At 36.1% G+C, this 288,358-nt stretch overlaps 1 protein-coding gene and 1 pseudogene across 1 annotated transcript; both read right to left on the minus strand.

Moving 5' to 3' along the window:
• Nucleotides 1-36,670: 36,670 nt before the first annotated feature.
• Nucleotides 36,671-38,296, minus strand: LOC133051620 (tropomyosin alpha-4 chain-like). Its single transcript, XM_061136179.1, has one exon. The coding sequence runs from the start codon at nt 38,153-38,155 to the stop codon at nt 37,679-37,681; it is 477 nt and encodes a 158-aa protein (XP_060992162.1). The 5' UTR covers nt 38,156-38,296; the 3' UTR covers nt 36,671-37,678.
• LOC133052713 (leucine-rich repeat and IQ domain-containing protein 3-like) lies at nt 38,264-147,824 on the minus strand (annotated as a pseudogene).
• Nucleotides 147,825-288,358: the final 140,534 nt, after the last annotated feature.

A 288,358-nucleotide genomic window follows, 5' to 3' on the forward strand; every position in this document is an offset into this window, starting at 1 on the left:
CTTTTATGTTTTGAAATAACTCAACTGGGATTCTATCACTTCCACTAACTTTGTTTATAGTGAAGCTTCCTAAGACTCACTTGACTTAGTGTTCTAGGATGTCTGGCTCTAAGTGAGTGATCACACCATTGTGGTTATCTGTGTCATGGATATCTTTTTTGTATGGTTCTTCTGTGTATTCTTGCCACCTCTTCTTAATGTCTTCTGCTTCTGTCAGGTCCATATAATTTCTGTCCTTTATTGTGCCCATATTTGCTTGAAATATTCCCTTGGTATCTCTAATTTTCTTGAAGAGATCTCTAGTCTTTTCCATTCTATATTTTTGCTCTATTTCTTTGCATTGATCACTGAGGAAGGTTTTCTTATCTCTCCTTGCTATTCTTTAGAACTCTGCATTCAAATGGGTATATCTTTCCTTTTCTCCTTTGCCTTTATCTTCTCTTTTTTTCTCAGCTATTTGTAAGGCCTCCTCAAACAACCATTTTGCCTTTTTGCATTTCTTTTTTTGGGTGGATGTTCTTGATCACCGCATCCTATACAATGTCACAAACCTCTGTCCATAGTTCTTCAGGCATTCTGTCTATCAGACCTAATCCCTTGAATCCATTTGTCACTTCCACTGTATAATTGTAAGGGAATTGACTAAGATCATACCTGAATGGTCTAGTGATTTTCCCTACTTTCTTCAATTTAAGTCTGAATTTGGCATTAACGAGTTCATGATCTGAGCCACAATCAGCTCCATGTCTTATTTTTGCTGACCGTATAAATCTTCTCCATGTTTGGCTGCACAGAATATAATCAGTTTGATTTCGGTATTGACTATTTCTCCATGTGTAATAGTCTACAAATCTAAGAGTTAGAAAGATTTCTAGAGGTTTCTATAAAAGAGTAATTTAAGAGGTAATAGAACATGGCTCCATGGAAATTCCTAAATGAGTATTAAAGTCTCTAGCCAAATATATAGCTAATTACTCTGTCTTATTTAGGGACAGCACCACATTAGTTCAGGCAAGCAGTCTAGCTTAGTGGTCAAAGACATTGGATTTGTAGTCAGATGGGCAAGGGTTTATTATCATCACAGGCCCTTAAACACATTTTTGACTGCATTTCGGGGAATAAATTCTCTTACCTGAGCAATTATTTCACAGGGTTGTTTTGAATATTATATGACATAATATATATAAAACACTTAGTATAAGGACTGGCACATATTAAAACTTAAAAAAAATATTAAAATAGAAAGGGAGTTAATATCACTCTAAGGCAATAAGGGTAATTTAAAGGAAAGTCTATGTTGGTTTTTTCCTACATAAATCCTATGAGATCTTCAATGCAATATTGACCTATGGTCAAAGACATCAAGAAAACTTTATATTGTATATGCTGTTTAAGATTCATAGAGCACATTGGTATATTAAAACTTCTATAAGGTCCTATGGTAAAGAATCCAGTTTAACATTTTTAATAAAGCTTTTCCAAAATTTATATGAACAAAAATTTGGAAAAGACACTGTATAAACTGGTCACAGTGTATGATTATAAATGAATTTGCTATAAAATAAATTATATAGGACAGCTTACAATACAGCTTAATAATTTTTATTTTCATTTCCAGGATCTAATCTGAAGTACCACATTCCATTTAGTTATCATTTATCCTGTTCTCCTTTAATTTCTGGAAGTTCCTCAATCTTACCTTGTATTTCATGATCTTGACACATTTGGATATCACTGGTTAGCTATTTGTAAAGCATTCTTCAGTTTGAATTTGTCTTTTTTTTTAATTTCATGATACCAAGGTTACAGAACTTCAGGAAGAATACCACAGTGATAAAGTACCTTTCTCATCACTTTATAAGAAGTGTTACATGGTATAAAGAGATTACTGTTGATGTTGAATTTGATCACTTGGTTAAGGGGGTAACTTCCAAGTTACTATTTTATTAGTAATTTTATTATAATCCATACATGAGAAGAAGGGTATCAAACTCAATTCTTGAAAAAAGTATACCAAAGAATTTGTGGACTTATGCTAAAATCTACCACAATAATTATTAAAAATTCAGGGAAAAATATTTTCAAAGCTATGCAAATATCTTCTTTCTCCTTACATTTTTATCCACTACTTTTAGTATCCTTCTGTGGATCTAACTTGTAGCAGTTATTACTATACTGTTTTAATTGTTACTTTTTATTTTTTTTCATTCCTTCCACATTTATTAATTAATAGTTTTGGTGAGGAAGTTTTGTCCTTTCTCCCATAATTATTTATTAATTCAGTTACTTGTATTAATATGGATTCATGTATATTTATGTCATACTTTGATTTGCAATCCAACACTAACTTTATTTTGCTGTTCAAAACTCTTCAGATTTAGCCCCTGGGACCTCTTTCAAGTTGTCTCATTTTGTCCTTTTAACAGACCTCACCCTTTTCCAAGTGATTCTTTAATTTCTGATACTGTGAGATTATCATCTTATATTTTATCTACCTCAGCCATTTGTCCAAGGCTGATCATTTTAGAAATGATTTTTTGATCATCACACCAAGGATCAGCAACATTTTTCTGTAAATGGCCAGATAGTAAATAATTTAGGCCTTGTGAACCATGTAATCTCTGTCACAACTACTTAACTCTGTTATGGTAGCAGAAAAGTGTGCTGTGCTGCAATAACATTTTATTTACAAAAACAAGTGGCAGACTAGTATCAGCCCCTGGACCATAGTTTGCTATTCTTAAAATACAGGCATAAGTCCTTACCTATCAATAATTACTTTAAGCATAAATGGATTAAATCTCCCAGTAAAAACACATAGAGTAGCTAAATGGATTACAAAAACAAAAGATTCAAAAATATTCTGCATACAAAAGATACTCTATATTTAAAGACAAATATCGGGTGAAAGTTAAAGGAAGGAAAAAGATATCCCATGCAAATGGTGATCAAAAGAGAACAAAGGTCACTATACTTTCAAGAGACAAAGAAGGTCATAAATAGTGACAAAAGGGTCAATTTAACAGGAAGGTATAACAATTAAAAATATACAAACACATGAAAAGATGCTCAACATCACTCATTATTAGAGAAATGCAAATCAAAACCACAATGAGGTACCATTACACGCCAGTCAGGATGGCTGCTATCCAAAAGTCTACAAGCAATAAATGCTGGAGAGGGTGTGGAGAAAAGGGAACCCTCTTACACTGTTGGTGGGAATGCAAACTAGTACAGCCGCTATGGAAAACAGTGTGGAGATTTCTTAAAAAACTGGAAATAGAACTGCCATATGACCCAGCAATCCCACTTCTGGGCATACACACTGAGGAAACCAGATCTGAAAGAGACACGTGCACCCCAATGTTCATCGCAGCACTGTTTATAATAGCCAGGACATGGAAGCAACCTAGATGCCCATCAGCAGATGAATGGATAAGGAAGCTGTGGTACATATACACCATGGAATATTACTCAGCCATTAAAAAGAATTCATTTGAACCAGTCCTAATGAGATGGATGAAGCTGGAGCCCATTATACAGAGTGAAGTAAGCCAGAAAGATAAAGAACATTACAGCATACTGACACATGTATATGGAATTTAGAAAGGTGATAACGATAACCCTATATGCAGAACAGAAAAAGAGACACAGAAATACAGAACAGACTTTTGAACTTTGTGGGAGAATGTGAGGGTGGGATATTTCAAAAGAACAGCATGTATGCTATCTCTGGTGAAACAGATCACCAGCCCAGGTGGGATGCACGAGACAAGTGCTCCGGCCTGGTGCACTGGGAAGACCCAGAGGAATCGGGTGGAGAGGGAGGTGGGAGGGGGGATCTGGATTGGGAGTACATGTAAATCCATGGCTGATTCATATCAATGTATGACAAAACCCACTGGAAAAAAAAAATAATAAAAAAAAAAGAAAAAGAAAAAAAATATATATATATAAACTCAGCATCAAAGTACCTAAATATATAATGTAAACATTGACAGATTTGAAGAAGAAATAGCAATTTAATAATAACAGGAGACTTCAATATCCCACTCTCTCTATAATGGATAGAATCTCCAGACAGAAAATCAATACAGAAATAACAGAACTGAACAATCCTATAGACTAAATGAACCTAACAGACACATGCAGTAGTTTCCACCCAATAGCTGAACTATATAAATTCTTCTCAAGTCCGCAAGAAACATTCCCCACGGTAGATCATATGTTAGGTTGAAAAACAAGTCTTAACAATTTAAGAAAAAAAAAAAAACAATTTAAGGTTATTGAAATCATTACAAATGTCTTTGGGGGCCATAATGTAATGAAACTAGAAATCAATAACTGTAATAAAATGGGGAGATTTACAAATACATCTAAACTAAGCACACACTCTTAAACAACCAAAACCATTGGATGAAAGAGAAAATCAAATGGGAAATTTGAAAATATCCCAAGACAATCTGAAAATGAAAATACAATATGTCAAAGAAGACAAAATAGATAAAATCTAGGAAACTACTTTATGAAAAGAGAATTATGATGTTGGAGACGCTCAAAAGGCATAAGGGTCATGAGGTGCAATTCTTCATTGAGTGAATGCCTCAACATCTCTGAAATGGAAGAAAAAAGTAAATATTTATTGAACCTTATGTGGGTGAAATATCCCTTTTAAAATATATCACCCAATATCATTAGTTATTTCCCCAGGTTTTGTGTCATACCTAGATTTAATAATACTGTGTTGCATGTCTTTATTCAAATTAATGATACACATATTCTATAAGACTGATAACCTATTTCTAGAAATATCCCTCTAGTCTGGAATGGAGTTATTCATCTTTGGGTATAATTATTTCAGCAGCAGTGGCTAATGTCAAGCAGTTATCAGGTCATGGTAAAGTACTTAGGTGCTAAAGGCAGACTTTGAGGGTTCAAGTCTTAGACTTTCAGTATGTCATTCTTTGACGAAACTTTATCATTTTGTAACTGCTACAAATGGTGAATTATACTAAATTAAACTATTCCAAAGGTTTTGGTTAGAACCAAATACCTTTAATTTTAACTGCATTATATTTATACCTGAAATTTAATGAAAAGAGTATAATCTTTATTACCTGTCAGTCCTAGAATTTGATTTTCCAGTTAGATTGTGATTTATTTAACCTCTAACTTAGATGCATGCAACATGGAAATAACAACTCCTCTCTTATAATATTATTGTGAGGATTGAAGCAGATATTGTATTTTAAGTTCCAAACACAGGGTTTGACACGTTAAAGGAAATCACTAAATTTATTTCCCTCTGGAAAGCAGATTCTGGGCATTGAATAATTAATAAATGAATCTTCATACGACAGTTGATATATTTTCTCAGTCTTAACTGTCCAGTCATTGTAGTATTAAGTTTGCATTATTCTAATAAATGTAGGAAAGTCATTTGAAAATAGCCAAGAAAACTGCTTTTAACAGAACTCTGAATTTAAAGTACTTTCTTGAAAGTGAAAGATTTTCTATTTAGCTCCTGTAGGCCAGAAGGATGCTTATAAAAACAAATTCAATTGATTGCAACTACTGGCAACAATTTTGCCTGTAATGGCAATTTTATTTTTCCAATTTTTAAAAAGTAAAGCATGTTTGTTCTCTTTTGCTTACCTTTATCATACACATTCACAGACTCTGTCCTTTATACACTGATTCCTGTATTTTTGTTTCTGTATTTGAACATATTTAATATTTTGTCTTCAATTTTTCCCTATTAAACTTATCAAAATTATGTATAAATGCTCCATAATATAATAGTAAGCTAATCTTTTAAAACGGCTCTAGCCTGAATGTTTTGAACCTGAATGAGAATGACAACACTGTGTTTCCAGATGCAGGGGGCGTACAGGTGTTTTTTTTTTAATAGCAGGAAGAAAATGTTGATTAGGTTTAGAGTGTATGCCAGCTACAGAAATTAACCAGACTTAATTTGTTTCCTTCACAGATCTCTTAGTGTTCAGAAACCAGTTAATGTTTTAATTTTCACCATGTTACCACATAATAAAAATTTCCATTATGTTCCAAATCACCTGAAAAAAAAAATGAAAGCATTTGAAAGTCATGGAGATTCTTATTACAAACCTATTGGATTAATGTAACAATAAATTCATGGCCAGAGCTAACAATAATTTCAAGCATGAGCTTACCACAACCATGCATACTTTATTTTTAATGTTTTTATTACTCTGTGTGTATGTGTGTGTGTGTGTGTGTGTGTGTGCATGTGCACATGCATGCACATGCACATGTGTGCTTTGGGGAGTTTTTCCCTGTAATCCCGAAGTAGAGAGAAATAATTGAAAATGTTACTATACTGTAACATCATTAAATGCCAACACACTTGAGCATTTCCAACTTTTTAATGAATTCCATATATAAAAGATCTCTTTGGTGACTTTTTCAAAACAAAAAAGAATAAATTTGAAAAAGTAGACCCATCAGTGTTTCTTCAACTGCATGTGTAGTATATAAAACTAAGGAAAAGAGGCAAATAATAAAAAAGAAAAAAAATGAATGCTGACATTCAATATTTCAGTGATAAAACTTGACTTTGGATAATTTCTTTAATTTTTTTTTTAATGTAACTTGAAACAATCACAAATTTATAGGAAAAGTTATAAGTACACTTCAGGGAATCATTTTTTTCTGAACTATTTGAGAGTAGATTATCAATCCCTAATACTAATTTAATGTATATTTCCTACAAACAAAGACTTTATTCCACACAACCACAATACAACTATCACAGTCTTATATTCTCTTTGACCAGCCCCAGAATCAGTAATTTCTTCAAGCCGCTCTGGTCCCTTTTAGTATAAAATGATATTTATAATCAGAATCTGAGCACTCCATATGTTTATTGATTTAGGGATGTTACTGTGATAAGGCTTTCTCTTTTACTGTGTAGGTGAGGGTATGTATATGTGTACATTGGTGTGTATGCAAAAATAAACAAAATAATTACTTATATATTTATTTCCACATCTAACTCTACATTTTTAAAACCATGATCTTGTATTGTTATCTTCAATTTTAATCTATGCCATTGGGTTTATTCTAGTTTTATTCATTTCCTTTATTTACTTTTTTTTCTGGCAGTGAAAAACCTGGCTCCTGTTATGTTTAATATATTTATTTACTTGATCAGTCCCTTCTATGTATAACTAATCTCTTGACTTTGCTCCTATTCCCCTCCCCTGTGCAACCCTCTTATGTAGATGTCCTTCTCAACTTACTTGGACCTTAAACTCAAATCAGGCTGCTCCCTGCATGGAAGTCTCCCTCACCCTGCCTGGACTATGATACCCAGTACCAGACTACCTCCTTGCATATGCCCTTCTCAACTATGAAGATAGAGCCCTCATGAATGGGATTAGTGCATTTATAAAAATCATGAATGAGGTTGCTTCCCCTTTCTGCTCTCTCACATGAGGCTACAAAAAGAAGTCAGTGATCTGCACCCAGGAAGAGGATCCTAGGTAGAATTTGACCATGTTGGCAACCTTATCTTGGACTTCAAACCTCCAAAACTGTGGAAGAGAAATTTCTGCTCTTTAAAATGTGTATATTATCTAGGGTGAAACAGATCACCAGCCCAGGCTGGATGCATGAGACAAGTGTTTTGGCCTGGTGCATTGAGAAGACCCAGAGGATTCGGGTGGAGAGGGAAGTGGGAGGGGGGATCGGGATGGGGAATACATGTAAATCCATGGCTGATTCATGTCAGTGTATGAAGAGAACCACTACAATATTGTGGAGTAATTAGCCTCCATCTAATAAAAATAGATGAAAAAAGAAAAATAAAAGCCATCCAGTGTATGGTACTTTGTTATGTTAGCTCAAACTGATTAATATGCTTTTCTTATTTCAGTTGGATATGATTTAAATATACTTAGTATGCAGGGCTCCTATGGAGGTGTTCTTATTCAACTCTGACACCCTAATTTGGGCCACTGAAGCTTCCATATCCTCTGGCATGTTTGCCTACTTTGCTTTGGCTCACCAACTAGCTTGAGGACTGGGTTTTCTATAAGGAAAAGAGATGGAAGGGAAAATAAGGAAGAATAAGAGCTATAATTTAGCTTATAAATTGACTTGGGAAAAATGAATATTTTAAGTTTGTGTCTTTATCTACAAAGTGGTAGTACATAAAAACATACTAAAGAATATACAGTGAAAAATAAGTCCTCTTTCTGCCTTAGTTCCACCCTCCGGATGCAATCATTGTAACCACTTCTTTTTTGTGCATGTGTATACTTCCAGACATAATCTATGTATTTACAAACAAACCCATGTGTAGGTATGAACATGCATATCGGGATGCATTTAACTGGTATTCAGTTTATAGAAAGTTGTTCCCATTTTTTTCCTATTACAAAAGACTTTACAATGAATATCTTTCCTGTACATGAATCATTTTGAACATGAGTATAACTTTGAAATAGAGTATCTGAGTCATCATTGCTAGCTCAATATGTTACCAAGCATTTTAATATTTAACACTTTTATAGTTGAAATCTGATATCTCATTGTTCTTTGTATTTTATGTCACAGATGAGGGACATTGAGAATATTATCTATTTTGTTTTTAAGTGTCATTGGCAGTTCTTTTTCTGTGTACTATTTGTTAATCAGATTTGTTCATTTTTACCATGTCTTTTTCCTTTGTTAACATTTTAACTTATTTTTTTTCAATTGAAGGATAATTGATTTACAATATTTGTGTTGGTTTCTGCCATACATCAACATGAATTAGCCATAAGTGCAAATATATCCCCTCCCTCTTGAACCTCCTTCCCACCTCCCACCCAATCCCACCCCTTTAGGTTGTCGCAGAGCACTGGGTTTAGCTCCCAGTGTCACACAGCAAATTCCCACTTGCTATCTATCTTACATATGGTAATGTCTATGTTTCCATGTTATTCTCTCAATTCGTCCCACCCTCTCCTTCCTCACTGTGTCCACAATCTGTTCTCTCTGTCTGTGTCTCCATTGCTGCCCTGAAAATAGGTACCATTTTTCTAGATTCCATATGTATGCATTAGTATATGATATTTGTCTTTCACTTTCTGACTTATTTCACTCTGTATAATAGGCTGTAGGTTCATCCACCTCATTAGTGCATGCATGCTAAGTCACTTCAGTCGTACTCTTTGTGACCCTATTGACTGTAACCCACCAGGCTCCACAGTCCATGGGATCACCCAGGAAAGAATACTGGAGTGGGTTGCCCTTTCCTCCTTCAGGGGATCTTGCCAACCCAAGGATCCAACCAATGTCTCTTATGTATCCTGCATTGGCAGGTGAGTTCTTTACCACTAGCACCACCTGGGATGCCCTGACAGCTCATTATAACAGACTCAAATGCATTCATTTGTATGGCTGAATATTTCATTGCATATATTCACCCAAGTTTCTTTTTCCATTCATCTGTTAATGGACATCTAGGTTGCTTCCATGTCCTAGCTATTGTAAATACTGCTGCAATGAACATTGGGGTACCTGTGTATTTTTCAATTATGATTTTCTCAGGGTATATGCCCAGTAGTGGGGTTGTTGGGTCATGTGGTAGTTTTAGTCCTAGTTTTTGTAAGGAATCTCCATACTGTCCTCCATAGTGGTTGTATCAATTTGCATTCCCACTAACATTGCGAAAGGGTTCTCTTTTCCTACACCTTCTCCAGGATTTATTCTTTGTAAATTGTTTGATGAAGCCATTCTGACTGGTGTGAGGTCATATCTCATAGTTTTGATTTGCATGTTGTTAAAAATGAGCAATGTTGAGCATCGTTTCATGTGTTTATTAGCCATCTGCATGTCTCCTTTGGAGAACTGTCTGTTTATGTCTTCTCCCCACTTTTTGATTAGGTTGTTTTTCTGGTATTGAGGTGCATGAACTGCCTCTATAATTTGAAAAGAAATCCACTGTCAGTCTTTTTTCATTTGTTACCATTTTCTCCCACTCTGAGGGTTGTCTTTTCACCTTGTTTATAGTTTCCTCTGCTGTGAAAAAGCTTTTTAAGTTTAATTAGGTTCCACTTGTTTATTTTTGTTTTTATTTCTGTTACTCTAGTAGGTGGGTCATAGAGGATCTTGTTGTGATTTATGTTATACAGTGTTCTGCCTATGTTTTCCTCCAACAGTTTTAGTTTCTGGTCTTACATTTGGTCTTTTGTCCATTTTGAGTTTACCTTTGTGTAAGGTGTTAGGAAGTATTCTAATTTCATTCTTTTACATGTAGATGTCCAGTTTTCCCAGCACAGCTTATTAAAGAGACTGTCTTTTCTCCATTGTATATTCTTGCCTCCTTTGTCAAAGATAATGCATCCATAGGTGCATGGGTTTATCTCTGGGCTTTCTATCTTGTTTCATTGGTCTATATTTCTGTTTTTTTTTTTTTTTTTTGTCAACCATACTCTCTTCTTGATGAATGTAGCTCTGTAGCATAGTCTGAAGACAGGAAGGTTGATTCCCCCAGCTCCATTCTTCTTTTTCATGATTGCTTTGGCTATTTGGGGTTGTTTGTGTTTCCATACAAACTTTGAGATATTTGGCCTACTTCTGTGAAAAATGTCATTGGTAATTTGATGGTGATTGTACTGACTCTGTAGATTACTTTTAGTAGTACAGTCATTTTCATACTATTGATTCTTCCAAGCCAGGGATATGAAATATCTCTCCATCTGTTTATGTAATCTTTGCTTTCTTTCTTTGGTGTCTTTTAGCTTTCTGTATACAGCTCTTTTGTCTCCTTAGGTAGGTTTATTCATAGATATTTTATTCTTTTTGTTGCCATAGTGAAAGAGGTTGATTCCTTAATTTCTCTTTCTGATTTTTCATTGTTAGTGTATAGGAATGCGAGTGATTTCTGTAGACTGATTTTTTATTTTATAAATATACTAAATTCACTGATGAGCTCTAGTAATTTTCTGATGGTATCTTTAGGGTTTCTGTGTATAGCATCATGTTGTCTGCAAAAAATGAGAGTTTTACTTCTTTTCCAATCTGGATTTCTTTTATTCTTTTTCTTCTCTGATTGTTGAACCTAGGATTTCCAAAACTGTATTGAATAATAGTGGAGAGAGAGGGCACCCTTATCTTGTTTTTGATCTTAGAGGAAATGCTTTCAGTTTTTCACCAATGAGAATGTTTGCTGTGGGTTTTTCATATATGGCTTTCATCATGTTGAGGTTGGTTCCTTTTATGCCCATTTATTGAAGGGTTTTTATCATAAGTGGGTGCTGAATTTTGCAAAAGCTTTTGAGATAATTGAGATTATCATATGGCTTTTATTTTTAAATTTGTTAATATTGTATCACATTGATTGTTTAGAGTGTTTTGAAGAATACTTGCATCTCTGGGATAAACCTGACTTGATCATGGTGTATTATCTTTTTAATATATTGTTGAATTCAGTTTGCTAGAATTTTGTGGATGATTTTTGCATCTATGTTCATCAGAGATATTGGCCTGCTATTTTCTTTTTTGTGTGATATCTTTATCTGGTTCTGGTACCAGGGTGATTGTAGCCTTGTAGAATGTGCTTGGAATATTTCCTTCCTTTGAAAATTTTGGAAGAGTTTGAGAAAGATAGGCGTTAACTCTTTTCTAAATATTTGATAGAATTCACATGTGAAGCCATCTGGCTTTGGATTTTGCTTTTTGGGAAATTTTTGATCACAGTTGTTTTGATTTCAGTGCTGGTGATTGACTTGTTCATAATTTCTATTTCTTCCTGGTTCAATCTTGGAAGGTTGAAATTTTCTAAGAATCTGTCTATTTCAACTAGGTTGTCGATCTTATTAGCATGTAGTTGCTCTTAATAGTCTCTTATGATTCTTTGTATTTCTGCATTGCCTGTAATAACCTTTCCTTTTTCATTTTTAATTTTGTTGATTTGATTCTTCTCCCTTTTTTCTTGATGAGTCTAGCTAATGGTTTGTCAATATTGTTTATCTTCTCAAAGAATAAGCTTTTAGTTTTATTGATTTTTGTTATTGTCTCCTTCATTTGATTTATTTCTGCTCTGATGTTTATGATTTTTTTCTTTCTACTAACTTTGGGATTTTTTTGTTGTTATTTTTCTAGTTGTTTTATATGTAAAGTTAGGTTGTCTATTTGATGTTTCTCTTGCTTTTTGAGGTAGGATTTCATTGCTGTAAACTTCCCTCTGAAAACAGCTTATGCTGCATCCCATGGTTGAGTCATTGTGTTTTCCTTAACATTTATTTCTAAGAATTTTTTGATTTCTCTTTTTATTTCTTCAGTAACCTGTTCGTTATTTAGAAACACATTGTTTAATCTCAATGTGTTTGCATTTTTTGCATTTTTTCCCTGTGTCTAATATATAGTTTCATAGTGTTGAGGTCAGAAAAGATGCTTGGTACAATTTCAATTCTCTTAAATTTACTGAGGCTTGATTTGTGACCCAAGATATGGTCTATCCTGGAGAATGTTTCATGTGTACTTAAGAAGAAAAAAATTCTTATGCATTTAGGTGAAATGTCCCAAAGATATCAATTAGGTTCATCTGGTCTAATGTGTCATTTAAGGCTTGTGTTTCCTTAATAATTTTGTTTTGATGCTCTGTCTTTTGCTGTAAGTGGGATGTTAAAGTCCTCTACTATTTGTTTTGTTACGGTCAGTTTCCCCTTTTATGTTTGTTAGTGTTTGCCTTATGTATTCAGGTGCTTCTATCTTGGGTGCATAAGTATTTACAATTGTTATGTCTTCTTGGGTTGATCCCTTGATCATTATGTAGGGATCTTTACTACATAGCTTCTTTGTGTTTGATCTTTGTTAGTTTGATTTGTATGTGTTTCACCGTGTTTCTCCTTGGGTTGATCCTGTGTGGGACTCTCTGTTCTTCTTGTACTTGATCGACCATTTCCTCTCCCACGTTAAAGAAGTTTTCAACTATAATCTCTTCAAAAATTTTCCCAGATCTTTTTCTTCTTCTCTTCTTCTTCTGGGACCCTTATAGTTTGAATGTTGGTGCATTTAATATTGTACCAGAGGTTTCTGCGACTATCCTCAATTCTTTTCATTCTTTTTTCCTTTATTCTGCTCTTCAGCTGCTATTCCCACCATTCTATCTTCTAGCTCTCTTATCTGTTCTTTTGCCTCAGTTGTTCTGCTATTGATTCCTTCTAGAGTACTTAATTTCAGTAATTTTGCTGTTTATCTCTGTTTGTTTATTCTTTATTTCTCTAAGTCCTTGCTAAATGTGATAAGTGATTGCTGCATTTTCTCCATTCTGTTGAGATTTTAGATCATCTTTACTATCATTACTCTAAATTCTTTTTCAGGTAGTTTGCCTATTTCCTCTTCATTTATTTGGTCTTGTGTTTTTACCTTGTTCCTTCATTTTGTAGTATTTCATTGTATTTTTTCCTCCTAACTTAGTGTGTTTGAAGTCTCCTTTTCCCAGGCTTTTGAGTCATATTCCTTCTTCTTTTTGGTTTCTGCCCTTGGTGGCTGAGGTTAGTCCAGTGATTTGAGTAGGCTTCATGTTGGGAAGGACTTGTGCCTGTGTTCTGGTTAGAGTAGGTGCATTTTATTTTTCCCTCTGATGGGCAGGGCTCTGTGAGGTGATAAGTTTTGGGGTATCTGTGGGAAGTGTCTCTGCTGATGATTGGGTTTGTATTTTTTTCTTGCTTATTGTTTGAGTTAGACTTCCTGTGCTATGTGCTGCTGGCAGTTAGGTGATGCTGGGTCTTGGAAACAGGTGAAGGCCTTTGTGGGACCTCTCACTAATTAATACTCTCTGGGGTCAGGAATTCTCTGACAGTCTAGTGTTCTTGACTACATTTTCCCATTCTAAAGGCTCAGGCCCAATCACTATCTGGGGAACTGTAATTCCACTAGCCATTTGTTATATGTTAACAGAGATGAAAACACAGAGAAACAAAAACAAAAGCAAACAAAAAAACAAGAGACAAAAGAATAACCTGACAAATGGTAAATCCAAAATCAGACAAATAACAACAACAACAAAAAGGAAACTACACATACACATATACACACACAAGAAAAATCAAAAGAATCCAAAAAAGAAAGTGCAAGAGAGTCACCCAGCAAGCAAAGGAACCCAAAAATGATATCAACCAATTAAAAGCAAAACTAACTAAAACACAAACGGGAAAACAAAATGAAGTAGATTTCAAACTGGGGAATAAAGCAAAGAAAACAAAACTAACAAACATGGTGAAATAAAGAAAGAGGAAGAAGGAAAGAAAAAAATACAAAAACAAAGTTAAATAAAAGTGTATAAAAAATATATGTAAAAGAATAACTACAGCAGAGAAATAAGAGTAAGAAATGCAAACAAAAAATTTTTTAAAACACCCACAGAACCAAAAAAAGTCAACATGGAGGTAGAAGTATATAAAGGAAATAAAAGGTATGATTAAAAAATAGTTCTCAAAAGCTTAAATAGAATTGGGCTTCCCTGATAGCTCAGTCAGTAAAGAATCTGCCTGCAATGTAGGAGACCTGAGTTCAATTCCTGAGTTGGGAAGATCCCCTGCAGAAGTAAATGGTAACCCACTCCAGTATTCTTGCCTGAAGAATCCCATGGACAGAGGAGCCTGACAGGCTACAGTTTATGGGGTCACAAGAGTCGGACATGACTTAGCAACTAAACTATTACTACTACTACTAAATAGAGCTAATAGTGAAAATAAAATCAACAACCACTGCAAAACAGAAAAAAGAAAAAAAAAAAAAAAACAATCCAAAACCAACCAGAGGACAAATCAAAATGCAAAAATAATAATAAATAATTTTCTCTGATCTCATCCGTCAGCCTCCTTTCGCTTGCTGTGAGTCACATTACAACTTGCCTCCCTAGGATGCCTTCCAACACTGGACTGGTCTCTGGATCTGCTGTGGAGATGGCTCAGACTCTAATCTTGCTCTACTGCTGCCTGTTCTTGCCTCCAATGTCCACAGGTGCCAGAACTAGTGTGTTTTCTTTTGTGGGAAATCTCATTGTTCTTTTGTATATTCCACAAGCATAGAGTCTACCTAGTTGCTCATGTAGATTTAATCTGCAGTTTGTACAGCTGATGAAAAGGTTTTTGATCTCCTTCCTAGGCCACTCTGTCCCTGGAGTTCAATTGTAGTTTTATACCCACCTCTGCATGTGGATCATCCACAGGACTTTGCTCCTAAAGCTGCCCTGAAGGACTTGAGTCTGCTCCAGTGAGGATCAGGTGTGGAGTTGGCACTGTTGCTTGGATTGCAGAGACCCTGGGAGCCACTAGAGCAGGAGATATGGCAGTATTAGGTTTTTTTTTTTTTTTTTCTTCCCTAGCCTCTGGCAGCTTTGCCAAATGAAGATTGAGTTTGGAGGTGGTACAGATACTCTGATGTGGAGATCTCACCCCTGCTTTAGTTCCCCTATCCCCCCAGGTTCAGGTCCAGTCCTACTCACCCTCCTCTTTTCCCTCTCCTTCCTTTGTCCTACCGAGTTTTTTGTGGATCTATATATTTTCTTCTGGTGGTCAGGGACCCTTGCATACTCTCAGCTGGATTCTGCAAGATCTCCTGTATCTGAAGGTTTATTCCTAATGGGGAGAGATGTGAGCCACATACACCTACTCCTCTACCATCTTGTCTCTCTAATCTTCCATTTTGAATGGAAAGAGGACTTTATAAATCAAAGAAGTTAACCTTTGCTACCGGTGATTTGAGTTGCAGTATTTTTTCCCAGTCTGTTTTCCTCAAACTTTAATTTTTTTCTGCCAAAGAAAATTCCTCAATTAAAAAAAAAAAAGAGTTGGCATATACAATTTTGTTACATTACCAGAAATTGTGCTGTGGTATCCAGAAATCCATGAAAACCTACTAAACACATTTGCAATTACCAGTTATAATGAAATGCTACTGCTACTGCTAAGTCACTTCAGTCGTGTCAGACTCTGTGCGACCCCATCCCTGGGATTCTCCAGGCAAGAACACTGGAGTGGGTTGACATTTCCTTCTCCAATGCATAAAAGTGAAAAGTGAAAGTGAAGTCACTCAGTCATGTCCAACTCTTTGCGACCCCATGGACTGCAGCCTACCAGGCTCCTCTGTCCATGGGATTTTCCAGGCAAGAGTACTGGAGTGGGGTGCCATTGCCTTCTCCGTATAATGAAATAAAACATAGCAAAATAAATTTGGCATTTACTTGGTGATGCATGTATTGTTATCATGCTTCATGGTAATTATGCCTTAATAATAAAGTTAACATAAATGAATTCTTGTATTACTTTTTACAAAACCAAAAAATTGTTTAAGATATTTTCTTGTGACTGAACTAATTTTTCCCTTCTTTAATAAGCACTACTGATGACTTTTTATTCTTTTCATTGTACATATTTTCTAACTGATTTGAATCCTATTGTTTCTTCTCAATCTTCAGCATGTCCTGCAGAATTCTAAAAAATCTATTTGCTTTTCTTTTTAACTCAATCAAGTATTAAAAAAAAGAAAAAACTGTTTCAGGAGCTATAGAGTTAGAGAAAACATGATCTCCACACATTGTATCATTAGATCTTTATCAAAGTAGAAAGAATTATCACTGAGGTTTAAGAATAAGGGTGAACAAAACAATTTTGAAAAATAATTATAGGACTGAGATGACCTGACTTCAAGATTTAGCATAAGTCACTATAGAAATCAATGTGGTTTTGGAGACAGGTAGATCAATGGAATGCATAAGGGATGTAAGAAATAGACTTACAGTACAGTACAGGAGTGAAGGAAATGAAAGTCACTCAGTCGTGTCCAACTCTTTGCAGCCCCATGGACTATAGCCTGCCAGGCACCTCTGTCCATGGAATTCTCCAGACAAGAATACTGGAGTGGGTAGCCGTTCCCTTCTCCAGGGGATCTTCTCAACCCAGGGATCGAACCCAGGTATCCCAAATTGCAGGCGGATTCTTTACTGTCTGAGCCACCAGGGAAGCCCAGACTTACACATGTATAGTCAAATGATTTTTAACAAAACTAAGTAAAATTCAAAGTAGTAAATAAAAAAAGAATGTTATTCTCAATAAATCATGCTGCAACAACTGGATAGATGTATGTCAAGCAGAAGAAGAGGAAGAGGAAAAAGAAGAGAATGAGGAGGGGAAGAAGAAAAAGAAATGAAACTCATAAATTCCACAAACCACACACAAATTGGATCATAGGCCAAAATGGAAAATTTAACCTATAAAATATAAAATATGCTGTTGTTCAGTCATTCAGTTGTATCCAACTCTTTGCGACCCCATGGACTGCAGCATGCCAGGCTTCCTTGTCCTTCACCGTCTCCTGGAGTTTGTTCAAACTCACATCCATTGAGTCGGTGATGCCATCCAACCATCTCATATTCTCCTTCCCATTCTCCTGCTGCCTTCAATCTTTCCCAGCAGCAGGGTCTTTTCCAATGAGTCAGTTCTTTACATCAAGTGGCCAAAGTATTGGAGTTTCAGCTTCAACGTCAGTCCTTCCAATGAATATTCAGGACTGATTTCTTTTAGGATTGACTGGTTTGATCTCCTTGCAGTCCAAGGGGCTCTCAAATCTTTTCCAACACCACAGTTCAAAAGCACCAGTTCTTCACCCACTCACCCTTCTTTATGGTCCAACTCTTACATCCATACATGACTACTGGAGAAACCATGGCTTTGACTAGATGGATTCTTGTCAGCAAAGTAATGTCTCTGCTTTTTAATACACTCTCTAGGTTTGTCATAGATTTTCTTCCAAGGAGCAAGCATCTTTTCATTTCATGGCTGCAGTCACAATCTGAAGTGATTTTGGAGCAGAAGAAAGTAAAGTCTGTCACTGTTTCCATTGTTTCCACACATATTTGCCATGAAGCAATGGAGCTGGATGCCATGATCATAGTTTTTTGCAAGTTGAGTTTTAAGCCAACTTTTTCACTCTCCTCTTTCACTTTCATCAAGAGGCTCTTTAGTTCCTCTTCACTTTTTGCCATAAGGGTGTGTCATCTGCATATATGAGGCTCTTGATATTTCTCCCGCCTGTCGTGATTCCAGTTTGTGCTTCACTGAGCCTGGCATTTCTCATGATGTACTCTGCAGGTAAGTTAAATGAGCAGGGTGACAGTATATGGCCTTGACATAATCCTTCCCCAATTTTGAACCAGTTAGTTTTTCCATGTCTGGTTCTAATTGTTACTTCTTGACCTGCGTACAAGTTTCTCAAAGGCATGTAAGATGCTTTGATATTCCATCTCTTGAAGAATTTTCCACAGTTTGTTGTGATCCGCACAGTCAAAGGCTTTATCATAGTCAACAAAGTAGAAGTATATGTTTTTCTGGAATTTTATTTATATGAAGTATAAAAGAATACATCTGTTACCTTGGCCTTGGGCTAGGTAAATTTATATTTAGATATGACTCAGACAGCATGATGCATAAAACAAATAAGTGATTAATGAGACAACATCAAAATGTAAAATTACCATTCCTGTTTTTACAGCAGCTACTTTAGCATCTAGTTCATGGTTCAAACAAACTGGACTCTATATTTCCCACTTCTATGCCTTTGTTCACGTTGTTCTCTCTGTTTTAAATACCTATTACTCAGAATTTGACCCATTCTTCACAGCATAACTGTGCCTTTCTGGAACTCCCCAGGCCCAAGTAATAATCTTACTGCATTTTTGCTTCTATGCCGTATGAATGTATATATAAAACATATATAATATATAGCATATCAATTTTATTGATTTTATTGTATTATAAATACTTTGAGGGAAAACATTACATCTTCATCTTTTCTTACCCTTAGGCCCAACCGAAAGCCTTGTACATAATAGATACTTTAAAAATGTTGAATTCCATTACATGGGTAATGTGTAAGCAAAGATTTACTTTAGTTCATAAACTATATTTGTTCAAATAGCAGCTATGGGAAACTTTCTATCCTCTATAGTTGGACATGTCTGATCCACAGTAGAAATTATGCATAGAACAGTAGTTTCCATCAGGTAAAAAATTCAAATGCAGCCTGCTTCTCCACATACCATTTTATCTGGACTTTTGGGATTTCTTTCCTATTGCTCTCCTTGGTGGATTAGCTAATTCAAACATAGCCCACATCATTCCTATGCCAAATCAGTAAAGGACAAGGTAAGAGCAAGTAGGATTAAAGAAAACAAGAATATACCTCCTTAATTGTGTTCTAGAGAGGGAACCTTGAAAAGCTGAAGATGTAATATGAAAACTTCGGCAATTCTTGGTTCCAAATTTTAGGACATCAATTTACTGCATATTAATTATAGCTTTTCTCTTTTGCAAAATAAAGAGTGTATTAGATAACCCTGCTCCAGTAGTTAGTTAGACTTTATTTATAATTTCATTCAATTAGTTGTTTTTAAGTAAATGAGTAAAAAGAATTGCTTTATTCAGTACAACAATTTTAGCTCTTATTATATCAGGTGGAATTTTATAATGAAGGATGCCTTAGTGTATTGAGGGCCCTTGGAAGAGTATAACAAGAAAGCAGTGGTCTGGGAGTAGTGTTAGTAAAGTGACAAAAAACAAAAGCATTCAGAATTCAAGTATTTTACCCAATTCATATATATTATGTATATGTTTCATTTCATATATCTATATATGCAGAACACATAATTGTGCTCTCACTGTAGATATATACAATAGAGATAGATACCCACATAGATTTTATGGATAATGGTCTAGATTCACAAGGTTTAATTATTCTCTCCATTTTTACTTATCTTTTATTAATTGAATGGAATAAGACAAAGTATTTTCTTGAGTTATGGTAGTACTGATATATTACTTATGATTTTGAATATAGTAAGAAATGTTATATTTAATTATTTATAATCTGGGTGTATGATTAGAATTAATGTAATGCCCTACAATCTATTAATAATGTCTATTATTTTATAGAAATAAATTTGGAATGTATATAATATAAAGTGAGTAGAAATATAAAAAAGAACATGATAGTCAGCATATACAAGCACATTTTTAATCCTAAGTATATTTTGTATTCAACTAAATTTTTTTTTCTAGATTATCTGACCAAGTAGAGTTTATAAACTTCAAATACAAGATGAACCAACTTAAATCATTACTTTGCAATAAAATCAGTACTTTGAAATAAAATCAGTACTTATCAATCAAACTGAATCTCTTTTTAATTTGCAGTTTTGCCGGTATTAAAAATAGCATGACTATAAAATGGAAAGGGATGCCATTTGGCTTGTCAATATGAAATAGAATAATATATCTCTTCCTTTTGAAATCAAGTATAGTAAGGCCCCAGACCTTACTATAAATTTTTTCTTATGCAAGCTATTTTTCTAAAATGCTTACAATTTTTCAAAGTAAATGAGCCTATTTTTAGATTTCACCATCTTTTATTGTACTGTATCTGTACAATCTTTCAGCTAAAAGAGACACAGATAATGCTTGGATTTCCTTGCAAGAAAGTATTCTTATAAGCATAACCTAAGCATAGTTACTGACTGTAAGCAAGAGAAACAGGGATAATGAAATTATTATCTAATACAAAGAGCTCATTCCACCAACATTTACCCTTATTCAACTACATCTTCTTACCCAAGCTTCCAAGAAGCAAGAAATTTGATATTTGAAGTTTCACTTTCTCTTCCCAATATGCCTGCTCTGTTTGAAGTGAGGAGTCAACTTAAATGAGAGGAAAGTGAAAAAATGTATGGATACTTAATTAACTTAATAATCAGATTTTCAGTAGTGGAAATGTGTACTTTCAAGAGGAAACAATTGTTTAAAAAATAGAAAACATGTTTTTCTTGATTAATGCATTTCCCCAAATTAAATACAGTAACATGCTACTTAAATATACCATGACTGTCTTTGAATTTCATATCATTTATCTTGAATTTAGCTTAGAGGTTTATGTTCAGCCCATTTTTGGTGAGATACTTGAATGCTTATAAACATTAACAAGAAGATTTTCTAGGGAATTCCCTGGAAGTCCATGGTTAAGACCCCTGCTCCCAACCCCTGCTTTCACTGCCAAGGGCCTGAGTTCAACCCCTGGTTGCCCTAATTGGGGGACTAAGATCACATGATGTGGTTAAAAGAAAGATTATGTGTTTGCTTGCCTTTCTAAATATGTTAAGTCATAATTATAAGAAACAATATTTTATATTGTTTCCACCACATAAATTAGTCCTACAAAATAACTTATGTGAAAAAAAAAATGTTTCTATGGCCATTAGATTTTTCCACCTCATTGCTGAACTTATTCAAGAAAAGGCTGGAAAACTACCTGTCAGGGGTATTTGCAGTGATTACTACTTCTCAGGACAAGTTGGTTACCTGATCTCTGAGGTCCCTTGTAATTTTCAGTTCTATAATTCTGTTAGAGAGGAGAAAAAGAGGCTGCAGGGCAAAGCAGAAATGTGAAAGATTACTAATAAGCAGCTTAATATATTGTGTGTTAATTTTTACACAACCTGATTACAAATGCAATTTAATTCATGCAAAATTTGATTTACCACAAGAATATTAATAAAGAAATCATACAATACTTGGATTTCATACTTTTGGAGATTCTAATGTCTATCTTAATATTAAATTTGACCACAGAGACCCCCTTGAGTTGATAAAAAGAAGCCGTTTCTGCTTTTTAGGGGCTACATGTGATCCATCACTAGGATTTCTTTCAACTATGATTTATGCTATGATTATGTTATTATTAATATTTTATTTTAATTATATTCCTACACAATTTAAAAACAATTAAGATACAGAATTTTGAAAAAAGCAATGACTGATTACTGAACTATTTAACAATACTTTTATTTTTCACCAATACATATGGAAAATAAAGTAAAAAATCAGTTCAATTCAGTTCAGTTTAGTTCATTCACTCAGTCATGTCCAACTCTTTACAACTGCAGCACGCCAGGCTTCCCTGTACATCTCCAACTCCTGGAGCTTGCTCAAACTCATCTCCATCCAGTCGGTGATGCCATCCAACCATCTCACCTCTGTCGTCTTCTTCTCCTCCTGCCTTCAATCTTTCCCAGCATCAGGGTCTTTTCAAATGAGTCAGTTCTTTGCATAAGGTGGCCAAAATATTGGAGTTTCAGCTTCAGCATCAGTCCTTCTAATGAATATTCAGGACTGAATTATTTTAGGATAGACTGGTAGGATCTCCTTGCAGTCCAAGGGACTCTCAAGAGTCTTATCCAACACCACAGTTCAAAAGCATCAGTTCTTCAGGGCTCAGCTTTCTTTATACTCCAAATCTCACATCCATACATGACTAATGGAAAAACCATGGCTTTGACAAGACAGACCTTTGCCAGCAAAGTAATGTCTCTGCTTTTTAATATGCTGTCTAGGTTAGTCATAGATTTTCTTCCAAAGAGCAAGTGTCTTTCAATTTCATGACTGTAGTCACCATCTGCAGTGATTTTGGAGCCCCCAAAAATAAACTCTCTGTTTCCATTGTTTCCCCATCCATTTGCCATGAAATAATGGGACTGGATGTCATGATCTTAGTTTTTTGACTGCTGAGTTTTAAGCCAACTTTTTCACTCTCTTCTTTCACTTTCATCAAGAGGCTCTTTAGTTCTTCACTTTCTGCCATAAGGGTGGTGTCATCTGTGTATCTGAGGTTACTGATATTTCTCCTGGCAATCTTGATTCCAGCTTGTGCTTCATTCAGCCCAGCATTTCACATAATGTACTCTGCATATAAGTTAAATGAGAGGGTGACAATGCACAGCCTTGACATACTCCTTTCCCAATTTGGGACCAGTCCACTGTTTCATTTCTGATTCTAACTGTTGCTTCTTGACCTGTATACAGATTTCTCATGAGGCAGGTAAGGTGGTCTGATATTCCCATGTCTTGAAGAATTTTCCACAGTCTATTGTGATCCACCCAGTCAAATGCTTTGGTATAGTCAATAAAGCAGAAGTAGATATTTTTTCTGGAACTCTCTTGCTTTTTCTTTGATCCAACGGATGTTTGCAGTTTGATCTAAATATCTTCATTCTAATTTTTCTCTACTTGAGTAATCTGGGGAAACAGTGAATTAATTAATTTCTGAATTATGAACTCCAGTTTTTTTCTCATTTTAAAGTAAAAAATCACATATTTGTAAGATTTCTGAAATGTTAGGAAAGTATTAATATTGCCAAGTTATATTATTTGTTATAATAAAATACAACATTGTATAATTTAGATGACATCGCTCTCCATAATGAAGTATTTTTGAAATCTTGTTTGGTATAGCAGTAACTCAAGTATCACCAGTGTAAGATATAGTTACTCACACAATTTCTATAGGAACAAAATGCATGGTTACTATTTTTTAATCGCTATGGTAATTTCCTCCAAATTATTTGCCCACCCAATGCACCATTCTTAGAAAGAAGCTAGAAATCAGGTTGCATGAATCTGTAGGCTTCAGCAAAGTAAGCATGACAGGAAGAGAAAAAGTGCTTTCCACTATTAAAAACAAGAGTATAGAAAATAGCTGAAGTTTGATCTAGCATAATATCATTTTTTAAAAAAACTAGAGATATAAATCAACATTTTCATATGCAAAAGAGATAACAGTACTTTTTTTTTTTAATGTATGTCAGGCACACAACTGTAACTTCTCTTACCATGAACTAAGTATTTTTGTTCACATTTTCAGAGAACAGCACTGTTCATTATGGAATAAGTCATTATTTCCTAAAGCATCAAAGTGTCAGACAACTTTCTTTGTACTCATTAGTGTAGGAACATAAACGTCTCTGGCTTGGGTTTTCTCTTAGCTAATCTTAAAATAGACTGAAAATGCACAGAGCAAATGAAAAGAAATTACAGAACAATTTAATCATTAAATTAATGGAAAAATGTTTGAATAACATTAGTTATCTAAACATTCTGAAATTGGTGATAATGAATTTTCACTAGGAAAAGCTGCATTAATACATTCATTTTTATTTCATTTAAAACACCATTCTAAAATACTGTTGCCTGGAGGTTGTTTCTTCTTTTTTTCTTTCTTTACATGAAAGAATGAACCTATGAATCTGTCCAGAACTTTGAAGGATCTGATATTTTATTCTACTTACAAGCTAATGAGTTATCCTATCACAATTTTTTTTTCTATCACAATTTTATAGAGGCTGGCAGAAGACATGAGAATTATGGATTACGAAAAAAAAAAAAAAAGCAAACCCTTTACTACTCATAGCAACAACATTAATCAGAGTGCCAGTACTTGTGACAGTTCTCCAAGCCTCAATTTCTATAGGGTGACATTAAGAGGGCCAGGTGACAACTGTGCATGAAATGGTTTACATTATAGGAAAGGAACTCTGAGCTTAGGAAACTTGAACCTTTATAATAATGGACAGTAACCCTGTCTTATATTTACCCTGGTTGGAGGCAGTATCTTTATCATATTGGACAGTAAATAAAATTTCTCTGTGCTCTGGGGGGAGATATTGTCTCTATCTTTTAAAGCAATTAACTGTACAAATATCTTTAAGCAAGTAGTCTGGAAAAAAGGCAAACAATGCCTCTCCTTGCAAGTCATGCAGAAAAGTGACAGACCCATAGATAATTGTCTCTTACCAGGTGTGTGTCTTTTAGCTAACACAAAGGAGAATAGGAAAATGTTGTATGAAAGGAATCATTAGAAACTTATTTCAATGGTATTTTGACATTTGCAATTTGCAATTATTTTCTTTTCATGTATTTGAAGAAGGATTATCAAGACTTCACTTTTGTAGCTAGAAAGTTTTTTTCTACCCCATGATTCAAAGACAAAATCACAAGAAAATCTGTGAGAAGAGATGTCAAAGAAGACCTACTCTGTCAGAAAGGGGGCATGTCTACTCAAAGAGAATTGCTGTTCAGCTCTATACCCATTATTCTGGATACACTGTCACTAAGGTCTACGAAATAATTAACAAGGGCTATTGGTGGCTTTGGTGGTTGACCTATAATGTTGAAATCCCAGATGTACAAACAATTCCTAAGAATGATTTTCAAATTATGACATTTCAGAGTAGGTTGAAGTACATGCTTTGTACTTCCCTAGTGGCTCAGATAGTAAAGAGTCTACAAGCAAAGCAGGGCACCTGGGTTTGATCCCTGGGTCAGGAAGATCCCCTGGAGAAAGGAATAGCAACCCACTCCAATATTCTTCCCTGGAGAATCCCATGGACAGAGGAGCTTGGTGGGATACAGTCCATGGGGTCACAATGAGTCAGACATGACTGAGTACTAACACTTTCACTTTCACTAAAATACATTATAAATGTCAAGCCCATAACCCAAAGTCATGTCCTTAAGATACTTTTATCCATGGATCACTGTGATTGAAAATAAAAGTAAGTGATGATTATCTTCTTTCTTCTAGGAATAAATCAAATTTAGTATATGTTATTTGGTTTGTGGTAAAGGCCAATAACTTTCTATGAATGATATACTTCTTTGTTGCTGTTGATACTCAGTGCTTTGTCAAAGACATAATTTTATCACATTAAGATGATTTTGGTTTAACAAGGCCTTACTGTATAGCACATGGAACCCTGCTCAATATTATGTGGCAGCCTGGATTGGAGGGGAGTTTGAGGAAGAATGGATACATGTATATGTATGGCTGAGTCCCTACACTGTTAACCTGAAACTATTACAAAAATGTTTGTGAATTGGCTACACCTCAATACAAAACAAAATTTTTTTCCACTAAAGATGATTCTGATTGTAGTTTGTTCATATATTTATTGTAGTTTGCTCACATTTTTATTTTTCTTACTATCTTACTACCTCCATCTTTGTTATCTCTTTGTACTACATACTCTGTTACTAAAAGAAGGAAGATTTGAAAAATTATGATGAAACTGATTTAGAAATCATATTTAACACATAGCATGTTAATGCCTAAAAAAATAAACATTTGAACAATAATGATTATTTTGTCACCATGAAATCAGTTAGAAAATAATTTATCTGTGTCTCTTTTTCTATTTTGCCTATAGGGTTATCGTTACCATCTTTCTAAAATCCATGGCTGATTCATGTCAATGTATGACAAAAACCACTATGATATTGTAAAGTAATTAGCCTTCAACTAATAAAAATAAATGGGAAAAAAATAAAAAAAATAAAAAGCATCTAAGTTTCCCCCCCACCCCAAAAAAAGAAAATAATTTAGCAGGTATGATTTCTAAAATACATGCCATCTCTCTCAGTTTCATGATCAACTTCTTTGTCTGTTATTGTAACATTAAATATTTTCCTACCCAAATAGTATTATATTGTTAAAGGACTTAAACTCTAAGTAATAATCAAACATTGTTCAGTGTATACACACCCTTTGTAATACAGGAATTTATTTATTTTGAGATCTAGGTACATTAGCAACTACAAAAGTAAAAAGAAGAATATAAATATTATAGTGAGGTAAAAATAAGATTTTATAGGAATATAGAACAGAAGATATTGATTTTGACTGGCAAAAAGCTTCATGAAAGAGGTGATATTTTAGCTGAATTGTGAAGATTGAGAAGTTTTTATATCGTTAAATACAGGACATGCAAAGTCACACAAAACCCACTGACATCTCAAAACTCACTAATGAACACTTCATTGCACACCAGAGAGAAGAAATTCAGCTCCACCTGCCAGAACACTGACACAAGCTTCCCTAAGCAGGAAACCTTGGCAAGCCACCTGTCCAAACCCACCCACAGTGAGGAACTTCCACAATAAAGAGGAACCACAAACTGCCAGAACATGGAAAGGCCACCCCAAAAACAGCAATATAAACAAGATGAAAAGGCAGAAAATGCTCAGCAGGTAAAGGAAGAGGATAACTACCCACCAAACCAAAGAGGAAGAGATAGGGGATCTACCTGATGAAGAATTCAGAATAATGATAGTGAAAATGATCCAAAATTTTGAAAACAAAATGGAGTTACAGATAAATAGCCTGGAGACAAGGATTGAGAAGATGAAAGAAATGTTTGACAAGGACCTAGAAGAAATAAAAAAGAGTCAATATATAACAAATAATGCAATAAATGAGATTAAAAAAAAACACTCAACAGTAGAATAATGGAGGCAGGAGATAGGATAAGTGAGGTAGAAGATAGAATGGTAGAAATAAATGAAACAGAGAGGAAAAGAGAAAAAAAAAGAGTTAAAATAAATGAGGACAACCTCAGAGACCTCTTGGACAATGTGAAACGCCCCAATATTCAAATCATAGGAGTCCCAGAAGAAGAAGACAAAAAAAAAAAGAACATGAGAAAATACTTGAGGAGATAACAGTTGAAAATTTCCCTAAAATGGGGAAGGAAAGAGTCAACAAGTACAAGAAACCCAGAGAGTCCCAAACAGGATAAACCCAATACAAAACACCCCAAGACACATATTAATCAAATTTAAAAAGATCAAACACAAAGAACAAATATTAAAAGCAACAAGGAAAAAACAACAAATAACATACCAGGGGATTCCCATAAGCATAATGGCTGATCTTTCGATGGAAACTCTTCAGGCCAGAAGGGGATGGCAGGACATACTTAAAGAGATGAAAGAGAAAAAACTACAACCCAGATTACTGTACCCAGCAAGGATCTCATTCAAATATGAAGGAGAAATCAAAAGCTTTACAAACAAGCAAAAGCTGAGAGGATTCAGCACCACCAAACCAGCTCCCCAACAAATGCTAAAGGATCTTCTCTAGGCAGGAAACACAGAAAGGGTGTATAAACTCGAACCCAAAACAACAAAGTAAATGGCAACAGGATCATACTTATCAATAATTACCTTAAATGTAAATGGGTTGAATGCCACAACCAAAAGACAAAGACTGGCTGAATGTATACAAAAACAAGACCCCTATATATGTTGTCTACAAGAGATCCACCTCAAAACAATGGACACATACAGACTGAAAGTGAAGGGATGGAAAAAGATATTCCACACAAATAGAGACCAAAAGAAAGCAGGAGTACCAATACTCGTATCAGATAAAATAGATTTTAAAATAAAGGCTGTAAAAAGAGGCAAAGAAGGACACTACATCATTATCAAATGATCAATCCAAGAAGATATAAAATTATAAATATATATGCACCCAGCATAGGAGCACTGCAATATGTAAGAAAATGCTGACAAGTATGAAAGGGGAAATTCACAATAACAGTAATAGCAGGAAACTCTAATACCCCCACTCACACCTATGGATAGATCAATTAAACGAAAAATTAACAAGGAAACACAAACTTTAAATGATACAATAGACCAGTTACACCTAATTGATATCTATAGGACCTTTCATCCCAAAACAATGAATTTCACCTTTTTCTCAAGTGCACATGGAACCGTCTCCAGGATAGATCACATCCTGGGTCATATATCTACCCTTGGTAAATTCAAAAAAAGTTGAAATCATTCCAAGCATCTTTCTGACCACAATTAAGTAAGATTAGATGTCAATTTCAGGAGAAAAATCTATTAAAATTCTAACATATGGAGGCTGAACAACACACCTCTGAATAACCAACAAATCACAGAAGAAATCATGAAAGAAATCAAAATATGCATAGAAGTGAATGAAAATGAAAACACAACAACCCAAAACCTATGAGACACTATAAAAGCAGGGCTAAGGGGAAGATTCATAGCAATACATGCTTAACCCAAGAAACAAGAAAAAAGTCAAATAAATAACCTAACTCTACACCTCAAGCAACTAGAAAAGGAAGAAATGAAGAACCCCAGGGTTAGTAGAAGGAAAGAAATCTTAAAAATAAGGCGGAAACAAAAGCAAAAGAAACAAAAAAGACCATAGCAAAAATCAACAAAGCTAAAAGCTGGTTCTTTGAGAAGATTAATAAAATTGATGATTACTAAAATTAATGATTAATAAAATTGATGATTAGCCAGACTCATCAAGAAAAAAAGGAAGAAGAACCAAATCAACAAAATTAGAAATGAAAATGGAGAAATGACAACAGACAACACAGAAATACAAAGGATCATAAGAGACTACTATCAGCAACTATATGCCAATAAAATGGCCAACTTGGAAGAAATGGACAAATTCTTAGAAAACCACAACTTTCCAAAACTTAACCACGAAGAAATAGAAAATTTTAACAGATCCATCACAAGCACAGAAACTGAAACTGTAGTCAGAAATATTGCAGCAAACAAAAGCCTAGGACCAGATCACTTCACAGCTGAATTCTACCAAAAATTTAGAGAAAAACTAACACCTATATTACTCAAACTCTTCCAGAACATTGCAGAAGAAGGCAAACTTGAAAACTCATTCTATGAGGCCACCATCACCCTAATTCCAAAACCAGACAAAGATGCCACAAAAAAGAAAACTACAGGCCAATATCACTGATGAACATAGATCCAAAAATCCTTAACAAAATTCTAGAAAACAGAATCCAACAACATATTAAAGAGATCATACATCATGACCAAGTGGGCTTTATCCCAGGGATGCAAGGATTCTTCAATATCTGCAAATCAATCAACATAATACACAACATTAACAAATTGAAAGATAAAAACCATATGATCATCTCTATAGATGCAGAGAAAGCCTTTGACAAAATTCAACATCCATTTATGATTAAAACCCTCCAGAATGCAGGCATAGAGGGAACATACCTCAACATTATAAAAGCTCTATATGACAAACCCACAGCAAGCATTATCTCCAATGGTGAGAAATTGAAATCATTTCCCCTAAAGTCACAAACAAGGCAAGGGTGCCCACTCTCACCACTACTATTCAATATAGTTTTGGCTACAGCAATCAGAGAAAACAAATAAATAAAAAGAATCCAGGTTGGAAAAGAAGAAGTAAAACTTGTTTGCAGATGACATTATCCTCTACATAGAAAGCCTTAAAGACTCCACCAGAAAATTACTAGAGTTAATCAATGAGTATAGTAAAGTTGCAGGATATAAAATCAACACCCAGAAATCCCTTGCATTACTATATACTTACAATGAAAAAACAGAATTAGAAATTAAGGAAACAATTCCATTCACCATCACAATGAAAAGAATAAAATACTTAGAAATATATATATATCTAGAGAAACAAAAGATATATATATATATATAACTATAAAACACTGGTGAAAGAAATAAAAGAGAACACAAATAGATGGAGAAATATACCATGTTCATGGATCAGAAACATCAATATAGTGAAAATGAGTATACTACCCAAAGCAATCTATAGATTCAATGAAATCCCTATCAAGCTACCAATGGTATTTTTTATAGAACTAGAACAAATAATTTCACAATTTGTATGGAAATACAAAAAACCTCAAATTGCCAAAGCAATCTTGAGAAAGAAGAATGGAACTGGAAGAATCAACCTGCCTGACTTCAGGCTCTACTACAAAGCTATAGTCATTAAAACAGTATGGTCCTGGCACATAGACAGAAATATAGATCAATGGAACAAAATAGAAAGCCCAGAGATAAATCCACGTACCTATGGACACCTTAGCTTTGACAAAGAAGGCAAGAATATACAATGGAAAAAATACAACCTCTTTAAATATTGGTGCTCAGAAAATTGGTCAGGCATTTGTAAAAAATGAATCTAGAATACCTTCTAACACCATACACAAAAATAAACTCCAAATGGATTAACGATCTAAACCAAAAAAGACCAAAAAATATAAAATTTCTAGAGGAAAACACAGGCAAAACACTCTTTGACATAAATCACAGCAGGGTCCTCTATGACCCACCTCCCAGATTATTGGAAATAAAAGCAAAAATAAACAAATATGACCTAATTAAACTTAAAACTTTTACACAACAAAGGTAAATATAAGCAAGGTGAAAAGACAGCCTTCAGAATGGGAGAAAATAATAGCAAACAAAGCAACAGACAAAGGATTAATCTCAAAAATATACAAGCAACTCCTGCAGCTCAATTCCAGAAAAATAAATGACCCAATCAAAAAGTCTGCCAAAGAACTAAACAGACATTTCTCCAAAGAAGACTTACAGTTGGCTAACAAACACATGAAAAGATGCTCAACATCACTCATTATCAGAGAAATGCAAATCAAAACCACAATGAGGTACCATTTCATGCCAGTCAAATGGCTGCCAACCAAAAGTCTACAAGCAATAAATGCTGGAGAGGGTGTGGAGAAAAGGAAACCCTCTTACACTGTTGGTGGGAATGCAAACTAGTACAGCCACTATGGGGAACAGTGTGGAGATTCCTTAAAAAACTGGAAATAGAACTGCCATATGACCCAGCAATCCCACTGCTGGGCATACACACCAAGGAAACCAGAATTGAAAGAAACACGTGTACCCCAATGTTCCCTGAAGCACAGTTTTTAATAGCCAGGACTTGGAAGCAACTTAAATGTCCATCAGCAGATGAATGGATTAGAAAGCTATGGTACATATATACAATGGAATATTATTCAGCCATTACAAATAATGCATTTGAATCAGTTCTAATGAGGTGGATGAAACTGGAGCCTTTTTATATAGAGTGAAGTAAGCTAGAAAGAAAAACACCAATGCAGTATGCTAATGCATATATATGGCATTTAGAAAGATGGTAATTATAACCCTATATGCGAAACAGCAAAAGAGACACAGGTGTATAGAACTGTCTTTTGGGCTTTGTGGGAGAGGGCGAGGATGGGATGATTTGGGAGAATGTCATTGAAACATGTATATTATCATATGTGAAACAGATCACCAGTCCAGATTTGATGCATGTGCCAGGGTGCTCAGGGATGGTGCACTTGGATGACCCTGAGGGATGGAATAGGGAGGGAGGCGGGAGGGTGGTTCAGGATGGGGAACACGTGTATATCCATGGCAGATCCATGTCAATGTATGGCAAATCCACTACAATATTTTAAAGTAATTAGCCTCTAATTAAAATAAGTAAATTTATATTAAAAAGATAAATACTGGACATGTTAATGGATAAGAAATATCATAATGATCATAACATAGGATACATATAGTGATTAGTGGAAATTGAGTGGGGAGTTTGTTGGACCAAGACATGTTGAATGCTTTGCTAATGAATATGGATCTATTTTCCTATATAGCGGAGAAGCTAAAAATATTTCTGAGCTGAGTAGTCATATAAAATAACCTGTGGAAATAACTCTAGCAAAAAATAATTGAGAAAAAAATGCAAGAGTTAATAAAGACATGAAGTAGGGCCATAAATTGAATTGAAGAGATAGATATAAAACACTGTGAAAGCATGATTATAAGGTCTCAAAATTGAATGTGGAGTGAAAGAAAGGAATGAGTTAAAAATGTCTCTGATGTTTCTAATATAAGTGATTTTAAAGGAAGAACCCAATTAATAAAGATTTGGAACACAGGAGAAGGAACAGGTTTGGTGACTCATATAAGTTTGGCATTAGAAATGCCAAGTTTAAGATCCCAGTTGGATATTTACATGGAGACACATGCCAAGCCATATGTTTCAAAGTGAACGTGGAGCTTGAAGAAGGCAGCAGGACCAGAATTATAGATGTGGTAGTCATCAGCCTGTATGTGATATTTCAAATCATCTGGGAAAAGTGTAGCAAGGAAAGAGACAGTTTAAAGGACTAGCTATAGCTAAAAAGATGGAGAGGGGCAAGTTTTGCAAGCAATTGGAGAGATGTTAGGTACATGACAAATCAGGGGAGTGCAATGTTATGATAGGCAAGGAAATTGAGTTTTTAAAATGAGATAGTGTTTATAATGGTGTCAGTGAACAATGTCAATGCCCAGTGAGGGTAAGAAGAAGCATTTGGATTTGAAAATAAACTGCCTTTCCACTTAGAATACAAACTAGATTTTGAGTGACAAATAACATGCCTGCTAAAAAATGAAGAAAGTAACTATAAATTACACTTTTTACAAGTTTTGCCTGGGAAGGGAAGGGAAGATGCAACATCATAGTGTAAATAGCAAATAAGATGTAGTAGACTTTTTTGTTTTTATTTTTCAGGAGATGTGTATGTTTGTAACACTTTTAAATAAATAGGCTGACCACAAAATAGGTTAGACTACCACAAGTAATCACTTATTGAAATACCATCCAAAATTAAAGTGCAATGATTACATCAGATGCTTAAAATTTTTTTTTTTAATTTTTTTTTATTATCATTATTATTTTTTTTTTCCAGTGGGTTTTGTCATACATTGATATGAATCAGCCATGGATTTACATGTATTCCCAATTTTAACAGAAGACTAGCGTTATTTTCCGAAGAATCACATCAGAGAAAAGGAATTAATTGCCAGGACTGATTCATGAATCAGTCTTATTAGAGCAAATGAATCAGCAATGTTTAGCGTTAAGATTCTGTTCCCTATCTTTTTAAAATATCTTTCTTCTTCATTAGCAAATGCTTCATTGATATCTAATTCTATTCATATTTAACCCACAGTCAGACAGAAAGTCTTATTAACATCTGGGTGCCAAAGAAAGAAAATTTGCAATCTATATATTCCTAACAGAGAATAAACTTCAAATAACTGTAAAACATATTGTTCAGAAGTATTTACAAAGGAATAGATAGTAAATCTAGGCTGTACATAAAGTCTATGTTTTTATTGGAATAACTGCATTATTACTGACATTTGGGCTATTCTAAAACCACATATTTTATTGTTTTCATTGGGCCTTTTTTTCTTTGTTAAAATCTACCTTCAGCTTGGTTTCTTAGTAAAATTTACCAATATCAGTAGGGTAGATAAAAATATCTATCAAGTACTATAAATGCACAAGAGAATCAGTGTGCTAATGAAAATATATTGCAAAAGATTCATAATAAACTGAGTTATTCAGATTTCAGAAATAGAAATTATAGCATTCTACTCTAAATTAGAAAAAAAAATAGTCTTGATTTCAGAGTTTTTACTTGAGTAAAAATTATTCATTTTACATGAACTGCAAAAATCTGATGATTCTCCCATATTTCTGGTATTATCACTTTCTATTCATGATCTTCATTATGTATTCTCTGTCTCAATGAATTACACACCTCTGATTCAGTTGCTTTATTTACATACCTAGGAATCATCCTTGACTGTCACTCTCCTCTGCATCTATTCAATCGCTTAATCTGTCAATTATAGCTATTAAATATTAAATAGTTCAGACCACCACAGACCTGGGGCTTCTCAGGGTGGCACTAGCAGTAAAGAATATGCTTGTCGATGCAGGAGATGCAAGAGATGCGTGTTCAATCCCTGGGTGGGGAAGATCCCCAGGAGTAGGAACTGGCAACTCACCCCAGTATTATCGCCTGGGAAATCCCATGGACAGAGGAGCCTGGTGAGATACAGTCCATGGGGTTGCAAACAGTTGGACACAACTGAGCGACTGAGCACACACACCATAGACTATCACCTCAGTTCAATTCAGTTCGGTTCATTCGCTCAGTCGTGTCCGACTCTTTGTGACTCCATGAATTGCAGCACGCCAGGCCTCCCTGTCCATCATAAACTCCCGGAGTTTACTCAAACTCATGTCCATTGAGTCGGTGATGCCATCCAGCCATTTCATCCTCTGTCGTCCCCTTCTCCTCCTGCCCCCAATCCCTCCCAGCATCAGGGTCTTTTCAAACGAGTCAACTCTTCCCATGAGGTGGCCAAAGAATTGGAGTTTCAGCTTCAGCATCAGTCCTTCCAATGAACACCCAGGACTGATCTCCTTCAGGATGGACTGGTTGGATCTCCTTGCAGTCCAAGGGACTCTCAAGGGTCTTCTCCAACACCACAGTTTAAAAGCATCAATTTTTCAGTGCTCAGCTTTCTTCACAGTCCAACTCTCACATCCATACCTGACCACTGGAAAAAACCATAGCCTTGACTAGACGGACCTTTGTTGGCAAAGTAATGTCTCTGCTTTTTAATGTGCTATCTAGGTTGGTCATAACTTTCCTTCCAAAGAGTAAGCGTCTTTTAATTTCATGGCTGCAGTCACCATCTGCAGTGATTTTGGAGTCCAAAAAAATAAAGTCTGACACTGCTTCCACTGTTTCCTCACCTATTTCCCATGAAGTGATGGGATCAGATGCCATAATCTTAGTTTTCTGAATGTTGAGCTTTAAGCCAACTTTTTCAGTCTCCTCTTTCACTTTCATCAAGAGGCTTTTTAGTTCCTCTTCACTTTCTGCCATAAGAGGGGTGGCATCATCTGCGTATCTGATATTATTGATATTTCTCCCGGCAATCTTGATTCCAGCTTGTGCTTCTTCCAGCCCAGTGTTTCTCACCTGGCTTACTTCAATTTCTTAACTCACTTTCCCATCTCTGACCACATCATTCTGTTATTTAATATCAATATTTCCTCTTGGTCCTTAAAATCTAAATTCTTTAATGACTTACCAAGCTCTTAAACATAGGGTCCCTGTTTATCTTCCCAAACTTGTATTCTTTTGATCACTCTCTTTTTCTCACCCTTGTACTCTTTAGCTTATATCTTCAGACATACAGAATAAGCAGCAACCCCCCCCCCCTTTATCCAGTTTCCTTTCTTAAGCATTTATCCAAGTTAGAAAATGTAACTTGAATACACTTCCCCCTTTCACCTAACTCCATCTTCCCTTGATGTAGCTAACGTGTTCACAAACTAAGCACCATGTTTTCTATGAAGATTTCCCTTACTATCTCTCTTGCAAGTTTTGGTTAGGTATCCCTTGAGTGTTTTCTCTTAGTACCCTGAATTTAATATTATATGATTTAACACTGAACTGTTACTATTTTTGTCCATATCTTCCACTTCATGTGAGCTTCATGAAGACTGTAACTAGTGTCTACTTTGACAAATGCTCATTAATGCATTTTTTGCTGTAGTAAAAACAAATAACATGATGTCTACCATCTTAAAAAATTTAAATGTACAGTACAGAATTGATAACTGAAAGTTCAAAGTTCTACAACAGATCTTTAAGAAGTTTTTGATCTTGCATCACTGAAACTTTACACTAATTTCTCAGTTTCCCTAGGATTTGGCAACCACCCTTATCTCTGCTTCTATGAGTTTGACTATTTAGATGTCTCATGTAAGGGGAATAATACAGTTTTTGCCCTTCTGTAACTAGCTTATTTCACTTAGCAAAATTCCCTCAGGTTTCATCCATGTTTTCACATAGGACAGTATTTCCTCATTTTTTAAGACTGAATAATATTCTGCTGTAGTTATATGCCACATTTTCTTTATCATTTCACTTGTTCATGGATTTTTTAAAATTAATTTAATTTTTTTTTTGGAGTTTATGTAAAAATTTATTTGACCAAAATGTAGAAAAAGTGATACTATTACATATGATACAGTTGCAAGAATCTAAATGGAAAGTGTGGGTTTTATTCAATTGCACAATTTGTTAGTGTATCTCCTGGGTAGTGTGGCGCTTAATAAATAGGAGTGAGGGGCAGAGGATTCAGATAAGCTAGAAGCAGGGTGATTCTTTTAGCCAGAATTGTAAACTTGAGTTGGCCCCCACACTGCTGGGGAATGTGGAATGTTTCAGCTCTGAGATGTTAACTGAGAAAGCAGAAACAGAACAAAATGCCCTGTGTACAAAATACTCCATATCCAGTTTAATCAGGAGTTTTTCGGTCTTTTATTAACTTGGTCCTGAAGAAGGAATTAAAAATCTAGATAAGTAAATTTCCAATTTGCCATTCTCTTGAGTATAGAGATGAAGTTATGCCAATTTTTTAGTTTTTACTTTGCTGTCTGAGAGGGCCATTCTGCCTAATATTTGTTCACAGAAAAACAGTCTTGCTCAATTACTGATAGTTTTGAAAAAGACTGCTTCTCTGAATAGGACTGAATTCTCCAACATTCATTCCTCCTGAGTGGATGGCCTCATATCAGAGCAGATAAGCATGGATCATTATTGGAATAAGACATCAGCTCCTCAGAGAACTTAGAGGAAAAAGAAACATATAGAAGAGCATATCAAGGATCTATCCAAAAAACATTTGGGTAATTATTATGACTCTTTTCTGAGCACTCTCACGCTGACTGCTCAGAGGATGTTTGTTCTGTTCTGCACGGTGGAGTGCGGAAAAGAGCCGGGATGATCAGGTTAACCTCTCTGTGGTTTATGACTTCCCACAGTAACCTCACCCCCACTTTGGTCTGGATGGAAAATCCCCACCCATTTTAATGTGACGATCCCTGGCCTCCTACCACGTGACCAATGGTGGACATTCTCCAACGTTTTAAACTGACCCATGACTAGACATCAGAATCTGTGTTTTGAAAGTGTGGGGTTGTCTATTCTCCCAGGAACCAAATGCCCTCAGTCTTAAAAGAGAGTATGTATGCTCAATATGAAATACCCTGCCTACCTTAGGAATATATGCAATTTAAGGATTAAAAATAGAGCTGAAAAAACTGGTGTCATTTTGGAAAAAAGGAAGGAACAGATTAACTGGTGCTCAAAACTTCTCTGATACAAAATATTTGGTCATGTATTCATAATTTGCTTGACATTTCCAGCAAAGCGAAGAGGCAATAACAAAAGAAACTTCTTACAAGAGAAGAGAAAGACACGGCGCTCTGGAGTTTCTGTTGGAACAAGAATCTTCTGTTTTGGTTATATACAGTTTAGTTCGTTTAGTGTCTGATCCAGTGTCTGATGTAAGCCCACGTTCTCTTCTTTGGCCTGGGCAAGTTTTTCTTCCAGGTCATCAATTGTCTTTTCCAGTTTCGCAACTGTTCTCTCTGCAAATTCAGCACGGGTCTCGGCCTCTTTGAGTTTGTCAGACAGAAGCTTAATTTCTTCTTCATATTTGTCCTCCTTTTCAGAATACTTTTCAGATGCAGCCTCTAGTGACTTCAGATTGTTAGTGACATTCTTGAGTTCTGCTTCCAGGTCACCACATTTTAATTCGGACACCTCGGCACGCTCCTCTGCCAGCTCTAGCTCACCCTCCAGGATGACCAACTTACGAGCTACCTCCTTGTATTTGCGGTCGGCCTCCTCGGCGATGTGCGTGGCCTCTTTAAGCTGCATCTCGTGAATCTCCATCTTCTCCTCATCTTTCATGGCGCGGTTCTCTATCACCTTCATCCCTCTCTCACTCTCATCTGCAGCCTTTTCCACCTCCTCCAGTTTCTGCAGGGCTGTGGCCAGTCGTTCCTGAGCCCTGTCCAACTCCTCCTCAACGAGCTGGATGCGTCAATTGAGAGCTGCCACATCACCTTCGGCTTTCTCGCGCCGCTCGCGCTCGCCGTCCAGCTCGCGCTGCAGGCCCTGCGCGCGGTCCTCCGCCTCATCCGCTTGCTGCTGCAGGGCCTGGATCTTGCGTTTCACCGCCTCCAGGGAGTTGAGGCCAGCCGTGACGCGGAGGCGCACGCAGTGGGCGGCTGGCAGCGGCGGGCGCTCGGTTCGGCTAGGCTCCGGCAAGAGCTGCCTAAAATTAATTTATTTTAATTGGAGGATAATTTCTTTTACAATATTATGGTGGTTTTGTCATATATTGACATGGATTACCCACAGGTGTACATGTGTCTGTCCATCCTGAACCCCAGCTCCAACCACCCTCCCAACTCCATTCCTCTGGGTTGTCCCAGAGCACCAGCTCTGAGTGCCCTGCTTCATGAATTGAACTTGCATTGGTCATCTATTTTACATATGGTAATATACATGTTTAAATGTTATTTTTTCAAGTCATCCACCTTCCCCTTCTCCCACATAGTCCAAAAGTCTGTTCTTTGCATTTGTGTCTCTTTTGCTGCCTTGCATATAATATCATCATTATGATCTTTCTAAATTCCATGTATATGCATTAATATACTGTATTGGTGTTTCTCTTTCTGACTTACTTTACTGTGTATAATAGGCTCCAGTTTCATCCACCTCATGAGAACTGACTCAAATGCATTCTTTTTGTTTAATAACTGAGTAATATTCCATTGTGTATATGTACCACAACTTTCACATCCATTTTATTTTTTTATTGAAATATAGCTGACTTACAATGTTGTGTTAGTTTAAGGTGATTCTGAATACAGCAAAGTGACTTGGTTTCAGGTTTTTTTCCAGCTTTTATTTTTCCATTATAGGCTATTGCAAGACACTGAATATAGTTCTTTGTGGAATACAGTAGGTCTTTGCTGATTATCTATTTAATGCATAGCCATGAGAATGTGTTTATCTCAAACTCCCAATTTATCCCTCCTCTACTCTTTCCCCCTTTGGTAAACTTAAGTTTGTTTTCTATATCTTTGGGTCTATTTCTGCTAGCAATATCATATGATATTTGTCTTTCTTTGGCTTACTTCACTTAATATGACAATCCTCAGGCCCACCTATGCTTCAAATAGCATTATTTTATTCTTTTTAATGGCTGAGTAATATTCTATTGTATATATGTACATCTTTAACCATTCCTCTGCTGATGGACTTTTAAGTAGCTTCTTTGTCTTGGCTTGTTTGTGGTTGTTTAAGTTGCTTCCACAACTTGGCTGTTGTGAATGATGCCACAGTGAACATGGGGGTCAAAATATCTCTTCAAGATATTGATTTCAATAATTTTGGATAAATACCCAGAAACCAAATTGCTGTATCATATAGTAATTCTATTTTTTTTTTTGAGAAATTTATATTTATTTTACATAGCACCTGAACGATTTTACATTGCTACCAGAAGTGCACAAAGATTTCTATATCTCCACATTCTTACCAATGATTTCTGTTTATTTATTTTGAAAATGGCTAACCTAACAGGTGTGAAGTGATATTTCACTGTGCTTATGATTTGCATTTCTCTGTTGCTTAGTGATATTGAGTGTCTTTTTATATACTTGTTGGTCATTTGTATGCTTTCTTTTGAAAAATGTGCATTCAAAATTTTTTTTTCTCCAATTGAATTTTCAGAGTTGCTTATACATTTTGGAGAGTAATTTCTTATCAGGTATATGGTTACCAAATTTGTTTTTCCCATCCAGTACATTGGCTTTTCTTTTCTTTTATTATTTTTCTGCCCTACCGAAACTTTTTGATTGAAGTCCCACTTATCTATTTTTATTCTTGTTTCCTGTGCTTTTGGTGTTATATTCAACAAATTGTCATCAAGACCAGTGTTGTGAAGCTTTCTCTTATGTTTTCATCTCAGAGATTTATAGTAACAGGTCTTACGTTTAAGTCTGTAATCCATTTGGTGTTAATTTTTTGTCTATGGTGTAAGATAAGTGTCCAAATTCTGGACTTCCCTGGTGGTCCTGTGGTTAAGAATCCACCTGGAATGCAGAGGACATGGGTTCAATCCCTGGTCTGGGAATATTCCACATGCTCTGGGGCAACTAAACCCATGCAACACAACTACTGAAGCCCACATGCTCTAGAGCCCATGTTCCACAACTACTGAGCACACATGCCATAATTACTGAAGCCCATGTCCCATAGAGGCCATGCTTCACAACGAGAGAAGCTACCACAATAAGAAAGGTGTACAACACAACTAGAGAGTAGCCCCACTCACCACAGTTGGAGAAACCCAGGCCCCAGCAACAAAGACTCAGTGCAGTGAAATAAATAACTATATACATATATATATATATAATTTATGTATATATATGTGTATTTATATATATACTTGTATATGTATATATATACATATACAAGTATATATATAAATATATATATGTATATATATATATATGTATATTTATAAAAACAAAAGAATGAAAAGACCCATCATGAAAGCAAAGTTTTAAAGTGTTTATGAATGAATTAACATAATGGTTATGAAAGTGTTAGTCATTCAGCTGTGTCCAACTCTTTGTATCCCCAGGCTCCTCTGTTCATGGAATTCTCCAGGCAAGAGTACTGGAGTGGGTAGCCATTCTCTTCTCCGGGGAATCTTCCTAACCCAGAGGTTGAACCCAGATCTCCTGCATTGCAGGCCAATTCTTTAACATCTGAGTAACCAAGGAAATCCCCTTTAACATATCAAAGGCCATATATGACAAGCCCACAGCAAATTTTATTTTCAGTGGTAAAAAACTGAAAACATTTAATCTAAGATCAGGAACAAGATGAAGGTGCCCACTCTAGCCACTATTATTCAACATCGTTTTGGGAATCCTATATATGGTAACCAGAAAGAAAAAGAAATAAAAAGAATCTAGGTTGGAAAAGAAGTAAGAGTGCCACTGTTTGCAGATTACATGATACTATACATAGAAAATCCTAATGACACCACCAGAAAATTACTAAAATTTACTAGAGCTAATCATTGAATTTAGTAAAATCACAGGATACGAAAAAAAAAAGGATACAGAATTAATACACAGAAATCCCTTGCATTCCTATACACTAATAGCCAAAAATCAGATCAATTAAGCAAACAATCCCATCCACCATTGCAACAAAAAAGAATAAAATACCTAGGAATAAACCTACCTAAAGAGAAAAAAGACCAGTATGCAGAAAACTGTAAGACACTGATGAAAGAAATCAAAGATGATACAAAGAGATGAAGAGATATACCATGTTCTTGGATTGGAAGAATCAATGTTGTGAAAATGACTACACTGCCCAAAAGAAACTACAGATTAAATGCAATTCCTATCTAATTGCCAGTGGCCTTTTTCAAATAACTAGAAAATATTTTTTATAGTTTGTTAGGAAACACAAATGGCTCCTAATAACCAAAACCATCTTGAGAAAGAAGAATAGAGCTGGAGGAATCAACTGTCCTGATTTCATACTATACTTCAAAACTATAATAATCAAGACAGTATGGTACCAGCACGAAAATAGAAATGCACATCAATGGGACAATATAGAAAGTCAAGAGATAAACCCATACACCTATGGGCAAATTATCATTGACAAAGGAGGTAAGAATATATAATGAAAAGAAGACAGTCTCTTCAATAAGCACTGGGAAAATTGGACAGATGCATTTAAAGAATAAAATTAGAACACTTCTTAAGACCAAACACAAAAGTAAACTCAAAATGCATTAAAGACCTGTATGTAAGAACAGACACTTAAAACTCTTAGAGGAAATCATAGGCAGAACACTATGACATAAATCACAGCAAGATCCTCTCTGTCACATCTCCTAGAGGAAGGGAAATAACAAAAATAAACAAATGGGACTTGATAAAACTTAAAAAAAAGCTTTATTTTTATCTATAAGTAAGATTAACTATGTATTCTCTCAAAATGGGAGAATATAATTGCAAATGAAGCAACTCACAAAATGCAGAAGTTGACAAAGTCTCCAAATTATACAAGCAGATCACGCAGCTCAACATCAGAAAAACAAACAACCCAATCAAATGGACAAACGATCTAAACAGACATTTCTCCAAAGAAGACAGAGATAGCCAATAAACACACAGAAAATGTTCAACCTCACTCATTATTAGAGAAATGCAAATCAAAACAAGAATGAGATATCATCTCACACTGGTCAGAATGGCCATCACCGAAAAGTCTACTAATAAATGATGGAGGAAATGTGTAGAAAAAGGAACCCTCTTGTACAGTTGGTGGGAATACAAACTGATACAGCCACTACAGAGAACAGTACAACTATTACTTTAAAAATATTAGGAATATAAATACCATATGACCCACCAATCTCACTCTGGGCATATAACCTGAGAAGACCATAATTTAAAAAGACACATGTACCACAATGTTCATTGTAGCACTATTTACAATAACCAGGACATAGAGGCAAGCTAGATGTCCATTAACAGATGAATGGATAAAGATGTGGTCCATATATATAATGGAAAATTACTCAGCCATAAAAAATAACAAAATTGAGTCAATTTTAGTGATGTGGATGAACCTAGAATCTGTTATACAAAGTAAACCAGAAAAAACAAATATTGTGGATAATATATATCCATATATTAATGGATATATATGGAATCTAGCAAAATAGTACTGAGAAACCTATTTGATGAGCAGGAATAGAGATGCAGATGTAGAGAATGGACTTGTGCACATAACAGGGGAAGGAGAGAGTGGGAAAAATTGAGAAGGTTGTATTGACATACATATTACCATGTGTAAAATAGACAGCTAGTGCGAAGGTGCTATGTAACACAGGGAATTCAGCCTGGTGTGCTGTGATGACCTAAAGGAATGGGATGTCGGAGGGGGAGGAAGATTAAAGATGGAGGGGGATATATGTATACTACAAGCACAGTATTGTGAAAATTATTCTCCAATTTTATAAATGTCCAACCAGATAGCTTCACAGCTGAATTCTACCAAAAATTTAGAGAAGAGCTAACACCTATCTTACTCAAACTCTTCCAGAAAATTGTAGAAGGTAAACTTCCTAACTCACTCTATGAGGCCACCATCACTCTAATTCCAAAACCAGACAAAGATGCCACAAAAAAAAGAAAACTACAGGCCAATATCACTGATGAACATAGATCCAAAAATCCTTAACAAAATTCTAGCAAACAGAATCCAACAACATATTAAAAAAATCATACATCATGACCAAGTGTGCTTTATCCCAGGAATGCAAGGATTCTTTAATATCCACAAATCAATCAATGTAATACACCACATTAACAAATTGAAAGATAAAAACCATATGATTATCTCAATAGATGCAGAAAAAGCCTTTGACAAAATTCAACATCCATGTATGATTAAAACTCTCCAGAAAGCAGGAATAGAAGGAACACACCTCAACATAATAAAAGCTATATATGACAAACTCACAGCAAACATTATCCTCAATGGTGAAAAATTGAACGCATTCCCCCTGAAATCAGGAATGAGACAAGGGTGCCCACTCTCATGACTACTATTCAACATAGTTTTGGAAGTTTTGGCCACAGCAATCAGAGCAGAAAAAGAAGTAAAAGGAATCCAGATAGGAAAAGAAGAAGTGAAACTCTCGCTGTTTGCAGATGACATGATCCTCTACATAGAAAACCCTAAAGACTCTACCAGAAAATTGCTAGAGCTAATCAACGAATAGAGTAAAGTTGCAGGATATAATATTAACACACAGAAATCCCTTGCATTCCTATACACTAACAATGAGAAAACAGAAAGAGATATTAAAGAAACAATACCATTCTCCATTGCAACACAAAATAAATAAATAAATAAAATACTTAGGAGTATATCTACCTAAAGAAACAAAAGGCCTATATATAGAAAACTATAAAACACTGGTGAAAGAAATCAAAGAGGACACAAACAGATGGAGGAACATACCATGTTCATGGATTGGAAGACTCAGTATTGTCAAAATGACTATACCACCCAAAGCAATCTATAGATTCAATGCAATCCCTATCAAGCTACCAACTGTATATTTCACAGAACTAGAACAAAGAATTTCACAATCTGTATGGAAATACAAAAAACCTCAAATAGCCAAAGCAATCGCGAGAAAGAAGAATGGAAGTGGAGGAATCAACCTGCCTGACTTCAGGCTCTACTACAAAGCCACAGTCATCAAGACAGAATGGTACTGGCACAAAGACAGAAATATAGATCAATGGAACAGAATAAAAGCCCAGAGACAAATCCACGAACCTATGGACACCTTATCTTCAACAAAGGAAGCAAGAATATATAATGGAAAAAAGACAACCTCTTTAACAAGTGGTGCTGGGAAAAGTGGTCAACCACTTGTAAAAGAATGAAACTAGAACACTTTCTAACACCATACACACAAATAAACTCAAGATGGATTAAAGATCTAAATGTAAGACCAGAGACTATAAAACTCCTAGAGGAGAACATAGGCAAAGCACTCTCTGACATAAATCACAGCAGGATCCTGTATGACCCACCTCCCAGATTATTGGAAATAAAAGCAAAAATAAACAAATGGAACCTAATGAAACTTAAAAGCTTTTGCACAACAAAGGAAACTATAAGTAAGGTGAAAAGACAGCCCTCAAATTGGGAGACAATAATAGCAAAGGAAGCAACAGACAAAGGATTAATCTCAAAAATATACAAGCAACTCCTGCAGCTCAATTCCAGAAAAATAAATGACCCAATCAAAAAATGGGCCAAAGAACTAAACAGGCATTTCTCCAAGGAAGACATACAGATGGCTAACAAACACATGAAAAGATGCTCAACATCACTCATTATCAGAGAAATGCAAATCAAAACCACAATGTCACGTCAGTCAGGATAGCTCCTATCCAAAAGTCTACAAGCAATAAATGCTGGAGAGGGTGCAGGGAAAAGGGAACCCTCTTACACTGTTGGTGGGAATGCAAACTAGTACAGCCGCTATGGAGAACAGTGTGGAGATTTCTTAGAAAACTGGAAATAGAACTGCCATATGACCCAGCAATCCCACTCCTGGGCATACACAGCAAGGAAACCAGATCTGAAAGAGACACGTGTACCCCAATGTTCATCGCAGCACTGTTTATAATAGCCAGGACATGGAAGCAACCTAGATGCCCATCAGCAGATGAATGGATAAGGAAGCTGTGGTACATATACACCATGGAATATTACTCAGCTATTAAAAAGAATTCATTTGAATCAGTTCTAATCAGATGGATTAAACTGGAGCCCATTATACAGAGTGAAGTAAGCCAGACAGGTAATGACCAATACAGTTTACTAACACATATATATGGAATTTAGAAAGATGGTAATGATAACCCTATATGCAAAACAGAAAAAGAGACATAGATGTATAGAATAGACTTTTGGACTTTTTGGGAGAAGGCAAGGGTCAGATGTTTCGAGAGAACAGCATCGAAACATGTATATTATCTATGGTGAAACAGATCACCAGCCCAGGTTGGATGCATGAGACAAGTGCTCAGAGCTGGTGCACTGGGAAGACCCAGAGGGATTGGGTGGAGAGGGAGGTGGGAGGGGGGATTGGGATGGGGAATACATGTAAATCCATGGCTGATTCATGTCAATGTATTGCAAAATCCACTACAATATTGTAAAGTAATTAGCCTCCAACTAATAAAAATAAATGGGAAAACATTTTAAAAAAATAATAAAAATAAAAAAGTGTCCAAGTTCATTCTTTTACATGTGGTTATCAAGTTATTAAGCACTCTTTCTTAAAGAAACTGTACCCTTTCTTTCCCCATTTTGTATTCTTGATACCCTGTTGAAGATCATTTTACTGCATATATGTGGATTTATTTCAGTTCTTTTAATTCTATTACACTGATTTGTATATCTGGTTTTATGCCAGTACCTTAATGTTTTGATTACTATAGCTTTGTAATGTATTTTGAAATCTAGAAAAATGAGGCTACTGGCTTTGTTCTTCATTATCCAGATTTTTTAGCTATTTTGGGATTTACTGTGGCTCCATATGTACTTAAAAATGCTTTTTCTATTTCTGTAAATAATAGTCTTTGAAATTCTCATTGGGATTTTAATGAATATTGACATTATTTTAGGCAGTATTGTTATTTTAATAATATTGTATCTTCAGTCCATAGACATGGGATGTCTTTTTCCTTTAGTTGTGTCTTTTTCTATCAGCTTTTGTAGTTTTTAACTTGTAAGTCTTTCATCTCCTTGGTTACATTTATTCTTAAGTATTTTATTGTATATGATTTTACTCTATGTGAAATTTTCCCCCTTAATTTCATATTCAGTTTGTTCATCATTACTATATAGAAAAACAATTAATATTTGCATGTTTATTTTATAATCTTCCACTTTACCAAACTTTATGAAATTCTCTTAATTCTAATAGATTTTCTCTTATATTGCCTTATGTTGAGGTAATTTCTTTCTATTCCTAACTGTTGAGTTTTTATTTTATGAAAGAGTATTGAATTTTGTCAAATTCTTTTCCTACATCTATTGAGATAATCATGTGATTTTTACACTTTATTGCATTAATATGTATATCATGTTGATGGATTTTCAAAAGTTGAAACACCCTTCCACACCAGGTAATCCTAGTTGGTCATGGTGTAAATTCTTTTTAACATAAAGTTTATTTTGGTTTGCTAGCATGTTGTTGAGGATTTTTGCATGTATGTTTATCAGGGATAGTGTCCTATAGTTTTCTTTTCTCATAGGGTCTTTCTCTGATTTTTTATCAAGAAAATATTTATCAAAAAATGAGTTTGGAAGTGTTCTCTTCAACTTTTTGGAAGGGTTTGAGAAAGATAGATGTTTATTCCTTTTTAAATGTTTGGTAGAATTTGTCAGTGAAACTCTCTTGTCCTGGAATTTTCCTTTTTGTGAGGTTTTTGATTACTGATTCAATCTCCCTACTAGTTACAACTGTGTTCAGATTTTCTATATTTCATGATTCAGTGTCAACAGGTTGTATGTTTTAGGAATTTATGCATTTCTTCTATATTATCCAATTTGTTGGCATATAATCATCCCTAACAGTATCTTTTCATCCATTTCATTTCTGTGGCATTGGTTGTATTAACGCCACTTTTAAAGTTTTGTTTATTTAAGTGTTCCATTTTTTATTAGTCCAACTAAAAGTTTGTGTATGTTTTTTTTTAACGTCTTAGTTTCATTGATATTTCTATTATTTTTCTACCTTCCATTTCTTTGCTGTAACTTCGCCAACCACCCCCTCACTACCATTTTATAATGTAGGGCTTACTTTGTTCTTCTTTCTCTAGTTTCACAAGGCACAAAGTTAGGTTGATTATCTAAAATCTTTTTACTTTAAATGTTGGTGTTTATCAGTATAAACTTCCCTGTTACTACCACTTTTGCTGCAGCCCATAAGTTTTGGTATGTTGTGTTTACATTTTTGTTTGTCTCAAGATATTTTCTTTCTTTTTGATTTCTTCTTTGAAGAGTTGTTTGAGAGTGTGCTGTTCAATTTCCACATACTTGTGAATTTTCAAGTTTTTCTTCTGCTATTAACGTCTAGATTATTTTTCTGTAGTCTGTAAATGTACTTTGTATGAAATCAATTTTCTTAACTTTATTAAGACTTACCTACTAACTTAATGTGATCCCTCCTATAGGATGTTCCATGTGCATTTGGGAAGAATGTATATTTTGGTTCTGTTGAGTACCATGTTGGTAGAGACCACTTAAGTCAATTTGGACTGTAGTGTTTTTCAAGTCCTCTGTTTCCTTGTTTATCTCATTCTGAATATTCTCTTCATTATTCAAATTTGGGTACTGAAATTTCCTGCTATTATTGAATTGCCATTTTTTTCCTTTACTTACATCTTTTTCATTATATATTTGGATGCTCTGATGTTGGGTATATAAATGCATATAATACCACCTTGGTGTGTTAAAATTTGGGCATTATATAATGTCATTCTTGGCCTTTTTTGATAGTTTTGGTATAACATCCATTTTGTCTAAAGTAAATATGGCTGCTTCTGTTCTCTGGTTAACATCTATATGGAATGTTGTTTTCCATCCTTCCCTTTTTAGCCTATGTGTGCTTATAAATTTAAAGCTCTTGTGTGTGTATGTATATATATGTGTGTGTGTGTGTGTGTATATATATAATGTATAATATAATATATATAATATGTACAATATATACAAGTAAAGACATGTATAAGAAATATATATATGTAATATATATATATAATATACATATATTATATATATATATATATATATATGTAAAGATAATATATGTAAGAGCAATATTGCATAGGAACCTGGAATGTTAGGACTGTGAATCAAGGTAAATTAGAAGTGGTCAAACAGGAGAGAGCCAGAGCGAACATTGACATTTTAGGAATCAGTGAACTAAAATGGACTGGAATGGGTAAATTTAATTCAGATGATCATTATATCTACTACTGTGGGCAAGAATCCCTTAGAAGAAAAGGATTAGCCTTCATAGTCAATGAAAGAGTCCAAAATACAGTACTTGGGTGCAGTCTCAAAAATGACAAAATGATCTTCGTACATTTCTAAGGCAAACCAGTCAATATCAGAGTATCCAAGTCTATGCCCTACCAGTAATGCTGAAGAAGCTGAAGTTGAATAGTTCTATGAAGACCTACAAGATCTTCTAGAACTAACACCCCAAACAGATGTCCTTTTCATCATAGGGGACTGGAATGTAAAAGTAAGAAGTCAAGACATGTTGGAGTAACAGGGAAGTTTGGCCTTGGAGTACAAAATGAGGCAGGGAAAAGGCTAACAGAGTTTTGCCAAGAGAATACACTGGTCATAGCAAACACCCTTTTTCAACAACACAAGAGAAGACTCTACACATGGACATCACCAGATGGTCAATACTGAAATCAGACTGATTTCAGCAACTAAAGATGGGGAAGCTCTATACAGTCAGTAAAAACAAGACTGGGAAATGACTGTGGCTCAGATCATGAACTCCTTATTGCCAAATTCAGACTTATATTGAAGAAAGTAGAGAAAAACATTAGACCATTCAGGTATGATCTAAATAAAATTTCTTATGATTATACAGTGGAAGTGACAAATAGATTCAAGGGATTAGATCTGATAGATTGCCTGAAGAACTATGAACAGAGGTTTGTGACATTGTTGAGAAGGCAGTGATCAAAACCATCCCCAAGAAAAAGAAATGTAAAAAGACAAAGTGGTTGTGTGAGGAGACCTTACATATAGCTGAGAAAAGAAGAGAAGCTAAAGGCAAATGAGAAAAGGACAGCTATACACATTTGAATGCAGAGTTCCAAAGAAGAGCAAGGAGAGATAAGAAAGCCTTCCTCAGTGATCAGTGCAAGAAATAGAGGAAAACAATAGAATGGGAAAGACTAGAGATCTCTTCAAGAAAATTTGAGACACCAAGGGAACATTTCATGCAAAGATGGGCACAATAAAGGACAGAAAATTTATGGACCTAACAGAAGCAGAAGATATTAAGAAGAGCTGGCAAGAATACACAGAAGAACTGTACAAAAGAGATCCTCATCACCCAGATAACCGCAATGGTGTGATCACTCACCTAGAGCCAGACATCCTGGAACACGAAGTCAAGTGGGCATTAGGAAGCATCACTATGAACAAAACTAGTGGAGATGATGGAATTGCAGTTGAGCTATTTCAGATCCTAAAAGATGATGCTGTTGAAGTGATGCACTCAATATGCTGGCAAATTTGGAAAACTCAGCAGTGTCCACGGGACTGGAAAAGGTAAGTTTTCATTCCAATCTCAAAGAAAGGCAATGCCAAAGAATGCTCAAACTACCGCACAATTGGATTCATCTCACGTGCTAGCAAAGTAATGCTAAAAATTCCCCAAGCAAGGCTTGAAAAATACATGAACTATGAACTTCCCAATGTTCAAGATGGATTTAGAAAAGGCAGAGGAACCAGAGATTAAATTGCCAACATCCATTGGATCATAGAAAGAGCAAGAGAGTTCCAGAAAAGTATTTACTTTATTGATGATGCCAAAGTCTTTGACTTTGTAGATCACAACAAACTGTGGAAAATGCTTCAAGAGATGGGAATACAGTGCCACCTGACCTGCCTCCTGAGAAATCTGTATGCAGTTCAAGAAGCAATCATTAGAACTGGACATGGAAAAACAGACTGGTTCCAAATCAGCAAAGGATCTTGTCAAGGCTGTATATTGTCACCCTGCTTATACAACATATATACAGAGTGCATCATGCAAAATGCCAGACTACATGAAGCACAAGCTGAATCAAGATTGCTGGGGGAAATATCAATAATCTCAGATACACAGATGACATGACCCTTATGGCAGAAAGTGAAGAGGAACTAAAGAGCCTCTTGATGAAAGTGAAAGAGGAGAGTGAAAAAGCCAGCTTAAAACTCAACATTCAAAAAACTAATATCATGGTATCCAGTCCCATCACTCTATGGCAAATAGATGGGGAAACAATGGAAACAACGGCAAACTTTATTTTGAGGGGCTCCAAAATCACTGCAGATGGTGATTGCAGCCACGAAATTAAAAGACACTTGTTCCTTGGAGGAATAGCTATGACCAACCTAGACAGCATATTAAAAAGCAGAGACATGGGAAGGAGGTTCAAAAGGGAGGCCATTTATATATACCTATGGCTGATTCATGTTGAGGTTTGACAAAAAAAAAAAAAAAAATTCTATAAAGCAATTATTTTTAAATTAAAAAAAAAAAGCAGAGACATTATTTTGTCAAAAAATGTCTGTCTAGTCAAAGCTGTGTTTTTTCCAGTAGTCATGTATGGATGTGAGGGTTGGTGTATAAGAAAGCTGAGCGCCAAAGAATTGATGCTTTTGAACTGATGTTGGAGAAGACTCTTGATAGTCCATTGGACTGCAAGGAGATCAAACTAGTCAAATGAGATCAGTCCTGAATATTCATTGGAAGAACTGATGCTCAAGCTGAAACTCCAATACTTTGGCCACCTGATGCGAAGAATTGACTCTTTGGAAAATACCCTGATGCTGGGAAAGATTGAAAGCATAAGGAAAACGGGACGACAGAGGATGTGATTGTTGAATGGCATCCCCTACTCAATGGACATGAGTTTGAGCAAACTCCAGGAGCTGGTGAAGTACAGGGAAGCCTGGCATGCTGCAGTCCATGGGATCACAAAGAGTCTTATGTGATTGAGTGACTGAATTGATTATATATATATATATATATATATATATATATATATATATATATATATGTGTGTGTGTATATATATATACACATACAGTTCATGAGGTTCTCACAGCAAGTATACTATTGTAGCTTGCCATTCCCTCCTCCAGTGGATCACAGACTTCTGAAAGTCCGTTGGACAGCATGGAGAGCAAACCAGTCAATCATAAGGGAAATCAACCCTGAATATTCATTGGAAGGACTGATGCTGAAGCTAAAGCACCATTATTTTGGTCACCTTATATGAACAGCCAACTCATTGGAAAAGTCCCTGATGCTGGGAAAGATTGAGGGCAGAAGGAGAAGAGGACGTCAGAGGATAACATGGCTGGATGGCATCACTGATGCAACGTGCAGTCCATGGGGTTGCAAAGAGTCAGGCACAACTGGGAAAATGAACAACTAGGTTTGTTATAGCTTTTCTTCCAACAAGCAAGCATCTTTTAACTTCATGGCTACAGTCACTGTCAACAGTGATTTTGGAGGCCAAGAAAATTAAGTCTGCCACTATTTCTATTTTTTCCCCATCCTTTGGTCATGAAGTGACGGGACCAGATGCCATAATCTTCATTTTTTTTAGTGTTGAGTTTTAAGCCAGCTTTATACTCTCTTCTTTCACTTTCATCAAGAGTTCAGTTGGTGAACTGAACTCTTCAGTTTCTTCACTTTCTTCCATTAGGGTGGTTTCATCTACATATCTAAGGTTGTTGATATTTCTCCCAGTAATCTTGATTCCAGCTTGTGCTTCATTCAGCCCAGGATTTCGCATGATATACTCTGCATAGAAGTTAAATAAGTAGGGTGATAGTATACAGCCTTGATGTATTTCTTTCCCAATTTGGAACCAGTTCATTGTTCCATGTCCAATCTTAACTGTTGCTTCTTGACCTGCATACAGGTTCCTCAGGAGACAGGTAAGGTAGTCTGGTACTCCCATCTCTTTAAGAATTTTCCACAGGATTTGTGATCAGCACAAAGGCTTTCGTGTAGTCAATGAAGCAGAAGTAGATATTTTTCTGTGCTGTACTGTGCTAAGTTGCTTCAGTAGTGTCCAACTCTTTGCAACCCCATGCACTGTAGCCCACCAGGCTCTTCTCTCCATGGGATTCTCCAGGCAAGAATAATGGAGTGGGTTGTCACGCCCTCGTCCAAGGGATCTTCCTGATCCAGGGATCGAACCTGCACCTCTTACATTTCCTGCATTGGCAGGTGGATTCTTTATGACTAGTGCCACCTGTGATCATTTATTATATCATGTGATGGGATAGCCACAAGTTCCGAGGCCTTCAATTTAGTTAAATTAGTAGGTTAATATTGCTATTAAGAACTCAGGTCCTTTCTGTCTGTCCACTCTGTTTTTCACAGAATTGGCTTCATTTTGATGATAGAATTAGCATTTCATGCAAACCAGGTACTTTTCCAATCTATTACATATAGTACTACATTTCATTCATATTTACTGTGATGTGACTACCATTATTACATAAATGTCATACAAAAGGAAATATATATACAGTCTGAAGAGAAATCAGAATATAACACAAGGAAATTAAAGTTCAGAAAAGTTATATAACTTGTTCAGTGTTACACAGCTGGTAAGCAACCTGATATTCATATCCAATCCAACTTGATATTCATATTCCAGCCTTTTATAACTCAATGAAACTATGAAACATGCCGTATAGGGCCACCCAAGACAGACAGGTCATAGTGGAGAGTTCTGGCAAAATGTGGTCCACTGGAGAAGGGAATGGAAAACCACTGCAGTATTCCTGCCTTGAGAACCCCATGAACAGTATGAAAAGAATATAAGATGGGACACTAAAAGATGAACTCTCCAAGTTGGTAGGTACCAAATATGCTCCTGGAGTTCAGTAGAGAAATATCTCCAGAAAGAATGAAAAGACAGAGACAAAGCCAAAAAAAAAAAAAAAAAAAAAAACCCACCCAGTTGTGGATGTGACTAATGATGGAAGCAAGGTCCGATGCTGTAAAGAGCAATAGTGCACAGGAACCTGGTCCATGAATCAAGGCAAATTGGAAGTGATCAAACAGGAGATGGTAAGAATGAACATCAACATTTTAGAAATCAGTGAACTAAAATGGACTGGAATGGGTGAATTTAACTCAGATGACCATTATATCTACTACTGTGGGCAAGAAGAAATGGAGTAGCCATCATGGTCAACAAAAGAGTCTGAAATGCAGTACTTGGATGCAATCTCAGAAACGACAGAATGATCTCAATCAGTTTTCAGGGCAAACCATTCAATATCACGGTAATTGAAGTCTATGCCCTGATCAATAATGCTGAAGAAGCTTAAATTGAACGGATCTATGAAAACCTACAAGATCTTCGAGAATTAGCACTGAAAAAAAAATGTCTTTTCCATTATAGGGGTCTGGATTGCAAAAGTAGGAAGTCAAGAAACACCTGGACTAACAGACAAACTTGTCCTTAGAGTACAGAATGAAGCAGAGCAAAGGGCAATAGCGTTCTGCCAAGAGAACTCACTGGTCATAGAAAACACCCTTTCAACAGCACAAGAGAAGACTCTACACATGGACATCACCAGATGGTCAACACCAAAATCAGATTGGCTATATTCTTTGCAGTCAACGATGGAGAAGCTCTATACAGTCAGCAAAAACAAGACCAGGAGCGGACTATGGCTCAGGTTATGAACTCCTTATCACCAAATTCAGACTGAAATTGAAGAAAGTAGGGAAAACCACTAGACCATTCATGTATGACCTAAATCAAATCCCTTATGAATATACAGTGGAAGTAAGAAATAGATTTAAGGGACTAGATCTGACAGACAGAGTACCTGATGAACTATGGATGGAGGTTCATGACATTATACAGGAGTCAGGGATCAAGACCATTCTCACGGAAAATAAATGCAAAAAGGCAAAATGGTTGTCTGCGGAGGCCTTACAAATAGTTGTGAAAAGAAGAGAAGCAAAAAGCAAAGGAGAAAAGGACAGATATTCCCATTTGAATGCAGAGCTTCAAAGAATAGCAAGGAGAGATAAGAAAGCCTTTCTCACTGATCTGTGCAAAGAAATAAATGAAAACACTAGAATGGGAATGACTAGAGATCTCTTCAAGAAAATTAGAGATGCCAAGGGAGCACTTCATGCACAGGTGGTCTCAATAAAGGACAGAAGTGGTATGGACCTAACAGAAGCAAAAGATATTAAGAAGCGGTGGCAAGAATACGCAGAACTGTACAAGAAATATATTCATGACCCAGATAACCAGGATGGTGTGATCACTCACTTAGAGACAGACATCCTGGAATGTGAAGTCAAGTGGGTCTTAGGAAACATCACTATGAACAAAGCTTGTGGAGGTGATGAAGTTCCAGTTGAGCTATTTCAAATCCTGAAAGATGATACTGTGAAAGTGCTGCACTCAATATGTCAGCAAATTTGGAAAACTCAGCAGCGGCCACAGGACTGGAAAAGGTCAGTTTTCATTCCAATCCCTAAGAAAGGCAATGCCAAAGAATGCTCAAACTACCGCACGATTGCACTCATCTCACACACTAATAAAGTAATGCTCAAAATTCTCCAAGCCAGGCTTCAGCAATACGTGAACCGTGAACTTCCAGATGTTCAAGCTGGTTTTAGAAAAGGCAGAAGAACCAGAAATCAAACTGCCAACATCCACTGGATCATCAAAAAAGCTAGAGAGTTCCAGAAAAACATCTACTTCTGCTTCATTGACAATGCCAAAGCCTTTGACTGTGTGGGTCACAATTGACTGTGGAAAATTCTGAAAGAGACGGGAATACTAGACCACCTGACCTGCCTCTTGAGACATATTTTGCAGGTAAGGAAGCAACAGTTAGATCTGGACATGGAACAACAGACTGGTTCCAAATAGGAAAATGAATAAGTCAAGTATTGTCACCTTGCTTATTTAACTTATATGCAGAGTACATCATGAGAAATGCTGGGCTGGATGAAGCACAAGCTGAAATCAAGATTTCTAGGAGAAATATTAATAACCTCAGATATGCAGATGACACCACCTTTAAGGCAGAACGTGAAGAAGAACTAAAGAGCCTCTTGATGAAAGTGAAAGAGGGGAATAAAAGAGTTGGCTCAAATCTCAACATTCAGAAAACTAAGATCATGGCATCTGGTCCCATCACTTCATGGCAAATAGATGGAGAAACAGTGGAAACAGTGACAGACTTTATTTTCTTGGGCTCCAAAATCACTGCAGATGGTGACTGCAGCCATGAAATAAAAAGACACTTATTCCTTGGAAGAAAATTTATGACCAACCGAGACAACATATTAAAAGCAGAGACCTTACTTTGCCAACAAAGGTCTGTCTAGCCAAGGCTATTTTCTTTCCAGTAGTAATGCATGGATGTGAGATTTGAACTATAAAGAAAGCTGAGCATCGAAGAACTGATGCCTTAAAACTGTGGTGTTGGAGAAGACTCTTGAGAGCCCCTTGCACTGCAAGGAGATCCAACTAGTCCATCCTAAAGATCAGTCTTGGGTGTTCATTGGAAGGACTGATGCTGAAGCTGAAACTCCAATACTTTGGCCACCTGATGCAAAGTACTGACTCATTTGAAAAGACCTTAATTCTGGGAAAGATTAAGGGTGAGAGGAGAAGGGGACGACACAGGATCAGATGGTTGGATGGCATCACTGATTCGTTGCACGTGAGTTTGGGTAAACTCCGGGAGCTGGTGATGGACAGGGAGGCCTGGCCTGTTGCAGTCACTGTGGTTGCAAAGAGTCGGACACAACTCAGAGACTGAACTGAACTGATTCACATCCAAGAAGTCTAGCTCCAAAGGTCCATTTCTTTCACCAGTTTCTTAAGAATGCCTCCTAAATATTCACAAAATGCCTGTCAGCACTGACTATGCCATCATGCTTCCTTCTTCAATTCTAGCAAGAGCATAAGTTTTTCCTACTAACAGAGTTTCAAAGTTCACTCCTTTAGTCTGATTAGGCCACCTGAGATCAAATACCCATTCCTGAATCTGTAATGGTGATCAAGGGAATGCCGCATACCATGTCCTGATTATTATAATGCACACTTGGAGACAGAAGTGAAGTTGGTTTCCTCTGCTTTCATAAGAAGAAGCTGGAAGTAATGAATGTTTGTGTGCAACCAACAGTATAAAGCAGGTGATTATGTGTCTATAAATGACCAATTTTTAGAGGAGTACACAGGAAACCATAGGGGGTTATTCCTTCAAAGAAATGGAAGTGTATGGACTTGTGGAGAAATTAAATTTCTATCATATAATGCAATTTTTGTTCTTGGATTTTTTATGAACTATGGATTATTTTCATAATTTAAAAATGTTAGAAAATAACACAGAGTATAACCCCATTTCTTTTAAAATGTTTAAGCTTATATTATCATATAAATTTGTATATGCAAAACAAATGCTATGCAAGGACACGTGTCACCTTTTTTCAAATAGGTACCCAAAAGCTCTGACATAATATTGTGAAGGATTACATTATATGTTAAACCACAGTTTCTTTAACTCAGTACTATGGCATTTTAACCCAGATAATCATCTGTTGGGTTTGTGTGTTGAGGGAGGGGAAGTTTGTCATGGTGTATTGTAGAAAAGCAATTCTGTTCTCCCCCACTAGATACCAGTAGTACTCTCACCATTTTCTGAGAACAAAAAGGTCTCTAGATATTGTCAAAAGCCCCTTGGGACAAAGCCCCAGTTAAAAACACACCTATATGAATTATAATAAATAATATGTGTGCTTGTGCTAAATCACTTCAGTCATGTCCGACGCTTTGTGACCATAAGTACTATACCACCAGGTTCCTCTGTCCATGGGATTCTCCAGGCAAGAACACTAGAGTGGGTTGCCATGCTCTCCGCCAGGGAATCTATAATATATAGATTATAATAAATGTGGTATTTAGTTTAAATGACTGAGATAATTTCAACAGGAGTGAATGAATTCAGCACATCATAATATTATGCTTTTTAACCACATACATATTTAGATATCTATTATAATCTTATAATCCAGCCTCATGTTTTATTTTTTACTTCACTGTGACTATTTATATCCTGCACATGCCATTAAAGAAATCCACTTTCAAAAAACATGGTTCACTAAATATTTTATTTTCCAAATGATAATTAAATAATTTTAACTACATAATTTTAAAGAATTTTATGATCCTCAAAATAACAATTATACTGTAATTGCAAATTCTTCTTCTGTAAAACAGAATGACATTAAGAGAAAAAGTAATCACAATACTTTATTGCAGTTGGTTTCATAGACAGTAGTTTTAAGTACGTCTTATTAACTGCCTGACTAAAGAAAAATAACAAAATAAATTGTTAAAAATAAAATATGCCATACACATAATGGTAAAGGTGAAAATATTTTCTCACACTTTACTTAATTTTATAAATAGTAGTCTACCATGGAAAGTGAGATGTAATATAATTATATAATAGCTAATTAAATTATATCTATTTTTTTTTAAAATTTTAATTGAAAGATAATTGCTTTGCAGTTGTGTTGGTTTCTGCTGAACATCAACATGAATCAGCCATAGGTGTTCTTATGTCCCCTCCCTTTTGAAACGCCCTCTCTCCCCAGCCCTCTAGGTTGTCACAGAGCCCCAGTTTGAGTTCCGTGAGTCATACAGCAAATTCCCACTGGCTATCTATTTTACACATGATAATGTATATTTCCATGTTACTCTCTTCATACATCGCACTTTTTTCTTCCTTCTGCCTCTCCCCGTGTCCATAAGTCTGTTCTCTATGACTGTGTCTCCATTGCTGTCCTGCAAATAATTTCATCAGTACCATCTTTCTAATTCCATATATATGTGTTAATATGCAATACTTGTTTTCCTCTTTCTGACTTACTTCACTGTGTATAATAGGCTCTAGGTTGATCCTTCTCATATTGTACATGATTTCAAAAGAAACAGCAACAGGAAATAAAACCAAAATTTAAGACCCTGTGCATTTGTGTCTGTGTGTTTTCATTTTTCCCAAGTAAGTCTACTTTTAAACGTACAGTTCTGATTTTACATCTCTGAAATGTAATTTACTCATACTACTGAGATCTGTCTGTTCTCCAGTGGCAGTTTTGAGACTCACTCTCAGTTTTTAGTTTTTATTTGTTCTTTACTTAGCATTCATCTTAGAATCCTTAGAGCACTTTCCTGTTGATGTACAAAATTTTCAGGACAGTGACAAAACAGAAATGCAATTGTGGGATTAAAAAGGTCATAGCAGTCTAATAAGTGCTCTTGAGCATTTCAACAAAGGTTAAGCTCAGCAAGATGCTAAAACTTGAGAATAAATGGAATTTTATGTTTTTGACTGATTTTACTTGAGCATAGGAAAGAATTTTAAGCAAGGTAAGATGTAATAACAAAATAGTTAACACTTACGGAACTATTAATATACTATATACAACATTCTAATACCTTCATTAGAATTTGTAAATTAATCTTCACAATAATCCTATGAAATAAATAGTATTATTATTCCCATTTTACAGATGAGCAGTAAAGAGACTTTATATAAATTGATGAGTCTTGTGATTAATAAATTATATATCCAAAGTTTAAATTCCAGAGCCCATACTTCTAAATACTATGCTTTATTGATAAGAGTAATTTAAATTTGCATTTGGAGATGGCAGAGGGTGGAGGACAATTTTTCCAGTGCAGTTTGATTAAAATAATTTAGTTGGATATGATGCACATTGTATTGATATTTTGAATTGACACATTAAATTTAAAAGTAGTTTACAGTTGATATTTCAAAACATTATTATGTCATAAATGTTTTTGTATAGATTAAAATAATATAAAGTAATCTAAATTTCTATTAATTTAATCATCTTTTGATGCTTGACTTCAATCACAGCTATTTCTTTACACAATATAAAGGTGACTATTTCATGCACATTTTATTTAAAATACCTTACATTGGCTTGTAATAAACATAATCAGTTGACAAATATATTTACATCTGTTAGTTCATTTACACGTCACATTAACACAATAAGACAGAAAGCAAAGGTGATTATCATGCCCATTTTACCAACACAATAGTACTAAATCAGAGGGAATTAATGATTGCTCAGGATCCATTGCATTCTGGTAGATGCAGCACTAGAATCCATTCCTCCTAATTTTACTACAAATATATGGGTACCATGATCTCTTCAAGTTGACCCATGAAATGAACAATTGCACTATTCAAGTGGTCAATGAACATAAGATTCATTCTACTAATAGGGAAAAAGCTAACTTAAATGACAATGAGAAACTAACACACACACCATAATTACTTAAAGGCGTGGGGCAATGTAGAATTCTGAATATATACAATTTTTGAAAAAGAGTTTGATATTAATTACTGAATATAAAAGTCCATGTTCTCCAGGAGCTAGAAATTCCACTTCTAAGTATATACCCAGCTGAAATGTGTACCAAGAGGAATGTAAGAAAATGTTCAAAGTCCGAACTGGAAATGACCCCAAAGCCCATCATTAAGAAGAGGGATAAACTAATTGTGGCATATGTCTACAATGAAGTGCTATGCAATAATTAAAATGACTGAATAATAGTTAATTCAACAACATATTTGAACCTTAACAATGTAATTGTAAGCAAAAGAATGTATTCTGCATTACTAAATCCACTTATATAAATTTCAAGCAACAAGTAAACTAAAACTATTATGCTGAGAAGTACATGCTTAGATGTGAAGAAAAACAATGAAGTGATTCTTATACAAGTGAACATACTTCTAGTTGAGGGGGTGGAGGGAGTAGTAATGAGGGGACAGGAAATAAGGGAGATTCTGTGGAGAAGTCAATGCTTTACTTTGATCTGGCTGGATTTTACATGTGTCTTTAATTGGTAATCTCATCATTTTTTTTCCTTTCTTCCCTTTCCCATTACCTTCTCCAGCTAATTACTCCAACCATAGATCTATAATTTATATGTACTGTTTTACTTTTAGGCACTCTTCAGGGTATTCCAATGTCTTCAGTCTCTGCGAAAGTTATAGGCATAATTGTCCAGGACAGCTGTAGTTGCTAAAATGTTCCTTAATGAAAGGCATGTTTGTAGCACATTGTAAATTAGCCTCATTTTCTTTCTCAATGCACAAATTTCTCATGCACAAATTCATACCGATCTCTATAGTAACTTATCAAAAGAACTCTAGCACCTGAGTTCCCCTTTCTTGTAAAATAGATTATCAGAACATGACACAAGTCCAAGTAGCCCAACAGTCCTCTCCTGGTAATTATATATACCAAACACTGTGTATACCAAGTACTGTATACCAAATGCTTCAAAAGATTCAAAAAAAGATCTTAAGAATTAATCCTCATAGTTTAATTTCCTTAGTTTATTTTCCCTTTAGGTTCTCACCTCTCTTTATGAGTCTTCACCATATGTAGTTTCTTTTTATTTATATTTTCTATTCTCAATAAGATGTTAGAACTGAGAATTCTGTGAACTTCCTTTCCATCATTTTTTGGAAAATTTTTGAGAAATGTGCAACACAAACTTTCTTTTTCTTTTTTGTTAGGTTAAGTGATAGCATACTCTTCTCATATTTCATCTGTGAATTTAAAGAATATATATTTTTATCTTCCTCTTTCAGAGAGATCAAAAGTATTTTATATTTGAAAAGTTCTGGTAATAACTCAGAAAATTGTTAAGTATATAGACAAGGTAAAGTGTATACTATGATTAAAAATATAAATCCACAGCAGTATTGACATGGTATTGAGAAAGGCATCAGGCTATGAGTGAAAAAAACAAGAAGCATTTTACATCGCACATGGTCAAAATTTCCAAAAGTAACATGCCTAAATTGTAGTTAGTTTCATAAAGATTTTGGAAAATTAAAGCAGGGGTAATGATCCAAAATCACTGCAGATGGTGATTGCAGCCATGAAATTAAAAGACACTTATTCCTTGGAAGGAAAGTTATGACCAACCTAGTTAGCATATTAAAAAGCAGAGACATTACTTTGCTAACAAAGGTCTGTCTAGTCAAGACTATGGTTTTCCCAGTGGTCATGTATGGATATGAGAGTTGGACTGTGAAGAAAGCTGAGCGCCAAAAAATTGATGCTTTAGAACTATGGTGTTGGAGAAGACTCTTGAGAGTCCCTTGGACTGCAAGGAGATCCAATCAGTCCATCCTAAATGTGATCAGTCCTGGGTGTTCATTGGAAGGACTGATGCTGAAGCTGAAATTCCAATACTTTGGCCACCTCATGCAAAGTGTTGACTCATTGGAAAAGACCCTGATGCTGGGAGGGATTAGGGGCAGGAGGAGAAGGGGATGACAGAGGATGAGAAGGCTGGATGGCATCACCGACTCGATAGACATGAGTCTGAGTAAACTCTGGGAGTTGGTGAAGGACAGGGAGGCCTGGCGTGCTGCAATTCATGGGGTTGCAAAGAGTCGGACATGACTGAGTGACTGAACTGAACTGAGCTGAATGATACCTATGGACTTCCCTAGTAGTTCAACTGGTAAAGAATTCACCTCCAATGCAAGAGAGCCCAGTTCAGCTCCTGGGTGGATAAGATCCCCTGGAAAAGGAATAGGTTACGGACTCCAGTATTCTTGGGTTTCCCTGTTGGCTCAGACGGTAAAGAATCCATCTGCATTGTGGGAGACCTGGGCTTGATCCCTTAGTTTGGAAGATCCCCGGAAGAGGTCTTGCTTGGAGTATCCCCATAGACATAGGAACCTGGTGGGCTACAGTCCACCAGATCTGTAGAAAGTTGGACATGACTGAGCAACTAAGCACAGGAGAGCACAATGATACCTATAACTTTGAATTTTTGAGAAGATTATTGGAAGAATATATATATATAAAAAAACCTAACACAGCACTTAGCATTTAGTAATGGCAGTGAATATTTGTCTTTTTTCATTAGAACTGTAAATTTGGACAAATTATATTAACTGAGGCCAAAGTACACCTCTCGGTGTAAAGGTGGGAATCCATATTTGAAAATTATAATAAATTTCAGTCATCTCTGGTATATTAGGTAAAACAGTAAAATTTTAAGAATGAATGTTTATGTGGAAGGCAAGAAAATGATTATAAGTGAATGTTTCCAGATTCCAAATACATTTTTGAGACTTGGAAAGGAGAAATCAGAATTCCTAGGAATTCTTGGGAATTCTTAAAATCATGAGTTATGTATTTTTACAACATTTTATTTACACATTTTTAAATAATAAGTGATCTTAATAAACAGGGAATCATTTTTTCTTAGGATATATATAGTTTCGCTAAAAGATTTTTTTCATAAAATAAAACTAAAAATGCATGGTTTATGATGATCATGAGCCAATATAATAGGAAAATGTTATACACCTGAATAGCATGTAAAAATATCTTCCTAATTCTTAATTTTCATATTTTATTTTATTTTTTTATTTTATTTTATTTTGCTTTCATGGTCAGGTTGCTTTTTTTTTTTATTCCCAATTATTTTCATTAGTTGGTGCACTGGGATGACCCAGAGGGATGAGATGGGGAGGGAGGAGGAAGCGGGGTTCAGGATGGGGAACACATGTAAACCCATGGCTGATTCATGTCAATGTATGGCAAAAACCACTACAATGTTGTAAAGTATTTTTCATATTTTAATAAAAGATATATACCAAATAAAAATATTCAAAATGCCAAAAATCATATAGAAAATAATTAGCATTTTAAATGAAAATAATTAGTATTTTAAATAATTTAATACTAAATTTAAATTAATTAAATTTAAACAATTATTTAACTTTATTTAAATTAACTTAAACTAAAATTTAATTTAAATATTAAATAATTAGTATTTTGAATGAAAATTTAAAATATGCAAAGCATGCTCTGTTCTATTTAATATACTTGATCTCTGTTTCACTGCAAATATTCCCAGACAGAAAATTTTATTTCATTCTACATTGATACTGGTTGAATTGTTAAGAATTCTTTCAAAATATCTTCCAGTTTGTCATTAGGATTCATGTTGCTTCAGATTTTGTTTTCTTGCCCTGATTTTGGCTTTGTAATTGATAATAGCATATTTTTTTCTAATTCACACTTAGTTTCTGAGCTTTTTACAAAGTATTATACAGCAACACTCAAATCTTCTTTTGGCAACTCTTCTGATAAAACATTTACAAGGAACTGTGGACTATTAAAAATATTGAAACACTGGAAAACATTCACAAATATTGAGTAATATTAAAATAAATGAAAATTTAAATCTCCTGGCAAGGTTAATAGCACTACATGGAATCACTTTTCAAAACTGTCAATTTAAGGATTTATTTGGCTTTCCTGGTGGCACTGTGGTAAAGAATCTGCTTGTCAAAGCAGGAGCCGCAAGAAACATGGCTTCAGTCCCTTAGTCAGGAAGACCCCCTGGAGAAGGAAACGACAACCCACTCCAGTATTCTTGCCTAGAAAATCCTATGGACAGAGGAGCTTGGTGGGGCTATAGTCCATGGGGTTGCAGAACCACGACTGAGCACACAAGCATCCTCCTCCATCACTGCTTTCAAAACTTATTTCTTAGAAACCCACTCATAGGATTTGTGTAAGTTATATAATGCATATACAATTATTTTCTTTGCAAGAATTATTTACTCTTAGTAACAAACAATTCAACAGATACACATTCATAATATAACAACAGCTACAAGAAAAACTGACTGATTAGATTATGACTGTTGCTTTCCTATGTATTCTGTGTCTCTGGAACTGCTGATTTTTTTTAATGTATTTATTTTTTAGTGAAGGATAATTGCTTTACAGAATTGTGTTGTTTTCTGTTCAAACCTCAACATGAATCAGCCATAGGTATACATATATCCCCTCACTTTTGAACCTCCATCCCATCTCCCTCCCCATCCCACCCTTCTAGGTTGATACAGAGCCCCTATTTGTGTTTCCTGAGCCATACAGAACTTTTTAACATTGATTCAGCAAGCCATTATTTCCTCTTTTTGCTTTCAAGTTTATGTTAGTGGATACTTCAGAACTTGTAACATTTATATGTTAATTCCTAAGCTTTACTTCTTACAGATTTGTAATACTTTTTTCCCCATTTTCCAATTTATCAAACAATTTTTGTAAGTACTCAGGATTTAGTAAGACATATACATCAAAAAATGCTTAGAGGGAATTTCTGCATAGAATCACTAATTGTGGTGAATGATGAAGCTGATCTTGGGTTTCATTTTGTATTTCACATAACCCCAAGAAACAACATTTGCATTATATACCTGAGTTGATCTAGAGTTTTAGTGCATAGCACTTGGTGTGCCAGTTCATTTGCATAATTGAGCAAAATAAAATGTATTTGATTACACTCTTTCTAAATATGTGATCAAACTACTCTGACTTCATAAACCAGGATCTAAATCTCAAGAATTGGCTGAAATGTGAGGACAGACAGGAAGAAAACTGCCAAAAAGTCATTGTGTATAATACTTCTGCTTTCAGACTGAATGTTTTCTTTGGGCTCATTCTACTGTTAGTTGAATATTGTACATTTTTATATCTAGATAGGTACTTGTTCATATGAAATTTAGAAAGTGACTACTTTTTTTTTTTGTCCAAATATTCTTCTATTCTATTTGTTCAGAAAGATTTACAAATGAAAATCAGAAAACTACTTTTTTTCAGTCCCATGGTACTACTAAACATTTATAGACTCCTTTCTATATATAGTCAGTATTCTTTTTTTCTATATCTGGCCAAAAATAATAAAAAATAAATTATCAGTTCATTTTTGTTTTAAACATTTAAAAAATAATTATATACATCAAAATGAGTCATAAATTCAGGGAATGTAATGTGTGTGTGTGTAAAAAGCAAGAAAAAGGGAATTCAAGATTTCATATTCAATTATTACTTATCTCAAATTCACTTCCATGTTTAATAATTTCAGATTAAAACAACAATAGAATTGCATGTTAAAACTGTAATTTTTGCTTACAGTTACAATGATTAGTTCTGCATGTATCAAATATTATATTTTATTTATAGAATTGTCATCTGGTATCAAAGAGTTTGAAGTAGATTTAATATGTATTTTTTGTACAGAAGTAGAATCAATATGTAATTGCTTTGTACAGAAAGAAAGTGGAATAATTTCTGCTCTATTACAGAATGATCTTTGATTCCTTTGTGACCACTGAAAAACTATTTTAGAGCTGTCAGATAAATTTGTTCTTGGTGGCACCTTAGGTGTTTCAGAGGAAAACTATAAAAAGTCATAATAATAATGCTTAGGCAATTAATTATTTTTACATCCCTCTATCTAGTCATTTCCCTTCATGGATCCAACCTTGTTGTGGTGGAGGGGCTTGTGTGATTCAATGAAGTTATGAGCCATGCTGTGCAGGGCTACCCAAGATGGATGGGTCGTAGTGAATTGTTCTGACAAACATGGTCCACTGGAGGAAGGAATGGCAACACACTCCAATATTTTGCCCTAAGAACCCATGAATGCTATCAAAAGATAGTGTGTGTGTGTGTGTGTGTGTGTGTGTATATATATATATATATATATATATAAAACACTAGAAGATGATGTCTCCAGGTTGGAAGGTGTTCAACATGCTACTGGGGAAGTTCACTTCACTTCAGTTCAGTTGCTCAGTCTGTCCGAGTCTTTGAGACCCCATGAACCACAGCACGCGAGTCCTCCCTGTCCATCACCAACTCCTGGAATCCACCCAAACTCATGTCTATTGATTCAGTGATGCCATCCAACCATATCGTCCTCTGTTGTCCCCTTCTCCTCCTGCCCTCAATCTTTCCCAGCATCAGGGTCTTTTCAAATGAGTCAGCTCTTCGCATCAGGTGGCCAAAGTATTGGAGTTTCAGCTTCAACAACAGTCCTATCAACGAACACCCAAGACTGATATCCTTTAGGATGGACTGGTTATATCTCCTTGCAGTCCAAGGGACTCTCAAGAGTCTTCTCCAACACCACAGTTCAAAAGTTCAGCTTTCTTTACAGTCCAACACTCACATCCATGCATGACCACTGGAAAAATCATAGTCTTGAATAGACGGACCTTTGTTGACAAAGGAATGCTTCTGCTTTTTAATATGCTGTCTAGGTTGATCATAACTTTCCTTCCAAGGAGTAAGCGTCTTTTAATTTCATGGCTGCAATCACCATCTGCCGTGCTTTTGGAGCCCAGAAAAATAAAGCCAGCCACTGTTTCCACTGTTTTCCCATCTATTTGCCATGAAGAGATGGGACCAGATGCCATGATCTTAGTTTTCTGAATGTTGAGCTTTAAGCAAACTTTTGTACTCTCCTCTTTCACTTTCATCAAGAGGCTCTTTAGTTCTTCTTCACTTTCTGCCATAAGGGTGGTTTTGTCTGCATATCTGAGGTTAATGATGTTTCTCCCGGCAATCTAGATTCCAGCTTGTGCTTCTCCAGCCCAGCGTGTCTCATGATATACTCTGCATATAATGGAGGGCAATTACTAAGAGCTCCATTAAGAGTAGAGTTGCTGGACCAAAGCAGAAAAGATACTCAGTTGTGGATGTGTGTGGTGGTGAAAGTGAAGTTTGATGGTGTAAAGTACAATATTGGAATATGGAAAGCTAGGGACCATGAGTCAAGGTAATTTGGATGTGGGCAAGCAGAAGATGACAAGAGTGAGCATTGACATCTTAGGAATCAGTGAAATAAAATGGGCTGGAATGGATTAATTTAACTGAGATGACCATTATATCTACTATTGCAGGCAAGAATCCCTTTGAATAAATGGAGTAGCCCTCATAGTAAACAGAAGAGTCTGAAATTTGGTACTTGGGTGCAATCTCAAAAACGACAGAATGATCTCTGTTCGTTTCCAAGGCAAACCATTCAATATCACAGAAATCCAAGCCTATGCCCCAAACACGAATGCTGAAGAAACTGAAGTTGAATGGTTCTATGAAGACCTACAAGGCCTCCTAGAACTAATACCAAAAAAAAAAAAAAAAAAAAAAAAGTATTTTTCATAATAGGGGACTTGAATGCAAAAGTAGGAAGTCAAGAGATATCTGGAGTAACAGGAAAGTTTGACCTTGAAATACGAAATGAAGCAGGGTGAAGGTTAACAGAGTTTTCTCAGTAGAACAAATTGGTCACAGCAAATACTCTCTTCCAACAAAACAAGAGATGGCTCTACACATGGACATCACCAGATGGTTGATACCAAAATGAGATTGGTTATTTTTGGGCAGCCAAACAGGGAGAATTATGTAGTCGGTAAAGACAAGATTTGGAGCTGACTATGGCAAAGATCATGAGCTTCTTATTGCAAAATTCAGGCTTAAATTGAATAAAGTAGGGAAAACCACTAGGCAATTCAGGTATCAGTTCACTTCAGTTCAGTTGCTCAGTCGTGGCTGACTCTTTGCAACACCATGGACTGCATCTTGCCAGGCTTCCCTGTCCATCATCAACTGCCAGAGCTTACTCAGACTCATGTGCCCTAAGTCGGTAATGCCATCCAACCATCTCATCCTCTGTCATCCCCTTCTCTTCCCACCTTCCGTCTTTCCCAGCATCAAGGTCTTTTCAAATGAGTCAGATCTCTGCATCAGGTGGCCCAAGTATTGGAGATTCAGCTTCAGCATTAGTAATTCCAATGAATATTCAGGACTGATTTTCTTTGGATGGTCTGGTTGAATCTCTTTGCAGTCTAAGGGACTCTCGAGAGTCCCTTAGTTAGAGAACCACAGTTCAAAAACAACAATTTTTCAGTGCTCAGCTTTCTTTATAGTCCAAATCTCACATCCATACATGACTATTGGAAAAGCCATAGCCTTGACCAGATGGACTTTTGTTGGCAAAGTAATGTCTCTGTTTTTTAATATGCTATCTAGGTTGGTCATAATTTTCTTTCCAAGGAGTAAGCGTCTTTTAATTTCATGGCTGCAGTCACCATCTACAGTGATTTTGGAGCCCCCCAAAATAAAGTCTGACACCGTTTCCACTGTCTCCCCATCTATTTCCCATAAGGTGATGGGACCAGTTGCCATGATCTTAGTTTTCTGAATGTTAAGCTTTAAGCCAACTTTTTCACTCTTCTCATTCACTTTTATCAAGAGGCTCTTTAGTTCCTCTTTGCTTTCTTCCATAATGTTCGTGCCATATGCATATCTGAGGTTATTGATATTTCTCCCAGCAATCTTGATTCCAGCTTGTGTTTCATCCAATCCAGCATTTCTCATGATATACTCTGCATATAAGTTAAATAAGCAGGGTGACGATATACAGCCTTGACGTACTCCTTTCCCAATTCAGAACCAGTCTGTTGCTCCAGGTTCAGTTCTAACTGTTGCTTCTTGACCTGTGTACAGATTTCTCAAGAGGCAGGTCAGGTGGTCTGGTATTCCTATCTATTTTAAGAATTTTCCACAGTTTGTTGTGATCCACACAGTCAAAGGCTTTGGCATAGTCAATAAAGCAGAAATAGATGTTTTTCTGGAACACTCTTACTTTTTCTACAATCCAATGGTTGTTGGCAATTTGATGTCTCATTCCTCTGCCATTTCTAAATCCAGCTTGAACATCTTGAAGTTCACAGTTCATGTAATGTTGAAGCCTGGATTGACGAATTTTGAGCATTACTTTGCTAGTGTGTGAAATGAGTGCAATTGTGTAGTAGTTTGAGCATTCTTTGGCATTGCCTTTCTTTGGAACCATTCAGTATGACCCAAGTCAAATCTCTTATAATTATACTATAGAGGTGAGAAATCAATTCAAGGAATTAGATCTGTTGTACAGAGTGCCTAACAAAGTATGGATGGATGTTTGTGACATTGTATAGGTGGTGATGACCAAAACTGTCTGAAAGAAAAAAAAAATGCAAGAAGGTTCCAAAGGAAAGCAAGCAGAGATAACAAGATCTTCTTAAATGAACAATGCACAGAAATAGACGAAAACAATAGAATGGGAAAGACTAGAGATCTCTTCAAGAAAACTGGAGATATCAAAGGAAAAATTCAAGGGAATTTTCCATCAGGATGGGCATGATAAAGGACAGAAACAGTAAGGCCCTTACAGAAGCAAAAAGATATGAAGAGGTTGCAAAAATACACAGAAGAGCTATGCAAAAATGTTCTTAATAACCCAGATAACTACACTGGTGTGGTCACTCACCTAAAGCCAGACATTCTAGAGTGTGAAGTCAAGTGGGCTTTAGGAAGCATAACTATAAACAAAACTAGTGGTGGTGACAGAATTCCAGCTGAGCTATTTAAAATTCTAAATGATGATGTTCTTAAAGGGCTGCACTCAATATATCAGGATATATGGAAAACTCAGCCATGGCCACAGGACTGGAAAGTTCAGTTTTCATTCCAATTCCAAAGAAAGTGCCAAAGAATGTTCAAATTACCATATAATTGCTCCCATTTCACATGCTAGTACGTTTATGCTCAAAATCCTTCAAGCTAGGCTTTAGCAAAACATTAACTGAGAACATCCAGATGTACAATTGTGTTGAGAAAAGGCAGAGGAACCAGAGATCAAATTACCAACATCAGTTGGTTCATAGAAAAAGCAAGGGAATTCCAGGAAAACGTCTGCTTCATTGACTATGTGAAAGCTTTTGACTATGTGGATCACAACAAACTGTGTAAAATTCTTAAAGACATAAGAATACTGATCCCCTTACCTCTTTCCTGAGAAATCTGTATGCAGACCAAGAAGTAACAATTAGAACCAGACTATGAACAACTGACAGGTTTAAAATTGTGAAAGGAGTACATCAAGGCTGTATATTGTCACCTTTTCTATTTAACTTGTATGCAGGGTACATCATGCAAAATACTGAACTGGATGAAGCACAAGCTGGCATCAAGACTGCTGGGAGAAAAATCAATAACCTCAGATTTGCAGCTGATACCACTCTAAAGGAGAAAGTGAAGAGGCAGTAAAGAGCCTCTTAATGAAGGTGAAAGAGTAGAGAGAAAAAATGGCTTAAAACTCAAGATTCAAAAAAACTAAGATCATGATATCTGGTCCCATCCTTGACATCCTGGAGTCTGAAGTCAAATGGACCTAGGAGGCATCACCATGAACAAAGTTAGTGGAGGTTATGGAATTTCAGTTGAGCTATTTAAAATTCTAAAAGATGATGCTGTGAAAGTGCTGCTGTGCTTAGTATGCCAGCAAATTTGGAAAACTCAGCACTGCCCACAGTACTGGAAAAGGTCAGTTTTCATTCAAATCCCAAAGAAAGGCAATGCCAAAGACTGTTCAAACTACCATAAAATTGCACTCATCTCACACACTAGCAAAGTAGTGTTCAAAATTCTCCAAGCCAGGATTCAACTTACATGAACCATGAACTTCCAGATGTTCAAACTGGATTTAGAAAAGGCAGAGGAACCAGATATCAAATTTCCAACATCCCTTGGATCATAGAAAAAGCAAGAGTGTTTCAGGAAAACATCTACTTCGGCTTCATTGAATATGCCAAGGCCTTTGAATGTAGAGATCAAAACAATCTTTGGAAAATTCTTAGAGAGATGGGACTATCAGACGACCTTACCTGCCTCCTGAGAAATCTGTAGGCAGGTCAAGAAGCAACAGTTAGATCTGGACATAGAACAACGGACTATTCCAAATTTGGAAAGGAATATGTCAAGGCTGTATATTGTCACCTTGCTTACTTAACTTATATGCAGAGTTCATCATGTGAAATGTCTGGATGGATGAAACACAAGCTGGAATCAAGATTGCCAGGAGAATATCAATAACCTCAGATATACATATGACACCACCCTTATGGCAGAAAGCAAAGAGGAACAAAAGAGTCTCTTGATGAAAGTGAAAGAGGAGCGTGAAAAAGTTGCCTTAAAACTCAACATTCAAAAAACGAAGATCATGACATCTGGTCCCATCACTCCGTGACAAATAGATGGGGAAACAATGGAAACATTTACAGACTTTATTTTCTTGGGGTCAAAAATCACTGCAGTGATGAAATTAAAAGATGCTAGCTCCTTGGAAGAAAAACTATGAACAACCTAGACAGCATATTAAAAAGCACAGACATTACTTTGCTGACAAAGGTCTTTCTAGTCAAAGCTAAGTTTTTTTTTTTGTTGTTGTTGTTGTTGTTTGTTTTTTTCCAGTAGTCATGTATGAATGTGATGGTTGGGCTATAAAGAATGCTGAGTGTTGAAGAATTATTATTTTTGAACTTTTGTGTTGAAGAAGACTCTTGATAGTCCCTTGGACTGCAAGGAGATCCAACCAGTCCATCCTAAAGGAAATCAGTCCTGAATATTCATTGGAAGTACTGAGACTGAAGCTGAAACTCCAATAATTTGGCCACTTGATGTGAAGAACTGACTCATTGGAAAAGACCCTGATGCTGGGAAAGATTGAAGGTGGGAAGAGAAGGTGATGAAAAAGGATGAGATGGTTGGATGGCATCACCAACTTGATGGGTATGAGTTTGAGCATGCTCTGGGAGTTGGTAATGGACAGGGAAGGCTGGCATCATGCAGTCCATAGTGTTGCAAAGTGTCGGACATGACTGAGCATCTGAACTGAACTGATCTGGTCCCATCATTGCATGGCAAATAGAAAGGGAAAATTGTAACCGTTGACAGATTTTTTCTTGGACTCCAAAATCACTGTGGAGTGTGACTGTATTCACAAAATTAAAAGATGCTTGCTAATTGGAAGGAAAGCCATGACAAACCTAGACAGCATATTAAAAACCTGAGACATCATTTTGCAGACAAAAGTTCATATTGTCAAAGCTGTGGTTTTTTCTGTAGCTATGTGTGGAAGTGTTAGTTGGACCCTAAAAAACACTGAATACCAAAAAATTGATGCTTTTGAACTGTGGTACTAAAGAACTCTTGATCGAGATCAAGCTAGTCAGTTCTAAAGAAAATCAACCTTTTATATTCATTGAATATAAAAGCTGAATCTGAAGCTCCAATACTTTGGCCACCTAATGCGAAGAGCTGACTCATTGGAAAAGACCATGATTCTGGGAAGGACTGATGACAAAAGGAGATGAAAGCAGCAGAGGATGAGTTGGTTAGAAAGCATCACTGATTGAAAGAGCAAACTCTGGGAGTAGTGAACAATAGGGGATCCTGGTATGTTGCAATCCATTGAGTCCCTAAGAGTCGGACATGACTTGATGACTGAATAATAACAACAATACAGTCATTCAGTTCAGACAAAGAAACATATATTTATTTTGTGCCTTCTACATATCAATTATTGTGCTAAGTTTAATATACAAGGAACTTTTTCTGTAAGAGAACATTTTAACAAAGAAACTGAGGACTTTGACCTATGTATGTGTAATGCCAAAAGAGAAGGAATATAATGTGCAAAAATTTACTTGATAGCTTTATGTTAGTAGTGGCAGTGGTAATAACGATAGGTGTGAAGAGGAGTGTTTAGCAATCTACAACATGAATGTTTGCATATGAACAGTAATTATTTTGTCAACAAACACCTTGTTTAATAAAGAAGTTACCAAGACAAACCAATAAAACAAAAATTAAATATATGTTTTTTTTTCCTTCTTCATTGAAATAAACCATTCTATGGGCAGGGGTATCACCAAGATGCAGATGCAGACAAGGGAACATTGTTTTATTTTTTAAATAGTTTTTTTTTCCCTTAACTCCTTGCTTTCTCACTTGATGTAAATATAATAATAAAATCAAACAAGGAACTTTGCTTTCTAAAAGCAATTAAAAGAATTTTAAAAAGCATAAGTTTGTACTCTAAACTACTTTTAAGATTATCATACATTGGCAGGGGATAAGAAAAGTCATATATTTTGTACTTAATTCTCTTTTGGTTACACTTGATGAGTAGAAAAAGGTACACTCATTCAATCCCCTTTTTGTGTTTCTTCCCTAAAACTCTACCTAATTTCTGATCATCATCAACTGCCTTTCAGTTCAACTTACAGTGTTTTCTAGGCCTGTGAATACCCTAACATTTTTTAAAAATGATATTTAAATTTTGTAGTGTCCATAAATTAATACATCCTTCATCATTTGTTTTGCATACACAATACCATATGCCTATTAGATTCCCAAATTTCTACTTGATGTGCTTTGTCTCCCATTCCAGAAAAATACCAGTTGTGCTGCCAGGTCTCTGGAATACCAGCAGAAACACACAATTTTACCAGTAATGGCATAATGAGATACATCACAGACTTTACTAACAACAGAGACTATTGTCTGCCATTTCAAGTTGATATATGCTGCTATCAACAGCCAAATACCTGATATTTAGATTCAATTCTCATCATGATCCCTTCCCAGATGACTAATAGAATATATATATATAATACAATATATAATTAATATATATAATATAATATATTAATATATAATATATAATAGAATATAATATATATTTATATATAAATTATATATTATAATATATTATAAATTATATATTATATATAATTATATATATAGTATATAATTATATATAATAGAATATATATATGTTGCCATCACCTTTTCTTAGTTGTTTGAAAATGTATAATATTATAATATTATAAATTATATATTCTATATATGTTATATATATTATAACATATAATAAATTATATATTATATATATAATAGAATATATATATTATATATATATGTTGCCACCACCTTTTCTTAGTTGTTTGAAAATGTACCATATCTACATATGTTGACTGTGCCAGACTGGCTGTTCCTCAGAAAGTGATCTTGAGCCATTTCAGTCCAACAGTGTAAATAACCCTAGGTAACTTGGACTAAGCTTTGTTAGTAGTATATGAAAGGAAGCTCCAAACTTTATAAGGTATAGCTATCCCTCTGGCGTATACTGGAATACTCATCCATGTACTTGCAATATCTTATGAATGAATAGCAATAAAACTGTGGAAATAAAAGGGGAAATGAGGGAAATCTCTTGATAATAAAGAAGCAATCTTAATCCACAGTTTCTCTATAATTTCAAAGAAACCGAAATAAAGGTGAAAGAAGATCATCAGTGTTAATGTTAATAAGCCACTGATTCATTTAATAAATATAAAGAAAAGAAATAAATCTAATGAAAATGATAAAATTGTTTTAAGATTACCAATGACAATGGGAACAAAAGGTGTCTCTTTGTATGGAGACTCAAAGAGCACTTCTATAGTTATAGCTGATATAACTAGAATATAGGCAATTTAAAAATCATGACTCCCTGAGAGAACTGAGTGGGTCAGGAAAGAAACTGTAGCCAGACCAGTCTACAGTGAAAAAGCATTATCTGTGGAAAATTTCAGACATTTCATAGTTGATTTCAGGCCCTACTATAATATGAACACTTAGAATGCAAGAAAGAAGGCATCAAATTTCATTGGAGTGCCCTAGGAGAGAAGACTATAAATTAAGAATGTTTAAGCCTGGATTGACTCTAACAATGTTCACTTCCTCAAACATCATTGGAACACTTCTGAAAAACGGGGTTAATAAAAAAAAAATCAACTCTGGAGTTTGTGGTAAGTTCCTCAAGAAATAGAACCTTACAAGAGATTTTAAATGACTTGAATCTGTAATTAGGTTGCTTCCCAATCGTTTGCAAGTTGCACACCCATTCTGTGTTTTTGTTTTTCTTCCTATTGACAGAGTCTCTCCTTGACCAAACTTTAGTCAGTCTTCTCTGAGCCGTCTCTTTGACTAGATCTCAATCTTGGTCCCCTTCCTTTCTTTAGCCTGTGTAGCCCAATTTTAACAAGAATCCTGCTATGCCAGTTTAACAAGAACCTCTCACTCTTGATATCTAATTATCCTAGATACCTGAACAGATTATTCTTCCTCCACTCTCAGATACTTTATCATCCTGGTCTGCTTTCAGAAAGAATCCTGATAAGTCATTTTAGCAAGAATCCTCCTACCCTTGACTTCCTTTTAGTAATTTCTTCATTAACATACCAACATGCCACACCAGCCAGTCTTCACAGGTATTGCAATAGTTTTTAATAAAGCCCTCCTTACCATTTTAACAAGTGACAAAATATTTTGAATACAGTAAAGATAGAACTTGGAATAAATGTAAAACGTGTTTCCAATTTTTGGTTATTGTATGACTTTGATTTTTTTTTCTTGTACTTATTAACTCATTTGTTTGAATGTTCTGTCTTCTATCACTTATTAAGGGTCTTTCAGAGTGTAAAATTGACACTCATTCACTGAGTTTTCTAGGTTTTCTGAATTGTGGAAGGAAAATAAAAATTGCATGACTCTCCTGGTGGCTCAGACGGTAAAGAATCTACCCGCAATGTGGGAGACCTGGGTTCAGTTCCTGGTTTAGGAAGATCCCTTGGAGGAGGGCATGGCAACCCACTCCAGTATTCTTGCTTGGAGAATCCCCATAGACAGAGGAGCCTGGTGGGCTACAGTCCATGGGATTGCAAAGAGTCGGACATTACTGAGCGACTAGGCATAGCACATTGCTAAGAGAGTGCTTTAAAATGGAGCCAGGAGGTGCTTGAGAAAGTATTACTTAGATATTTCTCAGCCTGGATGGAATCTGACAATCTGTTGTACAAATGAAAGTGTCCAGAATATCTGCCAGAAACTCAAGATATTTATTTGACTATAACCCTAAAATTCCCTCATAGATCAGTTGGTAAAGAATCTGCCTGCAATGCTGGAAACCCTGGTTCAATTCCTGGGTCAGGAAGATCCACTGGAGAAGGGATAAGCTACCTACTCCAGTATTCGTGGGCTTCCCTTGTGTCTCAGCTGGTAAATAATTTGCCTGCAATGTGGGAGACCTGGGTTTTATTCCTGAGTTGGGAAGATCTGCTGGAGAAGGGAAAGGCTACCCACTCCAGTATTTTGGCCTGGAGAATTCCACAGACTGTCTAGTCCATGGTGTCGCAAAGAGTCGGACAAGACTGAACGACTTTCACTTCACTTCACTTCATAACCCTAAAATAACTCTTGATAACCTATCTCCTTATGGGACACTTACCCTAAAACATGCAACAGTTGTGTTTTAAGAGCAAATATTTCCTTTCCCGTGTAAGAGAACAGCTTCATGGCTTTTGCCTTTATAATCCCCTGACTCTTCCCCTTCCCTGGACACTTTTGGTTTTACTCCAATCTGTGTCTCCAAAGTTGCAATACTTAAAATTGAAAATAAACTATTACTTGCAGTCCCCTACATTTGTGGGTGTTGTTTTTTTTTTTTTTTTTTTGGTTGGCAGAATAAGGGTAAAGCTAATTCAAATTTGATATCTTAAAACAACAGCAAAATCTTCAAAGCCATTAATTCTCAGAAACAAAGTGTATATGTTATTTAACTATTAGCATACAATCTCCATATCTTCCTTTCTTTGCAGAATTCTGAAAAACTTTCTATAGACCTAAACTGTTTTGTTAGAATTGCTTTCCATGTAACAAAATTCTACTTTACATAATCCCTAGTGGGAGAGTGGCAACAACAGTTTGTCAGTGAAACTTCATCAATTGAATGAGTGTTTCCAGGCTGTTTCAATTACCACCTTGTTTTAAATTCAAGAATTTAGTAACATTAAAAAGAAAGCACTGACTACTTCTAAACAGAATGAGAAGCATGAATCCAAGACTGCTGACCTTGATTAAAAATAGTCATGAGAGGGATTAGTATATGTGCCAGTCACATATGGAGAACAGTTTCTGGAAATGGCAATTAAATTCTTATAAAATGCATGCTGCCACTTTTCCAGTTATAATTTAATTAAGTATTTGATATTGTAAATATACAAAAAAAGCACCAGAAGGAAGTAGAAAATAGCCACCTTTCTCTAGCCTGTTTATTATGATATTTAACAAACATATGAGATTAAAACAAAACAACAACAACAAAAAAACACTCTGAGGAAGCACACCTTTAGATACTTTAAGACAAAGAATCTCACCTAGAAGTTTCTAACAGACAAAACTGATCATACAGATGAATCCGGTTTATTGCCATTGTTGTTTGTGAAGTAAAATAAAGGAATTTTGACATTCTAACATAATGGAAATATATTTATGTAGATTGATATAGATAGACTAATGCAGAAGTACGGAAAAATGAGATTCAATTTGTAATGATAACTAAGTACTCTGAGGTGATCTGGGCAAAATGTGGTGTTTTAGATATAGTTCTATGCATTATGTCATTTGTTCCTTAAGACATATGCTTTGCTTCCAGTTCTCACAGAACATCAACAGTATGGTTGAGATAATAGGTTGGGAAGGAATAATTATGATCATTATATTATAATAGCTATGAAAAATTCAGACTTGACTTTCCATTTAAGAAACCATTACTTAATTATAATGGGACACAATATATGTAGAATGTGTACTTAGGTGCCTTCAACTTGATATTATACAGCCCCATTTTCTTTCCCCAGTAAAATTTTCTTCACAAATAAACTTACTGTCCCTATCTCCACTTTTGGATGTAATAACTTATAGGCAACAATTTCTAACACAGAAAGAAATCCTGAAGGCTCCTATGTGTGTACTTGATTTAGTCCTAAAGGGCTAGCTTTACTGCCCTGTAGGTTTGATTGAGTCCTTTAAAGGAACACCACAAGTTTAGTGTTTGCTCTCATGTGTTTCCCTTGCTCATTTTCTCTACTAAAGCTATTTGTCTGATTCAGGAGGTTTAATCAGATACTGGAGTGTGATTTCTTTGCATTTATAATTATAAATACTTGGAGTCAGGTACTGTTTCACCTTCATATATATTTTCATTCCTAAAAACGCCCTTTTAATGTATATATTGAAAAGCTTAGCTTACAAAGAGAGGACATAATATCCAGAAGATCATGGTCTATAACTGAGCTTATCATTTTATATACTGTTCTTATATTTCACAAATATATGCTTGTTGATAATGAATAGCAATTGAATGCTAAATCAACATAAATTTTAAAATTATTTTTGCATTTCTAGTGAAGTTAGAAATATTTTAAAGAAATGTTAATTTTATAGTCTTTTCAATCTTGCAGTGTTTAAAAACAAATATGCATTCAGTAACAGACGAATGACACTCCCTCATTCCATTACAGCTGAGAAATAATTATGATGAGACAAAATGCTAAATATTTTTTAAGTATGTAACTACATATTTAAAACAACACAAAAATTTGATTATAGCTTACAGACAGGTTTTAGTGTCGGTAGATTATTCAATCTTTTCTAAACGGTATATTCCTGAGTCATTTTTAACTTTCACTTCTTATGAGTAAGGGAGAACATGTTTTCCGTTTATTCATAGTTAGATTAAATTGTGATTAAAACACATAACAAAAGTAGCCTGAAATAAAACACGTTTTCAAAATAAGTTCAACATGGGGAAATATAATCTAATAACTTCTCTCTGTATCAGAAGTGGAATTTTCTAAGTTACAGGATGAAGTAGGTTGAGTGAAGAAGAAGAAAATGGAATTCAATCAGTGGGGAATGATTGGTGCATTAAGAGCAAAACTAAAACTTTAGTAGACTAGAAAATCAGGAAAAAATATCTAATGGTCTTTAAAATGAAGTCTATAGCAATACCATATACCCTTTAGAGCATATTGAAAGCTATGTTTAATAGGAAAAAAACATAAAACATTAGATAAATAGGATTAAAGAGTAAAAGCAGCAGTCATTAATTGATTTGATATTTCTTCTGAAAAGATAATACAGTAAAACATTTTGTTGGGGTTACCAGATAGTACAAGCTATTCCAATTAGTGATTAGGCTGATTTTTCCAGATATATATTTAGATACCAATCTACATTTGCTGTATATGTTTATTTTCAGAACACATTAACTTTGAACATTTCACACGTTAATTCATTTAAAATTGTAACCTATATGCACACACATACACACACAACACATATGTTGACTGTAGCAACCAAGTTTCTAGGCACCAGGAATACATTAGAGAGTAATAGACACATTCCACTTTCTCACAGAACATACATTATTGTAAAAGGAATACTTTTTAAACAAAATTTGACAGAAACAAATGGATGAGCAAACTAATAATTGTTATAAATGGAAAGTAAAAATTGTCCGTTGAGATAAAATAAGAGAGGGCATAAACTCCTGAATTATCAATTAAGGTTTCAATACAAAAGTGAAATTTAGCTGACACCTGAAGAATGAGCCAGCATTAATTTGATCGAGATGGAAAGGAAAGATCATTCCAGCTAGATAGACTAGAATACACAAAAAGGAGAGGGACATGTATGAGAAAATAAAAGAAGAATCTGGATGAAGTAAAAAGTTACAAACTTAGGCTACATAAGTAGTCTGAGACCATTATAAAAATAGACTAGGGACTTCCCAGTGTCCCAGTGGTTACGAATCTGACTTGCATTGTAGGGGATGCAGGTTTAATCCCTGGTTAAGGAACTAAGATACCATACACCATGAAGCAACTAAGCCTGTGTGCCGCAAATAGAGTCCATGCACTACAAGAAAAGATCCCATGTGCCCTAACTAGTAAGACTTGGCACAGTCAAATAATATATATATATATATTTATATATTTATATATATTATTTATATATATTATATATATAATATATATATTTTAAAATGAGTAAATTTAAAAATTTAAATTTTTAAATGAGCAAAAAATGAGTAAATTTTAAAAATGAGTAAATTCTAAGTCTGGTTAAAAAAAAAGAACGGATGATATGACATTTTAAGATTTTGAAAATCTCACTTTGCCTACACTGAATTGTTCTTTATAAATGTACAAGAAAGTATGAGAAGTAACCTATTTGGAAGTTTATTGATATATGTTCTGGTCAAGAGATTATGATAGTTCAGACTAAGATGACTAAAGAGATAAATATTTTGGGTGGCTACCTTCCTAAAAAAATATAAAGTATGCATTAAAATACGTTTTGTAATGTTCTTGGACTTGCAGGATAGGGGCTAAGGAAAAGGAAAATACTTCATAGCTGAAATATAAACTAGCAAAGATCACACACATCAGCACTATAGGCAGAGACTAGCCCTTAGTCTCACACCAAAGAAAAGAAGCTCAGTGACTGACACTTATTAAGCCTGAAAACCTATAAATGAGTTGAATTGACTAAATGGGCATAGAATCCTTGAGATTCTTACAGACACACAGGAGATTCTTCTGAGGGGGCGAAATTTATCTTATTTTCCATCCCTGTTGTTGGTCCTTTAACGGACTGGAACCTGGTGGTCCGGGGTCGATGATAAGAAAGTAAGAGAGAGAAAGAGGCTGATATCCCCTGGTTTACGTGGAAAGCCAATAGAGTCCTATTCTTAGGGCTCGAGCTGCTGCATGTAGGCACCAGGCGCCCTCTCGAGTGGGTTAAAGCACAGTGTGCTTTCTCGAGAGGGTCTTAGAAGCCTGGGCAAGAAAGTGAGCTCAGCGGGCCTCCACGCTCCAAGGAATTAGCCAGAAATAGAGAGAGAGAGAGAGAGAGAGAGAGAGAAAGAAAGACACGGGGACCCAAGCTCTGATGGAGCAAAGGTGTTCTAATCAACATGGTGTGTGCATATATACTGTCTTACAAGGTGGTTATTCTCAGCAAAGATGATTAAAATTCTAGACTTACAAAACATAAGACGATCCCTATCAAAGAGAGAGTTGCAAACAATCACCTTTTACACCTATCACCTTAATGAGAAATGCCTGGATTCCTCAGCCCCTGGAAAGGCTTGCCTGTCCTCTCAGGAATTAATAAGGGTCAAAGGGTTCCTAACAGATCCAAAACAGCACACAGGAAGCCTCTTGTTAAATGCTTCCTGACACCTGTATTTTCAACAGACTAGTAGAAATAAATATGAGTTCACAGAAAGCACATTAGGGGTTGCCAGGGCCTGAGGGGAGTAGAGAATGAGGACTGAGTCCTTAATGGGAATGAGGTTTTCTTCAGAAGTAATGAAAAAAGCCTGAAACCAGTTAGTAGTAATAATTGCACAACACTGTAAATGTCCCTAACGCAGTGAATTGTAGACTTTATTTATTTGAATTGTTGACTTTAAAGTGGTGAGTTTTATATGATTTTTCTCCAATTAAAAATATATGAATGGATTAAATAATACAATCAAAAGTCTGAGATCCTCGAAATGGAAAAGCAAAACAAAACAATCAAACAATGTGTTGCCCACCAGAGTCAAGTTTTATTAACTATTTTATTGAAGAATAATTGATTTACACTGTTATAAAACTTCAGGTGTATAGCATAGTGATAAAGTGATTTTACAGAATTGTTCAGTTGCTAAGTTGTGTCCCACTCCTTGTGACTCCATGACTGCAGCATGTTAGGCTGCCCTGTCCTTCACCGTCTCCTGGGGTTTGCTCAAATTCATGTTCATTGAGTTGGTGATCCCATCCAACCAACTCATCCTCTGTCGCCCACTTCCCCTCCTGCCCTCAATCTTTCTCAGCATCAGGGTCCTTTCCAATGAGCTGTCTCTTTACATTCAGTGGTCTAAGTATTGGAGCTTCAGCAGCAGTCCTTCCAATGAATATTCAGGGTTGATTTCCTTTAGGATTGACTGGTTTGATCTCCTTGCAGTTCAAGGGACTCTCAAGAGTCTCCCCAGCACCACAGTTCAAAAGCATCAATTTATTGGCTCTCAACCTTCTTTAGGGTGCAACTCTCACATCCATACATTACTAACGGAAAAAACACAGCTTTGACTATACTGACCTTAGTTGGAAAAATCATCTCTCTCTAACACATTTTCTAGTTTTTCTTCCAAGGAGCAAGCGTCTTAATTTTGTGGCTGCAGACCTTTTCTGTAGTGATTTTGGAGCCCAAGAAAATAAAATCTGTCACTACTTACACTTTTTCCCCATCTATTCACCGTTAAGTGATGGAACCAGATGCCATGATCTTAGTTTAATGAATGTTGAGTTTTAAGCCAGCTTATTTCACTCTCCTCTTTCACCCTCATCAAGAGGCTCTTGAGTTCCTCTTCATTTCTGCCATTAGAGTGGTATTATCTGCATATCTGAGGTTGTTGATGTTTCTCCTAGCACACAACTGAGAAACTTTCACTTTCTTTGGCTTCCCTGGTGGCTCAGATGGTAAAGAATCTGCCTGCAATGCAGGAGACCCAGGTTCGATCCCTGGGTTAGGAAGATCCCTTGGAGACAGGAATGGCAACCTACTCCAGTATTCTTGCCTGGAAAATTCCATGGACAGAGGAGCCTGACGGCTACAGTCCATGGGGTCACACAGAGTTGGACATGACTAAGTGACTTTCCATCTTGATTCTAGCTTGTGATTCATCCAGCCTAGCATTTCTCCGTTTAAATTAAATAAGCAGGGTTACAGTGTACAGCTTTGATGTACTCCTTTTCCAATACTGAACCAGTCTCTTGTTCCAGGTCTAACTGTTGTTTCTTTCTTTTTAAATTTTTTTCTATTTATTTTTATTAGTTGGAGGCTAATTACTTTACAATATTGTTGTGGTTTTACTAACTGTTGTTTCTTGACCTGCATACAGGTTTCTCAGGAGACAGGTAAGGTGGTCAGGTATTTCCATCTCTTTAAGAATTTTCCACAGTTTGTTGTGATCCACACATATACTCCATTAAAAGTTATTGCAAAATAATGGCTATAATTATCTGCTGCACAATACATCTTTATTGCCTCTTTTTGTATTTTATACATAGTAAATTGTATCTTTTAATCTCATACTCCTATCTTGCCTCTCCTCCCTTCCCTAATTTTCTTTCTATATCTGTGAGTCTGATTCTGTTTTGTCTTATATATACTTTGTTTTATTTTTAAGATTCCACATATAAGAAATATTATAGTGTCTTTCTCTAACTTATTTCACTAAGCATGCTGCTGCTGCTCCTGCTAAGCCGCTTCAGTCGTGTCCAACTCTGTGCAACCCCATAGATGGCAGCCCACCAGGCTCCACTGTCCCTGGGATCCTCCAGGCAAGAACACTGAAGTGGACTTCACTAAGCATAATATTCTCTAAATCCGTCAAGATTGTTGGAAATGGCAGTGTTTCATTCATTTTTGGATTAAGCAGTATTTCATCATATATATGTACCACAATTTATTTACCCATTCATCTCTTGGTAGACCCTTGGTTTGCTACCATATCTTAGCCAGTGTAAATAATACTGCGATTAACACTGGGCTGCATGTATTTATTTGAGTGACTGTTCTGTTTCTTTTCTTTTTTTTTTGTTTCTTTTCAAATATGTATCCAGAAGTGGAATCACTGGATCATATGATAGTCCCATTTTTAATTTTGTGAGAAATCTTCATCCTGTTTTCCATATTGACTGCACCAACTTACATGTTCACCAACAAACATACAAAGGTTCCCTTTTCTCACATTCTCACCAACATTTGTTATTTGTAGACTGCTTGTTGATATGTGGTATTCTGTTATGTGTGTGTGATGTGATATATCATTGTTGCTTTGATTTGCATTTCTCTAAAAATTAGTGATTTTGAGCATCTTTCTCAAGTGTCTGTTGGCCATCTGTATGCCCTTTTCAGAAAACATGCCAATTCAGGCCCTCTGCTACTTTTTGATTGAGCTTTACACATATTAACTTGTGCAAACCGATTAAATATTTTGGACATTAACCCCCTGTCAATTACATTATTTGAAAATACTTTCTCCCATTCTATAGGTTACTTTTTTTTATTTTCTCAGTGAATCCCTTTGATGTCAAAATATGTCATTTGATTAGGTCCCATTTGTTTATTTTTGCTTTTATTTTGTTTCTTTTAGGAGACAAATCAAAAAAAAAATATTGCTGTGATTGATATAATTGAGAGTTCTGCCTATGTTCTCTTCTAGTTTTAGGGGTATTGCTACTCCTGCTTTCTTGTTGCTGCTCTTTGAATAAAACGTCCTTTTCCATCCTGTCACTTTCACTATGTGTCTTTAGCTGTGATGTGAGTCTTTTATAGGCAGCTTAAGGATGAGTCTTTTTTTTTTTTCCATCCAATCAGTCACTCTTGATTGGAGGATTTTGTCCATTGACATTTAAAGTAATTATTGATCAGTTCAGTCCTTCAATCATGTCTGACTCTTTGTGACCTGATGGATCACAGCACATCAGGCCTCCCTGTCCACCACCAATGCCTGGAGTTTACTCAAACTCATGTCCATTGAGTCGGTGATGCCATCCACCCATCTCATCCTCTGTCATCCCCTTCTCCTCCTGCCTTCAATCTTTCCCAGCATCAGGATCTTTTCAAATGAGTCAGTTCTTCACCTCAGGTGACCAAAGTATTGGAGTTTCAGCTTCAGCATCAGTCCTTCCAATGAATATTCAGGACTGATTTCCTTTAGGATGGACTGGTTGGATCTCCTTGCAGTCCAAGGGACTCTCAAGAGTCTTCTCCAATACCACAGTTCAAAAGCATAAACTATTCGGCACTCAGCATTATTTAAAGTCCAACTCTCCTTTCCATACATGACTACTGGAAAAACGATAGCTTTGACTAGACGGACTTTTGCTGGCAAAGTAATACTTCTGTGTTTTAATATGCTGTCTAAGTTGGTCATAACTTTCCTTCCAAGGAGCAAGCATCTTTTAAATTTCATTGCTGCAGTCACCATGTGCAGTGATTTTGAAGCCAAAAAGTAAATATATAAATAAATAAAGTCTGTCACTATTTCCACTGCTTCCCATCAATTTGCCATGAAGTGATGGGACCAGATCCCATGATCATAGTTTTGTGAATGTTGAGGTTTAAGCCAACTTTTTTCACTCTCTTGCACTTTCATCAAGAAGTTTTTTAGTTACTCTTTGCTTTCTGCCATTAGGGTGGTGTCATCTGCATATCTGAGGTTATTGGTATTTCTCCTGGCAATCTTGATTCCAGCTTGTGCTACATCCAGCCCAGTGTTTCTCATGATGTACACTGCATATAAGTTAAATAAGCAGGGTGACAATATAGAGCCTGATGTACTCCTTGCCCTATTTGGAACCAGTCTGTTGTTTCATGTCCAATTCTGACTATTGTTTCCTGACCTGCATACAGATTTCTCAAGAGGCAGGTCAGGTGGCCTGGTATTCCCAACTCTTTAAGAATTTTCTACAGCTTGTTGTGGTCTACACAGTCAAAGTCTTTGTGCTAGTCAACAAAGCAGAAGTAGATATTTTTCTGGAACTCTTGCTTTTTTGATGATCCAATGGATGTTGGTAGTTTGATATCTGGTTTCTCTGCTTTTTCTAAAGCCATCTTGAACATCTGGAAGTTCACAGTTCATGCATTGTTGAAACCTGGCTTGGAGAATTTTGAGCATTACTTTACTAGTGTGTGAGATGAGTGCAGCTGTGCAGTAGTTTGAGCATTCTTTGTCATTGCCTTTTTTAGATATTGGAATGAAAACTGACCTTTTCCAGTCCTGTGGTCACTGCTAAGTTTTCCAAATTTGCTGGCATATTAAGTGCAGGACTTTCACAGCATCATCTTTTAGGATTTGAAATAGCTCAACTGGAAGTCCATCACCTCTGCTGCTGCTGCTGTTACTACTAAGTCACTTCAGTTGTGTCCGACTCTGTGTGATCCCATAGATGGCAGACCACCAGGCTCCTCTGTCCCTGGGATTCTCCAGGCAAGAATACTGGAGTGGGTTGCCATTTCCTTCTCCAATGCATGCGTGCATGTTAAGTCACTTCAGTCGTGTCTGACTCAATGTGACTCCATGGACAGTGGTCCACCAGGCTCCTCTGTCCATGGGATTCTCAAGGCAAGAATACTGGTGTGGGTTGCCATTTCCTTCTCCAATCACCTCCGCTAGCTTTGTTCATAGTGATGCTTCCTAAGGTCCACTTTACTTCACATTCCAGGATGTCTGGCTCTACATGAGTGATGATACCATTGTGATTATCTGGGTGAAAAATATGTTTTTTTGTATAGTCCTTCTGTATATTCTTGCCACCTCTTCTTAATATCTTCTATGTACTAATGCATTTTATTATTTGTTTTGAGGTTGTTTTTGTTGTTCTTCTCTGATCATTTCTTCTTTTTGTTTCTTCTCCTGTGATTTAAATATTTTAATTAAAAGTATCCTTGTATTCCTTTCTTTGTAGTTTTTGTGACTTTTGATTTGTGGTTATCATGAGGTTCATGTATGTTGACCTATAAGTATCTCTACCTGTTTAAAAGTGAGGTTTCTCAGTTGTGTCCAACTCTTTGCAACCTCATGGACTGTAGCCTACCAAGCTTCTCTGTCCATGGACTTTTCCAGGCAAGAGTACTAGAGTGGGTTGCCATTTCCTTTCCCAGGGGATCTTCCCAACCCCGTGTCTCCCACATTGCAGGCAGATGCTTTACCATCTGAGCCACCAGGAAAGCCAGCCTGTTTTAAACAGGTAGCCATTTAAGTTCAAACACATTTTGAAAGATCTGCATTTTTTAATTTCCATTCCCCACATTTTGTGTTTTTGATACTATATTTTACATCTTCTTGTTAATCCCTTAAGTGTTTATTTTTAGATATTTGTACCTTTTTTTCTTATTTTAGTTTTCTTATTGGCTTGTTTAAGTGATTCAACTTCAGTCCTTATTGTAAATTTGCATTTCTTAGTGGGATTTTCCCTTTCCTATAGATTCTTAATTCTTTTCCGTTTAGAGAAAACCCTTTGTCATTAATTTAAGGGTAAGCTTAGTACTGATGAAGGGTTTTGGTTTTTATTCCCTTGTCTGAGAAGTTCTCTATTTCTCCTTCAATTCGAAATGATAATCTTGCTGTGTAGAGTATCCCAGGTGGCAGTGTTTTTTTATTTTTTTTATTTTTTTTTTTTTCCCTTTCAGCACTTTGAATAAATTATGCTACTCCCTACTGGCCTGGACAGTTTCTGCACACAAATCAGCTGGCAGCCTTCTAGGGATTCCCCTGTATATAAATATTTATTTTTCTTGTATGGCCTTTACAATTCTTTCTCTAACATTTTCATTTTAATTATATGTCTTGGTGTAGATCTGGTTTGGTTCATCTTATTTACGATTGTCTGTGCTTTCTGTATCTGTATATCTGATTCCTTCTTCACACTTGAAAATTTTTCAGCAATAATTTCTTCAAATACACTTTTGAAGCCCTTTTTTCCCTCTTCTCCTTCTGGGACCCCCTATAATGTGAGCATTATTACACTTAATATTATCACAGATATCTCTTAATTGTTCTCATTAAAAAAATGTTTTTGCTGTTCTGATTGGGTTATTCCTATTATTATATAATACCTTTCAGATCACTTATTCATTCCTTGTATCACATAGTCTGCTATTCATTTTTTTCTCGTGTGCTTTTTATTTCAGTTATTGAATTCATAGAATCAGAAATGCACAGTAGCATAACTTTAAAATATGGATATGATATATACATGAACTCATTTGGCAAGTTCAGAAGGCACAAATAAATTTTATGGAATCAACTGAAAAACAAATGGAAGAAAATAATATAATGAGAAAGATCTCTTCAAAAAAATTAGAGATAACAAGGGAATATTTCATGCAAAGATGGACACAATGAAGGACAGAAATGGTATGGATCTAACAGAAGCTGAAGATTTTAAGAATTGGCAAGAATACACAGAAGAACTGTACAAAAAAGATCTTCATGACCCAGGTAACCATGATGGTGTGATCACTCACCTAGAGCCAGATATCCTGGAATGCAAAGTTAAATGGACCTTAGGAAGCATCACTATGAACAAAGCTAGTGGAAGTGATGGAATTCCAGCTAAGCTATTTAAAGTCCTAAAATATGATGCTGTGAAAGTGTTTCACTCAATATGCCACCAAATTTGGAAAAATCAGCAGTGGCAACAGGGCTGGGATAGGTCAGTTTTCATTCCAAACCCAAAGAAACTCAAGGCCAAAGAATGCTCAAACTACCACACAACTGCACTCATCTCACACACCAGCAAAGAAATGCTCAAAATTCTCCAAGCCAGGCTTCAACAGTACACAAAACATGAACTTCCAGATGTTCAAGCTGGATTTAGAAAAGGCAGAGGAAGCAGACATCAGTTGCCAACATCTGTTGGATCATCAAAAAGCAGAAGAGTTCCAGAAAAACATATACTTCTGCTTTATTGACAAAGTCAAAGCCTTTGACTGTATGGATCACAACAAACTGTGGAAAATTCTTATAGAGATGGGAATAACAGACCACCTAATCTGCCTCCTTAGAAATCTGTATGCAACTCAAGAAGCAACAGTTAGAACTGGGCAGGGAACAGCAGATTGGTTCCAAATTGGGAAAGGAGAACATCAAGGCTGTATATTGTCACCCTGCTTATGCAACTTATCTGCAGAGTACATCATGCAAAATGCCAGGTTAGATGAAGCACAAACTAGAATCAAGATTGCCCAGAGAAATATCAGCAACCTCAGAGAAGCATATGACACCACCATTATGGCAGAAAGTGAAAAACTAAAGAGCCTCTTGGTGCACATGAAAGAAGAGAATGAAAAAGTTGTCTTAAAACTCAACATTCAAAAAACGAAGACCATGCCATCTAGCCCCATCATTTCTTTGAACATAGATGGGGAAACTGGAAACAGTGAAATACTTTATTTATTTGTTTATTTATTTTGCCTCCAAAGCCACTGCAGATGGTGACTGCAGCCGTGAAATTAAGACACTTGCTCCTTGGAAGAAAAGCTATGACCAACTTAGATATCATACTTAGAAGCAGAGAAATTACTTTGCCAACAAAGACCCATCAAGTCAAATCTATGGTTTTTCCAGTAGTCATGTATGGATGTGGGGCTTCCTTCATAGCTCGGTTGATAAAGAATGTGCCTGCAATGCAGGAGACCCTTGTTTGATTCATGGGTTGGGAAAATCTGGTGGAGAGGGGATAGGCTACCCACTCCAGTATTCTTGGGCTGCCCTTGTGGTTCAGCTTGTAAAGAATCCACCTGCGATGTGGAAGACCTGGGTTCAATCTCTCGGTTTGGGAAGATCCCCTGGAAAAAGAAAGGCCACCCACTCCAGTATTCTGACCTGGAGAATTCCATGGAATCTACAGTCCATGGAGTCACAAAAAGTCAGACACGACTGAGCGATTTTCCCTTTCACTTCACTTTCATGTATGGATGTGACAGTTGGACCATAAAGAAAACTGAGCATTGAAGAATTGATGCTTTGGATTGTGGTGTTGGAGGAGTCTCTTGAGAATCTCTTGGACTGCAAGGAGATCAAACCAGTCAATCCTAAAGGAAATCATTCCTGAAGGCTCTTGAGAGTCCCTTGGACTGCAAAGAGATCCAACCAGTACATCCTAATGGATATCACCCCTGGGTGTTCATTGGAGGGACTGATGCTGAAGCTGAAATTCCAATACTTTGGCCACCTGATGCAAAGATCTGACTCATTGGAAAAGACTCTGATGCCGGGAAAGAGTGAAGGCAGGAGGAGAACAGGACGGCAGAGGATGAGATATTTGGTTGGCATCTCTGACTCAATGGACATGAGTTTGAGCAAGCTCTGGGAGTTGGTGATGGACAGGGAAGCCTGGTGTGCTGTAGTCCACAGAGTCAAAAGAGTTAGACACAGCTGAGCGACTTAACTGAACTGAACTGAGAGTAATAGAGACAAAATATTGTCAGAGCAAAACAAAATCAAAGATTAATTTTCTGCTGATTTCAAGCCAGGCTTTAAGGATGTAGCAATATCATCCACTTTTAACAAAATCTGGTAAAGATTGCAAAAAGGGACTTAGAAATCAGGGGGGCAGTCCTAAGATGGTGGAGGAATAGGATGGAGAGAACACTTTCTCTTCCACAAATTCATCAAAAGAACATTTGAACGTTGAGAAAATTCCACAGAACAACTACTGAATGCTGGCAGAGGACATCAGGCACCCAGAAAGGCAGCCCATTGTCTTCGAAAGGAGGTAGGGCAAAATATAAAAGATAAAAAGAAAGTCAAAAGAGGTAGGGATGGATATACATCCTGGGAAAGGAGTCTTAAAAAAGAGAGACCTTTCCAAACACCAGGAAACACTCTCACTAGCGGGTATGTGGCGAGTCTTGGAATCTCAGAGGGCAACATAACCGGGAAGAAAAAAAAAAAAACCAAAAAAACACAGATTACATGCCTAATGGCAACTCCCAGTGGAGAAGCAGCCCAGACCCTCGCATCCGCCATTAGCAAGCGGGGGATGGACAGGGAGGCTCAGGCTGCAATGCTTAGGGTAAGGACCAGGCCTGAATGCCCCAATGGCAATCTGAGGGAACTAAGGTGAGATAGCAACCCAGACTGTGGGATAGCCAGAGAGAGAGAATTATCCAGAGAAGAGCCCTAATCTAAGACACTGTCAGGCCCTCTCACAGAACAAAGGACTGAGCAGAGCTAGCTGCCTGCTGACCAGCCCATCCCCCACTGGAGACAGACAGATGGGGGCAACCAGAGCTGGAAAGGGGCAATTGCGGCCCCAGAGAGGCATTCTCTACGGCATTGCAAGCAGGCTTCATTGCTAACCAAGACTTCTTGGGATTCTGGACGGTTGACGTATGCCTGGAGGGTCACAGCCAGATATCAGTCCCCAAGAAGGGAAACACGGCACACCTAAGAAGGCATGCCCTTTGCACACCCAGAAAACTGAGCAGTGGGGACAGGGAAGGTGATAAGACACACCCCACCCCCACCTGGGGGTGACTGCACTAGCCAAGCACATGGTCACCTGAGCTGCTCAGACCTGGGAAGTGCACACAACCCAGGGTCTGCCTCAGACAGTTCCCGGCTGAGCAACCTAGAGCCTGAGAAGTGTAGACTACAAAAGCATGCATGCCATGAGCAGGGGCAAACCCAGTGTGGCTGAAACACTGTGAGCACTCCCCACACACACCAGTGATGTTTATTTGCAGTATTCCTCCATCATCACAGCACGACTGAACAAGTGAGCCTAAAAAAGTGACCACGATCACCCCGTTGTTTCAGGGTGAAAATTAGACACTGAAGAAACCAGCAAACAGAAGAAGCTAAAATAAAGAGAGGGAACCACTTTGGAAGTGACAGGTGCAAAAGATTAAAACCCTGTATATGCACCGACTACATAGGAAGGGGCCTATAGACTGAGAAGATGTATAAGCTGAGTCAAGGAACTATCTGAAAATGAACTGACCCCACACTGTCCGCAACAGCTCCATAGAAATTTCTAGATATATATTTTATTATTATCATTTAAAAAAAAGTTTAAGTCCTCTATTACTCATTTAATTTTCATTTTTATAACCTACTATTACCCTGCCAAAAAAAGACCCTATTTTTAAAGCAAACTTCATATATATACAATAATTTTTGTGACTTTGTTTCAGTTTTTTTTTAATATTGTATTTTTGATAATCTAACCTCTACTCTAGATTTTTAATCTTTGCTTTTTGGTATTTGTTATTAATTTTGTACATTTAAGAACCCAATCTTCCGTACTCATTTACTTGTGAGTGAGATTACTGGCTTGATTGCTCTTTCCCCCTTTTGGCTCTCCTTTTTCTCCATCAGGTCGCATCTATCTCCTCCCTCCCCTTCTCTTCTCTACCCAACTCTGTGAATCTCTCTGTGTGTTCCAGGCTGTGGAGAACACTTAGGGAACTGATTACTGGCTGTATCTGTCTCTCTCCTTTTGATTCCCCCTTTTCTCCTCCTGACCTATTTCTCCTTGCTCCCACTTCTCTTCTCTGTGTAACTCTGTGAACATCTCTGAGGGGACCAGACTGTGGAGAGCACATAGGGGATGGATTACTGACTAGCCTTCTCTCTTCTCTTTTGATTCCCCCTCTTCTCCTGCTCACCTCTATCTCCCCCTCCCTCTTCTCTTCTCCATGTAACTCTGTGAACCTCTCTGGGTGTCCCTCACTGTGGAGAAACTTTTCATCATTAAACTATATGTTTTATCATCAGTGCTGTATAGATGGAGAAGACTTGAGGTTACGGTCAGAATAACACTGAAAACCAGAGGCAGGAGGCTTAATTCCAAAACCTGAGAACACCAGAGAACTCTTTACTTCAGGGAATATTAATTGATAAGAGCTCATTGAAAGCCTCCACACCTACACTGAAATCAAGCACCACCGAAGAGTCAACAAGTTCTAGAGCAAGAAATACCACACAAATTCTCCAGCAATGCAGGAACATAGCCCAGAGTTTCAATATACAGGTTGCTCAAAGTCACACCAAACCCATTGACATCTCAAAACTCACTACTGAACACTTCATTGCACTCAAGAGAGAAGAAATCCAGCTCAACCTCCAAGAACACTGACACAAGCTTCCTTAAACAGGAAACCTTGACAAGCAATCCATCCAATCCCACCCACAGCGAGGAACCTCCACAATAAAGAGGAACCACAAACTGCCAGAATACAAAAAGGCCACCCCAAATACAGCAATATAAACAAGATGAAAAGACAAAGGCATACTCAGCAGGTAAAGGAACAGGATAAATGCCTACCAAACCAAAAAAAAAAAGAGGAAGAAATAGGGAATCTACCTGATAAAGAATTCAGAATAATGATAGTGAAAATGATCCAAAATCTTGAAAACAAAATGGAGTTACAGATAAATAGCCTGGAGACAATTATTGAGAAGATGCAAGAAATGTTTCACAAGGACCTAGAAGAAATAAAAAAGAGTCAATATACAATGAATAATGCAAAAAATGAGATAAAAAACACTCTGGAGGGAACCAACAGTAGAATAACGGAGGCAGAAGATAGGACAAGTGAGGTAGAAGATAGAATGGTAGAAATAAATGAAGCAGAGAGGATAAAAGAAAAAAAAAGAATTAAAAGAAATGAAGACAACCTCAGAGACCTCTGGGACAATGTTAAATGCCCCAACTTTCGAATCATAGGAGTCCCACAAGAAGAAGACAAAAAGAAAGGCCATGAGAAAAATACTTGAGGAGATAATAGTTGAAAACTTCCCTAAAATGTGGGAGGAAAAAGTCACCCAAGTCCAAGAAACCCAGAGAGCCCCAAACAGGATAAATCCAAGTCGAAACACCCCAAGATACATATTAATCAAATTAACAAATATCAAACACAAAGAACAAATATTAAAAGCAGCAAGGGAAAAGCAAAAAATAACACACAAGGGATTCCCATAATGGTAACAACTGATCTTTCAATAGAAACTCTTCAGGCTAGAAGGGAATGGCAGGACACACTTAAGGTAATTAAAGAAAAAAATCTACAGCCCAGATTACTGTACCCAGCAAGGATCTCATTCAAATATGAAGAAGAAATCAAAAGCTTTAAAGACAAGCAAAAGCTGAGAGAATTCAGCACTACCAAATCAGCTCTTCAACAAATGCTAAAGGATTTTCTCTAGACAGGAAACACTGCAAGTGTGTATAAACTCGAGGCCAAAACAACAAAATAAATGTCAATGGGATCATACTTATCAATAATTACCTTAAATGTGAATGGGTTGAATGTATTAACCAAAAGACAAAGATTGGCTGAATGGATACAAAAACAAGACCCTTGTGTATATTGTCTGCAAGAGATCCACCTCAAAACAAAGGATACATACAGACTGAATATGAAGGGCTGGAGAAAGATATTCCACGCAAATAGAGACCAAAAGAAAGCAGGAAAAGCAATACTCATATCCAATAAAACAGACTTTAAAATAAAGACTGTGAAAAGAGACAAAGAAGGACACTACATAATGATCAAAGGATCAAACCAAGAAGAAGACATAACAATTATGAATATATATGCACTCAACATAGGAGTACCACAATATGCAAAGCAAATGCTAACAAGAATGAAAGTGGAAATTAACAATAACACAATAATAGTGGGAGACTTTCATACCCACTCACAGCTGTGGATAGATCAACTAAACAGAAAGTTAACAAGGAAACACAAACTAAATAATACAGTATACCAGTTAGACCTAATTGATATCTATTGGACATTTCACCCCAAAACAATGAATTTCACCTTTGTCTCAAGTGCACATGGAACCTTCTCCAGGATAGATCACATCCTGGGCCATAAATCTACCCTTGGTAAATTAATAATAATAATAATTCTAAGCATCTTTTCTGACCACAATGTAGTATGAAAAGATATCAATTATAGGAGAAAAACTATTAAAAAATCCAACATAATGAGGCTGAAAAACACACTGCTGAATAACCAACAAATCAGAGAATAAATTTTTAAAAAAAGCATAGAAATGAATGAAAATGAAAACACAACAACCCAAAACCTATGGAACACTGTAAAAGAAATGCTAAGGGAAAGGTTTATAGCAATGGAGGGTTACCTCAAGAAACAATGAAAAAGTCAAATAAATAACCTAACTCTACACCTAAAGCAACTAGAAAAGGGAGAAATGAAGAACCCTAGGCTTAGTAGAAGGAAAACAAAAATCTTTAAAATTAGGGCAGAAATAAATGCAAAAGAAAAAAAAAAAGAGACCATAGCAAAAATCAACAAAGCCAAAAGCTGGTTCTTTGAGAAGATAAATAAAATTGACAAACCATTAGCTAGACTCATCAAGAAACAAAGGGAGAAGAAACAAGTCAACAAAATTAGAAATGAAAATGGAGAGATCAAAACAGACAACTCTGAAATACAAAGGATCATCAAAGACTACTATCGGCAACTGTATGCCAATAAAAGGGAAAACTTGGAAGAAATGGACAAATTCTTATAAAAGTATAACTTTCCAAAACTGAACCAGGAAGAAATAGAAAACCTTAAAAGACACATCACAAGCACGGAAATTGAAACTGTAATCAGAAATCTTCCAGCAAACAAAAACCAGGACAAGACGGCTTCACAGCTGAATTCTACCAAAAATTTAGAGAAGAGCTAACGCCTATCCTACTCAAACTCTTCCAGAAAATTGCAGAGAAAGGTGAATTCCCAAACTCATGCTATGAGGGCACCATCACCCTAATACCAAAACCTGACAAAGATGACACAATAAAGAAAACTACAGGCCAATATCACTGATGAACATAGATGCAAAATCCTTAACAAAATTCTAGCAAACAGAATCCAACACCATATTAAAAAGATCATACATCATGACCAAGTGGGCTTTATCTCACGGATGCAAGGATTCTTCATTATCCATAAATCAATCAACGTAATATACCACATTAACAAATTGAAAGATAAAAACCATATGATTATCTCAATAGATGCAGAGAAAGCCTTTGAAAAAATTCAACATCCGTTTATGACAAAAAATCCTCCAGAAAACAGGAACAGAAGGAGCATACCTCAACATAATAAAAGCTATATATGACAAACCCACAGCAAACATTATCCTCAGTGGAGAAAAATTGAAAGCATTTCCCCGAAAGTCAGGAACAAGACAAGGGTGCCCGCTCTCACCACTACTATTCAACATAGTTTTGGAAGTATTGGCCACAGCAATCAGAACAGAACAGGAAGTAAAAGGAATCCAGATTGGAAAAGAAGAAGTAAAACTCTCACTGTTTGCAGATGACATGGTCCTCTGCATAGAAAACCTTAAAAATTCCACCAGAAAACTGCTAGAGCTAATCAATGAATACAGTAAGTTGCAGGATATAAAACTGACACACAGAAATCCCTTGCATTCCTATACACTAACAATGAGAACACAGAAAGATAAATTAAGGAAATAATTCCATTCACCATTGCAATGAAAAGAATAAAATATTTCAGAATATATCTACCTAAAGAAACAAAAGACCTATATATGGAAAACTATAAAGCATTGATAAAAGAAATCAAAGGACACAAATAGATGAAGAAATATACCATGTTCATGGATGGGAAGAATCAATATAGTGAAAATAAGTATACTACCCAAAGCAACCTATAGACTCAATGAAATCCCTATCAAAGCTACCAACGGAACTTTTCAGAGAACTAGAACAAATAGTTTCACAATTTGTATGGAAATACAAAAAAACCTCGAATAGCCAAAGCAATCTTGACAAAGAAGAATGGAACTGAAGGTATCTACCTGCTTGACTTCAGACTATACTACAAAGCTATAGTCATCAAGACAGTATGGTACTGGCACAAAGACAGAAATATAGATCAATGGAACAAAATAGAAAGCTCAGAGATAAATCCACACACCTATGGACACCTTATCTTCAACAAAGGAGGCAAGAATATACAATGGAGAAAAGACAATCTGTATAACAAGTGGTGCTGGGAAAACTGGTCAACCACTTGTAAAAGAATGAAACTAGAACACTTTCTAACACCATATGCAAAAATAAACTTAAACTGGAACAAAGATCTAAATGTCAGACCAGAAACTATAAAATTCCTAGAGGAAAATATAGGCAAAACACTCTCTGACATAAATCACAGAAGGACCCTCTGTGACCCACCTCCCAGAGTAATGCAAATAAAAGCAAAAATAAACAAATGGAACATAATTAGCTTAAAAGCTTTTGCACAACAAAGGAAACTATAAGCAAGGTGAAAAGACAGCCTTCAGAATGGCAGAAAATAATAGCAAACGAAGCAACTGACAAAGAATTAATCTCAAAAATATACAAACAAACCTTGCAACTCAATTCAAGAAAAATAAATGACCCAATCAAAAAATGGGCCAAAGAACTAAATAGGCATTTCTCCAAAGAAGACATACAGATGACTAGCAAACACATGAAAAGTTGTTTGACATCACTCATTATCAGAAAAATACAAATCAAAACCACAGTGAGGTACCATTACATGCCAGTCAGAATGGCTGTTATTCAAAAGTCTACGAGCAATAAATGCTGGAGAGGGTGTGGAGAAAAGTGAACCCTCTTACACTGTTGGTGGGAATGCAAACTAGTATAGCCACTATGGAGAACAGTGTGGAGATTCCTTAAAAAACTGGACATAGAACTGCCATATGACCCAGCAATCCCACTGCTGGGCATACACACTGAGGAAACCAGAATTGAATGAGACATGTGTACCCCAATGTTCATCACAGCACTGTTTTAATAGTTAGGACATGGAAACAACCTAGATGTCTATCAGCAGTCGAATGGACAAGAAAGCTGTGGTACATATACACAATGGAATGTTACTCAGCCATTAAAAGGATGCATTTGCACCAGTTCTCATGAGGTGGATGAAACTGGAGCCTATTATACAGAGTGAAGTAAGCCAGAAAGAAAAAACACCAATATAGTATACTAACACATATATATGGAATTTAGAAAGGTGGTAATGATAACCCACATGTGAGACAGCAAAAGAGACACAGATGTATAGAACAGTCTTTTGGACTATGTGGGAGATGGCGAGGGTGGGATGATTTGGGAGAATGGCATTGAAACATGTATATTATCATATGTGATAACGATCGCCAGTCCAGGTTCAATACATGAGACAGGGTGCTCGGGGCTGGTGCACTGGGATGACCCAGAGGGATGGGATGGGGAAGGAGGTGGAAGGGGGATTTCATGATTGGGAACACATGTACACCCGTGGTGGATCCATTTCAATATATTGCAAAACCACTACAATATTGTAATTAGCTTCCAATTAAAATAAATAAAGTTATATTAAAAAGTAAATCAACCCACTTACTAACATTTAAAACATAAATGAAAATATAATGTTAAAATTCACTAATATGTTAAAGAATAATATAAAATGTACAATTTAGAGGCTATTTCAATAAGCTATCAAAGTTCATTTATAGGAAATTATATTTATGCAATTTGTAATAAAGTAAATGATAAATGTCTCAACCTTAATTTCATAGATATAAACAAGGCCTTCATTAAATCCAACAACTCTCTCTAATTACAAGAATGTATGTTTCTTAAAATAAGAATTGAAATATCAATCTTAAACCAAAAGTCAGTTTCACGATTAAAGGTGAATTAAGATCAGGAAAAAATACAAAAGCTCCAGCTATGTCCACTACTATTTAACATTTTTTCTAGCTGTTTTTGCAAGACAAGGAAATTATATGAGAAATATAAATATGGACAAGCAGTAGGCAAAATAATTAATATTTATAGAATAAATTGTAACCCACAAAAGCCCAGAGAATCAACTTATAAACTACTAGAGTCAATCATTAGTCCATAGCACTTGCTCATTGTATAATTAAAATGCAAAAATAACAAATATTGTTTTCTGTAATTTTGATCTATATATAAATGATAAACATTAGAAAATACAATGGAAGAAAATGTTGATAATAGAAAATTCATATAATACTGAGCAATAAACTTCATATCAAATGTTTAAGTTCTTTATAAAACTCTAAAACTCTACTGGAAGGCATCAATAATTTGATTAAATAGAAATTTCTTGCTTTAAACAGAAGGACTAAACGTTGTAAAGTAGTTCATACAGGTTAGCCTCCAAGGAGGTACAAGAGGATACAGATAGGTTGATTGTATAACTGGAAATTCAAAGAGAAAAGAAATAAATATCTCTTCATTGTTTACTTTGCAATACATTCTTGGCTTTTATTAGGTATTTTTCTTTAAGAACTTTAGCATAAATTGCTATGTTCCAAAAATTGGAAAAAATGAATTTTTAAGTTGGATGGCATTGGATGCATTTTAAAATCAAATCAGAGGAAAATTGATATCTTAACTATATTTAATGGGTCCCCTTGACCTCTGGCATCTGGTTGGTTTCAGCCAATGGAGGGCTCTGCCAGAAAATTGGAGATTAGAGAACGTGAATGAGCTACTTATATCCTTACTTCCTTCACTATTTTATTACAGCAGGTTGTTTTTTGCCTCTATCAAAAAACGTAAATTCCAGAAGTGTCTTCTTTCTCTCTCACTCTTTCCCAATTTGTTTTGTTCTGTTTTGTAAATGCTCCCTGACTTACCCCTTTATTCTTATGGATAGTAATCATTCCCACTTAGATTTCCCTAAACTGTATCTGTACTTTAAAAATTATTCTCTTTTAAATTCAGTTTAAGTGTAACATCTGTTTCCTGCTGAGATGTCTAATACAGTAATAGGCAACAGAATTGGCCCCAGGAAACAGGTTCTCAAAATCAAGTTCCAGAATTGACTTGCTCACATATTTGAGGACCTCAGAGATAATTCTCTTGACAGGAAATAAATTAGACCAAAAGTGACTCTTTGACCACCCTGAATTTTCTGTGGTCTGATTTAAAAATCATACAATTGGATTGGCACAATATCGTAATTTTTTAAAAAGAATAAGGTATCTATAAGAACTGGCCTGTGGAAGTCCAGATGGCAAAAGTTAAATAATTGAATATCAGGCTCAGACTACTGTTCTTGCTGCTTTACTATCTCACCTAAAACTCCTATCAATGAAGTCATAGAACGCTCCCTTTTAACCAATTAATGAAGGGTTTAGAAAACTTAAGGCCTGGTTTAATGACATGTGGGCTTCCCTGGTGGCTCAGACAGTAAAGAATCTGCCTTTATTATGGGAGACCCTGGTTGTATCCTTGGATCAGGAAGATCCATTGGAAACAGAGTAGCCATCCACTCCAGTGTTCTTGCCTGGGAAATCCCATGGAGAGAGAAGCCTTTTGGGCTACAGTCCATGGGGTCACAAAGAGTCAGACAGGACTGAGTGACTAACTCAGATTTGAATGACAGACCAGCACCATGGATGGCACTGAATTACAGTCCCATTAATATGTGGCTTCATTAATATGTGGCTTTGAAAGACAGTGTTGAAACAATAGTCTTCTGGTGGGCAGAATTTAGCTTTATATTTGCATGGAGGGAGAGATTACCTCAAGTATGGTTGTTCAATTATTCACAGGTGGTGGTTAATAATTTACCTATTTGATCAAATAATTTTAAAAAATAGGATTGAAAGAGCTATAGTGAGTGAGGTATGTTGACAGATTCCCTCAGAAAAGGTACGTAGGGTAAATATAAACACAGGCCACATAATCTCCTACTTGAAGAATTTCGCCATAGAACATGATTTTTAATCAGGTGGACACGATGACCTATCTGGAATGTCAGTTGCCTTTCTACCCACCCTGGCATCCTACTCAATGAGATCATAAACCAAGTGTCTGTTGGTGACAGGGAAAGATACTATGTATGAAATAATAAACCTGGACTTCTTTTCATGAAGGCTAATACACAAAAAAGTATCATTTCACTAGTATCTTTAAAATAAAAGTAAAGCAATGGTTAGATAATCATTTAAAATATGAAAAGAAAAACTTTAATAAATCTGAGAAAAGGTGCAAAATAAAAGATAACCTCAGATGTTATGGTGCAATTTTTCTAGGTTTTGTTAATAATATAAATCAATGTGTAAAATGCTGATTACTTTTGATACATAAAAGATGCCTTTTAGGAGTTTACACAAAAGGGACAATTTTAACATGTTTGAAAATATGCCCACATGAGATTCACTTTAAGACACAATTTATAGTAGAGAAAACTTGAAAGACCACCTAAATACCCCTTGAAGAGGATTTATTGAAGTAATTCTAGTGCATCACTTTTCATTATAGTCATTAAAATAATAATATATACTTCCAGTTCCTGAAAAAATGTACAAACCATATCATTAAGTAAAGAAAAATAAGCTACAGAACATAAGTTGTCTTATCTATGTAAATTCCTACAAATTGCTTGTCTTTTATGCAAAAGTGATGAAATTTCTGATGATGTTTATTTTGATAGAACTATGTTTAGAATTTGAATATTACAGTGAACAGGCAATATTTTTATAATTATTTAAGCTATTTTTAAAGAAAAAATATTTTCTTTGAAATGTGCTTTTTAAAAATGTCATACCATCATATTGGATCTGTACTTAATTAGTAGGAACAGATATAGAGTGTTTTTAACCCTACTGAAAATTGTATAATTTACTTCTTACAATTAATCAAATGACAGAAATTTTCAAAGAAAGCTGCTTTGAAGTCATTATGATTAGTTTAATTACAATTTGTGTTTATGTATGACTTTTCTTACTGATAGAAATGAAAATTCACAATGAAACTATTCTCAATATTATTTCTTTGTTACTTGTTTTCCCATCTAAATTTCCAAGAAAAAGACCAAGACAAGTGTCACTGTTCTTTCTGGAATTAATCTTTTAAAATTTCTTTTGTATCATTTTTGTTAGAACAGTCTTTAGGGATTTTGAATTTCCCCTATTTACTTGTTATTTCTTTGAATAAAACAAGTCTTACACTTTACTGTAAATTAGAGTTATCAGGGAGGCTATAAAAAATAGGGATAACTGTCCTAACCCAGAGATTCTAATTCAGTAGATCTAAAGAATCTTTATGCTTAATAAATATGCTTGGAGATTCAGATGCATATGGTCCCTTGATGGATAAAATTCACTTAAAGTATTTGAGAATAGAAATGAAATCACTCCTCTCACCCTAGTTCTTTATAGCCTGCCTAGAGAAAGATGTATTACTTTTTCCTTAAGAAGGTTAGTAAGGTTCCTCCACAAATTTTGAATTTGGTAACAAGCATCTAATTTGTAGTTATAGTTGAGTTTTATGAATCTCTCAGATGATCAGTTATAAACTAATTCATAAAGCAACAAAAGAGCCAGTGGAATAACTACTGATGAAGAAATTGGTATGATTATGATTTTTTGACCACTGATGTTACTGATTCTCCTGTCATATATTGTCTAAAATGTACAATATAGTTCAGTCATATATTGTCTAAAATGTACAATGTGGTTCCAGTCAATGAAGCAGTTATCTTTTATAATATGGGTTCTCAAACTTGGAGGCATATTGGTGAGTCACAAAAAAAATATACCTTAGTCCCAGAGATTTTGCTTTGTGAAGTTAAAGTCTATTAAGAGATTTTAAAGCTGCCGAGATGATAATAATGTGTAGTCAAGGCTGAGAACCACTCTTTCATAAGACTGGAAGAATACAAACTCATAATTGCTACAAGCTGGTCTAAGTATGCTTCCATGAAAGTACCTACCATACTAGAATTTTTTTTTTCAGTAGATCAATTTAATGCAATGCAAAGCACTTTTTCTTAGATACTGTTTCTCTGGGTTTTTAATTCCCAATAGTTCCAATTTAAAATAACACTGGATCTGTATTTTAGAATATAAGTTTCCCAAGAATGCAAAGTTTGCTTCACCTTGGACAGACCTTAGGTCTTAGCTAAAACCTTGACCCCACTATTTCCTGCAGATACTTAACAAATGCTATAAATAAAGTTTAAACCGCCTTTCTTGAGCTAAGGAAAATCAGCAGGTACCTGCCTCTCCTGCAGGGACTACAACTAAATGTATTTTGAAAGAAAAAGAAAAAAAATAGTTTAGCTGTGGATGAAAGTTCCTTCAGGAAAGAGGAAAACTGATGATTAGCTCCATAGTGTCATACTTGTGCTGAGAAGTTAACCTTTCATAAAAATCAAACTCTGTTTGATACAGAATTGTCTTCTGGGAGAACTTCAATTAACAACAGCCCTTCACCTTCTGCACATTAAATAACTCGATACAATTTGTATTCTGTATGTATTGTTAAGGTTGACACCAGGAAGTCCAATTCAGTCTTCAAAAACAAGACTCTACTTAAGTTCTGAAAGGCGCCAGCTATAAGAAGCTTTCTCACCTTTGCTTCTTTCACTTCCTTATTACATAGACCACTGGAAGACTCAAGATTGCTTTATTTGTTCTCAAACAGCTCCTAAAATCTCAGTTTGAAGTATGAAAAGAATGAAGAACTAAGTTGTCAGAACTGTAATTACGAAAAGATGATCTCCCCTTCAGAAATTGTGTGAACCTCTTGCACAGTTAAAGGTATATTTAAAAACACTAATATATAGGGAATTTGTCATGTAGAATTTATCAGAATTTTGAATAAAATAAGACTAATGCATATATATTTCAAATGCAAGGGCCTTTTATATTTAGTTCAGTCAGTTCATTTCAGTCTCTCAGTCATGTCTGACTCTGCAAGACCATGGACTACACCACACTAGACCTCCCTGTCCATCATCAAATCCCGGAGTTAACCCAAACTCATGCCCATCGAGTAGCTATTCAACCATCTCATCCTCTGTCATCCCCTTCTCCTCCTGCCCTCAATCTTTCCCAGCATCAAGGTCTTTTCCAATGAGTCAGCTCTTCGCATCAGGTGGCCAAAGTATTGGGGTTTCAACTTCAACATCAGCCCTTCCAATGAAGACTCAGGACAGATCTCCTTTAGGATGGACTGGTTGGATCTCCTTGCAGTTTAAGAGACTCTCAAAAGTCTTCTCCAACACCATGGTTCAAAAGCATCAATTCTTTGGTGTTCAGCTTTCTTTATAGACCAACTCTCACATCCATACATAACTATTGGAAAAACCATAGTGTTGACTGGATGGACAACTTTATTGGTAAAGTAATGCCTCTGCTTTTTAATATGTTGTCTAGGTCAGTCATAACTTTCCCTCCAAGGAGTAAGCATCTTTTAATTTCACGGCTGCATGATTTTGGTGCCCCAAAAAATAAAATCTGCCACTATTTCCACTGTTCCCCCATCTATTTGCCATGAAGTGACATGGCCAGATGCCATGATCTTAGTTTTCTGAATGTTAAGGTTTAAGCCAACTTTTTCATTCTCCTCTTTCACTTTCACCAAAAGGCTTTTTAGTTCTTCTTCACTTTCTGCCATAAGGGTGGTGTCCCCTGAATATCTGAAGTTATTGATATTTCTCCTGGCAATCTTGATTCCAGCTTGTGTGTCATCCAGCCCAAAGCTTCTCATGATGTACTCTGCATATAAATTAAATAAGCAGGGTGACAATATATAGCCTTGATGTACTCCTTTTACTATTTGAAACCAGTCCATTGTTCCATGTCCAGTTCTAACTGTTGAAGCAGAAAGAGATGTTTTCCTGGAACTCTCTAGCTCTTTTGATGATCCAGCGGGGATTGGTAATTTGATCTCTGGTTCCTCTGCCTTTTCTAAAACCAGCTTGAACATCTGGAAGAATCCCAAAGAATGCTCAAACTACCGCACAATTGCACTCATCTCACATGCCAGTAAAGTAATGCTCACAATTCTCCAAGCCAGGCTTCAGCAATATGTGAACTGTGAACTTCCAGATGTTCAAGCTGGTTTTAGAAAAAGTAGAGGAAACAGAGATCAAATTGCCAACACCTGCTGGATCATTGAGAAAGCAAGAGAGTTCCAGAAAAACATCTACTTCTGTTTATTGACTATGCCAAAGCCTTTGACTGTGTGGATCACAATAAACTTTGGAAAATTCTGAAAGTGATGGGCATATCAGACCACCCAACCTGCCTCTTGAGAAACCTGTATGCAGGTCAGGAAGCAACAGTTAGAGCTGGACGTGGACCAACAGACTAGTTCCAAATAGGAAAAGGAGTATGTCAAGGCTGTATACTCTCACCCTGCTTATTTAACTTAATGCAGAGTACATCATGAGAAACTTTGGGCTGGAAGAAGTGCAAGCTGGAATCAAGATACCTGGGAGAAATATCAATAACCTCAAATGTGCAGATGGCACCACCCTTATGGCAGAAGGTGAAGAGGAACTAAAGAGCTTCTTGATGAAAGTGAAAGAGGAGAGTGAAAAAGTTGGCTTAAAGGTCAACATTCAGAAAACTAAGATCATGGCATCCAGTCCCATCACTTCATGGCAAATAGATGGGGATTCAATGGAAACAGTGGCTGACTATTTTTCTAGGTTCCAAAATCACTGCAGACGGTGACTGCAGCCATGAAATTAAAAGACACTTACTCCTTGGAAGGAAAGTTATGGCCAACCTAGACAGCATATTAAAAAGCAGAGACATTACTTTGTCAACAAAGGTCCATCTAGTTAAGGCTATGGTTTTTCCAGTGGTCATGTATGGATATGAAAGTTGATCTATAAAGAAAGCTGAGCACCGAAGAATTGGTGCTTTTGATCTGCTGTGTTGGAGAAGGCTCTTGAGAGTCCCTTGGACTGCAAAGAGATCCAACCAGTACATCCTAATGGATATCACCCCTGGGTGTTCATTGGAGGGACTGATGTTGAAGTTGAAATTCCAATACTTTGGCCTCCTGATGTGAAGAGCTGACTCATTTGAAAAGATCCTGATGCTGGGAAAGATTGAAGGCAGGAGGAGAAGGGGATGACAGAGGATGAGATGCTGGGAGGGATTGAGGGCAGGAGGAGAAGGGGACAACAGAGAATGAGATGGTTGGATGGCATCACCGACTCGATGGACATGGGTTTGAGTGGACTCCAGAATTTGGTGATAGACAGGGAGAACTGGTGTGCTGTGGTTCATGACTGAGTGACTGAACAGAACTGAATGCTTATGTTTCCTGTCAGTTTTGTTTTCACAGCTGCTGCAGTGCTATTCAGATCAGGTCTCCCTGTGTCCCACCTAGTGGACAGTCTGGGAAGTGGTCTATTCCTTTCTTCAATTTTTTTTTATCTCTTTTGCATAATGTTTTAGATTGAATCTATGCAAGGGCAACTTGGGAGATGGAAAAGTTCGTAAACAACTTTGTAAGATTGTTTCCCGGAGCTCCTCCCTCTCCATGATCTCCCTACTACTTTTGAGTATCCTGCGACTTCCCTTTTTTATCTCCTGACTTGAAAGGTGTGATTTTATTTATTTTTTATCTGTCACATACTTCCTGCAAAGACAGTTGTGTCCAGAGAGAAGAAAAGGGTATTGTCTTTACCCGCTTGAAACCCACAGGTCTTCCAGTTAGAAAAAAAAAAAAATTACTCCATCAGAGATTTCAGTGCTTGTTGTCAAGTTGCTGCCACCCCATCACAACCAGAAAATTCCTATTTTTCTCCACAGAAATAAATTACAGTTCTTCTGGAGTTCTCTTTCCCTGTGGCAATGGCCATTACTAGGTTCTCCTTCAAGACTGAAGAATTAAAGGGAAAAAAATGATCAGCACAATTACCACTGATTAGACAATAACTCAAATTCTGCTGTTTCTCAATACTGAACTTTCTAGTTCATGAAGAGTAGACAGCTTTATATTTATCTAAGTCTTATTTAACTTTTCTTAGTAATAGTTTGTACTTTCCATACACAAATAGTGTACATATTTTTTAATTGTCACTAAATAATTCCAGGTATTATTTTGTTTTGTTTTGTTTTTGTTTTTACTTTTGATCATTGTTTCTCTTTTCTCCCAACTCTTAACTCCCTTGCTTCTGGCAACCTTAAATCTGTTCCCTGTATCAACTAGCCTGTCTTTGTTCTGTGGTTTAATTTTCTTTTTAATATATTTCACATATGAGAGAGATTACATAATCGTTGTTTCCTGTCAGGCATATTCCACTTAGCATAATGCCTTTGAGGTCTACCCATGTTGTCACAAATGGCAAGCTTTCTTTATTTTTTAGGGCTGAATAATACTCCATTCTGTATGTGTATACATGTTGTATGTGTGAATAATACATTCTTTTATTCATTCATTCATTGAACGAAATTGTTTCATATCTTGGATAGTATAAATAATGCTGCAATAAGCATAGTGATGCATACATCTTTTTGAGCTGCTTTTTTTTTTTTTAATTTCTTCATATAAATAGCCAGTAATGGAATTGTTGGATCGTATGGTAGTTCTGCTTTTAATTTTTTTGAAGAATCATCATTTTTTCCCCTAGTGGATGCATCAATTTACATTCCCACCAATGATCCACAAGGTTTCCCATTTCTCCACGTCCTTACAAACAATTGTTATTTCCAGATTTTTTTAATAATAGCCATTCTAATGTGTTTAAGGTAATATCTCATTCTGGGTTTGATTTATATTACTCTGATGAATAAAAATATAGAGCATCTTTTCATGTACCTATCGTTCATCCATCTGCATATCTCTTTTGAAAAATAATTATGTAGATCTTCTGCCTGTGCCTGTTTTTTTTGTTGTTGTTGTTTGTTTGTTTCTGTTATTGAGTTATATTTACATCTTCTAAGAAATGCATACCAAATAAAAAGTTGTTGCAATTATTATTATATTTAATAAGTTTGTTTTTAATTCAGTCTAGGTCTATATTAAGTGAATTACCAAAAACATTACAATTTTATTGATTCTGATTTGACTAAATATTTGCCATTACCAGCAAGTTTTTAAATATCCATGTATCTGTAAGAAGGTAATTGTCATCCTTTTATTTCAGCTTGAAATGCCTGTTAACATTTCTTATGAATAGTTCTAGTGATAATGAACTCTCAGCTTTTGTTTGGGAAGGTCTTTATCTCTCCTTCATTTCTGAACAATGGTTTTGCTAAGTATAATAATCTTTTTTTGATAGTTCTCCCCCCCCGCCCCCAGATATTTCAGATAGTGTCATCTCATTCTCTTCTGGCTCACAATGTTCTGCTGAGAAAACCCCTTTTAGTCTATTGGAAACTCCTTTGTATATGAGTTATTTTCTCTAGCTGCTTTCAGAATTTTCTCTTTGTCTTTTACATATGACTTTAATGTGTCACAGTACAGCCATTTTGGGACTCAATACAAAAATGAACCTCATGAATCTGAATGTGAATTTCCCTCCTTAAGTTGGGAAGTTTTTGGCCATTATTGCTTTAAAAACAAAACAAAACAAAACAAAACAAAACAAACAAACAAAAAAACACCTTTTTTTCCATTTCTTTCCCTTCTCTTTCTGGGATTCATATAATGCTTTTTTGTTTCTTTTGATGCTATTTCATTATTCCCATAGGCTTTCTTCAGTCTTTTCCATTATTTTCTTTTTTTGCTTATCAGAATTATTTCAAATGACTGATCTAGTTCACAACTTCTGTTGTCTGCTTAGTCAAGTCTGTCTTTGATGCTTTCTATTGAATTATTCAATTAGTTATTGTATGCTTGCACTCCAGGAGTTCAGTTTGTGATTTTCTTAGATAGTTTGCATTTCCTTGTTCAATTTCTCATTTTTAACTGCATTGTTTTCCTAATTTTGTTTCAGTTCAGTTTAGTCACTCAGTCGTGTCTGACTCTTTGTGACACCCTGAACCACAGCATGCCAGGCCTCCCTGTCCATCACCAACTCCAGGAGCCCACCCAAGCCCATTGAGTTGGTGATGCCATCCAACCATCTCATCCTCTGTCGTCCCTTTCTCCTCCTGCCCTCAATCTTTCCCAGGATCAGGGTCTTTTCAAATGAGTCAGCTCTTCACATGAGGTAGCCAAAGTATTGGAGATTCAGCTTCAACATCATTTCTTCCAATGAACACCCAGGACTGATCTACTTTAGGATGGACTAGTTGGATCTCCTTGCAGTCCAGGGACTCTCAAGAGTCTTCTCCAACACTACAGTTCAAAAACATCAATTCTTTGGTGCTCAGCTTTCTTCACAGTCCAACTCTCACATCCATACATGACTACTGGATAAACCATAGCTTTGACTAGATGGATCTTTGTTGACAAAGTAATGGCTCTACTTTTTAATATGCTGTCTAGGTTGGTCATAACTTTCCAGATTCCATGATCTTAGTTTTCTGAATGTTGAGCTTTAAGCCAACTTTTTCACTCTCCTCTTTCACTTTCTTCAAGAGGCTCTTTAGTTCTTCACTTTCTGCCATAAGGGTAGTGTCATCTGCATATCTTAGGTTATTGATGTTTCTCCAGGCAATCTTGATTCCAGCTTGTGCTTCCTCCAGCCCAGCATTTCTCTTAAAGTACTTTGCATCTATCCATATGTTCTTATAGTTCACTAAACTTCTTTAAGAGGATCATTTTGAATTATTTGTCAAACAATTCACAGATCTCAATTTCTTTAGATTCAGTTACTGGAACTTCATTAGCTTTTTTTGGCGGTTTTACATGTACCCTATATGTCATCATCCTTGGTTTCTTGCATTGTTATATGGGCATTTGAGAAAGCAGTCTCTTCTTCCAAACTTGACAGGTTTACTTTGACAGGAAAATACCTTTATCTGTCATCACAACTTGGAATACTGGAGGAGTCTACTGGTAAAATCCAAACACAGGCAGAGTTTTCTATTATACTCTTTAGTTGCATGACATCACTGCATGTGCTCTAAGGTCAGGAATCGTGCAATTGGCTGTATTCCATATTAATCTGGTCTCCAGATTCATTTGGGACCACTGAGTGGGTTCCCTAATTGGGTTGGGTTTCTGGTTATGCTTAGGGTCAGGTGGGGTCACTAGTTGGGGTCTACAATCAGTTCTGATTAGGCAAGACCACAGGACTTTTTACCTGGCAGACTGGTGCCACCTGTGGGACTCCAGGATTGGGCAAGGGTATAGGTTGTGTTTCACAATTGCTCCTGATCCTATGAGTTTCAAGCTATATACCCTTAACAGAATGTGTCACAGGATGGATTTTGTGTTCAGAAAGGGCCACAGACATATCTTCACGGTCAGATAGGGCTTTAGGCTGTGCTCTGCTCTTGGGTGGTGCTACAGGCTTTGCCCCAAAATTAGGAAGGATTGCAGGCTAGGCTTCATGATCAGATTGTCTACTGGCTTTTATTTACTGATATAAAAACTCACTGAGCAGGGTGGCTGGTCAGAAGTGACTTCCAGTTATATCCCACTGTTGAGTGGGCTACAAACTGCTCTGAAGTCAGGTTGGGCTATAGGCTGGGCTTCATGGCTAGGTGGTACCATGGGTGGGCTCTGAGGGTGCCTGGTATCACTGTTTGAGTTTCCTTATTATGCATGCCCAGAGGATATACTTGATAGTTGGGTAGGATGAAGCTGAAACTCCAATACTTTGGTCACCTGATGTGAAGAACTGACTCATTTGAAAAGACCCTGATGCTGGGAAAGACTGAGGGTGGGAGGAGAAGGGGACAACAGAGGATGAGATTGTTGGATGGCATCACTGACTCAATGGACATGAGTTTGAGTAAACTCTGTGAGTTGGTGATGGACAGGGAGGCCTGCCAAGTTGTAGTCCATGGAGTCGCAGTCAGACATGACTGAGCGACTGAACTGAACTGAAGGACTTTAGCACGCTGCCTAGGAAGGGCTGTACGATGAGTTCTAAAGCTTCCCAGGTTCTCTGGTAACGCTTCTTGTTGGAGCAGAACTGGAGGCTGTACTCAACAGTTGAATGAGGCTGCAGTTTTGCTTTCCTCCCCAGGTTGAGCCATAAAATGGTCTCTATGGCAACTACAGTTATTTAGCTTGGGGCCCAAATCAGGCCAAACTGCCAATTAATTTACATGGCTAGCTGGGGCCACAGCCTTGGCTTTGCAGATGGCAGAACTGCTTCCTGGCATCTCTGTCAGTGTGCCATTGTGAGCAGAAACGTGGTCTGTCAAGATCGACAGTCTGGTTGCTACAAGCTCCACCTTCCCTTTTCTAGCTCTTTGATTCTCAGTGGTTGAGTCCCCAGATTCCTCTCATGATCCCTGTGTGGTGAGACTTGAGTGAGCTTCCTGGGAAATATCCTTTAACTCTAATGGAGCTGGATTTATACCTTATGTTTTGATTTTCCCACTGGTGAAACCATAGGTCCAGGGGTTCCCTCTTGGTGCAGTGTTGTGTCAGCCTGAGGAATAGGTAATGTGGTCAGAGTGTGGTCACTCCTCTTACCTTTGTAATGTGGTCTTTCTCAGTCTCTGTGGTCCATGATGGTGCTTCATCCTCATTCCCAGGTTCTGGGATTTTCAAATGGTGTCTTGTCTGTGGATGGTTGCTAATTGCTCTTCTTGTGAGAGGAATTGAAGTTGGTAATGACCTATGTCATCATCTTGATGACATCACTCCCAGAGCAAGTTGTGATATGACATAACAAAGAAATTATGTGTTCTAATCAAATATCTGTAAAATGTTACTCTCTTTCTCTTTCCCTCCCTCCTCCTCTCTCGTATGTGTGTATGCGTACAGATACATAGGTACATACAATTGTTCAGTCAATCATTCTTTCATCATCACTATATATCAAGCCACTACTCTATTCCAGATCTTTTCCTAGTCAAGGATTTGGATGCATTAGTAAAGTAAACAGAGAACCTTGCCCTCAGGCAGTTTCTACTCACATGAAAAGAAGCAGAAAATGAACAATATTTGAGTGTAAAAGTTAGAGTCTACAAAGTAATTTGGTACTTAGTATGAATATAAAAATTGGACAGTGGAAGTATGCAGATGTTATATAAATGCATAATGTTAGATTACATTTCTGAGAATATTAATGCATATCAAGAAGGAAAGGAGTCCTTTCCTTCTTTATATGCAGTGAGCACTATGCCACTGAAGAGAACAAAAATAAGCATAAATGTCTAAGAAGGAGCAATAATTAGGTAAAGTGAATACAAAGACAATGTTGTGTCTGGGAAACTAAGTAAAATGTAACAATTGTGTTAAATGCTGTTAATGATTTCATAGAATGAGAACTGAGCCATTGGAATTAGCAATATTGAGATCACTTGTGGTCTTGAAAAGAGCAATTTCAGTGAAATGGTTGGATTAAAAATTGGATTGGAGGGCTTCTTGATAAGAATCTGCCTGTCAATGCAGGGGACATGGGTACAGTCCCTGGTCTGGGAAGATTCCACATGAAGAGGAACAACTAAACTCACCCACCACAACTGCTGAGCCATGCTCTAGAGCCCACAGAGCCACAACTACTGAGCCCCATGTGTCACAACTACTGAATCTCATGTGCCTAGAGCTTGTGTTCCTCAATAAGAGAGACCACTGCAATTAGAAGCCAATGCAACACAATGAAGAGTAGCCCCTGCTCGCTGCAACTAGAGGAAGCTTGCGTGCAGTAACAAAGATCCAATGCAACAACAACAAGAAAAAAAGGAAGTTGGATTGCAGTGAGTTTAAGAGATAATTGTAGGGCAATAAATGAAGGAAGTGAGTATATACAGCCATTCTGAAATATTTAAAATAAAACTTACCAAAAATATATTCTCAGAACATGTATTAATATTTCTTATTTGAGTTGGGAAGTTTTGAGGCTTCAGAATAATCATTAGAAATGCTGAGTAATAGAGTAAGATATATAAAAAATATTTACTGTTTTAAGAATCTGGTTTAAGTTTCATTTTAATAATGATATTTACCTTGGTATGTTAAAGCCATGGAACACAATTTAGTTTTCTATAGAGCATAGATCTCATAAGGAATTCCATAGAGGAAATTAAGACTTAGATTATCCCTTTTTGGAAATACACTGCACTTCCTAGTCAATAACTTGTCAGTATTTTTATGTAATTGCTTTTTATGACATAAAACTATTAGAAATACTTTCAAAGGGAACACATATTTACCTTCTAAATGAAAAGAATTTTCTTTTGAAATGGTATTTTTAAAAATTATGAAAAGAGCTAAACTATTCAAATGACTTATTTAGTTCAAACAGGAATAAAGTATGTCAGTATCATTGCTCAAGTTAAGCTATAATTAGAATCAAACTAATGTAGCTCTTCAAATTCACATGACTATGTCTAAGTTCTCCAATACTTTTTCAAGAATGAAGTAGTAAGCAAAAAATAAACAGCAAAGCTGAACTTCTGAAAGTACAGTTAAAAATAATCACAAAGGTTTTTAAGAACACTTAAAATAAGTTAAGTATCCTAGTAAGTAATGGTTCATGGTCTATCCATACACTGCCTAAAGTAAACACAATGGCACAACCAGCCATCCCCAAACTGGTTCAGCTAACTTAAGGGAGACATGTGTAATAGAAAGACAAATTTGCTTCGAAGATGTTACCCACCATTGTTGTATGAAATATTATAGAACAGTGGTTAAGAGCTCAAACTCTGAGCTCAGTCTCAGATTACACAGACTGGCCGTGACATTTGAAGATTGAGTATGGACAAATACAAGGATATTTAGTCTCCATCTTCAAGATATTTCAAGCTCATTGAAGACACAATAAATACTCAGAGGGGTTAGGATCATTCACAGTGTAGTTTGGGGCTATGATGAAGAATGTGAGTTTTCCAGGTAAAGCTTCCTATTTTAGTAAGTATTTTTATAAAAGTATAAAATAACCAAATACTGTAAATTGATTGAATTAGTTATTTTATTAATTTTTAGGTGTCTTAGGTTCTACAGCTTACTGAACATAAAGAAGTTCATTCTCTCTAAATTTAGTACTTCATAATTATTTTTTCTATTCAATATTTTTCTTCTCTCTAGGAAATTAAAACTACAATTGCAATAATGTATATTCTTATGAACTTACCTAGACTTGCACCATCATAAAACTTTGCAGGCTTCAAGATATACGTTTGGAGTAGAAGAAAGTTAAGGAGGAAAGATAGTATGTAATGTTACTAACATTTTTGCTTAATCTTTTCCCTTAAGATTGCCAGCTAAAATACAGAACATAATTAAATTTTAATTACAGAAAAACAATGAATAATTTCTACTGAAAATATGTCTCAAATAACCATGAGAACATTTTCTTGGTGATTCATAGTACTTTCAGTTTTGTTTTGTTTTTTTTTTAACAAATGCACTTTATTATTTTTTACCACGGTAAATTCCATGTCATACAATTTTCCTTGGTTAACCTAGAGTCAATTGTATGTCTATCATTTTGGTGGTTTTGGGAAGGCCAGACATACCAGCCAATGGATACTGCAGAACTAACAATGTATCTTTCAAGTTTATGACTGACATCTTCAAGTAAGAATTTATATAGGAAATATTTTACAATAATTTTTTGCACCTGAAAAACAAAAAGTACATTTTGCATACCTGGGCAACATTCTTATGACTGAACTATATTAAGCTTAAAATATTTACACATAATTTTTTATCATGTGTAATAAAAATTGATGATAGGTTTATAAAAATTATATGATGTGTCTATCTTTGTACTTCCTTTTAAAAAGATTTTTCACTGAAATAAATTATCAATGACTCATTTTGAATGTCATAGTATAGTGCTTACATAAAGCAATAAAGGAGTTAATAAGCTAAAATCAGAACAGAGATAGTATTTGGATGTGATATGTTTATACTTTGGTTGTCAAACAAAAAGAGCTTTGAAATTATTCACCAAAGTCTAGATATTAAAAATAAAAAAAACTCTTAGAATGTGTGCCAAATAGTGTTGCATTTTTAATACAGTGTATATTACTTGACAAATGAATAAGTGGTTACAATTAGCTACATGAGAAATAAATCTTTTCTAATGGCAGTCATCCAGATCTAATGTAGATGGTTGTGGTAAACAGAATTCCAAAATGACTTCCTAACAACCCACACTCAAATCTCCTAAACTATGAATGTGATAAAATGCACATGATTGAATTATTTTACATGACAAAATATATTTTGCAAATGCAAATAAGTTTACTAATTAGTTACTCTGAGTTAAAAACCTAACCTAATCACATGAGCCTTTTAAAAGGGAAACATTTTCTGTAGCTGATAGAAGAAAAAAATCCAGAGAGATGAAAACATGAAAATTTAGCACATCATTGCTCTCTTTGAAGGTTCACACTAAAACCTAAGAAGTGAGAGCCTTCCTCTAGCCTACAGCCAGCAATGAAATGGGAACTTCTACAACCACAGGAAACCGAGCTCTACCAACAACCTAAATGAAACTAGAGACAGATTTTCCTCTGAAGCTTCAAGTTAGGATTGCAACTGTGCCAAAATAGTGATTTTGGTTTTATGAGACCCTGAGCAAAGAACCATATTGTGTCTGAACTTCTGATTTACTGAACTTTTTGCAAAACAGGTCTTGTTTTAAACTGTTGTATTTTTGTTAGTTTGCTAAACTGATAAATTAATACAATGGCCAATTTAGAAAAACTAGTGGGGTGATTAAAAAAAAATAGTATTTTGCCTATTACATATTTTACAAAATGCTGTCCAGTCCCTTTTCTGTTTTTTGTTTGTTTGTTTATTTGTTTCTGAATCTGTCAGTTTACACAGGTTATGGCTTTCCTTTGAGGGAAGAGGAAACATAAGGAAAATTTGTCATTTTCCTTTAAAGGGAAATTATTTGTACATTCTTGAAACCAGAGCTGTAGTAAAACATGACATATAAATTTGTTAGATCAATTGACAACTTCTTGCCTTGATCCCCCCATCTAAATTGATAGTCAGTCTAGAAAAAGCCAAACGGAAATGTCATTTCAGAGAGTGCTTCTAGGTTTTGAGTCCATGCTGAAGATTATAAAACTGTTGACAAATTTTTAAACTCTTCAGAGTGTTTTAAGAATAAAATGTCAGATTTTAAGTAAGCGTGTCTGAGCCTTCTGTCTCAATATAAAATTAACAGACCAACATCTGTCTGCATATATAACCACTAAATCAATCTTGATTTAGTCATCCCTCTGATTTTCTCGTAGGACTTCCTTAGTCAAAGTACAGATGGGAAGGGTCTCTGACTCATGCCTTCTAGGCGGCCCAAGTGCCTAGGGCATAATAGGATTTTAGAAAGTACATTTCTTTCAGAAAATACTATGCTATGGCCAGCTTTAATAAATTATGACAAAATAACCACTTCTAAAGTCTGTTCAAGATTCACTATAGGCAAGTGGGAAGAGAAAGGGATTGTAAAGGAATTTATTTTGCTTCCATATGTGGAATTTCCAATGTAAAAAGATTGAGGGCTCTTAGTCATACTTAATAGCTACATTGGCAAGTTTTGTCTAAAAGTACCTCAATTCAATGAAGAGCATCTGGTTTGAATAAGGAGACAACTGTTATGTGTATGGCACACCCACACTTTAAACTAATAAAGGTTGATTTAGGCAACCAAACTGCCAATCAGAAGTTATAAAATGGGTACTCTAGGTCAAAGAAATTATGGGTATTCTGCCAAAGAAAGGAGATATGATCACTTAAACAAAATCTTATATGCAATACATAGTGGGAAAACATAAAACTCTTATTCTTAAAGGTGGAACAAATATAAGAGCAAATGAATCTGTCTTTGTTTACCTCTTTGACTAAAACTCCAAAGACTGAATGATTTAATTAATATTTAGTAAACTCCTATTATGTACCTAGCACCAAAGGATAAAATTTTGACTCCGTATGATGAGTTAGCTCTCTTCATCTTTTTATTCTTTCTAGCCTTTTGTTAGAAAGGTTATTGTTTCTTTTTTTTCTTTTTTTACACTTTTGCTATCATTATGATTTGATGCATATTCCAGAGGACCCCAAATTGAATTATTTCTAGATTTTACTGAAGTAATATTTTTTTAAGACAGACTTTTAGGTAATTGAGTTCAAAAATATAATAGTAAAATTTCAGGTCTTCCTCACAGACTTTGATCCTTCAGTCCTTCTTTGAGTTAGCTTTGAATCAGCGGTATCACAGTCATCACAGGCACTTAAGGACACAGATTTCCTTTTTAGGAACTAACCAGGATAGCCCCCTCCCCACTGTTCAGTTCAGTTGCTCAGTTGTGTCTGACTCTTTGTCACCCCGTGGACTGCAGAATGCTAGGCCTCCTTGTCCATCACCAACTCCCAGAGCTTACTCAAACTCATGTCCATTGAGTCGGTGATGCCATCCAACCATCTCATCCTCTGTCATCCCCTTCTCCTCCTGCCTTCAATCATTCCCAGCATCAGGGTCTTTTCAAATGAGCTAGTTCTTCGCCTCAGGTGGCCAAAGTATTGAAGTTTTCAACGTTCATCAATTTAGGCAAAAATATAAGGAGGAGTGGGGAGAAAAGAAAGGTAAAAATTGTTATTTTGAAGTTTTCAGTCTTATAAATTCCTTGATCCATCTCAGTAGAATTTTGACATTCATTTGATTCAGTCTTTGTACACAGCAACCCAGTTGTTCTTTGGTTCCTCTGGTTTAACTTTCTCCAATAGCAGCAAAAAAAAAAAAAAGTTTTCTGGGAGAATTCTACTGTGATCATTGAGTTGATTTTTTTTTCTCTCAGTATCCAACAGCTATTCTTTTTCTCAAGGATCTCTAGCTATTAAATGTCCTCAAACTCAGTTTCCCAGAATTAATTCTATACTGCCTCTCTCCTGGTTGTTATTAACTCCAAATTTATCTCTCTTTATTATATTCCCCCTTTTTTATAGCCTCAAATTTATCAGAAATCCTTAGATACAACACTGGGAAAACATGAATTGCATACACTCATACTTCTAAAACTTGGCTCTTCATTTCCTAATAACTTTATGATTTCAATATTTCAATCATATTTTTTTCCTCATTTTTTTTCCCCACACATCCATGACAAGTCCTAAGAAATAGGACACTTTATAAATTAACCTTTGCCCTAGAGGTCCAATGCATGGCTAATATCTCACTTTACTTATTTATTGATTGATGTTAGTCATGTAGAATTAGACTTCTTGTTCATGCTGCTCTATCAGCATTGATCTGTGATATGATTTTCTTTTATTTCACAGGTATGTATATATAAATGGATGAATCATCTACATCTGTACATATTTGTTCTGATACAATGAAAGCCTGTAAATTCACCACAGATAAGAGAGGTAAAATACGAACAATATCTTTATCTAGCTATATGTATCTCTCAATGTCTCTTCGCTTCCTCCAAAAGAGATGATCACTTTCATATTCTTATATTTATCATTCTATCATTCTCTTGTTTTTATTAAAAATAGATTTTCATATCTACATATTTAGATATCTATATATTTTCCTGCAGAATGTATTCTTTTTTACAACCATGATGGCCTCTATTAAATTCTTGCTTAAAATTTTTTAAATAAACCTTTTATTGTAACAAAGTTTAGATTTACAAGAAAGTGTGAAGTAATACATAGAGGTTCCATACTTTGCAACTTCAGTTTCTCTCATTATTAATATCTTATTTGTAACAATTAATGAATCTACACTGATACATTATTACTTTATTTAGATTTCTTCCTCTTTTTCCTAATACCCTTTCTTTTTACTTACAGGATCCCATCTAAGATATTAATTACATTTAGTTATAGTGTCTCCATAGGCTTCTTTTGACTGTGACTATTTCCCAGACTTTTCTTTATTTTGATAATATTGACAGTTTGAAGAGTACTGATCAGGTATTTTATAGAATTTGTCTCAGTTAGAATTTGTCTGATGTTCTTATTATAATTACACTGAAATACTGTGTTTAGTATGGGGGAGCAGATAACAGAGATAAAATGTCACTCTCTTCACATCATATCAAAGGTAGATGCTATCAAAATGGTTTATATGATTATTGATGTTGATCTTGATCATCTTGCTGAAGTAGTATTTGTTAATTTCCTTCACTTTAGAATTACTCTCTGCTCCCTCCCATATTGTGGTCTTCAAGAAGTTATTATGCATAGCCAACTCCTAAGGAGTGAGGAATTGTGTTCTCCTTCTTTAGGGCGGATAATCAGAATACAATATTTGGAATTTACCTGTGTGGAAGCTTTGCTTTATTTCCTCCATTTATTAATTTGATCATTTTTAAATATTTGTTTGGAATCATGGAGACTTCTTTTATACTTTAAGGTGGAATCTATTCCTAATTTGTTGTATTATTCAAATTGTTCCACCATTGGTGTTTGAGAATTCTTTCAGTGAGCTTATTTATCCCTTTGGTATGCTCTTATTAATGTACTTTATTTATTTACTATTGAGTAAATCTTTAACTTTTGGCCCTGCAAGATGCTCCAGGCACATCATGTACTTTTCCTTCCTCACTCAGAATCAACCAATTCTCCAAGGATCCTTGGTCTTTTTTTTTTCTTTTTTTCTTTTTTTTGAGAATGGTATTAAAAACCAAGATTTTCTAGAAACAAATGGCAATGAAAACATGAAGACCCAAAGCCTATTGGATGCAACAAAAGCAGTTCTAAGAGAAAGTTTATAACAATACAATCCTACCTCAAGAAACAAGAAAAATCTCACATAAGCAACTTAACCTTAAAAAAAATATAACCTTATACCTAAAGCAATTAAAGAAAGAAGGACAAAGAAACTCCAAAGTTAATAGAAAGAAAGAAACCATAGATATTAGATCAGAAATAAATAAAATAGAGACAAAGAAAAAAATAGCAAACATCAATAAAACTAAAAGCTAATTCTTCAAGAAAAAAAATTGACAAGCCATTAGCTTGACTCATCAGTAAAAAAGGGGAGAGGATTCAAATCAGTAGAATTAGAAATGAAAAAGGAGAACTTAAACTGATACTGGAGAAATACAAAAGATTATAAGATACTATTAAAAGCAAATGTAAGCTAATAAAATGAACAACCTGTAAGAAATGGACAAATACTTAGAAAAGCATAACCTTCCCAGACTGATCCAGGAAGAAATAGAAAATATGAAAAGACAAATCATAAGCACTGAAATTGAAACTGTAATTTAAAATCTTTAAACAAACAAAAGCCCAGGGCCAGATGTCTCCATAGGTAAATTCTATCAAATATCTCAGTTTAGTTCAGTCACTCAGTCATGTCCGACTCTTTGTCACCCATGGATTACAGCATGCCAGACCTCCCTGTCCATCACCAAATCCCAGATTTAACCCAAACTCATGTCCACTGAGTTGGTAACACAATCCAAATATCTCATCCTCTGTCATCCCCTTCCCCTCCCACCTTCAATCTTTCCCAGCATCAGGGTCTTTTCAAATGAGTCACCTCATCACATCAGGTGACCAAAGTATTGGAGTTTGAGCTTCAGCATCAGTCTTTCCAATTAATATTCAGGACTGATTTCTTTTAGGATGGACTGGTTGGATCTCCTTGCAGTCCAAGGGACTCCCAAGAGTCTTCTCCAACACCACCGTTCAAAAGCATCAATTCTTCACTGCTCAGCTTTCTTTATAGTCCATCTCTCACATCCATACATGACTATTGCAAAATCCATAGCTTTAACTAGATGGACTCTTGTTGGTAAAGTAATGTCACTGCTTTTTAACATACTGTCTAGGTTGGTCATAACTTTTCTTCCAGAGAGCAAACATCTTTTAATTTCATCACTGCAGTCACCATCTGCAGTGATTTGGAGCCCTCCAAAATAAAATTTCTCACTGTTTCCCCATCTACTTGCCATGAAGTGATGGGACTGGATGCCATGACCTTAGCTTTCTGAATGTTGAGTATTAAGCCAGCTTTTTCACTCTCCTCTTTCATTTTCATCAAGAGGCAAGAAGAGCTAATGCCTACACTTTTCAAACTCTGCAAAGGCTGCAGAGAGATGAACACCCTCAAATTCATTCTATGAGGACACCATCACCCTGATACCAAAACCAAACAAATCTATCAAAAGAGAAAGAAAGTTATAGTCCAATATCACTGATGAATGTAGATGCAAAAATCCTCAACAAAATTCTAGCTAGCAGAATCCAACAACACATTAAATGGATCACACACCATGATCAAGTGGGGTTTACCCAGGGATGTAAGGAAAATCAATCAATGCAGTATACCATATTAACATATTGAAGGATAAAATATTATGATAATCTCAATAGATGCAAAAAGAAAGTTTTTGACAAAATTCAGCATCCATTTATACAAAATGAATACAACATACAGTTAGACCAAAAAAAAAGAAAAAAAAAAACCTCTCCAGAAAATTGGCATAGAGGGAACCTACCTCAACATAATAAAGGCCATATATGACAAATCAACTGCAAACATTGTTCTCAATGGGGAAAAACTAAAAGAATTTCCTCTAAGATCAGGAATAAGACAAGAGTGCCCACTCTCAGTACTATTATTCAACATATTTTTGGATGTTCTAGCAATGGAAATCAGAGAAGAAAAAGAAATAAAAATAACCCAAATTGGAAGGAAAGTAAAACTGTCATTATTTGCAGATGTTGTGATACTATGCATAGAAAATCCTAAAGATGTCACCAGAAAACTACTAGAGCTAATCAATCCTTTTAGTAAAGTCTCAGGATACAAAATTAATATACAGAAATCATTTAAATTCCTATACAACCTAACAAGAAAAGATCAGAAAGAGAAATTAAGGAAACAACCCCATTTACCATTGCAACAAAAAGACTAAAATACCTAGGAATAATCCTACCTAAGAAGACAAAAGACCTGTATTCAGAAAACTATAAGACACTGATGAATGAAATCAAAGATGACACAAAACAAATAGAAAGATATACCATGCTCCTAGATTGGAAAAATTAACTTTGTGAAAATAACTATATTATCCAAATCAATCGACATATTCAATGCAATTTCTCTCAAGTTACCAATAGCACTTTTCATAGACCTAGGACCAAAAAAAAAAATTACAATCTGTATGAAAACACAAAAGGCCCCAAATAGTCAAAGTACACTTGAGAAAGAAAAGCGGGGCTGGAGGAATCAAACTCCCTTACTCCATAATATACTACAAAGCTACAGTAATCAAGACAGTATGGTACAGGCACAAAAACAGACATATAGATCTATGGAATAGGATAGAAAGCCTAGAGAAAAATCCACGAAGCTATGGCGATCTACCCTTTGACAAAGGAGGCAAGAATATATAATGAAGAAAAGACGGCCTCTTCAATAAATGGTGTTGAGAAAACTAAACAATTCCATGTGAAAGAGTGAAATTAAAATACTTTCTAATACTAAACATAAAAATGTACTCAATATGGATTAAATACCTAATTATAAGGCCAAACAGTATAAGACTCTCAGAGGAAAACATAGGCAGAACACGACTTTGACAGAAATCATAAAAAAAAAAAACCCTTTTTGACCCACCTCCTAGAGTAATTAAAATAAAAACAAAAATAAATGAAGGGGACCTAATTAAACTTTAAATCTTTTGTTCAGCAAAGGAAACCATAAATGAGACAAAAAGGCAACCTTTAGAATAAGAGAAAATATTTGCAAATGAAGCAACTGACAAAAAATTAATCTCTAAAATATACAGGCAGCTGGCCAAAAAACACATGAAAGGATCCTCAACATCTCTCATTATTAGAAAAATGCAAGTCAAAACTATAGTGAGGATTTTTGCATCTATGTTCATCAGTGATATTGGCCTGTAGTTTTCTTTTTTTGTGGCATCTTTGTCTGGTTTTGGAATTAGGGTGATGGTGGCCTCATAGAATGAGTTTGGAAGCATACCTTCTTCTGCAATTTTCTGGAAGAGTTTGAGTAAGATAGGTGTTAGCTCTTCTCTAAATTTTTGGTAGAATTCAGCTGTGAAGCCATCTGGTCCTGGGCTTTTGTTTGCTGGAAGATTTTTGATGACAGTTTCGATTTCCTTGCTTGTGATGGGTCTGTTAAGATCTTCTATTTCTTCCTGGTTCAGTTTTGGAAAGTTATACTTTTCTAAGAATTTATCCTTAACAAAATTCTAGCAAACAGAATCCAACAACATATTAAAAAAATCATACACCATGACCAAGTGGGCTTTATCCCAGGAATGCAAGGATTCTTTAATATCCGCAAATCAATCAATGTAATACACCACATTAACAAATTGAAAGATAAAAACCATATGATTATCTCAATAGATGCAGAGAAAGCCTTTGACAAAATTCAACACTCATTTATGATTAAAACTCTCCAAAAAGCAGGAATAGAAGGAACATACCTCAACATAATAAAAGCTATATATGACAAACCCACAGCAAGCATCACCCTCAATGGTGAAAAATTGAAGGCATTTCCCCTGAAATCAGGAACAAGACAAGGGTGCCCACTCTCACCACTACTATTCAACATAGTGTTGGAAGTTCTGGCCACAGCAATCAGAGCAGAAAAAGAAGTAAAAGGAATCCAGATAGGAAAAGAAGAAGTAAAACTCTCACTGTTTGCAGATGACATGATCCTCTACATAGAAAACCCTAAAGACTCTACCAGAAAATTACTAGAGCTAATCAATGAATATAGTAAAGTTGCAGGATATAAAATTAACACACAGAAATCCCTTGCATTCCTATATACTAACAATGAAAAAACAGACAGAGAAATTAAGGAAACAATACCATTCACCATTGCAACAAAAAGAATAAAATACTTAGGAGTATATCTACCTAAAGAAACAAAGGACCTATACATAGAAAACTATAAAACACTGATGAAAGAAATCAAAGAGGACACAAACAGATGGAGAAATATACCGTGTTCATGGATTGGAAGAATTAATATTGTCAAAATGGCTATTCTACCCAAAGCAGTCTATAGATTCAATGCAATCCCTATCAAGCTACCAACGGTATTTTTTCACAGAACTAGACCAAAGAATTTCACAATTTGTATGGAAATACAAAAAACCTCGAATAGCCAAAGTAATCTTGAGAAAGAAGAATGGAGCTGGAGGAATCAACCTGCCTGACTTCAGACTCTACTACAAAGCCACAGTCATCAAGACAGTATGGTACTGGCACAAAGACAGAAATATAGATCAATGGAACAGAATAGAAAGCCCAGAGATAAATCCACGAACCTATGGACACCTTATCTTTGACAAAGGAGGCAAGGATATACAATGGAAAAAAGACAACCTCTTTAACAAGTGGTGCTGGGAAAAGTGGTCAACCACTTGTAAAAGAATGAAACTAGAACACTTTCTAACACCATACACAAAAATAAACTCAAAATGGATTAAAGATCTAAATGTAAGACCAGAAACTATAAAACTCCTAGAGGAGAACATAGGCAAAACACTCTCCGACATAAATCAAAGCAAGATCCTCTATGACCCACCTCCCAGAATATTGGAAATAAAAGCAAAACTAAACAAATGGGACCTAATGAAACTTAAAAGCTTTTGCACTACAAAGGAAACTATAAGTAAGGTGAAAAGACAGCCCTCAGATTGGGAGAAAATCATAGCAAATGAAGAAACAGACAAAGGATTAATCTCAAAAATATACAAGCAACTCCTGCAGCTCAATTCCAGAAAAATAAATGACCCAATCAAAAAATGGGCCAAAGAATTAAACAGACATTTCTCCAAAGAAGACATACAGATGGCTAACAAACACATGAAAAGATGCTCAACATCACTCATTATCAGAGAAATGCAAATCAAAACCACAATGAGGTACCATTACACGCCAGTCAGGATGGCTGCTATCCAAAAGTCTACAAGCAATAAATGCTGGAGAGGGTGTGGAGAAAAGGGAACCCTCTTACACTGTTGGTGGGAATGCAAACTAGTACAGCCGCTATGGAAAACAGTGTGGAGATTTCTTAAAAAACTGGAAATAGAACTGCCATATGACCCAGCAATCCCACTTCTGGGCATACACACTGAGGAAACCAGATCTGAAAGAGACACGTGCACCCCAATGTTCATTGCAGCACTGTTCATAATAGCCAGGACATGGAAGCAACCTAGATGCCCATCAGCAGATGAATGGATAAGGAAGCTGTGGTACATATACACCATGGAATATTACTCAGCCATTAAAAAGAATTCATTTGAACCAGTCCTAATGAGATGGATGAAGCTGGAGCCCCTTATACAGAGTGAAGTAAGCCAGAAAGATAAAGAACATTACAGCATACTGACACATGTATATGGAATTTAGAAAGGTGATAACGATAACCCTATATGCAGAACAGAAAAAGAGACACAGAAATACAGAACAGACTTTTGAACTTTGTGGGAGAATGTGAGGGTGGGATATTTCAAAAGAACAGCATGTATACTATCTATGGTGAAACAGATCACCAGCCCAGGTGGGATGCACGAGACAAGTGCTCCGGCCTGGTGCACTGGGAAGACCCAGAGGAATTGGGTGGAGAGGGAGGTGGGAGGGGGGATCGGGATTGGGAATACGTGTAAATCCATGGCTGATTCATATCAATGTATGACAAAACCCACTGGAAAAAAAAAATAATAATAATAAAAATAAAATAAAATAAAATACAAAAAAACAAAACAAAACAAAACAAAAAAAAAACTATAGTGAGGTATCACCTCACAGTGATCAGAATGGCAATCATCGAAAAATCTCCAAACAATAAATAAATGCAGGAAGGAATGTGTAGAAAAGGGAACCCTTTTCCACTGTTGATGGGGATGCAAGTTGACACAGTCACTATGGAGAACAGTATGAAGTTTCCTTAAAAATCTAAAAATAGAGCTACTGTAAGACCCAGTAAATCTACTACTGGGCATCTACTCTGTGAAAATCATAGCTCAAAAATATACATATACCCAAGTGTTCATTGCAGGAATATTTACAATAGAAAGGACATGGGACCAATCTAAATGTCCATCAACAGATGAATGGATAAAGAAGTTATGGTGCATATATACAATGAAATATTACTCAGCCATAAAAAGGAATGAAATTGGATCATTTTTACCAATGTGGATAAACCTAGGGTCTCTCATATAGAATGAAGTAAGTCAGAAAGAGAGAAACAAATATCATATATTAAAGCCTATGTATGTAATCTACAAAAATGTATAGATGATCCTATTTGCAGGGCAAGATGTAGAGAACAGACATGTGGACCTGAGAGGAAGGAAGGGAAGGGTGGAACAAATTGAAAGGGTAAGATTGACATATATACACTACTGTGTGTAAAATAGATAGCTAGTGGGAAGCTGGTGTATAGCACAGGGACCTCAGCTCTGCTCTGTGATGATCTATATGGGTGGAATGGGAAGAATATGGGAGGAAGGTACAAGAGGGTGGAACTATAGGTATGCTTATAGCTGATTCACTTCATTGAACAACAAAAACTAACACAATTTTGTAAAGCAATTATATCCCAATAAAATAAATAGATAAAAGTAAAAATAAAGCAAGATCTTAGAACTAAGCATGGTCTTTGCTACTGGAGTATCACTTTTTAAGCCTCTTCAGCTGTAAAAGCAAAAAAGTATGCATGTGTGTAAGCTAACTTGTACAGACAGATACTTATAAATATTTCTATATATAATTATCTGTATTTATATTAAATTGCACACATGAGTTTCTACTTATGTTTCCTATTCTATTACCAAATGGATCACTATAGCATCCACCCCTTGCTTATCTGTAAATCCACTCCAACACAGAGAAATTCTATTCTACCTTTCTCTCCGTTGTCTTCCCTGGTGGCTCAACTGGTAAAGAATTTGCCTGCAATGTGGGAGACCTGGGTTCAATCCCTAAGTTGGGAAGATCTCCTGGAGAAGGGAATGGCTACCCACTCCAGTATTCTGGCGTGGAGATTTCCATGGACTCTATAGTTCATGGGTCACAAAGACTGAACAACTTTGACTTCACTTTATCTCCATATAATTAGTTGTTATTTCTGGCTTCCAGTTCAAGATGGTGAAACAGAAGGACTTGTGCTCATCTCCTCATGAAAGCACCAAAATCGCAGCCAACTATTTAACAAATGGTAGAACACACCAAAAACAGATATCCAGGTCCAAAGACAAAGAAGAAGCCACAGCGAGATGGTAGGAGGGGCACAATCATGATAAAATCTCTGGATGAGTGACCCACAAACTGGAGAACAATAATACTAAATAAATTCTTCCACTGTTGTGAAGGCTCTGAACCCCTCATCAGGCTTCCCAGCCTGGGGATCCAACAAAGGAATTGGGAATATCCACAGGACTGAGTGAAACAGAAACTCCTATCTTGGAATGCACATACAAAATCTTGTGCACATCAAAACCCAGAGGGAAGGAGCAGTCACTCCCATAGGAAACTGAACCAAAACTGCCTACTGGTGTTGGAGGGTCTCCTGTGGCAACGTGGATCAGCAGGGGCTCAGCACAGGGATGGAGGCACTGGCAGCAGCATTCTGAAATGGTCCCTCTTGGTGTAAGCCCTCTTAGAAGTCACCATTAACCCTATCATAGACCCAGGGCTGGGTCTGCTCAGGCCAAACAACTACTAGGGAGGGAGCACAACCTCACCCATTAGCAGACAATAGGATTAAAGCTTTATTGAGCAAGGCCCTGCCCAGTAGAGCTAGATCCAGTTTTTCCCACCACCAGTCCCTCCCATCAGGAAGTTTACAAAAGCCTCTTAGCCTCCTCCATCAGAGGACAGACAGAAGAAGCAAGAAGAACCATAGTCCCACAACAGCTCAAACATTTCATTAATTATTTCTAGAATATATTTATAAGTAAGAAGAATCAGTTTCTCAGTCATGCCTGACTCTTTGTGATCCCCATGGACTGTAACCCACTAAGCTTCTCTTCCATGGAATTTCTCCAGGCAAGAATACTGGAGTGGGTAGCCATTTCCTTCTCCAGGGGATCTTCCTGACCCATTGCAGGCAGATTTTTTACACTCTGAACCACCAGGGAAGCCCCAGAATACATATATAGCAGTATGACAATTTTTAACTCACATCCTGAGCAAAACCATTTTGTCAACTACAGTACAGTGCTTATATACAGTTTTGTTTGCTTTAAACATTATAGATTCCACTCATTTTCAAGGTTACATAGGTCAACATATTTTCCTCCTTTCCCTTTAATGAAATTCTACCATTTCTTTACAATACAGATAGGTTGCTTTGTGATATTCTGTATTTAATCATGGAATATCTTGACCTCCTATATAATTTAAAAATATTCATTCCTTACTGTTTACACTTTGTGAAAAAGGTATACAATTCTATGGGTTTTAATAAATGCATATGTCATCTATTTACCACTACAATGTTATTCTGTTTCATCCCCAGTGGGGTAGACTGCATTACAACTCTGACACTAACTACCTGGAGTAAATGTTGAACTCCACATACATAAAGACTCCACAAGATTGCTCTTACTTCTGGCAATAGCCACACTTGAGGGGCTCCCCAGGTCACAGGCACTTCTGATTAACTGGTTAAAATGCAGAGGTTTCCATGACTTTCTCAGATTTGATAATTCACTGTAAGTACTCAAAAAGACTCATGAAAGTTCTATACTTAAGAATTATAGTTTTATTACAAAGGGCACAAATCAGAAACACTCAAATGAAGACACACATAGAATGAAGTTTGGGAAGGAATTCAGAACTTCTTTGTACTTTGCTCAAAAATCTGAGCACATTAACTTCCTGGCATGATAATGTATTTTCCAGTCAGGAAGCTCCATTGAGCCCAGATGTCCACATGTTTTATTGGGCTTTTATTATATACATGTGAATGATTAAACTACTGGTCATACAATGAAATTCAAATTCCTCCTCCTTTCCTGCCTTCCCTAGATGCCATGCTGGCCCAAATTTCCAACCTTCTAAACAAATGATTCACCTTTCTAAAGACCACACCCATACTAAAACTACTAGGGTCCTACTCTAAGTCACATTATTAACATAACAAAGACATTAGCTAGGGAATCCCAAGAACTGGAATGAAGACCAAATACATATTTTATATACCACAAATATAACACATAATAGTTTCACTGTCTTAAAAATTCCCCTAAATTTTACCTGTTCAACCATCCTTTTCTCCTGAATTGATCTTTTTTACCATCACTAGAAGTTGCTTTCAGACAAACATCTTTCACTTAGCAATGCACATTTAGGATTAAGCCATATTTTTTCATGGCTTGAAAAAACAAAGATCATTGAAACTAGAATCATGGCATCTGGTCCCATCACTTCATGTCAAATGGATGGGGAAACAATGGAAACAGTGAGAGATTTTATTTTCTTGAGCTCCAAAATCACTGCAGATAGTGACTGCAGCCGTGAAATTAAAAGACGCTTGCTCCTTGGAAGAAAAGCTATGACAAACCTAGACAGCATACTAAAAGGCAGAGGCATTACTTTGTCAATAAAGGTCCAGATAATCATAGCTATGGTTTTAGTAGTAGTCATGTAAGAATGTGAGAGTTGGACCATAAAGAAAGCTGATTGCTGAAGAATTGATGCTTTTGAACTATGGTGCTGGAGAAGACTCTTGGGAGTTCCTTGGACTACAAGGAGATCAAGCAAGTCAATCCTAAAGGAAATAAATCCTGAATATTAATTGGAAGGATTGATGTTGAAGCTGAAGTTCCAATACTTTGGCCACCTGAGGGGAAGGTCTGTGATATTAGAAAAAACCCTGACGCTCGGAAAGATTGAAGGCAGGAGGAGAAGTAGATGACAGAGGATGAGATGGTTGGATAGCATCACTGGCTCAATGGATATGAGTTTGAGCAAGCTCCAGGAATTGGACACGGAAGTTTGGCGTGCTGCAGTCCATGGGGTTGCAAAGAGTCAGACATGACTGAGTGACTGAACTGAACTGAACCTGAATATTTCACTGTATGAATGTATGAGAGTTTGTTTACTTATTCACTTGTTGAAGAAATTGTTCTTAAATTTTTTGGTCATTATAAATAAGATTGTGATAAACATCTGCTCGAACGTTTTTTGTTTTTGTTTTTTAATATGGACATGCATTTTCAAATCAGATGAGTTAATCAGTTCATTTCAGTCACTCTGTCATGTCCAACTCTTTGCAACCCCATGAACCGCAGCACACCAGGCCTCACTGTCCATCACCAACACCCGGAGTTGACCAAATTCATGTCCATCAAGTTAGCAATGCCACCAAGCCATCTCATCCGATGTTGTCCCCTTCTGCGCCTGCCCCCAATGCTTCCCCGAAGGGAAGAATCAAACTGATCTCTCACACCATGCTTGTACAAGAATAAATACAAAATGTGTTGAAGACTTACATGTAAGACTTGAAACAATAAAACTTCTAGAAGAAGACATAGAAGTAAATTCTTTGACGTGAGTCTTGGAATTTTTTTATTTTTTTATTTTTTTTAATCTATTTCCTCAGTCAAGGGAAACAATATATATATATATTATGGATATATATATATATCCAGCCATCTGATCCTCTGTAGTCCCCTTCTCCTCCTGCCCCCAATCCTTGCCAGCATAAGGGTCTTTTCCAATGAGTCAACTCTTCGCATGAGGTGGACAAAGTATTGGAGTTTCAGCTTCAACATCAGTCCTTCCAATGAACACCCAGGGCTGATCTCCTTTAGGATGGACTGGTTGGATCTTCTTGCAGTCCAAGGGACTCTCAAGAGTCTTCTCCTAACACCACAGTTCAAAAGCATCAGTTCTTTGATGCTCAGCTTTCTTCACAGTCCAACTCTCACATCCACACATGACCACTGGAAAAACCATAGCCTTGACTAGATGGACCTTTGTTGGCAAAGTAATGTCTCTGCTTTTTAATATGCTGTCTAGTTTGGTCATGACTTTCCTTCCAAGGAGTATGCGTCTTTCAATTTCATGGCTACAATCACCATCTGCAGTGATTTTACAGCCCCCCAAAAATAAAGTCTGACACTGTTTCCACTGTTTCCCCATCTATTTGCCATGAAGTTGTGGGACCAGATGCCATGATCTTAATTTTCTGAATGTTGAGCTTTAAACCAACTTTTTCACTCTCCTCTTTCACTTTCATCATGAGGCTTTTTACTTCCTCTTCACTTTCTGCCATAAGGGTGGTGTCATCTGCATATCTGAGGTTATTGATATTTCTCCCAGCAACCTTGATTCTAGCTTGTGCTTCTTCCGGCCCAGCGTTTCTCATGATATATTCTGCATATAAGTTAAATGAGCAGGGTGAGAATACACAGCCTTGATGTACTCCTTTTCCTATTTGGAACCAGTCTGTTGTTCCATATCCAGTTCTAACTGTTGCTTCCTGACCTGCATACAGGTTTCTCAAGAGGCAGGTCAGGTGGTCTGGTATTCCCATCTCTTTAAGAATTTTCCACAGTTTATTGTCATCCACACAGTCAAAGGCTTTGGCATAGTCAATAAAGAAGAAATAGATGTTTTTCTGGAACTCTCTTGCTTTCTCGATGATCCAGCTGATGTTGGCAATTTGATCTCTCATTCCTCTGCCTTTCTAAATCCAGCTTGAACATCTGGAAGTTCATGGTTCACGTGTTGCTGAAGCCTGGCTTGGAGAATTTTGAGCATTACTTTAGTAGCGTATAAGATGAGTGCAATTGTGCAGTGGTTTGAGTATCCTTTGGCATTACTTTTCTTTGGGATTGCAATGGAAACTGAACTTTTCCAGTCCTGTGGCCACTGCTGAGTTTTCCAAATTTGATGGCATATAGAGTGCAGCACTTTCACAGCATCATCTTTTAGGATTTGAATTAGCTCAACTGGAATTCCATCACCTCCACTAGCTTTGTTAATAGTGATGCTTTCTAAAGCCCACCTGACTTCACATTCCAGGATGTCTGGCTGTAGCTGAGTGTGGGTGATCACACCATCGTGATTATCTGGGTCATGAAGATATTTTTTGTACAGTTCTTCTGTATATTCTTGCCACCTCTTCTTAATATCTTCTGCTTCTGTTAGGTCCATATCATTTCTGTCGTTAATTGAGCCCATCTTTGCATGAAGTGTTTCCTTGGTATCCCTAATTTCTATGAATAGATCTCTAGTTTTTCCCATGCCTCCTAATAAATGGGATAAAATGCTTGTAAATGTTATTATACTTGCAAAATATATTTGATAGGGAGTTAGTATCAAAAATATGCACAGAACTTGTGCAATTCAACATAAAAAATAAATAAATAATGGGGAGAAGATCTGAATAAATATTTTTCCAGATGTCCAGAAAGCACATAAGAAGATATTCGACATCAGCAATCGTCAAGGAGTGCAAATTAAAAACGCAATTAAGATATTATTTCAAGTCTGTCAGAATTACTCTTGTCAAAAAGAGAAAAAATAACAAGTGTTGTTGAAGATGTAGAGAAAAGGGAAACTTCGTGCACTTTTAGTGGGAATGTATATTGGTGTAACCAGCCATTATGAAAATTTGTAAAGAACTTCCCCCCAAAACAGAACTATCATATGATCCAGCAATTTCATTTCTGGATGTTTATTAAAACATTTAAAAATTAATTAGAAAAAATATATATGCATACATATGTTCATTGCAGCATTGTTTACAATCAGCCATTAAAAGAGAAATTTTGGAATTTCAACAATATGGATGGACCTAGAAAGTATTATACTAAGTGAAATAGTCAGACAAAGAAAGAAAAATGCCATATGATTTCACTTACATGTGGAATTTAAAAGAACAAAACAAATGTGTCAACACAACCAAATAGAAATAACATTATTAATACAGAGAATAAACAAGTGGTTTCCAGAGGAGAATGGGGTGGAGGGAAGAAAAATATAGGTGAAAGAAATTCAGAGGTACAAAATTCCATTGCAAAATAGAGTTATAGATATGAAATGTACATATGGGGACTATAGTCAATGTATAGTATCTTAGTATGGTGACCTACTGTAACTAGATTTATCAAGTTGGTCATTTTGAAATGCACAGAAATATCAAATAACTATTGTGTAACAGAAACTAGCACACTGTTTTAAGTCAATTACACTTCAAAAACTTAGTAGAAAAACAAATCAGATTTGTGGTTATCAGAGGTGGGATTGTGGGAAGGGGAATTGGACAAAGGCAGACAAAGAGTACAAACTTTAAGTTATAAGTGAGCACTAGGGCTGTAATGTACAGCATGATGAATATAATTAACAAAGCTGTATGTGTGTTATTATACATATCAAAGTTGCTAGGAGAGTCAATCCTAAGAGTTCTTATCACAAGAAAAATTGTTCTTTTTTCTACTTCTTTAATTTTGAATCTATATGAAATTATAAATGTTCACTAACCTTATTATGATAATTATTTCATGATGTATGCAAATCAAGCCATTATGCTCTACACCTTAAACTTACACAGTGTTATATATCAATTATATCTCAATAAGACTGGAAATTTAAAAAAAAAAGTTCTTTGTATATTTTGGATACAAATACTTTATTAGATAAGCTTTTTGCAAATGTTTTTCTCAGTCTGTGACTTGTCTTTTCATTCTCTTAAAAGTGTCTTTTATAGAGAAGTTTTTTTTTTTTTTTTTTGCCACATAGCTTGTGAGATTGAACCTATTCCCTCAGCAGTGAAATTGCAGAGACCTAACCAGTGGACCACCAGGGAATTCTCTAAACTCAAAGTTATATACATTTTTTCCTATGCTTTCATCTAGAGATTTTATAGTTTTGTGCTTTACTTTTGAGCCTATAATCCATTTTGAGTTGACTTTGTTTGACTAACATCCTTTAGCTTCTGTTTGAGGAATTCCTTTTAGCATTTCTTATATGGCAGATCTAAGTGACACAAAGCTCCCTCTGGGAGTGCATTTCTTTTTTCACTCTGGGAGTGCATTCCTTTAGTTCCTCTGGAAATGCATTCTTTTTTTCCCCTCTGAAGAGTACATTCATTTTCCCCTCATTTTTGATGGAAAATTTTGTCAAATATAAAATTATTAATTAATTTAAAAAAAAAAGAAAAAAAAAGATAAAATTATTAATTAACATTTTTCTCTTTTGGCACTTTATATCATCCCACTGCCTTCTGATCTCCAAGATTTTGCTGAGGAATCTACTAGTATTCTTATAAATAGTCCCTTATTTATGATGACTCACTTTGTTCTTAATGCTTTCAAGATTCTCTTTGTCTTTGGGTTTTGACAGTTTAGCTATAATGTGCCTCAGCATGGGTCACCTTGTGTTTATCCTCTTTGGAGTTCATTAAGTTTGGTGGATTTGTGGATTCATGTATTTCCTCAAATTGGGGGATATTTTGGTCATTATTTCTTAAAAAAAAAAAAAAAAAAAAAAAAACTTCTTGTTTTTTTCTCCCTTAAGGACTCCCGTGGTACATATATTGTTCCATTAGATATATCACATAAGTCTTTTAGGCTCTGTTCTTTTTCCTTCATTCTTTTTTTTTTTTCTCCTCATGCTCAATAATTTCAAATAATTGATCTCTAATTTGCTAATTCTTTCTTCTGCTTGACTAAACCTGTTCGTGAACTTCTTTTTCGATTTTTTTTTATTTAGTGATTGTATTTTTCAACATCAATATTTCTGTTTAATTTTCTTTTATAATTTGTATGTCTATTGAGATTTATATTTTATTCATATATTGTTTTCTTGATTTTCTTTAGTTCTTTGTGTTTTCCTGTATCTGTTTGAGTATATTCAAGATGGTTTCTGCCACTTTATTTTGTACCCTTAGATGGACTGTATTTTTCTGTTTTTTTGTATGCCTTGTGATTTTGTTGTTTAAAATTGAGCATTTGAAAAACTGCCGCCTCCCCCAGCCTTTTCAGACTGGTTCTGGGACAGGGAAGTTCTTCACTAACTAGTGAGACATTTTTGAGCTTTGGAATCAGACCAAGATGAAGGTTGAATGTCTTCTTAGGGTGTTTCTAAGCAAGGGTCTTGCATTGAACTATGTGTGCATTTTTTTTTTTTTAATTCTCACTTATACAGAGTTGCATTTAAATGTTTTTATTTCCTAATGAGAATGAGTCTTATCCAAGATTATCCTTGGGACTTAAAATTCACGGCTGTTTGTCTCCATTCATGATCCTTTATTCTAAGTACTCATAGTTCTTCATTTCTTTGTACCATTTAAGAGCACTGCCCACCTCTTCAGCTGCATTTCTTCATCTGAGCTTCAATGTGGGCTAAACAGAGAACATTCCTTCAGGTAGCTCCCCAGAAACATTAGAACATTGCAAATAATGTATTCTCTGTTTCCTAAAGGTCTAAGAAGGGAGTTTGGAACTGCTATCTCCTACAGACCAAGACCATGCTGTACCAGGGAAGGAATGGGCAATGGTAAACAAAAATATTATAAAATTTCTTACTATTCTGAATATAATTTTTTTTCTTGATAGGGTGTTTGCTAGGTTGCTATAAATATGTGACTGTTTTGAAAGTTCCCAAAAGGTCATGTTAGCAAGCTTTCGGTTACATTTTGATGTCTACATAGGAGAACAAGGAATTGTTATTCTTCCTAGTCTATCATTTTTCTGATATCATTATCAGACTTGCATTTATTTTTATAAATGTTACATATCTATAAGACTATGTGAAATTTCCCACAAAAAACGATGGGCATTTTATTTTTCCTTGTACAGTTCTTAAACAAAAGGGGGTTAATCCACATATAACTTGTTTTTGGCTCTCTATATCTAGGGTTCCTCTGCATTCACAGATTCAACCAACCATGGATTGTGTAGTACTGTAATATTCACTATCAAAATATATCAGAGTATAAGTGAATCCATGCAGTTCAAATTCATGTTGTTCAAGGGTCAATTGTACTATCAATTTTGCTATGCATATTTTGATGATATTTTTATATACTCTTAATAGCATTATCCAGAGAAACAGGATCAGTAAGACATATATAATTATGTATTAGAAGGATGTCCCAGAGAGAGGTTGTAATGCTTCAACTGTCCATTTTTGTTGTTGATTGTATATCAGGCAGAACAATCTACAAAACATGTCTGAGCTTTTTCTTCCTCTGTTAACTGATTGTAAGAAACTCTCTATGAGGCTATAAGTGCAAGCTGAAAGAGAGAAGACTGTGTATAAAGGGTGGGAATCATGGGTTTTGGGGCTACTTCTTCATGTGATTTACTTGTACCTTTAGACTTGCTGGAAACTGATCATGTATATGCAACCACCATTTTGATAATGCAGTGTTGCTACACATGCCAAACTTCCTGGCATGGTTGGTCAGAAAACATCCAGTTCATGATGGGTAGATCAGGTCACATGGCAATTTGGTAGCCCATGGTAAAGCATGCAGTCTCTACAAAGGCCCAATAGTAAGCCAGCAGCAGCTTCTCAAAGAAAGGTAGTTATCTGTGGATAATGGCAGGGCCTTGCTCCAAAATCTTAAAAGCCTAAGCTCTGAGAAATTACAGAGGTTTACCAAAGTATTTTTATTTGCCACTGCCACTGCAAACACCAAAGAATCTGCTGGATCATATGGCCCAAATGGTAGAGCAGGTTAAACAGTATCCTAGACCTATTATAGAGCCACCTTTTGTTCTGGGCCCCATTCAAAACCAGCAACTTTGGGCAGGGGCTGCTGAGGGGGTCACACAGTGAGTGGACCAGAGTAATACATCTAAATGGAAACTATGTTGTCTCTTAAGTCCCAGGAGGTCCACTAGGCATTGTGCCTCTTTTTTGATTATAATAATGTCAGATGCAGCAATTTATCCTTCATCTTAGAAGGGATATTTTGATATGACCCACACCACTTTGTTGTTCAGTCACTCAGTCATGTCTGACTCTTTGTGACCCCATGAACTGCAGCACACCAGGCTTCACTGTCCTTCACTGTCTCCTGGGGTTTGCTCAAATTCATGTTCATTGAGTTGATGATGCCATCCAAACATCTCATTCTCTGTTACCCCCTTCTCCTCATGCCCTCAATCTTTCCCAGCATGAAGTTCTTTTCCAATGAGGCAAGTCTTTGCATCAGGTAGCCAAACCACACTGTCACTGGATCCCTATAAATTTCACTGAGATAGAAGTTTTCTGAATTTAAGTCAGTTTTATTTAGCACTCTCTGATATGCAAATATATTACCAATAAATCTAGAATAGTTGCTACTTTTCACTCACTAGTTTCAATCAGCCTAATGTCATCAATATAAAGGACCAGTGTAATGTATTGTGAAAAGAAACAGTGATTAAGATCTGTATGAACTAAATTATGACATACGGCTGCAGACTTGATATACCCATTGAGGTAGGAGAGTGAAGGTTGTTGGCTTTGCCAGTTTAAAAGAAAACTGCTTCTAGTATACCTTAGGGACAGAGATGGAGGAAAAGGGATTTGTTAGCTCAATAGCTGCATATCAGGTACAAAGGATGTGTTAATTTGTTCAAGCAATGAAACCACATCTGGTATAGCAGCTGCATTTACTGTCACCACCTGGTTAAGATTATGAGAACTTACTGTCATTCCCCAAGATCTGTATGCTTTCTGTAGAGGCCAAATAGGAGAGTTGAATAGGGGATGCAGTAGGAATCACCAGCCCCACAGTTCAAAGTCCTTAATGATAGTCCATTCAAAGTCTTTAATGATAGCATTAATGTCTGCAGTCCCTTCTTAAATGACAGGTTTTTGATGTACTATTTTCTTAGATGAAGGCAGTTCTAATGGCTTCTATTTTGGCCTTTCCCACCATAATGGCCCTAATTCCACAAGTCAGAGAACCAATGTGGGGATTCTGCCAGCTACTAAGAATTCACATTTCAATTATGCATTCTGAATCTGGGGAAATAACCACAGGATGGACTCAGGGACACACTGGAACCATTGGGAGACATACAATAGCTACATTTCTATTAATCACCTGACCTCCATAGGCCATGACTCTGACTGAAGACTCACAGTGACATTTTGAATCTCCTGCAATCAGTGCCAATTCAGAGCTAGTGTCAATAGCCCTTGAAAAATCTGATTATTTCCTTTCTCCTATTTATAGTCAACCTTGTAAAAAACAAACAAACAGACAAACAAAAAACCCTACAGATCCTTTTGGGGTAGGCTGGGAGAAAGATTACAGTATACATTTTCAGAAGTATACTGGGATCATTCTTAAAGTATATCTGTCTTCATTTCTATTCAAATTTGTTCTGGGTTTGTAATATGACCCAAATCTGGAAATTGAGGCCCATGACTCTGTTTTTTTTTTTTTTTTAATGATTTGAGTGGCATTTGTGTTCCCTTTACATAGATCCTTTATATTTAACAGATCAAGTAAACATTTAGTAGGCTTCTCTATTTCCCTTCTAGGAATGTTGCGAAAATCTTGGCTCTCTGTGCATCAATGCCAAACAGAAATACAGAGACAAGAATTATGGAGGAGAAGGAAAGAGTGGCTTTATTACTTTTCCAGGCAAAAGGGGAACACAGTAGGCTAGCACCTCAAGAACTATGCCCATTTGGTCCCTAAAGAGTAGAGGAGAAGTTATATAGTCAAGCAAGAGTATATGATAAGAATCAAGGCAGTCATAATCTTTCCTTCTTCTGCAGAGTTCCAAAAGGGTGAAGTTGCTGACAAGATTTGGGTGTATACAAGGTCTCAGGTGGTTGGGTCTCCTAATCTTGATAAGCTTCTCTGGTCCCTTTAGTCTTGCCTCAGGTGGTTTTATGGCTGCTCTTCCTTTGATTCTGCCATTTGAAACTGAGAGAAGCTCACGGAGGCGGAGTCTTGCCTATAAGAAATGGAGGACAAAAAGACCTCCATACCCAGGAGCCCTACCAGGCCCTGCTCAGCAACAGGAATACCATGATTAGCCAGCCAACATCTTAAATATGTGTAAGATGATATTGTGATTGATGCTTTTATTTTATTGTCCATCACACTAACCATATTCAGCTCAATTTACCTTTGGTGGTTGAATACAGCCACTTAACTGCTTGCCATCTCAGGATCCAATTACTCCCATTGCATTTAAGGTTTCCATTGATTGGTTGTCGTTTCCTCCATTAAGATCTGACCTACAAACAAAAGCAATCACTGAAAACTTCAAGGATATTGGAGCTTTCTTCACAAAATTATTTCTCAAAGTATTGGTGAAAGTTAGTCCTTTGGATCCTCTCACTGTGGATGAGTAGGTCTTAAATGAAAAACTCACTTCAAGATCTCAAACTCCCTAAGCTGAAACCAAGCTGGACCCTGCAGGGCCCTCCTGAGTACAAATCCTTTCTGTGTTCTCTCTCTCTCTCTCTCTCTCTCTCTTTTTTTTTTTTTTTTTTTTTTTGGTAGGAAATAGGCTTCATTCAGCCTCTTTGACCTTCCCTGAGTTCCAAAGGGCAGATTCAAACAGCTACTAATCAGGGAAAGGAGGGAATGCAGTAACAAGGGAGGAGCTGTCAAGAAATAATAGTACAGCCATTGAAACAGGGTCCTGGTTCCTCCTCAAGGAATATATATATATACACATATAACAAAATCTTTCAGTTCTTCTGTAGAAACTAAGGTCTCATCCAGGTGGAGGATGGTAACTTAAGGCCTAGTACAAGACTGCTGGAGCACTGCCCTGTTACCTCACCATCAACCAATCAGGAGAAAGTATGCAAACAAGTAAAAGATAATGACTCTAACCCCGTCCCCAAATGATTCACCCTTTAAAATCCTTCATGGTCTACAGAATCTCTGGAGTTGGTTTTTGGACAGGAATATGCCTTCTGGGTGGACTCCGGGAGTTGGTGATGGACAGGGAGGCCTGGCGTGCAGTGGTTCATGGGGTCGCAAAGAGTCGAACGCAACTGAGCGCCTGAACTGATCTGAATTGATGCCTTCTCTCTGGGCTGCTGGCCTCCATAATGAAGCAACTTTCCTTTTCCACAAAACACTATTCTCTCAAATACTAACTTTAAAGCAGTGAGCAGCCAAACCTGAGTTCAGTAACAAGTATATATAAGTAAATTTGGATGGAAGCAATTTTATGTTCCTTCCACCATTATGTCAGTTCCTCAGTATTGATTTCCCATGTTCCCAGGATTTATGTCTGTATAATTTAGAAAATTCAATGAGATTTTTGTTTGTTTTATGTTTTATTTTTTAGAGTGTGGTACAACTTTTCAAGGGTAATGCTTTGTATCTCAGCTTCAGAAACTTGAATCTAGTTAAAAGTCTAGAAATCAAAATGAGTAGCAGGAGTAGGTTCTGAGGAGCATCAGTATTGTCTTACAGAACAACTGCTACAGGGAAGGCAGTTACGTTTTCCACAGGCAATTCAAAAATAATCATGTCAGTTGGAGGTGGAGAAGTCTCTCCCATTAGAGGTAGAAAGGCTGCTCCCTATGGGACGTGGGAGCGTGTGGGTCAGTTCAGTTCAGTCCCTCAGTCGTGTCCGATTCTTTGAGACTCCCATGGGCTGCATCACACCAGGCCTCCCTGTCCATCACCAGCTCCCGGAGTTTGCTCAAACTCATGTCCATCAAGTCGGTGATGCCATTCAACCATCTCATCCTCTGTCGTCCCCTTCTCCTCCTGCCTTCAATCTTTCCCAACATCAGGGTCTTTTCAAATCAGTCAGTTCTTTGCATCAGGTGTCCAAAGTATTGGTGCTTCGGCTTCAGCATCAGTACTTCCAATGAACTGATTTCCTTTAGGATTGACTGGTTTGATTTCCTTGCAGTCCAAGGGACTCTCAAGAGTCTTCTCCAACACCACAGTTCAAAAGCATCAATTCTTTGGGGCTCAGCTTTCTTTATTGACCAACTCTCACATCCATACATGACTACTGGAAAAACTATAGCTTTGACTAGATGGACCTTTGTTGGCAAAGTAATGTCTCTACTTTTTAATATGCTGTCTAAGCTGGTTATAACTTTTTTTCCAAGGAGCAACTGTCTTTTACTTTCATGGCTGCAGTCACCATCAACAGTGATTTTGGCGCCCAAGGAAATAAAGTCCCTCAATGTTTCCATTGTTTCCCACCTATTTGCTATGAAATGATAAGACTGGATGTCATGATCTTAGTTTTTTGAATGTTTTGTTTTAAGCAAACTTTTTCACTCTCCTCTTTCATTTTCATCAAGAGGCTCTTTAGTCCTCTTTGCTTTCTGCCATAAAGGTAGTGTGGTCTGCATATCTGAGGTTATTAATATTTCTCCCAGCAATCTTCATTCTAGCTTCATCCAGCCTTTATCCATCCTAGGCTCCAGTCTGTGTCAGACACTCTTTTCCTCTAGTGTTAAACTCAAAGAGAAGGATGGAATCAGTCCCTAGAGTAAGAATACAGATAAATAGCTCTGTGTCTTTCCAGTTTTATATCCCCCCTCTAGGCAATTTTGAAAGAAAGTGTCTGGACCTTGGAACCTAAGGAAAAGTCAACATTTGGAGTATGTATGTCCTAAATCAATGGTCTAAAACAAAATAAAACAAAAAACAGTGGGACAAATTCAACCCAGGCCTAACCTGATTTTGTATATGCCCTTAGTTAAGGTTTGCGTATACATTAGAAAAGAAGAAAATATATGATAGAAACTTATCTGAATCCCCAAACTTAAAGTATTTACTATTTAGCCCATTATAGAGGAAGTTTCTTAACTCCTGCTTCAGTGTGTGTGTGTGTGTGTGTGTGTACACACATATATACATATGTATATGCATATACATACATACATATATGTATATATATGTGTATATATATATATATATATATATATATATATATATATATAACACTGAGAGTTTGGAGGGAGAACAAGGGAGTAAATGCTTATGGCTAGCCATACTCCTCCCTGAAACAGGTTTTGTTCTGTTTTACCCACATGAGCACTGGAACTAATGGTATGGATCTTTGCCACTGTGTGTCACAGTAAGGAGACAAGCATCAATTAACCTAAGAGAGACTGAAGAGCTGAATTCAACCCTTTTTCCTAATATATTCAGCTCAACATCTTCCATACACATAGATAAAAAAAAAATGCACTCCATTAATTCAAAATGATTTCCATTTTCTTAGGAAGTTTTTCAGAGTTGGTGTTTCTCTTTCCAGGAAAATTCTTAAATTTAGCTATTTCTTCTGGATTTCTCTTGATGGATCAAGATAGCAGCTGACACAAATTCATCATCTTGAAAGGAATAGAATTGAGAATGGTGATTTTTAAAAATTATCTGAAACTTGCTATGCTTTTTTTCTTTTATTCCATAACACTAAAAGGTCATTTAAACAGGTGTTTTGATCTCAAGCTAGAGATATTTTCCAATTTGCTACCTATTACCAATAAAGGAATATTAGCAGTCCTGGCTAAGGACTCTAACACCTGTATGCTTTTGTTCTATCACTCACCAAGTGTGTGATCTTGGACAAGTTACTTAAAAGTTATCTGTAGAATGGGGGCAATGATAGTAATATTAATACTTCATTGGATTGCATAAGTATTAAATAAATAGGTATTTGTAAGGCACTAAAAATAGTGCATGGCATATTGTAGTCACTACTAAAGTGTTTATTAAATAAGCATAATAAAGAAAATTAAAAAAAAGGGAGCTTATATATTTATTATAATACAATAATATTGCATGTGCTTGAGTTGAATTTGTATTTTAATATAATGGTAATATAATATAATATAATCTTCTACTTTAAGAGTTTTGATAAGGCTATTTACTTTGTGATAATCTAAACATTCACTATCTTATTCCCTCTTTTATTTTTCTTCTTTGGGAAGTCAAAATCTGACTTCTTGCCTATACATATATTTATAAACTACTATAAATTTAAGATTGTGCCATATTTTTAGTTGCACAAAATATATTATTTTGTGATATCTAGTGTCCAAGAATGTATTTTTTACTGAAATTTGAATTGGAATTTGTCAAAGCAAATAATCAAACATCCCATCAGACCTTGGAGGGAGTATTTGTTATTGATATTTCTTTAAATAAGAAGTCTCAAAACCAAACAGCTATTTGCAGATGTCGATAACATGGTTCTAATAATTTGTAATGTAGGGAAGAGAGCATTTTTCTTTCTTCTATTCTAGGTTTGTTGGCCGGCTTAATGATTAAGTTTACATAAGTCAGATAAATAGGAGAAAACTAAATTTAATTTCATAAATATAGAAGTCTCATAAAAGTATGAGTCTCAAAGAAGTGACCAAAGTCCCAAACTTTTATACCTTTTAGACAAAGAAACAAAAAATGTGTGAGGAATTGACATGACAAAAGGGTTTGACTTTGAAGTAGTATTTAGTGAAGTAGCAAGATTTATTAAATATAGATTGCATGACCCTGAATTCTTATTTCTGGTGATAAGAAAGCCTTCTTCCATAGGCTATGGGAAGGTACATTTCATATGAGAAATTTATGTCCTGTTTTCATGGGGACAAAAGAGGGTTAGAGGGTCCTTCTTGCCCTGGCTGTTTCTCAGGTTACTTTAATTCAAAATGATTGATTGGTCAAAGATAACATATTCTACTCCCCTCTAGGACTAAAGGGGAAATGATTTCTAAGCCTCTTTAAAAATCTCGGCATGAGGACTTCCCTGGTTGTCCAGTGGTTAAGACTGTGCTGCAGGAGCTGCAGGTTAGATCCCTGGTCAGGGAACTAAGATGTCAGATCCCACATGCCCAAAAAATCCCACAAAAATTAAAAACTGATAATCTTATGGTGTGATTATGTTTTCTGATAATTGCTTTTTCTGTCTATAATATTGCAAGTGTAGATAAACTTGTATATCTAAGGTACTCAAGAAGTCATGTATTTTATAATTTATAATGATTTGTTGTAATTTCCCAATACTTATTATTTTGTACAGCATGGACATATTTGGCTAATTTTTAAATGATAATAAGAATAATTAAATAACATACAGAATATAAAGCCAAGAATCATTGTGAAAGAAGCATAAGCACTACTCTTTCAATAGGAAATGCAAACTATATTTCCTAAAAGAGTTTGGTAACTTCTCAGAAGAATATAATCTTGGTTTCACAGGAAAAAATGTGATTTAAAATTAAACATTTAATTTTGAAAACTTAAAATCTGCTTGACATTTTGGGTTTACAGGCAAGACTGTATTTTATGACAAATCTTTAAGTTCATATCTTACAACAACAAAGAGCAGTAAAACTGCTATTGAACGTTCAGTATTTTACTAACCTAGAAAATGTATCTTTTCAAAATTCAGTATTTACAAGGTAGCATATATTCTCAAAAAGCTCTTTGATCTTCAGTTAATCCTTTTGACATTCTTGTGAGATAGGTCAGTACTCTGAAGGGGCGGGGGGAAGATTTATCTTTATAAAAGAACATTCCAAGGGTGCTCAGTAGGAAACTATACAAGTTTAAATGGTGGATGACTAAAGATTAAATCCTTGAAATGTCTTTGAAGCTAAGTGTGCTCTTCTAGTGGTTGTTTGTTTGTTTTTTTTTCCTTCTTAAATACTACATTTCTATAAAAATCGGAATAAAAAACAATAACTGAAGCTAATTATTTTAAATTAAGAAAATTAACAAAAACTAAGCAAAGCTACTGAGATAAAATAATCTGACCTTGAATCTGCAGTCCATTCCTTTCTCCAATATATGAATGAGGACACAATAATTAATCTTGCTGACTGATCCTCATTTCTGATTTTTAAAAGTACTTCAGTTCAGTGCAGTCGCTGTCGTATCTGACTCTTTGTGACCACATGAACTGCAGAAGGCCAGGCCTCCCTGTCCATCACCAACTCCCGGAGTTTACCCAAACTCATGTCCATTGAGTTGGTGATGCCATCCAACCATCTCATCCTCTGTCGTCTCCTTCTCCTCCTGCCTTAAAACTTTCCCAGCATCAGGGTCTTTTCAAATGAGTCAGCTCTTCACATCAGGTGGCCAAAGTATTGGAGTTTCACCTTCAACATCAATCTTTCCAATGAACACCCAGGACTGATCTCCTTCAGGATGAACTGATTGTGTCTCTTTGCAGTCCACGGGACTCTAAAGTGTCGTCCCCAACACCACGGTTCAAAAGCTTTAATTCTTTGGTGCTCAGCTTTCTTTAGAGCTCAACTTTCACATCCATACATGACCACTGTAAAAACCATAGCCTTGACTAGACGGACCTTTATTGACAAAGTAATATCTCTTCATTTTAATATGCTCTCTATGTTGGTCATAACTTTCCTTTCAAGGAGTAAGTGTCTTTTAATTTCTTGGCTGCAATCACCATCCACAGTGATTTTGGAGCCCAAGAAAGTAAAGTCAGCCACTGTTTCCCCTGTTTCCCCATCTATTTGCCATGAAGTGATGGGATTGGATGCCATGATCTTAGTTTACTGAATGTTGAGCTTTGAGTCAACTTTTCACTCTCCTCTTTCACTTTCATCAAGACGCTCTTTAGTTCTTCTTCACTTTCTGCCATGAGGGTGGTGTCATCTGCATATCTGAGGTTATTGATATTTCTCCTGGCAATATTGATTACAGCTTGTGCTTCCTCCAGCCCAGGATTTCTCATGATGTACTCTGCATGTAAGTTAAATAAGCAGGGTGACAATATACAGCCTTGATGTACTCCTTTTCCTATTTGGAACCAGTCTGTTGTTCCATATCCAGTTCTAACCATTGCTTCCTGACCTGCACACAGGTTTCTCAAGAGGCAGTTCAGGTGGACTGGTATTCCCATCTCCTTCAGAATTTTCCACAGCTTATTGTGATCCACACAGTCAAATACCTTGGCATAGTCAATAAAGCAGAAATAGATGTTTTTCTGAAAATCACTTGCTTTTTCGATGACCCAGCAGATGTTTGCAATTTGATCTCTGGTTCCTTTGCCTTTTCTAAAACTAGCTTGAACATCTGGAAGTTCATGGTTCACGTCTTGCTGAAGCCTGGTTTGGAGAGTTTTTAGCACTACTTTACTTGCGTGTGAGATGAGTGCAATTGTGTGGTAGTTTGAGCATTCGTTGACATTGCCTTTCTTAGGGATTGGAATGAAAACTGACCTTTTCCAATCCTGTGGCCACTGCTGAGTTTTCCAAATTTGCTGACATACTGAGTGCAGCACTTTCACAGCATCATCTTTTAGGATTTGAAATAGCTCAACTGGAATTCCATCACCTCCACTAGCTTTGTTTGTAGTGATGCTTCCTAAGGCACACTTGACTTCACATTCTAGGATGTCTGGCTCTAGGTGAGTGTGAGTGATCACACCATCATGATTATCTGGGTCGTGAACATCTTTTTTTGTATAGTTCTTCTGTGTATTCTTGCTACATCTTCTTAATGTCTTCTGCTAAAAATACTTAATATTCTGCATTTCTAGATGTATAGATAGACTGGATGAAATTATATTTGAAGTAATTACTGGATGAAATTATATCTGCTGTTAGTAAAAAGTACTTAACTCTCAATAAATGTCAGCTATTATTTCAGTGGATTAATGATATGATAAAATGATGAAAATGAATAGGATGAGAGAATGAGAATGATGCCAAAAATACTATTTATGTTGGCTTGTTTTAAACCTTCAACTGTTAAAGTTAAGCTTTTATAATGCAATAGTATCTATAATAAGCATTGAATTAAGCATTGAATTCAATAACACTTTTAATCTTCTCTGATACCCTGTAGTTGTAACCCAAACTGTTAGAAATGAGTCAATTCCTAGTAACAAATGCCACAGTGAGAAAATCCCATCTAATAAACACAACTTTCATATGGCATAGTGGAAAACTTATATGGATGCAAGGAAACAAGGATAGCCAAGTCATGTTAAAGAAGAACAAAGTTGGGAATATGCTCTACCATAAATGATTTATTAAAATCAGATTCATTATGATAGTATGGAATTCACCAGAGAGAAAATCAACACATCAAATAAGAAATCTGAAAAATAGACCCCAAGCATATACATAAACTTTACATATAATAGAGCTGGCATTGCAGATGAGCACTAAATTCTGCTTCGATAAATGCTGCTAGGCAATCGGTCATTTATTTTGAAAAATAAAATGAAATCAGTTCTCTCACCTAAAGCCAAACACGGATACCAATTCCATTTTTAATAATGACTTACTTGTATGAAACTAAATTTCGAAGCTTTCAAATGAAACAAACAAACAAACAAAAAAACCCAAAAAACTGTACGACCTTGCAATGAAGAAGGTTTCATAAATGAGACAAAAATAGGGCTAATCATAAAAGAAAATTTAGGTAAATTGAGCCTTTTTTTTCCTAAAACTACCATTTAATAGAAAAACTGTAATCAGTTTTTAAAAATCCAGATTTATGTCAGAACTATCCTGGAATCGAATTTCAAATTTGAATAAAGTTACTACTGTAAAAAAAAAAAAAGAAGAAGAAGAAGAAGAAAGAAAGAAAAAAAAAATGCCCAAATGCTTTTTTTCTCTAGAGCTCCAGATGTGTTTCTAATGAGCAGCCACATTTAAAAAGAACTGGACTATATGATGGTCTTTTACTTTTTCAAAGCAGAGCAGAAATTAAAGTTGGTTTTGAATTTTTCAGGAAGATGCCAGTTATAAATTATTTCTTCATCGGAAATCACATGATGTTCCAATGCTTTGAGAGGCCATATACTGTTGACAAGAACATGTTTATATCCTTTTTCTAAGGCTTACTGTACAATCAAACATAGGGAGGACAATGAGGCTTGAACAGGCAAATAGCATATGTATGTTCTTTAACTCTGCAAACCCACTATCATGTAGATAGAGAAAGGCTAGTTTCTTCAATTGTCCCAAAAATTTGATACCTGATAGACTGTTACCTGATTTCCATGAAGATTAAGTTGGATTAATTTTATACAACGTTGAAGTGGACAAATATCTGCTTGAGAAGACGCATACTCTAAGAAAGATACAAGACTGAAAATTTTCCATAGATTTTTTATATGAAGGCCACTGAAACCTCACAGAAATGATCTTTTTGATCTTCTATTATATTTTCATTATAGTGAATCCATTCCCTGTGATTGGCTTGCTCTTCTATGATTGTTCCATGAAACATCAGGTCTACTGGGCTGCAAGACCTTATGACCTGGGAAAAAGGGTCCCAGACCCTGCACTGTACAACAAATCACTAGATGGCCATATCCATTCCAGAGACCATTGTTAGGGTAATGGGGCCTAAATTGAGTCTTAAATTTAAAATAGCATAACAAAAAATAAAGTGACAACCAGAAAGTTTATATTTCCAACAAATTATCAGCCAAAGGATTATTAATATTAATAACTTATGTGTATATTATCTTTCTAATTGACTCTTAGTAGTTTAGCACTAACTGGTCTTAAAACTTCATCTTTTAACTCACTACATTCTGTTGTCTACATAGTGACCTGAATAGTATTTTAAAAACTATGTCAGATCATGTTACACTTCCAGAGAAACTGTGTAATTGCTAATCATATCAGTCAGAGTAAATGCCAAAGTCTTATTAGCTCTCATAACCCACCTATTACTCCTCTCTCCTTTGTTCACTTTACCTCTAACCATATTTGCATCTTTGTTTTTCCTTCAATATGTCATCAGGTACACACTGTCCAATAAGATAGTTACCTGACTATTTACTGAAACTGGAAAATTTCCCTATCAGATATCCTTATGAAATTTATTTAGTTTCTTTAAGTAATTGTCAAATAATTCCTTCTTAATGCAATGCACCTTGACCACCATATTTTGTTGTTATTGTTGCTGTTACTGAGGAAGCTGACCACCATATTTAAAATTGTACTCATTCAGTTTCTGGGCACATCCATCTTACCATGATCTTTTTCTATAGCACTGTGTTTATTTGGTTTGTTGTTGATGTTGTTGTTCAGTTGCTAAATCATGTCTAACTCTGTGACCTCATGGACTATAGCACACCAGGATCCTCTGTGGTCCATTCTCTCCTGGAGTTTCCTCAAATTCATGTTCATTGAGCCAGTGATGCTATATAACCATCTCATCTCGTGGCATCCACTTCTCCTTTTGTCTTCAATCTTTTCCAGCATCAGGGTCTTTTCCAATGAGTAGGCTCTCTGCATCAGGTGGCCAAAGCACTTGAGCTTCAGCTTCAATGGCTTCCATGATAGTTCAGTTGGTAAAGAATCCACCTGAAATGCAGGAGACCCCTGTTCAATTCCTGGGTTGAGAAGATCCACTGGAGAAGGAATAGGCTACCCACTCCAGTATTCTTGGGTTTTCCTTGTGGCTCAGCTGGTAAAGAATCAGCCTGCAGTGTTTGATCCCTGGATTGGGAAGATCCCCTGGAGAAGGGAAAGGCTACCCACTTCAGTATTCTGGTCTGGAGAATACCATGGACTGCATGTTCCATGGAGTCACAAAGAATCGGACCAGACTGAGTGACTTTCACTTCACTTTACTTCAACTTCAGTCCTTCCAATGAATATTCAGGACAGATTTCCTTTAGGATTGACTGGTTTGATCTTCTTCCTGTCTGAGAGACTCTAAAGAGTCTCTTCTAGCACCAAAATTCAAAAACATCAATTCTGTGGCACTCAACCTTCTTTATAGTCCATCTCTCACATACATGCATGGCCACTGGAAAAAGCATAGGTTTGACTATATGGACCTTTTTTGACAAAGTGAAGTCTCTGCTTTTTAATATGCTGTCTAGGATCATCATAGCTTTCCTTTCAAGGAGCATCTTTTAATTTCATAGCTGCAGTCACCATCTGCAGTGATCTTGGAGCTCAACAAAATAAAGTCTGTCACTGCTTCCAAGTTTTCCCCTCTCTTTGCCATAAAGTGATGAGATTGGATGCCATGATCTTAGCATTTTGAATGTTGAATTTCAAGTCAGCTTTTTCATTCTCCTCTTTCACCCTCATCAAGAGGGTTTTTAGTTCCTCTTAACTTTCTGTCATTAGAGTGGAATCATCTACATATCTGAGGTTGCTGATAATTCTCCTAACAATCTTGATTCCAGCTTGAGGTTCATCCAGCCTGGCATTTCACATGATGTACTCTGCATAGAAGTTAAATAAGCAGGGTGACAATATACAGCCTTGACTTATTATTTTCCCAATTTTGAACCAGTCAGTTGTTCATGTCCTGTTCTAACTGTTGCTTCTTGACCTGCACACAGGTTTCTCCGGAGACAGGTAAGGTGGTCTAGTACTCCCATCTCTTTAAGAATTTTCCAGTTTTTTTTGGGATTGACACAGTCAAAGGCTTAGTCAAGGACACAGAAGTAGATATTTTTCTGTGTTGTGTCATGTTAAGTTGCCTCAGTAGTGTCTGACTCTTTGCAACTCCATGGAGTGTAGCCCACCAGGCTCCTCTGTCCATGGGATTTTTCAGGCAAGAGTACTGGAGTACATTCCCATTGCCTCCTCCAGGGATCTTCCCTAACCAGGGATTGAGCTCACATCTGCATCTCCTGTATTGCAGGTGAATCCTTTACTTGCTTCCCTTATAACTCAGTTGGTAAAGAATCTGCCTACAATGCATGATACCTTGGTTCAATTTCTCTGCCTGGAAGATCTGCTGGAGAAGGGATAGGCTACCCACTCCAGTATTACTGGGCTCCCGTTATGGTTTAGCTGGTAAAGAACACACCTGCAATGAGGGAGACCTCAGTTTCATCTCTGGGTTGGGAAGATCTGCTGGAGAAGGGAAAGGCTATCCACTCCTGTATTCTGGCCTGGAGAATTCCATGGACTGTATAATCCATGGGGTCGCAAAGAATCAGACATGGCTGAGTGACTTTCACTTCACTTTTCTTTACCTGCTGAGCTATTGGAGAAGCCCAACAAAATAATATAAATACAGTATTATTTTATTTATGAAACTGCAAAAGTAAGCAAAACAAAACAATATATGGTTAAAGGATACATTTATATGTAAAAGAACTATGAAGAAAATCAATGAATAATACAAAATTTATGGTAATGTTGTGTGCTAAGTCGCTTCAGTCGTGTCTGACTCTTTGGAACCCTATAGACCGTAAGCTGTCAGGCTCTTCTGTCCATGGGATTCTCCAGACAAGAATATTGGAGTAGGTTGTCATTTCTTCCTCCAGGGTATCTTCCTGACCCATGGACTGAGCCCACAATTCATGTCTCCTGCACTGGGAGGTGGGTTCTTGAATAAAGCAAAATTTACAGTAATGCTATAGCTGAAGGTGCAGAAGGGGGATCTTTGGAGAGGGACATCCAGGGATTCTTAGATGTACTAGTCCATCCTATATTTCACTCATTGATGAATGCATGATTACTTATTTTGTGTGTTTTTTGTTTGTTTGTTTGTTTGTTTTGTTTTTAAGTACTTGCTTATATGAGCACTTCAGTGTGTCTAGGAAATGTTTTGCAAAGAAAAGAAGCAAGAATAAGAAGTCACAGAGATGAAGAGAGAACTAAGAGGAGAAAGAAAACACAGAAATAAAATATCTTGTCCTTCTGTTCCAAATGTTAATCAGTCTCTAATCAATGACGTGTCACAGAGTGAAATTAGAATTAGTTTCTGCCCATAAATAGCTCTTGATCTAGTAGAGACAAATGCTCATTAACATGGGGGAAAGAAAGAAGCAGTGTATCTGTGTATTTTCCAACAAAGATTAATACTGCATATAAATTCTTCATAGGAAAATAAAGTTGGATTTTTCTTTTAAAAATTTTGCATCATAAGCTATTTTTGACTGCTCACACACTGGCTTTAACACCTTTCAATCATGGTTACTGTAGGTGGTGTAAACACTTTGTGGATGGCATGCAGAGAAGATATCTTAAAGTATCTAGTTAAAAATATACTTCTCACACTAAAGTATTAAAAGTTGGTTTTAATATATTTTTGGATATTTTGTGATCTGACTTCTCAGGGGTCCTTGGGGCTTTTAAAGCATTTGCTGTCAGAAATGTTATTTACAGAATCCCTAGGGAATTTCACAAGAATAACACTATATCCCTGAAGTTATTTCTTTAATTTAAACCATATCAAGAAATGAATTTTGTCTTTAGAAAGCTCGCTATCTGTTCTCAAATGTTATGTTAGTTAGACATAAATAGTGTAATATAGGCTTCACAGTATTTACAGTTCAGGAAAACTTTTCTTGGAGTAATGTATTATATTTTGATGGATATTCATTGGATCATTGGCTTCATATAATACTCAGCTGCAAATGGGGCTTTTTCAGTACATAAAAGTGATTAAATATGGGGAACAGATATACACCCATGGCTGATTCATATGAATATATGGCAAAAAACACCACAATATTGTAAAGTAATTAGCCTAAAATAAATAAATAAATATTTTTTAAAAAAGTGATTAAATATGGGTTTTAAAAGAACTTCCATACTGAAAACTGATTCAATAGTTTCACCTATAGGAAGAACAGAGTTTGGGGTTTACAGATAATATGCTGGCTTCATTTCTTTAACTCTTTAACAAGCATATGTATATACTTTTTTTTCTTTTTTCTTTCTTTCTTTTTTTTTTTTTTTTTTTTTGCATTGCCAAATTAAAGAAATGCAGGTTGAGTAAAAAGAGAGTTTTATTCAAGAAGATTATTGAAATGTGTGTGGGGGGGACTTCTCTGATAGGTGGAGAAGGACTGTGGCAAGAGGGATGATGCTGTGACCATAAGGTCCTCTCAAGATTTAGGCAAAAAGAGACTTTCTTTTATGAAGAACAGTAAACAAGGCTAGAAAGAACTGGATTTAGATCAAATTGGAGGAAAAGGTGGCATGGCTGGATAACAGATGAGTAAATATTTTAGCTGAGGTCAGACTATTTTCAGGAAGGGCTTTATGCTGGCTCAGGCTGAGTGTGGGCCAAAATGCAAGGCCTGAAAGAAAGTGAAGGAGAGAAACTTAACCATATATTAGGCTACGAATACACTGTTTTGATTGATTTGTGTATATAATATAGATCAACTAATCATCATTTAAGAGACAAAGTTACTTCACTGTGTAGCAAAAACTATCACAACAATGTTAATTGGCTATACTCTAATATAAATTAAAAAGTTGAAAAGAAAAGAAAATAAACCAACTTTAATATCAATCACTGAAAGAATGGGCAAATATTTTGAGAAACTAGAGACTGGAGGGAGTTGGAAAAAAAAAAAAAAAAAGAGGCAAAGGATGGGAACTTGAGGGTCTGAGTCTAACCTTGCCATGGGATGAACAAGGATCATCTTGAAACTTATTTAAGCCATATGCATAAAAGTGGTTATTTGCAGTAAACCATTTTCTAAAATAAATTTTTGTCAGGAGATTCCTTTAACCTTCACTGTTTTCCAGGGGCACTGAGGCACTGGTAAAATTTTCCATTGTCAGCAAGAACAGAATCCTTCAAAACAATGGCCTGACTTTGAGGACTGTGTAAAGAAGTCCCAGTTAAATTCAATAAATTGGGTAAGGTCAAAAAACAAACTAACAGCAGAATAAAGCCAAGTCAGTATTCATCTCTTCTCCATCTAGAATGTAACTCTGTCAAAGAGATCAAGATTTTGAAGGGCTTGACTATATATTTTCATAGTCCAGTTTAAGAGAAAGAATGCAAAATTACTAAAAAAAATAAATAAAAAATTTTTATATAGGATGAAGAAAGAAAACAAGAAATTACAAATTAAAAAAAAAAAACTGTAAATACCACAAATATCACAACATTCAGGAAAAGAAGAAAAAAAATATTCTCTGAGTGGCCCTTCCTATGTTGTTTTTTGGTCGCTAAGTTCTGTCTGGCTGTTTGAGATCCCACGGACTGCAGTGCACCAGGCTTCCCTGTCCTTCACTATCTCTGAGAGTTATTTAATAATATTTTATTTATAAAGATTAGAAAAACAAATCAGTATTCCTCTAGTATGGTTGATCAAAACTAATTGTACATTATTTACATTTTATAAATATTTCCTTCAGATTCTGGACTTGTTTTGGGGGTTCAAGATGGCAGAGTAGAAGGACATGTGCTCATTTTCTCCTGTGAGAATACCAAAATTGCAACTAGCTGTTGAACAATCATTGACAGGAGGACACTGGAACCCACCAAAAAAGATATCCTACATCCAAAGACAAAGAAGAAGCTTCAGCAAGACTGTAGGAGGGGGCACAATCTTGATAAGACCAAACCCAATACCCACTGGATGAGTAACCTAAAGACTGGAAAAGAGCAATACCAAAGAAATTCTCAAACAATTCTGAAGGTTCTGAGTCCCATGTCAGGCTTCCCAGCCTGGGGATCCACTAAAGGGACTGGGAATCCCCAAGGAATCTGGCCTTGAGGGCCAGCAGAATTTGATTATATTTCCAGAGGACTGAGGGAAACAGAGACTCCAGTTTTGGAAGGAACAAGCAAAATTTTGTGTACACCAAGACCCAGAGGAAATGAGCAGTGACCCCACAGGAGACTGAACCAAAACTACCTGCTAGTGTTGGAGGGCCTCCTGTGGACGCATGGGTGCGCAGGGGCTCATCACAGGGATGGGGCACTGGAAGGACCCCCTTGGCGTAAACCCTCTTGGTGTTCACCATTAAACCTACCATAGAGCCCATAGACCCCAGGGCTGGGTTGCATCAGGCCAAACAACTACCAGGGAGGTTGTGCAACCCCACCCATCTGCAGATACTTGGATTAAAACTACTGATCAAGGTCCTACCCACCAGAGCAAGACCCAGTTTTTCCCACCAGCATTCCCTCCCTTCAAGAATTTTACACAAGCCTCTTAGCCTCATCCATCAAAGGGCAGACAGAAGAAGCAAGAAGAAGCACTGTCTCACAGCGGCTAAAACAAAAAAACATAATACAGAAAGTTAATCATGATGAAAAAATAGAAAATTATGTCCTAGATGAAGGGACAAGATAATATCCCAGAAAAAGAACTAAATGGAGTAGATATAGAAACCTTCAAGAAAAATAATTCAGAATAATGGGAGTGAAGATGATCCAGGATCGCAGGGAAAAAATGGAGGCAAAGATTGAGAAGATGCAAGAAATGTTTACCAAATACATAGAAGAACTAAAGAACAAACAGAGATGAATAATACACTAGAAGGAATCAACAGCAGAATAACTGAGACAGAAAAATAAATAAATGACCTGGAGGACGGAATGGTGGAAATCTCTGTCCCAGTATATTGAAAAATAATGAAAATAAATGAAGACAGCCTAAGAAACCTCTGAGACAACATTAAATTCACCAACATTCATATTATAGGGGTTCCAGGAGGAGAAGAGAGAGATAAAGGACCTGAGAAATTATTTAAAGAAATAATAGCTGAAAACTTCTCTAACATGGGAAAGGAAAAAGTCAACCAAATCTAGGAAGTATAGAGAGTCCCAGGCAGGATAAATCCAAGGAGGGACACACTGAGACACATAGTAATCAAGCTGATAGAAACTAAATACAGAGATAAAATATTATAAGCAACAAGGGAAAAAGTGACAAATAACATATAAGGGAACTCCCATCAGGCTAGCAGCTGATTTCTCTACAGAAACTTTACAAGCCAGAAAGGAATAGCAGGATATATTTAAAGTGATGAAAGGGGAGAACCTACAACCAAGAATATTCTATCCAGCAAGACTCCTCCTTCAGATTTGATGGTGAAATCAAAAGCTTTCCAGACAAGCAAAAAAGATCTTCATGACCCAGATAACCACGATGGTGTGATCGCTTACCTAGAGCCAGACATCCCCGAATGTAAAGTCAAGTGGGCCTTAGGAAGCATCACTATGAAGAAAGTGAGTGGAGGTGATGGAATTCCAGTTGAGCTATTTCAAATCCTAAAGATGATGCTATGAAAGTGCTGTACACAATATGCCAACAAATCTGGAAAACTCAGCAATGGCCACAGGACTGGAAAAGGTCAGTTTTCATTCCAATCCCAAAGAAAAGCAATAGCCAAGAATGTTCAAACTACCACACAACTGCACTCATCTCACACACTGGCAACATAATTCTCAAAATTCTCCAAGCCATGCTTCAACAATATGTGAATTGAGAACTTCCAGACGTTCAAGCTGGATTTCGCAAAGGCAGAGGAACCAGAGATCAAATTTCAAAATCTGTTGGAATATTGAAAAAGCGAGAAAGTTCCAGAAAAGCATCGACTTCTGTTTTATTGACTACACTGAAGTCTTTGATCACAACAAACTGTGGGAAATTCTTAGATATGGGAATACCAGACCACCCGACCTGCTTCCTGAGAAATCTGCATGCAGGTCAAGAAGCAACAGTTAGAACCGGATATGGCAAAACAGACTGGTTCCAAATTGGGAAAGGAGTATGTCAAGGCTGTATATTGTCACCCTACTTATTTACTTATGTGCAGACTGCATTATGCAAAATGCAAGGCTGAATGAAGCACAAGCTGGAATCATGACTGCCGGGAGAAATATAAATAGTCTCAGATATGCAGATGACAACACCCTTATGGCAGAAAGTAAGGAAGAATTAAAGGGCCTCTTGATGGAAGTGAAAGAGGAGTGAAAAAGTTGGCTTAAAACTCAACATTCAAAAAACGAAGATCATGGCATCCAGTCCCATCACTTCATAGCGAATAGATGGGGAAACAATGTAAACAGTGACAGACTTTATTTTCTTGGGGTCAAAAATCACTGCAGATGCTGATTGCAGCCATGAAATTAAAAGATTTCTGTTCCTTGGAAGAAAATCTATGACCAATGTAGACAGCATACTAAAAAGCAGACGTTACTTTGTTGGCAAAGGTACATCTAGTCAAAACTATGGTTTTTCCAGTGTTCATGTATGGATGTGACAGTTAAACTATAAAGAAGGTTGAGCACTGAAGAATTGATGCTTTTGAAGTGTGGTGTTGAAGAAGGCTCTTTGAGAATCATTTGGACTGCAAGAAGATTCAACCAGTCAATCCTAGAAGAAATCAGTCCTGGGAGTTCATTGGAAGAACTGATGCTGAAGCTGAAACTTCTCTACTCTGACCACCTTGTGCAAAGAACTGACTGACTCATTGGAAAAGACCCTGATTCTGGGAAAGATTGAAGGCAGGAGAAGATGAGGATGACAGGATGGGATGGTTGGATGTCATCACCGACTCAATGGACATGAGTTTGAGCAAGATCTGGAAGTTGATGATGGACAGGGAAGCCTGGTATGCTGCAGTCCATGGGGTCAAAAAGAGTTGGACACATCTGAGTGACTGAGCTGAACTGAGACAGCAAATTTTAAGAGAATGCAGCACCCGCAAACCAGCTTTACAACAAATGATATAGGTACTTCGTTAGGCAGGAAACAAGTCATGTCCAACTCTTTGCAATCCCATGGACTCTACAGTCTATGGAGTTCTCCAGGACAGAATACTAGAGTGGGTATCTGTTCCCTTCTCCAGGTGATCTTCTCAACCCAGGGATCAAACTTAGGTCTCCCACATTGCAGGCTGATTCTTTACCAACTGAGCCACCAGAGAAGCCCAAGAGAAGATAAATACCTAAAGAAAATAAACCGAAACCAAGAATATAGTAATAGGATAAAACTTATGGATAATTACCTTAAATATAAATGAATTAAATGCACCAATGAAGAGACATAGACTGACTGGCTGAATGAAAACATGTGCATGTATGAAGTTCCACTTATCACATCACTCTGCCTGACAAGACACTCTCCCAAATTGCATGTAATTATTTTAAATTGTTAAGTTAATTGTGTTCCCATTATGGCTAGCAATTATAATTATCTTTATTTTTATGCCTGGCTATTGACTGTAGAAACTGATAAACATCTTTTGCTATTGTGATTAGGTAACCATTGCTCACTTAATACCATTGCATCATGACTGTCCAAATGATTATTAATAGAACTCTATATCACCAAGTTCAATTCAGTTCAGTTCAGTTCAGTCGCTCAGTCGTGTCCAACTCTTTGCGACCCCATGAATCACAGTACACCAGGCCTCCCTGTCCTTCACCAACTCCTGGAGTTTACTCAAACTCATGCCCATCGAATTGGTGATGCCATCCAGCCATCTCATCCTCTGTCGTCCCCTTCTCCTCCTGTCCCCAATCCCTCCAAGCATCAGGGCCTTTTCCAATGAGTCAACTCTTCACATCAGGTGGCCAAAGTACTGGAGTTTCAGCTTCAGCATCAGTCCTTCTAATGAACACTCAGAACTGATCTCTTTTAGGATGAACTGGTTGGATCTCCTTGCAGTCCAAGGGACTCTCAAGAGTCTTCTCCAACACTACAGATCAAAAGCATCAATTCTTCAGAACTCAGCTTTCTTCAAGTCCAACTCTCATATGCATACATGACCACGGGAAAAACCAGTCTTGACTAGATGGACCTTTGTTGGCAAAGTAATGTCTGTGTTTTTAATACGCTAACTAGATTGGTCACAACTTTCCTTCCAAGGAGTAAGCGTCTTTTAATTTCATGGCTGCAATCACCATCTGCAGTGTTTTTGGAGTCCAAAAATAATAATAATAAATAAATAAAGCCTGACACTGTTTCCCCATCGATTTCTCACGAAGAGATGGGACCAGATGCCATGATCTTAGTTTTCTGAATGTTGAGCTTTAAGCCAATTTTTTCAGTCTCCTCTTTCACTTTCATCAAGAGATTTTTAGTTCCTCTTCACTTGTTGCCATAAGAGTGTTGTCATCTGCATATCTGAGGTTATTGATATTTCTCCCGGCAATCTTGATTTCAGCTTGTGTTTCTTCCAGCCCAGCGTTTCTCATGATGTACTCTGCATATAAGTTAAATAAGCAAGGTGATAATATACAGCCTTGAGGTACTCCGTTTCCTATTTGGAACCAGTCTGTTGGTCCATGTCCAGTTCTAACTGTTGCTTCCTGACCTGCATATAGGTTTCTGAAAAGGCAGGTCCCATGGTCTGGTATTCCTATCTCTTTCAAAATTTTCCACAGTTTATTATGATCCACACAGTCAAAGGCTTTGGCATGGTCAATAAGGCAGAAATGGAAGTTTTTCTAGAACTCTCTTGCTTTTTCGATGATCCAGTGGATGTTGGCAATTTGATCTCTGGTTCCTCTGCCTTTTCTAAAATCAGCTTGAACATCTGGAAGTTCAAGGTTCACGTCTTGCTGAAGCCTGGCTTGGAGAATTTTGAGAATTACTTTACTAGCGTGTGAGATGAGTGCAATTGTGTGGTAGTTTGAGCATACTCTGGGATTGCCTTTCTTTGGAATTGGAACGAAAACTGACCTTTTCCAATCCTGTGACCACTGCTGAGTTTTCCAAATTTGCTCGCATATTGAGTGCAGCACTTTCACAGCATCATCTTTCAGGATTTCAAATAGTTCAACTGGAATTCCATCACTTCCACTAGCTTTGTTCATAGTGATGCTTTCTAAGGCCCACTTGACTTCACCTTGCAGGATGTCTGGCTCTAGGTGAGTGATCACACCATCGTGATTATCTGGCTTGTGAACATCTTTTATGTACAGTTCTGTGTATTCTTGCCACCTCTTCTTAATTTATTCTGCTTCTGTTAGGTCCATACCATTTCTGTCCTTTATCGAACCCATCTTTGCTTGAAACATTCCCTTGGTATCTCTAATTTTCTTGAAGAGATCTCTAGTCTTTCCCATTCTGTTGTTCTCCTCTATTTCTTTTTAGTGATCGCTGAAGAAGGCTTTCTTATCTCCCCTTGCTATTCTTTCGAACTCTGCATTCAAATGGGAATATCTTTCCTTTTCTCCTTTGCTTTTCGCTTCTCTTCTTTTCTTTCTTTTTTTTTTTTTTTTTTTAATTTTTCCAGGTGTATTTCTTCTTTTTTTTTTTTTTTCATTTATTTTTATTAGTTGGAGGCTAAATATTTTACAATATTGTAGTGGTTTTTGCCATGCATTGACATGAATCAGCCATGGATTTACATGTGTTCTCCATCCCAATCTCCCCTTCTGCCTCCCTCTCCATCCCATCCCTCTGGGTCTTCCCAGTGCACCAGCCCTGAGCACTTGTCTCATACATCCAACCTGGGCTGGTGATCTGTTTCACCTTTGATAGTATACTTATTTCAATGCTATTCTCTCAGAACACCCCACCCTCACCTTCTCCTACAAAGTCCAAATGTCTGTTCTGTACATCTGTGTCTCTTTTTCTGTTTTGCATATAGGTTTATCATTACCATCATTTTAAATTCCATAAATATGTGTTAGTATATTGTATTGGTCTTTATCTTTCTGGCTTACTTCACTCTGTATAATGGTCTCCAGTTTCATCCATCTCATTAGAACTGATTCAAATGAATTCTTTTTAATGGCTGAGTAATATTCCATGGTGTATATGTACCATAGCTTCCTTATCCATTCGTCTGCTGATGGACATCTAGGTTGCTTCCATATCCTGGCAATTATAGATAGTGCTGTGATGAACATTGGGGTGCACATGTCTCTTTCAGATCTGGTTTCCTCAGTGTGTGTGCCCAGGAGTGGGATTGCTGGCTCATATGGCAGCTCTATTTCCAGTTTTTTTAAAGAATCTCCACATCCTGTTGGGGCAGGAGGCAGGTGCCATGCCTGGAAGGGGGAGTATGAAGATGGACATGGGCCCAGTCCCCCAGAAGGCTTTGTCCAGTGTCAGGGGAGGTGATACGCAAATAGCATCCATGATCATCCAGCTTCTAGAAGCGTCTGTGTGTGGATGAAAGGTGCAGTGAGCCCCAGAAAGACCAGGCAGCTCTCATGGATCATTAGGGCCACTACCTCCTCTGACAACAGACTTTTGGCTCCAGACTTCTGGGTGGGGGAGGGCTGGCAGAGACCTTTGTCCCTGGGCCCCTGAGCTCAGTGCTCGGCAGGGCACAGAGACTCTCTTCCTGAGCACCCCAAACTGGGAGCCCCCAGGGGCCATTAATCTATTCGGTGGTCTTCTCTCTCCCCTGCCCTGGGCTCCATCTCCGCCTACCTTCTGCACACCTTCACCTGACAGGCAGCCACCAACCCTGTCCCAATATGCCCCCCACCTCTCACCTGCACTGGGACATTTTCCTTCCCTCTTCTTTTCACAGCTATTTGTAAGGCCTCCTCAGATAGTCATTTTGCCTTTTTGTACTTCTTTTCCATGGGGATGGTCTTGATCCCTGTCTCCTGTACAATGCCATGAACCTCCGTCCATAGTTCATCAGGCACTCTGTCTATCAGATCTAATCCCTTAAATCTATTTCTCACTTCCACTGTATAGTCATAAGGGGTTTGATTTAGGTCACACCTGAATGGTCTAGTCGATTTCCCTACTTTCTTCAATTTAAGTCTGAATTTGGCAATAAGCTGTTCATGATCTGAGCCACAGTGAGATCCCGGTCTTGTTTTTGCTGACTGTATAGAGCTTCTCCATCTTTGGCTGCAAAGATTATAATCAATCTGATTTTGGTGTTGACCATTTGGTGATGTCCATGTGTTGAGTCTTGTCTTGTGTTTTTTGAAGAGGGTGTTTGCTATGACCAGTATGTTCTCTTGGCAAATCTCTATTAGCCTTTGCCCTGCTTCATTCCATACTCCAAGGCCAAATTTACCTGTTACTCCAGTTGTTTATTGACTTCCTACTTTTGCATTCCAGTCCCCTATAAAGAAAAGGACATCTTTTTTGGGTGTTAGTTCTACAGGTCTTGTAGGTCTTGATAGAACCATTCAACTTCAGCTTCTTCAGCATTACTGGTTGGGTCATAGGCTTGGATTACCATGATATTGAGTGGTTTGCCTTGGAAACGAACAGAGATCATTCTGTCGTTTTTGAGTTTGCACTCAAGTACTGCATTTTGCACTCTTTTATTGACCATGATGGCTACTCCATTTCTTCTAAGGCATTTCTGCCCACAGTAGTAGATACCATGGTCATCTGAGTTAAATTCACCCATTCCAGTCCATTTTAGTTCCCTAATTCCTAGAATGTTGACATTCACTCTTGCCATCTCCTGTTTGACCACTTCCAATTTGCCTTGATTCATGGACCTAACAGTCCAGGTTCCTATGCAATATTGCTCTTTACAGCATCGGACCTTGCTTCTATCACCAGTCCCATCCACAACTGGGTATTGTTTTTGCTTTGGCTCCATCCCTTCATTCTTTCTGGAGTTATTTCTCCACTGATCTCCAGTAGCATATTGGGCACCTGCTGACCCAGAGAGTTCCTCTTTCAGCATCCTATCATTTTGCTTTTTCATACTATTCATGGGGTTCTCAAGGCAAGAATACTGAAGTGGTTTGCCATTCCCTTCTCCAGTGGATCAAATAGAGAAACCTGTCATCACTTTTTAAAATCCAGATGCATATCAACATTATCTTGATCTTTTTTGAAAAATACAAATACTCAAGTCTTGCTTTATTTTTTTTTTTTCTGCAGGGATCCAGATATGTTTCTAATGAGCAGTCATTTTTAAAAGCAACTGGACTATATGATGATCTTTTATCTAGTTTGTTTTACTTTCTCTGTTTCATATTCAGTGCTCCCATTTATTTTAGTTTATGTTTTCCAATTTATCCATCTCTACTTTATTTTTTCTCTTTTGATGTTCATTCTCAAGTCTTCATCAAGTGTAATAGAAAAGCTTTTGTATACATATACATATATATTTATATAATAAATATGTTTTAGAAAACTATGAATTTTCACCTAACTAAAATAATTATGATAATTTAACTCCATTTGTTTGACTTAGTATGAATAGAATGATAGATCACTAATTAAAAAATAAATATGCAACAAGCAACAAAGGTTTGCTGTATATCACAGGGAACTATAGTTAATATCTTGTAATAACCTATGATGGAAAATAATTTCAAAAATAATATATGTGTATTGTGTATAATTGAATCACCTGGCTATGCACCTGAAACATTATAAGTAAACTACACTTCCATATATATATATATATATATATATATATATATATATATATATATAATTTAAAAAAAAACTTGTTTTTGGTAATACCAAGTAAACTTTTAGGATGGTTTATTATTTTGGTGAAACTTTTATTGTAGTCTTTTAATCTTCATTTTAGTGTTACAGATTCTTACTTGAGCCAAGTAGTATTTTATTCAAAAGAAGGAAGAAATGTACCTTTATCCATTATGCTTATATGATCCTCTCCTCCATTTTAATTAAATTATTTACAAATCAAAAAACTTCATTACTTTGAGTAAAAGTTTTTCCTTTCTTGATATTTTAGTATGTTCTTCTTGCCATTTTACCTGAGACTACCAGACTTCATGCAGGCAAGATACCTCAGATACAAAGGCTTAATTGATATATTGGAATCCAACAAATATGTGACATCACACATAATCTTACATTTTACTAGCTTTTAAATTCTACAGTTCCCATACTTTCAGTGGTGTAAGACATATTCATATAACTTTAGAACACCTTGCTCTGCGATGACACCAGGAACATTGATTCACTGCCCATAGGTATATTCTGAAAGTTGTTCTTGTATTAGGACAGTTGGTAATGATTTAACCATGCATAAAAATGACTGCAAATCACAGAAATAACTCCTATTACATCTAAACTATCTCATGTCAACTATCCTTAGAAAGATTCCCAAACTGTCCATGTCTACTTCAGTGCCAGCCAACTGGTCGTGTGGTGGAAGGCAAGTGAAAGTGGAATGCTACAGAGATATTAACCAACTAAAGTTATAATGTTTGTTTATTATAACTTTTACAGAAATGAATAACCACATTAATATTCACTAACCAGCCCTTCCCAACTTTTTAGAATCGCCCTGAACATGTGAGAGGTCCTGAGGTTTAAGCTTTATTAGTGTCACGATTGATTTGTCTCTGCACTCTGCCTTCCTGTCATCCTGACATGTGGATTTTTCCCCCATTTGGATAATGCTATTTTTCCTTTGAACTTAAAAGATTTTCCTGAAGAATGACTGCATTAACTGTAGCATATTGGTATCACTTTATTCATATTGGAAGAGCATGTAGCCATTTACTTGGAGTGATTTGAAAGATACTGGAAGAAACTTCAATCCTTCCTTTTTCTGTTATTCTCCTAGAATCTCCATAAGCTTTAAAAATGTTTTCATTTTCACCTAAAAATATTATCCTTTTTGGTAAAAACATTCAGATTAGAAATATTCCTGGCAAAACAACATAAAGGCAAATTCTGTTTCAAATAATTTTATTGCGTTTTTTTCTTTCTAACATACACTTTAAAGCCATGACAATTTTGATTGAGGAGCATCAGGAAAAAATAAACATGGGAATTAACCCCTGGTCCCAAAATAGCAAGACTAAGTGCATCACTGCTTTACCCAGGCAGAGAACAGATTGAGGTATTCACAATCAGAATAGTTTCTGTAACTCAGTCTCCAAGATTAGATCTTATAGGCAGCATAATTATGAAAAGAAGGACAATGAATGTGGCATATAATCAGATTACCTTAAGGAGCTACTGAATAATTTACTCTATAATCAATGAAATAGCTTACACTTTAGGATTTGATTTGTGTGTAGATAACCATACTCCTAGAAATTCTCTGCAGCTAAATAAAAATTCAATTCATGAGTAAAATTCATCAAATTAGAAATCCTTATTCTCAAACTTTCATGTCTCAAATTATAATAAGAATATATGTCTATAACATATATACATATAAGCTTCCTTGCTCTGTGGGAATATTGTAAAGTCTTGCATGCATCTATGCTATGTCACTGCAGTCATGTCAGAATCTTTGTGACCCTGTAGACTGTAGCCTTCCAGCCTCCTCTGTCCATGGGATTTTCCAGGCAAGAATACTGAAGTGGGCTGCCATGCCCTCCTCCAGGGGGTCTTCCTTACCCAGGGATTGAACCTGTGACTCCTGCATAGTGGATGGATTATTTTACCACTGAGCCACTTGGGAAGCTCTTGTAAAAACTTAGAAAGAGCCAACTGTTCTTAAAAATAGCAGGAAGTAGAATTTACCCTTTTTAATTAGGGCCAATTCTCCAGATATAACCCAGTACAAACACATGCAGATTTATATAACACCTACAAGTTTAACAAACTGCCATCCAGATAAATTAAAAGGACTTATAATGTTTCTTTAACTTCAATCTGCAGTTTTATTTTTTACAGTTTTAACAGAAATCTAAAAATAACCAGTTTTATAGTTTGGGAACTTCCATAAAAGATTGTTTTTTGCAGTTCACTTTGATGCATCATTTGGATCTTTGCTATAATTGTATGAAGAAGATCATATTAAGAATTGGTCAAAGAAAGGGAGATCAATGCTTATGAGATTAGAACAGCTTCCAGAATTACCACTACTGCCTGACAGGGTGGTGATGGCCACTGAGAAGAGAGGAAGTCCTGCCTCACATTCTATGCAGGCTTTAGCTCCTGTATCACACCAAGGTGATAATGACCAACACACACTGAGGAAAGATGTGACTGGCGTCTTCATCAAATCCAGCCTTCCCACAAAAGCATTCTATATAGAGATGCTCTCACACAAGAACATCACTTTGAGACCAAAATAGGTAGCTGCTTTATGTAAATTCATAGAAACAGAGAAAACTAAGTAAAATGAAAGGGCAGAGGAACTATTCTCAATTGAAAGAGCATAAAAAATGCCTGACAAAGTAAATAATACAACAGAAACAAACAACTGACTAGAAAAATAATTCAAAATATTGGTAATAGTAATGCCAACCGAATTAGAGAAGAGAATTGATCAAAACATAGACTATTTTAACAAGGAACTAGAAAATATAAAGAAGACAATAAAAAAAATAATTCAGTATCTATATAAAAAACACTCAAGAAGCAATGAATAGCAGATAATATGACACAAACACATAAGTGATCTATAAGACATAATAATGGAAATCACCCAATCAAAGCAGCAAGTAGACAAATTAAAAAAAAAATAAAATCAAGTGCAACATACAAGATCTCTGGAGTTACATGAGAGCCAACATTCACATTACAGGGACCCCAGAAGGAGGAAAGATAGAGAAGGGTATTGAAAATATATTTGAAAAATTATGGTTGACAACTTTCCAAAGCCAAAGAAGGAAACTTCCATCCAGGTACAGGAAGTACCTGCAAGCATACTAAGTCACTTCAGTTGTATTCGAGTCTTTGAGACTCCATGGACTCTAACCTGCCAGGCTTCTCTATCCATCGGATTTCCCAGGCAAGAATACTGGAATGGGTTGGTTACCATGCCCTTCTCCAGGGGATCTTCCCGACCCAGGGATCAAACCCACGTCTCTTTCACTGGCAGGTGGATTCTTTACCACCAAGCCACCTGGGAAGCCCATATGTGGGACATACCCAGGGGAAAACGAACAACGCAAAAAGTGGCTTAAAGCGCTGGCTTATACAGCATCTTCAACAGTGAATAATAAATTTGTAGAAAAGTGGCAGAACAAAGGAAAGAAAATTTCAGCTTCCAAGGACAGAGACAAAGGCTAGTTAGAAAACTTTGTTATATAGATTCCTATGGTGCCATCTTCAGGGTGATAGGGCCTAAAGGTATCTCTGGTGATTAATTTTTGTCCTTCCAGCTTGAGAGGATAAATTAAACCCCTTTGTAAATTTGTCTTGCTTTTAGATGTTAAAGAATCTGCCTACAATGTGGGAGGCGCGGATTTTATCCCTAGGTCGGGAAGATCTCCTGGAAAAGGGAATGGCAATCCACTGCATATATCTTCCCTGGAAAACTGAATGGACCATCCATGGGATCTCAAAGGGTCAGGCATGACTGAGTGACTAATTAGACAAATAAGGAGAGGCCAGAGAGCTTTTTTGTGCCTCTTCCTTCTCAATTGCCTTCAGATGAAAATAATTGTTATGCCAAAACAGCATATTTAAGGGTGGCAAATTCTTCTAAAGGAATGGAGGCTATTTTCTAAATAGCCATTTTCTAAATCTGATAGCTTTTTCTAGTATTTGGTATTAAACTTGCCAGCAATAGAGATCAAATCCATGTACTTGTTATGATACTCTCCCTCAAGGAAATAAGAAAGCTACTTGGAAGATGATTGATTACATTAAATTCTTTCTACCCTGGAGTGAAGAATGATTCAGTCCTACAAGTATTTGCCACCTAGAATTACTAGGTATTACTAGAAACAGAAAATTGAATCAAATAATGTAATAGCTTACGAGAATCTCAGCTAATGTGACAATTTTGGAACAATCCTTTATATTTGGTGTACTGTGACCCAGAATGTGATAGATACACTTAACCAATGACTACAATATGATAATATGTTCACCAAAAATACAGTCTAGGAAATAATGGATAGTGGCAGGATTGGTTCTTCTCAATATTATCTCTGGTAATCCATTTGTGGAGTTTGTTTTTCCTGTTGATACATTCTGTATTAGTATTCCTGTTTCCTGGAGGGACTGGGGAGCACTCTTACATTCTTAAGTTGAAGATTTTCTGTTTAGGCTCATATTACTGGCACATTAGCAGACAAAGAAAGGAGTTACTAAATTGAGGGGATGATTGACACTGATTACCATGAGTATTTTGATTGCTACTGTACAATAAGTAACAGGAAAGAGTATATAGGTAACCCAGGGAAATAACCACTTGCTTATACTATGTTCAGTAGTATAGAAACAGAAATGGGTATCTAAAAGAACATATAAATACTATAATCAGGATAAACTTCATAAGGAACACTCTATGAGAAATATCCCTTGATGGACAAATTAAGGAGGAAAAGGTAGCTTGAGATGCAGCTGATAGAGTCACAGGAAATAAAAGAGGGACATACTGACTGTATTAAATGTGAAGCACAGTTCTTTAATTCTATGATATATGATATGTGACATATATATATTATTATATAAAATAATGATGCTTTTTAATATGTAATCATTTTTGCATAGGTTTTCTGATTTAAAATTAACAAAATATACATTAACAGAGCTAATAGTAATTAAGTTCATTTTTAAAGTTACACAATTAGTATGGCTGTGAGAGAAGATTCAAACCCATATCTCACTGATTCTAAATAAAGTTTTGTTTCTCATAATTCCCTTCTGAGTTCATAAGACATAAGTGGATAATATTTCATATTTATTTGCTTTATCTGTGTGCAATTACACAGTTAGAGCAAACCCATTTTTGTGAAGCAGTAAATCCTGACTCATCTATACTGAGAAAAAAGGAATAGTGAATGAAGGGAAGGGTGATGTTCAGATTTATGCTCTTGCTATCCAAACATTCAATTAAAGAGATAAATTTGATAATAAAGGGCATTTAGGTGAAAAGAAGTAGAACACAGTGAAGAAAATTAAAATGTGCTTTGTGTCTTGGAAACAAACTCTATAATGCAATAGGAAGCAAAAGAAGACAAAAACAAATAAACAAAAACCTTAGCTAAAGACTCTGGAAATTAGGTTTCATAAGATGGTGATATTAGACGTATTCTTAGAGGTTTCTAATGTTTTAAGAAATTCTAATATATCAAAATTACTGATTTTTCTGTTTTCAGTTACTTCTGCTTCAATAGTTTTTCTTTTTAAAACTGACCTTTAAGCAGTAACAGAAAGAAAAAAAAAGTTTGTTCGGTTTCTATAAAAATGTATTCCCAGTAAAATACTGGGCTTCCCTGGTAGCTTAGTTGATAAAGAATCTGCCTGCAATTCAGGAGACCCTCATTCCATTCCTGGGTCAGGAAGTCCCCCTGGAGAAGGGATAGGCTACCCACTACACTATTCTTGGGCTTCTCTAGTGGTTCAGAAGGTAAAGAATACGCTTGCAATGTTGGAGACCTGGATACGGTCACTGGGTTCAGTAGATCCCCTGGGGGAGGGCATGGCAACCCACTTCAGTATTCTTGCCTGTAGAATCCCATGGACAGTGGACCTTGGTGGGCTACAGTCCACGGGGTCACTAAAAGTCAGACAGGACTGAGCAACTAAGCACAGCATAGTAAAAGAGTGATTTTAGAATAAAAGGATACTACAATATTCTACATTCAGAAAGTCTGATGATACTTCTTGATTTTCATTTATTCTAGTTACAATAAGCAAATTGCATCAAGGAAAGAATGATCCGAGTAATGTAAACATCTTTACTTTTAATACATTTTAATGGAGCACTGCCTTTAATAAGAATTAGAGATCTTTCTAAAATCACACACTATATTTCAAAAATAACTGGGTAAAACTCGAGTTAATAGAGAAAAATTACTGTAATATTGAAAAGTACAGCATAATATTCTCTCCTGGTGCAGCTTAAGTTTTTATGAAAAAGAGTTACCCAATCTTTCTTCTTATGTATCACAAGATTCTGAATAGAAGGTATATTGTAGCAGAGAAGTTTGGTTAGGATTGAATATGTGATGTTTGTTTATTTATGGCCATGTAGTATAGATATTGTGTTAAACAGTATTATGCTGAAGTTCATAGATTCTATTTTAGTACGTGAGTAAAATATTTAACTCTTTCCAAAAAACAGCACAGAAATGCTCAGTACCAAAAGTCAGCATTATTAAAAATTTAATTCAATTATTTTATTGAGTTTAATATTAGTCATATTGCTTCAGAACAAATAACCACACACTTAACAACCAATAAAATCAATGCACATTTGCTAGTTCACAATTTCTGTGTGCCATGAATTTGGGTATATTTAAGCAGGCTCTCTCCTTAGGGTGTCGCAAGGGTGCAATCAAAATATCAACTGGTCTGAGTTTATATCTAGAGGCATAAATGTAAAAAAAGATCACTTAGATTGTTGTCAGAATTAATTTATTTCTTTTGTAGGACTGTAAGTCCCATACTCTTGCTAGCCATTGATTGGAAGCTGCCCTCAGATGCCAGAAGCTGCTCACAGTTCCTTGCCAGTTGGTTTTTCCCAACATGGCCATTTCTACCAGCCAGTAAATCTGTTAGCAAGATAGACTATTTATAAAACATAATGTGATATTGAAAGTGAAGTCCATCAGTCCTGTCCGACTCTTTGTGACCCCATGGACAGTAGCCTATCACTCTCCTCTGTCCATGGGATTTTTCTAAGCAAGAGTACTGGAGTGGGTTGCCATTTCCTTCTCCAGAGAATCTTCCCAACCCAGGGATAGAACCCGGGTCTCTCACATTGTAGGCAGAAGCTTTACCATCTGAGCCACCAGGGGAAGTCCTATAATGTGATAATGTGATATGGGGAGTGTCATATTCTTTTCATTAGAAGCAAGTCGCAGGTCCCACCCATAATCAAAGAAAATGGATTACATTATTGATTTGAAAACCAGGAGACAGATACTCTGATGTCCAGGGAAGGGCTACATTAGAGTATGTTTTCCATAATGTTTATTTGTTTGCAAAATAAATGCATAGGTTATATATTAGGAATTGGATTATAAAATTTAATATTACTTTGGTTCTGAAAATATACTGCTTGTCTACATTAATAATGTAGGGAACCTTCAGGACGAGTAATAGCCAAATTTGATCCATTGGGCTTCTTCTTTTATTTTATCCCTTATTTCACAACAAAAAAATGTTTTCTTTTAAGTTAAGCAAAATTAATATAACATTCCAGATCTTAGTCCTGATATAGTAGTATCACAAAAACACACACGCATGCATATTTTGTAGAACAAATGCAAAACTTCCCTCATTCATAAACTCTGGTTTCTATATAAAATTTAGATTTTTAAAGGACATTTATTTTCAAGGAAACAAACTATATATATTTAGTTAGTTCAAACTCAAGAACCTTAATTAAAATGTTTTTGGAAAACTATATCAATTTCTTGTGTTGATGAACACCAAATGGATATGCAGTGCTCTAACATAATTTGATACATTTAGTACAGTATTATATATTATTTTGTTAAACTAGGGGTAAAAAATGGGAGCCAAGGAATTATCAGATCAAAAAGAATGAAAACAGAGAAAGCTTCTCTTAAATATGGTCGTCTCATTGTGCCATTGAGAGGGTCATCTAACCAAACAAAACCAATTTGTGCTAAATTTCTCCCAGAATATGGAACTTAAACTCCTATAAACTATTTAAATCCATCTAGTTCATTAGCTACTGATTAAATGTCTACTATCTAAGAAAAGATGGCTTTTTATTTCAGTTATATCTTTGGAGAAATTTGCACATTCTTGAATAATGTAATTTTAAAAGGAAACTGGTAAGAATATTTTCTCAATATTTCAATATTTCAAAAGGCTACAAGAATATGAAGGAGTGAGTGTACTACATTTTTGTGAGATCAAAATTGTATATGTTTCTCTGCCCAATTGTTTTAATGTTTTTTACCTTCTCCTCTCCTCCTACTCATCACTGTATTTGATATTCATTAACTATGCAATGATTATTTTGAATATGCAAAGAAGAGAGAAGTACAGTTCTCATTCAGAATGAAATTACTTTCTGAGTTTATCAAGTTAGTGGTTTATATAGTAGTTTGATTTTCTCTGATATTTTCTGATTTTTTGGCTTAATTAAATTTGAAATAGTAATTGGATGATCTAGGGACTTCCCTGGTGGTCCAGTGGCTAAGATTCTGGGCTCACAATGCAGGGTTCCCAGGCTTAATCTCTGGTTGAAGAACTTGATCCTACATGCTGCAACTAAAATCCAGCACAGCAAAAAAAAAAAAAAAAAAAAAAAAAAAGACCTAAAAAAGCTTATAATATGTCTGACTTATTTAAGCTACCTCTCTTATTATTGGGTTTCCATGGTGGCTCAGTGGTGAAGAATCCACTTGCAATGCAGGAGACATGGGTTTGATCCCTGGGTCAGGAAGATCCCCTAGAGAAGGAAATAACAACCCATTCCAATATTCTGACCTGGGAAATTCCATGGACAGAGGAACCTGGCAGACTACAGTTCATGGGGTCGCAAGAATCAGACATGACTTAGTGACTAAATCATCACCACCACTATTTATTATTATACCATAAAATATCTCAAATACTGATCTTACTTGGGAAATCAGTAGAGTATAAAATAATATTGATTAGTGCATGTTTCTTCTTTTCAGTTCCTTGGAAAATCTGAGTGAGAATAACATTTATGACTTAATAAAATTTCAGTTACTTTTAAAGCTCAAATCTCTGGTTAATCACAGTTTTTGGCTGAGACTTAATACATTTTTTCTGGTTCTTTCTTTTATACACATTAATTATTCTCATAATATCGATGCATAGCTTAAGATTATTTTAAGTTTAAAAAATTCTACCTTATTTTGTATTGTTGACAGTTGACTTGTCCCAAATTTGCTTTCATTATTTTATCTTTTTATTTAATGACATTCTATACTCCAAGTAGGCATTTCACTGAAGCAGTAATTGTACAAAAGGAATTGTATTTATGCCATTAGATTGTTATATTTCTCTTAAATATTATACAGGCTAGTGTTAATTATTTTAGAGAAATAAATTTCCACATACTTGTAATTTGTTTTTGTGATAGAGTCAGAAGCAGAAGGTGATTTGCTGATTTTATTTAGATGGGAATAGTGTGGCAGCTTCTAGTTATTGACATGCTTCATATTTATATAAACTAGAGGAAGTAAAAGTTTTAAAATAAGTAAATATAAAACTAGAGTACTTTTATAATATTTAAGTTAGAACAACTAAAATAGGAGGGAAACTGTAATTAGCATAAAGTAGGAATTATGTTATTTTTCATGCACTGAAAATCAGGGAGAAGTAAAAAAAAATATGCTTGTGTAGACATTCCAAAAAAAAGAAAAAGTGGTAGATTTGCTATTCATTGTAGTAATGCATAAAACAAGCATAAAAATATAGACCTGTGACCAATAATGACAAAAATATATGTATAAATACATGCACACAAACACATACATATATATGTACACACATTCATATAAACACAATTGTGCTTGAAAGCCAATATGTTCAGAAAAATAATTGAAAGAAAAATTTTATTTTGAGAAATCATGAAAATGATATTCTTTATTAAGATAATTTGTCATCTTCTTGGAAGGTACTTTTCAAGATATAGAATTTCATACTGTTCAACAGTTTTAACCTCAAGCCTCATTAAGCTTGTTTAAAAAGATGAAAAAATATATTTGTCAATTAAAAACATGCATCAGTTTTGTAATAGAGTGAAACAATATCAGTAGTTAACTGCAATGCTAGAGGATTCCTGGGTGTAGGAACTGTGTGTTAGGGAAGGGAAGTGGTACTTGGCATGATTTTTTCCAAGTATTTTACATATTTGAGAGAGTATAGATAAGAAAGCAAGACAGACTGATTAATCAGTTACTGTGCTTGGATTATGCTTCCACAATTTCACTTAATCAGACTTCATTCTTCACAAGAACATTATCATGAGGTCATAAAACTAGATTTTTTTTTTGATAAAGTTTTATTTTGTGGGGAAGAGGCAGCAGGTAGGATTTCAATTTGAGAAACAATAGTACTGAAATATTATCTTAAGGAGGAATTATATCTTGACTATTTAAATCTATAACATAGATATTAGTTAACATGGATATTAATTGCTAGATTTAGTTTTCCAATTTTGGTTTATAATATTTCTTAAATAAGAATAAAGATAGCTATTTCCTTAAATAATGTGACTCACAAATTTGCTTTTGGGTACTCACTGATTGTTGAACTTGTCTCCCCCAGGGATAGCCATTGCTTTCTTGTTTGTTTCATGTTGTGTTCTAAACACTTGGCTTGGCAACTGTCAGATTGAGAGTCCCCAAAATATGGCCAGATAGAAATGTGGATTCCACTCACTTTGCAGCTGGATAGCTGGATATGGTTAGACGAGGGCTTCCCAGGTGGCTCAGTGGTAGAGAATCCACCTGTCAACGCAGGAGACTCAGGAGACATGGGTTTCCGTGCGCAGAGGAGCCTAGCAAGCTAAAGTCCATGGGGTCACAAAGAGTTGGACATGGCTAAGCACACACACAATGGCTAGACTGAAGTGTGAGCTGTACTCTATTTACAGCTAGGATCCTACTGACCTTTGCCAGCTCACAGCAGAATCATCGGAATATTTCTTTTGCTATCTTTGGGAATGGCTCTGGTACTTGAGAGTATAGTATATTTTGTACACTGTTGGGAGATGCCTTTTGTATCCATGAGGTTGTTCCATATTGCCAGGAATATTTACTCTTTGTCTTGGCTGAAACCCGACAAGATTTGAAAAAGACTTCTAAGAAGCTTCATGGTCAGAAGTTGGCCATATTAGAAGCTGATGTTCAGAACCTGGTAGGAACTTTTTAAAAACTTTCTTCCCTAAGCCAAAATGAGATTAATACATCCAGATTGAAAACAAACAAAAAAGACATTCAGAATACTTTGTGGAAGAATTTACTAAACTATTCCAAAGACACACAGCTCTAAATCCAGAATATAAGAATCTTCTGATTTTGATATTAAGTAAATATGTTCCCCTTAATGTTGAGAAGCAAATTGAAGGTACTATGGTTATATGCATGAGTGACCCTTCATATCATTCAAGTTGCAACCCAATTCTTTGAGGAGTTAAATAAAAAAATATGCTTGTCTTACAAAGCAAGACTTTATAAGAACAGAATTGTGGCTCTAGAAATAATTCAAAGCCCACTTCTCAGTTTGGAATTTTCAATACCCAGATTTTCTGTGGTCTTCCCTCATGGCTCAGATGGTAAAGAATCCAACTACAATACAGGAGACCCAGGTCTATCTCAGGGTCAGGAAGATCCCATGGAGAAGGGAATGATAACCCACTCCAATATTCTTGTTTGGAGAATCCCATGGACAGAGGAGCCTGTTAGGCTACAGCCTATGGGGTCAGAAAGAGTTGGACACAATTGAGTGAATAACACTACTGTTACTACTACTACTAAACTTCCCTCATTAATCTCATAAAGTTCGCAGATATTACAAAAGATCTGGGATTAGGGAGCAACATTTCTTCTTGTAGGAACTTGCATTCTCTCTTTCTTTTTCTTTGTATATATATGTAATTTGATACAAGTATTCTACTTGGTCTTTTTATCAGAAGGCAAAAAAAAAAAAAAAAAAAAAAGACTAAAAACTAGCTCTATTAAATTTTTTACAAGTCTCTTCCACAGATATTATTAGTAAAAAGCTTTAGCCATCTAAGCAAGTAACCATAACATATTCCATCTGCCATAAATGTGATTTGAATCCAATTGTTCTTTTTATAAACTAGTGAGATTTGCATGATTGTGCTTGTCTCATGGCTAAAATTTTAAAGCAAAAGTTCCAAGATATTTGTTTATATCTGTCTGCATGTTTATGTATGTCCATGTAATTGTGTGATAAATGTGATTTTTCTACCTTCAGGTGATATTACCAAAACTAATTCACATTTAATTGGCTTAGAAACAAGTGTTATATAAATCAAGTATCTTCTCAAAAATGTAGAAATTAACTTAATTTTTTTCAGATTCAATTGATTTAGGATAACCTTTCACAAATTAAAGATAGTTTAATTTTTTGGTTTAATAAAACCAAGCATGTTTTTAGAGTCACTGCCATTTAATATAGTGTTTTTATTCTATCTAGATTTACTAAAAGTCAAATAAACTCACATTATTTCTGTTAAAGATTTTGTCGGCCAGAAAGATAAGCTAATATGGTTAGCTGTTTAACGTCTCTTAAAACTTTCATAATTAAACATAATTGTCAATAATCAGTGAATTGAGTAAAGTGTAAGATAAAAGTTTAAAAATGAACTGGTCAACAACAAATATACTTTATAATATGTCTACCAAAAGCAGTTCCCAAACTCTTTTTGGTATCTTGAAACCTTAAAGTATACTGCGATAAGTTAAATCAAGAGTGTTTTTTTGAATATCAAGTTCATTTCCAAATATGATAATGTACTGAGATATTAATTATCTAATATAGGTTTATTCAATTTTGCCTTCCTTATAGAAAAGAATTAGAAATATTTGGCTCTGTTAGTAAACACGTTTTGTCACATTTAAACATTTACTATGAGGAAGACTATACTTCTAGAAATTATGAAATGCATTCATAAATTTGCCAATCCACGTAAAATCCTAGTGTAACAGACAGTCCACAATTGCTTACTTCTTGGTTTTCACTAGGAATTATGGATTCTAAATGCTAAGAATTATTATCAATGTATGTAATTAAAGCTACTTAGAAATAATGAGGGTGAAAAGAAACAGCTGCATGTGAAAAGTATGTAGGGCAAGTAAAACTGTTGATTGTTCCAGAATGAAAAAGAAGAAACACTGAGGGACAAAATCTGAATGGATATTAAAAAGCTGTAAGAGTTTTACAGAAAAGAAATCTTGGGAAAGGAATTTCATGTATATTCAAGCTGGCTAACATTGTAATAGATTTAATTAAGCTAAAATTAATTTTAGTATCAAAAGTACACTAGTGAAGTATTAGAAATTGTTTTCACCTCTGTTAAAAGAACAAAGTGTTCCTGGACTGTCCATCTGCTCTGAATAAGAGATTGTGAAAGGTCGTTTTATTTGTTTTGTTTTCACATTTTGGGTAATCTACCTAATAAGCAAAGATTTTGTGTCTTATCAAAGTAACTTACTGTGCTTCACACGGTATTTATCAAGACTTACTATTACTTAATAAAACCTAATCTTCTCAATATTCAAAAATCTAAGTTTTATTCACAACTATGTAATTCTCTTTATTTGTCTTTAAAATCCTTTAATGTCACTTTGGATAAATAAATGATTAAGCATAATTTTATAATAATCTATTATTCTATTTAGTCAAATATTCAAACTTTTTGTCAATTTCCCCAAATTAGATTCCAAATGGAATCACTTTGATCTTAAAAGATTTATCTTGTACCTTGTAAAAGACAGATGTTAAATAATTAGGTTTATTTGGTCTATTAAATTATATGAGAAGTGTTGTCTAAAAAGTGATGATAAGCCTTCTTAGATTATATGTGTATTCATGCATGTTATTAATATGTGCACTATAAATTGGATGGAATTCCTAAAAACCTGATATAACTTGGTATAATATTATCTGCCATAATTCCAGTTATCATCTTAAAATACATGTCATGAAAATGAGCACCTTCTCATGTCAATTCAGTTATAATGAACTCTCATCAGATCTTTAACTACAAATATTTTAAAATATTTTATCATTTACACTCAGTTATTGTTTTATTCTGACACTTTTCAAAAATTCTTTACCTTCAAGAAGATTTGTTGAAAGCACTCTGACAAGTATAGGTTTCTCTTAATTTTCAGATCATACCTTTGAAATGGGTAAGAATTTATAGAATTCAGAGAAACTATTGGATTCATAAAACTGCTAACAAAAGATCAATATAACAGGAATTAATTACACAAGAGTGAACGGACTGATGAATGTGATTATAATTTTTATGAATTGTTTAAAACATTGCTGGTTCCTTAATATTTTGTTTTTCTAGATTTAAGGAGACATTTTTCCTTAAAGCTATCAATGACATACAGCAATTTGGTAAATTATACTTTTGCAAATAAAAATGACACTTTTTTGTCTCCCTATCTGACCCCTCAAGAATTTGGAAACTCTTAGTGAGTATTGTTTTTAAATTTATTTTTAATGGAGAATAATTACTTCACAATGTTGTGCTGATTTCTTCCATACAACAGCATAAATCGGCCATAAGTATACATATGTCCCTTCCTCTTGGATCTCCCTCCCACTGCCACCCTATCCTACCCCTCTAAGTTGTCACTGAGCACCCGGTTGAGCTCCCTATGTTACACAGCAACTTCCCACAGCTATCTATTTTGCATATGGTAATATATATGTTTCAATACTACTCTCAATTCGTCCCACACTCTCCTTCTCCCACTGTGTCCACAAGCCTATGTTCTATGTCTGCATTTCCAGTACTGCCCTGCATATATGTTCATCAGTGCCATGTTTCTAAATTCCATAAATATGCATTAATACAACATATTTATCTTCCTCTTTCTGGCTTACTTCACTCTGTATAATAGGCTTTAGGTTCATCCACCTCATTAGAACTGACTCAAATGTGTTTCTTTTTCTGACTGAGAAATATTCCATTGCATATATATACCATAACTTCTTTATCCATTCATCTGTTGATGGACATCTAGGTTGCTTTCATGTCCTGGCTACTGTAAATAATGCTGCAGTGAACACTGGGATACATGTGCTTTCAGAATTATGGTTTTCTCAGGGTGTATGCCCAGTAGTGGGATTGCTGTGTCATATGGTAGTTTCATTCCTAGTTTTTTAAGGAATCTCCATACAGTTTTCCATAGTGACTGTATCAGTTTGCATTCCCACAAACAGTATAAGAGTTCTCATTTCTCCACATCCTTTCCAGCATTTATTGTTTGTAGATTTTTTGATGAGGGCCATACTGGCCACTGTGAGGTGAAACCTCTTTGAAGTTTTGATCTGAGTTTTTCTAATAATGAATGACTAAGCACCTTTTCATGTATTTGTTGTCCATCTGTACATCTTCTTTGGAAAAATGTTTGTCTACGTCTTCTGCCCATTTTTTTATTGGATTGTTTGTTTTTCTGATATTGAGCAGCAAGAGCTGCTTATGCATTTTGGAGATTAATCCTTTGTAATTTGCTTCATTTGCACTTATTTTCTCCCATTCTGAGAGTTGTCTTTTTGCTATAAACAAGATGAAAAGACAACCCCCTTAGTGAGTATTCTTATTTTCATGACAATATATTTCTTTGAATAAGTTCAATAAGATCTAGTTGTCTTTGTAACAGGACACAATTGGAAACATCAGTTATATTACCAAGGCATTGACTAACAATGTTATGTTTGAGAATGTGCGTATAGCTAGATATGAGGGGACATTTTTAAGAAACTAATTTTGAGTTTTGGAGCCAATATAGTACCTTGGAAAAAAGTCTGGTACCTTGCTTTCAGGGTTCCTGGAAGTCTTGCCAGGTAATCAAAGAAGGTCACTTTCTGGTTGATTCAAGAACCTCAAGATATTTAAGAGACCTTGGGAAGATAGGAATTCATTCAAGTCTATAGGGATTTCATGCAAAGTATATTCTATAGAATATAATTCATTTTTTGTTAAAATATTTCATAAGGAGTGGAAAGAAACCAGAAGAATATACTACAAACCTAATTGTTGGTTACCTCTAGAAACTGGCATTTTGGATGATTTTTATTTTCTTTTTTTAGCTTGGCCGTATTTCTATATTTTTTTTTCCAAAAAAAATGTTGCTGTTATAAGAAAACAGAACAGAGCATAATTCTCTGACTTGTATCTCATCCAGAATTTTAGAGTGAATGAAATTAAAGATAACTAGCTGTTCTTTGCATCTTAATAGACTTCTTGAGTTGTTAATTACTCCAAGACTATAATTTTTCAACATACCTTACTGTTGTTTGAATTATAATTAAATGTTGTTTATTTCAATTGATCATAAGTCAAAGAATTAATAATGAGTGAGATCACAAGTTCAGTATTTTTGTAATTCAGTGATAAACCAAAGTATCTTGCTACATAAACTGTTTCTCTTCTAGTCCATAAACCTGAGAAAATAACAATAAGAGAGCTAATATATTTAACTGCTAAAATTCTGTAGTACCATTATATTTTACTCCAATTTCATCCTCTGGCCTTGAGCCATTTTTGGTGGTTGCTGTGATGAATCATAGATAATTTGCACAGTGTTAAATGTCATTTTCAAATTCAATTGATTAATCTCTCGTGCTATTAATAGAATCCCCTGCTCCAGGTTTTGTTTCTTGCTCTTCACCAAATTTATATTAGATTAGTCTCTATATCATGAGCTGTATAACTGTTAGAATATTTTCCTCTAAAGAATGGCAATAAAGGTGATTCATGTTCCAGTTTTAGAATACGTAACCACATCAACTCTGAGATAGCTAAGTAACTTTTGAAAGATTTCATGAAGAGTAACTAATAACTCTCAAGAACAAGAGAGTAAATTTATCAGATATATAAATAGAACAATAAGTAGTAAGAAATATATTGAAATGTTGTTGCTGAACCATGAAAGACACCGGGATTCTTGGCCTCCTGAGGAGAATTCAATCTGGGGCCAGAGACGAAGCTTGATAGCTCAGAGCTTTTGTGTAATAAAGTTTTATTAAAGTATAAAAGAGATAGAGAAACCTTATGACATAGACATCAGAAGGGGGCAGAAAGAGTACCCACTTAATAGTGTTAGCAATGGGGTTGTATAACTTTTAATTAGTTATTACAGTGAGTCAAAAGAATGTCTGGAGGTTGTAAAGACCTTACTAGCCCCACTCACAAAATTTACATTTTAAGATAACAGGATTAGCTGGAAGGTTTTTTCCAGAAACTGTCCTCAAGTAGGATACATTATTATATAATCCTAAGGAATGTTCAGTTCATTTCAGTTCAGCCTCTCAGTCATGTCTGACTCTTTGCGACCCCATGAATCGCAGCATGCCAGGCCTCCCTGTCCATCACCAACTCCTGAAGTTTACTCAAACTCATGCCCATCGAGTCTGTGATGCCATCTCATCCTCTGTCACCCCCTTCTCCTTCTGCTCCCAAATCCCTCAGAGCATCAGGGTATTTTCCAATGAGTCAACTTTTTGCATGAGATGGCCAAAGTATTGAACTTTCAGCTTCAGCATCAGTCCTTCCCATGAACGCCAAGGACTTATCTCCTTCAGGATGGACTGGTTGGATCTCCTTGCAGTCCAAGGGACTCTCACGAGTCTTCTCCAACACCATAGTTCAAAAGCATCAATTTTTCAGCACTCAGCTTTCTTCACAGTCCAACTCTGACATCCATACATGACCAAAGGAAAAACCATAGCCTTGACCAGACGGACCTTTGTTGGCAAAGTAGTGTCTCTGCTTTTTAATATACTATCTAGGTTGGTCATAACTTTCCTCCCAAGGAGTAAGTGTCTTTTAATTTCATGCTGCAGTCATCATCTGCATTGATTTTGGAGCCCAAAAAATAAAGCCTGACACTGTTTAAACTGTCTCCCCATCTATTTCCCATGAGGTGATGGGACCAGATGCAATTACCTTAGTTTTCTGATTGTTGAGCTTTAAGCCAACTTTTTCAATTTCCTCTTTCACTTTCATCAAAAGGCTTTTTAGTTCCTCTTCACTTTCTGCCATAAGGATGGTGTCATCTTCATATCTGAGATTATTGATATTTCTCCTGACAATCTTGATTCCAGCTTGTGCGTCTTCCAGTCCAGCGTTTCTCATGATGTACTCTGCATATAAATTACATAAGCAAGGTGATAATATACAGCCTTGACGTACTCCGTTTCCTATTTGGAACCAGTCTGTTGTTCCATGCCCAGTTCTAACTGTTGCTTCCTGACCTGTATACAGGTTTCTCAAGAGGCAGGTCAGGTGTTCTGGTATTCCCATCTTCTTCAGAATTTTCCACAGTTTATTGTGATCCACACAGTCGAAGGCTTTGGCATAGTCAATAAAGCAGAAATAGATATTTTTCTGGAACTCTCTTGCCTTTTCGATGATCCAGGGAATATTGGCAATTTGATCTCTGGTTCCTCTGCCTTTTCTAAAACCAGCTTGAACTTCTGGAAATTCTCGGTTCACGTATTGCTGAAGCCTGTCTTGGAGAATTTTGAGCATCACTTTACTAGCGTGTGAGATGAGCGCAATTGTGTGGTAGTTTGAGCATTCTTTGGGATTGCCTCAGGAATGTAGAGGGGGAAAAAGTTTGTCCTTTCCTCCTCCTTGAGAATTCCAGACCCCTCTCTTCTTGGGGACCCCAGGACTTCTTATCAACCTGGCTAGGAATTGACTCTTGCAATATCTAGGACTGAGTTCAGAAATCTGTAAGACAAAATATAGTTTTTATAATCACTAAAATATTGTAAAGTAATTAGCCTCCAACTAATAAAAATAAATGGAAAAAAAAGAAAGGCAGATTGGATTTTCAATTGGTTACTATTCATACTGAGACCTAGGTTATCATTCAATGTTTACCAAATACAATGAAGGGTAAAGGTACAAATAGCTTTGCAACCCAAAGTTTCCCAGAATATTAACTTTTATAATTATTTAATTAGATTTCTCACAAGTAGTCTTTTCTCACTTTTTGTTTCTATTTTTTTTTTTTTTCTCGAAGGCAAGCTTCTCCTTCTGCTCTGTTAATTCTTCTTTTTCTTTGCTGTTGTTGTTGTCGGTGTTTTCTGTTCCTCCTGTATATTGCCTTCATTTAGTTCCCTTAGGTTTTCTCAGCTAAAAATCAGCTCTCCTCTTTATGTTGCCTCTTTTTATCAACTAAGCTTTTGTCTGCTTCCTTGTCAGGATCACTCCCTATATATGACTTCTGTACTTGTATCACATAGTTTCTCTCCTTCAAAATCTGACAAAGTTAAATTATTGACAAATCTTGAAATTGTTTTTCTTTGTCTTTGCATACATATGTTGTCTTTGTTAATAAGTGCAATTATTTAGTCTAAATATTTGCAATTCCTTTGCTAGGTACTTTCACTTTTCTGCTCCCTTTATAAACTAACCTTCCTCTGAACATTTCAATGAAATCCTTTTTGCCTTGTTTCTTGACTCTTTTCTTCTTGACTAAGTTTTTACCTTTTAAGGACTCCTGTCCTAGTTGTCTCTGTGGTAAAGAAGCCACTTGTCAATGCAAGAGATGCAGGAGATGTGAGGGAGTTTAATCCCTGGGTCAGGAAAGATTCCCTGGTGTAGGAAATGGCAACCTGCTCCAGTGTTTTTACTTGGAAAACTCCATGGACAGAGGAGCTTGGCAGGTGCAAAGAATTGGACATGACTGAGAAAAGCACAGCAACAATATGGACATAGCATGGTCTATTACCATAGCAGTATAAGCTTTCACCTTCCTCCAATCAAAACTATCAAACAAAAAATAAAATAGAACAAACTCAAAACAAACTTAAAAGTATTCTTAGAAAATTGCTCTCAAAACTTCTCATCTTAAAGGAACCCTTCTTGCTAAGACTAACCACATTGCATAAACTACAACTTTGGGGGAAAAAAATAAAGAAGCATAAGACTCTGTGACCTTGGATTTTGAATTGGCTTCTTAGACATGACATCAAATGCACAAGTCACAAAAACAACAAAAATTAAGCTGGACATTATTCAAGTTAAAAATGTGTGCTTTAATAAAGGTCTTTTAAGAAAGTGAAAAAACAGTCTGCAGATGGGGAAACATTTTTAATTATATATCTTAAAATGATTTGTGGAATACATAAAGACATTTTACAACTTAATAATAAAAATACAGTTAACCCAACTAAAAATGGGCAAATAATCTGAATAGATATTTATTCAAAGAGGATATACAAGTATTCAATAAACACATGAAAAGATGATCAACATTATTAGCCATGAAGGAAATGCAAAAATAAGGGGATACCACTTATCCCTTTGATTATCCCCTTGATGATTATAATAAGAAAAATAACAGCAAGCATTGGCTAGAATTTGGAGAAATTAAACACTCATATCCTGCTGGTATGAATGAAAAAATGGAGTATCCCCTTTGGAAAACAGCTTGGCAGTTCCTTAAATGGCTAAGCAGAGGTATCATGTGATCCAACTCCTAGGTATATACTTCCCAAATGAAAACATATGTCCTCATAAAACCTGGTATGAAAATATCCATAGCTACTCATAATAGCCAAAGAATGGAAAAAGTCCAAACGTTTACCAAATGATAAGCAGATAAACTGTGAAATATCCATACAAAAGATGTTATTCAGCAATAAAAAAGAATGAATTACTAATACATTGATACATTGTATAGCTTGTATGATCCCGGAAAACATTATGTTAAGTTAAAGAGTAGCATAAAGGATCATGTATTGCATGTTTCTATTTATATACAACATCCAAAATAGGAGTATCTATGGACACAAAATATAGATTACTGTTTGCCTAGGACTGGAGGGAATGGGGAGACTTGGAGTGACTGTTAAAGTTTGTGGGGTTTCCATTTGGGGTAATGAAAATGTTCTGAAATTGTACAGTGATGATCTTTGTACAATTTTTTGAATGTACTAAATTCCATTGAAGTGTATGATATGTGAATTATATCTCAACAAAGTCATTATTCATGTTGAGGTTTGACAGAAAACAACAAATTCTGTAAAGCAATTACCCTTCAATTAAAAAATAAATAAATAAATAAGCCACATAAAACAAAACACCAAAAAAAAAAAAAAATTGCAGTTGCAACTTTGGATTAAATTGACCCAAATCTACAAAACCTATTTCCCTCCACACCCTTTCACAGCCAGCATGCATCATCAACAAAGCCAATATATTGTTAACCACTAAAGATTGATACAGACCAAGAGAAAAACTAGACCCAAAGGAGTGGTGGTACATCTTAAGAAGAGATTTTATTTGGCTAGCCCTCAGGTAGCGCTACTGGTAAAGAACTCACCTGCCAATACAGGAGACATAAGAGATGAGGGTTCAATCTCAGAGTCAGGAAGATCCCCTGGAGGAGGGCATGGCAACCCACTCCAGTGTTCTTGCCTGGGTAACCCCGTGGACAGAGGAGCCTTTTGGGCTACAGTCTATAGGGTCGCAAAGATTTGGACATGACTTAAGTGATTTTAGCATGCATGCGTGGACATAAAAAACAAATTCTTCCAGACATTTCAATTTACTCTAAGTCACTCATCCAAAGTTGATAAAATATTCTTTTGCTCACCATACTTGGGATCTTCAAGCTCAAAAATTATCTCCAATGATCAATTAGTCTCTTGATACCTCTATTCCACTATGTTAGCATTCAAAACTACCCATATCTCTAAAGTCTCTTAATTATATATCCAGCTTAGAACATACATATAACATAAATTCATGGATCATAGCCTTATTGTGGTGAAGGGGCTTGCATAAATCAGTGAAGCTATGAGCCATGCCATGCAGGGCCACCCAAGATAGATAGGTCATAATGCAGAGTTTGGACAAAATGTGGTCCACTGGAGGAGGGAATGGCAAACCACTCAAATATTCTTGCCACGAGAACCCCATGAACACTATGAAAAGGCAAAAAGATATGACACTGGAAGATGAGCCCCCGCCCCCACCTAAGTCAGAAGTTCTATATGCTAAAATAAATCAACCATGAATATTCATTGGAAGAACTGATGCTGAAGCTCCAGTACTTTGGCCACCTGATGAAAAGAGCCAACTCATTGGGAAAGACCCTGATGCTGGAAAAGATCAAAGGCAAAAGGAGAAGAAGGCAGCAGAGGATAAGATGGTTAGAGAGCATCACTGAATGAATTTGAACAAACTCTGGGAGATTGTGAAGGACAGGGAAGCCTGGTGTGCTACAGTCCATGGGGTCGCAAAGAGATGGACACAACTTAGCGACTGAACAATGACAATACCGTTAATTATTCTTTTGCCATTCTTATTGACTGTATTTCTTCAATGTATTATATTTTAAGTCAATACTTCTAAAGTGCATTAACAATCAAGTTCTCTTTTCCAACATTCTGGTTGCTGAGCATAGCTGAGACACTGTTAAGTCATAGTTTCTATTTTAATTAAATATTTAATATATTTTATATTTATATATGCCCATTGTAAGCTTCGTTTATCATTATCCCAAATGGATTTTAAAAGTTTTTTTTTTTTCCCTCAATTTTACCACACTCAATTGTTTCAAATGGCCTGTCCAAAAAGTTCAGGAAAACCAGAGGCCATGTAGTAATATCTATATTACATTTTACTTATTACCCTACAAATTAATCTCATGTACAAGTACCAAATATTTGTTTTCAGATTATTTAATTATCTTTCTGCAGACTATGCAAGCCATCTTTACCCACCCTGTGCTCCAACTCTTCACCTCCAAATTTTTAAAATTATCTCATTAATATGGTAATCCTTAACCTTTCTTCTTTTATATCCTCTTTCCCTCAGCATATAACTTTGCTTTATCCCTCCATTTTTAAAACAAGTAGTGAACACTTAGGCCTTCTTTAGCTAGCATATAATGTTTCTTCATTTTTAAACTAAATTTCTTGAGATAAACTTCATTCACTCTCTGCCTTTCCTTATTGCTTGTTTACACTTCCATGCTCTAATTTTCTATTAACGTATCCATTCAAACATTCAGTATATCTTTATTAATACCTATTCTATGACAGGGACTTTGTACATGTTCTGGAGACAGAGCAGTGCATCAACTGACAAAGACATTGCTTTTCCTGAGCATAAGGTGTGCATTCTAGAACAGACATTCTTTTTTTAATCAAATAAATCACCATGGGATTATTACATGCATTGGAGAAAAAATGAAGCAGTAAATGGACAGAAAGTGATGAAGGTAGTAGCGATATTTTATATCATTTATGATGTTCAGGGAAGGCCTATCTGATATGATACAGAGGCTTAAGGAATTGGGAGAGATATTTACTTGAAATTTGAAGTAAAATAATTTCAGACAAAGGGGACAGTGAGTACACATGGCCTACAGAGTGGGCGGGTGTGTGTTTGCTATATGTGGGAAAGAGCAGCTGAATCAGAGAGAGCAAGAGAGGAGTGGTAGGTGTAAATTTCAGCGAGGGACTGATAGGAACCCCTGAGAACATGTAGAGTCTTTCAAGCCATTTTAAAAGAACTTTGCTGTTCTTTCTTATTACAATGGGAAGAAATTGGAGGTTTTAGAGTGACAGAATTTGACCTATATTGGCAGGATTTCTTTGAGCTCCATTTAAAGAAATATTTGTGGGGGCCAAACAAAGAAATATACAAGTCAGTGAGGAAACTATTGGGATAATCTAGAAGATATGCTGGTGTCTGTACTAGTGGTGGAAAAGGTAGTGAAATTGGTCAGAACTGTAGATGTGTTCTGAAAGCAGAGCAGATTGGAATTTCTGATGAACCAAACACTAAATCTCAAGTTATCTAAGGAAAAAAAAAAAGTAAGATTCAAATGTGAGCCAAGTGGTTTGGTCTGAGGAACTGGAGTAACTCATTTGCCATTTACTCATTCTGATCATATTTTGCAGATTGATCAGGACAGGACTTCCATTTCTGATATTTGGTTTGTGATGCATATTAGTCATGTTTAGAAAACCTCACTCTTCTCCTGTGTGTCTCCTTTACTTTTACACTTACTACCACACTCACAACATTCTAACATCTGATGTGTCTTATATTTTGCCCCACAACAAGCAATTCTGCAACACACTAATGTCTTAAAATTTAACTAAAATGTGACATTATCTTTCAGGTGATAGTATCAGATCCCACCAGTTAAAGGCTCAGTCCCACAAGACTGCTTCTTTCACTTCAAATCAAAATTTAAGTCCAGGTTTTTACCTGTGCTTCTGCCTAATTGGCTATTTATAAAAAAATTTCACAACACCCTGCTGCTGCTGCTGCTGCTAAGTTGCTTCACTTGTGTCCGACTCTGCGACCCCATAGACGGCAGCCCACCAGGCTCCCCCGTCCCTGGGATTCTTCAGGCAGGAACACTGGAGTGGGTTGCCATTTCCTTCTCCAATGCATGAAATTGAAAGTGAAGTCGCTTAGTCATGTCTGACCCTTAGCGACCCCATGGACTTCAGCCTACCAGGCTCCTCCATCCACGGGATTTTCCAGGCAAGAGTACTGGAGTGGGGTGCCATTGCCTTCTCCACACAACACCCTACTTGAGAAATTAATTTATAATACTTAATTTATAAATTAATAGAAATTAATTTGCTAGAGCAGTACACAGAACTCAAGAAAATAGTTTACTTAATGTTTACCATTTTATAATAAAAGGATATGAAAAAAATTCATACAGAGCTCCAGATGTAAGAGATGTGTGGGGTAAGCCATGTGGGAAGGTGCATGGAGTTTCCATTCCATCTCTGGGCATGGCACTATGCAAGCACTTCCATATGTTCACTAACCTGGAAACTCTCTGAACTTCTTATTTTGGGCATATTTATGGAGGGTTCATTGCATAGGCATAGTCAATCATTAACTCAATTTGAAACTCCTTCCCTTCTCTGAAGAATGGGAGGTGGTGGGGCAGAATATTCCAAACTTTAAATTATCGACTGGTCTTTCTGGTGGTCAGCCTCTATCTAGAAGCCCATCAAGTCACTTCATTAGAACAAAAGACACTGATATCCAGGGAATTCCAAGAGGTTTAAGAACTCTATAACAGCAGCCAGGGCCAAAGACAAAATATTATCCACCTAATAATAGATCAAAATCTGTTTCACAAAGCTTTGGGGCACAGAGAACTTGAAGAGAATCTGAAGATAGACTCTGCCTGCTAATTCTAGAATAACAGACAACTGGCTCAGGCTGTGATTAAAGTTAGTTGGAATTCACAGCTGTCAGAACAATGACCACATTCATGAGCTGAACTTCTGCTTGCTCTCCTATTCCAAAGTCCTTTATTTTCCCTCCACATGTGCAGCCAGCTGTGCTGAAAGATTTGTAGTGTTAGCACCTGAAAGTGTTGGTGAACTAGATTCCTGGGTAATAAAATCTAGCTTGAATGACTTGAAAATATAGTTAAAGGATGCAAACCTATTTATAATCATCAGGAGACCACAAATAAAAACCCATTAGATGATAGAGCTCAAAAAAAAAAAAAAAAAAGAATCAGATATTAGAACAAAAATGCTCCTTGTGCTCTCATGATTTAGGAAATTGAAAGGATTTTAGGAATGCCATGTCAGGAACCAAGAGCAAAAGACTGATATGTATATTTTCTATTATCTCACAAACATCCAAGATAATATGTCAAAAAGGCCTTAGAGATGGACATTTAAAAGTCACCAGTATGTGGGTTATATATAAAACTATAGATGGGGATAACCCATCAAGGAGTGAGTAGAGATAGAAAAGAGCAAAGGTCTGAAGACTGAGCATGGAAACCCTCCAAATTTCAGAAGTTCAGTAGATAAGGAGGAAACAAAAACAACCAAAAGAGAAGAAGAAGAATATTGAAAAGCATATTGCAATGAGGTACACAGAGAAATAAGAGCATATAGTGTTTTAATGTCATATGGAAAATGTGGAATAAGATGAGGAGTGAGGACTGACCATTTTAATTAGCATTGTGAAGGGTAAGTGTGAGCTTGTCAAGAACTGTTTGGGTGAAGCTTTAGCAGCAGCAGCATCAGTTGTACTTCAAGAAAGGAAATGAAGCAACTGAATCTAAACAAATAAATAAATGAAATGGTAATTTTCGGTAAAGCAACACTGGAGTGGAAACTGAGGTAAAGACAGAAATTTTTAAACTAAGTTTATACAAATATTATATGTTTATATGTTAACATGAATGATGAAGAAGAGAGGAAAATAGTGTTGTACTATGGTAATTGCTACTGGAGCAATAACCTTGACTGAGAGGGAATGCAAACAAGTGCACAAATGAAAGACTGGGTTTAGCTGTGATTACCCCCAGTAACAATATAAAAGGCAGAGTATATAGGTAAAAGTTGTATTTCCTAATTATTTATTGCAGGTATATATAATATATGAATTTTTAATATTTTATATGGATATGCTGATTTTATATTCAGCTATATAGCTAATTTTATCACTATTTCAAATAGTTTTTTTTTCATTTTATGCTCATCTGGTATTAGTGAACAGATACATGATGTGCAAATAATGACAATTTTTCTCTCTTTCCCAACATGTTTACCTCTTGTCTTCATTCATTCAATAGGATTTTTAATATAAGCCCAATTGTAGAACTTGAAGCAGGTATCTTTGATTTTTATTCTGTTCTTATTCTAAATGTGAATATCTGAATGTTCTATAATTAAATATAATACTTGTTTTAAATTCCTATTTTATATCATTTATCAAGTTAAGGCTTACAAACTCTTTGACTATATGAGAAAAATTAATAAATATGATTAACTTTTCTTAGTAAAGAGTGAAAAAACATTTTTAATGGAACTCTTCCTTGAAAAATGGCAATTAACATTAATCAGAAATGTTTATTTTTTTCATTTATTTGATAACCATAATCAACATTTATTGTATAATCATAATCATAAAATAATCCTTATAACAATATGTAATATGAATTTTCTGACAAAATTATATATGTAGATAGAAATATTTCCCTTCACACTTTATACGTAAGTATATATATCCTTAAATTTTAATTTTCTAAAATTATGAAAGTATGATAACACATTTACAGGAGATTTGGAAAATACAGAAAAATGTTACATACAGTTTCATTATATATTAGTGATTTTTAAGTTGATAAATTAAGATTTTTAGTTGGAGTTTCAATATCAAACTCTCAAAGATGAACAGAATGAATATACAGAGAAGTAGAAGGATACAGTGGACCTGAAAAGCACTGTGAACCAATTCAACGTAATTAAGGTCTATACAGTTTTCGCACTTGAGTATGATAAAACTTCGTTTCCATAGACTATAAACTAGGAGAGACTGGAATATATCCAGGGATATAAAACAAGGTGCAAGAATTTCATGGTCTAAAGGTAATGAAATAAGAGTCTGTTCTGTTATCACTGTGACATTATGTTAGAAATCAAAAGATATTTGAAAATAACCTACATATTTTCAAGTGCAATGTGACATTTACCAAGAGATATCTTCAACTTAGTCATCAAAAGCCTCAATAAAGTTAGACTGAAAAGAACACAGAGAGTGACTGCAGAGAAGACAGCATCTAAATGGGAAATTAGTATCAAAATGAGAAATTAATATTAAAGATACTTTAAACAAAATCTCATTTATTTGGAAATTAAATGTTTATTTTTTAAATTATGGGTGTACCAAAGAAGCCATAACAAGGAAAATTAGAAAATATTTGTAATAGAATAAAAGTGAAAAGAGAATTTACCAGAATTTGTTGCATAATAGCTGAAGCTGCTCAATGAAATTAAATAAAATGTGAAGTCTTGAAGAAGGTATGAAAACAAATACTAGACAGTAGCATAAAACCTTGTGAAATATGAACAAAATCTGTACTTTAATTAGTGATATTGTATCACTTGCTAATTTCCTGTTCATTTATTTATACAAAATAGAATTTCTTTCTATTCTCAGAATTGGATTAGATGTTTCAAACATCATTCTTTTTTTTAATCATTATGATAATAATTTTCTAGACTTTTAGCAAAATACTTGGAACTATATCAAGGATTCAGTAAATATAAATTAGAAATATAACATTCTATTCATACTAAGTCTAAAAAGTGGAATCAAAATGTCATACATTTCTTTAGCCAGGCAAAAATTCATAAATTTTCTAAAATGTACATATTGTGAATACTAGTATGTGTATATAAAAGTTTTTCTACTACCCTTGAAAAAGGCTTAAGAAAAAAGAAGATATGGAGAAATTGGAAAGAATAAATTAAATAAAATGGGATCACTGAATATGAAATAGGAAAAGTGAAACAAACTAGATAAAATTAAAAGATCATTATATAGTCCAGTTGTTTTTAAACATGGCTGCTCATTAGAAACATATTTGGAGCTTTGGAGAAAAACATGCAATATCTGTTTTGTTTTGTTTAGTTTCCTTTTTCAAAAAATTCCAGGATTTTTCTGATATAAATCTGGATTTTAAAAACTGCTTACTATCATAAATTTAGAGATTTCAATTATTTTATCACTTTCATTTTTTTTTTGTTTTGTTTCATTTTGGTTTTGATTTTTCTTTTTTTTTTCATTTATTTTATTAGTTGAAGGCTAATTACTTTACAATATTGTAGTGGTTTTTGCCATACATTGACATGAATCAGCCATGGATTTACATGTGTTCCCCATCCCGATCCCCCCTCCTGCCTCCCTTTCCATCCCATGCCTCTGGGTCTTCTCAGTGCACCAGCCCTGACCACTTGTCTCATGCATCCAACCTGGGCTGGTGATCGGTTTCACCCTTGTATCAATGCTATTCTCTCAGAACATCCCACCCTCGCCTTCTCCCACAGAATCCAGAAACATGTTCTGTACATCTGTGTCTCTTTCTATTTTGCATATAGGGTTATCATTATCATCTTTTTAAATTCCATAAATATGTGTTAGTATACTGTATTGGTCTTTATCTTTCTGGTTTACTTCACTCTGTATAATGGTCTCCAGTTTAATCCATCTCATTAGAACTGATTCAAATGAATTATTTTTAATGGCTGAGTAATATTCCATTGTGTATGTATATATATACCATTGCTTCCTGATCCATTCCTCTGCTTATGGGCATCTAGGTTGCTTCCATGTCCTGGCTATTAAAAACTGTGCTGCAGTGAACATTGGGGAGCACGTGTCTCTTTCAGAACTAGTTTCCTCAGTGTGTATGCCCAGGAGTGGGATTGCTGGGTCATATGGCAGTTCTATTTCCAGTTTTTTAAGGAATCTCCACACTGTTCTCCATAGTGTCTGTACTAGTTTGCATTCCCACCAACAGTGTATGAGGGTTCCCTTTTCTCCACACCCTCTCTAGCATTTATTGCTTGTAGACATTTGGATAGCAGCCATAATGAATGGCATGTAATGGTACCTCACTGTGGATTTGATTTGCATTTCTCTGATAATAAGTGATGTTGAGCATCTTTTCATGTGTTTCCTAGCCATCTGTATGTCTTCTTTGGAGAAATGTCTGTTCAGTTCTTTGGCCCATTTTTTGATTGGGTCATTTATTTTTCTGGAATTGAGCTTCAGGAGTTGCTTGTATATTTTTGAGATTAATCCTTTGTCTGTTGTTTCATTTGCTATCATTTTCTCCCAATCTGAGGACTGTCTTTTCATCTTGTTTATAGTTTCCTTTGCTGCAAAAGATTTTAAGTTTCATCAGGTCCCATTTCTTTATTTTTGCTTTTATTTCCAATATTCTGGCAGATGGGTCATAGAGGATCCTGCTGTGATTTATGTTGGAGAGGATTTTGCCTATGTTCTCCTCTAGGAGTTTTATAGTTTTGGTCTTACATTTAGATCTTTAATCCATTTTGAGTTTATTTTTGTGTATAATGTGAGAAAGTGTTCTAGTTTCATTCTTTTATAAGTGGTTGACCAGTTTTCCCAGCACCACTTGTTAAAGAGGTTGCCTTTCTTCCATTGTATATCCTTGCCTCCTTTGTCAAAGATAAGGTGTCCATAGGTTCGTGGATTTACCTCTGTGCTTTCAATTCTGTTCCATTGATCTATATTTCTGTCTTTGTGCCAGTACCATACTGTCTTGATGACTGTGGCTTTGTAGTAGGGTCTGAAGTCAGGCAGGTTGATTCCTCCAGTTCCATTCTTCTTTCTCAAGATTGTTCTGGCTATTTGAGGTTTCTTCTATTTCCATACAAATTGTGAAATTATTTGTTCTAGTTATGGTAGCTTGATAGGGATTGCATTGAAACTATAGATTGCTTTGGGTAGTATAGCCATTTTCACAATACTGATTCTTCCAATCCGTGAACACGGTATATTTTCTCCATCTATTTGTGTCCTCTTTGATTTCTTTCATCAGTGTTTTACAGTTTTCTTATATAGGTCTTTCATTTCTTTAGGTAGATATACTCCTAAGTATTTTATTCTTTTTGTTGCAATGGTGAATGGTATTGTTTCCTTAATTTCTCTTTCTGGTTTCTCATTGTTAATGTATAGGAATGCAAGGGATTTATGTGTGTTAATTTTATATCCTGCAACATTACTGTATTCATTGATTAGCTGTAGTAATTTTCTTTAGGGTTTTCTCTGTAGAGGATCATGTTGTCTGCAAACAGTGAGAGTTTTACTTCTTCTTTTCCTATCTGGATTCCTTTTATTTCTTTTTCTGCTCTGATTGCTGTGGCCAACACTTCCAAAACTATGTTGAATAGTACTGCTGAGAGTGGACACTCTTGTCTTGTTCCTGATTTAAAAGAAATGCTTTCAGTGTTTCACCATTGAAGATAATGTTTGCTCTGGGTTTGTCATGTATAGCTTTTATTATGTTGAGGTATGTTCCTTCTATGCTTGCTTTCTGGAGAGTTTTTCTCATAAATGGATGTTGAATTTTGTCAAAGGCTTTTTCTGCATCTATTGAGACAATCATATGGTTTTTATCTTTCAATTTGTTCATGTGGTGTATTACATTGATTTGTGGATATTAAAGAATCCTTGCATTCCTGGGATAAAGCCCATTTGGTCATGATGTATGATCTTTTTAATATGTTGTTGGATTTTGTTTTCTAGAATTTTGTTAAGGATTTTTGCATCTATGTTCATCTGTGATATTGACCTATAGTTTTCTTTCTTTTTGTGGCATCTTTGTCTGGTTTTGGAATTATGGTGACGGTGGCCTCATAGAATGAGATTGGAAGTTTGCCTTCTTCTGCAATTTTCTGGAAGAGTTTGAGTAAGATAGCTGTTAGCTATCAATTTTTGGTAGAATTCAGCTGTGAAGCCATCTGGTCCTGGGCTTTTGTTTGCTGGAAGATTTCTGATTACAGTTTCGATTTCCTTGCTTGTGATGGGTCTGTTAATATCTTCTCTCTTACTGGTTCAGTTTTGGAAAGTTATACTTTTCTAAGAATTTGTCCATTTCTTCCAAGTTGTCCATTTTATTGGCATAGAGCTGCTGGTAGTAGTCTCTTATGATCCTTTGTATTTCAGAGTTGTCTGTTGTTATCTCTCCATTTTCATTTCTAATTTTGTTGATTTGGTTCGTCTCCCTTTGTTTCTTGATGAGTCTGGCTAATGGTTTGTCAATTTTATTTACCTTTTCAACAAAATAACTTTAAGCTTTGTTGATTTTTGCTGTGGTCTCTTTTGTTTCTTTTGCATTTATTTCTGCCTTAATTTTTAAGATTTCTTTCCTTCTACTAACCCTGGGTTTCTTCATTTCTTCCTTCTCTAGTTGCTTTAGGTGTAGAGTTAGGTTATTTATTTGACTTTTTTCTTGTTTCTTGAAGTAAGCCTGTATTGCTATGAACCTCCCACTTAGCACTGCTTTTAGTGTTCCATAGGTTTTGGGTTGTTGTGTTTTCATTTTCATTCATTTCTATACATATTTTGATTTCTTTTTTTATTTTTCTATGATTTGTTGGTTATTCAGAAGCATGTTATTTAGCCTCCATATGTTGGAATTTTTAATATGTTTTTTCCTGTATTTGAGATCTATTCTTACTGCATTGTCAGAAAAGATGACTGGACATTTTTTTGAATTTACCAAGGCTAGATTTATGGACTAGGATATAATCTATTCTAGAGAAAGTTCCGTGTGCACTTGAGAAAAAGGTGAAATTGATTGTTTTGGCCTGAAATGTCCTATAGATATCAATTAGGTATAGCTGGACCATTGTGTCATTTAAAGTTTTTGTTTCCTTGTTAATTTTCTGTTTAGTTGATCTGCCCATAGGTATGAGTGGGGTATTAAAGTATCCCACTATTATTGTGTTATTGTTAATTTCCCCCTTCATTGTTGTTAGCATTTGCCTTATATATTGCAGTGCTTCTATGTTGGGTGCATATATATTCATAATTGTTACATCGTCTTCCTGGATTGATCCTTTGATCATTATGTAGTGTCCTTGTTTGTCTCTTTTCACAGTCTCTATTTTGAAGTCTATTTTATCTGATATAAGTATTGCAACTTCTGCTTTCTTTTGGTCTCCGTTTGCATGAAATATTTTTTCCAGCCCTTCACTTTCAGTCTGTATATGTCCCTTGTTTTAAGGTGGGTCTCTTGTAGACAGCATATATAGGGGTCTTGATTTTGTGTCCATTCAGCCAGTCTTTGTCTTTTGGTTGGGGCATTCAACCCATTTACATTTAAGGTAATTATTGATAAGAAGTCCCATTGACATTTAGTTTGTTGGTATGGGTTCATGTTCATACAACCTTTTTGTGTTTCCTGTCTAGAGAAGATCCTTTAGCATTTGTTGAAGAGCTGGTTTGGTGGTGCTGAATTCTCTCAGCTTTTGCTTGACTGTAAAGCTTTTAAATTCTCCTTCATATCTGAATGAGATCCTTGCTGGATACAGTAATCTAAGTTGTAGGTTATTCTCTTTCATTACTTCAAGTATGTCCTGCCATTACCTTCTGGCCTGAAGAGTTTCTATTGAAAGATCAGTCATTATCCTTATGGGAATCCCCTTGTGTGTTATTTGTTGTTTCTCTCCTGATGCTTTTAATATCCGTTCTTTGTGTTTGATCTTTGTTAATTTGACTAATTTGTGTCTTGGGGTGTTTCACCTTGGGTTTATCCTATTTGGGACTCTCTGGGTTTCTTGGACTTGGGTGGCTATTTCCTTCCCCATTTTTGGGAAGTTTTCAGCTATTATCTCCTCGAGTATCTTCTCATGCCCTTTCTTTTTGTCTTCTTCTTCTGGGACTCCTATGACTCAAATGTTGGGGTGTTTCACATTGTCCCAGAGGTCCCTGAGGTTGTCCTCATTTCTTTTAATTCTTTTTTCTTTTCTTTTTTCCTCTCTGCTTCATTCATTTCCACCATTGTATCTTCTACCTCACTTATCCTAGCTTATGCCCCCATAATTCTACTCTTGGTTCCCTCCAGAGTGTTTTTTATTTCATTTATTGCATTATTCATTTTTAATTGACTCTTTTTTATTTCTTCTAGGTCCTTGTTAAACATTTCTTGCATCTTCTCAATCCTTGCCTCCAGGTTATTTATCTGTAACTCCATTTTGTTTTCAAGATTTTGGATCATTTTTATTATCATTATTCTAAATTCTTTTTCAGGTAGATTCCCTATCTCCTCTTTTGTTTGGCTTGGTGGGTATTTTTCATGTTCCTTTACCTGCTGGGTATTTCTCTGCCTTTTCATCGCTTTTAGATTGCTGGGTTTGAGGTGGTCTTTTGGTATTCTGGTAGTCTGTGGTTCCTTTTTATTGTGGAGGTTTCTCCCAGTAGGTGGGATTGGATGTTTGGCTTGTCGAGGTTTGCTGTTTAGAGAAGCTTCTGTTGATGTTCTGGTGGGAGGGACTGGATTTCTTCTCTCTGGAGTGCAATGGAGTGTCAAGTAGTGAGTTTTGAGATGGGTCTACAGGTTTGGTGTGACTTTGGGCAGCCTGTATATTGACGCTCAGGGTTATGTTCCTGCATTGCTGGAGAATTTGCTTGTTGTCTTGCTCTAGTACTTATTGGCTCTTGGGTGGTGGTTGGTTTCAGTGTAAGTATGGAGGCTTTTGGATGATCTCTTATTATTTAATGTTCCCTGTAGTCAGGAGTTCTCTGGTGTTCTCAGGTTTTGGGCTTAAGCCTCTTGCCTCTGGATTTAAGTCTTATTCTTTCAGTAGCCTCAAGACTTCTCCATCCATACAGCACTGATAATAAAACTTCTAGGTTAATGCTGAAAGAATTCTCCACAGTGAGGGACACCCAGAGAGGTTCACAGAGTTACATGAAGAAGAGGAGAGGGAGGAAGGAGATAGGGGTGAGCAGGAGGAGAAACAGGGGGATTCAAGAGAGGAGAGACAGATCTAGGCAATATTTTGTTCCCTAAGTGTTCTCCACAGCCCAGAACACCCACTGAGATTCACAGAATTACACTGAGAAGAGAAGTGGGAGGGAGGAAATAAAGGTGATCTGGGGGACAAAAAGAGAGTCAAAAGGGGGAGAGAGTGATCAAACCAGTAATCACACTCCTGAGTAAAAATGGGTATTGAAGGTTGGATTCTTAAATGTCCAAAATTGATATCAAATACTGAAAAACAAAGATTAAACATCTAGAGTAGAAGTTAGACTCTTAAAATACAATATTAAAAAACCACAAAAGCACAAAAAAATTTAAGAAATATGTATGAAGTTCACTTTAAAAATAGGGTCCTTTTTTTTCTTTTGACCAGGTTATAGTGGGTCATAAAAATGAAAATTAAGGAGTAATAGAGGAGTAATAGAGGGTTTTAAAAAAAAAGAAAAAAAGAGAAAAAAGAAAGAGAAAAATAATTTAATTGAAAAGATAGTAAAAATATATCTAGGAATTTCTCTGGAGCTGTTGTGGGCAGCGTGGGTTTGGTTCAGTTTCAGATAGATCCTTGTTCAAGCTTACACTTCTCGATATCTATAGGCCCCTTCCAGTGTAGTCGGTGTTAACTACAGGGATTTTAATCTGTTGCACCGGTCACTTCTGAAGAGGTTCCCTTTGTTTCTTTGGCTTCTGTTTGCAGGTCTCTTCATTGTCTAATTTCCACCCTGACACAAGGGGGTGGAGGTGGTCTCTTGATTAGGTTCACTTGCTCAGTCGTGCTTTGAGGAGGGAGGGGCACTGCAGACAAATGTCACTGGCCCGTGTGGGGAGCACTTGCAGTGATCCGGCCACACTGGATTTGCCCCAGCTTACAGTGTGTGTGCTTCTCCCGTCTACACTGCTCAGGCTCCAGGCTGCTCTCCAGGGAGCGGGCCCGAGTTGCGTGCACTTCTCAAGCCTAAATCGCTCAGATTTAGGTTTTCGGGTACTCCACAAAGACGCAGACTCGGTTGGGCCTGTGTTTTGTGCCTTCCCTGGTCGGAGCAGCTCAGGCAGGCAGGAACTTGAGAAGCCCACTCTCCCCGGGTGAAGTGTGCCTTATCCCATCCGCAGTCCCAGCCTCAGTTCCGGCCCACCAGTTGGGTGCACCTTGTGTCTATCTGGGGAGCTGGACTCTAGCTGCAACCCTCCTGGCAGATGTTGACCATCCAGAATCTCAGGAAATCTTTAGTTAGAAGCTGGAAGCCTGTTTGCAGTTTGGTAGGGGATACCATCTCTGGGGCTGAGTTTGCCCTTTTCCCCTCCCCCCTTGCCTCCAGCAGGGGAGGGGCTGGTCCACAGCCGGCTAGCTCTTCTCTGGTATTCGCTCAGTCCTTTGTTCTGGGAACCAGTGGGTAGTGCCTAAGTTTAGGGCTTTTCCCAAGTTAATTATCTCTCTCCTCCTATCCCACAGTTTAAGTTGCTATCTCACGTTAGCTCCCTCCGATTGCCCTCAGGGCATTCAGGCCCAGTCCTTACCCTAAGCAATGCAGCCTGCTCCTCTCTGTTCAGCCGCCACTTGCTAGTGGCTGATGCTAGCGTCTGGGGTATTTTTCTGCTGGGTGTTGCTTTTAGGCATGTAATGTGTGAGTTTTATTTATTTTTCCTCCCAGTTAGGTTGCCCTCCGAGATTCAGAAACTTCCCCCAGACTCGCCAGTGAGAAGGTTTCCTGGTGTTTGGAAACCTCCTCTATTAAGACTCCCTTCCCGGGATGGATCTCCATCCCTAACTCTATTGTCTCTCTTTTTATCTTTTATATTTTGTCCTACCTCCTTTCAAAGACAATGGGCTACTTTTCTGGGTGTCTGATGTCCTCTGCTAGCGATCAGGAGTTGTTTTGTGGAGTTTGCTCAGCATTCAAATGATCTTTTGATGAATTTGTGGGGGAGAAAGTGGTCTCCCCATCCTATTCCTCCACCACCTTAGTTCCCTCCCAATATAGACTTCTATTATTTTTCTGTTGGCCAATCATTATAGAATAGTATTCAGTGAGTAACTGTAACATAATCAAAATAGTAAAAGATGCTTATTGGTTTTCACAATCAAAGGCCAGTCAAGAAAAAAAGATAAGTTCAATTGCAAACCATTACGAAAAGAAGAACTATGGAGAGAGATTCACAACATTGTATAGGAGGTGGTGATCAAAATCATCCCCATGAAAAACAAATGCAAAATGGCAAAATAGTTGTCAGAGGAGGTCTTACAAATAGCTGAGAAAAGAAGAGAAGTGAAAGTCAAAGGAGAAAAGGAAAGATACAACCATGAATGCAGAGTTCTAAAGAATTGTAAGGAGAGATAAGAACACCTTCATAAGTGATTTAGGCAAAGAAATAGAGGAAAACAATAGGCTGGGAAAGACTAGAGATCTCTTCAAGGAAATTAGAGATACCAAGGGAATATTTTATGAAAAAAGGGTGCAATAAACATCATAAATCTATGAACCTAACAGAAATAAAAGATATTAAGAAGAGATGGCAAAACTACACAGAAGAACTATACAAAAAAGATCTTCATGACCCAAATAATCACAATGGTGTGATCACTCATCTAGAGCCAGATAACCTGGAGTGAAAAGTCAAAAGGGCTTTACAAAGCATCACTATGAACAAAGCTAGTGGAGGTGACGGAATTTCAGCTGAGTTATTTTAAATCCTAAAAGATGATGCTATTAAAGTGCAACACTCAATCTGCCAGCAAATTAGGAAAACTCAGCAGTGGCCACAGGACTGGAATAGGTCAGATTTCATTCCAATCCAAAAGAAAGGCAATGCCAAAGAATGTCCAAATTACTGCACAATGGCGCTCATCTCAATGCTAGCAAAATAATGCTCAAAATTATCCAAGCTAGATTTCAACAGCACATGAACTGAAATCTTCCAGATGTTCAAGCTGGATTTGGAAAAGGCAGAAGAACCAGAGTTCAAATTGCAAACACCTGTTGGATCATAGAAAAAGCAACAGAATTCCAGAAAAAACGCTTATGTTTGCTTCATTGACTTTGCTAAAGTCTTTGATTCTCTGGATCAGAACAAACTGTGGAAAATTCTTAAAGAGATGTGAATACTAGACCACCTTACACGTCTCCTGAGAAACCTATATGCAGGTTAAGAAGCAACAGTTAGAACTGGACATGGAACAACTGGACTGGTTCCAAATTGGCAAAGGGTTACATCAAGTCTGTATATTGTCACTCTGCTTATTTAACTTATAAGCGGAATACATTATGCAAAATACCAAGCTGGATGAAGCACAAGCTGGAATCAAGACTGCCAAGAGAAATAACAATAGCCTCAGGTATACAGATGACACCACCCTTATGGCAGGAAGTGAAGAGGAGCTAAAGAACCTCTTGATGAAAGTGAAAGAGGAGAGTGAAAAGTTGATTTAAAATTTCAACATTAAAAAAACTAAGATCATGGCATCCAGTCCCATCATTTCATGGCAAATAGATGGGGAAATAATGGAAACAGTGAGAGACTTTATATTCTTGGGCACCAAAATCACTGCAGATGCTGACTGCAGCCATGAAATTAAAAGACACTTGCTCCTTGGAACAAAAGCTATAACAAACCTAGACAACATATTAAAAGGCAGAGACATTACTTTATCAACAAAGGTCCCCATAGTCAAAGGTATGTTTGTCCCCCCACCCCCACCCCGCCCCAGTATCCAGGTATGGATGTGAGGGTTGGACCATGAAGAAAGCTGAGTGCTGAACAATTGATGCTTTTCAACAGCGGTGTTGGAGATGACTCTTGAGAGTCCCTTGAACTGCAAGGAGATCAAACATGTCAGTCCTAAAGGAAGGCAGTCCTGAATATTCATGGGAAGGGCTTATGCTGAAGCTCAAGCTCAAGCTCCAATAGTTTGGCCACCTGATACGAAGAACTAACTCCTTAGAAAAGACCCTGATGCTGTGAAAGATTGAAGAAAGGAGGATGACATAATTAACAGATGGTTGGATGGCATAATTAACTCTATGGAAATGAGTCTGAGTAAGATCCAGGAGTTGGTGATGGACAGGGAAGCCTGGAGTGCTGCAGTCCATGGGCTTGCAGAGTCAGATGTGACTGAGCAACTGAACTGAACTGTATGAAAACATGATTAACCTAACAACAAAAAATAATTACAATTGGGGGAGGGCTTAAGTAGAGTGATGTGGTAAGTGGGAGTGTTTACATGTGCATGTTCTAATCTGCCCAGTCAGTCTACATCTTTTGGTTGATGCAATTCATCTGTTTATACTTAAGGTGATTATTGATCTGTGTGAACTTATTACCATTTTCTTAATTGTTTCGGATTTATTTTATGTAGGTCTTTTCCTTCTCTTACGTTTTCTGCCTAAAGAAGTTCCTTTAATATTTGTTTAAAGCTGGTTAGATGGTGCTGAATTCTCTTAACATATGCTTGTATGGAAAGCTTTTGATTTCTCCATCAATTTGAAGTGAGAGTCTTGCTGGGTAGAGTATTATTGGCTGCACATTCTTCCCTTTCATCATTTTAAGTATATCTTGCCATTCCTTTCTAGCTTGAAGAGTTTCTGTTGAGAAAGCAGCTGCTATCCTTATGGGAGTTCTCTTGTGTATTATTTGTAAGGTTCCTTTGCTGTTTTTAATATTTTATCTTTATCTGTAATATTCATCATTTTGATTACTATGTGTCTTGGTGTTTCCTCCTAGGGTTTATCCTGCTTGGAACTCTCTGCACTTCCTGAACTTGGTTGACTATTTCCTTTCCCGTGTTACAAAAGTTTACAGCTATTATTTCTTTAAATATTTTCTCAGGTCCTCTCTCTTTTCTCCTCCTGGGACTCCTATAATGCAAATGTTGGTGTATTTAAAGTCCCAACAGTCTCTTAAGGTTGTCTTTATTATTTTTTTCTCTATATTTTGTTTTGTGGCAGTGATTTCCACCATTCTGTCCTCCAGGTCACTTATCTGTACTTCTTCCTCAGTTATTCTGCTATTGATTCCTTCCAGTGTATCATTCATCTCTATTTGTTTGTTCTTTACTTCTTTTAGGTCTTTGGTAAACATTTCTTGCATTTTCTCAGTTTTTGCCTCCATTGTTTTTCTGAGATCTTGCATCACCTTCACTATCATTTTTCTGAATTCCTTTTCTGGAAGGTTGCCTATTTCCACTTCATTTGGTTGTTTTTCTTGGGTTTTATCTTATCCCTTAATCTGGGACAAAATCCTTTGCTTTTTCATTCTGACTAACATTCTGTAATGTGGTTTTAGTTACAGCTGCTACAGGATTGTGGTTCTTCTTTGCTTCTTCTGTCTGCACTCTGGTGAATGAGGCTAAGAAGTTTTTATAAGCTTCCTGATGTGAGGGACTGGTCCTAGGGAAACCTAAGTCTTGCTCTGGTGGGCAAGGTCATGCTCAGTAAAAGTCTAATCTAATTATCCACTGATGAGCTGTACTCCTTCCCTGTTAGTTGTTTGACCTTTGGAGCCCAGCCCTGTGGTCTATGAGGTCTATGGAAGTGTTAAATGGTGACCTCCAAGAGGACTTACAACAAAAGGGCACCTTATAGGACTGTTGTTTTCAGTGACACTGTCCCCATGGAAGTCACTGCTGATCCACATCTTCACAGGAGACCCTCCAACACTAGCAGGTAAGTCTGGTTCAGCCTCCTGTGGGGTCACTGCTCCTTTCCCCTAGGTCTTGGCATGCACAAGATTTTGTTTGTGCCTTCCAAGAGTGGAGTCTCTGTATCCCTCAGTCCTATGGAAGTCCTGTAATCAAATCCCACTGTCCTTCAAAGTCAGAGTCCCTGGGAATTCCCAGTCTCTCTGCCAGATCCCCAAGCTGGAAGCCTGAAATGAGGCTGAATCTTCACAATAGCAGAAGAACTTCTTTGGTATTATTCTCCAGATTGTGGGTCGCCCAAACAGAGGGTATGACTTGATTTTACTGTGTTAGGATCCTTCCTCCTATCTTATTGCAACTTCTTTCTCTTTGGTGTGGGTTACTTTTTTTTTTTTTTTTTTTTTTTTTTGTAGGTTCCCGTGTCCTCCTGTCAATGATTGTTCAACAGCTAGTTGCAATTCTGGTGCTCCCATGTGAGCAGATTAGTGCACGTCTTTCTACTCCGCCATCTTGAACTGGAAGTGCTTTCACTCTTAACATTAAAACATGATTATGCACAAAGTTATTTTGGAAAAAATACAGCAAGATGAATCAATATTATCAGCTACCTTTCTTAATCCTTTATTATTCAAATTACTTTTTATGAAATGCCTATTCATTATTTTATTTATAAAATAATATTTTAATTGCTACATAGTATAACAGGTTCTAATTTTAATATATTTTGTATTATCAAAATGATACTTAAACAACATTTTTATAATCTTCATGAAATTATATACCTCTGAAGAGAAAAACAATTTAACTCCATTGTATCCACTTACTTGCAAAGATACTTATGTGATCACATGGAATAAATATTATTGCTAAACAAAGAGAACTGAATGAAAAATAATTTTATAAGTGGCCAAGTTAATAATTGATATGTGGGGAGATACCACTCGTCCAAGGTAAGGAGCAATGAATGTGCTTTCCTGGAATAGCCATGAAGAGATACCTCATGTCCAAGGTAAGAGAAACCCAAGTAAGACGGTGGGTGCTGCTAGAGGGCATCAGAGGGCAGACAGACAGAAGCCATAATCACAGAAAACTAGCCAATCTGATAACACGGATCACAGCCTTGTCTAACTCAATGAAACTAAGCCATGCTGTGTGGGGCCACCCAAGATGTACGGGGCATGGTGGAGAGGTCTGACAGTATGTGGTCCACTGGAGAAGGGAATGGCAAACCACTTCAGTATTCTTGCCTTGAGAACCCCATGAACAGTATGAAAAGGCAAAAAGATAGGGCACTGAAAGAGAAACCCCCCAGGTCGGTAGGTGCCCAATATGCTACTGGAGATCAGTGGAGAAATAACTCCAGAAAGAAGGAAGGGATGGAGCAAAGCAAAAACAATACCCAGTTGTGGGTGGGACTGGTGATAGAAGCAAGGTCCAATGCTTTAAAGAGCAGTAATGCATAGGAACATGGAATGTTAGGTCCATGAATCAAGGCAAATTGGAAGCGGTCAAACAGGAGATGGCAAGAATGAATGTTGACATTCCAGGACTCAGTAAACTAAAATGGACTGGAATGGATGAATTTAACTCAGATGATGATTTTATCTACTACTGTGGGTAGGAATCCCTTAGAAGAAATGGAATAGCCATCATGGTCAACAAAAGAGTCCAAAATGCAGTACTTGGATGCAATCTCAAAAACGTCAGAATGATCTCTGTTCACTTCCAAGGCAAACCATTCAATATCACAGTAACCCAAGCCTATACGCCAACCAGTAACACTGAAGAAGCTGCAGCCGAATGGTCCTATGAAGACCTACAAGACCTTTTAGAACTAACGCCCCAAAAAAGATGTCCTTTTCACTAAATGTGACTGGAATGCAAAAGTAGGAAGTCAAGAAACACCTGGAGTAACAGACAAATTTGGCTTGGAGTATGGAATGAAGCAGGGAAAAGGCTAGTAGAGTTTTGCCAAGAGAACACACTGGTCATAGCAAACACCCTCTTCAAAAAACACAAGAGAAGACTCTACACATGGACATCACCAGATGGTCATCACCGAAAACAGACTGATTATATTCTTTACAGCCAAAGATGGAGAAGCTCTATATTGTCAGAAAAACAAATGTGGGAGCTGACTGTGGCTAAGATCATGTACTCCTTATTGCCAAATTCTGATTTAAACTGAAGAAAGTAGGAAAAACCACTAGACCTTTCAGGTATGACCTAAATCAAATCCCTTATGACTATAGAGTGGAAGTGAGAAATAGATTTAAGGGACTAGATCTGATAGACAGAGTGCCTGATGAACTATGGATGGAGGTTTGTGGCATTGCTAAGGAGACAGGGAACAAGACCATCCCCATGGAAAAGAAATGCAAAAAGGCAAAATGACTGTCTGAGGAGGCCTTACAAATAGTTGTGAAAAGAAGAGAAGTGAAAAGCAAAGGAGAAAAGGAAATATATTTCCATTTGAATGCAGAGTTCCAAAGAATAGCCAGGAGAGATATGAAAGCCATCCTCAGTGATCAATGCAAAGAAACAGAGGAGAACAACAGAATGGGAAAGACTAGAGATCTCTTCAAGAAAATTTGAGATACCAAGGGAATATTTCACGCAAAGATGGGCTCGATAAAGGACAGAAATTGTATGGACCTAACAGAATCAGAAGATATTAAGACATGGCAAGAATACACAGAACTGTACAAAAAAAAAAAAAAAAATCTTCATGACCCAGATAATTACAATGGTGTGATCACTCATCTAGAGCCAGACACCCTGAAATGTGAAGTCAGGTGGGCCTTAGAAAGCATCACTACAATCAAAGCTAGTGGAGGTGATGGAATACCAGTTGAGCTATTTCAAAACTTGAAAGGTGACACTGTGAAAGTGCTGCACTCAATATGCCAGCAAATTTGGCAAACTCAGCAGTGGCCACAGGACTGGAAAAGGTCAGTTTTCATTCCAATCCCAAAGAAAGGCAATCACAAAAATTGCTCAAATTACCACACAATTGCACTCATCTCACACGCTAGTAAAATTATGCTCAAAATTCTCCAAACCAGGCTTCAGCAATACGTGAACTGTGAACTTCCAGATGTTCAAGCTGGTCTTAGAAAAGGCAGAGGAACCAGAGATCAAATTGCCAACATCCGCTGGATCATCGAAAAACCAAGAGAGTTCCAGAAAAACATCTATTTCTGCTTTCTTGACTATGCCAAACCCTTCGACTGTGTGGATCACAATAAACTGTGAAAAATTCTGAAGGAGATGGGAATACCAGATCACCTGACCTGCCTCTTGAGAAACCTGTATGCAAGTCAGGAGGCAACAGTTAGAACTGGACATGCAACTAATAAAAAATAAAAAAATAAAAATTAAAAAAAAAAAAAAAAAAAAGAACTGGACATGGAACAACAGACTGGTTCCAAATAGGAAAAGGAGTATGTCAAGGCTGTATATTGTCACCCTGGTTATTTAACTTGTATGCAGAGTACATCATGAGGAATGCTGGGCTGGAAGAAGCACAAGCGGAATCAAGATTGCCGGGAGAAATATCAATAACCTCAGATATGCAAATGACACCACCTTATGGAAGAAATTGAAGAGGAACTAAAAAGCCTCTTGATGAAAGTGAAAGAGGAGAGTGAAAATATTGGCTTAAAGCTCAACATTCAGAAAACTAAGATCATGGCATCTGGTCCCATCACCTCATGGGAAATAGATGGGGAGACAGTGGAAACAGTGGCTGATATTATTTTTCTGGGCTCAAAAATCACAGCAGATGCTGATTGCAGCCATGAAATTAAAAGACACTTACTCTTTGGAAGAAAAGTTATGACCAACCTAGATAGCATATTAAAAAGCAGAGACATTGCCAACAAGGTCCATCTAGTTAAGACTTTGGTTTTTCTAGTGGTCATATATGGATGTGAGAGTTGGACTGTGAAGAAAGCTGAGAGCCATAGAATTGATGTTTTTAAATTGTGATGTTGGAGAAGACTCTTGAGAGTCCCTTGGACTGCAAGGAGATCCAACCTGTCCATCCTAAATGAGATCAGTCCTGGGTATTCATTGGAAAGACTGATGCTGAGACTGAAATTCCAATATTTTGGCCACCTCATGCAAAGAGTTGACTCATTGGAAAGGACCCTGATGCTGGGAGGGATTGGGGGCAGGAAGAGAACGGGATGATAGAGGATGAGATGACTGGATGGCATCACTGACTCGATGGACATGAGTTTGATTAAACTCTGAGAGTCAGTGATGGACAGGGAGGCTTGGCGTGCTGTGATTCATGGGGTCACAAAGAGTTGGACATGACTGAGCTACTGAACTGAACTGAACTGAGCTGATACATACACATTGTATATCTCCATCTTTTATTTTCATCTGTCTACTTATCTACCTATCTATTTACATATGTACAAGAATTTGGTTATATCCATTTCCGTATAGCTGTCGGTATTTCAATAGTGCATTCATAAATAATAGGATTTCCTTGTAGCTCCTTTCACTTCAATTTTGCTAGAAGTTTTTATTTCATTGATTTTTTTTTTTAATCTTTAGGATGTGCCACGCAGAATGTGGGATCTTAGTTCCCCAAATAAGATTAAAATCCGTACCCCTTGTATTGCCAGTACAGAGTCTTAAACACTTGACAACCAGGGAAGTCTCTACAAATTTTTATTTATATAATTCATGAATGAGTTTTTAACTTAATTAAGTACTTTATGATCTTTGAGACAATTATACTCTCCTTTATTTTCTATATGGTGAATTATGTCTGTAAATTATGTACTATATTTTTAAGTATTCTGATGGATTATGGTTTTTATCACTTAGATTTTCCCTATCTCTATTCTTGAGAAATGTTGGCCTCTACGTTATCTTTCTTTATTTTTTCCTGATGTTTATTTTTATGTTTGTTTCTTTGGTATTTTCATTCAATTTTAGTATTAGCGATCTTAATTATTCTGCCTGTCTTTTTGTGGGAATCTCATTCTCACATATGATTTAATTTATGACATTATGACTACTTTAAACTGATATCTTCAGTCCAGATAATTAAAATTTCTATTTCTACATCTAGCTACCTATTAGGCCTCTGTAATATCTCAGCTGGATTACTGCAGTGATATCCTATTTTTCCTGATTTTATTTTCATCATCTCAACTCATCTCCCAAACTACCATAGACATTTTTTCTCTTGAATTACAAACCTCGTTATGTTACATGCCTGCTTAAAATGTTTCAGTGCCTTCCCATCATGTCGATAAGATTAGTCTGCACACTTGTGATGAATTCCTCTCTCTATTCTTACTATTGTCTGTTTTTCCTGTCTCAACTCTTATTGTTACTTGTTTTTACAAATATAGTAATCACTTTACTTCTTCTAAGGAGTCATCTTTCCTTTGCCTTATTATTTTAAAATATGACTTCTTTCTTCTCTGCCCCTAAATCTTAACTAGATCTTCATAATTAAACTAGAGCATGACTTCTTTTCAGAAATGTTTTCTCATTTACCTTCCCTCATAATACTAAGGAAAGACCTCTGCCTTTATAGTCTTTCTTGGTGATCATCTAAAATCTGTTACTCATTTCACATACTATCTATGTCATGCTCAAAATTCTTCAAGTTAGTCTTCAGCAGTATGTGAACTGTGAACGTCTAGACGTACAAGCTGGGTATCCAAGAGGCAAAGGAACCAAAGATCAAATTGCCAAATTTGTTGAATCATGGAGAAAGCAGGGAGTTCCAGAAAAACGTCTACTTCTGGTTCATTGTTGAGGCTAAAACCTTTGATTATGTGAATTACAACAAACTGGAAAATTCTTAAAGAAGTGGGAGGGCCAGACTACCTCACCTGTCTCCAGAGAAACCTCTATGTGTGTCAAGAAGCAACAGTTAAAATGTGACATGGAACAACAACATGTTTCAAAATTGGGCAAGGAGTACAATACAAGTATTTAACTTATTTGCAGAATACATCATACAAAATGCCAGGCTAGATGGATCATAAGCTGGAATGAAGATTCCAGGAGAAGTATCAACAACCTCAGATATGTAGGTGATAACACTCTAATAGCAGAAATTTAAGAGGAATTAAAGAGCTTCATAATGAGGGTAAAAGAGGAAAGTGAAAAAGCTGGCTTGAAACTCAACATTCAATAAACTAAGATCAAGGCATCTGGTCCCATCACTTCATGACAAATAGAAGGGGGAAAAATTGAGGTAATGGCAGATTTTGTTTTCTTGGGCTCCAACATCACTGTGGACAGTTACTGGAGCCATGAAATTGAAAGACACTTGCTCCTTGAAAGAAAAGCTATGACAATCCAAGACAGTGTATTAAAAAGCAGAGACATCATTCTGCCAGCAAATTCCATATAGTCAAAATTATGGTCTTTCCAGTATTTATGTATGGATGTGAGAGTTGGACCATAAAGAAAGCTGAGTACTGAAGAACTGATGCTTTCAAATTGTGGTGCTGGAGAAGAGTCTTGAGAGTCCCTGGGACTGCAGGGAGATCAAACCAGTCCATCCTAAAGGAAATCAACCCTGAATATTCATTGGAAGGACTGATGCTGAAGCTGAAGCTTCAATACTTTGGCAAACTGTTGTGAAGTGCTGACTCATTGGAAAAGACCCTGATGCTGGGAACAATTAAAGGCAAAGAGAGAAGGGAATGGTAGAGGATGAGCTAGTTAGATAGCATCACTGGTTCAATGTACATGAATTTGAGCAAAATCTAGGAGATGGTGGAGGACAGATGAGCCTGATATGCTGCAATCTGTGAGGTCAAAAATAGCTAGACATGACTTAGTAACTGAACAATCACATCCATATCCAGTACACTTATAATGATCTCTTGAACTGATTAATTATTTTTGCTTCTATTCTGTAACACATTAAAATATTTGAGGGCTCTTGCTGTACATTTCTGTATGTTCAAACTTAGGACAGTTACAGGCACAAATTAGATAATAAATGATTATCATTAAATAAATAAAATTCACAGAGCTACTGTGAAAGCTGAATAGTTGAGATAAGAAAGAAACTGAGCAATTATTAGACTCTACCCTGATCAAATTCTGAGTATAAAATTCAAATTTCAAACAAAGTAGAATCTAGGACAGCATGAAAAATAACAGCTGACCCTTGAACAATGAAGGAATTAAGGAAATCTACCTTCCAGGAAATTGAAAATCTTCAAAGAAGTTTGCAGTTTGTACTTCATATCTGCAGTTCCACCTTGGTGGATTCAATCAACTTTGGTGTGTACTGTATTGTATACATTATTATTGAAAAAATCTGCATATAAATGGACCCAAACACAGTTCAAAACCATGTTGTTCAAAGGTCAGCTGTAATTAAAATTGATCAAACTCTACTATATAAGTTCTGCAGTCAATTTAACTTTTGCCAAATTTTCATTGGAATGATAATTATAAAAATAAACACCATATAGCAATTAAAATGTGTTTAGCAATTACTATATTCCAGGCAATGTGTTAGACAATTCATATTAATCATATTATCCTCATATTAATGTAAATAAAACTGTGCCTATAGAAAATCTGAGTTTGGAAAGACTAGCTTAAATGTTAACGATTAGATTTGTCCCCAGGTTTGTCTGTCATCTGATTTTTTCTTTTTACTAAAACCACATATCGTCTCCTGTTTCTTTATAGTTCTTGTCCAGTCATAATTGCTATTGTAGTAGCAGAAAAAAATATTGTTATATGATATTATCTATAGTGGTATATCATTTTAAATCTTATTTTTAGTACAGAATGCCAGTTCTTTTATGTTCAAGCTAATATATATTATTCTATAATTATTTTAAATGATTTTTTAGGAAAACTAATTGATATCATTCAATATTTGCCAGATTGAGACTTGAAAGTGGGTGTTAATTATCTAAATAAGTTTAATAATTCATGGTCCATGCTTGTGTCCATTATACTACTGAGATTTCTCACTCTATCTAAAGTGTTGGTTTAAAAATAAATTAGCCAGCTTTGATATTTCCCTTAATGCTTTTTAAGATAAATTTTTTTATAACGAGTCTGATGTGTGATATTTTAAACAAATTTACAGATTCCCTGTTTATACATTACACAACTATCATTCTAGTGCCATTGGAAAGCAGGTTTTCTTCACAGATGTGTAGTTCCTTTTTAGAATACTTACATGCTGTAATCAATTATGCATTAAGTCAGCATTTGGGTGAAACATTACATATCAGATACGATTTGAGAGTTTCTGAAGAGAATAAGCCTCAATTTGAGGTAGCATCTGGATCTGGTTATTTCAATAACTTTCCTCCATTGTAAAAAATGCTACCTGATATGTACCTTCTTTCATTCTAATTAGTCTAGTTGTTTATTGTAAGCTCTTGTCTTTAGAATCTCTGCTAAAGAATAATATGAGTATCAGAAATACTTAGAAACTAGAAATCATACAATTTTTTTACTCTGGAAATAAATGGTTCCTTTGGGTTAAAGCTCAACTTGATTATGTACATTTAACATATGCATTTAACTCATTCTATCCCAAAGTATTTAATTCAGTATATTTGGAAACAATATTGGCTCTATAGTCTCCCCCTGTTTTTTAAATTAATTAATTAATTATGTTAGTTATTTTTTAATCGAGGTAAAATACTCATAACATCAAATCTAACATCTTAACAATTTTGAGTCCAGTTCATTGACATTAAATGCATTCATGCTGTTGTGAAACCATCACCATCATTCATCTCCAGAACTCTTTTTATATTGTAAAGCTAAAACTCTACCCATTAAACCATAACTCCCGTCCCCTCTCTCCCCAGTCCCTGGTGACAACATTTCTGTCTCCTGCATTTATGTATCAATATTTGATTACTCTAAGTAGTCTAAGTAAAATTCATATGTTGAAGCCCTAACCCCAAGTGTGATTGCATTTGGAGATAGGGCATAAAAGGAGGTAAAGTTGATGTGAGGTCATTGTTGATGTGAAAAAAAAAAAATCAGAAAGTTGAGACAACCTGTCTCCTGAGAAACCTGTGTTCAAGTAAAGAAGCAACAGTTAGAACCAGATATGGAGCAATGGAATTGTCCCAAATTGAGAAAGGAGTACTTCAAGACTGTATATTTTCACCCTGCTTTTTTAATTTATATGCAGAGTACATCATGCTAAATGCCAGGCTTGCATGAAGCAGAAACTGGAATTAAGATTGCCGGGGGAAATATCAATAACCTCACATATGCAGATGATACCACCCTAATGGCAGAAAGCGAAGGGGAACTAAAGAACCTCTTTTTTATTATTATTATTATTTTTTTTTTCCAGTGGGTTTTGTCATACATTGATATGAATCAGCCATGGATTTACATGTATTCCCAATCCCGATCCCCCCTCCCACCTCCCTCTCCACCCGATTCCTCTGGGTCTTCCCAGTGCACCAGGCCCGAGCACTTGTCTCATGCATCCCACCTGGGCTGGTGATCTGTTTCACCATAGATAGTATACATGCTGTTCTTTTGAAATATCCCACCCTCACATTCTCCCACAAAGTTCAAAAGTCTGTTCTGTATTTCTGTGTCTCTTTTTCTGTTTTGCATATAGGGTTATCGTTATCACCTTTCTAAATTCCATATATATGTGTTAGTATGCTGTAATGTTCTTTATCTTTCTGGCTTACTTCACTCTGTATAATGGGCTCCAGCTTCATCCATCTCATTAGGACTGGTTCAAATGAATTCTTTTTAATGGCTGAGTAATATTCCATGGTGTATATGTACCACAGCTTCCTTATCCATTCATCTGCTGATGGGCATCTAGGTTGCTTCCATGTCCTGGCTATTATAAACAGTGCTGCGATGAACATTGGGGTGCACGTGTCTCTTTCAGATCTGGTTTCCTCAGTGTGTATGCCCAGAAGTGGGATTGCTGGGTCATATGGCAGTTCTATTTCCAGTTTTTTAAGAAATCTCCACACTGTTTTCCATAGCGGCTGTACTAGTTTGCATTCCCACCAACAGTGTAAGAGGGTTCCCTTTTCTCCACACCCTCTCCAGCATTTATTGCTTGTAGACTTTCGGATAGCAGCCATCCTGACTGGTGTGTAATGGTACCTCATTGTGGTTTTGATTTGCATTTCTCTAATAATGAGTAATGTTGAGCATCTTTTCATGTGTTTGTTAGCCATCTGTATGTCTTCTTTGGAGAAATGTCTGTTTAGTTCTTTGGCCCATTTTTTGATTGGGTCATTTATTTTTCTGGAATTGAGCTGCAGGAGTTGCTTGTATATTTTTGAGATTAATCCTTTGTCGTTTCTTCAAGGTGAAAAGACAGCCCTCAGATTGGGAGAAAATAATAGCAAATGAATAAACAGACAAAGGATTAATCTAAAGAACCTCTTGATGAAAGTGAAAGTGGAGTGTGAAAAAGCTGGCTTAAAACTCAATGTTAAAAAAGCTAAGATCATGGCATCCGGTCCCATCACTTCATGGCAAATAGATGGAGAAACAATGGAAACAGTGAAAGACTTTATTTTCTTGAGCTTCAAAATCACTGTAGATGGTGACTGCAGCCATAAAATAAAAATACACTTGCTCCTTGGATGGAAAGCTATGACCAACCTAGACAGCATATTAAAAAGCAGAGACATTACTGTGCTGACAAAGGTTCGTTTAGTCAAAGCTGTGATTTTTCCAGTAGACATGTATGGATGTGAGAGTTGGACCATAGAGAAAGCTGAGCATGGAATAATTGATGTTTTTGAACTGTGGTGTTGGAGAAGACTCTTGAGAGTCCCTTGGACTGCAAGGAAATCCGACCAGTCCATCCTAAAGGAAATCAGTCCTGAACATTCATTGTAAGGACGGATGCTGAAGCTGAAGCTCCATTACTTTGGCCACTTGATGCGAAGAACTGATTCATTTGAAAAGACCCTGATTCTGGGAAAGATTGAAGGCAGGAGGAGAAGGGGATGACAGAGGATGAGATGATTTGATGGCATCACTGACTCGATGCACATGAGTTTGAACAATCTCCAGGAGTTTGTGATGGACAGGGAGGCCTGGTGTGCTGCAGTCCATGGGATTGCAAAGTGTCAGACATATCTGAGTGAACTGAACTGAACAGGTTACATATATACTTTTAGAATAATATTAATATCTATTGCAACTTTAGTTTGTCAGTCATGCCACCAATAAAAAATCAATTTAAGAGTATCTCTAGAGTGTAAAATTAAAACCAACATGTGCTTTTATCTTAACTAACTGGATATTAGAGGTAACATCTTATTACAATTAGTGTTGATGATTACATAGTTGAAATACAAAGTTGTTCATGGCAGATGGCCCAGAAACTATGCTTTCCTTGTATGCTTAAAATGCATATCTACCAGTGCTTCAGTAATTTTTCTAGAGTTTCTAAATGAAATATGCATTCTGTGATAAAAAAAATCATGAATAATGTATATGTTCATTGTGAGATGAGTTTCAGCTGAGCATCTACTGAATGACTCATGCTTCATTTGCACTATTAACTAGCAATCACCCTTTAACTCCCTTTAGGCTTTCCAATTTCAAACATTCTAAGTGCCTAAACTTACTCAAAATCTCATAGCAATTATCAGAACAAAAGAAGTAGGCACTCCTACAAGAAAAAGAACTAGAACACAAAATTATTATATGTGCATTATACCTCCTTTTACCCTCTACTCTTGAAACACTGGCCCAGTTCTATTCAGTTCAGTTGGCCAGCTGTGCCTGACTCTTTGTGATCCCATGCACTGCAGCATTCCAGGCTTCCCTGTCCATCACCAACTCCCAGAGCTTGCTCAAACTCATGTCCATGGAGCCAGGGTTTGAACCATGGTCTCCTGCAATACAAGCAGATTCTTTATCATCTGAACAATGAGTCACTCTAAAACACCAGCTATATGTTAATAAAATTTTTATACAGCAGCTGTACTTGTAGATCCTACATATCTACATTTGAATTTTAACAATGCATTTTCTGTAAATAAAATGTCACTACTAAAATCACTGGTTGGTATACACTCTGGGAAATTTGATGACAGCTAAATAAAAATAAATAAATTGGAGTGAGAAAAATGTCCATATAAATATGGGAAATAGCTGCATTACCAGTCTCTCTCTTAAGTGGTATAAGATCAGATAGTGAGGGAAAACACTTATGACTTAACATTTTTAAAGAATGTCATTTTAGCAAATAGAAAGTATGCCCTTTAAAAAATAATAGTGACTATTTTTGCCTCTTAGATTTGTTGGATTTGTCCTGTTTTGAGCCACTGGTTTGTCCTACACTGTTAATGACACACTGAGGACCCCAGGTAACCAAGACAATATTAACTCAAGTAACATGACAGGAAATGTATCTAAACTTGGCCACAATCCCTGACCACCCTAGAAATGCTTTCGTCCAGAAATTATTTGGTGGAAAAGTGCTACTTCAAAGGGCTTCCTTGGTGGTTCAGTGGTAAAGAATCAACCTGCCAGTGCAGGAGACATGGGTTTGATCCCTGGGTCAGGAGGATCACCTGGAGAAGGAAATGACAACTCCCTCCAGTATTCTTGCCTGGAAAACCCCATGAACAGAGAAGCCTTGGTTGGCTACAGTCCACAGGGTTACAAAGTGTTGCACTTGAGTGAGCATGCACACATGGCATGGCTACTTCAAATGTTCAAGGATAATTGATCTTAAAAGAAACAATATACTTAACACTGTGAAAAGATGTAACTCAGTGACATTATGGTAAACTGGTCTGTATTTAGGATGTTGCACGAAATATTGGATGAAATGGCAAAGAATGCTAACAATTGTATAGTTCTGCTTCAGTGGCTTCTATTATATTTTCTGGGAAACAGCATCATTCTGAATGCTGTTGTTTCTCTATCAAGGACTAAGTCACAAGATGTACCAGCTCTGTGACCTTAGACAAATGATTAAACTGTACATAAATAGGTTTCCTGACATTAATTGGCAGTGTTAGATCCTTAATGTTCAAAACTGTTATGCAAATTAAATGTTAAAAGTATAGAGAATATAAGGTGTTTTCACTAAAATTAATCTGCTTTGCCTTTTATATTTCTTTCTTACAATGAGATTATTAAATGATGCCTTAAATTTGTAAGTAATATATCCCTTTCAAAGCACATTTACACCTATAACTTCAGCATATCCCCTCAAACTAAAACTGCAGAATTTGTAGACTTATAATAATCCTTGAGTTTCCTGTAAAGGAATTGCAGAAAAAATACAGTACATGAAAAATACAGAAGAAGTATACAGAAAAATTAGGTGATGTTCCCATGGTCACATGGTGACAGATTGGGCTTCCAAGGTTGTTGTTGCTGTTTTTCAGTCACTCAGTCATATCCGACTCTCTGTGACCCTCTGGACTGCAGCATCCCAGTCCCCCCTGCCCTTCACTATCTCCCAGAGTTTGCTCAAACTCATACCATCCAGTCTTCTCATCTTCTGTTGCCCCTTTCTCCTCCTGCCTTCAATCTTTCCCAGTATCAGGGTCTTTTCCAATGAGTCAGTTCTTCACATCAAGTGGCCAAAGTGTTGGAGCTTCAACATTAGTCTTTCCAATGGATATTCAGGGTTGATTTCCTTTAAGATTGACTGGTTCCATCTCCTTGCTGTCCAAGGGACTCTTGACAATCTTCTCCAGCAACACCATTCAAAAGCATCAGTTCTTCGGCACTCAGCTTTCTTCTTCTTCTTTTAAATTTATTTATTTTAATTGGAGGTTAATTACTTTACAATATTGTAGTGGGTTTTGCCATACATTGATATGAATCAGCCATGGGTGTACATGTGTTCCCCATCCTGACCCCCCCCACCCTCCTCCCTCCCCATTCCCTCCCTCAGGGTCATCCCAGTGCACCAGCCCTGAGCACCTTGTCTCATGCATCAAACCTAGGCTGGCAATATGTTTCACATATGATAATATACATGTTTCAATGCTATTCTCTCAAATCATCCCACCCTCGCCTTCTCCCACAGAGTCCAAGAGACTGCTCTGTACATCTGTGTCTCTTTTGCTCTCTTGCATATAGGGTCATCATTACCATCTTTCTAAATTTCGTATATATGTGTTAGTATACTGCATTGGTATTTTTCATTCTGACTTACTTCACTCTGTATAATAGGCTCCAGTTTCATCCACCTCATTAGAACTGTTTCAAATGTATTATTTTTAATGGCTGAGTAATATTCAATTGTGTATATGTACCACAGCTGCACTCAGCCTTCTTTATGGTCCAAATGTCACATCCATACATGACTATATGAAACTTTGTCAGCAAAGTGATATCTGTGGTTTTTAATATGCTATCTAGGTTTGTCATAGCTTTTCTTCCAAGGAGCAAGCACCTTTTACTCTCATGGCTGCAGTCACTATCCACAGTGATTTTGGAGTCAAGAAAATAAAGTTGGTCATTTTTTCCTCGTCTATTTGCCATAATCTTGGTTTTTTGAATATTGAGTATTCCGAGGTTGTGCAGTAGTAAAGAACCTGCCTGCCAATGCAGGAGACACAGAAGATGTGGGTTCAATCTCTGGCTCAGGAAGATCCCCTGGAGAAGGAAATGGCAACTCACTCCAGTGTTCTTGCCTGGAAAATTCCATGGACAAAGGAACCTGTAAATCTACAGTCCATGGTGTTGCAAAGATTTGGACATGACTGAGCACAAGCAGAGCAACATCTACAACATATGATTTAAACCTAATCAGTTTTATAACTCTAAGATGGCTGCTTCTTGTATCCTATTACACTGGTTTTCTAGAACATTTAAACACTGTTAAGAAAGAACATATGCCATCCAAATGTAAGATCTGAAATATGACAGAAACACTCACAACTATTGGGAAGAACTCTCAGAGGAAGGAAAAAGTTGAGCCCTTATTTTCCACAGCTTCTTTTTATAGCTTCCAGAAAATAGATGAAATCTGCTATCTGTTGATCAACATACTAGATGAATGACAATGATATTCTATTTCTTCCATATGGACTGAAAATCTTGTACTATGCTTTTCTTAAATTTTTAAATATCAATGACACATAATTTGGGTATAAATTGCTTGAGTGTGGACAAGATAATATTTTAAAATTTAGCTTGCTATTGTTTTTTTTAGCTTCCTAAAATTAATGTTTACTAAGTTTATGAGCTGAGTTTATTTTATATATATTTTTTTCTTTCTGTGAAAGCAAGATCAAAGTTGAAATAATTAGTAAACCATGATTTTGTTGTTGAGTTATTTTATGTGTCAGTTCTCTAATTCATTTTGGTAAATATTTATATTGAGCACTACCATGCTGGGAATTATGTTTATCCGACGGTGAGCAAGAAAAGGCCAAGTCATACTCACATGGATTTAGGATGAAGACTGAAGATAATGTGAAATCAGGTAAAACTGGTATACAGGGATGAAAACACATAGAGCTTTAAAGGCCAAGTTAAATATGCTCATCTTTATTTTAAAAGCAACAAGAATGTTCTTAAAGGGTTTTAGGTAAGGGAATAAGGCTTTCAAGTGAGAAACAGAGGGAGACAAAATCCACATTGTGAAATGATCTTTTCTGAGGTGAGGAAAATATTGCATGCATTTCAAATATTTACTTCACAGTAAATAAATAGTAGAGGGAATATAGCGTTTTTTTTTAAATTGTTAAAGTATCTCATACATGTAGAAAAGTATATTAAAATATATTAGGTCAATGAATTATCTTAGAATATTCACGTAACTCTCACATGGACAAAGAGGTAAGATATTATCAGCACCCCAAAATACCCCGCAGGCTCCTTCTCAACCAAAATCTCTTTCTTCTAGAAAAGCAGCCATATTCATTTATAACTTTTAAATAAACTGAGCATATTATGAATCATAAAACAAATCTGAATAAAGTTCAAAGTGATGAAATTATTCAGAACGGATTCTCTTGCCACAGTGGAATTAAACCTGAAATAAAGAGCACAATGAAAAAAGGATCCAAATAAATATTTAGAAATTAAATAATGTATCCCAAACCAATTCAAAGTCATCACAATGAAAAGTAGATTTTTTTTCTTTTTTATTTCAGAAGGAAAAGAACATACAGCACATCAAAACATGTGGAATACAGCAAATCTGTTCAGAGAAGATTGATATCAATAGCTTCATATATTAAAAAATGTAGCTTTTTAATATCAATAACTATTGAATTACAATTGAATTAAATTATAAAACAATTCATCTCAAGAATGAATAAATGGATATATTATTACTTAATAAAAAAGTATAAGGGAGAAAATAATAAATATATTAATGAAATGTACAATAAACACAACAGAAATAATTAAGGTCAAAAATGAACTACTTGGAAGTTCATGTTTATAGATATTGAACGAAACTGAGCAGGATCAAAATAAATAAATAGATTGATAGATATATAAGCAAATAAGTTGTCACAAACTTTAAATGCAAGGGATCAAAAAGTAGTATCACTGTATACTTTACAGATACTGTAAAGATTTTAAAAGAATATAATAAATAATTTAACAAAAGTACATGTAAACCTTTACATAAGATTTATGAATTCCTAGAAGGACACGAGATGAATATGAAAAAAAAAAATGAATACTACCATGCTACTGAATAAGTGATTTAAAAATTTAAACTATTAAATTAAATTGACAACTAAAATCCTTCCCTTAAAGAAGCCTCTATTGCCAAACATACGAAAATTCTTCCCTACTTTTAATTCAAAAATTGCAACAATTTTATAAAACTTTGTCTAGAATGACAAAAAAGGAAGGAAAGGGAGAGAGAAAGGGAGAATATAAAAGAGAAAGATTGTAAAAGAGACAGAACTCATTTTATGGGGCCAGGATTACCCTATGAAGAACAAATAATAAGATAGGAAACTTAGGAGACTAATCACTTTTATAAACATAAATGCAAAAATTCTAAAGAAAATAAATCTAGTGATTCTTTTTAAAAATTAATATATTATGAGCAAGTTGGACTTATTTCACCATGCAAAGTAGATTTAACATTTAAATAAAAGTCAGTGTGTTTCATCACATTAATATTGAGTTGGCCAAAACGTTTGTTTGGGCTTTTGCATATGATGTTATTGGAAAACCCAACTGAACTTTTTGGTCAATCCAATAGTATAAGGTACAAAACCATCTTCACAAATGCAATGCAGAATAAAGATTTGTACAGATTTTAAGATCATCCACGGTAAAGAACAAAACCTTTGTAAAAGAGGAATATAAGGACTTTCTTTAATCTAACAAAGTACCTACAAAAAATAGTTCAGATTAAGATATCAAATACTACTAAAAGTTGTATACCTAAAAATAACAGCATCCACCATTGGTATTTATTGGTGTTCCTGTTTCCCAGAGTCAACTATATTCATCAACTGTAGTTATTTTCCTTGGTGTTTGCTTCCATATATCTAAATATCTTTATACCACTATTTCTTGGTTTATCATTTATTGACTTCTCATTTTTTTAGATGAAGGTATTATTCTCAAGTGTGTCTTACATGCCTTCATCCTTCCAATATTGTGATATCACACTTAAAATAAAAGTCAATATTTAGTGTTTATTTACTGAGCCAACTGTTTCCTAGTGAAGTTCTTTTTCTTGAACAAGATTTCACATTCCTTATGATTAAAATTTCCCCTGGAATTTTTTGCTTATCTTTATTTTCCACATGAACATTCTGACATGATTAACTAACTCTTTTAGACATCGATCATGATTATGTTCCAAATAGTATTTCAATTGAAATTTATTTCATGGAAATAACATTCATTCAGTTCTTCATCTTTTCAACTTGTGTGTGTGTGTGTGTGTGTGTGTGTGTGTGTGTGTGTGTGAGCTTGTTACACAGCTTTTATTATGGTATTATACTTTCCCTCTGAGGAATATTTCCCTGCTTTCTTTCTGAATGTTGTGCCTTCTTTCTCCAAGAGCATCTCTCCTTTCTTTCTCTATCAGCTTCTTAAGGAAGAATCCATGGGAGGTAAGTTTCATGTTTGAAACTATCTTTACTCTTGCTTCACATTTAATTGATGGTTTACTTGGTTATACAATTCTACATTAAAAACATTTTTCTCAGAATTTTTTAGGAGTGGCTCTGTACATTATTTTAATAAAGTCCTTTGCTACTGAGAAATATGATATCTATGACTCAATCTTTTCTGTTGACATTAAATTTTAGTATTTGGAGATTCTAGGGTTTCTTTATCCATAATTCAGTAATTTCATGACATTTATGTTTTGGTGTGTAGCTCCTCATTCCTTCATTGTGCTACATACTTTGTTGGGCACTTCCAATAGGGAGATTTAAACTGTTTCCTTTTCTTTATGCTACTATTAGTCATAATTTCGAATTTTTGTGGTGACTTCCTAAATATGTCATTTTCCTTCTCCCCTGATTTTTTTTTTCTCATCATACCATGCCGTTTGTGGGATCTTAATTCCCCAATCAGGGATCTAACCAGGGACCACAGAAGTGAAATTGCCAACTCCTAACCACTGGACTGCTCTTCCTTCTTCTTTTTTGCTTTCATTTTATTATCTTTTGTTCTATTTTCTGGGAAAATGTTAAACTTTATTTCCAAAATACTTATAAAAGTTTTGTTTTGAGGTTAACATGTTTCACTCTCCAAGAGCTGTTTCTTATTGTTTTTTAATTTTTCTATATAATCCATTAATTGAATTTTTGTATAAAATATTTTTTTTTCATTTCTTTGGATATTATTATTTTTATCATTTCTTCTGTTCCTTGAATTGATTCTAGTTTTCCCTTTATTTCCTATTTGTTTTGGCTTTCTCTTTCATCTTTTATGCCTCTCTCAAAAATCTGGTGTACTTGGCATGTCAACTCACATTTAAGAGTGAAGACTTAAAATCTTCAGAAGCACTCTGTCTAAATGATAGCCCTCATTCCAAGGCAAGCACATGAATAAATCACTGTTTCATTGATAAACTCAGAAATTAGTTTATGGAGGTATTTTCTCTGAAAATATTTAATTTTTCAGGAAAGTAATCCTACAAAACCCTGCTTGGGACTCTTACGCATGTCTTCCCTCATTCTGGAAGTAGGGTGAGGTACTAGATTGATGTCTCACTAAGAATTATAAACTTTAATCCCTTTTGTCTTCAGTACTCTAACTCATCCAGTGTAAGCTATAATTTCTATTATTTTTAAACAAATGTCACTGGGCCTTTTTCATTAATTTTATTCTCAAGATTTTAAAATATTCAACAAATTTACCTTTGGCTGGCAAGCTTCCTAATGTGAACATTTTTGTTCTCAAAAGTTTAAGACATAAGATCCAGCAATTCTACTCCTGGGTTGAATTACTTATATGAAGAAATCATTAATTAGAAAAGACATATGCAAACTTTTTCCCTTGCTGCATTATTTATGATAGACAAAATATGGGAACAACCTAAATGTATATCAATAGTTGAATGGATAAAGCAGATGGATAAAGCAGATGTGACATATATACACACACATACAGCAGAATAGAATTTTGCATTTTCTGACAAAATGGGTGGACATAAAGGGCATAATGCTAAGTGAAATAATTCAACAGAGAAAGATAAATACTGCATGATTTCTCTTATATGCAGTATCTGAAAAAAATGAACATAAAGCAAAAACAGAGTTATAGATACAGAGAACATATGGCTGGTTGTGGGCAGAAGGATAAATAGGTAAAGGAGATTAAAGGGTATAAACTTCAATTGTAAAATAAGTGACTCACGAATATGAGATACACAGTATGGGGAACATAGTCAATAATTACACATGGACATCACCAGATGGTCGACACTGAAATCAGATTGCTTATATTATTTGCAGCCAAAGATGCAGAAGCTCTATACAGTCAGCAAAAACAATAACAGGAGCTGACTGTGGCTCAGATCATGAACTCCTTATTGCAAAATTCAGACTTAAACTGAAGAAAATAAGGAAAACCACTACACCATTCAGTTATGGCCTAAATCAAATCCCTTATGACTATACAGTGAAGTGAGAAATAGATTTAAGGGACTAGATCTGATAGACAGAGTGCCTGATGAACTATGGACAGAGGTTCTGACATTGTACAGGGGACAGGGATCAAGACCATCCCCATGGAAAAGAAATGCAAAAAGGCAAAATGGTTGTCTGAGGAGGCCTTACAAATAGCTGTGAACAGAAGAGAAGTGAAAAGCAAAGGAGAAAAGGAAAGATATTCCCGTTTGAATGCAGAGTTCCAAAGAATAGCCAGGAGAGATAAGAAAGCCTGCCTCAGTTATCAATGCAAAGAAATGGAGGAAAACAACAGAATGGGAAAGACTAGAGATCTCTTCAAGAAAATCATAGATTCCAAGGGAACATTTCACTCAAAGATGGGTTCAATAAAGGACAGAAATGGTATGGACCTAACAGAAGCAGAAGATATTAAGAAGAGGTGGCAAAAATACACAGAAGAATTGTACAAAAGAAAAAGATCTTCATGACCCAGATAATCACAATGGTGTGATCACTCACTTAGAGCCAGACATCCTGGAATGTGAAGTCAGGTGGGCCTTAGAAAGCATCATTACGAACAAAGCTATTGGATGTGATAAAATTCCAGTTGAGCTATTTCAAATCCTGAAAGATGATGCTGTGAAAGTGCTGCACTCAATATGCCAGCAAATTTGGAAAATTCAGCAGTGACCACAGGATTGGAAAACGTCAGTTTTCATTCCAATCCCTAAGAAAGGCAATCCCAAAGAATGCTCAAACTATGGCACAATTGCACTAATCTCACATGCTAGTAAAGTAATGCTCAACATTCTCCAAGCCAGGCTTCAGCAATACGTGAAGCATGAACTTCCAGATGTTCAATCTGGTTTTCGAAAAGGCAGAGGAACCAGAGATCAAATTGCCAACATCCGCTGGATCATCGAAAAAGCAAGAAAGTACCAGAAAAGCATCTATTTCTGCTTTCTTGACTACGCCAAATCCTTCGACTGTGTGGATCACAGTAAACTGTGGAAAATTCTGAAGGAGATGGGAATACCAGTCCATCTGACCTGCTTCTTGAGACACCTGTATGCAGGTCAGGAAGCAACAGTTAGAACTGGACATGGAACAACAGACTGGTTCCAAATAGGAAAAGAATTATGTCAAGGCTATATATTGTCATCCTGCTTATTTAAGTTATATGCAGAGTGCATCATGAGAAACGCTGGGCTGGAAGAAGCACAAGCTGGAATCAAGATTTCCGGGAGAAATATCAATAACCTCAGATATGCAGATGACACCACCTTATGGCAGAAAGTGAAGAGGAACTAAAAATCTCTTGATGAAAGTGAAAGAGGAGAGTGAGAAAGTTGGCTTAAAGCTCAACCTTCAGAAAACTAAGATCATGGCATCTGGTCCCATCACTTCATATCAAATAGATGGGGAGACAGTGGAAACAGTGTCAGACTTTATTTTTTTGGGTTCCAAAATCACTGCAGATGGTGACTGCAGCCATGAAATTAAAAGACACTTACTCCTTGGAAGGAAAGTTATGACCGACCTAGATAGCATGTTAAAAAGCAGAGACATTACTTTGCCCACAAAGGTCCATCTAGTCAAGGCTATGGTTTTTCCAGTGGTCATGTATGGATGTGAGAGTTGGACTGTGAAGAAAGCTGAGTACCGAAAAATTGATGCTTTTGAACTATGGTGTTGGAGAAGACTCTTGAGAGTCCCTTAGACTGCAAGGAGATCCAACCAGTCCATCCTGAAGGAGATGATTCCTGGGTGTTCGTTGGAAGGACTGATGCTGAAGCTGAAACTCCAATACTTTGGCCACCTCATGTGAAGAGTTGACTCATTGGAAAAGACCCTGATGCTGGGAGGGATTAGGGGCAGGAGGAGAAGGGGATGGCAGAGGATGAGATGACTGGATGGCATCACCGACTTGATGGGCCTGAGTTTTAGTAAATTCCGGGAATTGTTGATGGACAGGGAGGCCTGGCGTGCTGCGATTCATGGGATCCCAAAGAGTCGGACACGACTGAGCAACTGAACTGAACTGAAGGTGACTTATTGTAACTAGTCATTGTGGTAATAAGTTTGAAATGTATAGAAATATCAAATCACTGTGCTGTGTCCTACATCATATTGTAGGACAATTATTCTTCAAAAACAAACTCATAGAAAAAAAAAAAAAAGGATGATGTTTGTTGTTACCAGAGGTAACGAGTGTGGAAAGGGGAAATTCGATTAAGGTAATCAAAAAGTACAAACTTATAAGTGAGCACTAAGGATCAGATATACAACATGAATAAATAATTAACACTGATGTATGTTATATATGAAAGTTGCTAATAGAATAAATCCTAAAAGTTTTCATCAGGATACATATTTTTTTAATTTCTCTAATTTTATATCCATCTGAGAAAATGGATATTCACTAAAGTGATCATGGTAATCATTTCATAATGAATGTAAATCAAGTTATTATGTTGTATGCCTTAAACTTATACAGTACTGTATGCCAATATTATCTTAATAAAGCTGGAATAAAGAAGCAAAAAAATATAAGGCAAGAAATCAAGGGAAGCATTAATTACAAAATAAGCAATATATATATATTTTTTTCTGTGATGAATGAGTATATAAAACCTTTAAAATACTTCTGCTGGATATAAGTAATCAAGAGTGAGTCTTATAGGGCAATTATTATCATTTATGTCTAACAAATATGAAGTCAGAACCCAGATACACAGGTACCAGAAAGGTCCTGCATAACGTCACAGTTTGAAGCAAATGAATAGGAAATGAGCATTTGCAAAAATAGGATAAGTCTATTGGAGCAACTGCATTCAAAGTTATAGTGTAATTAATTGGTTGAGTGCCAGGGCATTCATGAAATTTGCACCCAGAACTGATTTTTAAATTCGAGTTTTCAATTGCTCCTCTTCTGATGACACAGTAAGAGCATGCAAATAAATTAGAGAAGAGTAAAGGAATTGAGATGTATATGATTAAATAATTCAAGTTTCTTTTTATTTTGTTTCAAACACTTCAAGTAATATTTTTGTATTGTCTTAACAAGTATAACATTATTAAATCTTTTACAAAAACTTCTTTTTTATTTTCATTTTATTTTTTTTATTAGTTGGAGGCTAATTACTTCACAACATTGCAGTGGGTTTTGTACAAAAACTTCTTAATCAAATCTTTTCAATATATTTCCAAATATTACAAGCAATGCTACATCTAATCATCTTCTACAAGAGATATTTCCATTTACCATTATTTCTGAACTCACATAATTCATCTTAGATATATTTTAGTGTCATTTATCCATTACTTTGCTCATAATTAGTCTTGAATAATGTAAGATAGAATTATATTTTCAAAGCTTGAGGAGGAAAACTGTGTATCCTAAACTGATAAGCTAAAGCCATTTTGAGATATTAGTCTTTGGGGAAGTACAAACAAGTGCCTATGCAACAACATGTCCTTGACTAGGTAGGTGTTCCATAGCATAACACATACGGATCATAGCATAACCATTAATGACCCTTGCCAAATGTTAGAGTTCTTGAAAGATAGATTCTGTAACAGCCTATTAGAGAAAATTTGAGCTCCAGCCATACAGTCCTATTCACTTATTACTCTCAATATATGCCGTGTATTGTACTATCCCATTTTCCTGTTTCTGCTCACACAATTCCCAATATATTGTAAAATTATTAAAATCTGAATAAGGTGTTGTACCTATACAAGCATCAGCACCATACATAACAGGTTAATATAGCAAGTTTTTGATTTAATGATTGATTGGAATAGCCTAGCAGATGCTCAAAAAATATTTGCTGAAGAAATAATGACTAAGTACAAATGAATTAGATTTTTTCACTCAATAATATTTAGCCAGTTGTAAGATATGAGTTTTTATGTGTATTTGAATTAAGTTTCTATCAATATATCTTAATTTCTATAAATACAGAAAATACATATTTGCAGATCTTCATAGATGACATTTCTGACTAGTAAGAGGGACATTTGTAATGTGGAAGAAAAGATTCAAATAGACATTTGAATGTGATTTCAATTAATGTTCAACAGCTTAAATTCTGGGACTCACATATTTATTAGATTTGTGATTAGAATCCAATGTCACTGAGCAGGTTTACTAAGTTCGTTCAGATTTTCTGTTTGGTTCTACCTCTTTTATCTTCCCAACAAACCTTGAAAATAGGAAGAAAAGTAGTGCTTTGGTGGTTTCTCTTTCAAAAGATTTAGGCAACTTTAACTCCTTATAGTGATTACTTAAATTTTGGAAACAATTAACGAAAAAAGAAAATTGAAGACTAATATATGTCACTTATTTTTTAAATTTTTATATATATATATATTTTTTTTTTTTGCTGAGGAAAAGAAAATAAAACATACAAAAGCACAGTAACAATAACAACTTCCAGTTATTATGCTAACTGTAGCAATTGACATTTTGGCACCACAAAAATAGAAGGAAATAAATTCACAAAGTAGAGAAAGATAAAGTCACACTAATATATATACTTGTGGAAATATACAAAATAAATTTGGAAAAATTATGCCAAGTTTCAGTTTGAGATGCTACATTGCTTTCTTGATACAAAAATGTTAGTCTGAAGATTATAGTCTATAGTGAATAAAGATAAAGTAAATTTTGATGTATAATTTGCCCTCAAACTTTATTTTCATTAGAGTCATTATTGAAAACACAGATTTGCATAGGTGTGTTGATGAAAAATCATTTATTTCCATAATTCAACTGCAGCTGCATATATCCCTCCATTTGGAGAACAGAAGTTATTATTAAGAATAAATGTAGTATTTTTCAGATATTATAATAATCAAGTGTATGATTAAAAGAGTAAACTAAACATTGCTATTTGCTGCATTTTGCTTGAAACTCTAGAAAATTATAAATGTTGTTACAAAGAACAGAAGTCTTCAACTGGGAAACACAATAACCCTGTGGGTATGTGGACACTTTCCAAGTGGGACAAAAAGTGGAAAATGAGCAAAATAATAGAAACACTGATAAATCTGTACACAAACTGAAAGAACATGATAGCCTATCTGACCAGATTCTCTGTCTCATTCAACATTGCAAATGTCAACAAGTGAAAATGCAGTGTTGTCTTGCTGATCCTGCTCACAGTGCCAATTGTCTCACTGTTCACTGTTCACTGAACCCAGGGTAGGTAAGGCGTGAGGTCAGAGGATGGAATGAGACTGGAGAAGCTGTAGAAACTGCAGACATGTTTATTCTCTCTTGGCTAGCACAACAGCCATAGCAGGATTCTCTCCTGGCTGACTCAGCAGCTGTAGCAGTAGACACACTATATTCTCTCCTCTCGTGGTTGAACCAACAAACACAACTGTGAGGCAGCAGTAAATGCCTCAGCTCTTTAGGTGGAGCTCATATATCCCTAGAGCACACAACCCGCACACAACCCGTGGCCAAGCAAGTACCTCCTGATGTGCATGCTCAGTGCTACAAATGATCTCTGCCATTACATAACCATGTAAAGTCATTGTTTACAGAACAAGGGCAAGAGGGTGTGAGAGCATGGGGCGAGAGAGCCTGACTGGCACCATCTTGTTAATTTATCTATAAGTGTCTTGATAGGCACCCTTCAGCTAGGACTCTGAGCCCCGTAGCTTGTATAGAATGTATAGGAGATACAGAAATCTTTATATATCCTGGTGGTGGGTATAAAGATGTTTGGAAAAGTACAATTGAAAGTGAGGACACACAGAGATTACTGGAGAGTATAAAGCTTTAAGAAAATCAGTTTCCCTTTCCTCAACTTCTTTATATGATTTATTAAAACTGTTGTGTCAGACATCAAGCCTTTTTTTCATTTCCTAGATTCTTTTTCATAATAGCCCCTGCTCATATTAAAAAAAAGGACTATTTTCTACCCATTCTCACTATTTATTTGGTTTATTATTAATAATTCTGGTTTGGGAATAAGAATTCCTAAGGCAACAAAATAAAGAACAATTCTAAACATTGATATCTGGGTTGCTTATGGTAAAAATGAAAGGAGACCTAATGGAGATTCATAGATGATAGAACACTGCTATTCATTAAATAATTCAGAAGAATATCAAATAATTGAGTGACATCTCTATAGCAAACCTCTCCTTTCCCATCAACTGTTTTATGTAAACTTGTCTCCTTACTGCTATGTCTATGAAAAATAAAATATAATGCTGAACTTTGTCTATAAGCCCATGAAATAACTGTGTATATTCATCTCAATAGACACATTTCCAATAAAAGTGTACTTTTTATATTTATTAATCATATATAAAACGTTATTTTTAATATTTATTTTTAGTTGATTGATGATTGTATTACAATATTGGTTCGATTTCTGTCATACATTAACATGAATTAACCATAGGTGTACATATGTCTCCTCGTTCTTGAATCTCCCTCCCACCTCCCACCTATTCCCACCCCTCTAGGTTATTACAGAGCCCCAGTTTGAGTTCCCTGAATCATGCAGCAAATTCCCATTGGTTATCTATTTACATACATTAGTGTATATGTTTCCATGCTACTCTCTCCATTCATGTCATCCTCTTCTTCTTCTGATGTTCCATGAACACTTGTAATGGAAATCAAGCCAGAATAAATGTTACCACTTTGAGCCATATAAAAGCAATATTTAAAAATGGCAAATGTATTATGTATATGTATATATACATATATATATATATACACACACACACACATATATATAACTGTGAAGTATAATAATAACCCTAATATCAGACTTTCAATATAAAAATCTATGAAAAACATAGACTAAAAAGAAGACTTTAAGAAGGGCAAAGATTCTTAATTTTCACAGAAGAATATTGGTTTTATTTTTCATAATAAATGATAGAGGATATTAAATTGCCATCATTATGGATTCCAAAAGTACATTTAAAAGTGTAATGTGATAATTTTATTTGCAAATGTGAATATTTAGAATACAACAACAATTACATTGTCTTCAAGTATTTAAAATTATGACACAGTTTCCACATGTCAAGCCAAAAGTAAGGCAGGTGTTCAGTTCAGTTCAGTTCAGTCCCTCAGTTGCGTCTGACTCTGCGACCCCATGAACCGCAGCATGCCAGGCCTCCCTGTCCATCACCAACTCCTGGCATTAACTTAAACTCATGTCCATTGAGTCAGTGATGCCATTCAACCATCTCATCCTCTGTCATCCCCTTATCCTCTTGCCCTCAATCTTTCCCACTATCAGAATCTTTTCAAATGAGTCAGCTCTTTAGATCAGGTGGCCAAAGTGTTGGAGTTTCAACTTCAACATCAGTCCTTCCAATAAATATTCAGGACTGATCTCCTTTAGGATGGACTGGTTGGATCTCCTTGCAGTCCAAGGGACTCTCAAGAGTCTTCTCCAACACCACAGTTCAAAAGTGTAAATTCTTCAGTGCTCAGCTTTCTTTATAGTCCAACTCTCACATTCATACATGAATACTGGAAAAAACCATAGCCTTGACTAGATGGACCTTTGTGGGCAAAGTAATGTCTCTACTTTATAATATGCTGTCTAGATTGGCCATAACTTTCTTTCCAAGGAGTAAGGGTCTTTTAATGTCATGGCTGCAATCACCATCTGCAATGATGTATGCTTATTTGTTTTCAAAATTATTTTAGATGTCATCCAAGCAAAATTAAACACCATTGACCAAGAATGGTTCTTGTATAAAATTAATTATTTATAACCAGTACTATCCTAATGCTTATTTGATGTCTAGAATCTATAATGTCGACAATAATTGTGGACAAAGATATAAATATATTGAATTAGAAATAGATCCTGATTCTAGCCCTACCTTGTGACTTTCAGCTTATCCTCTACACAGTTTAGTTTTTTTTTTTAATCTCTAAATAAAAAAAAATGACCAATGTTTTGTGAAATATTGTGAGATAGTCAGTGTTTATAAACAATGTTTACAGCAAGAAGCACAGCTTTCGTGAGCCAGACTCTTGTTTTAAGTATGACCTTCCTCATCTCCACACAGAGGTTAGACTCCCTTCTTCAGTCTGAATATTTCCACCTCAACTTCATGTTAAAATCTTAACCTTCAAAGATGGTGGTATTAGGAGGTGGAGTCTTTGAGAGATGCTTTGTTTGTGAGGGTGGAGCCTTCATAAATGGGATTAGTGTTCTTATAGAGACCTACCAGAGATCCCTTTCAACTTCCACCATACAAGAATACAATGAGAAGTCTATGACTAGAAAGGGCCCTCACCTAACCACGTTGGCACTCTGATCTCAGACTTCCAGCCTCCAGAACTGTGAGAAACAAATTTTGTTGTTTATAAGTCACCCAGAGTGTGGGATTTTGTTATAGCATCCTGGATGGACTATGACATTGTCTTAAAACTCGCTTGATGTTCTTTAAAATTTTGTTATTGCTTCTAACTGAGAAACACATTTTATTAACAGAAAGAGTTGTCTAAGTACTTTCTTTTCATCAGCTTTCCTCAAAAATGCCCCTAATGTAACATCTTGGAAAACAATTGATCAAAAATAAAAGTAATTTATATTAACTGTTATTTTCCTGTAGGATTGGTGAATACTATAATTGCAAAGAGGACTGCTGCAAGGGACCTTTCTTTCTCATGACAAAATAATTAGATTTTCCTTTTCTAGGGAAAAGAGATGAGCATTGAGATTTGTTGTTTTGAAAAATCTTCATTTTTTTTTTCAAAATTTTCCCATAACTTTCTCAGTATCAGTAAATATTCTTCCACAGCTTTATATTATATATCACCTAAAACTAAACTACAAGACAGATACTAACTGACTCTGTAGAGTAAAATATGTCTAAAAGTGAAAGTTACTCTATTGTGTCCGACTCTTTGAGACCTCGTGGACTATACAGTCCATGGAATTCTCCAGGCCAGAATACTAGAGTGGGAAGCTGTTCCCTTTGCCAGAGGATCTTCCCAACCCAGGGATCAAACCCAGGTCTTCTGCATTGCAGGCAGATTCTTTACCAACTGAGCCCCTATGTCTTTTTAAAAACAAATGTTCCGTGTATTTTTCATTATAGCTTTGCTTTAATATTTGGTAGTACTTATTGAGTATTTAGTATCTAAGGATTAGGATGTGTTGGTAAATTTTTCCCAATAACAAAGAAAAAGAGAATAGCCCACATACCTTAGTGCTCTGCTGCTAAACAGGTGGTCATTTTACCAAAGACAGGGAATTTCCTCAATGTCACTTGTAATCTTATTTTCCAGTAATGACTCACCCACTAATCTAATCATGATGTAGGAAAATTCAATTTTATTATAGTTAGATGAGGCTTATTTTTGGTATATTTCTGGATTGCTTAAAGTTTGCCTGAGGAGAGTGACTACCTTTTCTTGATCCCATTCCCTCCAAATAATGTCCATTATTTTTAATTTCTTTGACAGCTAAGCTTTGAATAAAAGGTCTCTGCCTTGCACTCTATATTTCCTCAGTCTTCATGTCCACATTAACTCTCTACAAATCTGATTCCAACCTACCATTTCAAGTAAATTGCTTTCTCCAAGCTCACCAGGGACCTCTTTCTAGTCAAATGCAATGATATTTGCTCAGATCCTTTTCAAACTCTGTTACTTGACATAATTGATTATCTTATACCTGAAATTCTTCCTCACCCTTAGGTACAATAACATATTACCTTGTTTTCCTCCTGCTTCCTTGCCAAAAAAAATTTTTTTTTTCTTTTCTGTTGCTGTGTTTCATATAGACATTCTTTAAAGAAATGTTTAAATGATAACCCTATATGCAAAACAGAAAAAGAGACACAGAAGTACAGAACAGACTTTTGAACTCTGTGGGAGAAGGTGAGGGTGGGATGTTTCAAAAGAACAGCATGTATATTATTTATGGTGAAACAGATCACCAGCCCAGGTGGGATGCATGAGACAAGTGCTCGGGCCTGGTGCACTGGGAAGACCCAGAGGAGTCGGGTGGAGAGGGAGGTGGGAGGGGGGATCGGGATGGGGAATACGTGTAACTCTATGGCTGATTCATATCAATGTATGACAAAACCCACTGAAATGTTGTGAAGTAATTAGCCTCCAACTAATAAAAAAATAAATAAATAAATAAAAGGAAAGCACAATCAACTAGTGCTTACTCTGGGAAGAATGGAAGCCCTGTAAGTCCTGTATATCTTGTTAGCTTCCCACAATCACAAATGCCCATTTCTACAACCTTCCAACATTCTTTCATGGAAGAGAGGAATGTAAAGGTGATAGAACTGTGAGACAAGAGCAAAAGCTTCAAGGTCTTTAAGAAATGGTCCTTGAGATTTTTAAAACTGTGAGACTAAATGTAGTATTATTTAGTCAGAAACTAAAATTTTACAATTCATTTAATGATACACAATAAATCAATTGTGTCTTTGTAATGGAACTAAGTAGCTTGCGGGCAAAAGTATGGCGATAATTCATGAGTACATTTTCAAATCTTTTGAATTGTATGAATATATTATCCACTTTTAATTACAATAAGAAATTAAAAATCTTTCCAAAAAAAAAGAAATGTTTAGTGAACTCTAGAACCTATTCTATGATAAGTAAAGCTGGGTAAATATCTGAGGATACAACTGGGAATATAAGATGAGTATATCTCTAGTTTTACATGGGGTTAGTAAAAAGCAAAACAGGATACTTTTAACTTATTGCAAGTACTGTAAAGATAATAAATCTGGGCAATACAGATGAGAATGACTACAAGTATGAGAGGGATACTAGGCATGCATTGATGGTGAGGGTAGTTTCTTTTAGGTTTATTTATCAAATAAGAACAATTTGAGGAGGTGATATTTTATTAGAGACCTGAATGATTCAAAGGAGCTAGCAATTCTTATATATGATTGCATAAGAATGTGCTAACCAGACAGAATTATAATGCCAAGGTGAAAGTAACTTGGGTTACAATAGGAATTGAAAAGTCAATGTGGCCGATTAAAGTAGACAAGGAAAAAAAGAAGTAGAAAATGAGATCAGAGAGGGTGATAGCATGGTTCTGTAGACTATTGTTAGGACTGTGCATTTTCTTATAATAAAAGTCATCAAAGGTTTATAAGCAGGGAAATTATATGACCTCATATGATCTGATTTCCATTATAAAAAAATCACTCTGGCCGCTGTATCAAAAACAGATCACTAACAGCATCAAGAGAAGAAACAGAGCAGTTAAGATATTGCAGTAGTCTAGGGGATAGATTATAATTTCTTAAATGCACTGGTGTTAAAGGAAATGAATGAACTTGGGATATGATTTGGAGGTAAAGTTGACAGATATTGTTGACAGATTGTGTGTAGTGAAGTGGTGAGGACAATTAAATGATCAGGGATGACTTCTGAGCTTTTAGCTTGAGGAAATGGGAGGATAATAGAGCCAATGACTGAAATATGCTGATATGAAGAGGCTTAAAGAGAAATTCTCATGCAGAGGAAAAAGTCCAGTCTTAATTTTCATATGTCCAAGGGATCAGTCTGTGGCTTTTGTGTTCTTTTCACATTCACCCACTGGGGTACTTCATTTTATCTCAAGGCTTTTGTGCTAAATATTCAGAAACCTACATCTCTTTACCTAAATTATGTAAATTCTCTTGCTTTACATCAAACTTTTATTGTGATATCATAACATGGAAGTGGCATTTTATTAATATTTGAAAGAGAGAGAAAAAACAGAATGAGTTGCTAAACTTCTTACTATTGGTGAAATGATCAGTTGTTACCTTAACATGTTCACTGTGATCTATTAATTCATACAAGAATATTTCAAGTTAAAAGAAAATGAAAGTGTTATTTTTATGATAAAAGAAACAAGTTATCAAACAGCCAAAAATGTCAATAAGCATTTTCTTCCAGAATTTCACTCAAGTATTGGCAGAATATGTTATTTTAAATGTTGTTAAATATTCAGGCTTCCTAGACCCAATTCCAAAACCTGTTTGGAGTCTCCTCCACACCAACAATCAATTATTGAATACAAGCAGAGTGTTTGAGAATTCAACTCAGTTCTGACACTATCTATCAAGAGAAAGAAATAGATTCCACAGTGTCAGTCTCACAAGACCACCATCTATTTAAGACACCTTTCGAAAACCCAGACTGTTACTTATATATCTAATAACTAAGTTACAAATTGGAAAGTTTTATGACACCTTCAAACTCAGGATTCCAATTCCAAGTTCACGTTGTTACCTGCACTTCTGATCAACTTCTGAAAACCAGAAGTTCACATGCCCCCAACACAAATTCAACAAATTTGTTAGAGTAGTTCACAGAACTTAGGAAAATATGTTTGCTCATTAGATTACAAATTTATTACAAAATATTATTAAAGAACACTAAACAGCAAGATGGAGATACATAGGGTAAGTTCCTGAACAAAAGAGCTTCTCTCCTTTTGAGTTTGGGGCCTGGCATGAAGGCATGCAGAAGTATATTCTTGTTCCCTCATGTGAAACCTTGACCCCCCCAAAAAAAAAAAAAAATCACACAGCTGTCCTTCTGGGTTTTTATCCTCTTCATGGATCACAGCCTTGTCAAAGGAAGGGGGCATGCATAACTCAATGAGGCTATGAGTCATGCCGTTCATGGGCCACCCAAGACAGATGGGTCATAGTGAAGAGTTCTGACAAAACCTGGTCCACTGGAGGAAGGATGGGAAATCGCTCTGCTGTTCTTGCCATTAGAAACCCATGAACAATAAGAAAAGTTAAAAATATATAACTCCAGAAGATGAATCCTCCAGGTTGGAAGATGTGTAATATGCTACTGGAGAACAGCAGAGGACGATAACTAATAGTTCCAGAAAGAATGAAGAGGCTGGGCCAAAGCAGAACTGATATTAAATTGTGGATGTGTCTGGTGGGGAAAGTAAAATCTGATGCTGTAAAGAACAATACAGTATAGGAAACTGGAATGTTAAGTCCATGGATGAAAGTAAACTGGATGTGGTCGAGGAGGAGATGGTAGGAGTGAACACTGTTATCTTAGGAATCAGTGAACTAAATGGACAAGAATGGGAGAATTTAATTCAGATGACCATTCTATCTACTGATGCAGGCTAAAAACCCTTAGAAGAAATGGAGTAGCCTTCATAGTCAACAAAAGAGTCCAAAATGTAGCCCTCATAGTCAACAAAAGAGTCCAAAATGCAGTACTTGGGTACAAGCTCAAAAAAGACAGAATGATCTTGGTTCATTTCCAAGGCAAAGCATTCAGCATCAAGTAATCCAAGTCTATGCCCCAACCACTGATGCAAAAGAAGCTGAGGTTGACCAGTTCTCTGAAGACCTACAAGACCTTCTAGAACTAACACACACACACACACACACACACACACACGTAATTTTCATCATAGGAGAATGGAATGAAAAAGTAGGAAGTGAAGAGACAACTGGAGTAACAGGCAAGTTTGACCTTGGAGTACAAAATTAAGCAGGGCAAAGGCTAACAGTGTTTTGTCAAGAAAACATGCTGGTCATAGCAAATATATTTTTCCAACACAAGAGACAACTTTATACATGGACATCACCAGATGGTCAATACCAAAGTCAGGTTGATTATATTATTTGCAGCCAAAGATGGAAAAGCTCAATACAGTCAGCAAAAACAAGATCTGGAGCTGACTGTGGCTGAGATCATAAGCTCCTTATTACAAAGTGAGTGAAAGTCACTTAGTCGTGTTCGACTCTTTGCAACCTCATGGTCTATATAGTCCATGGAATTCTCCAGGTCAGAATACAAGAGTGGGTAGTCTTTCCCTTATCCAGGGGATTTTCCCAACCCAAGGATCGAACCCAGGTCTCCCGCATAGCAGGCAGAGTCTTTATCAGCTGAGTCACAAGGAAGCCCAAGAATACTGGAGTGGCTAGCCTATCCCTTCTCCAACAGATCTTCCCAACCCAGGATTCAATCTGGGGCCTCTTGCATTACAGAATGGATTCTTTACCAACTGAGCTTCCCTGATAGCGTCCTGATTTTTCTGGGTCTAGAAGATCCACTGGAGAAAGGAAAGGTTACCCACTATAGTATTCCAGCCTGGAGAATTCCATGGACTCTATAGTCCATGGGGTTGCAAAGAGTTGGACATGACTGAGTGACTTTCACTTTCACTTATTGCAAAATTCAGGCTTAAATTGAAGAAAGTAGGGAAAATCGGTAGCCCATGCAGGTATGAGCTAAATCAAATCCTTTATAATTATACAGTGGAGGTGATGAATAAATTCAAGGGATTAGATCTGGCAGACAGAGTGCCTATAGAACTACTGGCAGAAATTTGTAATATTGTACAGGCGGTAGTGACCAAAACAATCCCAAAGAAAAAGAAATGCAAATAGGCAAAATGGTTGTTTGAGGAGGCTTTACAAATAGCTGAGGAAAGAAGAGAAGTAAAAAAGGCAAGGGAAAACAAAAAGAAAAAAAAAGGCAAGGGAAAAAAGGAAAGATATACCCAACTGAATGCAGAGTTCCAGAGAGGAGCAAGGAGAAATAAGAAGTCCTTTATAATGAACAGTGCAAAGAAGAAGAGGAAATTAATAGAATGGGAAAGAGTAGATATCTCTTTAAGAAAGGTGGAGAGATCAAGGGAAGATTTCATGCAAGGATGGGCATGACAAAATAAGAAGTAGTAGGAACCTAACAGAAGCACAAGAAATTAAGAAGAGGTGTCGGTGATACACAAGAACTATACAAAAAAGATCTTAGTGACCCAAATAACCAAAACAGTGTGGTCACTCATAGCCAGACATCCTAGAGTGTGAAGTCAAGTGAGATTTAGGAACCATTATTACCGACAAAGCTGGATTTCCAGCTGAATTATTTAAAACATATATATATATATATATATATATATATAAATATAATTTAAATTAAATGTGATACTTATTTTGGTTAATTTAATTAATATTACAATTAACTTATATATAATATAAATTAAATTTAAATTAAATATAAAATTTATAAATATAAATTTATATATATAAAACAGACCTGAAAGAGACACGTGCACCCCAATGTTCCTCTGACTTTTCTAAATATACCTTGTACATCTCAAAGCCTACTTGAAGGATTTTGAGTATTACCTTGCTAGCATGTAAAATGAGTGCAGCTGTATGGTAGTTTGAACATTTTTTGACATTTCTTTTCTTTGAGATTGAAATGAGAGATGACCTACTTCAGATCTGTGGCAACCTCTGTGTTTTCCAAATTTGGAGACATATTGAGGACAGCACTTTAACAGCATCATTCGGTGTGTATGCCCAGAAATGGGTTTGCTGGGTCATATGGCAGTTCTAATTCCAGTTTTTTAAGAAATCTCCACACTGTTCTCCATAGTGGCTGTACTACTTTGCATTCCCACCAACAGTGTAAGAGGGTTCCCTTTTCTCCACACCCTCTCCAGCATTTATTTCTTGTAGACTTTTGCATAGCAGCCATCCTGACTGACGTGTAATGGTACCTCATTGTGGTTTTGATTTGCATTCAATGTTCATTGCAGCACTGTTTATAATAGCTAGGACATGGAAGCAACCTAGATGCCCATCAGCAGACGAATGGATAAGGAAGCTGTGGTGCATATACACCATGGAATATTACTCAGCCATTAAAAAGAATTCATTTTAATTAGTTCTAATGAGATGGATGAAACTGGAGCCCATCCAGTTTCCAAGTAAGCCAGAAAGATAAAGATCAATACAGTATACTAATGCATATGTATGGAATTTAGAAAGATGGTAATGATAACTCTATATGCAAAATAGAAAAAGAGACACAGATATACAGAACAGAATTTTGGACTGACCTTTGTTGGCAAAGTAATGTCTCTGCTTTTTAATATGCTGTCTAGGTTGGTCATAGCTTTTCTTTCAAGGAGCAAACAACTTTTAATGACTGCAGTCACCATCTGTAGTGATTTTGGAGCCCAAGAAAATAAAGTCTGTCACTGTTTCCATTGTTTATCCACCTATTTTACATAGAGTGATGGAACCAGATGCCACGATCTTAGTTGTCTGAATGTTGAGTTTTAAGCCAGTTTTTTTCACTCTCCTCTTTCACTGTATGCAGAATACTTCATGCAAAATCCTGGGAGTCTCTTGATGAGGGTGAAGGAAGACAGTGAAAAAGCTGGCTGAAAACTCAAAATTTAAAAAACTTAGATCATGGCATTGAGTCCCATCACTTCATGGCATATATATGGGGAAAAAGTAGAAACAGTGGCAGATTTTACTTTCATGGGCTCCAAAATCACTGCAGATGTTGACTGCAGTCATGGACGTAAATGATGCTTGTTCTTTGAAAGAAAAGCTATGACAAACCTAGACAGCATATTAAAAAACAGAGAAATCACTTTGCCTACAAAGTTCCATAGAGTCAAAGCTGTGGTTTTTATCAGGAGTCATAGTTTGATGAGAAAGTTGCACCATAAAGAAAACTTAGCACCGAAGAATTGATGCTTTCAAATTGTCATGCTGGAGAAGTCTCTTGAGAGTCTTTTGGACAGCAAGGAAATCAAACCAGTCAATCCTAAAAGAAATAAACTCCAAATAGTCATTGGAAGGACTGATGCTGAAGTTGAAGCTGAAGCTCTAATGTTTTCACCACCTGATGCAAAGAGCTGACTCACTGGGAAAGATCCTGATGCTAGGGAGGATTGAGGGCAAGAGGAGAAGAAGGCAAAAGAGAATGAGATGGTTGGATATCATGGCCAACTCAATGGACATGAGTTTGAGCAAACTCCGGGAGACAGTGAAAGACAGAGAAGCTTGACATGCTATAGTCCATGGGGTAGCAAAGAGTCAGACATGACTTAGCCACTGAACAACAACAAGCATAGATATAAACATATATATAAAATAAGTCACAATATAAAATGGCTGTCTGCGGAGACCTTACAAATAGCTGTGAATAGAAGAGAAGTGAAAAGCAAAGGAGAAAAGGAAAGATATACCCATTTGAATGCAGAGTTCCAAAGAATAGCAAGGAGAGATAAGAAAGGCTTCCTCCATGATCAGTGCAAAGAAACAGAGGAAAACAATAGAATGGGAAAGACTAGAGATCTCCTCATGAAAATTAGAGATACCAAGGTAACATTTCATCCTAAAATGGGCACAAATAAGGACAGAAATGGTATGGATGTAACATAAACAGAAATATTAAGAAGAGGTGGCAAGAATACATTGAAGAACTATACAAAAAAGATCTTCACGACCCACATAATCACGATGGTGTGATAACTCACCTAGAACCAGACATCTTGGAATGTGAAGTCAAGTGGGCCTTAGGAAGCATCACTATGAACAAAGCTAGTGGAGGTGATGGAATTCCAGTTAAGCTATTTCAAATCCTAAAAGATGATGCTATGAAAGTGCTACACTCTATGTGCCAGCAAATTTGAAAAACTCAGCAGTGATCACAGGACTGGAAAAGGTCAGTTTTCATTCCAATCCCAAAGAAAGACAATCCCAAAGAATTCTCAAACTACTACACAATTGCACCCATCTCAGATGCTAGTAAAGTAATGCTCAAAATTCTCCAAGCCAGGCTTCAACAGTGCATGAACTGTGAACTTCCAGATGTTCAAGCTGGTTTTAGAAAAGGCAGAGGAACCAGAGATCAAATTGCCAACATCCATTGGATCATCAAAAAAACAAGAGTTCCCGAAAAACATGCATTTCTGTGTTATTGACTATGCCAAAGCCTTTGACTGTGTGGCTCACAATAAACTGTGGAAAATTCTTCAAGAGATGGGAATACCAGACCATTTGACCTGCCTCTTGAGAAATCTGTATGTAGGTCAGGAAGCAACAGTTAGAACTGGACATGGGGCAACAGACTGGTTCAAAATTGGGAAAGGAGTATGTCAAGGCTGTATATTGTTAGCCTGCTTATTTTAACTTATATGCAGAGTACATCATGAGAAACACTGTGCTGAATGAAGCACAAGCTGGAATCAAGTTTGCCGGGAGAAATATCAATAACCTCAGATATGCAGATGACACCACTCTTATGGCAGAAAGTGAAGAACTAAAGAACCTGTTGTTGAATGTAAAAGAAGAGAGTGAAAAAGTAGGATTAAAACTCAACATTCAGAAAACGAAGATCATAGCATCTGGTCCCATCACTTCATGGCAAATAGATGAGGAAACACTGGAAACATTAAGAGACTTCATTTGTTGGTTTATTTTTTTTTGGGGGGGGGGTCCAACATCACTGCATATGGTGACTGCAGCCATGAAATTAAAACCTGCTTGCTCCATAGAGGGAAAGTTATGACCAACCTAAACAGCACATTAAAAAGCAGAGACATCACTTTGTCAACAAAGGTCCATCTAGTCAAAGCTATGGTTTTTCCAGTAGTCATGTATGGATGTGCGAGTTGGACTCTAAAGAAAGCTGAGCTCCAAAGAACTGATGCTTTTGAACTGTGGTGTTGGTGAAGACTCTTGAGAGTCCCTTGGACTGCAAGGAGATACAATCAGTCCATCTTAAAGGAAATCAGTCCTGAATATCCATTGGAAGGTCTGATGCTGAAGCTGCAGCTCTGATGCTTTGGCCACCTAATGCAAAGAACTGGCTCATTTGAAAAGACCCTGATGCTGGGAAAGATTGAAGGCAGGAGGAGAAGGGGACGACAGAGGATGAGATGGTTGGATGACATTACCGAGTCAATGGACATGAGTTTGAATAATCTCCAGAAGCTGGCAGGGAGGTCTGGCAAGCCGCAGTCCATGGGGGTTGTCAAGAGTCGTGTATGACTGAGTGTCTGAACTGGACTGAACTGAATTTATCTACTCTTCCCTTAACGTTTAACTGTATTTGATAAATGAACCTTACTCTACCTCTCAAATTCTTACCTGTTTGTTTTAGGCAATTTCAATTATCCAGCTCTTCACCTTTAATCCATGTAATGTGTGTCTATAAAACTAAGGATATATTAAAAAATACTAAACAAGACAAAACAAACAAAAAAAACCCAGTAAGTTCAAAATAATGTATTTCAGAGGAACTGTTCTGGACAAATTTTGCATTTTATCAACAGAAATTACTTACTGCTACAAATTAAACACTCCTGAATGGATTTTCCTTGCCTTAGAGACCTGAAGAGTCATATAGTGGTAATAGAGTTATCCAGTTCATTAAAAATAATTTGATACCATTGCCAAAATGGTGGTACATTTCCTTTACTTCATTATGCAAGTTTAATGAATGTGTTAATTATATTTCTTCAAGAATACCAGTCTTTTGTGAAATTCTTTAGTTAAATAGGAAATCCAATAGCTTAGAAGCTATTGTGGTCACTTAAAAAAATGTTTCTCCATTTCTTTGCTTTTAATCTCTTTAAAGATATCCTACACAATAAAGCAATTACTATAAACTATAGGTTATCTTACCTTGAATCCCTCCCTGGTGGCTCAGATGATTAGGAATCTGCCTGCAATGCAGGAGACTCTGGGTCAAGAATATTCCCTGTAGGAGGAAATGGCAACACACTTGATATCTCATTGCACTTTTGATTTGCATTTCTGTAATAATGAGTGATGTTGATCTTTTTTATGTGTTTGCTAGCCATCTGTGTGTCTTCTTTGCAGAAATGTCTGTTTAGGTCATTTTCCCACTTTTTGATTGGGTTGTCTGTTTTTCTGGGATTGAGTTGTATGAGTTGCTTGTGTATTTTGGAAATTAATCATCTGTCAGTTGTTTCATTTGCTATTATTTTCTCCCATCTGAGAGTTGTCATTTCACCTTGCTTATAGTTTCCTTTGCTATGCAAAAGATTTTGAGTTTAATCAGGTCTCACTTGTTTACTTTTGTTTTAATTTCCATTACTCTGGGAGGTGATTAATAGAGGGTCTTATTTTGATTTATTTCATCAACTGTTCTGCCTATGTTTTCCTCTAACAGTTTTATAGTTTCTGGTCTTCCATTTAGGTCTTTAATCCATTTTAAGTTTATCTTTGTGTATGGTGTTAGGAACTGTTCTAATTTCTTTCTTTTACAAGTTGCTGTCCAGTTTTCCCAGCACCATTTATTGAAGAGAATGTCTTTACCCCATTTTAAATTCGTCCCTCCTTTGTTAAAAATAAGATTCCCATAGGTGCATGGGTTTATTTCTGGACTTTCTATCTTGCTCCATTGGTCTATATTTCTGTTTTTGTGTCAGCACCATACTCTCTTGTTGACTGTAGCTTTGTAGTATAATCTGAAGTCAGGAAGGTTGATTCCTCTGGCTCAATTTTTCTTTCTCAAGACTGTTGACTATTCAGGTTCTTTTGTGTTTTAATGTGAATTGCGATTTTTTGTTTGTTTGTTTTAGTTCTGTGAAAGATGTCCTTGGTAATTTGACAAGGATTGTATTGAATCTGTAGATTGCATTTGGTAGTATAGTCATTTTCACAATATTGATTCTTCCTATCCAGGATCATGGACTATCTCTCCATCTGCTTATGCCATCTTTGATTTCTTTCATCAGTATCTAATAATTTTTATAATTTTCTGTATATAAGAATGCAAGTGATTTCTGTGTAGTGATTTTATATGACTTTGCTAAATTCACTGATTAGCTTTAGCAATTTACTGATAGTATCATTAAGGTTTTTTATGTATAGTACCATGTAATCTGCAAACTGTGAAAGTTTTACTTTTTTTCCAATCTGGATTCCTTGTATTTCTTTTTCTTCTCTGATTGCTGTAGCTAGGACTTCCAGAACTATGTTGACTGGTGAAAGTGGATACATTTCTCTTGTTCCTAATCTTAGGAGGAATGCTTCCAGTTTTTCACCATTGAGAATAATGCTTGTGGTGGGCTTATCATGAAGATGCGTTCTCCTACATTTGGATATGTGCAGAAGATATCAATGAGATACATCCCATCTAATTTATCATCTAAGACTTGTGTTTCCTTATTAATTTTCTGTATTGACGATCTGTCCATTGATGCAAGTGGGGTATTAAAATATCTTACTATTATTGTGTTACCGTCAACTTCTCTTTTTATGTCTGTTAGTGTTTGTCTTATATATTGAGGTGCTTCTATATTAGGTGCATAGATATTTACAATTGTTATGTCTGCCTCTTGAATTGATACCTTGATCATTATGTAGTATCCATCCGTATCTTGTAATATACTTTACTTTAAGTTCTAATTTGTCTCATATGAGGATTGCTACTTCAGCTTGCCTTCACTTTCCATTTGCATGGAATATATTTTTCCATCCTTTCACTTTCAGTCTATATGTGTCTTTATGTCTGAAGTGAGTTTCTTATATATTTATATATATTATTGCAATTTTATTTTTTTATGCATCTTTTTCTTCTCATGAATTTCCTGATTATATAAGTCCCTTTAACATTTGTTATAAAGCTGGTTTGGTGGTACTGAATTTTCTTAACTCTGCCTTGTGTGAAAAGCTCTTTACTTCTCCATCAATTTTGAATGAGATCCTTGCTGGTTAGAGTAATCTTGGTTGTAGATTTTTCCCTTTCAGTACTTTAAATATATCCTGCCATTCTCTTCTGGCCAGCAGAGTTTCTGTTGAAAGATCAGCTGTTCGGGGGAGGAGCTAAGATGGCGGAGTAATAGGACAGGGAGGCCACTTTCTCCCCAACAAATTCATTGAAAGAACATTTGAATGCTGAGCAAACTCCACAAAACAAATTCTGATCGCTAGCAGAAGATATCAGGTGCCCAGAAAAGCAGCCCATTGTCTTCAAAAGGAGGTAGGAAAAAATATAAAAGACAAAAAGAGAGACAAAAGAGCTAAGGATGGAGACCCCTCCCAGGAAGGGAGTTGTAATAGAGGAAGTTTCCAAACACCAGGAAACCCTCTCACTGGTGGGTCTGGGGGAAGTTTTCAAATCTCGGAGGGCAACCTAACTGGGAGGAAAAATAAATAAAACCCACAGATTAAATGTCTAAAAGCAACTCCTAGCAGAAAAGTACCCCAGATTCTCGCATCTGTCACCAGCAAGTGGGGGCTGAACGGAGAGGAGCGGGTGGCATTGCTTAGGGTAAGGACTGGGCCTGAATGCCCTGAGGGCAATCAGAGGGAGATAACATGAGATAGCAACTTAAACTGTGGGATAGAAAGAGAGAGAGTGAAAATTAACTGGCAAAAGTGTGCTAACCGAACACACTGCCGGGCTTTCACAGAACAAAAGAAAAGTCTGAGCAATTCCAGAGAAGAGCTAGCCGTCAGCGGACCAGCCCCTCCCCCGCCAGAGGCAGGAGGCAGGGGGGAGGGGAAAGGGGCAAACTCGGCCACAGAGACAGCATCCCCTATCAAATTGCAAACAGGCTCCCAGTTTATAACCAAAGGCGTCCTGAGATTCTGGATGGTTGACATCCGCCGGGAGGGTTGCGGCTAGAGACCAAGCTCCCCAGAACAGACACAAGGCGCACCGAACCAGGTACACGGAAACTGAGGCTGGGACCGCGGAGGGGATAAGGCGCGCTACACCCAGGGAGAGTGCGCTCGTCAAGCTCCTGGCTGCCTGAGCTGCTCCACCAGGGATGGCACAAAACACAGGCCCAACGGAGTCTGCAATTTTGTGGAGTACCTGAAAACTGGAACCGCACGCAACTCAGGGCCCACTCCATATAGAGCGGCCTGGAGCCTGAGCAGTGTAACATGTGCGCCATGAGCGGGGGTAAACCCAGTTTGGCTGGAACACTGTGAGTGCTCCACACACACGCCAGTGATATTTGTCTGCAGTGCCCCTCCCTCCCCACAGCACAACTGAACAAGTGAACCTAAACAAGAGACCACCTCTGCCTGCTTGTGTCAGGGTGGAAATCAGAAAATGAAGAGACCAGCAAACAGAAGCCAAAGAAACAAAGGGAACCGCTTCAGAAGTGACAAATGCAACAGATTAAAATCCCTGTAGTTAACACCGGCTACACCAGAAGGGGCCTAGAGATATTGAGAAGTGTAAGCTGGAACAAGGAGCTATCTGAAACTGAACGGAACCCACACTGGCCGCAATAGCTCCAGATAAATTCCTAGATATATATTTACTATTTTTTTTTATTTTTTTCTTTTATTTTCTTTTAAAATTCCCTATTACTCCTCTATTACCCCTTAATTTTCATTCTCATATATTTTTACTATGTTTTTAGTTAAAATTTTTCTTTTATTTTATTTTAAAGTCCTCTATTACTCCTTAATTTTCATTTTCATTTCACTATAACCTAGCAAAAAAAAAAAAAAAAGACCCTATTTTTAGAGAACTTCATATATATTTCTTAAACATTTTTGTGTTTTTGTTTTTAATATTGTATTTTTAAGCATCTAACCTCTACTCTAGATTTTTAATCTTTGTTTTCCAGTATTTGATATCAATTTTGGACGTTTAAGAATCCAATATTCAGTACCCATCTTTACTCAGAAGTGTGATGATTACTCTTTCCTCCTTTTGACTTGCCTTTTTCTCCCTCAGATCACCTCTATTTCCTCCCTCCCCCTTCTCTTCTCAATCCAATTCTGTGAATCTCTGTGGGTGTTCTGAGCTACGGAGAACACATAGGGAACAGAATAGTGCATAGATCTGTCTCTCTCCTCTTGAGTCCCTCTTTTTATCCTCCTGCTCATCTCTACCACCTTCCTCCCTCTCCTCTTTTTTATGCAACTCTGTGAACCTCTCTGGGTGTCTCTCACTGTGGAGAATCTTTTCACCATTAACCTAGAAGTTTTATTATCAATGCTGTATAGTTAGAGAAGCCTTGAGGCTACCAGAAGAATAACACTAATAGCCAGAGGCAGGAGGCTTAAGCCCAAACCCTGAGAACACCAGAGAACTCCTGACCACAGGGAACATTAGTCAATAAGAGATCATCCAGTACCATACTGTCTTGATGACTGTGGCTTTGTAGTAGAGTCTGAAGTCAGGCAGGTTGATTCCTCCAGTTCCATTCTTCTTTCTCAAGATTACTTTGGCTATTCGAGGTTTTTTGTATTTCCATACAAATTGTGAAATTCTTTGGTCTAGTTCTGTGAAAAATACCGTTGGTAGCTTGATAGGGAGTGCATTGAATCTATAGATTGCTTTGGGTAGAATAGCCATTTTGACAATATTGATTCTTCCAATCCATGAACACGGTATGTTTCTCCATGTGTTTGTGTCCTCTTTGATTTCTTTCATCAGAGTTTTATAGTTTTCTATGTATAGGTCTTTTGTTTCTTTAGGTAGATATACTGCTAAGTATTTTATTTTTTTTGTTGCAATGGTGAATGGTATTGTTTCCTTAATTTCTCTTTCTGTTTTTTCATTGTTAGTATATAGGAATGCAAGGGATTTCTGGGTGTTAATTTTATATCCTGCAACTTTACTATATTCATTGATTAGCTCTAGTAATTTTCTGGTAGAGTCTTTAGGGTTTTCTATGTAGAGGATCATGTCATCTGCAAACAGTGAGAGTTTCACTTCTTCTTTTCCTATCTGGATTCCTTTTACTTCTTTTTCTGCTCTGATTGCTGTGGCCAAAACTTCCAACACTATGTTGAATAGTAGTGGTGAGAGTGGGCACCCTTGTCTTGTTCCTGATTTCAGGGGAAATGCTTTCAATTTTTCACCATTGAGGGTGATGCTTGACAGAAATACAGATCAATGGAACAGAATAGAAAGCCCAGAGATAAATCCACGAACCTATGGACACTTTATCTTTGACAAAGGAGGCAAGGCTATACAATGGAAAAAAGACAAACTCTTTAACAAGTGGTGCTGGGAAAACTGGTCAACCACTTGTAAAAGAATGAAACTAGAACACTTTCTAACACCATACACAAAAATAAACTCAAAATGGATTAAAGATCTAAATGTGAGACCAGAAACTATAAAACTCCTAGAGGAGAACATAGGCAAAACACTCTCTGACATAAATCACAGCAAGAACTTCTGTGACCCACCTCCCAGAATGTTGGAAATAAAAGCAAAACTAAACAATCGGACCTAATGAAACTTAAAAACTTTTGCACTACAAAGGAAACTATAAGTAAGGTGAAAAGACAGCCCTCAGATTGGGAGAAAATAATAGCAAATGAAGAAACAGACAAAGGATTAATCTCAAAAATATACAAGCAACTCCTGCAGCTCAATTCCAGAAAAATAAATGACCCAATCAAAAAATGGGCCAAAGAACTAAACAGACATTTCTCCAAAGAAGACATACAGATGGCTAACAAACACATGAAAAGATGCTCAACATCACTCATTATTAGAGAAATGCAAATCAAAACCACAATGAGGTACCATTACACGCCAGTCAGGATGGCTGCTATCCAAAAGTCTACAAGCAATAAATGCTGGAGAGGGTGTGGAGTAAAGGGAACCCTATTACACTGTTGGTGGGAATGCAAACTAGTACAGCCACTATGGAAAACAGTGTGGAGATTTCTTAAAAAACTGGAAATAGAACTGCCATATGACCCAGCAATCCCACTTCTGGGCATAGACACTGAGGAAACCAGATCTGAAAGAGACACGTGCACCCCAATGTCCATCGCAGCACTGTTTATAATAGCCAGGACATGGAAGCAACCTAGATGCCCATCAGCAGATGAATGGATAAGGAAGCTGTGGTACATATACACCATGGAATATTACTCAGCCATTAAAAAGAATTCATTTGAACCAGTCCTAATGAGATGGATGAAGCTGGAGCCCCTTATACAGAGTGAAGTAAGCCAGAAAGATAAAGAACATTACAGCATACTAACACATAAAATGGAATTTAGAAAGATGGTAACGATAACCCTATATGCAAAACAAAAAGAGACACAGAAATACAGAACAGACTTTTGAACTCTGTGGGAGAATGTGAGGGTGGGATATTTCAAAAGAACAGCATGTATACTATCTATGGTGAAATAGATCACCAGCCCAGGTGGGATGCATGAGACAAGTGCTCGGGCCTGGTGCACTGGGAAGACCCAGAGGAATTGGGTTGAGAGGGAGGTAGGAGGGTGGATCGGGATGGGGAATATGTGTAAATCCATGGCTGATTCATATCAATGTATGACAAAACCCACTGAAATGTTGTGAAGTAATTAGCCTCCAACTAATAAAAAAAAAAAAAAAAAAAGAGATCATCCAAAATCCTCCATACCTACACTGAAACCAACCACCACCCAAGAGCCAATAAGTTCCAGAGCAAGACATACCACACAAATTCTCCAGCAACGCAGGAACATAGTCCTGAGCATCAACATACAGGCTGCCCAAAGTCACAGCAAAGAGACGTATCTCAAAACTCACTACTGGACACTCCATCGCAGTCCAGAGAGAAGAAATCCAGTTACATGCACCAGAACACTGATGCAAGCTTCCCTAACCAAGAAACCTTGACAAGCCAATCGTCTAATCCCACCCACTGGGAGAAAACTCCACAATAAAAAGGAACCACAGACCACCAGAATACAGAAAGGCCACTCCAAACACAGCAATCTAAACAAGATGAAAAGGCAGAGAAATACCCAGCAGGTAAAGGAATATGAAAAATGCCCACCAAGCGGAACAAAAGAGGAAGAGATAGGGAATCTACCTGAAAAAGAATTTAGAATAATAATAAAAATGATCCAAAATCTTGAAAACAAAATGGAGTTACAGATAAATAGCTTGGAAACAAGGATTGAGAAGATGCAAGAAATGTTTAACAAGGACCTAGAAGAAATAAAAAAGAATCGAGTAAAAATGAATACTGCAATAAACGAGATAAAAAACACTCTGGAGGGAACCAACAGTAGAATAATGGAGGCAGAAGATAGGATAAGTGAGGTAGAAGATAAAATGGTGGAAATAAATGAAGCAGAGAGGAAAAAAGAAAAAAAAAATCAAAATGAATGAAGACAACCTCAGGAACCTCTGGGACAATGTGAAACGCCCCAACATTCAAATAATAAGAGTCCCAGAAGAAGAAGACAAAAAGAAAGGTCATGAGAAAATACTCAAGGAGATAATAGCAGAAAACTTCCTTAAAATGGGGAAGGAAATAGTTACACAGTTCCAAGAAACCCAGAGAGTCCCAAACAGGATAAACCCAAGGCAAAACACCCCAAGGCACATATTAATCAAATTAACAAATATCAAACACAAAGAACAAATATTAAAAGCATCAAGGGAGAAACAACAAATAACACACAAAGGGATTCCCATAAGCATAACAGCTTATCTATCAATAGAAACACTTCAGGCCAGAAGGGAATGGCAGGACATAATTAAAGTAATGAAAAAGAATAACCTACAATCCAGATTACTGTATCCAGCAAGGATCTCGTTCAGATATGAACGATAATTCTAAAGCATTACAGACAAGCAGAGCTGAGAGAATTGAGCACCACCAAACCAGCTCTCCAACAAATGCTAAAGGATCTTTGCTAGTCAGGTAACACAGAAGGATTGTATGAACTCAAGCCGACAAAAACAAAGTAAATGACAAGGGGATCATGCTTATCAATAATTACCTTAAATATAAATGGATTGAATGCCCCAACCAAAAGATAAAACTGGCTGAATGGATACAAAATCACGACCCCTATATATGCTGCCTACAAGAGACCCACCTGAAAACAAGGGACACATACAGACTGAAAGTGAAGGGCTGGAAAAAAATTCTTCACACAAACGGAGACCAAAGGAAAGCAGGAATCACAATACTCATATCAAATAAAATAGACTTTAAAATAAAGGCTGTGAAGAAAGACAAAGAAGGACACTACATAATGATCAAAGGATCAATCCAAGGAGAAGATATAACAATTATATATATATACACCCAACATAGGAGCACCGCAATATGTAGGGCAAATGCTAGCAAGCATGGAATGGGAAATTAACAGTAACACAGTAATAGTGGGAGAATTTAATATCCCACTCACATCTATGAATAGATCAACTAAACAGAAAATTAACAAGGAAACACAAACTTTAAATGGTACAATGGACCAGCAAACCTAATTGATATCTATAGGACATTTCACCCCAAAACAATCAATTTCACCTTCTTCTCAAGAGCACACGGAACCTTCTCCAGAATAGATCATATCCTGGGCCATAAACCTAGCCTTGGTAAATTAAAAAAAATTGAAATCATCCCAGTCATTTTTTCTGATCACTATGCAGTAAGATTGGATCTCAATTACAGAAGAAAAAAAAAAAACTATTAAAAATTCCAACATATGGAGGCTAAATAACATGCTTCTGAATAACCAACAAATCATAGAAGAAATCAAAAAAGAAATCAAAATATGCATCAAAATGAATGAAAATGAAAACACAACAAGCCAAAACCTATGTGATGCTGTAAAAGCTGTGCTAAGGGGAAGGTTCATAGCAACACAGGCTTACCTCAAGAAACAAGAAAAAAATTCAAATAAATAACCTAGCTCGACACCTAAAGCAACAAGAAAAGAAATTAATTAAGAAACTCAGGCTTAGTATAATGAAAAAAAAAAAACTTTAAAATTAGGGCAGAAATAAGTGCAAAAGAAACAAAGGAGACCACAGCCAAAATCAACAAAGCTAAAAGCCTGTTCTATGAGAAGATAAATGAAATTTACAAACTATTAGCCAGAATCATCAAGAAACAAAGCGAGAAGAATCAAGTCAACAAAATTAGAAATGAAAATGGTGAGATCTCAACAGACAACACAGAAATTGAAAGGATCATAAGAGACTACTACCAGCAGCTCTATGCCAATAAAATGGACAACTTGGAAGAAATGGACAAATTCTTAGAAAAGTGTAACTTTCCAAACCTGACCAAGGAAGAAATAGAAGATCTTAACAGACCCATCACAAGCATGGAAATCAAAACTGTAATCAGAAATCTTCCAGCAAACTAAACCCAGGAGCAGACAACTTCACAGTTGAATTCTACCAAAAATTTAGAGAAGAGCTAACACCTATCTTACTCAAACTCCTCCAGAATATTGAAGAAGGTAAACTTCCAAACTCATTCTATGAGGCCACCATCACCATAATACCAAGCCAGACAAATATGTCACAAAGAAAACTACAGGCCAATTTCACTGGTGAACATAGATGCAAAAATCATTAACAAAATACTAGCAAACAGAATCCAACAACATTTTAACAAGATCATACATCATGACCAAGTGGGCTTTATCCCAGGGATGCAAGGATTCTTTAATATCCACAAGTCAATCAATGTAATACACCACATTAACAAATTAAAAGATAAAATCCATATGATTATCTCAATAGATGCAGAAAAAGCCTTTGACAAAACTCAACATTCATTTATGATAAAAACTCTCCAGAAAGCAGGAATAGAAGGAACCTACCTCAACATAATAAAAGCTATATATGACAAACCCACAGCAAACATTATCCTCAATGGTGAAAATCTGAAAGCATTTCCCTTAAAGTCAGGAACAAGACAAGGGTGCCCACTCTCACCACTACAATTCAACATAGTTTTGAAAGTGTTGGCCACAGCAATCAGAGCAGAAAAAGAAATAAAAGGAGTCCAGAGAGGAAAAGAAGAAGTAAAACTCTCACTGTTCACAGATGACATGATCCTATACATAGAAAATCCTAAAAACTCTACCAGAAAATTACTAGAGTTAAACAATGAATACAGTGAAGTTGCAGGATATAAAATTAACACACAGAAATCCCTTGCATTCCTATACACTAACAATGAGAAAACAGAAGGAGAAATTAATGAAACAATCACATTCACCATTGTAATGAAAAGAATAAACTACGTAGCAATATATCTACCTAAAGAAACAAAAGACCTATATATAGAAAATTATAAAACACTGATGAAAGAAATCAAAGAGGACACAAATAGATGGAGAAATACACCGCGTTCGTGGATTGGAAGAATCAATATTGTGAAAATGAGTATACTACCCCAAGCAATCTATAGATTCAATGCAATCCCTATTAAGCTACCAATGGTATTTTTCAGAGAACAAACAATTTCACAATTTTTACGGAAATACAAAAGACCTCAAATAGCCAAAACAATCTTGAGAAAGAAGAATGGAAGTGGAAGAGTCAACCTGCCTGACTTCAGGCTCTACTACTAAGCCACAGTCATCATGACAGTGTGGTACTGGCACAAAGACAGAAATATAGATCAATGGAAAAAATATAAAACCCAGAGATAAATCCACATACCTATGGACACCTCATCTTCAACACAGGAGGCAAGGATATACAATGAAGTAAAGACAACCTCTTTAATAAGTGGTGCTGGGAAAACTGGTCAACCACTTGTAAAAGAATGAAACTAGAAAAATAATAATAATAAAAAAGAATGAAGCTAGAACACTTTCTAACACCATCCACAAAAATAAACTCAAAATGGATTAAAAATTTAAATGTTAGACCAGAAACTATAAAACTGCTAGAGGAAAACACTCTCCAACATAAATCACAGCAAGATCCTCTATGACCCACCTCCCAGAATATCGGGAATAAAAGAAAAAAATAAACAAATGGGACCTAATTAAACTTAAAAGCTTTGGCACAATATAGGAAATTATAAGCAAGGCAAAAAGACAGCCTTCAGAATGGGAGAAAATAATAGCAAACGAAGCAATGGACAAAGAATTAATCTAAAAAATATACAAGCAAGTCCTGCAGCTCAATTCCGGAAAATAAACGACCCAATGCAAAAATAGGCCAAAGAACTAAACAGATATTTCTTCAAAGAAGACATGCAGATGGCTAACAAACACATGAAAAGATGCTCAATATCACTCATTATTAGAGAAATGCAAATCAAAACCACAGTGAGGTACCATTTCAAGCCAGTCAGAATGGCTGCAATCCAAAAGTCTACAAGCAATACATACTGGAGAGGGTGTGGAGAAAAGGGAATCCTCTTATACTGTTGGTGGGAATGCAGACTAGTACAGTCACTATGGAGAACAGTGTGGAGATTCCTTAAAAAACTGGAAATAGAAATGCCATATGACCCAGCAATCCCACTCCTGGGCATACACACTGAGGAAACCAGAATTGAAAGAGACACATGTACTCCAATGTTCATTGCAGCACTGTTTATAATAGCCAGGGCATGGAAGCAACTTAGATGCCCATCAACAGACAAATGGGTAAGAAAGCTGTGGTACATATATACACAATGGAATATTAGTCAGCCATTAAAAATAATACATTTGAATCAGTTCTAATGAGGTGGATGAAACTGGAGCCCATTATACAGAGTGAAGTAAGCCATAAAGAAAAACACCAATACAGTATACTAATGCATATATATTGAATTTAGAAAGATAGTAATGATAACCTTATATGCAAAACAGAAAAAGAGACACAGATGTACAGAACAGACTTTTGTAATCTTTGGGAGAAGGCGAGGGATGGATGATCTGAGAGAATAGCATTGAAACATGTATATTATCAATTGTGAAACATATCGCCAGTCCAGACTTGACGCATGAGACAAGTGCTCAGGGCTGATACACTAGGATGACCCAGAGGAATGGGATGGGGAGGAAGCTGGAGGGGGGTTCAGGATGGGGAGCACATGTAAATCCATAGCTGATTCATATCAATGTATGGCAAAAACCACTACAGTATTGTGAAGTAATTAGCCTCCAACTAATATAAATAAATGAAAAAGAAAAATAAAGAGAATAAATTAAAAATGAAACAAAGATGAGATGGATTTTTTTTCTCAAAATGAAATCTACTTCACATATAATTAGAGATTTTTAAAATGAGATCAAAAAGCTTTCTAAATTATAAGTTCATTCCTTTTACTAGATAATTGTTATTTGTACACTACTCCTCATCATTTTCAAAACATCACTCTAGCCCTCAAAAAGAACAAGCATATGGTCTTCGAAAAATTGAGCAAAAATTTAAAAGACTTATTTTTAATGTCACCATGGTTCTTCTGTGACTTTTGCTTTGTTATAGTAGAAGAGGTGACTAGCTCCTATGCTCTTTTTACAAAAGGAAAAAAAAAAGCAAAAACAAACAAACAAACAAAAAAAAACTGAGGACCATTACTTTATCTTTGATAAATACACAACAACTTCTTTAAAACTGACAAAAATAAGTTATTTTTGCTTTTATTTGTTACATGCAATTATATAGTTTTCTAAAATAGTTTTGTCTGATGAATGTATTTCTGTATACTCCATTTCATGAACTTAATGTTCAAATCTTTAGGGCCCATTTAATGGTTTTACTTAACTGTGGTACAACAAAATGAAAACAAATAATAACTTAGTAAATGCACTTTTTTAGTAATTAGTAGAAGTTTATTTTGCATACACCAAAAAGACAGCTTGCAAACCAGAAGCACTCAAACCAAACCATGGAATGAGGTTTGGGGTATATTATTATAAAGCTGCTTATTTAGTAAGAAAGAAGTACCATTTATTCTCTACAGCAGTTGATGGTCATATTAGAATTTTCAATGGTTATGTCATATCAACTTGTGAAACAGTTTAAGTTGCAAATCTACATTTTATAAGAAAGCAAAAGTCATATCTTGAGGATGTGGTTATGAAGAAGAAAAAAATAATATAAATAAAACAGTAAATCATGCCTTAACATATCTGCATTGTAAGTTTGATTGCATTTGACATTGACTTGCCTCTATGAAGGAAGAGAAAAATTATGTTAGAAATTCAGAGAGGAACAAAAGCAGCACATTTTTAAGTGGGTGGGAACACCTTTTCCTGACTAATTTGGCATCAAAATAATCTAGACTTATTTGGCCTCAAAGTAATCTAGAATGCTTTGCCAAATTGAAATTTCTGAACTTTGATATCAGGAAATATTGGTTCAGTAGGTTGTTCTATGCAACTAATCAACTCAAATTTAAGAATACCACCTTAAATAATAGGAAGCCACTGTATTTTAGATCCTTAGGAAGGATGAAATAAAAAGTCAGGTGCTTGAAATTTCTAGCAGAGCCCTCTATTTCACACATCAGGTAGACATTTCTATTCAGAAACTTAGAGGATAGAGTCAGTGAGTTAGAAAAGTTTTTTCCATTTTTTACTGTTTTATATATATATATATATATATATATATTTATAATAATAAATTTATAATAATAAATACATTTATTTACTGCTTTATTATATATATATATATAATTTGATTTGTAAAATAACATATAATGTACATGTTATTTGTAACAGTAATATAGTGATCATCCATAAACCTGCCAAAGATGAGCACAATCATAAATCTTGTGTTTGCATGCAAAAAGAAAATACTATTTACTCAAGCTCTATAAAAATTTTGTCACTTGTAAATGGACTTGTGTTAGGGAAATAAAATAGTAGTCTTATTCAGGCTTCAGAGGCAAAAAAGTAGAGCAGGCCTCTGACCATGCTTCTACCCTCCTGCCTAGACACTTCTCTGACTGGGAGTGACTGGGAGTGACTGCTTGCTGTGAGTGAAAGACTTGCAGCACCGTAGTTGAAATGGGGGGAAATTTTGAGATTCTTGAGCCCTTGAAGGGGGCCTGGCCAACCAAGCCCCAGGCTTAACAATGTTCCAAGTTTTACAGTACAAAACAAACAGCATTAACATGAAATCAGAGTTGCAATTTGATCACAGATTAATGATGATTTCAGTTTGTGACTGTTCTGGGTTTATAAATGGGACCCCAAACTGCAGTCTTTGAAGATTCACCCATGGAGTGGACACACTTTCTGGGACACACCTTTTCCCAATGGGGAATACAGATGTGCTGTGACACGGAACTTCCCTGCGTTATTTGTCTGGATGTTGATCAAAACCCAACTTGGTGATGTATCCTTTGTTCTTTCTATTTATCTTTTCTTTTAATGTTAGTATATTGAAAGTAATCTAAATAATTATCTAATAAATATTTGTATTATTTATTTCTATATAATGAGTAGCTTATTTTGTTAACAAATGCTTTGAACCTGAGATGAAAGTGAAAACTTTTGGCAAAACAACTGGGTCTTTTTAAATTCAATGTTATTTTTCCAAGATTTTTCAGTGTAATATGCAGCAATATTTCATTTTTTGGTATAAATATTCCACTGTGTGAACAAACCATAATGTAATTAAGCTTTCTCTGGTTATGGGACATTTGTGCTATTTTCAGTCTTTCACTATTTTTAACATCACTATTACATCCACATCTCACTAACTAGTGTTTCTTTTAGACATACACCAAGGAGTGGAAATATAACCATGTTCAACATGTTCAACTGAACAAACTAACAAGTTTTTTTTCCTTTTTTTTTTTAGAATTCTCTTTGATTCTCATTATCTCCAACACTCAGCATTATCAGACTGTTTAGTAATTTTCCAGTCATACATGCTTTAAATAATATTTCACTGTGGCCTTAATTTGAATTTCCCTGGAAACTGAGAATGCTTGAATATAAGTGGATTGTCATATACTGTATTGTTTTTTTCTTGTTAATTTGTGGCAATTCTTTATATATCCTTCAGACTAAGGTATTGCTGTGATTTCTGTCAGAGAGTGTTTTGCATATGTTTTCCTTTAGGAGTTTTAAAGCTTCTGGTCTCTCATTTATGTCTTTAATCCATGTTGAGCTTGTTTCTGTATATGAAGTTAAAGAATTATCTAATTTTATTTTTTTACATGGGGTTGTCCAGTTTTTGCAGCACCATTTGTTGAAGATGCTGTCTTTCCTACATTGTGTAGTCTTGCCTCCTTTGTCAGAGCTAATTGACCATAGGTGCATATTTCTGGGTTTTCTATCCTGTTCCATTGACCTATATTTCTATTTTTGTACCAGTACCATACTGTTTTGGTACCTATAGCTTTGTAAGAGAGTCTCAAAGTCAGGGAGCCTGACTCCTCCAGTTCCACTTTTCTTTCCCAAGATTATGTTGGCTATTCAGAGTCTTTTGTGTCTCCACACAAATTTTGAGATATTTTTGTTCTAGTTCTATGAAAAGTGCCATTGATAATTTGATAAAGATTGCACTGAATCTGTAGATTGCCTTAGGTAGTAGTTATTTTGACAATATTGGTTCTTCCAGTCCATTAATATGGAAGATCTTTTCATCCGTTTCCTCTTCTTTGATTTATTTCATCAATATCTTATAGTTTTCAGAGTAGAGGTCTTTTGTCTATTCAGGAAGGCTTAATCCTAGTTTTTTTTTTTTTTTAATGTGATGGCAAATGGAAGTGCTTCTTGAATTTCTTTTTCTGATCTTTATTGTTACTGTATAGAAATGCAACAGATTTCTGTGTATTAATTTTGTAACCTGAAATTTTACCAAATTCATTGATGAATTCTAGTAGTTTTCTGGTAGTATTTTTAGGACCTTCTATGTATTGTATCATTTCACCTGCAAACAGTGACAGTTTAGCTTCTTCTTTTCCAATTTGAATCCCTTTACTTCTTTTTCTTCTCTGACTGCTGTATCTAGGACTTCCAAAACTATGTTGAATAAAAGTGGTGAGAGTGGATATCCTTGTCTTGTTCTTGATCTTAGAGGGAATGTTTTCAGCTTTTCATCATTAAGTATGATGTTAGCTGTAGGTTTGTCATGCTGCTGCTTCTAAGTTGCTTCAGTCGTGTCTGACTCTGTGCGGCCCCATAGATGGCATCCCACCAGGCTCTCCTGTCCCTGGGATTCTCCAGGCAAGAACACTGGAGTGGGTTGCCATTTCCTTCTCCAAAGCATGAAAGTGAAAAGTGAAAGTGAAGTCTCTCAGTCCTGTCCGACTCTTCGCGACCCCATGGACTGCAGCCTACCAGGCTCCTCCGTCTATGGGATTTTCCAGGCAAGAGTACTGGAGTGGGGTGCCATTGCCGTCTCCAAGGTTTGTCATATGTAGCCTTTATTATGTTTGGGTATGTACCTTCTATGTCCAATTTCTGGAGAGTTTTTATCATAAATAAGTCCCTAATTTTGTCAAAAGCTTTTTCTCCATCCATTGAGATGATCATATGGGTTTTATTCTTTAATTTGTCAATGTGGTGTATCACACTGATTGATTTGTGGATGTTGAAAAATCCTTGCATCCCTGGGATGAATCCCACTTGATCATGATGTATAATCTTTTTAATGTATTGTTGGATATTGATTGTTAGTATTTTGTTGAGGATTTTTGCATCTATGTTCATCAGTAATACTGGCCTGTAATATATTTTTTGTTTGTTTGTTTGTTATCTTTGTCTGATTTTTGTATCAGAGTGATGGTGGCCTCATAGAATGAATTTGGAAGTTTTCCTTCCTCTGGAATTTTTGGAACAGTTTCAAAAGGACTGGTGTTAACTCTTCTATAAATATTTGATAAAATTCACCTGTGAAGCCATCAGGTCCTGGACTTTTATTTGTCGGGAGGTTTTTAATCACAGTTTCAATTTCAGTGCTTTTGATTGGTCTGTTCATATTTTCTATTTCTTCCTGGTTCAGTCTAGGGAGACTATACTAAAAAATTTTTGACTTCTTCTAGGTTGTACATTTTATTGCCTTACAATTGCTTATAATAGTTTCTTAACGGTCCTTGATATTTCTGTGGAGTCAACAGTAATTTCTTCACTTCTAATTTAATTGATTTGAGTCTGCTCCCTTTTTTTCTTGGTGAATCTGGCTAAAAGTTTATCAATTTCGTTTGTCTTTTCAAAAAACAGCTTTTACTTTCATTGATCTTTCCACTTGTTTTCTTTGTCTCTATTTTATTTATTTCTGCTCTGATCTTTATGACATTTTTTGTTCTACTAACTTTAGGTTGTGTGTGTTCTTCTTTCTCTAGTTGCTTCAGATGTAAGGTTAGGTTGTTTATTTGAGAGTTTTATTGTTTCTTGAGGTAAGATTGCGTAGGTAAAAAATTCCCTCTTAGAACTGCTTTTGCTGCAACCCATAAGTTTTGGATGATTATGTTTTAGTTTTCATTTGTCTCTAAGTATTTTCAAATTTCCTCTTTAATCCATCTAGTGAACCATTGGTTGTTTATTAGTATAATATTTAACTGCCATGTGTTTGGATTTTTTAGTTTTTTTTTCTTGTAGTTTATTTCTAATCTCATAGCATTATGATAAAAAAAAAGATGCTTGATGAGATTTTGATTTTCTTAAATTTATCAAGATTCACCTGTGGCCCAGCACGTGGTCAATCCTGGAGAATATTCCATGTGCACTTGAGAAGAATGTGTAGTCTGCTACTTTTGGATGGAATGCTCTATAAATATCAACTAAGTCCAACTCATATAAAGTGTCATTTAAGTCCTGTGTTCCTTATTAATTTTGTGTCTGGGTGAGGTGTCCATCAATTAAAGTGGGGTGTTAAAGTTCCCCAATATTAATGTGCTACTGTTGACTTCTCTCTTTATCGTTGTGAGTATCTGCTTTACATATTGAGGTGCTCCTATGTTGGGTCCATATATATTATAATTGCTATATATTCTTTTTGGATTGAACCCTTGATCAATCAGGGTAGTGTCCTTGTCTCTTTTAACAGTCTTTGTTTTAAAGTATATTTTGTCTACTATGAGTATTACTAGTTCAGATTTCTTATGCTTTCCATTTTCAAGGAATACCTTTTCCTGTCCCCTTACTTTCAGTCTGTAAATGTAAGTGTTTCTATAGGTCTGAGGTGTATTTCTTATAGAAAATGTACATATGGATCTTGCTTTTGTATTCACCCAGCCAGTCTATGTCTTTTAATTGATGCATTTAATCCATTCACAATTAAGGAAATTATCAATATGTGTGATCTTATTACCTTTTTCTTAATTGTTTTGGTTTATTTTTTGATAGATATTTTCCTTCTCTTGTGTTTCTCTGGAAAGCTTTTGATTTCTCCATCAAATTGGAATGGGAGTCTTGCTGGGTAGAGTATTCTTGGTTGCAGGTTCTTCCCTTTCATCATTTTGAATATATTATTCCATTCCCTTCTGGCTTATAAAGTTTCTGTTGAGAAATCAACTGATCACCTTATGGGAGTTCTCTTGTATGTTATTTGTTATTTTCCCTTGTTTCTTTTAATATTTTATTTTTGTCTGTAATTTTCATCATTTTGACTACTATCTGTAATTTTTATTACACATATTCCCAGGTTTATTCTGCCTGGGACTCTCTGCTCTTTCTCGTCTTGGTTGACTGTTTCCTTTCCCATGTTAGGAAAGTTTTCAGCTATTATCTCTTCAAATATTTTCTCAAGTCCTTTCTCTCTCTCATCTCCTTCTAAGACCCCTGTAATGTGTATGTTAGTGTGTTTAATGTTGTTCCAAAGGTCTCTTTGTCTTCATTTATTTTCATTCTTTAATCTATATTTAGTATTGTGGCACTGATTTTCACCATTCTTTCCTCCAGTTCAGGTATCCATTCTTCTGTCTCGATTATTCTGCTATTGATTCCTTCTAGTATATTGTTTGTCTCTGTTTTTTTTTTTTTTTTAATTTAATTGTTGTTGTTATTGTTTACTTCTTGTAGTTATTTGGCAAACATTTCTTGTATTTCTCCATTCCTTTGTCAAGATTCTGAATCATCTTCACTATCATTATTCTGAATTTTTTTCCTGGAAGGATGCCTATCTCCAATCCATTTGGTTGCTTTTCTGGGGTTTTATCTTGGCCCTTCATCTCAGATGTAATCATATTCCTTTTCATTTTGATTAGCTTTCTGTGATTGTGGTTTTTATTATGGTGGCTGCAGAATTGTAGTTCCTCTTGCTTCTGTCTGTACTCTGGTGGATGAGGATAAGAGGCTTGTGCAAGTTTCCTGATGAGAGTGACTAGCAGTGGGGAAAATTGTGTCTTGCTCTTGTGGGAAGGGCTCTGTTCAGCCAAACTGTAATCCAATTTTCTGCTGGTGGGTGGGACTGTGCTCCCTCCCTGTTTATTGTTTGGTCTGAGGTGATCTAATGCTGTTGTCTACAGGCTCTATGTTATGGCTAATGGTGACCTCCAAAGCGGGCTCACACCAGAAGACACCTCCCAGGACTGCTGTTGCCAGTGCCTCCATACCCACAGTGAGCGACTGTCACAGGTAGGTCTTGCTCAGTATCATGTAGGGTCAATACTCCTTTCCCCTGTGTCCTGGTGTCCAAAGGTTTTGTTTGTGCCCTCCAAGAGTGGAGTCTCTGTTTCCCCCTGTCCCTTGGAAACCCTGCAATTAAATACCACTGGCTTTCAAAGTAAATTCCCCAGGGATTCCTAAGCCCATTGCTTGATTCCCAGGCTGGGAAGTCTGATGTGGGACCTAGAACCTTCATAACATTGAGAGTGGTTATGTGATTCGATTTTATCATGATTGTGCCCACCCTTTCTACCATCTCATTGAGATTTATCCTTTGTTCTTGGATGTGGGACATTGTTTTTTGGTGGGTTCCAGCATCCTCCTGTAGATGGTTGTGATTTTGTTGTGATTTTGGTGCTCGTAGGAGAACACAAGTGTATGTTCCTCTACCCCTTCATTGAATATAATCCAGTCCTGAGAAAAAAATATTTAATGAAATTAATTCTATATATTTGCTACAAAACAGAAAAAGGGATGTTATAGAAAAAATTATAATCCAATTATTCCATATATTATAATATAAGCCATAATATTTGAATTACAACTTATAATATTTATTAACAGTGTCTATTTTGTGCAAAGTTATGTCATGATGGCAAAACTACGGACTTTGTGGAATGCCAACACTAAGCAAAGGTAAGCTTTTTTGAAGGTTATATGTACCAAGTTTGCACATGGTGAAATTTAAAGGATATGCACTGATACACTGTGTTTTTTTTTTTTTATTTTTTTAAAAATTTTGTGAACAAACTGCTTTCTGTTTATAATTAATGCATATATGCAATTATTTCCTTTTTCTTTCTGAGAATTACAGACATCACCTTTAAGTATTAATACTGAAATCCAGTAGAAAATTTACATGTTTTACCTATTTTAACTTTCATTATATTGCCAATTAAAGAACAGAGACAATCTCAAAATCTAATGCAAGTGTTCCTTAAAATACTCAATGGCTTTCTTAATAAAAGTAACATATAGATGTAGTGCTAAGCCAAAATAGAAGGTGAAGATGAAGAAGAAGAGGAGGAGGAGGAAGAGGAGAGGAAGGAGGAAGAAACTTAATCTAATTTTATAAAAAACATTTTTCACCTGAATTCCCCAAAACAGAAAGCTCAGCTACTAATAGTAATAGTAATAAAAATAATGAGATCTAAATATTTTTTGAATGATAATTGACTTACAGGACCAAGGAATATGGAAGATGGAGATATATGGAAGAGTTTGATTTGCCTTACTTTTAATTTCATACTCAGTGTGCAGAGAGCCAACATTATTTGCAAGTTCATTTTGAGAATTCTGCATCACTAAAGTAGACAAAATGCATAGCTGATCTACCCATCTGCTTATATTATATTTGGAAAGGACCATGTTAAGTATTTTGAAATTAAAGCCATTGCAGAACTACCCATCATATTATCAGATTTTATATCTTGATCTTTCTTTTTCTTCCCTAAAATTCAACATGATTTTTAAAAATTTGATAGGAATGGTTTTGACTTACTGCACTATAAATAAGTTGTTCTTTGATTACCTATGAAAGTGAAAGTGAAATTGCTCAGCCGTGTCTGATTCTTTGCCACCCCATGGACTGTAGTCCACCAGGCTCCTCCATCCATGAGATTCTCCAGGCAAGAATACTGAGGTGGGTTGCCATTTCTTTCTCCAAGGGATCTTCCCAACACAGGGATTGAACCCAGGTCTCCTGCATTGCAGTCAGATGCTTTAATCTCTGAGCCACCAGGGAAGCCCCTGATTACCTATGAGGTGAGATAATTTGCTGAAAAGAGTAGGCTTTCAGGCACTGGAGAACCACATGTCTTTTTTGTTTTTTGCTATCTGGCAATACAAATGAAAAAAACAAAACAAACAGAAACTCTAAGTTGTTTAACATTGTTTTTCTCAGAAGATAGTAACTAGTTTTGAAAAAGCTTTTGTTGTGTTTTGCAACTAGATTTTTCTTAGTATTCTAAACATTTTTGATCTTCATTTCTATATACCACAAGAGCCCCAGACTTCAACTCAGGAAATCCAATGGAGAATTTTTTTTTTCTTGGTAATCTATATATGTTCCTTATACTCATACTGTTTCTTCTTTTCTTTCTATTTTATTTCATGGTGTGTTTTTGTTTGTTTGTTTGTTTGTTTGTTCTACTTTTTATTGGAGTATAGTTAATATACAGTATTATGTTAGTTTCTGCTGTACAGCAAAGTGAATCAGTTATGCAAATGCATATATCCAATATTTTTTTAGATTCTATTCCCATATAGGTCGTTACAGAATACTGTATTGAGTAGAGTTCATGGTGCTATACAGTATGTTCTTATTAGTTATTTGTTTTATGTTTCGAATCAGTTCAGTCACTCAGTCACGTCAGACACTTTGTGACCCACATAGACTGCAGCACACCAGGCTTTCCTGTCCATCACCAACTCCCAGAGCTTTCTCAAACTCATATCCATCAAGTTGGTTATCCCATCCAACCACCTCATCCTCTGTCGTCCCCTTCTCCCCCTGCCTTCAATCTTTCCCAGCATCAGGGTCTTTTCTAGTGAGTCAGTTCTTTGCATCAGGTGGCCGAAGTATTGGAGTTTCAGCTTCTACATCAGTCCTTCCAACGAATATTAAAGACTTATTACCTTTAGGATTGACTGGTTTGATCTTCTTGCAGTCCAAGGAACTCACAAGAGTCTTATCCAACATCACACTTCAAAAGCATCACTTCTTCAGAACTCAGCTTTCTTTAGAGCCCAACTCTCACATCCATGCATGGCTACTGGAAAAACCATAGCTTTGACTAGACAGGCCTTTGTCGGCAAAGTAATGTCTCTGTTTTTAACATGGCTATCTAGGTTTGGTATAGCTTTTATTTCAAAGAGCAAGAATCTTTTTAATTTCATGCCTGCAGTCACCATCTGCAGTGATTTGAGGGCCCAAGAAAATAAAGTCTGTCACTGTTTCCACTGTTTCCCCATCTATTTGCCATGATGTGATGGGACAGAATGCCTTGATCTTAGTGTTTTAAAAGTTGAAATGACCCAGATTTCCCCACAGCCATTCCCTTCCATCTGGAAGCTTCCACAAGCTTCTTATCCTTACCCATCAGGGAGCAGGCAGAATGAAAATGACAGTCACAGAAAACTAACCAAACTGATCACATGGATCACAGCCTTGTCTAACTCAATGAAACTATGAGTCATGCCATGTAGGGCCACCCAAGACGGACGGGTCATGGTGGAGAGTTCTGACAAAATATGTTTCACTGGAGAAGGGAATGACAAGCCACTTCAACATTCTTGCCTTGAGAACCCCAGGAACAGTATGAGAAGGCAAAAATATATGACACAGAAAGATGAACTCCCAAGGTTGGTAAGTGCCACATATGCTACTGGGGAAGGCTGGAGAAATAGCTCCAGAAAGAATGAAGAGACTGAGCCAAAATGCCTAGTTGTGGATGTGACTGGTGATGGAGTAAAATTCGATTCTGCAAAGAACAATGTTGTGCAGGAACCTGGACTGTTAGGACCTTGAATCAAGTTAAATTGGAAGGGGTCAAACAGGAGATGCCAAGAGTGAACACTGACATTTTAGGAATCAGTGAAGTAAAATGAACCAGAATGAGTGAAGTTAATTTTGTGACTCCATGGGCTGTAACCTCAAGGTTCCTCTATCCATGGGATACACCAGGCAAGAATACTGGAATGAGTAGCCATTTCCTTCTCCAGGGGATCTTCCCAATCCAGGGATTGAACCTGGGTCTCTTGCATCCCCCACACTTCAGGCAGATTCTTTACTTTCTGAGCCACCAGGGAAGCCTGAATTTAATTCAGATGATCATTACATCTTTATTTTCTTAGGCTCCCAAATCACTGCAGATGATGAATGCAGCCATGAAGAAAAGCTATAACAAATATAGACAGCATATTAAAAAGCAGAGACATTACTTTGCTGATAAAGGTCCATCTAGTCAAAGCTATGGTTTTTCCAGTAGTCATGTATGGATGTGAGAGTTGGACTCTAAGTAAAGCTGAGCACTGAAAAATTGATGCTTTTGAACTGACGAGTTGGAGAAGACGCTTGAGAGTACCTTGAACTGCTTGGAGATCAAACCAGTCAATCCTAAATAAATCAGTTCTGAATATTCATTGGAGGGACTGATGCTGAAGCTGAAGCTCCAATACTTTGGCCACCTTATGTGAAGAACTCACTCACTGGAAAAAATCCTGATGCTGGGAAAGATTGAAGGCAGGAGGAGAAGGGGATGAGAGGATGAAATGGCTGGATGGCAGCACTGACTCAGTGGACACGAATTTGAGCAGGCTCTGGGAGTTGGTAATGGACAGGGAGGCCTGGTGAGCCGTAGTCCATGGGGTCGCAAAGAGTCGGACACGACGAAGAGACTGAACTGAACTGAACTGACCATTGCATCTACTACTGAGGGCAAGAATCCCTTAGAAGAGATAGAGTAGCCCTCATAGTCAATGAGCGAGTTCAAAATGCAGTACTTGTGTGCAGTCTCAAAAAGGACAGAATGATCTTGGCTCATTCCCAAGGCAAACCATTCAATATCACAGTAATCCAAGTTTATGCCCCAAACATTAATGCTGAAGAAGCTCAAGTTGACCAGTTCTATGAAGACCTACAAAACCTTCTAGAACTAACACCCCAAAAAAGATGTTCTTTTCATCATATGGGACTAGAATTTTATGTTTAGTAGTGTGTATAGGTCAGTCCCAGTCTCCCAATTAATCCCTTACTCTCTTTCCCTGCTTGGTAACCATAAGTTTGTTTTCTACATCTGGTGCCTGACCTCAGATGGGTGGAGCTGGGTCCTGTCCTCTGGTGGGCAGGGTCATGTCAAGTATGTTTTGAGGTAGTTGTAAGCTCAGTATGGCCTCAGTCAGTTTTTCTGCTAATGGGTGTGGCTGTTTTCCTGTCTTGCTGGGGTTTTGGCCTGAAGTGTTTCAGCGTTGGAGCCTGAAGGCCATTGAGTGGGGCCAGTTTTGATGCCAAAATGTGAGCCTCCTGGGGAGCTTATGCTGATTAATATTACCTGGGGCCTCTTCTGTGAGTGTTTTTGCCACCACAGTGAGATACAGCCAACCTCTGCCTCCCTAGGAGACTTTCCAAAACTCTTAGGTGGGTCTCTCTAAGGTTCCTATGGAGGTATCACTTTCTGATGGATCCCAGCATGCATGAGACCCAGTGTACATTCTCCAATGGAATCGCTTTCCCCTAGCCCTGATGAACTCTTATACTCAAGCCCTGATGGTCTTCAAGGCTAAATGTTCTACGTGTTCTTCTTCTTGATGCTATATTTTCAGGCAGTCTTGGAGGGCTATTTTTCTGTGGGAATGTCCCTGTGTACCCTGAGGGGCTTATTTATTTATTTGATGTGAGGGCTATGTTTAGTATGTATATCTGACACATTTTGTCTCAGTGTTTTGTTGACTATTATCCTTTTGTTAGGGGATTTGACTGGTGTTGTATCAATTTGAGGCTGCCCTGGATATTGAGCAGTGCCTCTCTTTCTCGCTATGGTTGTCACTGCCCTGTCAAGAGTGGAGTATGCTCACTAGTTGTTGGAGTAGAGGCCCCAGATCTGTTTCTTAGCTGTGTTTCTGACCTGTGGTGCAAGGTAGGCATAATTGGAGAATTCCCACTGGGAGAGAAGCTGCTGAGTATTCCACCCTGGAGCTGTTCACCTGTTATTGTACTCTGTTGTGCCACTTTTCACCTGTTGTGTGAGCTCACAACTTACATTGTTGCTGGCACTGCTCTCAGCCCCACCTTAACCATGGGCATGCCAGCAATTGGCCCTGGTGTCCCTCAGGCATTGTTATTTCACTAGGCCAATAACATAGAGTCACTAAAACCAGGTCTCAAGAGTGTAGTAATTATAGATCTGGACAGTGTGGGTGCCATGGAAAAAGCTCAGACTCTGACCTGGCCCAATCCCCATGTATGTGTGCTCAGAGTCCACCGTTGCTCTCAGGTGTGGGAGCACTCATTACCCATTCCAGTGTTCCACAGGTGCTGATTTTACCAAGTCAGTCATGGGGGTTTAATCCACAGTTCACACAGCCACAAGGAGAGATTTCAGCTCTTCTTCCTTAGTTGCACAACCCCCTGGGGTTCAGCTTTGGTTTCAGCCCCATCTGTGTGTGTGGGCCACCCACAGACCTCTACTCTGCATCCAAGAAAAAGGAGGCAGAGGTGGCTAATGGGGGGTGCACAAGCTTACACTAGTGGCAGGAGTAGGCAGAGGAGGCAACCAACTTGGGTGTACATGTTCACCCAGCTGTGAAGGGGAAGAGGTGGAGGCTGGGGGGCACATGGGTCCACTTTGGCAGGAGGCCCTCCTAGTTATTGTGGTGGCAGAGTCCAGCACATTGGAGGAGGGTGTAATAGCAGCCCTGCCCCCTTCACACATCACTCAAAAATGGCGCTTCACTTCTATGCTGGTCTGGGTTTCCTCCATGAGCATCCTTAGCTGTGCAGCTCCTCACTCCTGTCCCCTCCATGCAACCAACAGCTGTCCTCTCCCTGAATCCACTCTCCAAACCCCATGTTTCAGTGCTTATCCCCTTGTCTGCACTAGCAGACATTGTCTCAGGTCGGGTAATACAGGGTTGTGGCATGGACCATCTGTGAAGGTCTCACTCAGTCCTACCTGTCACAGACCTGTTGTTGTGCTCTCCTCTGGGCACTCCAAACTCCCCTCCTGTCTTGGCTAATCTCTCCTCCAGAGAAGGAACTTCCCTGGGTGTGTAAACCTCCCCTATCTTCCAGTCTCCTGTCTCACACAACTCCAGGGCTGCAGATCACATCCAGTTTCCTCTTGTCTTCTTTTTCTTTTTCTCTCTTTTGACCTATCTAGTTACACAGGGAACTTTCTTGTCATTTTCAGTGACTAAGGCCCTCTGCTAGCATTCATCAGGTGATCTATGAGGACTGTTCCATTTGTAGATGTAATATTGATTCATTTGTTTTGAGAGGTGAACTCCACATCCTTATACTCCACCATCTTGATTCCTCCTCCATATTGTTTTCTTATACGTAGAAAGGGCATTTCTAGTGAGATCAAATCTAAGAATATTTTCTAAGATTTTGCTATTGTATATAAATATATTTTAATGCTTTCATTATGAATTTCTAACATAGCTAATCTTGAAGTCATTGGATACCAAGGGTAAAGTGCAATAATTGCTCCAAAAGAATCTAGGGAATTTCAAATCAAGTAGAAAAAATTGTACCTTATTTTTCATATTTTGGGCCAATATTCTTATCTTGTTTCTACAGTTTGATTTAAATAAGAAAAAATCAAAGGTTATAGCTACATATGTATAAAGAAGTAAATAATGCAGTCAGTTTTGGAGACTTCAAGACAAAGGAGTTTTTTAAAAAATTATCTTGATAACAATAGCAATTGAAATAATGAAAGGAATGTTTTAAGTAAGTATTTAGTATTAAGGTTTTTTCTTATGGTGAAGTTGTCAAGTCATAGTTTTCCCTTCATTTTAATAACCTAATAAAAGGAGGAAAAACAAGCAAATGTCAATTATGCATATACATTTTTGAAATACACTGCCAACTTCATGTGCATGCATGTACTTACCCAATAAGAGAATATCTGTAGATAATATCTTCCATTAGAGTTATTCATATCAAATGGTGGCAAAAACAATAGATTTTATTAAGCAATCAAATAAAATACTATATCAAGATTTCCCAACACCATGAAGATTTTCTCCAAGTGAGAAAATCTATAGTTTGGCAAAACAAAAACAATAACACCATCAATACCAATAAGTAGTAAAGTTCTTTTCTAAATGTGAATACTATCTTTCCTGTTTACTGAGTCAAGGCATATCCACTGTAAAATATCTAAAGAACTCAGTGAATTAATAAAGAAGAAGCAGACATGGAGAAATCTAACTAGTAATGTTTAGGTAACTTTCCTGTACCATATTTAAAGTTGTGCTTTCTTTCTATTTTTCATGTGATATTATAGCATTATAAGATTTTTTTTTTTATAGAAAAGGTATCAAGTATCTTTAAAAAATGATTCTAATGGTTGAACAGTGTCTAAGTGTGGTATTAACTAATTTCTGGTTACTTAACATTTAAATTGTCTCTTTTTTCTATAATATTAAAAAGCAATGAAGCAATTATCTTTGTACATTTGCTTATAAATACTTCTATCATTACTTTTTCAGCATATATTCTTAAATTGAAAGATTTATAAAAGAAGAAAGGTGTATCTTTAAGACTTTTGCTAAATTTCCTTCCAGCAAGACTATACCAATATATTCTTAGCAAAACTATATCACAGTGTCTTTTTGTTTCCTTACCCCTACCATCATTGGTTATTATTATTATGAACAAAAAAACACAATCTGGTAATTGAAAATCTATGTATCTTTAACATATATTTCTTTGTATATTGTCATTTTATGTATAGCCAATTTTTATTTCATCATTTTTGAATTGTTAACTCCTGTCCTTTCAAGTCTATACTTTCAAAGAATCAAGCAAGTAATATCTGAAGGAGAGGCCTAGTTTTAGCAAAGAGCAGACAACAGCTGCCCCAAATTTATTCTTCACTGTGAATTGTCTCAGTTTTTTCAGGCTATTATAATAAAATATTGTAGACTGAAAGGCTTATAAACAATAAGCATTTATTTCTCACAGTTCTGAATGCTGGGAAATCCAGTATCAAGGTGGTGGATTCAGTGTCTGAGGAGGGATCAGATCCCGGTTCACAGAAAGTGTCTTTTGTTGTAACCTCACATGGTAGAGGTGCTGTCTCTCTGGCTTCTTTTATAAAGTCCTTAATATTGTTCATGAGGGCTCCAAACTCAGGAACTAATTACTTCCTAAAGGTCCCACCTCAAAGTACCGTCACACTGAGGATTAGGTTTTCAACATATGAATTTTCATTGGACATTAACATTCTATCTATAATGTGGAAAAATGATATTTTATAGATACTAAATACTACTGCCTCTAATTTCTAATTCTATATGTCATAGGAGTTTAAATTCTTCCTTGAGATTACTCTTCAATGATTTAATGATTCAAGAGTGTTGGGTTTTAACCTCATAAACTGTACCTTAATGATACCCCAGGGTAATCAAGGTAATAATTGCAAGGTAGAGTAAGCATCTATACCTGGAGCTACATTACTCTTCACCATTTTACACTGAGCTGTTGAACAAAAATAAAAAAGTAAATAAATAAACACAATAATAATTAAGAACTGTAATGAATGATAAAATAATATAAAATAACTAATCTTTTTTAAAAATGCAAAGAAATCATTTAATTCCCCAAATATAAGGAAAATATAAAATATGAATATTTACAACAATAATAATTACAAACTTACAGCTGCCTCTTCAAGTCAAAGCTCGGTATGCATATTCTGTGCTCTTCCTTCTGCATATAATGTTTTTATTTGTTCCCAGAAACACTATATACTTTAAGGCCCAGTTTAAGTGTTATCCTTTCCATGAAACTATTTTAGAGATTCCTGGCCAAAATACCTGTGTACATTACTAAAATTCGTAGTGATTTGTACGTTTCTAAGTATCTATCTCCCAAATCTCATTTTCAACTCCTTGAGAAAGGTCTTTTTATTGACCTTTTTCTCAGTAGGAGTTTCAGATTTTGATACATTAAATATGTGCAATTGAAATGTGTTGAGTAAATGCATTAACCAATGAATTAATTTCAGGAAATCTGGGAACTATTTAAATGCATGCATAATTCAAAATTTCAAAAGAAACATTTGATGTCCACAAATTTCACTGAGTTCTAAAATCAATTGAATACACTGAGATTTTTCCCACTGATATATCATATCAACTCTTAATCTTTTCTTAATTTAGTAATTTGTACAATAATAAATCTATGATTTTATCTAAGCAGGTAAAAGGAAGTAGAAAGTCAATTATCTAATTAATTGAATTGGAACACTTTCTCAAAACCTTTTTTTCTTCTACTTTTTCATTCTTCTTTATCCAAGTATAAAAACTATTATATTTCATTGGCCTTACAGTTCAATTTTATGTTTCTTTGAGTAATCTTGGAAGTAATGTCCAACAATCTTTCCCTACTGTCTTCTATAATTCAATTCAGTCTCCATTTATTGAACTCGTGCTCCAAGTGTTGAGCTAGTAGTGGGGACATAGGGAATTATATGGAAATTAACAAGACAAAAGCTGTGCGCTCAAGAAACTTATAATCTATTCCAGGAATGAAATGCATATATAGATTACTAGTGGTTTTATAAGTATGTAGTGTATCAAATATAATAAATGAAAAACATACAATTGAAGAATGTCATAAAGGAGAAAATGAGAAGTGAGAGTTAAAAGAATATTAGTGTCAAATTTCGATTTTAAACTCCATAAGGAGAGTTCAGATTTTACACTCATGAACCAGCAAGTATTTAAGAGTACAGAAGTTACCAAAACTGCCTAATGTTTTAAAAGTTAACTTTGGTAAAATTGTGAGTAGAATAAATAGTCTCCAGAGTCTGAAGCACAGAAGAATTGGGAGGTGGTGGCAATAATAACTGATGCATGATTGTCTAGACCTAAATGTAGAACTGATAGAATTTGGTGACTAGGTGGATAATAGAATGTTTTTAGACCAAATAACTCAAGTAAATGATAATTACCATTAATCATGATGATAAACAACAGTACCACCCCTGACCCCCATGAGAGTGATAGATAGCTTATGGTAAAGGATGTCAGATTTGTGATCTCTGAAGAAGATTTAGCTTCAGGACCAGGGACCAGGCTTGATCAGTCAAAATCTTTTGCGTAGTAGAGTTTTATTAAAGTATAAAAAGGGACAGAGAAAGCTTCTCACATAGACATCAGAAGGCGGACAGAGAGTACCCCCCTCGCTAGTCTTAGCAAGGGAGTTATATGCTTTTTCAATTGGTTATTACAGTACATTAAAATAATGTCTCAAGGTTGTAAAGGTCTTTCCAGACCCACTCCCACACTTTACATTTTTAAGATAATGGGATTAGAACTAACAATAGAAAGATTTTACCAAATCCACTCCCATAATATATTTTAAGATGACAGGATTAGTCAGAAGGTTCTCAAGAAGGAGAAGCATGTTCCCAAACAGGATACATTTCTATTACATAATTATTGGTACAGAGTTTAAACTGATCATAAGCTCTGTGCTTAAAGAAAAAAAAAAATGTCCTTTTCTCCACCTTGAGAGCTCCAGACCCCTATCTCCTCCTCAGGGACCCCAGACTTCTTATCAACCTACCTAAGAATTGACTCTCTCAATAAGAAAAGTTACCCATGCCAAGAAGATAATAAAAATTTATTTCATGGTTCAGGAGCTATGTAATACATTGTACCTTTCACATTTCCCTGTTTAAGCCATAGCATGAACAAACAGGCCTACAAACTTCAGCTAAAATTATAGAACATATGTCACAGAGCTCTGGTTTGAGTTCCCCACGTCATACAGCAAATTCCCACTGGCTATCTTTTACATATGCTAGTATATATGTTTCCATGCTAACTCTCTCCATTTGCCCCACCCTCTCCTTCCCTGCCCTCATGTCCATACGTCTGTTCTCTATGTCTGCATCTCCGTTGCTGCCCCGCATGTATGAATGCATGAATGCATGCCAAGTTGCTTCAGTCGTGTACGACTCTTTGTAACCTTATGAACCATAGCCTACTAGGCTCCTCTGTCCATGGGATTCTCTAAGCAAGAATATTGGAGTGTGTTGCCATTTCCTTCTCCAAGCAATCGTCCCAACCCAGGGATCGAACCCAAGTCTCTTACAAGACCTGCATTGGTAGGTGGGTTCTTTACCACTAACACTCATGTTGATGTATGGCAGAAACCAACACAACATTGTAAAAGAACTATCCTTCAATTAAAAATAAATTAAGAAAAAAAGAATGCAAAATTTGAGAGATGCTCTCAGTGGAGAAGAAAAATTGCTTGAAATTTGCTTTGGCTAGATTAACATAAAATTTTAAAAAAAAGTATAATGCCAAGTATTAAAAAAAATTACAGTTCAATTTTTGATGAGATGAGTTTGAAACCTGTCTTGACTCTCCTGATGTTTTCTATCTTAAATAACTTCTTCTTGTATTTTATTGATTAATTATTTAGATTTCAACATTCTGGACAAATTTAATCAACTCAATCAAGCTGCCAAATCCAAAATCATTTCTTCTTTCATTTCTCCCTCATGATTGGCCTCAGTCCAAACATTGGCTTGCATGTGGAAAGATTAAATACTTCATATATGGATGGTGGTAATATAAAGTGCTCTAGTCATTCTGGAAAAAAATATATATATTTGGTAGATTTTTAGACAACTAAACACGTACTAGAAATAACTCCAGAAAGAAAGAAGGGATGGAGCCCAAGCAAAAACAAAACCCAGTTGTGGATGGGACTGGTGATAGAAGCAAGGTCCAATGCTGTTAGAGCAATATTGCATAGGAACCTGGAATGTTAGGTCCATGAATCAAGGCAAATTGGAAGTGGTCAAATAGGAGATGGCTAGAGTGAATGTCGACATTCTAGGAATCAGAGAACTAAAATGGACAGGAATGGTTGAATTTAACTCAGATGATCATTATATCTACTACTGTGGGCAGGAATCCCTTAGAAGAAACGGAGTAGCCATTATAGTCAACAAAAGAGTCCAAAATGCAGTACTTGGATGCAATCCCAAAAATGACAGAATGATCTCTGTTCATTTCCAAGGCAAACCATTTAATATCACGGTAATCCAAGTCTATGCCCCAACCAGTAATGTGGAAGAAGTTGAAGGTGAACGTTTCTATGAAGACCTACAAGACCTTTTAGAACTAACACCCAATAAAGATATCCTTTTCATTATAGGGGACTGGAATGCAAAAGTAGGAAGTCAAGAAACACCTAGAGTAACAGGCAAATTTGGTCTTGGAGTACAGAAAGAAGCAGGACAAAGGCTAATAGAGTTTTGCCAAGAGAATGCACTGGTCGTAGCAAACACCCTCTTCCAACAACACATGACAAGACTCTACACATGGACATCACCAGATGGCCAACACCAGAATCAGATGGATTATATTCTTTGCAGCCAAAGATGGAGAAGCTCTATACAGTCAGAAAAAAAAAAAAAAGAAAGAAAGAAAGAAAAGATGGGGAGCTGACTGTGGCTCAGATCATGAACTCCTTATTGGCAAATTCAGACTGAAATTGAAGAGAGTAGGGATATCCACTAGACCATTCAGGTATGGCCCAAATCAAATCCATTATAACTGTACAGTGGAAGTGAGAAATAGATTTAAGGGACTAGATATGATAGACAGAGTGTGTGATGATCTATGGATGGAGGTTTGTGACACTGTACAGAAGTCAGGGATCAAGACCATCCCCATGGAAAAGAAATGTAAAAAGGCAACATAGTTTTCGGAGAAGGCCTTACAAATAGCTGTGAAAAGAAGAGAGGCAAAAATCAGAGGAGAAAAGGAAAGATATTCCCATTTGAATTCAGAGTTCCAAAGAATAGCCAGGAGAGATAAGAAAGCCTTCCTCAGCGATCAATGCAAATAAATAGAGGAAAACGACAGAATGGGAAAGACTAGAGATCTCTTCAAGAAAATTAGAGATACCAAGGGAACATTTCACGCAAAGATGGGTTTGATAAAGGACAGAAATGGTATGGACTAACAGAAGCAGAAGACATTAAGAAGAGGTGGCAAGAATACAGAGAAGAACTGTAAAAAATAAAAAAGATCTTCACAACCCAGATAATCACGAGGGAGTGATCACTTACCTAGAGCCAGACATCCTGGAATGTGAAGTCAAGCGGGCCTTAGAAAGCATCACTTCGAGCAAAGCTAGTGGAGGTGATGCTATTCCAGTTGAGCTATTTCAAATCTTGAAAGATGATGCTGTGAAAGTGCTGCACTCAATATGCCAGCAAATTTGGAAAACTCAGCAGTGGCCATGAGACTGGAAAAGGTCAGTTTTCATTCCAATCCCAAAGAAAGGCAATCCCAAAGAATGCTCAAACTACCACACAATTGCTCTCATCTCACATGCTAGTAAAGTAATGCTCAAAATTCTCCAAGCCAGGCTTCAGTAATACATGAACTCTGAACTTTCAGATGTTCAAGCTGGTTTTAGAAAAGGCAGAGGAGCCAGAGATCAAATCGCCAACATCTGTTGGATCATCAAAAAAGCAAGAGAGTTCCAGAAAAACATCTATTTCTGCTTTCTTGACTATGCCAAAGCCTTTGACTATATGGATCACAATAAACTGTGGAAAATTCTGAAAGAGATGGGCATATTAGACCACCTGACCTCCCTCTTGAGAAACCTATATGCAAGTCAGGAAGCAACATTTAGAACTGGGCATGGACCAACAGACTGGTTCCAAATAGGAAAAGTAGCATGTCAAGGCTGTATATTGCCACCCTGCTTATTAACTTATATGCCTGGTACATCATAAGAAATGCTGAGCTGGAAGAAGCACAAGCTGGAGTCAAGATTGCCAGGAGAAATATGAATAACCTCAGATATGCAGATAACACCACCCTTATGGCAGAAAGTGAAGAGGAAGTAAAAAACCTCTTGATGAAAGTGAAAGAGGAGAGTGAAAGAGTTGGATTAAAGCTTAGCTTTCAGAAAACGAAGATCATGGCATCTGGTCCCATCACTTCATGGCAAATAGATGGGGAACCAGTGGAAATAGTGTCAGACTTTTTTTTTTTTTGGGGGGGGGGGCTCCAAAATCATTGCAGATGGTGACTGCAGACATGAAATTAAAAGACGATTACTCCTTGGAAGGAAAGCTATGACCAATCTAGAGAGCATATTAAAAAGCAGAGACATTACATTGCCAACAAAGGTCCATCTAGTCAAGGCTATGGTTTTTCCAGTGGTCATGTATGGATGTGAGAGTTGGAATGTGAAGAAAACTGAGCACCGGAAAATTGATGCTTCTGAACTGTGGTGTTGGAGAAGACTCTTGAGAGTCCCTTGGATTGCAAGGAGATCCAACCAGTCCATCCTAAAAGAGATCAGTCCTGGGTGTTCATTGGAAGGACTGAAGCTGAAAGTCCAATACTTTGGCCACCTCATGTGAAAGTTGAATCATTGGAAGAGACCCTGATGCTGGGAGGGATTGAGGGCAGGAGGAGAAGGGGACGACAGAGGATTAGATGGCTGGATGGCATCACCGACTCGATGGACATGAGTTTGAGTAAACTCAGGGAGTTGGTGATGGACAGGGAGGTCTGGCGTGCTGCGATTCACGGGGTGGCAAGCAGTCAGACACGACTGAGCGACTGAAACGAACTGAACTGAAACACATACTTAGCATATGAGACGGGTATCTTATTCTTGAGAATTTATTTTAGAGAAACAATAGTTTGTCTCTGCACAAAAACGTCTTCATAGATGCTTTGTTATAGCTCAAACTGGGGAAGAAATTCAGATATTCTCCAATGAACGAATATTTAAACAAACTTGGGAGGAATAACATGGAATATTATTCAGCAATAGGAATGAACAAAATATTGATACACGCAACAATTTGGAAAACTCACCTGGGAATTGTGGCAAACAAAAATAGCAAGTTTCAAATTATCACATACTATGTAATTCCATCTATATAACATTTTAAATGATAAAGTTATGGAAATGGAGAACAAATTAATGGCTTCCAGGGGTTAGGAATGGTGATGAGTAGGGGAGAGATGTGCCTATAACAGGGGGCACAAGCACAAGGGATATCCTTGTGGTGCTTGAATATTTCTTTATTTTTATTGCAGTGGTGCTTATTTTAATCCACACATGTAATGAAGTGGCATAAAACTATATACACAAATTGTACTACTGTCAATTCCCTGGTCTTGATGATGTCTTATAATTTTGTAAGATGTGATCTTTGGAGAAAAATAAGTGAAGAATGCATGGGACCTCTCTGTACTATCTTTGCAATTTTCTGTGAATCTACAATTACTTAAAAAAATAAAATCTTAGAAAAAGTAGTCTTTGTTAAGACTGATTTTTCCTGCAGGACTGACATCATGGACATGCAATCTGTGTATATACATAGAGCCTCACAGAAGCACCCTGAGTCTGCTTTAATGCTCTGCAGTTGCCACTTAAAATTCTTAGCTTTTGAACAAAGGGCTTTCCACATGTTCATTTTGCACTATGCTTCACAAATTATGTATCTGGTACTGATTGCCGTAGTTTGCTCCTGGTATTTGTTTAAGGCAGCATCAAACTTTATTTTTCAAGTCACTCTTAGGGAACTTGACTCATAAGGTAGATTTTTACTATTTTAATCATCATTTAAGACAGAAAATTTCCCATTCGTGTTCTTTCACTGTAAATATCAAAGGGAAGGATGTCATTCTGAGGAAGTGGTCACAGGCCTCAAAGAGAAAACTTCACTCAAAATTAAAGCATAATCTGATTTTTATTTAATTAAACAGAAGACAGATGCTAAACATAAAGAAGTAACTTTAAGGGTATCTTCCCAAGATATGTCACTTTTCAGATGAAACAACAAAAAAGCAGCATATGTAAAGAACACTTTGATCAATGTATTTTTAAAATTTTACTATACTATTTTTCACTGTGAATCTTCTTGCAACTCAGGACATCTATCATTTTAATTATAAATGTCCCACACTTTTTGAGTTGAATCAAGGATACTTTCATCTTTCACTGGAAGAACCATTTTAAGTGACTGACTATGTTAAGAAGAATGAGGAGAACAAATTAAAGATTTTTTTTTTCAGGATAGCATTTAAGAGACTACTTTCACACAAGTTTTATGGATATTTAATTGTTATTTTGGTAATGCTAACTATTTCTGCATATTAATACACACTTAAAAACAGAAAAGATTAGTTCATCTGGAATTCAACCTATAGCTTTCCTACTCCAATGGCAAAGATAATAAGGAGTGGTCTCTTTCCTAGTGGTGAAGGAAAGAGATAAGCATGAGAAGTAGGAATGACAAAAATAAGAGCCTTAAATCTTCTTGCCTGCTCAGTCCTTTCAGTCGTGTCCAACTCTTTGCGACCCTATGGACTGTAGTCCGCCAGGCTCCTCTGTCCATGGGATTCTCCAGGCAAGAATACTGAAGTGGGTTGCCATGCCCTCCTCCAGAGAATCTTCCCGACCCAGGGATCTTCTTTATGCTCACCTTATTTTGCTTGCTCCAAATTAAGCATTTGCAAATTTGGTAATGCTTTTGCCTCCTTTTACTACTCCTTTCTCTGTTTTCTGGTTCTCTCCTTCTTCCTCCCATGCCACCACAGAGAGGCAGATTGTGGTTAATAATAAGTTAATAATAAGACTGCTATTCACGTTCATGATCATCACATCAACTTCAAAATTAAGATAATCAGAGTCCTACTTTGATGTTTGAAAGCTTACTTTCTTCCTCTGTATCTTATACCCAAGTTCTTTTCCTTCCACTTCTATATAATATTACCTTAAATGTAAGGTTGCTATATAATTAAGATGATCAATTTACATGAACACTGCAAAAGAAAGAGTTTATCACACATAAAACTGTTTGCTTTGCAGTTTAGGAGAATGAGAACTTTTAGAATAATTTATATCCTTTCCAAATTTTTCTATTAATTTAAATATGAACCGATACATGTAAGGATAAAAGATATAGACAAAGCTTCTTCAAATGGTGGTAGAAATGCGTAATGATGATTTAAATTTCCTATATGTATGCATAACTGAATAAAGCTAAATTTTGCTATTCCTATTATAATCCAATGTTTTCACGGTTTTTCTTAAGAATTAATATCTCATAACAATTGTATAATGCATTTCTGATATCAAAGCTTTCCAGAACATGACAAAGACATTTTCCCAAAGGAAATTTTGCCTACATATTTCCAGTCATAATATGAACTTTTTAGTCATTAGGCAGATAAAATTTCTTCTAAGAAGCTAATTTCTGTGTATTTTATAGCTAAAAACAAGTTAAAAGTTGAACAATTCTTTCCATTAAAACAAAGAAGCAAACCAAAAATGAACTAACAAATACACGATCTAAACTTTCCAATGCAAATAGGTTAAAATTCTCTAGAGTGAAACTTGCTTTGGTATTGCCATAGATATTGTGCTCAGGAGGATTTGGTTGAAGATGGAATTTCTTTCTGGAAATTGCTCCTAATGATAATCTTAGATAGTTTTATTTTAATATTCTAGAGACAAGCAAATTCTCCATTTGACTCTTTAGGATACAGTTAAGTTTGAACTCTTCCAGAGAATCTTTGTGATGAAGTCATGGATTCAATTTGACAAGTCTTGGAAATTACGATGAAGTAGAAATTCTATATATATAAGGAAAGAGTCTATGATAGCTTTTAAACCCACTTTTAATAGCATTTCCAGGCAGAGTATTATGCATCTCAGTGCTACAGTATGATGTGTCATAGAAAATCACTTTGCTTTAATTATGATCATGTTTTAAGGGAATTCTATCAGTGATAGTGTTTTTTTTTTTTTTTCTGTTCAACACTTGCATATATTTTTTAAAAACCTGACTGTTTCTATTAAAATGAAAATGTAAGTCATTCCTCTATCACTTTATGTAGTGAAAAGGAAAGCAATTGCTCTGCAAGACTTCCGAGATTTAAAACTGTGCCACAAACTGACAGATCAAACAATCAAAAAAACAACTTTTTTGCAACTTTAAGGAAATCACTTCATTGTGAGAATCATTAGCAAAAGTTTGAAGAATTTTAATTTAGTGTCATATAATAAATCAAGACATGGATGTGAGGCTAAACTTTTCTACATACACAATTGCATACAGATTTCTTGTAAAACACTCATTATGGTTTCTTTGACTTTCAAACTGTCATTATATTTAAAGTAGCACATTTTTTTAGTTTGGTCTAGAAAAGCAGAACAGAAAGTAGAACATTTTCTTAATCACATATTTAGAAAAAACTGACAGTTAATTATTTTAAAGCCAGATCATTTAATGGGAAAATGTATATGAATAGGCAAATGGATCATCATATTAATTAATATGTTGACTAAAAATGTACAACGTGAGAATTGAGAGTTAAGTTTTATTTGGGGCAGTATGTGGACTGCAGCCCAGGAGACAAAATCTCAGATAGCTCTGAGAAACTGCTCCAAAGAGGTAGGAGGGAAGGACAGCATATATGTGATTTTGGCAAAGGGGGAGTACATGCAATCGAGTACATATTTTTTGTAGAAAGTTTCTGCTGGGCTTATGAAGCTTCTGCTAGTCATGAGGAAAAAAAAAAATCACCATGAAGGATTTTAGTGCTTTTCTAGATATGAGGCTTTATCTAGAACTGGGCTCATAAAATTAATTCCTGAGAATATCTAACTAACTAAAATCCTGTTCTGTCAGTTTCCCAGAGTACAGAGTGCCTCATTCCTGCTTACCACCCTGAACTCCTTCAGAGGGTGTTGGAGGTCAGCAGCTGCAGTGGCACATGATTTAATCCTTGTAGAGGTAGATGGCAAGCACCATGGCGATTGTCAATTTGTGGTTGACAATCTATATTATTTAATATTAACAATAAAAGAAAAGCAGTTGAGTAAAAGTAAGCCAAACTATAACTATCACTAAAATGATTGACTTTGAGTTATTAATTTGTATAAATTCCTGGGCTCTAGGCATATTTTTATCTAGATTATTTTGTGATGGTATTTACTTTTGGCCTATTCCAACTTCTTCCAAAGAAGGAGGGCAGAGCATCAATAGTACAGAAAAAAAAAAAAAAAAAAACCCTCATATGAAATTTCACTGTCTCTGTTTCTAAAATATAGTCGAATACATTATAAATAAACAATAAATGAGAACATCAATACCACATGCAAAAATAAACTCAAAATGGACTAAAGATCCAAATGCAAAATAGGAAACCATAAAAATGTTAGAAGAAAACATAGGAGGAGCATATTTATTTCTATTAGAAGAAACACACTTTGACATAAATTATAGCAATATTTTTGGGGATCTGTCTCCTAAAGCAAAGGAAGTAAAAGCACAAATAAATGCATGTGACCTAATTAAACTTAAAATATTTTTCACATAAAGGGAAATCATTAAGAAAACTGAAAGACAACTTACCAAATGGGAGAAAATATCCATAAATGATATATCAAAAAAGGGGTTAATATCCAAAATACATAAACAGTTCATCAAACTCCACATCAAAAAAAAAAAACAAAAAAAACTGCCTTATTAAAAAATGGGCAGGAGACCTGAATAGACATTTTTCCAAAGATGACATACAGATCGTCAACAGGTACTTGAAAATATGCTCAAGCATTGTTAATCACCAGAGAAATGCAAATTAAAACCACAATAAATTGTCACCTCACAGTTGTCAGAAGGGCTATCATCAAAAGGACATAAATAACAAATGTTGGAGAGTATGTGAAGAAAAGGGCTCCCTCCAATAATTTACATTTCCTGTTGGTGGAAATGTAAATTGGTGCAGCCACTGCAGAAAATAAAATGGAAGTTTCTCAAGAAACTAAAAAGAGACCTATCATATGGCTCACTATTTCCACTCCTGGATATACACATCTGAAAAAAACAAAAAACAAAAACAAAAAATGAAACAGTAAGTTGAAAAGTTTAATTGAAAAATTAAAAATTCATGCACCCCAATGTTCCTAGCAGTGTTATCTACAATATCCAAAATATGGAGGCAATCTAAATGTCCACCAACAGATGAACAGGTAAAGAAGAATTAGTACACATACACACACAATGGAATACTGCTCAGCTACTAAAAAAAAGAAGAATGAAATTTTGCTATTTGCAACAACCTGGATGGCTTTGCAAGATCTGTTAGGTGAGATAAGTCAGGCAGAGAAAGACAGATGCTGCATAGTACACTTATATGTGGAATGTATATAACAAAAAGAGACTCACAGATATAGAAAACAAACTAGTAGTTATCATTGAAGAGAAGGAAGGGAGAAGAGACAATTTAGGGGTAGGGAATTAAGAGTTATATATTATATTATATAATATATAACTAAGAGTTTCTATATCACTTGTAAAAGAAATAAGCTACAAGGATATATTGCATAACCCGAAGAAGATGATCTATACTTTATAACAACTGTAAATGGAGTATAACCTTTAAAAATCACAAATCACTATGTCGTACATCTGTAATTTATATAATATTGTACATTAATTATACCTCAGTAAAAAAATCATAAAATTTCAAACTAATAATAGGTAAAATTAGCCTATAATTCTTTTCAGTTTCATTTATACTTTTTATCTCAATAATATAAACACTTTAGTGTTGAAACTTTCAGAAGGATGATAAAAAGTATGAAATCTCAACTACAAGTGGGGATTCTTCTTTTGAAGATAAAAGTAGTTAATTTTAAGACAAATCAAAGAGATAAAACTGTTGACAGTAATTTACCCCAAGTATACTAGTTTCTTTCCCCTCAAGGAATGAAACAAGATGAAGTTTCCAATATCAATAAGGTGTATAAAATTCATGAATGATAAATGCACAATAAATTATTACATAAACTTGATTAATTTATAAGATAAAACTTCTCCCAATTATAATAGCAATTAAATATCACTACTACAATAAAACTTTAAAAATTCAGAAAAGCATACTACAGTAGAATATCTAGACATCATTCTGAAAAACAAAACTTGTTTAATTTGTTATGATATATTCTTCCAGTTTATTTTGTGTTTTGTTTCTATTTATCAGTAGAATTGTTTATTGAGGATCTACCATGTGAACTTCCCTGGTAGCTCAGTTGGTAAAGAACCTGCCTGCAATGCAGGAGCCCAAGGTTTGATCCCTGGGTCGGGAAGATCCCCTGGAGAAGGAAATGGCAACCCACTCTAGTATTCTTGCCTGGAGAATCCCATGGACAGAGAAGCCTGGAGGGCTACAGTCAACGGGGTCACAAGAGTTGGACACGACTTAGAGACTAAACCACCACCACCAACATGTGCCAGACTCTGAGACACAATATTGAGCAAAAAGAGTGTCAGTTCCCTGCCTTCACTTATAGCTTAGTTGGAGAGACTGATATCAATCAAATAACTAAAACAACAAAATTAAGGTAGTTTGTACTGGATAAAATATAGGGAAACCAACTAAGAGGCTGGTTGCTGTGACTATAATGAGAAATGGGTTTAGTTCATGGTCGTAATGGGGCTTTCCAGGTGGCCCTAGTAGTAAAGAACCCCAGTGCCAATACAGGTAGATGTAAGAGATGCAGGTTCAATCCCTGAGTTGGGAAGATCTCCTGTAGAAGGAAATGGCAATCCACTCAAGCATTCTTGCCTGGAGAATTCCATAGACAGAGGAGCCTGGAGATCCCACAGGGCTGCAAAGTGTCAGACACGTCTGAAGCGACTTAGCATGCATGTTGAAATGAAAAGAGGTGCAGGAATCTATGAGCTTTGTGGTCAGTGTCGAGGTCCAGCCCTGGCAGGACCAGGAATACCCAAGGGATGAGTGGGGTCAGCGAGGAAGAAGACAGACACACACAGAAGGTTGCGTAGAAGAGGTAGCTTTTGTTTTAATCTTTAGGATAGCTCAGTTTTTATAGAATGAACATTACCTCCCCCTTAAGTCACCACATATTACATCAGATATTGTTTCGTGCTTCTGTCAATATTTTTCTTTCCCATGTTTTTCCCCTATGCATTCATCTAGAACGTTTCCGATTACAGGGTTTTTTTCTTAAATGTCCCATACAGTCTTCTTCCCTCAATGGCCTAACATTTTCACTCTAACAAAAACAATGTCCTACAAATCTCAGGTATAGTGTAAATTCTTTGGACAATAAAACAAAAGATGGGAAGGGTCACAGTAACATGTTTGACATTTCTGAGAATAGTACCATGAGATAAACCTTGATATTTTTCTTTACCTGAAACCACAAAATCTCAATTTACAATGACTAACTATTAAACAGCAAAAACACCTCTAAAGCAGCAAAACACCTCTATTAATAGTGAGATAATGGCAATGAAGCTGGTTAATATAAATCTTCTATTGAAATCCTATGTACCCCATTTCCTAACTCTACAACAATACCCGTAATCTTTCATGTTGTTTAAAGAAAGGGAAACAATGAACAAATAACAGCAAGGAAATAGCAATAATGAAAAAACTTTCAACCAAGGAGCAAGTAAACTAAAGCAGTATATCTACTTCTAAATCTAAATGCCTCTACTCTTTTCTATTCTGGAACATTATAATCTTTTATGCAAGCAGCCAAACGATACCTGTGGTCTTTTATTTTCTGACTTGATGTTTATGGTCATGTCTTGAGCCAGAGCAATCATGAGCATTTCCAAAAAGGCTTGGACTTTTCCAGGGAGGCCTTATTACTATATATTATATTTCCAAAAATTAATAGAAAGCCCAAGAACAGTAAGACAGAAAGAAGAAAGGGACATACCAGGCCCCCAGGACAACCTCGAGGGGAAAAGCTGCCTTGCAGATTCCTTTCTCATCCCAGCGGCTCCCGAGGGGACATATTGGGCCCCCGGGGTAGCCCCATGTGAGGAAGAGCTGTCTTGCAGGTTCCTCTCTCTTCCTGTGACCTTGTCACGGTTTGGGCGCACCCTGGCGGCTCCCGACAGGTCAGCAATATTTATTTACACATTTCAGAAGTATCTGAAGAACTGGGATCATTGTTATCAAACAAATATTACATAATGGCTTAGGATTTTTAAAAGTTTCTTTCTTTTTTTATTCATGTTTAGGTTTGACTGAAAACAGCAAAATTCTGTAAAACAATTATCCTTCAATAAAAGTTTTTTTTTCCTTTTTTGAATTTTGTGCAATTAATACTAGTGCTCACAGCTCACTCTAATAGAAGTCTTTTAAAGCATTTGTAGCATGAACGTCATTCATAGTATGAATCATAACTCCCCATGGATTCACTGCAGAGGTAACCTAATTTAAAATTCTCATTAAGTTAGAAGTTATCATATAAAGTTAACCCTCCCCAAATGGGTCTTGGCATGCCTAGTTAAAAAACAAATCATCAATTTGAAAAATGTGAAGACTAAAAATCAGATTTATAATTAACAAACATGTTATGTAATATTTTCTCTCAGTTTGAAATGCATTCTAACTGATAAAGGAGTTCAAAAAGCAACATGCTTGAGTCAGTAAAGTTAACACTTCAGAAATAAAATTTTCCTTTCCTCTTTATTCTCTTTTTCTCTGAAACAAAACATTAAATTAATTTTAAAGAAAACTTGTAACTAAAAATCAATTTCTTTCTGACATTTTATATGCATTTTACAAAAAAAATTTAATTATAACTCAGCAATCATTGAAATGAGTGTTATCCTTTTTAAAAATGTATTTATCTCTCCTTATTTGGCCGCACCAAGTTCCAGCTGAGGCACATAGGATCTTCATTTCTCATTGCAGCATATGAATGCTGCATGTATTCAAACTCCTAGTTTGCATGTGGGATCTAGTTCCCTGATCAGGGATTAAACCTGGGCCCTTCACACTGGGAGAGCAAAGCCCCAGCTACTGGACCACCAGAGAAGTCCCAAGAGTACATTATTTTTATATTATAAAAGTGCATTTTGAATAAAAACCTGCTTCAGTAAAAATAATCAATGAATTTTCAAAGTTTCTCCTCAATAAATTTGAAAAATAAATATGCTCAAGAAGTTAAACTTGGAATTCTCTTCTAATGTTATATATTTGTAGTGGTTTCGTTCTAACATGGATGTAGTTATTCTCACCTTCTAGAGTGATTTTAGAAAATGGCAGCCATTTATTTTTCTAATTATCTTGATACAATATGACAAATACTTCTTAAAATAAATTACCATAAAATTATTAATTTTATCATAGAAAATATTATCATCATAGATAATTTGATGAACAATGTAACTAAGATTTTTGCTAGGAAAAATATCATCCTAAATATTGAAATATTTTTTAAATAGAATCTATGCAAGGTAAACTGAAGCAGCCCTTGATTTCTCTTGTCCCCACCAATCCAAAAAAGACATTTATATTTCCTTCTGAATTGTTTATCTGTAACATGACACACAAAGAGGTAGGGACTGGTATGTGTCTCCCTAGGTGGTGGTAAGTTTAGTCCTTGAGTTCTGTTCTACCCTTGCAACCCCATGGACTGTAGCCTATCAGTCTCCTCTGTCCATGGGATTTCCCAGGCAAGAATACTGGAGTAGGTAGCTATTCCCTTCTCCAAGGGATCTTCCTGATCAAGGGGTCAAACCTACATCTTCTGATTGCAGGTGGTCTCCAGCATTGCAGGCAGATTATTTACCACTGAACTACCAAGGAAGCCCACCCTAGAGAGAGCTTTAAATTATAAAATCAGTATTCTGTCATTAGTTTGATCACAAGCTAAAAGTGAACAGCGAATATGTTCTGGCCATTAAAGTCCCATTGCAGACACAAATTTGTTTAGGGAGGAAAAGTGTAATTCAATCAAAATGCAATTACTTTAAAAAGAAGTATTCTAATTCAATCAAATAACTAGTTACTAAGGATGTTTTAAAGGGTAACATTAAGCAATGTTTTCAAACTGGTTAATGTAGTGGATATAGACATTTACATCCCATTCATTGGCAATAACAATGATAGATATTTGCATTTCTTTTTTTTAATTTTAATTTTTTTAATATTTGTATCTCTAATTGAGAATTTGGTGCCTGTCAAAAGATTTACACAATCTCTGAACTGGAAAAAAAAGAGTAAATTTGTTTGCTATGTGGCTATGTGTCACTAGAAAAGACTAGTGGAATCAGAACATTACCTGTGGAAGTATTAACTTTTAATCTGCTTTCCAGCTCAGGAAAAAAAAAAATTCTTATAATTATTTGGAAACCATTTACTTTTAAACTTTAATTTAGTGATAAAATTAAGGATAATGATATCCTTTTAGATTTTTTAAACTGCTCCATGAGTCATAAAGCAATAGAACATGCTATTAAACATTGGTTAGGACAGGGAAGTCACATTCAATAAAGACTTGAAATTCCTCTGTAGCTGCATTAAATGCAATTTTAAAAACTGAAACAAAAATGTATAGGAACTTAATGAAGTAGGTAATAAAATTACACAGAGACAACTTTTCTATGCTTAATGAGTCAATTGTTTTAAAATGTGCCCAAATACACAATATATTTTATAGCAACCTTTTTTAAAGTATGATGAATTGAATGCTAAATGCACATGCCTCATAAATATACTTGATTATAAGCCTCAAAGCCATGTTTGTCTTAAATCTAATTAGAAACTTACAGTGAAATATTTTAAGTCTTAACTCTATGATGATAGTTCCCTCTGGGAAAAGAAAATATTATATATAGATAACTCAGAGCTGGGAATGAGATGTAAAGGTGTTCTAGTAAAAAGATAATTTCCTTCTCTCGGTCTTCATTTTTTTAAAT

This window comes from Dama dama, chromosome X (assembly GCF_033118175.1).
Source record: "Dama dama isolate Ldn47 chromosome X, ASM3311817v1, whole genome shotgun sequence".
In the NCBI taxonomy this organism is placed as follows: Eukaryota; Metazoa; Chordata; class Mammalia; order Artiodactyla; family Cervidae; genus Dama; species Dama dama.

Excerpts from the sequence above, each read along its gene's own strand:
- LOC133051620 (XM_061136179.1), bottom strand. The coding sequence starts at position 38,155 with ATGAAGGTGATAGAGAACCGCGCCATGAAAGATGAGGAGAAGATGGAG.